The 288,358-nt window shown below is 42.6% G+C and overlaps 8 protein-coding genes across 12 annotated transcripts in view; 4 read left to right on the top strand and 4 right to left on the bottom strand.

The window, feature by feature from the left end:
- The window catches only part of PMM1 (phosphomannomutase 1), a 17,703-nt gene extending 16,909 nt beyond the window's left edge, over positions 1-794 (bottom strand). The window contains exon 1 of the mRNA XM_054989433.1: positions 669-794. Within this exon, the coding sequence (XP_054845408.1) occupies positions 669-743 (75 nt within the window). The 5' untranslated portion in view covers positions 744-794. The remainder of the gene's footprint in view (positions 1-668) is intronic.
- Positions 795-8,763: 7,969 nt separating this feature from the next.
- Positions 8,764-30,152, bottom strand: DESI1 (desumoylating isopeptidase 1). Its single transcript, XM_054988658.1, has 6 exons — positions 29,846-30,152; positions 19,381-19,402; positions 18,031-18,100; positions 17,179-17,288; positions 14,265-14,387; positions 8,764-12,054 (listed from the first exon to the last, which is right to left on the bottom strand). The coding sequence occupies exons 1-6, from the start codon at positions 29,934-29,936 to the stop codon at positions 11,961-11,963; spliced, it is 510 nt and encodes a 169-aa protein (XP_054844633.1). The 5' UTR covers positions 29,937-30,152; the 3' UTR covers positions 8,764-11,960.
- A 249-nt stretch (positions 30,153-30,401) lies between these two features.
- Positions 30,402-57,570, top strand: XRCC6 (X-ray repair cross complementing 6). Its single transcript, XM_054988247.1, has 13 exons — positions 30,402-30,609; positions 33,553-33,646; positions 35,212-35,324; positions 36,865-37,003; positions 40,352-40,606; positions 44,332-44,515; positions 44,777-44,963; positions 47,085-47,253; positions 51,581-51,742; positions 54,469-54,598; positions 55,759-55,859; positions 56,603-56,716; positions 57,174-57,570. Exons 2-13 carry the CDS (start codon positions 33,568-33,570, stop codon positions 57,371-57,373), a joined length of 1,833 nt encoding a protein of 610 aa, XP_054844222.1. The 5' UTR covers positions 30,402-30,609; positions 33,553-33,567; the 3' UTR covers positions 57,374-57,570.
- Positions 57,571-58,629: 1,059 nt separating this feature from the next.
- Positions 58,630-63,514, bottom strand: SNU13 (small nuclear ribonucleoprotein 13). Its single transcript, XM_054988248.1, has 4 exons — positions 63,496-63,514; positions 61,891-61,995; positions 60,330-60,450; positions 58,630-59,466 (listed from the first exon to the last, which is right to left on the bottom strand). The coding sequence occupies exons 2-4, from the start codon at positions 61,891-61,893 to the stop codon at positions 59,204-59,206; spliced, it is 387 nt and encodes a 128-aa protein (XP_054844223.1). The 5' UTR covers positions 61,894-61,995; positions 63,496-63,514; the 3' UTR covers positions 58,630-59,203.
- Positions 63,515-63,595: 81 nt separating this feature from the next.
- MEI1 (meiotic double-stranded break formation protein 1) lies at positions 63,596-121,123 on the top strand. The gene is made up of 29 exons (XM_054987743.1): positions 63,596-63,766; positions 65,790-65,913; positions 67,577-67,627; positions 71,929-72,002; positions 73,201-73,306; positions 78,413-78,616; positions 80,780-80,910; positions 82,734-82,848; positions 85,366-85,482; positions 86,172-86,271; positions 87,275-87,409; positions 87,943-88,057; positions 89,353-89,429; positions 90,263-90,404; positions 91,269-91,380; positions 96,797-96,857; positions 98,267-98,364; positions 98,755-98,929; positions 101,037-101,184; positions 102,905-103,189; positions 105,677-105,842; positions 106,733-106,837; positions 114,396-114,506; positions 116,225-116,406; positions 117,658-117,739; positions 117,844-118,034; positions 118,446-118,527; positions 119,872-119,978; positions 120,956-121,123. The coding sequence occupies exons 1-29, from the start codon at positions 63,596-63,598 to the stop codon at positions 121,121-121,123; spliced, it is 3,735 nt and encodes a 1,244-aa protein (XP_054843718.1).
- An 11,545-nt stretch (positions 121,124-132,668) lies between these two features.
- Positions 132,669-160,711, top strand: CCDC134 (coiled-coil domain containing 134). Of its 5 annotated transcripts, none has more exons than XM_054989394.1 (8): positions 132,669-132,794; positions 144,337-144,396; positions 146,383-146,489; positions 149,052-149,173; positions 150,065-150,149; positions 152,312-152,493; positions 153,489-153,560; positions 158,570-160,711. In XM_054989394.1, the coding sequence occupies exons 3-8, from the start codon at positions 146,393-146,395 to the stop codon at positions 158,693-158,695; spliced, it is 684 nt and encodes a 227-aa protein (XP_054845369.1). In that variant the 5' UTR covers positions 132,669-132,794; positions 144,337-144,396; positions 146,383-146,392; the 3' UTR covers positions 158,696-160,711. The 5 variants fall into 5 exon arrangements, with proteins under 5 accessions (XP_054845369.1, XP_054845368.1, XP_054845367.1 ...); XM_054989393.1 differs by having other exon boundaries at positions 144,340-144,396; XM_054989395.1 differs by lacking the exon at positions 132,669-132,794 and adding an exon at positions 138,261-138,343.
- A 7,060-nt stretch (positions 160,712-167,771) lies between these two features.
- SREBF2 (sterol regulatory element binding transcription factor 2) lies at positions 167,772-214,574 on the top strand. Its single transcript, XM_054989315.1, has 19 exons — positions 167,772-168,082; positions 185,240-185,629; positions 189,205-189,386; positions 190,367-190,507; positions 191,316-191,540; positions 191,815-191,929; positions 192,114-192,295; positions 194,726-194,918; positions 197,307-197,488; positions 197,967-198,240; positions 198,612-198,781; positions 198,989-199,157; positions 200,168-200,288; positions 200,929-201,038; positions 202,601-202,733; positions 203,593-203,761; positions 207,120-207,305; positions 209,812-209,923; positions 211,529-214,574. Exons 1-19 carry the CDS (start codon positions 167,998-168,000, stop codon positions 211,747-211,749), a joined length of 3,360 nt encoding a protein of 1,119 aa, XP_054845290.1. The 5' UTR covers positions 167,772-167,997; the 3' UTR covers positions 211,750-214,574.
- A 30,171-nt stretch (positions 214,575-244,745) lies between these two features.
- On the bottom strand, positions 244,746-275,608 carry SHISA8 (shisa family member 8). Its single transcript, XM_054989235.1, has 4 exons — positions 275,046-275,608; positions 254,965-255,092; positions 248,668-248,817; positions 244,746-246,091 (listed from the first exon to the last, which is right to left on the bottom strand). The coding sequence occupies exons 1-4, from the start codon at positions 275,606-275,608 to the stop codon at positions 245,718-245,720; spliced, it is 1,215 nt and encodes a 404-aa protein (XP_054845210.1). The 3' UTR covers positions 244,746-245,717.
- Positions 275,609-288,358: the final 12,750 nt, after the last annotated feature.

Below are 288,358 nucleotides of genomic sequence, written 5' to 3' on the forward strand. Positions count from 1 at the left end.
ACTCCCTTACTCAAGGAAACTGGCTGGCGATAGGTTCAGGACAGCTCCAAAGGAGTTCGTTCTTGCTTTGTCCGAGGAACTGCCTGCCACAAGATGTTGCAACCATGAGCAGAGCTCTCTTTTTAAAAGGATCATCCAAATATGGCTATAAGCTCTGACAGGTGGATGGAACTTCTACAGACAGAGGCAATGGCCTGACTATCAGGCGCCGGGGAGGGCGGGGGGAATGTCCCAGATTATCCCTGGCTCACCAGTTTGTCAGAAACCGGGCCGCTTCGGGGGAATGAATACTGGGCGGGACTGACCTTGGGCTGATCCGACAAGCCCCTGCCTCAGCAATGGGTGAGCAGAGACAGAGTAGCCTCCCCGGCACAATCCCCGCGCCTTCCTCGACCTCTTGCCGAACTCCAGCAGCGCCTTTCCCGCCCCAGCGCTTGCATCAGAGCCGAGGAGGGCGAAGAGGCGGCGGAAGCCGGCGCTCGTCCACCGGGCCAACTGGGCTCGGATTCTGACCCGGGCAGCCACGCTGTCCGCCGAGTTTACGAGTTCGATCCCAACCCCAGGCGAGGCGGAAGGAGAGGGGACCTTCCGAGCTCCATTCATTCCGGCAAGACGCAGGCGAAGGCGCCGGTGCGGTTGCGGCAGCCAGGCCGGGAGGAGGGCTGTACCTGGCGAGGTGGGGTGAGGGTCCCATCCACATCGAAAAGGCAGAGGATCCGCTCCCTGCTCCGGGGGATGGCCATTGCAGCAGCCCCTTCCTCGGCGGCGGCGGGAGAAGGGAAGGCGGCCGGCGGCAGAGCTTGAGGGAGGCGTCGGCCCGCAGCCGAGCCAATCGCGGCGCGAAGGCCGCCCGTGTGACTCCGGCAAGCCCGTCCGGCAACACGTACGCGACTGCTGGTGGTGGCCCTTAAGGAGCGGCGGCAAAAGCTGGCGGGCTTGCTTGGCTCTTGGGCCGAATCGCCTCCTGCGCTGCCTGGAAGAACCAACACACCTGGGCGTCACGCGTGCCCGGACCCAAGAGACCCCGCTGCTCAGGAACCTACCAAAAAAGAAAACGAAAGCCGCGTTAATAGTTTGTATCCGGATCCAATAGCTCCTTAAAGCCCTACTGGGTGCTGCTGGACCCGGATCTTGCTCTTCGACTGGAGACCAACGCGGCTGCCCACCCGAAAATAATTGTTATGAAGATTAATCAGAATGAGGCAACGCATTGTGCGGGCGGTCGAGTTCTGCAGAACTCCCCTTCGGGCTGGATGAAGTTCTGCAGAACTGGAAGCTGGCTGAGTGGGTAACCTTGGGTCCGACACAGGAATGAAGGATGGGAGAATGTTTTTGGGTCCCAGTCAGAGAGAAATGCGGGGTATAAATAGCTAAATACTAGGCTTTTGCTTCTGAGGATTTTGCTATGAATCAACACGGCGGCCTACTGGTCATCTCTCTTTAGGCAAGTGTTTTTACGCACACCTTTTAACGTCCACCCGCTGAGGAAGGGTTCTGGAGAACTCAAAAGCTCGCATAAAGTGTTGTGTACATTTGGTTGTCCCTTCTGAAACGTATAAAATGGCTTTTGTTTTTGGATTTTGCTATGGTCCAACACTGCTCTCCAACTTTGGGCAAAAACCGTTTAAGAGTGGCATCCATCTTTCACAGGAATCACTGGAGAAAACTCCCATTCATTATAATGGATTAATGATGACCTTTGTGTTATGTTTGGATGAATTATGATGTGTTTGTGTCCTGCACAACAGAAAAAGGCTAGTTAAGGGTGTTGGCAAGGAGGGAAGGCTATGGCAAGCCACCTCTGCTCATCACTTTCCATGACAAACTCTTGTAGTTACCGTAAGTCAGTTGTGACTTGTCAGCACATGCATTCATAAAGGGATGTGGACAGTTCAGTATCACCAAATAAATGCATAGCAAGCATCATTAAGGGAAACATAAGCTGAAAGGTGACAAAGTACATGATTTTAAAAAAAGCATTTTCTAATAATAACAATAATAATAACATTCAATTTATATACCGCCCTTCAGGATGACTTAACACCCACTCAGAGCAGTTTACAAAGTATGTTACTATTATCCCCACAACAAAACACCCTGTGAGGCAGGTGAGGCTGAGAGAGCTCCAGAGAACTGTGACTAGCCCATGGTCATCCAGCTGGCTTCAAGTGGAGGAATGGGGAATCAAACCTGGTTCTCCAGATTAGAGTCCCGCACACTTAACCACTACACCAAACTGGCTCCCAGCTGAAGTAATAAATACTTCAGCTTATGGATCCATGAGAAATGTATTAAATGCCTACTGGACAATTTTTGTCATAAAAATAATAATATGCATTATGTTGCAACATTGACTATGTCTCACATTTCCCCCTAAATTATAACTTTAAAACAGTGCAATGCAAACCACTAAATAGACAGCCAGTTTGGTGTAGTGGTTAAGAGCACAGGACTCCAATCTGGAGAACCGGGTTTGATTCCACACTCCTCCACTTGAAGCCAGCTTTGTGACCTTGGGTCAGTCACAGCTTCTAGCTCTCTCAGCCCCACCCACCTCACAGGGTGTTTTGTTGTGGGGATAATAATAACATACTGTATAAACCGCTCTGAGTGGGTGTTAAGTCATCCTGAAGGGCAGTATATAAATTGAATGTTGTAATTATTATTAAATAAGATTGACCAATGAAACAACAATAATAAAATGAGAAAGAAAAAACTTTACCTCCTGAGTCATAATTTACCAATTACTTAATCCAATGATCATCAAACTTTTTATGCAGAGGGAAATGGAAAGAGGTGTATCAGCCTATTAACAATATCAGAAACCTGTGGTTACTAATAGATAAGGGGAGAAACTGTGGATAGGGCATGGGAGGAAAGGGTTAGTCCTTCCTCTGGCATTGCTTCCCAGATCAGAGTAGCAGACTTATATGACTACTTTGGATTAAACAATCAAACAAACATGAGAGATTCGTATCATGGATTTTGTGCATCAGATCTAACTTGGCCTTTACTTGAATGAACGGTTGAGATTATAGTGACAAAATATAGTTTTAATTGTTCAGGTATTCTGGTCTGCAGCATCGTCTTTCTTGATAAGAAGGACTATATTGTTTGTTGCTAAGCCCCCCAACCCCAGCAGATGCATTTCAAGTAGAGTTACTTTAAGGGGCAACATGAAACTGCTGAACAACAGTAACCAGCAGTGATTTCAGAACAATACACAAAGAATTCGGGACAATAAAGGCCTGTATGCAATAACATCAATGGCTAACAGTGTGTTGTGAGTCTAACAAGGGAAAGACTTTTGTATTTCAGTGGTTCTTTGATTAAAGCACAAGGCAATAGATGCTGAAGGTTCATGGGAAGGACCTCTGGATCATGGAGCAAGACTTCCCAAATCCTGTGTTTAAATCCTATGTCTCAAATCCTATGTTAGAAAGGCTTTATAACCACAATTTTCCCCAACACAGTGCAAAATGACTCTAGAGATGGGGACAGAGTGAGTTGGTAGATATGACAGATCACTTTGTCAAGTAACGATGAGATCATCTGAACACCGCAGAACAAGATAGCATCTGTCTTTGTTTTGAATGCTGGGATAAGCCTGAAGACATTAAACACATTGAACGCAAATGTGGGAAGATTAGTCAAAGCACGTTGTGGATCAAATAGGACATTTCTCACAAGTCCCAGCTTTGTTCAGGTATTATGCAGGCAAAGTGATGTTTACCTTTCTCAGAACTGCAAAATATTGCAGTCACACTTAAGGGCTTTAGACATCAGAAGATGAGGAAAGATAAGAGGGAAGATCTTGGATTTCAGTGGAAAAGGGGGCACGGTACTGCAGAACAGGTCCCATTGAAGGGCAACTCAGTGCTCCAGGTGGTGTATTCCTCCTGCAATCTCTCTTGGATTGTATGGTTGTGTATATGCGTGTATAAGAAATGGTGGGGCAGTTGATGGACAGTGAGACCTGTGAACTGGCTGAAGATGAAGCCCTTTGGACTGCGGAGGCTCCTTTTCACTATCTGGGAATCTGAGCAAGCGACAGATTTGCTGCTCCTAAGAATGCCTGTTTGTGTCCATTATGCTCAGATATTTGTAAATAAAGATTAGAAAGGTGCTAAAAGGTTATAAGGCTCTCTTATTCTAAGGCAATGGAAATCCAGTAACAATAGAGCTTTTCTCTCTGAGGAACCACATTACATGACAGAGTTCTGTTGATTCCAGGATCTCTGATCACGTCATATAGAAAATTGCATACCCTTCTCCATAATGTTCTAATGGAAACTGAATAGCATTTTGCTTCATTGGTGTATGCAACACTGAGTGGAAATACACATTGTGAATTTCCTGGGGACGCTCAAGTGCAGGATTTTGTGTGTTGTCCTCAATTCACGCTCAGGGTGTCCTGCTCGGTGCACATGCATGCTGCTTTGATTGCATCTGCAAGTGAGTCCGGAGGCCAGAGCACCAATTCAGCTCTGTTTTTGCTGTGAGAACAAATACTATAGGCTCCTTTGACTTGCTAATTTGCATTTCGTTAAGGTGTGGGAAAGTGTCAAGATCTGCATTGCAATGAATAGATGTGGGAGGTGGGGGAAACTAGGATACTTTTAGTAGTTGAGGAAGAACTAATACCAAACACTTGAATGTACTCACACGGAACAAATTGAAGAGTGACTGTGCAAGCAAGTGCATAGGAAGTTGGAGGGGGGACACGTGAAATGAGGTTCACTTCAGCATCCCTAGGTACTTGGTAACGTGTATTTCAACTCACTGAAGTCCTTGAACTGCTTGTGCAGTTGGGTGGCTCTAGTTAGGAAGGCATCTCATTCTCTGTACAGGCCCTGTAGAGCCAGGAAGTTGCAATTTGTAAAACAATTCTATAGGGAGAGTTGCCTCAAAGAAGAGTTTATACCCAAAATACATTGAGCTGATTTCAAAAACTGTTTCTTGGTACTTGCTGGAATCCCTTTCTGCCAACCAGTTAATCCGTGGCCCAGCAAAAGAGAACACAACATTAAAGTTAGTGAATCTAGCAGGTAAGGGAGTATATAAACATTGATATAGGGAAGACAGAGATATAAGAAAATGGTGTGCAAATATATACAGGGCTTTTTTTCAGGGGTAACGTGGGGGAACGGAGTTCTGGCACCTCTTGAAAATACTCGGCAATAGTGCTTCAAAATAATATGATTTCAAAGAATCCTATGTGTTTCTTCCTCATTTCCCTCTTGAGAGTTCCACCACTTCTTTTCCCAGAAAAAAACCCCTGAATATATATATAGTATGACAAGCATTACTGAAGATTGTCTGAAGCACCCCCCCCCATTCATTCAGGAAAGGACATTAAAATTTATCTGTAGTATACCTATAGCCTGGACAAGAACCCAGGGATTCAACTGCACAGTGACCACACGAACTCCCTGACCTCACACCTTTTCTATCCATGCTGAAGAAGAAAGCTAACAAGGATATATAGCTAGGAAGCCTTAACTATTAATTTCTTGGCATAGGAAACCTCATCATGAAGAAAGTAAGAACCTGCAGTCTTGCCTGTAACCATGTTTGGCCAAGCCCCTAAAGACAACATTATGAACTCTTAACAGTGGATATCTGTCTCTACTTTTTAATGAAGCTGTATTCTGGAAGAGAACCACCAACAGTCCCTGGGGATTCTGAATGCCTCTAATAATTAACCTTTTACAGCAGCTTAAGAGAATCAGAGCCCCTTGGCTCCTCTGTAACCTAGGAACACAACAGAGGCAAACACAAGCACCATTTTTCACCTTCATGCAGAGGCCCAGACTTAACACGGAATGGATGAAAGTGTTTTATTTTCTGTTGTCATACCACAGATCACACCTATTGTTCTTGGATATGCAAGAGAAGACAGAATTTAAAAGGTAAGTTTCGTTCTAGCTATTTGATATGCAGTGCATGTTTGCCAATGACCAGAAAATAGCTAAAATTAATTGTATAGGCCAGCCTCAGGCAAGGATAAATGTCTGTGGTGCTGATGGTTTAAATGGGGTTTGAGGCTTCAGCAATAAAGCAATGTAGAGAGACTGTCTGGTCTCTCTTGCCCCATGAATAATTTGTTAGTGTTTTGTGTTGTTTAACTGGGGATCTCTGTTTGCATTAGAGAAATCAACTATAGAATCTAAATGGCTGGGTAGTTGTTATTAAGCAGCATTCCACAACATAGATCAAGATGGTTTCTTTTTTTGGATCCATGGTGGAAATCTAAACACAAAGCTAGTTTCTAAATTTCAGGTGAAAATAATTGTTTAGTTTTCTTATAACATAAAAAACATGAAGTTTCATAATACACAACAAAACCACTGCATATGGATTAACAGTATTTGCCATTCCACAACATAATGGACAGAGTTCAAGTTCCAATAATTACTTTGCTGTCATCAGATACTTCAGCAAAATGTTCCAACTTGGATAGTACTAGTGACCATATCCTCTGCAACCATTCCATTATTGTTGGCATGTTTCTCATTTTTCAGTTAGAAGCTATTTACATATTTGTCATGCTTATTATTTATTTACAGTATCTCTAACCCATTTCACCAAAATCTTGCCAAGATGTCTATCAACAAGGGTAAAACAATAAATAATAAATGTAAAAACTGTTCAGAAAGTTCCAGACAATAAATTCTTAGCAGTAAAAACAACAGTCATTACGGTCAACAGCATTTTTACAAATGGCAGGCAGGCTAGATAGTGAGATTAAAATATCAAGAGTGGAAAATCAACTAAAGTGTGGATTAAATGTTTTCACCTAGTGCCTATAAGCCAGCAAAGTAGGGGCCAGGCAAGCTTCAAGGTGGCGGATAAGCTCAAAATTCATTCTATATCTTTTTAAGGAACCATCCCCTTTAAATATTATGATGACAGTATTCTCATAGAGAATAAAGTAGCTAGCCATGCCCCCAGTTAATCTTATAATGCGCATATAAGTGCTCTTATAATCGAAAAGTTTCAGAAAATATGGATAAAGTCAACATAAGCAGCTTGGTATCACCAATAATCATGTTCAATGACATAGGGTGAGTAAAATACCCTTGGAACGGAATTTCAAGAGATTTGAATCAATCACATGACATTTTTCAATAATTTTTTCCAGATCCACTCCATTTGATCTCAGAAGTTTTAACTACATTATAACAATCCACTCTAAATTCTAATTCTCCTGTATGCTCCTGTCTTTTTAAAAAAGATTTCCCCATGAAAGTGGGAAATAGTCAGATTTTATCACATTTTTATCCCACTCTTCCTCTAAGTCCATGTTCTGTCTATACTTTAATTTTACCCTCAATGAAGGGTAGGCTGAAAGATAATGGCTGGCTCAAGGTCATCTAGAGGTGGTGGAACTCTCTGTCGGAGGACACCTGGGCCTGCCAAGATATTATATCTTTTCAGCGGGCCTGTAAGACAGCGACATTCCGCCAGGTGTATGGTTGAGGCCAGTCTTTGATTGTTTTAGGAGCCTCCCTACTGGTCTTCCACCAGGGTGGTAGCATTATCATTTGTCTCCCTATAAGCACAGTCACCAGATTATTATAAACTGTGGCCCCACCCCACCCCTTCTGTTCTGCTTTGTTTTATACCATGATTGGGGAAATTGGAGGGGGCCCACCATCTGAAGTGCTGATTTGTATGTATTTGTGGTATTTTCTAGTTTTTAAATGTATTTATATGTTTTAATGCTCATTGAGCATTTTACTGTAACCCGCCCTGGGCCCATTCGTGGGGAGGGTGGGCTAGAAAGCGAATCAATAAAATAAATAAATAGTGTAGGTAAGGGATGAGCTGAGATTTAAATCACACTGCCTTAATCTGAAGCTCTAACCAGTTGTACCGCAGTGTCTTGACATTTATATCCCCATGAGGCCAGTTAGACCCGTACATTGCATATTCTTCAAAGATATCAAAAGACTTTTTCCTATAGGTAAGGGAAAGTCATGTTTAAAAAAACAAACAAAAAACAAAGCAGTTTGAAAATGACCAATTACCTTAGACTCGAAGGAACTGTATGATGGAGTGCAATGTATCAGTGAATAAATTGTAAGCAGACAGTTTGTTTTATGAGCTGTAATCACCTTCATTGTTTGGCTACATGCAGAAATATTGTGAAATATTAGGATAAGTATGCATTTGTAACCCCACAAAAGTAAACATGGTTCAGGGTAGGAATGGGAAAATAGGCAGGTGGAGGAAAGAGTTAAGCACCGACACAGTTTATCCATTGAAAATCGTTCCAGTCCTGAACTGGTTTACCTTATTAAAAGCAGCTGTCAGATATTAGACATATAACCGTGTGTGTAACTGATGGCTAAATTCCAAGCTGCAAGGTGAATTAAGACCAACATGCTGTATTTCCACCGAGTGGTAATTCAATGTAATAAATCACTTAGAGTTCTGCCTAAATAAGTGGGACAAATCAATTGGGAGTGTTACTTCATTTATCTTTTTTGTTTGTTTCATTTTGCAGTTTTATTTATGTACTTGCACTAGGAGGTTTAGAGGTAACATAACTGACTGCTTAATTACCAGCTAGAAGAGCATCAGAGTCAAAAACTTTGGAGGTTAAGCCCCAGATATATGTAGCAAGACAACTGCAAAACATGACAACTGGTGCTTTACATTACAACATATACTATAAGCAGGTTGGGAGAAAAGTGAATCAACAGATGCAATGTGAAGAAATAAAGCTGAAATAGCTGAATACAAAAAACAGACAAGTTTCTGCCAAAAGGCTTTATTATTTTAATATAAAATGGCAAAAAGGAATCCCCAGAAATATGACAGACCCATCATTTGGGTCAAGCTTCTGCTCTCTCATGAGAGCTGCTTATGTATTCCCCCTGCCCATTGCCAGCCACTTCAAGTGGGAAGTGAGTCAATTTACATACATATACACATATTATACTTCTATATACTTATAAATACATGTGACTGAGTAGAATGCTGGGTACAATCAGCCCCTTGGATGCTGAACACCCACACTCAACTATGTTAACAAGTAGAGGGCACATACAGTTATCATCTACCCTAGAATGGAGAGCTAGTTTTCTTCTAGGACTCCCATGGTTTCAAAGGCTCAAATTGGTATTGCACACATGTTAAAACAGAGCCAACAGTTATTACACAACAGCAAAAGCCTCATCTCTTTAGCAGAAACATTAGAGAGGACAGATATTAGGTTCCATAATCTCATCCTTTTCTTCCAGTCCTACTAAAAAAAGTCTAATTCTGCAATCTTACACATTTTCTGGAGAGTTAGAATCCTTGCTTCCAAGTAGATATACAAGGATCAGGATATACAATCCTGAAGTAGAGGGAAAGAAAATACTAAGAAGGTGATCAAGTAAGTTCCAGGACATTGCATTTCTCTACCTGGCCAGATGGACTAGTCAGCTGGGGAAAGGCACACAAAAAACAGGAATGGTTGAGACATATAAAGAAAGAAAAATTTGGCATTTCTAAGCTCTAGACATAGTTACTCAATAGAATAACCCATTAACAGAGGGCCAAACTACACATCCAGGTTTTTAGAGTTGGGTCTGGTTTCCCTGCAACCACACAGCATAACTGTGGGGAATGGCTTTTAAAAAATAAAGGAGAGTCCCAAATGGGCTTGGAGTGCCAGGATGGGGGGAAGAAGGGCTCCTGCTTTCCCTCCCAAGCCTGAAACATTGCTGGGGGAGTTATTTCTCCATTTTTGCTGCCACAGATGCACAGAATACTCCTTGCAGAGCAGCAAAAACAGGCTTGTGAGGAAGACAGGAGCACTTCCTCCTCCTGCCTTGGTGTTTTGAGCCCATTTGGGGCTCTCCTTTATCTTAAAAAGCCATTCCCCACAGCTGCTGTGTGGCTGTAGGGAATCTGGATCCAACTCTTTAAAAACCTGAGTGTATTGTTTGGCACTCAGTGGAGCATTCTTGGAAGTAAATGCGTTTTGGACCAGGCTGTAAGTAAGGAAGAACTTTCTGAAGAGAGAGTTACTCTGTGCTTCAATAAACTTCAACAGGACACATTTTTAAAAGGTGCTACTTCTGCTGTTCCTCTCCTTTATCATGAAAAGAAAGCAAACAACCTATTAAGAACATTCAGGAACAAATTTCATGTTATTCATTCTTATAAAGCGACAGCTACCGAAATTGGTATAAAATGCTACCAGAGTAGAAAAGGCATTGGGTTGTCAGATTGCCACCTGGAGATCCCATCCAAGGGTCAAGGTAGCAAGAGATGATGCCACCACTATGTTAATTCCTCCATCAGTTTATTCATGATCCAGTCTCTTCATGCATCATCCTCTCTTGCTTGTTCCTGCAAACAACAGCCCACTTTTATCCCACAACAACTAGAGAAGAGGTTGCATTTTCTCCTGTCACTTTACAATCATTCAAAGAACAGATAGGATGAGGGTGATCACAGATTACAATTTGGCTACCTTGCTAAAGTTGCCTTTTATTCTCATACGTAACAGAACAATGCTGTCATGTTATGGGACATAAGTGATTATAATCTCTGAGTAGAAACAAAATGATCTTCCCATCCTGTCAGCTATGAGCAAACATAGCATTTGCTGTGCATCTTTTTGGAGCATCATCAAGGCCTAAGAATTCCAAATTAACTGAATTAATATCCAATACAATGGGGCAGGCTGCATCTGGGACAAAGTTATGATGTCTCTTCTGTGAGGATTCACAAAGGCTAATTGCCGTTGCCCCATGTTATTTCCCTGAACATGGTCATCAGGGATAAGGTAAAGCAGAGAGATAATTACAAGGAAAAGATGGCACATTATAATCATCCTTTGTTCCTAGCCCAGCATAGCTGACCCACATTTTCTGAAGGTTCTTGGAGGATGATGGAGTGCCAACACATTTCCTAAGGGAACTGTACAAAAGTAGTGTATCATTTATATAAAATGTAGAAGAAAATTTTATTCAGACACCCTATTTCCCTCAAATAGTAGATGCTAACTTTGATTTTCGGTGGTTACTTCCAGTGTGGCTACCAGCTAGCTTGAACAGCCTATGGACCACCATAAAACTTAAGACTACCTGCAGTATCTGCCTCACTTTCACATGGAAAGGATTGTGGCATCACAGAAGGCATGTGTCCAAATAACAGAATGGTAGAGTTGCCACATTTTCCTTCATCACATGGAGGAAAAACTACTTAGAGTGATAAAGATTTCAATTCTAAAGTTGTCAGATTCAAAGGTTGCTTCACATACAGCTATGGATGAATTGCAGGGACGATTCTCCCCGACACTGGAGAATTCACACATGGTTTCCAGTCCAGCTGAAGTACTGTGAGATAGGTGGCAATCAATAAAAACTGATTGCAGTCACTCATATGCCGGATTATAAAGCCATCCAATCATTTGTCATGGAGTTTGTGTCCACTTGTTAATTTAAAATACAATTCTCATAAAATTACTTCACAGTGAATATTTTAAACTTTGCTCCCTCCTGCAGGTAGCACAAAACAATATTCAAGTTTAACACTGGGCTAGCATTAACTAGAATGCTATATTGCAAGACGTATACTTACAAAGCTAACAAAGATAAGCCAGTTTGCCAAGAAATGGCTAGGGCTACTTCGTGCCCCCCATCTTACTCTAAGTGTTGTGGTGGGGCTTTTACTCTCCAATTTCTTAGCATGGAATAATTTTAAAAGCATCAGAAGTGAACCAAGGCAAAAAAAAATAACTTTAGCAAATAGATGTAATGGCATATGACTTTATAACCAGTCCCACCCGCCCACCTTGGCAGCATATCACATGCAATCCAGTAACTACTTTTGCTGGACAGTCTGGAACACCCTCTTGCTGTTAACTCTGGCATGAAATCATAAAATAGGAATCTGGTACATTTGGGTTTTAAAAGGAAAAGCCTGGTGAATGGAGGCACTTTCCACCATATCTGCTAGCTCTGTCCATTATGTCTGCAGAAAGTGTTTCCTCCAGGTGGCTGGATTTGGATGGAGTCGAGGAGAGGCCTTAAAGCTTGTCCAAAGGGTCTGAAGCAGTAAGGAAGATGAAAAAGAAAAAGATGAGTACATTTAAGTTCTCCAAACACTCTATACCCAAATAATTTCCCAACCAAAATTGAACTAAGCCTTTTCTGGACAAAAGCGAAAAACAACTAAGGATATACCTAGAGGATTAATGGAGATACAGACAGCTTTTTCACTCAATTTCACTTAATTGCCTTCTTTAATACAGCCTCTGCTCCACAGAGCTTTTGTCCATGTGGGTCCCGTGACGCCCAGCACAGCTTTTTTGGTGGGCCAAGGGAAACCCCTGCTCTCTTTCTCACCAGTGGAAATGCTGGCTGAATTCAACCTGACATGTACCATTTCAGTGCAGCCAGTCCTTGTAAGCAATATACACAGATAGCAGAACCCATGACAGCATCTCATCCATCTGCATAGCAAATAGACAGGAAGGAGGGTCAGAATGGCCCTCACTTGCCATATCAACTGAAATAGAGGGTCATGAAAGAATTCTTTCCCACATTTTGTCTACTTTTCCTGGTGACATGAGACAGATTTCTTCACAGTCAGGGATAGTACTGAATTTGTTCAAGATAATTTACCCATACCAGGCAGATACAGAACGCAATAAAGGGTGGGGGAGTGCAGAAAAATTTGCAGCGGGTGCTGTAGCATTCCTCACAGGTTGCACTGCTTCAGTGGCAGCTGCCCAGAAGCTAAAAGTTACACCCTGGTTTCCACTGAATGCTGCAAACAGTGTAGAGTTCTGTATGGACAGCTCCTGTGTTACTAATGCCCAGAGGCCCCACTCTGTGTACCTCTACCCCGACAGGTCAGCTAGGTGGCCTCTAAAAGGGGGGTGGGTCTCTATTGTGGCACCTTATAATGGAATGCCCTTCCCGTAACCTTCTGCCTAGTACCAAAACTGATGTCTTTCTGGCTCCATTTTTACTTGCTTGGATTTTCTCACATGATTAGCTTTATGCATTTTATTGTCTATTGTTTTTTGCAGCAGCCATTGCCAACTTTGTTGTTTATTTTCTTTTGTAGATGCTGGTTTTAACCATTTTGTCTGTTACTGATATTTTACATTTATTATTAAAAGTAGTGAACTCGATTTTATAAACATACTTTCCTTGGCTGTTATAAACTCTCATAGCTGAAAAAGAACTGAGTGTGAGTACATAAATTCATTAAATGAAACAAACAGGTGGTTGTATGCTTTGGCATCTTTTGACTTTGTAAGGGGCCCTGAATAGCTCTCTTCAGGCTAGATACTGCATCTTCTTCTTTCAGCTGCCATGGTGAGGCAGACATACTGAGGCAGAGGGTACCCAGAGTGTTCTGCATCTCCAGGAATGTTTTGCCAAGCATCTGCTTGGAATGTCTGAGCAGCCAGTCTAGTCTTAGCTGACAGGAATGCAGAGTGACAATATTCCTGACAGCAGGTTCAAGGAAGAACTTCTTATATGAGCTTTGCCCATGATGTAATCAAGGCTCTCTCTCAGTCACTGCAGGGTTTTCACAAAGTTCATTGATGTGGGAGAAACAGTCTAAAAATCACTCACATAAGGGTATTTTTGGGTGCCCCCTCCCTACTAGAATGCTTGCTCATGGTTTCAAAATGGAGCTCAAGACTCGAAAATGACAGCTTTTAAAAAGCATTAATGACTAAGGAAGCCAGATTGCCCCATTAAAATATCCTTTGCTTGTAGCCAGTCTCAAGGACATGTCAGTACACTAAGCTAATAAAATCAGTGCCATTACCAAATAATTCCTAAAAAGCCACACCTGCTCACATTAATATATTTACTCTGGGTATAATCATTTATGAAGCTAAGACTACACATTCTAACACTATACATTCTAAAGCAGAGGAAGGCAACCTTTTTGGCCCAAATACTCTGAAGATGTGTGGCAGCAAATAAAATGGAGATGAGACAAGAGAACAGTTATACTTGGTCAGACACACTTGGAGCAAGCCAAGCCTCAGCAAGGCTGCCAACATCTTTGGGACTCTGCTGATGGCTGTGCAGCTCTGAGAGGTAATGATGGGCATAAGCCATGCCTGCTGCTTTCTCCTGCACTGCTAGCCAAAGCAGTGCCTTGGTTGGTGGCAGAGATCACGCTGAGCAAAATGGCCTAGTGTGTTGCTGTTGACACGTGTGCAAGGGACTGCCTACTGCTGTTCTAAAGAGTGCTGCACAACACCTATCAGCAGGAGCTCTACTCACGTTGCAAGGACTTCAGATGGAAGATCAGTGATGTAGGAAGGGATCTTCCTCCCTGTCAAAAACTGTGCCACTTCATTGCTGAATGTATTGCAGTTATGGTCAAAAAGATTGTAAGATTCTCCTCTGTAGCCCCAAAGAAAAGTCCAAACACAGGAAAGAGAATGAACAAGAAAGACCACAAATCAGTAACAGAGAACAATCACCTTCCATTCAAAAAGTCTTTAAAACAGCTTGGACAGTGTTCATAAAAACCAGTAAGCCTCAAAGCACTCAAATCAGAGGGTAGTTACACATCACATGCAAGTTTGCACACTGGAACCAATATGCAATTTTTAAAATAAAAGAATACCAGCTTTAGGAGAGAACAATTTTGAGTGGAAAAGTAGATACTAGGGGCTGTTTAATCCTTTTTCTGCCTGCAGCTTTTCGGCTCTGAATCTCCCAGTCCCCTAGCATTCAAAATGCATATTTGCCAACATTTTGGGTCCTGTAGAGGCCCAAATAGCCAGCGTGGTTTAGAGGTCAGACTATTAGACTAGGATCTGGGAGACCCAAGTTCAAATCTCCACTCTGCCATGGAAACTTGCTGGGTGACCTTAGGCCAGTCCCTCTCTCTCTTAGCCTAATCTACTCAAAGGACTGTTGTTATGAGGATAACTGGATTCATGGAGAATGATATCATAAGCTGCTTTGGGTCCCAATTAAGGAGAAAAAGGGGGTTTGAGTGTCTAAAAAAACCCATCAGCTGAGACTGGCAATTTAGAGCCAAGAAGCGATTTGTAGAGAAAGTGTTAAGCATACCTCTCCCCACAACTGCTTTTCTACATGAAACCCTCCCTCCCAAAACAGCTATTAAGAAAAACGGAAGGAAAACACACAAATTCGGCATGCAGGGTTTAACATGTAGTTAACACCATACACTGGAGTGTAGAAACTGCATAAACATAGCACAGGTTAGTTCTAAACTGATTTAGCCTGCAGCTGGATCTACAGCATGTTTCCGAAAACACAAGTGCCACAGAGAGTTCCGTTTGAGTGGTTCTAGCTACAATGCTCTGAAGATGGGCAAAATGTGATCAACAACAAAAAGTGCTGGTGCAGAAATCCTAAGTTCACATACATCATAATAAAGATTGCATTGGCAGCCTGTCCTTAGGTCCTAACCTCTCCCTTTTTGTGGCCTTTGAGTATCCTAACTGTTAAAAGCAACGGCACAGTCAAGTGAGCCCACCTTGTCTGCAGGATGGCTGTTTTGCTGATTTCTTGCACAATCACACATCTCTGCAGCACATTTGAACTATTTCAGTACAGGGAGAATGCACAATTCTCCTTGATGTTGATAATTCTCTTTAAAGTAAGTTTTAAGACACTCTGCTCCTCAGCAATGAGGCAGGGAAAGAAAACCTCAAAGATTGTGCTTTGGCACAGGACAGCCCAAAGCTGTGTAAACAGAGATAGTGTTCCAAATTATATTTCAAAGAGTACCTGACCATATAGAAGACAATCAATCAGTGTTGTGCTTTGTGTTATGGTTGGCTCAGTACAACTGAGTACACACGTTGCAGTTTGTTTTGAGCTAGCTCCTCCCCTCCCACCCCAGCTCTGTGAAACAATTTGAGTATAAGACTGCATTTTGAAGTTTCAAAGAGGCTGATTGCTAGTTTTCCAGCTTTGAACAGCAACTGGACCCTTTAAGTCCTCAAGTTGGCAATTTAGCCCCATTGGGAAGTTGCCCAATAGCTCTGGTATAAGAGGACAGGTAAAGATCTTGCTCTTCTACCAGTCCTATGAAGATGCTTCCTTACAAAACAGAATTGCTCAGCCTTAGGCAAGTCGCTCTGTGTGTGTGTGTGTGTGTGTGTGTATGTGTGTGTGTGTGTTTTGAAGAGTGCAGTTGCCAACTTTATGGAGGAAAAAACGTCCTATCCCTTTAATGGAGGCTTAATGGGATGTTATTTATACCTTTGCGCCGAAAAAATTCAGCTACTTATCTCCACACATTAAGCCTTTATTAAAGGAACAGGTCAATTTTTTCCCAGGCCTGTTGACAACCCTATTGAAAATGGGAGGTGGGGAAGCACAGACCTTTTCTTTTAAATACTCCTAAAGTGGGATATACAGCCTAAGGAGATTTGACCCCATGGCACTTGGGAGAGAGATCAGGTAAGGAGCTTGCTTATAGGGTAGTTTCCTCATAGGACAGACTTCTCCGATCCTGAGCTTTGAAGGTAATGGGAAGACCTGGCCCTGGAGCTCCTTATAGAGGTTGATGATTTGGTAAGCAGATTTTTTTCTCACCTTCCTTCTCTCCCAGTGGAGTACTGGGAGCATGTCAAGTAGGGTCAAAGTCACGTTCCCAAGCCTTTCAACAAAGTCCCAAAGTCTCAGCCTTGTTAGACTATAGAAAAATCTTTCTAGGGTGTTTTTGTTAGGGATGGTAAACAACAGTCTTTTCAATTCTCCCTTTTCCCCCTAACAAGAGTGCCACAGGCTGCCTGCTTCCAAACAGCCTAAAAATCACTGGGAGGGCTGCCTATTCCTACTCCACCTCCATCCCCATTCATAAATATTAGACCCTCCAAATCTGGTATCTGAAGAAGTGAGCTGTGGCTCACGAAAGGTCATCCCCTACCACAAATTTTGTTAGTCTTATAGATGCTACTGGACTCTTGCTTTTTTTCTCCTCCTAATCTGTAGCATACAACATGAAGCAAAATAAGGAAACACAGTTTGTAGAAAATTATTTCAACATGAACTCTGAAGCACCTCCATAAAACCATATTTTAAAAAATATTTTTGTAGAACCGTATAGCTATAGGGCTCTCAAAAAAAGTGTTTTCAAAAGAAGAACATGCTTGTGAAATCTGTACCAAGAAGTCTTCCTTCTACTGAATCATTCTTAGCATTCTCTTACCTGAATATGGATTCCCCCAATGAAGCCAAGTATTCCAGGAAGAGATCTTCTGTAACTTCTGTGCATCCCAGGTCTACAATAGAATCTGGAGGTCCAAGCAATGTCCCACCCTGTGTAATTTACATCCCAGAAGATGTTAAATAAATATTTTCAGACCTGCTCAGTCAGAGTCTTATGGAAAATGTATCAAGGGAACTGATTTTCTGTGTCCCAAAGAAGTTGCTAATACTACCATATTGCCAATATAATAGTATTTTCTACTATTGGGCAAGTTCCAAAACAATCCTCACATACCCCCAACTTTGGAACTGGAATAGAAGGAAGGAAAGAGATGAACTTTTGTTTCTACTCTGATTATTTTTGTGGGCATAGGGGACTTCAGAACTCAGCTCAGTCAGCTGTTAGGATAAACTATTTAAACCTCCCTGCAACTTCAATATACACCAAAAAACAGAGGTGAAAGGAAGCCAGTATGGGCATGTACAAAATAAGAAAGTGGAAACTTCTGCTTCACCCCCACCCCAAGACATAGTACTGGAAAAAATTAAGTAAATTTTATCCTGCCAAAAACATATTGGACAACTCTTGTGAGCCAGCACTGGTTATCTAATGGGGGTATATGGTATTGTGATACAAGAAATGCAAAGTCTATTCCAAATTTAGAAAACTGCACCACACACACAAGAAGTCATTCTATCAAAGTTCTGAAGCATGGTCCACTGAATATTTATGAATTGGCAATGCTTCACTAAATATCCCATTTACTTGCCAATTTTCTGAGATACAGAAAGCAACAACCTACAAGGAGATGTAGAGTAAAACATAAATTCTAAAAATATTTTAAAAACTTACAGGCGCACAACTGGAGATCCCACCACTTCCATAGAAGAACTCATCCCTGTGGACAATTATGGAAGTGTGCCTGTGAGGAGAGAAAGGGGACCAGGGGGAAAGCAATTTGAGAACAGAGATTAAATAGGATCATGAATAAAAATCATAAAAATCTCTTACACGGGATATTACTAAACCAAATACTTTAGCAAAGTTAATGGGAAAAACCAAACACAGATTCTCACCTGATTTTGGATAGCATCTTCTGTCCACCTTTCAACAAGTACTATTGTGACTATTTGTGTCGCACATTAAACTACACAGAGGAATTATCAATTGAAAACAGGAGGGTCTGTTTCACTGTATTTTATACAGGGTCTTCACCAATTAAAGAAGTCTTAATTACTCATATGAAGTCTAGCTAATTAACTGGTTAAGTTTCATATACTTTTTAATTAAACATGAATAAGATAAGTGTGATTATGAATAAGATAATGTTTTCCCCTTATTTTATTTGTTTTTTTAATAAATAAACAAATGTCACATCAGACACCATCTCAGAGGAGGCATACACCCTCCCATTAGCGAGGAAAATTTTTCTTCTTCTAAGGTAGCAACTGATAGTTTTCTAAGTGTTTTTATTAATCATTTTAATTATTGACCAAATCAAAGAGGTTTTAAATCAGACTAAACATAGCAGTTTTAACTTTACCAAATAAATAATCTGTTCTATACTTTAATCTGCTAGTTTGGCTCAGGGATAGAGCATGCTGATGGTTCCAGTTTCAATCCATTACATCAACATATAAAATGGTCTCAGGTGGCAGGTGCTGGGAAAAACCTGAGACCATGAAGAGCTGCTGCCAGCCTCCAACCAGAGTAGGCAATACAGAGTTGCTGGCTTTGTAGAAGGCAGCTTTAGACCTTTGTATGTTCAAGGACCAAAATTAAAAATCATTATCACTGAACAAGGCTCTATGCTTTTTTTGTGGCATTCACCATATATTTTGGGTTATAATTAGAGTTGTCAACTGCCTGTAGAAAAAAAATGTCTTGTCTCTTTAATAGAGGCTTAATAGGATTTTATTTTTATTTATCACCAGGGAGTATGATTTACCTTCATACCATGAAAAGCTTCACCTGCCCATTTCTACAAATTATGCCTCCATTAAAAGGGCAGGACATTTTTCTCCAAGCCCATTGGCAGCCTTAGGTATAACACAAATAATTGCCAGAACTGAGACAGCATTTTCCAATATAGGAAAGAAACAGGTAAAATGTTTCACTTGTAGCCTATCTTAAGGTCAGTACAGTACTTTGTGAATAAGTAATATAATAATGAGCACATTTCATATAATTCTGGTTACTCACCAGATGCCATCCAGCTGCTTCCCTGTATATGTAAGACAGAAAACAGGAGCTTACTTAGTACCTTTCAACTATTAATTCAAATTGCATTACAGGCAAGCTACAGCATGAAATGAATCCATAAAAGAACAGAGAAAATTGTACATTTCCCCCCTTTAGCAAATTCAGCACTATGGATATTGAATGGGAAGTAATGAGTCCTGCTCTTATCCTTGAAGGTTATGACTAACAGGATATAAATTGTGTCAGGCTTCCTAAAGAGGAGGCACAACTTGTTTTTGATATTACTGCACTTTCCCTCTGCAAAAGAGATGCTTCAAGATGCTTACTACACTTTCCCTCCACAAAAGAGATGCTTCAAGTCCTAAAATTATCCAAAGGATAATGTTCTTAGAGCAAACTAGGAAATAGTGACTTACCTGTAGTGCTGCCAACTGCCTGGAGGAAAAAAAATGTCCTGCCCTTTAATAGAAGCTTAATGGGATGTTTTACCAGGTGATATTTACCTCCTTGCCTTGAAAAGCTTCAACTGCCCATTTCTACACATTAAACTTCATTAAATGTACAGGATGTTTTTCTCCAGACCTCTTAGCAATCCTGTGTACCTGCAGCATGTAAGTATAGTTTCCAGACAACCAGGCTAAATAATATCTGTAAGCTTCAAGAAGGTTCTTTTTTCCTTTCAGAGCAGCAGCATGCTGCCATTTAGCTGAACACATGGGAAGGCTAGTACATTTTTTGGTGAGCAAATGCAAAAAGTTGCATGATGGTGATTTGGGGGAAGTTTGGAAGACAGTTTCATAAAACAGGAGCTACTGTTGTGACAGACCAGGCAGTGGAAATTCTCATATGTATGAGCAAGGGAACAGAAGAAAAATTACTGAGGAATCGGATATTGGAGCTGCTGCACAGGAGCAGCTAGGAAAAGATGGTCCATTGGGTATGTGAGTCCCCGGTCATGAAGGCCTTTAAGAGTAAGAACCGACACCTTGAACTGAAGTCAAAGACAGAACAGAGATCAATGTAGCAGTTTCAAGAACACAGTACTATGTGCTAAGCAGTTGGTTCCAGACAGTGGCTGAGCTGCTTGCATTTTGTACCAAGAGAAATTTCTGAGTGGCCTTCAAATGGAGTACAGATGGGAAGGGAGAATGATTAACCCACACCACCCTGTTCAGAATGTGACCATCCCTTGGCTGCTTTTATATATTAATAATAATAACGTTGGCACATCCTATATCATGCCTATTTTGATCCCAAGACCAATTATCATTCTTGTCCAGAGTATAGTAACTGGTTCAGAAAATGGCTACTATTTTGCTTTTGATACATGGGACCCTTGGCTTTATTTTTTCCTCATTTTCAAGTATTTATTTAGTTGTGCTTAATAAACAGTTACAAGTCTAAAAAAGATAATTATTATACAGTGATGTCAAATAAATCTTCTATTACATATATTAAAGATGGTTTTCATATAATGAGATCAAATATGTTTTCTTACAAATGAGCGTTTCATCTTTAGATTTCAAATAAAGGTTCTTATCTATGAATTACTAAAGAGTATTTTTTCCTTGCTTTTTCTTGGATGATATCTTAAGACCTGACATTACTATTGAAAATTCTTTATATAAACATAAAATGATTGTATTTCTTTTTAGTTGATGATCAGGTTATTGATAAAGATATTATTTAAAGTTAGTTTTTTATCATTATGATTAAATGGGTATTGTTATAATGTCAAACCTTTTGTAGATCAAATTCAGATAGTAATAGAAAAAATAGTAATTTTGTAACCATTAGTAGAATCCTTATAAACCTTATAAAATAACCCCTCCTTCTCTTCCCCCCTCCCTCTCTCAACTCTATCTCCTCTTCTTCCCTTGATACTAATGTCTATGTTGATTGAATAATAGGGGTTTTAACTTAATTAATAAACTATAAACTAGATTAACTTAAATTTGCATGCAAAACAGTTCTCTGTAGCCCTAGAGTAACACCCTATAGACTATTGGTATTTCTTATACCAAACGTGGGAGGAGAACTGTTAAAAATAACTGGGGGCCCTAACTGTGAGCTCTGCTCCCCACCCCCATACCTCTATTCTTATACAAGATTTATACATTATACCATCATAACATTTTTCCAGATTATTTTGGTTTGCTCCCAATTTAGATTTTTATATCAGTTTGTTTTTTGCTTGCTAGTTGGGTCTCACTAAAGTCTTGCTTCCATTACAAGGTGATAGGAGATTAAGCAATTTTCTTTTCTGTATGGTTCTTTCGCAGATCATAGGAGTCTCAATGCCAAGGCCCTGCAAAAGTAGCCTTCCAGATTCCTGATCTATAGCTTGGTAGATGGTGTCCTGTAGTTTTACTTTAAGTTTCGTATGATTAATCCATTTGAGCTTTTCTCAATGCTTTTGCGGATCTAAGCTCTTCTTTTTAAAAAAAACTGTAGATGGCAAGTCTGTGAGTATTTGGATTTGTGATCCTTTATATGGGATTGAGCCTTTATTTCTTGCTATCTCCAGAATTTTACTCGTCTTCCAGTCTGGAATTGTAGCTAGAATATCTCTGAGTTTTTAAATTTTTGAATCTTTTTGTGCTCCCAGACGGTAAGCCTTTGTGATTAATGGGGCTGCTCCCTTTTCAAGCTGGAAATGCTGTACCAGCCATGACTCTAGAAAGGAGGGCCGATCCACATTTAAAGTTGTTTGCTCCTCAAAGTTTCTAAATTTAAGATTTGATTGTTTTGACGAGATCTCCATATGTAAAATTCTTTCTTGAAGTTGTTTGTTCTCCTGTTGCAACACAGCTAATTCAGACCCCAGCAACGTGCTTAAAACTAGCACTTGGTTAGCAATTTGTGCTGCTCTGCCTAAAGCCGTTCTCATTTCTGCTAGTTGTTCTTTAAGAGGTTGAAGTAAGATTGACATTTTATCTATTATTTTTTGTTCCATATTGGTGAATAATTTGATAAGCATTGGATCGGCTGAGATAGGTAAATTGTTCTTACTTCCGTTGTTTTCATCCACCATTTTAGTTATCTTGCTTTCCTTCTCTGCTGCTTGCTGCAAGGTTGGGAAGAAGTCCTGTAGCCTTTTAGAAATGTTTGACTTTGTTTTTTTATCTCTGTATTTTGTTTATGCATATTCTTTTCCTTTTTTTGATTTAAAGTTCTGTTATGATGATTTATAATGAGGAATTAGGGTGGGGAGGGGCAGAGCTCTCCAAGCGTCCTTCTCCCTCAGACCCTTGGCTTTATGATGCACCTATGTCATTCAGATGTCCTCCACCCATTTTTGTGTTAATCTCCATGTCAGAAAAAAAAGAATATTAGGACTGGAATGCACTGTGATTTTGTAACAGAGATAGAAAGCAATGAACCTTACAAACATTACCACCCTTGGTAATTTGGGGTTGTTGAAATGTTTCATGAGTAATCTGAAAGTACTTATTGACTAAGATTTAAGGAGTAACAGGAAGCAGCTGAAGAAATTTTTATAAATAAATTTTGCTCGAACATCAGGTTTAATTAAAGGCATACCCCAAATAATTGTGCCAATATTACTTTAAAAAACGACAACGAAAATTTTCCATATACAAACAACTAGATTTAGAGCCTGATGCAAGACAGCAAAAATACAAAAACCAATCAACTGTTCAGTCATGTGCAGCACCTGCTCTTCTAGTGTCATAACTTGTAACATAGTATTAGTGCTGCAATTAAACCTGCAAATGGTGCACCAGGAGACCAGAAATGGGTCGGGTATGGAAGAAGAGGTTGTTGGCCATAACCATTGCATAAAACTAGAAACCAAGTTTTGGGCATTTGATGTTTTACACTTACAGTTACTGATCTGAGTTTATCAGGTTCAGATTCTGACACAAGTTGCAGCTTTATTGAAAGTTTTCTACTGGAATGCTAATCCATATTTACAAAATTCTAAAATTTAACAGCAAGTTGTTGGATTGAGAAATAGTAAAAATGCACATCAGCCATATAAAAGCCACACCAGTGTGCAGACGTTTATTTTAAATGCTAGAACTTTATAATTTTAAATTCCCTCTTCTCAGATATCTATTGTTGCATATGGCTTTTGAACAGGCACGAAAAACACTGCTTCTGTTGACCAGCACTAAAGCACAGATATTAAATAAAAATTCTGGGATATATTCTATCATTGAGTGCAACTAAGGATGGTATGTTCTATTGGCACCGCATATTACACTTACACAAGAACAGTATTGACAAAGTGTGCCTTGCACCAACAGAACACATTGCCTTTAGCTGCATATGGTGTAGGATACAGCCCAATACAACTGCAAACATACTAGAAATGTACAGTATTTGCACACAACTATAATATATTGCTAGATACATAGCTGACTCATAGTTAAGCACATGGTAGCCAACTCCAGGTTGGTAAATTCTTGGGAGATCTCGGGGTGGAGCCTGCGGAGGGAGGGTCCACAGAACGGATATGATGCCATAGAGTCCACCCTCCAAACTGCTGTAATTATGGGAGCTCTCCAGGTCTCACTTGGAGGTTGGTGACCTTATTAAACAAAGAATCTTCATCTGAAATGAGTAGTTATGCCTGAGAACCAGAAGAATAGTTGCCATTTTGAATAAAAATATTCAGTTGCCTATGTTTCAAAAATGAATCTGCAAACTTTAGAGATAAAGGAAAATCAGAATGATTCTTTGTAAGAGCACAGAGCACCTTGAAAATAAGAATTATTATCAAAATACAATGGGTCAAGAAAATGCTGTATTAGTCACGAATGCTGTATAGTCTTGAAATCAGAAAAAAATGTTTCAAAATACTCTAAAATAATTTCTCTTTCATTTGCAAAGAGAATTATATATCACGTTTGGGTTTCCAAAAATTCAGGTTTTTCTTGGGATCAAGGTCCTCTCACCTACCTCTTAGACCTTTTCCCCTGTTGCACTCTCATATTTAAACTGGAAGTATGCATTGTCATTGTGACCAATGAATGTGTCACAATAGGCACTTCATACAGCAGTTACAGAATATAAGCACCTCCCACACACTGAATAAGCTTTTGCCTATGCACTGCAGATTCATGCAAGCTTATTCTTGTTTCTTGCCTTCCCCAGATATTTGTGTGTGGGTGGGGGTGGAAAGCTGCGACACCAGCATTCCTCTTTTCACTAGAAGTACCTAAAATCCAAATGGCTTAGAGTCATTATGTGGAATGGCCTTTTGGACACAATTTTGGTGGGGACATTTTTTGGGATAACAATACACTTGTTTCTTCTTCTTCTTTTGCATTCTCCAGACACCTTCCTTAAAAGTTGCAGTTTGTTACAAGTATATTGCATTTTCCCAGCACTCAAGAATTTTTTGCTATTGTGAGTTTTGCGTGGAAAGTTGGTAAATTACTATGGGCACCTTTTGTGCCCAAATTTGCTGGAGACTGTACATTCTCTGTCCTGCATCAGGTAGACATCTAGCCATTAAAAAAGCCAAAAAACAAACAGCTGCAATTAACAGAAGCATATCTCCCCTCTCTATTATATATGGACAGTATGTGATGGAACTGTCATTGAAAATGTACAAGTGGAAATTTTGCTCAAAGACTAAAATGTAGTCAAATAAAGTTTTGGATGCACACAAAAGACCTAAAAGACCGTCAGTACTGATATACCCCATCACGACTGATAAAGTTGCACAACTAGCAACATCATTATGTCAACAGTATGTTAAAGTCTTTCTATGTGATATGAGAGTACAAATTAAAGGTCACCATTGTCCCATGCCTAACAAGATTTTTTCTTTTTAAAATCTATAATCCACCCCAAATTTTGGGGATTAAATGGGATAAGACAAATGCTTCCACAAAAGGAAAGCTAGTACACGACTCTTTAATATTTGTGTAACACAAATATTTAATTAGGACTGTCCAGAAAGAAAACAGACTCCATTTATTGGATTTATACTCTACATACGCGACAGATTTGACAATATAGTAACACATAGGTTAACAAGATTCACAAGAGACCTATATCTTTAAAAAGCTATCAGGAAGACAGAGTTTGGCCATTGCAGTATTATCATCTCTGCACAGGAAGCTGAATCTACTGAAATACAACTTATTAATAGTATAGGAGCCCTATCCTCCTATGGACCAATAGAGAGGGAAAAGCAGGTCCTAAAGAACAGATAAATTTGGAAAAATGCTTTATATAACAAGAATGCTGACAAGTAGTAAGGCAACTGATTGCCACCTATGCTTACTCCACACATATGCCAAAGGGATCATAATTCTAATCTAGCAACTAGCCCATAAAATCCTGGTGCGATAACTTTAGCAAATACTTTTCTCTACAAAGACCTTGTGATCCAGAGAGAGGTAAATACAGCATCTGTATTCCTTAATGCCCTCAACTCCTGCTCTACTTTTTTGGCACATCAGTTTGTGCCTGATCAGCATGTAGCTGACAAATGGTTCCTGTTTCAGTCACTGTATTCTACTGGTTTCCATATATTTACAAGATGCTATTAGGAAACATAGTTGAAGTGATTTTTCATTCTCCTTTGTCTCTAATATCCACAGTGTCTTGCAGTTAGGATAGACACAGATTTAAAGGCAGCTTTCCTTTATCCAAAGTAACTCAGTTTTTATAATGGAACTAGCTTGATACCCGTGCTTCGTTACAGTATTTAACTACTTTAAATCCAGTTACTGCCTTTCTTCAACTGTCTGCAGTTTCCTTGATCTGATTTTTACCTCAGAACACAGAGTTCTGCAACTGACCAATCAGAGAGAGGGGAGCGCAAGCAGGCAGGAGTCTGCCAGCCACACAGGCAAGCCAAGCCCCACAGGGAGATTGGCAACCCGAGTGAACTTTTAGGAGAAGACTGGGAGGTGTATTTTACCTCAGGACACATTCAATGACTTCCAATAGCAACTGCAGACTGTTTAGAATGTTGGGGGTAAGGATCAATCAGGCCGCATACACAAATGACCTTGAAAGGCTGGCCCAATCAGGGAAAAGTGGCTGAGCTGGCAGTGGGTAGGGGTGCAAGCAGGCAGCAGCCAGCCACACAGGGAAGCTGTATCCCTTTGCGAAAACACATTTTACCCCTTTTTACCTCCTTAGGGGGTGAATTTCTTAAAATCTCATCTTAGTGGGTGTTTACATCATGAAAGGAATGTTCTCCCCAAATTTCATGTTTCTAGGTCCAGGGGTTTGGGCTGGACGTTGATGAGGCAGTCAGGATGCTTGTCTTTATATATATTTAGTTATCTTTATTAAGGTATAAAGTCAGGATAAATCTTAAACTACCACAAATACTGCACTGACCATTTTACTAAACAGGATAATATAATTGGAGGAGACTAGCAATTCAGCATTTAGGTAGTATTCCATCCCACTGATAGCCCTAACCAATGAAACTTTACTGAAAAGTAATTCTCACAGTTCAATAGGACTTACTCCCAGGTGAGAAAGCACACACAGCATCATAACCTTGAGAGACTATCCACAAAGCTGTACCTATTACATAGAAGACCCTAAATCTTATTACTTCAGTGGGACAGAAATAATCAGGCTAATATTCATTATATATACTTACACTCCCATGCAAACAAAGTGATGCTCAAAATTCTACAGCAAAGATTCTTACCATATATGGAATAGGAAATGCCAGATGTTCAAGATGAATTCAGGAAAGGAAGAGGCACTAGAGATCACATCACAAATTTACGAGGGTTAATGGAATGCACCAGGGAATTTCAGAAGAAAATCAGCATGTGTTTTATAGATTACAGCAAAGCTTTTGATAGTGTGGATCACAAAAAGCTATGGATAGTGTTAAAAGAAATGGGGGTGCCACAACATCTAATTGTTTTGATGTGCAACCTGTACTCTGGATAAGAGGCTATTGTCAGGACAGAATATGGGGAAACAGAATGGCTTCCAATTAGCAAGGGTATCAGACAAGAATGCATATTATCTGTCTACCTGTTCAACCTCTATGCAGATTATATCATAAGGAAAACTGGATTAGATCTAGAAGAAGCTGGAGTAAAAATTGGTGGAAGGAACATTAACAATTTGAGGTATGCAGATGACACCACGTTACTGGCAGAAAACAGCGAAGAATTGAAACAACTGCTGATGAACGTTAAAAGAGAAAGCGCCCAAGCAGGATTACATCTGAACATCAAGAAGACAAAAGTAATGACTACTGAGGAGTTACACAATTTTAAAGCTGACAATGAGGAAACTGAAATTGTCCAAGATTTTCTATTCCTTTGCTCAATCATCAACCAACAGGGAGTCTGCAAGGAGGAAATCAGAAGGAGACTGAGACTTGGAAGAGCAGCGGTGAGGGAGCTAGATAAGATTCTTAAAGATAAAGATGTCTCTCTGGGAACCAAGATCAAGATAATCCAAACTATGGTATTTCCCATTACTATGTAAGTTGGACAGGTGAAGAAAGCTGACAGGAAGAAAATTGATTCATTTGAAATGTGGTGCTGGAGGAGAGTTTTGTGGCTACCATGGGCGGTTAAAAAGACAAATAAGTGGGTACTAGATCAAATCAAGCCTGAATTCTCCCTAGAAGCTAAAATGACAAAACTGATTTCTTACCAAGCCCATCTAGGTACTTCTGGTGAAAATGGTCTCTCTCTGTGGAAATGATATAGCCCCTGAGAAAGCGTCTTAAGCGAAACAAAAAGACTGCTAGCGATTTGTTGGACTACTCATGAGGAGATACATCTTTGCACAAATGGGATGAGCACGAGATTTTTGGCCGTCTCCAGCCTTTTGCACTCAGCACTTTGGAATATATTTGGATTCGGACTGGGTTATTTAGCTATTGAATGGATTTTGTGATATGCTTTTGGAATGTACCGAAGACTTCTTTATGAGATGGAATTTGAGATGATTTGATTGCTGCTATTAATATTGGAACAAGATTGTAGTTTACTCATGGTTTGAATGTATATAATAGTAATGAATTGTATGAATTTAGTGTGCTATGTTTATTGACTGTACTTGAATTGTGTATTTACAACATTGCAATTATTCATAGCACTTTGCACTTTTTCATGATTGAACACTTTAGTAAATATTAACACTGAATTCTTTTGCTAGGGGAGCCTGTTGGCTTTTTGACTAACTTAATACCAGCAACATCAGTGAGGGGTATGTCTAGGAAGGCTCAATGTAGTTTTCAAGTAAAAGTGGATTGATATACTGCACAAGATTAAAAGAACAACTCTCTCTTTAAAAACAAGCTTCTTCCTGGCTCACAACACAGGCTTAAATTACTTAGCCCCAACAATCATCCCTCAGTGAAGAGGGGGTGGGTACTGACAGCATGCCAACTAGTATCTGTTAAGTCTGACATGACTAAGCAGCTAGCATTCATGGCAGACATATACAAGGGGGGGAAAAACAGTCATGATACCTTGCAGAGGAACAAAATTTTGCTGCCACTGATTAATGACAACTGTTTTAGAATTATACACAACAGAGCCAATGATTGAGATGCACAGGTGACTTTGACACTGGAATGTCAAACTTAAAACTGCTAACAGTACTATACAACACTGAAAATAGTTCCAACATCAAGACCTGCAACCTAAGATCTCATATTGTGTTATTCAAACTCAGTGCTATAAAGTAGAGATGATCTCTTATTGACCTTGCTAGCTCAGCTACTTTTCACACCACAGTGAGTCAGGACACGTTTTAACTTTGCAACAAGGAGAGGCACCTTACTTAAGGGCCTACTAATAATTCATACCGTTACTGCTTTTATGGTTTTGGGGAAATCAGTATACAATAGCAAGCTTTATCTGTGAGGATAGCTCATTTTTGCACCACATGCGCTCATTTTTGCATACACACGCAAAAGCAAGAGAAAGTGAGATTCTTCCTAGCTCATGGGCCTTGCTCATCAAGAGAGGCATAGATATGTCACTGTCACCATTACATGCAGCTTCAGGTAGGTAGCTGTGTTGGTCTGCAGAACAACAGCTGGATTTGAGTTCAGTGGCACCTTAGAGACCAACAACATTTTCAGGATACGAGTTTCAAGAGTCAGAGCTCCCTTCTTCTTGTATACGAAAAATCATGTTGGCCTCTGAGGCGCCACTGGATTCAAACCCTACTGAGCTGGTCAGGGCTGGTCAAACCTGACCTTGTCAAGCTAGCTAGAGGTGATGGTGGTGGGCCCAGCATCCTGCCTAACCGCCCCGCCCCCTTTTGAGATGGGGATGAAGAGGGGGAAAAGGAAACCAGGCTCTCTCCTCCTATCACCTTAAGGCGGAGACAGTGAAGCCCATACTTCTCCCGCCTCCCAACCTGAGGAGAGACGGAAGTACCCAGCCCACCATAGCCCAAGGGCAAAGATACCAGCGGGACATGACAAAAACTGAGGCGGTGGCGGCCTCCTCTCTTTTCCTTCCCCCCCATTCCTTACCGAGCATGATAGGACTGAGGCGCCGAGCCATGCCCTTGGACAGGTCGTAAACGTAGAGCTTCACAGGGTACAGCATCGGAGGGGAGTCCATGGCATGGAGAGTTACAGCACAACCCTGAGAGCGACGGGAAAGCTCCTGAAGGAGGAGCTCGGGACGGAAAGGACGAGCCCAGCCAAGCCGGCTCCTGCTGTCCCCGGCTCCCTGGCAATTGCTGCTGTTACAACCCAACTGACAGAAGCGGCAGAAAAGAGAGGAGGATCGAAAAAGAGAACGTCCCCCTGCGCATGCGCCCCCCCCGGCACAGACACGCTCGCCCGCCTGTGACTGAGCCTCTGTGAGAATGCGCCGCTTAAGCAGTGAGAAGGCGGAGCTACAAGTATAGGCAACTACTCCAGGGGGGCGGAGCAAGTGAGGACAATGTGAAAGGGGTTGGCCGCGGCGTATTGGTTAGAATATGGAGAATAGTGGGCGTGGTTATGTCGTCTTGGGGGCGCGGCTTGGTCGGATAACTATGCGGTAAGAGTTGTGGGAGTCCAAGTTAGGTTTCTCCACAGACTTTTCCCCGAGAGTAAGAAACCTAGCGCTGCCTACTGGTCGTTCGCCGTTGGACTATTGCCGGTTTGGGGGGTGGGGGTTGGCCGTGACTGACAGGTCTTTCCGAGGTTCCGGTGCTGGAATGTTTCGAGACGGAAAAGAAGCGGTCGAGAAACTCTGAGTGGAGGAAGGCGGTTGGGATTTTTTTCTGTTAGGGATCCAGTGAACGGTAAGGGCCGCTTTCATGTGTGGCGGTGAGGCTGCACCAACATACCTGAGGTGTCGCCCTTGTGGTAACTTTGCCAATCTCCAGATGGTGGCTGGAGATCTCTCGGAATACGACTAATCTCCAGGCCCCAGAAATCAACTCCCCTGGAGAAAGTGCCTGCTTTGGAAGGTGGACTCTGGCATTATACACTGCTGAGGTCCCTCCCCTCCTTAAAGCCCGCTGTCTCCAGGCTCAAACCCCCCCCCCCCCAAACCTCCAGGAATTACCCAAACTGGAATTGGCAATCCTACCTCATGAGCCGATATCCTTCCAGGGCAGACCAGATCCATGCTAAGGAAGTTCCTTCTCTTTACTCTCTGGCTGTAGCGACCGGGGCCCGGGCCAGATGTGCTTTCGTTTCTTCATGATTCTGCATGTTTGGTCCTGAGGTGACTGTTTCTCAAGCGCCTCCAGGCACTTGGCAGTGGCGGACTGGTGAATTGGCAGTCGGTCTCAAGATTCAAATAAGATTTGAGTTCAGTAGCACCTTAAAGACGAACAAGATATAAGCTTTTGAGAGTCAAAGCTCTTGTCCCCAGATACTTGTATCTGGCCAAGGGAACTTGACTCTCAAATGCTTATTTCCCGGAAATCTTGTTGGTCTTTAGGGTGCTACTGGACTCAAATCTTGCTCTTCTACTGCAGACCGGCATGGTTACCCACCTAAAACTATCTTAATGGAGAACTTGAATAACAGTTTGGACTGTTCTGTTAAAATAAATGGTCTCCTGCTTAACTCCTTTCCAGGAGAGCAGCTGTATTAACCAAAAACATCAGAATCTTGTGGTGCCTATTTGCTTCATTCATTCATTTACATATCTGTACCTCACTTTTCTTCCCAATAGAGGCATTTTCTTCTCCATTTTCTTCTCTCAACAATAACCCTGTGATATAGGTTATGGTACGAGTGTGCGTCCCAAGACAGAGCTTCCATGGCAGAGTGAGCATTTAAACCTGGGTCTCCTAGATCCTATTCTAGCACTCTAATCATTGTACCATACTGGCTCTGTTGGGTTGTGAACTTTCTGTACAAAAGTCTGCTTCATCAGATGTATTTCATTGTGGGTGAAGCATATAATCATATGTTACAGGGACAGTGCCCAATATGCCAGAGCAAGCACATCCACCTGTTTGCCAAACAACTGCTGAGATCAGCCAACAGGCCCTTGCCTTCTTATTATTATTTGCCAAGTTAGGATGGCAAGGGACAAAGGTGTTCTTGGTAGTGTGAGGCACTTCTTGTGAAGAATCAATCTTGTGAATAGGTAATAAATCCTATTGATCTTAGTAGGGCTTATTTTCAATTAGCAAAATTTAATTACACTATCATGATCCAAATACAAAGATATACACAATTTCATACAATGTTACAATATTACAAAGACTCATTCCATAAATACAGTCACATATTATACATTTCCAAGGTGCTGTAATAGACAGAAGCCAATTCTGTTGCACAATTAAATCCTTTCCTATGCCAATGGCTTGAAAGGAAACAAATCACTATAGTCAAAAGAGGTGTGAATTCCAAATAGCTGCAAATTTCATAGTAGAAAATCTAGATGGCAAATTCCGGAGTACACCATCCGGGTCCCTCCCCGGTTCTCCTGGTTGTTGGCAACGAGCCCGCCAGCTAAAACTGCTCGTTTCGGATTCCCTTCTTCTCAGCCTCCTTTATATACATAACGTCCGAAGTCACAGTCTCCAACTTAATGTGCTCACAGCAAGGCTTTCTCCTTCCAATCAGTGATAATACACCTGCTGCACAACACTGGGCTGCACAACTCAAATATGGGAGAATTTTCACCATGTTTGGAATAGTTGTTATATGAGTTGCTCATGAACTTACTGTTTCAGTTTTTGTTTAACTTGTGATGCAAGATCTCAGCATCCTATATTTTCTTCACAGTGATATGTATAATCTGTGATCTCACATGAAGCTCATCTCACTGTGAAGTTGTGTGGTTCCCCTATTGCTATTACTCCAAGAGTATAAAAAAGTGCACGTGCCATTGTTACATTTGAAGTAGATGAGAATATGTTCTTTAGGTGGTGTAAATCTTGCTTGGCCAAGAAGAGTTATCTGAATTATTAAGCAACTCTTCTCAATTCCAGCTCTGCAGCTACATTGTGGGGATAATAATGCTGACTTTGACCACTGCTCTGAGTGGGCACTAATCTGGCTGGAAGAGTGGTGTGCAAATGGAATTTTATTGCTGTGTTATTATTATTTATGTAGGACATTTCTGAATAAGAGAGAGCCTGATAGTGATTTTTAGTGGCAGGCAAGTGCCTTTTAGCAAGCATAAAATCACTTATTTATAGACAATGAGAAATTATGTTGATGTTGCAAAGATGGCTGCTGGTATGGGAAATTTGACACAGATATAACTTACTTATTTTATTTACTAATCTTCACACTCTTCCTCTGAGATATGACAAGTTTATAATATGTTTTTAGCTGGGTGGACAGTTTCAAAAACTTAAAGGCATTTTCATCTTCAGAAGCAGGGATAGCAGTTTCTACTGATTTTCTTCTGCTCCTTGCTAACCTCCCCTTTGTCTCCTATTCAATTCCTGAGGGTCTGCTGACTCTCTGGGAACAAGTTTTTTTAGACTGCAATGGGAAGGGGAAGCTGCAGTCTCTCCAGGTCTTCTCTGTGAGTGGACTGATACTAGACTCAAAAGAGAGTCTTGGATTTTGAAAACCAAACCCTTCCATCATGAGAGGGGATGCATGGACAATCTCCTTTTAAAATTATAAGGAACCATGAAAGCCTGCCAGTGAAGAGAAAGTCAGGAGAGGGGCTGCTTAAGTGTACATTAAAGACTATGATGATACTTTGGACTAAAGTTTCAACTAACTTGCAAAGCAATATTTGCTAACTGTTCTGTTCTTTGTAGTGAGGTGTGGAACCGATGTCAGACTGGGTATCATACTACAAACGTGAGGAAGGTGAAGAAGAAGAGGATCAAGATGAAGAAGTTGAAACTATTGGTAAGAATCAGTCTTGGGGCTTATGCTGGTACTTTATCATAGGAAAGTGCTGAGTTGAAACTGCAGCAGGCCGGCAACATCAAATTTAGAAACATCTGGCAACCAGTACAGGTAGGGATCTGCACATGAAAAAACTTGTTTGGAATTCAGTAGAATTTGACAACTGGTGTACAGTAGCAGAAATATTATTGGCTACTAACAAAAATACATAAAATATATAGGTAGTACATATTTCAGACACGCAGTTGGCATCTGGGAAAACTTTATTAGTAAAGGCTGCTGCTTCTATGCTCTTTATGTAGGATTGACCATTTGACTGGTCAAAAAAGGTGAGGTCAATTATCTTCAGATTTGGTCAGTTATTCTCAAATGTAGTTCTAGTATTTTTAAAGCATTAACTTTAGTAGAACAATAAATTATCCTTTCATCATCAACAGTTTTGATATATGTGCACATTACAAAAACAAATTAGTTAACTTTGTGAAATGATAAAATTAAAGTTTAATGGTTTATTTGTTATATAAGGTTTCTTATAAGCGCGAATGAGTCATTAAACAGTTCTTTCATTTGGCTTCTATCCTGGAACGGTAGGATCAGCCTAAAGTTGCAATATTTGTAAAAAAATGAAATTAAAACAAATAAAGCAAAGTAACAACAATTATTAAGACACAAACCCCAATTTTTAAAGGTAGTTGTGCCCAGTTAGGCAGCAGGCTAATTCTTCCTGTTTGGAGATCCCTTCAGTTATAGCAGATAACTAGTAGGAGAAGCTTAGATATGTTGATACTTCCTCACTGTTGTAGGTATAGGTGGTGAGCAGCCCTTACTTCTGCCTTTTTTAGAAAATGATGCCATAATGAAATTTAAAAAGTACACTTCAGAATGGTATTCTTGGCTTCATGGTGTATTTGACAATTTTCTAAAGAGAAATGTTTGACAATACTTGACTGCAGTCAATTAATGGATTGTCAGGCCTCTTCATGTGACTGGCAGTCATTTCCTATAATCTGTATCTTGCTGCTACCCTGTCTTTTGTGATAAGAGTTCTGAAATTCAACTCATTTCTTAGAATAAAGCATATACATGGTGTGGGCAAGAGGGTCTTGTTTCATGGGTGGAATTTCTTCTGTCTCTGGAAAACTCTCCGACTGATTCATCCATTATATATTTGATTTCTTCAGCAGTGGTTATTTCTCGTCTCTATATACTGGCATGATCTGTAGTTTAGAGCTGTGCTGTCTACAGTTCTGATATATTGACAAAAACATTTACTAGTCAGCATTAATTTTTAAAAAGTTTGTAATTTTTAGAAATGGTTTTGTAGAAATTTTGCTGGAATGCAAAGGCTCACATACTTGCTTCAACAATAGATTACTGTGCAAAAACACAATGGTGTGTCCCCTCCTTAGGCTGGAGGAATTTCTCCAACTTAAGTGGCTCTTCCATCCACACTATTAATCCTTATTGGAGTGCTGCTACTATTCACTCAGTGTAAGGAACATATTTCAGTATAAGAATTGCATAAGAGCATGATTCACTTATATATTTGGTATTGTCTTCTAAAGGTGAATATAAATATGCAGGTCGAGACACCTTGGTTTTCTTGGTGGATGCCTCGAAAGCCATGTTTGACGCCTATGATAACGATGAATTGACTCCTTTTGACATGACAATCCAGGTAAGACCACTAGTTAGAAATTAATGTTGATTACACTTCATGTAGTTTGAAAGATCCTGGAATGTCTTGTAGGTACATTAATAGAAGTTATTCACCAAAGGCTGATAGAACTGTCGGTCTGTTCTGCTTGAATTCTTCTTATCTCTGCATTATCTGTGTTCTACCTGGGATATATAAAGCATTGCAAGGAGAATAAAACTGCTTCAACTTTCTTTTTTGTGGTTGAAACATTTTGCAGTACATAGTAGAGATGCTGTATGTGATTAGAAAAGAAACAAATCTGCAGGCAGAGAAATAGAATCTGGAAATTATTCTGTCTTCATGCATAGGTGATTTTTAAATGCTTGAAAAAGTTGGAGATTGCATACTTGCTATATGATGCTACAGTAAAATATATTAAGACCTTAATGCTAGTAACTGAAATCACATTATATATTCAGAAATATATAATATAATGCTTAGATGGCATATAATGCTTAGATGGGCATTTTCTTAGGTATCATGCAGCCCAAATCCTATCCTTTTTAAAATTTGAAAATACTGTGCACGCTTACTCAGAAGTAAGGTCTACTGTGTTCAGTAGGGTTTTGTCCAGCTGTGTGGACATGATAGTTCTGGAAATATCAAAAAGATTTCTTTATAAAGGCACCACGGCAGTGGCGTAGCATGAGTTGCCAGCACGCAGGGCAACTCCTAGCAGAAGGTGGCGCCCCTGGCACCACATGTGTGTGTGCAAAGCATGCGCGTGCTCCTGGGACTGTGCAATGACATCACTTTGGGAAGTGATGTCATCATGCAGGTCGTGGCCATCCCCCAGGAGCGCTTCTGTGATTTGGGCCACTTGCCTCACCATCCCTTACCTGGCAGCCCTCTGCCACAGCAGCCTGTGCTGCTGCCGCCAGCTTAGTGAACTTCTTGGCCAGCAGCTGCTGCAGGATGGCCAGCTCGGCGTGCAGCAAGCCGGCCTCCCCGTCGGCGTGGAGGGTGGCATGGGGGGCCTCCTCTGGATGCAGCGCAGGCTCTCCCTGTGCAGCCCCCCTCCCCCTAATAATTATGTCCCACCCTCCGGGAGCGCTTCCGAAATTCAGGCCCGCTTGCCTCCTCTCCCCCTACCTGGCAGCCCTACGGCTCATCCACCCGCACCACTGCTGCCAGCTCGGTGCCCTCCTCAGCCAGCAGCTGCTGCAGGAGGGCCAGCTTGGTGCCCAGCAAGTCAGCCGCCCTGTCAGTGCGGCAGGCGGCCAGGGCGGTGCGGGTGGCCTCCTGCGAACACAGCACAGGCTCCCTTTGGCACGGGGCTCCCTAAAAATTATGCGCCCTGGGCGACTGCCCCTCTCCCCCACCCCATGCTGCGCCACTGCACCACGGTACTTTCTAATACAACCATGTAGATTCTAATATCTGTAAATGTTCTGGGAAATACAGTTCGAAACATTGTTACCCTTTAAAAATAAGAAATGCAGACAACCAAAGTTCTACTTTTTTCAGTAGCCCCTTCAATTCTTTTTTCCTGGCTAATTTGTTTTTTTTTTTTTACTAGTGTATTCAGAATGTGTACACAAACAAAATCATCAGTCACGACAGGGACCTTGTTGGTGTGGTGTTTTATGGCACTGAGCAATGCAAGAATTCAGTGGATTTTAAGCACATCTATGTCCTTCAGGATTTGGACAATCCAGGTAAAGAGAATCTATAAAGCTAATCTGTGGAGAGAGAATGTAGGGAAAATGATGTTTTGTTGACTGACGTGTTACAATTCAGACTTTTCCTCTACTATTTTCCCTCGCAACATGCAGCTTATTCTAGTGGAGCCTAGTAGACTTCTCACTATGCTGGGTATCTTTTTGCCTGGTTAGCTTTCCCTTGATTACACTTGAAACAGAACAAGACTAGATAATGCATTACACACATCATTGCTCTCAGTTTATCTTATAAAGTATTTCTGTAGCATATCGAGTCCTTATCCAAACTCACCTGATTAATTCAGCATTTTTATAATGCCAGGTGAAGAGCCCCGTGGCACAGAGTGGTAAGCTGCAGTACTGCAGCCCAAGCTCTGCTCATGACCTGAGTTCGATCCTGGTGGAAACCGGGTTCAGGTAGCCAGCTCAAGGTTGACTCAGCCTTCCATCCTTCCAAGGTCGGTAAAATGAGTACCCAGTTTCCTGGGGGTAAAGTGTAGATGACTGGGGAAGACAATGCCAAACCACCCTGTAGAAAGTCTGCCAAGAAAACGTTGTGATGCGACGTCCCCCCATGGGGCAGTAATGACTCGGTGCTTGCACAGGGGACTACCTTTACCTTTACCTTTACCTTAACCTTAACCTTTACCTTATAATGTCAAGTCTGTAGTGCTCTAAGCTTGCTTGGCAATTCCAAGATAGAACTCTCTTGTTCACCTGGGTTGATGTCAGCTTAGAGCTCCCATCACACTTTGCTCTGCTTTCTCTTCTCTGCTTTTCTCCAAATTCATGGCCTCTTTATTCATTGCTTATTGGACTCCCAAAGTTGTGGCAACCTGTGAATGGTCACTATCTAGTGCTCTGAATTTGGGTTCTAGATTAAAGCAACTTGAAAGGGCTTGAAAAGCAGTATTTTATCATCGCCATCTGAAGAGAAGCTGTATTGTATGAAGTTGTTTTAATGTTATTTGTATACTGTTTTATCTGTTTTTAACTGTATTTATGTAATTTGAAATGTTGTACTCCGTCCTGAGCCTGCCTGGCAGGGAGGGCGGACTGAAAATCTAATATAATAAATAATAATAATAAAGATATAGAACTTGTTTATTTCTTAACTTTTGCTTGGTTATTTATTTTACCCTCATCATCAATCTTATACTTGTATACTAATCCTCCCTAAATGTACATCTACCATATCTCTTTACATGATGTTAATGTGAGGACTGGGCCGAGCACTGACTATTAGTTACATAAAATATCTCATAATTAGATAAGAGTTGTACCATGGCATGATTATCTTAGTGGAATGCAGCTCACTTCATTCTTATCACAGGAATTGGCATGAGTTATTTTAATCAAAATATTCCATGTAGGACCCCCCCCTCCCCAATTAGCCATATATTATTGATCTGGAGTTTTCCTTGCTAAGCTTTGGATTGCCTTTTGTTTTATCCTTATTCCACAACTTGCCTGTCTTTCCCAAAATGCCTGACAATTCACTTAGATTGTCCAGCCTGTCTTTGTTAGCTTGAAAGCTACAAAATGTATTTTATTATGCACAAGACCTAGTATGTGGCTGAGACTTAATAAAATTTGACAGTTGCAGCCTGTGAGAAAGCAAACCTTCCCTTTGCTGTGTTTCCATATTTAGGTTTTTTAAAGATACATCTCTGGTTGTGCTTCTCATGGGGCTATCTGGGGTCACTTAGTGTGTATTGCAATTCATTCTGCGGTGAAGTAGTTGTGAACTAGCAGCTTACCATATGCTTTGTGTACCCTCTCCAACCCGTTTATGTAATTTGTATTGTGGCACATTAAACATGTGAGGACTCACATGGGGTCTGTGTCCAATTTCTGGATCAGATCAGTTTGCATTTTATTTTGCTGATAGAATCATGTGAATTGGCCCTTAAAACAAAGGTAGCATTGATGTGATGGGCCTCAGCCCTTTTATACTGGTATTTCCCACTCTGTTATTCCTCCCTGTTCTTGCATTTTTGTCACCTTCAGCCCCTTCAACAGAAGAACTTTGAACTGTTGTCTTTTAAAAGCTTATGCAGACATTGGCAGCAAGAGTACAAGAACTTCACCAGTCCATTCCAGTGAACTAATATTAAAGGTTTAAGAAACTGGTATTAGACTGAAGGTTGAGCATGGTGGAGTTAAAATAGACACTGAAGTTGTTGTACAGAATAGAAAGAGTAGAGCTTTGTGTGTGTGTGTGTGTGATAAGATAACTTATTGTGGCATGATGTTTTGTAACTAATAGCTCAGGAAAAGTTTATATCACTCAGTCTTTTATACTTTTGCCATTCTGTATTAATAAAGCCATGCAATTTGAAAATAATTACAAACTTTGCTCAGTATTTAAATACTTCCTCCTCTACAGCTACAAATGTCTCCCAAAATCAGTTGAACTTAATGATTTTATTCACCTCTAACATGCCCAAGCTATTTATTTAAACTTGTAGTTTTGAGGTTTTCAAGATTGTCCCATATTTATTTATTTACAGTATTTATATTCCATTTTCCTCACTGAGACTCAAGGCGGATTGCACAGTGTAAATCAACATACAATCAACACAATGGGACATCTAGTACATAATGCAATAGGGTTTGGATTGTAGAAATCTGAGCAGAGCTGAAACAAGGCATTAGCATTAAGTTGATGCATTAAGCAACACAAAAACTACATAGTAGGATCAGCGGCGGACAGTATGTACTCAATAGTATATAGTCCAGATTCCTGCATTACCAAAGCATCTTTCTGAATCGTTTTGTTATAGTACAACCCTTTTACCTATGTAAACCCCTCTTGAATAATTCAGTTTTGCATAGTTCAAAAAGCCAGGAGAGTGGGTGCCTTCCTGGCCTCATCATACAGGCCATTCCATAAAGTGGGGGCCACAACAGAGAATGCACACATATGTGCTGTTGTTGATTTTGCTGTTGCAGGATGTCATCTGCAAAAGGCCTTAATCATATGAGCAAAGCTGTCATGGCAGCTCATAGGGAGAAAGGCAGCCCCACAGATATGAGCCCATCATGGCTTTGTATGTGATAGCCAGTACCTTACATTGATCTCGTAACTGATAGGTTGCCAATGGAGCAAGCCAGTAAGTGTTTAAGTAGCAAGTAAGAAAAAAAATGTAGTTATTGATGGGTCCAAATCACTGATACTCCAAAAGGGAAGCTTTTAATGAGAGGACTCAAAATGGCATAAACTGCTGAACGATGTGTAAAAGTTGACTAGCATGTCTTGGTATAAAAGAGCCATCATTCTGTTTGGTTGTGATACGGGTGAACTATAATCATCCACTTTTGTTTTTTGTTGTCTACCATCAGGTGCAAAACGAGTGTTAGAACTAGGCAAATACAAAGGAGAGCAGGGAAGAGCACTCTTCCGCAAGTCGTTTGGCCATAGCTCTGACTATTCATTGGGTGAAGCACTCTGGGTTTGCTCCAATCTCTTCAGTGATGTCCGTCTCAAGATGAGCCATAAGAGGATCATGTTGTTCACTAATGATGACAATCCTCATGGTCACGACAGCATTAAAGCCAAGTTTGCTAGGACTAAAGCTGTGGATCTCCGAGAGACAGGTCAGTACTTCATATTCAAAATGATGCTTTTTTTCAACCAGTGATGCAGTATTTACTCAGTTCCTTCTTTAGAAAACTGGCTTGTGATTGATAAGAGTAATAGGACTAATCTTAGAGTTTGTCTAGATTACTCAGTTTTGGATATCAGAAATGTTCCAGTTCTTCTGTTTCATGCAGTACAGAAATATGGAATGCTTCTGATCATTATAGCCAGCAAGAACAAAAGCAGGTAGTGGAATCTGATTGGCTGACTCTTCTTAGTGAGGGTGTGATTCTCTTAGAGTCCTGGAATAATTTCTGTGCACCTCATTTTGCACTGCATTACCAAAATGAGCGTGAGCATTTGCAATCTGAACATGCTGCAGTTTCCAGCACTTATTTTCTCTCTTCCTCTGTGCTTCTTGAAATGATGCAGATGGAGGAAGGAAAGGAATTCCCTCCAGTATGCTACTTTCTTGCTTTTCTTAGCTGGGACAGAGGGAGAAAGGAATGCAGGAAGAATTCTGCTTTGTGCCTCCATTACTGTCTCTGGGTCTAAATACATGTTATACTGTTTCTGGGTTTGCTGAGGGTCCTAACTAACCAGGTGTGTTAAGAGCCCTCAGTTATTTTAAAAGCTCAATTCTCAGGCATATGGGGACCCAGTATGGAGAAGAGCCATGGTGTGTGTGAGGGTTTAAGCTTCACTTCCCCATGACATTTTCTGTACCTGAAATGTTCATGGGAAGCTAGTATTTGTCCTGTTGGGGAAACCCATGTGTGAAACATCATCCACATATAAGTTTCGCTAAGGGGGCAAACAATGGCTCCCTAGAGTTGTTTCAGGTCTGGAAAATTACATGGAGAAGAGGGCTAAAGTACGCTTTCCATGTGTACTGTGGTCCGAAAGGGGCCCCCATATGCCTGAGAATGGTTTCAGAAATTGCTGGGAGGTCTGAACATGGAACACTCAGCACACATCTGACATGACTTGGGGTGGTCTTGGAAATGGTGTAATGTGTGGCCAGGCCCTGTGTCCTGTCTTGTCCTGCCGGAAAAGAGCCAGCAGAGACAGGGCAGGTTACTGTACAATTCTGCATAATCTTATTCCATTATCTGAGAACAATAACAGTTACAGAGTGAAACCAAAACTTGCCCTGCATCTAGCCCTCAGATTGTTAATTAAGGCTTCTCAGCAATCAATCAAAGTATGTTTATTACAAATGGTCACTTTATCACTGAAGCATGTTTTAGCATTCCCTATGAAGAGGTTCTCAGTGGAGTAATCTAATTTGAACTACTGGAATCTCTTGCAAAACTTTGGTTCTAAACGTTGGTAACCAAAATTGCTTCCAATATTCTAACTGCCCAGATATTTCCCTTCTCTCTCCTGATTTGGAAATATTCCCAAGTCCTCCTAGGGCAGTGATGGCGAACCTTTTTGAGCCTGAGTGCCCAAACTGCAACACAAAACCAACTTATTTATTTCAAAGTGCCAACACTGCAATTAAACCTGAATACTGAGGTTTTAGTTAAGAAAAAACAACTCATACAGTTGTCTGAACTAATTAACATCTCTCTTTCTCTCTCTCTCACTCGCTCACGAGCCACGAATGAAAATAAAGCAAGTGAAATCAAAGCAGCTTGCCCTCCTTTACACCAGCAGCCCAGCTTGCAAGCACTCTCTCTCTCTCTCTCTCTCTCTCTCTCTCTCACTCACTCACTCACTCACTCACTCAATCAGGAGCCACGAATGAAAATAAAGCAAGTGAAATCAAAGCAGTTTGCCCTTCTTTACATCAGCAGCCCAGCTGGCTGGCTGGCTGGCTGGCTGGCTGGCTGGCAGGCAGGCAGGCAGGCAGGCAGGCAGGCAGGCACGCACTCACTCACTCACTCACTCACTCACTCACTCACTCACTCACTCACTCACTCACTCACTCAGGAGTCATGAATGAAAGTAAAGCAAGTTAAATCAAAGCAGTTTGCCCTTCTTTACATCAGCAGCCCGGCTTGCAAGCACTTACTCACTTTCTCTCTCTCTCTCTCAAGCCGGCCCGGCTCTGTCTTGTTCCAATCCACATGGGTTTGTGCAACTGTGGCTTACTCACTGTTGTATTTTAAGGGGGCATTCGATTTTGCTGTGTACTGGCTATCGTTACAACTGCTCGAGTTTACTAATTATGCTCCTTGGTAAAATACCTTTGCCTTCATTCTGTCTGGATTCTCAGTAGTTCCTTCCAGAGGTTTATGTTACTCTTAGCAGATTCTTTTTACTGTTTGTATGAGTCACTTACTTGAGTTGGGAAAACCTAAACCTATAGTTTCTCTAGCATATGAGGGAGAGGTGGTGGATGGGAGTGTGCACACACACACACCAAATTGGCTGATCCAGAGCCAGGTGTCAGGGATATGAAAAATCCCAGTTAGAGAATTCCAAATTTATCTGGCCATTATTTCCTATGGATAAAAATATCGGGGTGGGGGGCATTTTTCAAGCAAACCCCATGAAATTTGTAGAGAACCTACTCATTCTCGTCCACTAAATACCTCCCAAGTTTCAGGAAGATTGGATCCCAGAGACCAATTCTGTGGGCAGCTGAACAAGGTGCCCTCAGCCACTCTCCGTTGTTTCCTATGGAAGAAACATTTCCAAGTCTTTCCAGGCAAAGAGAAACCTTAAGCAAAGGCAACCCCCTGTCAAAAGTCAGTCGCAAATGTAAGTCCCATTCCCAATGCAAGATGAACCAAAAAAGGCCAACAGAACTGAACTATGGCAAGGGAATCTATGGCAAACCAGAGAATCTCAATATCGAATCAAAGGATCCTTCCAATCTGAAGCAAGAGGAGGGGAAGGTTTGATGCTGACCGGAGCCATGAAGTTAAAAAGGCAGCTGGTGGTAGCCTGAAGGGCTCTTTGGAGCTTGTTTGAGGGTGGAGGGGTGGGATAGGAATCCATCAATTCTGCCTACTGCCCCCTGCACTGCTCTCCTGCTGTTGTATGAAGCTTGCCTCCACTTTGCGCAGCTTCTTGCTGTCTGTCTGTCTGAATGCACCAGGCACTAGCAGCCTGCTTTTTCTCTATGAGGGCCATGCAGCCAAATCTGGCCCATCACAATTTGACTCCCCAGATCCAATCTGGGATTCACCAGTATGATCCAACATAGCTGGATTATGCTGGATTGGCATAAATCTGGCTATTTTGTTGGTTCACATGAATCCTGGATTGCATACCACTAATGGTGGAAAGAAAGTAGACACATGCTCAGGCCATTCTGGTGTATATTTGGGCTGAAAATGGGTCCCATTCACATAAATATATCTAGGATATAGGTGTCTTTTTGACCACGTACGGTAATACTGCCTTTCCTGGGGCAGGAGGCAGTCTATACAAGGATTTGCTGAGAATTAGTGAGTGACTTGGGATATCCATGTTTAAGTCATGACTAAAACTTCTCATGTCATGGAAACATCCCTCTGGTTAAGAATTACCACAGAGAAAGTGACTTCAAAGCATGTGTTCTCTCTGATTCATTGCCAAAAATAATTGGATGGGTTTTGTACAAACATTATTTTTCTTTGAAGAAGGAAAAGAACAAATATGGACTAGTTGTCTTCCATCTCCTCAGGATCTTTGTTCTTATTCTTTAACTATTTAGGATCTTCTGCACAATGAATACCTGTAAAACGTTTATCTGAATATACTTAGGAAATATGTTTACTTCCCCCCAATTCTACTTTAACTCCAGGTATTTACCTTGATTTAATGCACCTGAAGAAACCTGGGGGCTTTGATATTGCCTTGTTCTACAGAGATATCATTAATACAGCAGAAGATGAGGAGTTAGGAGTCCAGTTTGATGAATCCAGCAAGTTAGAAGACCTCATGAAGAAAGTACGAGCAAAGGAGACCAGAAAGCGAGCTTTGGCCAGGTGAGTATCAAGAGAAATCTTAACTTCTCCTGATCACCTTTTGAGGGAAAAGGGACTGGAAATCTGTAGGCAGCCTTCTCAATTGAACCGTTTATTAGTGAGTAACAGCCTGATAAATATTAAAATGGTATGTAATAATAAACTATGGACAGTTTATGCTGTTTTGAGAATTTTTTATGTGCTTCATTTTTAAAAGTGGAAATTGAAATATAACATGATTTAAAATCTATGTTTGAATAAATATTTGTTGATTCCTCACAGGATGAACTTCTACTTGGGAAAAGATATGGCTCTCACTGTTGGCATTTACAACCTAGTTCAGAAGGCTTTCAAACAGCCTCCAATAAAACTTTACAGGGAAACTAATGAGCCAGTGAAAACAAAAACCCGAACCTTTAATCGAGAGACAGGTGGTTTGCTTCTCCCTAGTGATACCAAGAGGGCTCAGGTAATGGATCTCAAGATTTTCTTTAATCGCCCCTCCTCCCCCAGCATTCCCATGTCAGAGAGCTTGCAAGGCTATCTGGGGAAGACTTTTAGGTAGAAATCATAGTGTGGGTCATGATTGACAACCTGGTTTATGTCTGTCTTAGCAACCCTTCCATTCACTATGTCCTGTGGTGTTCCTTAAGACTCATTTGAATACAACTTATAACAAAGATTATTTAGGTGGCAATTTGTCTTCTATTAACAGTGTCTGAGTTGGGTTGACTGGGATTGATACACAGATTAGAACAGGGGTTCCCAACTTTGTTGAGCCTGTGGGCACTTCTGGATTTTGCAAACAGGCAGTGGGCCCCACCACAAAATGGCCACTGTGAAATGACTGCCTTTGGGCCAGTCACAGAATGTTGGGAGGTTCCAAACTAAGCATCTACTTATGATGGAGTAGCTATTTCTAAACATAACATAAAGGTGATACCTTCTGGGATCTTCTGAAGCCCTTCCTGTTCCAGGAGTGGAATGCCAGGAGTGGCGTTTTAATTTGAGGAAGAAATGCTTTGGGGAAGAAGAAAGTAGGTATCATAGTGCCCACGGAGCTCCACCTTGGAGATCTCTGGATTAGATTAAGAATTTCAAACTAGGTCATATTGTGTTAAACATCAGAGGTTCTTTTTAAGTATAACTCTCTGTTTTGTTCAATCTAAGCTTTCTTCTGTCAGTCACAAATTGGGTTCTCTTAATACAGCCACTCTGCGTTTTTTTGTTTGTTTTAATGTGTAAGTGGCATACTAATTTATGTTTTCACCAAGAAACAAAATGTTGGATATATATTCTATATCAGATGGTAGACATTAGGTGTGTGCGCTTTGGGTTTCCAGTTCAGAAAAAAACCCGAATCGGGCCCAATTCGTAAAGCTTCGGTATTTCCGAATCAGGGCAAGTATGATGGCCTCAATTTGGAAATACCGAATCAAAACTTTCCGAAGTGATTCAGGTCACTTCGGGGCCTTTTTAAAGGGCTCCCTCTTACCACCACCCCACTTACCTGGGACATTCTGGCGGCAGCGGCATGGGCAGCACAGGTGATGGAGGTGCCTGCGGTGGCCTTCCCTGCCACCCTGCTGGCAGCAGAGGAGGCGCCGGCTGCGGCCTTCCCCACCACCCAGCTGGCTGCTGTGGCGGTGGAGGTGCCTGCTTCGGCCTTCCGCGCTGCCCTGGTGGCCGCTGTGGTGGCAGAGGCACCTGCTCTGGCCTTCCCCGCCACCCAGCTGGCCGCTGTGGAGGCGGAGGAAGCGACGCAGGTGGCAGAGGAGCTGGCTCTTGCCTTCAGGAAAGGTAAATGGGGTTCAGGTTGGGGGAAGGGGGGCTCAGGGGTGTGTGGGAGGCCTCACTTCGGTATGCTCCGAATCATTACGAAGCATACTGAAGTGATTCTTTTAACCCAAATCCAAAGTGGCTTGCCGCTTCGGGTTTGGGTTATTCCGAATCTTTTTCCCGCTTTGGGTAAACCAAATATTTCCCCGGTGCCCCCCCCCTGTAGACTTTAAAGGAAGTTTGGAAAGTGTTCAAAAATATGGATTAATTGATGTGCTTTTGCTGTGTGGCTAGTTTATTTTTATTGTGATTATAATTATTTCTATATGTGGTTGGAAACCACTTTGAGCCAGGTAGAGTAGGTGTGTGTCAAGACCAGATACCCTTGGGTCCCATCCCTAGGTGCTGATCACAGCCACTTCATGACCTCTAGAAACTTACCAGAGTTCTGTTCTCTTTTGTTGGAGGCTTTTCAGCCTCTAGGTCCATTCCCAGGGAGTGCCTATGAGCAATTCTTGACAGTGCCTATGAGCAATTCTTGATTTATCTGCCTCTTGACACAGGCAGATAAAATATAATTAGATTTATTAAGTACAAGTACAGAGAGTGTTTGCAAAGCAGGAATCACTCTTTGAATCAGGCAATAGACAAGCAGAAAACAAATAACACTTTCTGTTGTTATGTGCCAGATGATATTGCAAGCATCACTATGGTTCTACTAGCCTTCTAATTCTGAACTTGAGACTGTGGATACCATGGTTCTTTTTGCAGTTACATTTCTTCCCCCCTCCCACCCCGGCTGCCTTTTTAGACCTATGGGAACCGTCAGATAGTGTTGGAAAAAGAGGAGACAGAAGAAGCAAAAAGATTTGATTCGCCGGGCTTATTTCTGATTGGCTTCAAGCCCTTGGTAATGCTGAAACGACATCACCACATCAAGCCTGCCCAGTTCATCTATCCTGAGGAGTCCTTGATCAGTGGTAAATTTATGTAGAAAGGATTGTTTGCCTTGTTTTATAAGCATGAAATATTTTCTAGGGGCTAGAATAGGATTTCAAATATAAAAATGGGGACAATAATATTCCTGGATGAGATGGATTTTTGCTAGTCCTTCTGGATCACTTGAGATGAATATGAGATGTGGGCATTGCTTGGCAGTGGTTCTGTTTGGCATTAGAGGGTATCACTAGTGGCTGCTGCTCTGCTTTGGGACAAGATTCTCTCTTTACAGTTCTTTTAAGATTTATCAATGAGCAGTTTGATCAAATGATCAATGGTCAGTGTGCAGTACATCAACATGCTTACGACACCAAGCTCTGTTTTACCTAAATAGAGATAAAGACCTGTGTCCAACCACAAAGTTCTTCCAACAGAATAACATATCCATTTACAGCAGAGGGCAATGGTGATGGGGGGTGGATCTGGTGACCCTGGAATCAAATAGGGGGGCTTATTGGCTCCAGCAGAAGGGTGACCAGGAAAGTCCACAGATGGTCAGATACACACAAATTGCTGAATGAAGGTCAAAACTTTGAATCTTAATCCATGTGACAGTGGGATTATGCTGACCAATTTAGGGCTGAAGGATGTTACGTATCCCAGATAGGGTCACACAACTGCTCATGGACAAAGTTCATAGGCTGGGAATCTGATACTGTTGGATTCTTAGTTGGCAGCAGTGATAAGCTATATTTTCCCATCTGAGACAAGTGAATTGGCTGAGATTGTTTCTTTTTGACAAAGACTTCCTCTTAGACATTCAGATTGTTTACTGTAACATGCTGTATATGAGGCTTCCTTTGAAAATTCATTGGAAGCAACAGTTTGTGCAAAGTGCTGCTGCTTGCTCTGTCAAAATGCCAGTACTGACATATAAAGCTTTGACAGATCTGAGGCCTGTATATCAGGCATGTATCTTCTCCTTTATTACTTCCCTGCTCCTGCTATTTACAGATACGAAGAGATATGCAGCCATGTTTCTCAGTGATGGTTCCCACATTGTAGAATACCTTGCCAGCGGGAGCAGAGTTGGCCCCCATCTCTGCTGGCTTAAAATGCGACTCTTCAGGACTGGGGTTTTTTATGGCATCTAATGGTTGGCACTTTTTCTATTTTGAACTTCTGGCTGTGTTTTGGGCTGGTTGTGTCTTGTTTTGAATGATGCGGGATTTGTTGATACAAGCGTTTTAAAAAAACCCACTTGTTTTACTCTGCCATGATAATTGCAAATAATCCTGCGCATATTTTTAAATATATAAAAAGTATCTACCTTACAGGACGATTGTAAGGATTATTGAGATAATATACATAAAGCATTTTGAATACTTGAAAGCATTATATAAATGCTAACTACTGCCACTATCTAGAGTTCTAGGACCATTCTAGAGTTCTAGGACCATTATTTTCAATGGGGAATGTATACGAGGGTCTAGGGCAGCTGTTTATAATTTGCACAGAACATAGTCCTCCCTCTAATCTAAAGCCTCCCTTAAGTTTCAAGCGGACTGAACAAAGAGGGATGATTTTACTGACCCCTGAAGTAAGTCTCTGTTTGCACAGCTGCACGAAGTTCTCTCTAATTCCTAAAATGGCTGTCAAGCAGCAGCCAGCAGGAGAGCGCGAGCCAGGGATTCGTTTTCGTTTTCTCAGCCATGCCGGACGCTCCTCTCGGCTGGTCCGGGAGGAAACGACCGGGCACCCTGACCGGGCGGCTGATCCGCGAGGATTAGCCCCCAGGACTCCCAGGGAGGGAGCCAGGGTCCGGGACGCGGCGGGAAGAACTCCCCGAAATCAATGCGGGGGGGGGGAATTGCCCGTTTGTCCCTATGGAGGCCAGCAGATGTGCGCGGCGCCTCGAGTGCCGCCGGGCAACGAGAAACGGCAAGTAAAAGAAACAGGCGGAAGCCTGTAAACAAGCGAATCCCTTCTGTTTTACAAGCGTCTGTGAAGGAGAGGTTGATCTGAAGAAGACTCGCTCTTCCCCTTCGTTGAGTTCCAGAATTTTGTTGGCGCCCCCCCCCCCCCCAAAATGGCAGCAAAGAAGCAAAGTCCCGCTCTCGGTAAGTCAATCTCGGCTACTTTGAAGGGGGAGTCGCTCGAAGAGTTGGTGTGCAGGGCGGTGGTGGAAGCCATAAAACCCTTTGTTGACAAGCTGAACGAAACTGATCAAAGGGTGGGCTTAATTGAAAGCGAGGTGAAAACCATTAAGGCAGCAGCGGGGGGGGCAGAAAAGTCTGCTCTGGAAAGTGCGTCACTTGTGAAGGCTACAAAAAAGGAGCTGAAGTTGGTGGAGAACCAGCTGATCGGGCTACAGGTGGAACGAACGCAGACAATTTTGCGTCTCCAAAACGTGAAAGAGGAGGAAAATGAGGATCTGTGGGATTTGGTCTCGGAACTACTGGCGACACCCGCGAGGACGACTAAAGAAGAGGTTAAAAGCGCCATTTTGGAGGTCCGTCGGGCTTCTTCAAAATATGCAACAAAGCGACAGTTGCCTCGTGAGATCATTATTGACTTTTCATCTAAAAAGATTCGGGACACCATCCTATATAACTCATACAATGCGGATTTGGACTTTATGGGTTTGAAAGTCAAGATTTTGAAGGACGTTCCATTTCTAGTCCGGAAACGGCGTTTTAAATATAAAAAGTTTGCAGCTCTTCTGAGGGAACAGGGAATAAAGTACAAATGGTTATTCCCGGAAGGAATATGGTTCAGATATAAAGATCAGGCCTATAAGATATTATCAGAAGATCAACTAAAGGATTTTGAGAATAAAAACCCAGAACTCTGCTGCACCAAGAACGAAGAAAAGGAGGAGCCGGAGGGGGGGGGAGGAGGAGGAGAGCATCGCAACAGCAGTTGCACAGAGAGAACTACGTCCGGGACCTAGAAGGGGGAGGAAAGTTTAATCAGAATTTGAAATGTTTATTCTCTGTATGATTAACCACTCCATCATTATTCTATGGAGCTATTTTTGTATTATGACAGTATGAAGGGAAACATTGAAGTGTAGTGTTTAGTTTTTGTAGTTCATTCCCCCCCCCTTTTTCTTTTTCCACCCCCCTTTGTCCTTTCCCTCTCCCCTTTCCTTGTGATAGTCTGGTGTAGTGTTTTGTAGTTCTGAAAATAAAAAAATTTATATAAAAAAAAAAAAAAAAAGGAGAGCGCGAGCCAGTCACCAGCATTTTTTAAAAAAGCACTGTTGGCTTTCATTTCATGTTCCTACTTTCTTACAGTGACTGATAATAAATTATTTTTACCTCTCCACCTAAAACTATATTTGCCATCCTTCCTTGTAGTTTTCTTCCTGGTCAAAAGTAAGGAAGATTTTTATTGCAGACCTCCCCCCACCCATCCCGTTGGTCTGCCATTATTTCCTATGGGGGGCGGGGGCTTGAGTTACTGTTTTTCAACCAAATGTCACCAAAATTGCAGTGGTGCTCCTGCCTGCCCTTTTAGAAACCCCAAGTTCCAAGCAGATTGGACAAAGGTTTGAATTCCACGGGCACCTGAACAAGGTCCCCCTCCACTATTATTAATTGCACATCCATTGTTCTCTATGGGGACTTTATTCCAGGGGGAGGCTGGAGTAATTGTTTTTCAGCCATATGTCACCAAAATTGCAGTCCAACTTCGGCCTCTCCATGAAAGAATGTCCAATTTTCAAGCAAATTGGACAAAGGGTTTGAATGGCAGCTCTCTGCAGCTTGGAATTGGCTGGGAGCGCTCTGTGCTTCTTCCTTGCAAGGGTCTGATTGGGAGAAACTTCATTGTCCAGGAAATCAGTAGAATTAAAAAAAAATTCAAGCTGCAGGGCTGGTAAGCATCAGAACTTTGTTATTCTCAAGCATGTTGGAGTTAGATGCAGAGGAGTTAGCCGTGTTAGTCTGTGGTAGCAAAATCAAAAAGAGTCCAGTAGCACCTTTAAGGCTAACCAATTTTATTGTAGCATAAGCTTTCGAGAATCAAACATCTCCAAGAGATGTTTACATTTACTAGCAAAGGAATGTTTTGGTTGCACCCTCCCTTTCCCCCCCTAACTGCATCTTCTCTCTCCTCCTCTCCTCCCCCCTCCTCTTCTATATTTGACCAGTTTCTGTACCATGCATCTGATGAAGAGAACTTGATTCTCGAAAGCTTATGCTACAATAAAATTGGTTAGTCTTAAAGGTGCTACTGGACTCTTTTTCATGTTGGAGTTGTTACTCTTCTGGAAAAACGAAACAGCGATTTTATGTGTATAATTTCAGCTCTGGAATTCAGCTATGCACACCCCTAATAACAGGCATGGATTTTTTCTTACAGGAAGCACTACATTATTTAATGCTTTGCTAACAAAATGTCTAGAGAAAGAAGTGATGGCTGTATGCAGGTACATTCCCCGTCGCAATACTCCTCCCAGGTTTATAGCCCTGGTCCCTCAAGAAGAAGTACTGGATGAGCAGAATGTGCAGACAGCACCCCCAGGTCAGTGAAATTGTCGACTTTTCTGGTGTGCAACTGGCTTGAGGTTGCTGTATCTGTCTGATGCTTTTCTGCTAATTTAGAAGAGTGGAGGCTAATATCTTTACACAATATGGAGAAAGTGCATAGAGAGATTTTTTTCTCCCTCTTTCATCATATTACAACCATTTTTTGGTATCACATTCAATTTTCAGTGCCTAGCATAGACTAATTTCATCTGTGACTAATAAATTAAGAGCATTGTACCTTTCATATTTACATAATAATGCACAGGATTATTATTTCAAGTATCTTGGTTTAATAATGATATAGGTCTGTTTCAGCACAACTGTGTAAACAAGTCATGGACACATTAAACCCAATTTGAACAAAATTTTAAAAATGGTATACGGAGCTGGTAAGACCATGGGCATAGACACTACAGCACAGCAATGTAAGAGTTTATTAAATCCTTCACATTAGATTTTAGATTTTAAAAAAACCCTTCTAGTTTAAGAGATTTCAGATTCATAATGATACTCATGCTCCAAAAAATAGACATTAATTGTGAGGACTGCTGCCTGCTGTGCCACATGGGCCATACAAATGTTGTAAAGCCTGATGTTTTTGCTCACTTACAACTTGCATTCCATGCAGCATTGCTTTCTCAAGCTTTTTTAGCCTCATTGTGTTCACCTGCAAGCTGGAGGCACAGCACTGAACAGTGAATCAGTGCTGTTGCGGACCCAGTGTTAAAGGGTGGAGAGGTGGGACAAGACAACAGAAAACCCCAGCCACCAGGTTGGAGTTAAAGAAGGCCACAACTTTATTGGTTCACAGCTTATGGAACCTTGGCACAGCATAGGGTACAGATCCCAGCATCAATTGACCTGCCTGTCAGCTGATGATCTCCCCCTCGGGGAGCGATGACAGGCAGGTCAGTTGATACTATGTGGGCGCATACTTCTGTGTGGATCCCCTGCCACCTGGGAGTGAGGATGTCCCAACAGCCCCCAAACTAGGCATGCACCTGTCATTCCTCATTCCCAAGATATCCCTTAAGAGGATCCCCAGAATGGAGAAACTGGACACGCAGGCTGTTTTCCCCCAAAAGGATCTGTGCCCAGTGCCAAAACTGCCCTACCTCAAGTTGTGACAAGGAAAGAAATTAAGAGTCAAAACTCCATGCAATGTGCCTAAAATCCCAGCTTCAAATAAAGGGAACGCTGGGAAGCAGGCTGGCTTCTCCCTAAATCCTCTGACAGCAGACTTGAGGGAAAACACTGCCAACCACATCTGCTGCCTGACCTGTGAGTTCTGATTGGCTGACCAGGGTTCAAATTGCAGGGGGTGCATACTGCCCTCCTGAAGGACCATTGGGAGCTGCTGGGCTCTGAAAATGGCAGCTGCCATGTGTTATGCCTCCCCTCTCCCCCCCATGTTGTAAGTCAGCCTCAGTCTGTGCTCAGTGAAGATTCATCAGGTGAAGAACTGCCTGCAGTTAGCCCCCAAACTGACCCAGTTGCAGCTGTCCTTGAGTCAGATGAAGAGCAACAAGAGATTAGATTACTGGCTGATCAGAAAGCAGTACCTACAGCTGTAATAGAATCAACGTCAGGGAACTCTGAAGCAGTCAGCAAGGCTGCAGAAGCCCCTCCCAGTCCACCTGCATCTTTGACACCCTTGCAACCCTGATGCTGTCGTGTAGAGATACAAGAACATAGGAGAAGTGCATGACTCATGAGCTGTCACCAACTACTGAGATGAATGAGTAGTTTCAGGATGCCTGCCAAGTAATTAGCTGGGAGTTTGAACTCATCAGGACTCGGGAATAAAAATGCCTGGATGAAGCAGCAATTTGTGGATGAAACAAGTACACTTTACGGCTTCTCCACTGTCCTTGCTGTTACTCAATCTCTGGAACTCTAACCCTTGGGCTGACTTTTGGCTTCTCTGGAACCCTCATTTTAAGTGAGGCATTATCAGCCTTAGTTGTTACTGTAGACTTATTTGCTCTTTTTGTTTATCTTATTTATGTTATTTATAGTCCCCTTTCTCAATTAGACTCAAGGAGGATTACAGAGTGTGAGGTCAGTATAGTCAATTTCAAAGGCATTTCAATAAACCATGCAATAAGATATATAAATGCGAATTTGCAATGACATAACATCAGCAGAAATCCAATACAGAGTTGAAGAAATGCTGAAACAGAGTGTAAGCATTTCTAAGACTGACATATTAAACAACATAGAACTAGCTAGTAGGATCATACTTAAAGAAATAGATAGTACATGGTCGCACATACTTAAAGCTACAGATAGCACACAGTAGCGAAGCATTTCTTTGAGACCGCCTCCTTACAGTACAATCCCTCCTATCTGAGTAAGAAAGCCCTATTAAAGAATTCAGTTTTGCATCATTTGTGGAAAGTGGGGGCTTTCCTGACCTTTTCAAGTAGGCCGTTCTGTAAAATGGGTGCAACCACAGAGAAATCATGTACAAGCAGCTGTTGGTTTTGCTCATGAATTTTGAAGTTGTCTATCCTCTGAATAAACTGCATCTCTGAAATGCTTAATCTTATAATTATAAAACTTTCATGAATCGTCCAGTTATTTTCCTAGATCTGTTTGTCCATATTATCTTCTTGAAATGGCATTTATTATTTTGAGTACTGAGTATTTGGATCCTTTTCCATTTGTGGTTTTAAGTGTTATCTTTTGCTGTTACTAATTTTTTTCTTCCTCTCTCAGGTTTTCATCTTATTTTCCTACCTTATGCAGATGACAAACGGAAAATTGACTTTACTGAGAAAGTCTCAGCTAATCAAGAACAGGTAGACAAAATGAAGGAAATTATCCAGAAACTTCGATTCAAGTACAGGTGACTAGAGGCCACATGAATAGAGAATGAATGGCATGTACTGGGCTAACAGTTCTTAGATAGCTCTCTTGGGGTTCCAGAGACACCCACATTGAACATTTTATTAGTTACTGTATAGTACAACTGTAATATGTAGTACTTAATGCTGTTCTGAGCAACTATTCTAAGGTATAACGCTGGCTACTAAACCTAGAAATTAAGTTTAGATTGACCTTAAAAGCCTGCAGTGTCTTATGAATTTAATTTTTAATGCAGGCAAAGCATCCCTATATTCCAAATTTAAGTTCTTTTGTTCAACCGTCATTGTGATCGTGTCATAAAATTCTTTACTTACTCAGCTAGTCCTAACACCCATTACAATACAGCATCTCTTATGTCTGAAAATTAAACCAAAGTGTCTCTGTGCATAAAGAACAAATTGTATTAATAGTAAAATTAAGTATCGATGGGATGAATTATATTCTAACTCTCTATAGTGAACAGGATTGCTTTCAAATGGACAAAATTCTGGCAAAGAAAGCATACAACCTGAATAAATACATTGGGGAGTCAGAATAGTTGCAGCTTTCAAGTGTAATGGCTGCTGAGGTTTCTTTTTAAATATTACTTTATGTTTGAAGAGGCCTTCCAGGTTTTCATTAAAGAAAGAGATTCAATAAGGGACACAAATTGAATAGCGTAGCTGCCATTGCAAAGACCATCAAAATTGATGACATGCTGTTTGCCAGGACTACTAACAAGGCTAGGACTACTAACTTTTACAGAGCTATTTGCCATGCTCGCATATAGCAAACCACAGAACAGTAGTTTGGGGATTCCTGCTCTTTCTGATGCATTTAAACTACCCTTTTTCAGATTTAACTATACATAAAAAACAAACAAACCCGTGTCTGAGCAAATAGCATTCCTAGTATTTCTTCAAAGGTAAGAGCCATAATGCAAAGGAGTGGAGATTTACATATCTTGTAAATTCATATAGTTAATAGAACCAGAGCTGACATCTCAGGCAGTTTAGGATGAAGACAATCTAGTATTTTTAGTGAAATGCTGTAGATGTTTTAGAAAAGCCACTTGAGGATGTTCATGTTAGGACTGCATGGGTACCATCTCTTTTCTTTGATGTTCATGTTCTTGGTGTTTACTCCCTGGGGTGTCTATAGGAGCGACAGCTTTGAGAACCCAGTTCTCCAACAGCACTATATGAACTTGGAGGCCTTGGCCCTAGACCTGCTGGAACCTGAAAAGGCTGAGGATCTGACAGGTAAAACTAATTCAGGGTAGTAAAGATGTCTGGCATTTGCTTTTTAGTCATTAATGTTTAGAAACAGAATTATTGGCTATTAGGTTTCTTAAAATTATTAAAAATTGTCTCTTGGAAGAGGAGCAAATAAATGGTAGAGGTCAATCTGAACTTGTCACATTTGAACTGCAGATAGACCGCTCTAGAACAGTAAATAGGACTTTCACTTGCTGACCTGAAAGTTGAAATTCAGTCTAGATTAGCATTTTCTGAATGGCTAGTATTGCATTCAGATCTTATTTTAAAAAGTACCCAAATGTTTATTTTTTTAGTCCCAAAGATAGACTAGCCACCAGGACTTCCTCCCCTGAGGTTTTAGAAGCAATGGTAGCTTCTTTAGCCATGTTCCTCAAGCATTCTGGCATATAATCTGTCAACTCTGGTTGTTAGCAAAGTAGTGCTACTACTCCTACTTTCCTATACTTATATAGACAGTCATGAATTGTTAGTGGTGGCTGAGCTTCCCCCCACCTCAACCAGTTTTGCTTCTGTTGAGCAGTAATTGTAATTAAAATATGTTAATAATATAGATTTTGCAGTAGAAGCAATTTTTCTTTTGTATTCAAAACTTTGTCATGCTGTTGAACTTCTTATACGAAGTATTTTTGCATAACCTTTCCTTTATAGAACTATTGCTCCACTATATTTAAATCTAATTTAGCAAATCTCTCATCTAAGCTTTGATGTTTTTTTAAATATTCCAGTGCCTAAGACTGAGGCAATAGACTACAGGATAGGTAACCTTGTGGAGGAATTCAAGCAGCTGGTGTATCCACCTGGTTATGATCCTGAAGGGAAAGCTACAAAGCGCAAACAAGGTGAGATTGCATAGGAGCACAAAAATCTGTAGACTGGGGATGTATACTTATATATCTATTCATGTACTAAATGAGGTAATTGTTTTCTGACTTGTTAGTCTTTTGAGGAAGTTTGCTGTTAAATACCTACCTATTATTTTCTGCATTTCACTCCAAAATGTGTTTGGATTATCCTGGCTGTGGATGCCATCTGTCTTCTGAATCATAATGGATCAAAAAACCAAATGAAACCCAATGTGCTAGGCTATTCATTAGTTAGAGCCTATATATAAATAGTGCATGGACTGCAAGATATTTTTAACTTCGCTATACAGAATATATACAGGACATTGATTATATTGAGTCTCAATGAGAAAGGCAAACTATAGATAATGTAAATAAATTTTGCAAAGGAACATATTTCTGAATTGTTGGATAAATTGTTTGTTGTCTGTATTTTACAATCTTGTTCCAACAGGCGGTGGCTCAGAACAACTAGAAAAGAAAACCAAGATAGAAATCTCTGAAGAGGAGTTAAAAAATCATGTTCAAAAAGGCACTTTGGGAAAGCTCACAGTATCACTTCTGAAGGATGTCTGCAAGATTTATGGGCTGAAGGGAGGTGGGAAGAAGCAAGAACTTTTAGATGCAGTGACTGAACATTTTACTAACCACTAACAACTAAGCCCTATATTCAACGGTTTAGTTTCTTCACCCAGTCCCAAATATGATGTAGAATACCTTGAGGAGGAATACAATTGAAAGTCCAATTGTTATTTTGGGTTCATTTGGTAGAAAAATGCCAGTTATAGCTCTTGTCTTAAAATTACCATTTATATGCTTTTTGGTGTCTGAATAAATTGCTATGTTTTGAACTGCTGTCCGGTTAATTCCTGATGTTGCAATATTGTACTTCAAACAAGATAATGTATAGCGTGGATAAACCCAAATAGACTATGTATGGGAGTGGGGTATAAAACTTTTGGGTCTTTGATCTTTCATTTAAGTGTAATTGTCACTAATGTTGAATGCAAGAGACCTAAGTTGTCTGCTATTCAGACAACATGAACTCATAACAGAATAGGCAAATATACTGTTCTTGAAAGTGAGATATTTAAGTACAAACACTTTAAAAATTATATTGTATTAAAACAACTAAAGTAAGGTTCTTCCCCACTGAATTAGTAGTTTTTAGGATCACAGTGGAAGATCCCAACCTTAAAGAAGACTCTAAATTAGAGTGTTTTTCCTGCTTCCAAGTAAAGATGTGAGATATATAAACCATAGCCTTATCTTATTCACATAAGTAAGGATATGTAACGCAAACCATTTCAAGGGGCACTTCTTGCCATGTTTTTGGTTAGACTGCAGCATGCTGGCTTATTACAACTTAAAGCAGTACTGGTAGTACAGAAACTGTTTTTATAAACTGTAACCAAAATGGAGCATCATGCATGTGCCAAACAAATCAGACAATCTGAAGCAATTCTTCCTTGTAAAGTTGGGTACAGAGTTACAAAGCCCCACCTTCATGAAAGCTGGATGGGAACAGAGATCAGTCAGCTTACCAAGCTTCAGGGAGACAACAGCTCTGAATTTTGTGAGATGGCGATAAGAACTGAGACCCTCATGGGACAGTGGGGTACAGAGAAGCTCTTTTCTTCAAACATGCTGTCTCCTTGATTTAGGTCATTATAACAACACTTAAATTCTTCTCCTGAAGATATATCATCCAGTCCCATGGAAATTGGACTAGGAACATTTTTGGTGAAGTTTTACACCTTTGAGTGCATACAGCCTTTTAACAATAGCAGCTGTGAAGTCCAAAGTTTACTTAACTTGTTCTATAGGTACCCCCTCTATATGTTAGAATACTATTGGCCTACAAACATTTTAATCAGGACAGTTGCTTGTCAGGAAACACAAGGGGTACATTAAATTGTAATATTTATTTTTTTAAAAAAAGTGTTAAACCCATTGACTGGCAATACAATAATTTTTCATTTGCCTTCTATTGCTTGAGATTTCATGTGTTAAGTTTTAAACAGACTGGAATGTTGGTCCTGGCCTGAGCTATATTACAGTCTAGTTTCCATTTGAGCCCTATATAAAGGGGCTAGTGATTGGACAGCCTGATATACTTTCAGTTTTCTCATACTATACATGAGTAGTGCACAGGTCTGGTATAAGCTTTGTTTCCTAGAATAAAAATTTGCCAAAAATGCTTTCTGCAAGTCAGTCTTGTGCATTACCAAAAAGTTTAGGTTAATTAAATCCTACTTGGAGCTGGTAGTCTTACCAGAAGTTTAATCTAAAAAATGACTAAACATTCTCATGCAGAAGAGCAAACATGACTCGAGAGGCAGGCAAAATGAAGAGGCAAACTTGTAGACGACTGAAATCTAACAGATGTAAAGACTGTACAAATAAGAAAAAACCTAATACAACCTAAGGATCAATGGTCTTCCTTTGAGTACTCTTTGTTTAGTATGAGGTGGCTTGACAAATTTAGACCAATAGTCTCTCAATGGCTTGTTGGACAGATTGAATTTGAGGCTTCAGCTGTGAACCTTCTTTGATGGTAATGGAACAGGCAATTACAGGGCGAGAAACGCCGCACGCTCGTCCTAGGGCCTGCTTGGAACGCACAAATACATAGGGCACATTTTTGTCCTCACATAGCAGGGGAAGATGCAGGATGATCTCAAGGGGCTCCGCATCTGCAGCCATCACAATGAATTCAGCAATTCCTCTGTTCAAAGTTTTAGTGGCTGTGGAGAAGGAAGTCAGTATATTAACTACAGTTTCACTTCAAACCTCAAGAATACATTCACTCAAGTCAAGCTAACTGCTACATTCAACCGTATAAAGTTAGTAGATCACCTGGAAAAGGCTTCATGCTCCAACTTGGACTATTATAGTCATGTAGTTGTTTAGACCCTGACCCATATTAGGCAAGATGGAAAAGAATAATCTGTAACTACAGTATTACACATGGGGCCTGCCTAACAAAACAGCAATTGATTAATGTAGTGATAGTGGGATAGGCTACAGAAGCAAAATACTAATCTAGAGTGTTGAGTCTCCACCAAAAAGGTGAACTATAAAATAGCGTTAATAAAACAGCCACAGCCATTCTTCCAACAATAGCTTTCTGCTCTTAAACATCACTGAAGACAATTGGGGAGGATTTTACGATTTGGTAACTTGCCCAAAGCTAATCATGTTTTACAAAGTATGGCCACATACAAACAGGTACTATTGATTGCAGAATTCTCTCAAGCTAGCATGGAGACTGGGATATGGGAAGATCCCAAATTGTAACGTTCTCTTTCTATATTTTTAAAGCAACTGATTCTAATCCAAACTCCAAACATTATATATTTGGAACGCAACCTTAAAGAAATAAAATGGCAGATGAGAGATAAGATACCTCCCCTGGCCCTGTGATCAACGTACCTGGAAAAACAGCAGCAGCAACTTCTACTGCTAAGACTGAGATAACAGCCAAAAAGGCAGGGGTGTTTAAGAATACATTATATAAAGTTGTAGTAATTTTATCCCTAAGAGAATGAAAAGACACAAATATCCTACATTAACGGTAAACCGCTGCACAATTTCAAACAGCTCTCACCTTCATTGGCTCCTTTGCGTAACTGTTTGTAGTTGCAGGACTGTTGTACAAGATCCAGCAGTGTCTTAGTGAGCTGAGCATCAGCTAGTGGATAAGCTTTAGGATTTACTTCTGCCTCAGTCTATAGGAAAAAACGAGAATTAAAGCACATGAAACAAAAGATACCATTTTCAAATATTTACAATCCTTAAAACTACAGGATTCTACTAAAATCACTTAAGGGCAGAACTACACATCGCAGGCACTTTATAGCCATCAAAGCTAAAGAATGGAAGAGTAGTGGACTTCTTAACCTTTCTTTTTAATGTGAAAAATCACCCCCCAGCTGCTTTTACTGCCAATGACAGAAACATATTGGTTTTCCCATTCCATTATGCTGTCTTTTGACTTCAAATGCAGTCTAGAAGAAATAACAAAAGCATCCTTTAAAAGGACCAAGAACTACACACACGCAGCTCTGGCCTTCACACATGCAGTTATTCCTTCAACCATTTTCTAGTGACAGCCATTCCATATAATGAACAAAATATCTCCTCTATCGTGCCATTGTTAATTTACCAGTTCCACACCACAGTGGGACTACTGGAGGAATAAAAACCTAGAATAAAACTCAGAAAAGGAAGGAGGGAGGATTCCTGTTACATTTCCTCCATTCCTGGGGGGGGGGGTAGTTTTTTTCTGAGCAAGATTTAAGTCTAGCAGCACTTTTTTTCTGGCTCCCATCCCCCAAGCATTTCTACCACTAAAGACTATATCCATAGGACTAAGCATTTTCTACCATCAACGCTAGGAACCCTGATGGTAGGAGCACATGGGTTAGCACTTAAATCCACTGTGGGCCAAAAAGAAAATCGCAAAGCATGGTTAGTTTCTTCAGCCAGCATTACAGAATAAAAATCCATCATCAACAAAAACAAAACGTGGACTCTGTGGACCATGGCAATGTCCGTGCTTCATGAGAGTTGTAGCAAAGTGTTTAAGTGGTTACATTGTGAATCAGTAAAGAGTCCAGTAGCACCTTTAAGACTAATCAACTTCATTGTAGCATAAGCTTTCGAGAACCACAGTTCTCTTTGTCAGATGCATCTGACAAAGAGAACTGTGGTTCTCAAAAGCTTATGCTACAATAAAGTCGGTTAGTCTTAAAGGTGCTATTGGACTCTTTACTATGTTGTGAATCAGCACTCTGCGGTTCGTATCCTGCTACTGCCACGAGCTCAGCAGATAGCCTTAGGTAATCCACTCCCAGTTATATAGTGGGGATAACAACATTGACTTTGCTCACAAGTCTGAGTGGAGCACTAATCTGTCTAGAAGAGCGGTATATAAGCGGTTATTATTACTAAGCACCTGCCTAAGAAGGCGAGGAACCGGAGGGGCAACCCCTGCAGATTTCCTTGACTTACGATGTCCCCTCCTCCCCAAGCAGGCAAAATCCGCTCTGTATTTATCCTCATTGACACTTAAGACGCCAACCCCGATTGAAAGTTCCTCCAATGCCTCTTCACCACGTGCTCTTCAGAAACCCCATTCACAACCCCGAGAGTGAAGCGCCCCTCACCATTGCTGCAGAGCGGGACCCGCGCTCAACCACCACTGTTCTCTTCACCGTCCTCTCCTCTCGGCCCGATAACGACGGAGAAAGAGCCCTGAACCGCTAACAAACCTAAGAAAAAGAAAATGCGCTCTAGCCGGAAGTGAGATTGAACGAACCTAGGAAATGATCGCAAGGGGTCATTCAGTGTCAAGGGAGAAAGAGCAGACCCTGCCAACATCCGTTATTGCGGCCCCTGCTGGCTGCACAAGGAAAGGTATTTTAGGGACCACCAGAGGCTTTAATTGCAATCCCGAGTGCAGGGCACATTGAATAGAATGGGGCTTACTTCTAGGTCGATCTACTTAGAGTGGCTCCCTACACGGACGTAGAGAAATATCAGTGCAAAAGATGCAATGCAAAAGATCCAATCTGTGACTTTTTCATTCGCCTCTCTTCCTCCTTCGCCCAGAGATCCCTATGCCATTAACAGTAGCGAAACGGGCAGAATTGGTGTCGCTTTCCTCAGCATTACATTTGCTTCATTTGTCGCATTTCTGCTTGCTTCCCATCAGTGAAAAAACACAATCCTTTCCGAAAATGGAGTAGTATGTGCATGTAAATGTTCCCTTGAGGCTAAAAAATAAAGAAAATCCTATGGACAGTTATAACATCCTCCTATGAATATTTTACTCTTCAAAAATCCCATTGTAGTCAACGGGGATGACTTCGAAATGACACTGGAACTCTAAAAAAAAAAAAAAGCATGATCCGGGTCCAGTAGCATTTTAAAGACCCACTAGATTTCCAGGGAATGAACTTTCGAAGGTCAAACCCCTCTTCGTACAGATCAACACTGTTACCCACCAGAAAACTCTAAATAGAGTCACACACCCTTCTAAATTCACTGACTTCAATGGATTTAGAAGGGTGCAACTGTTTAAGAGGGGACCGAGCGTTCGTAGGATTTTTTTTCTTTAAAGAGCAGGTCTCACCAAACGCAACACTGCTGAATTATAGCTGCCAACTCCAGGCTGGGAAATTCATGGAGATTTTGGGGGTGGAACCTGAGGAAGGTGGGTTTGGGGAGGGGCCTAAGCCGGGTATGACGCCATAGAGTTTAACCTTCTAAACCCGCCATTTTCTCCAGGGGAGTTTGTTTATTTATGTCATTTATAGTCCGCCTTTCTCACTGAGACTCAAGGAGAATTACACAGTATGAGATTAATACAATCAGTATCAAGTATGTTTCCATACAGTATCAAGGATATTTCCATAAACAATGCCATAGAGTAAATAGATACAAGTTTGAAAAGACATAGCATTAGCAAGAATACAATACAGAGTAGAAGAAATACTGAAACAGAACATAATCAATTCTAGGACTAACATTAGACAACATAGAACACAGGTAGTACGTAGGAGTAAATATTTAAAGATTTCTGCTATCTAGAGATAATTTGTAATTCCGGGAGACCGCCAGGCCCCACCTGGAGGTTGGCAACTCTAATACTATGCTTACGACTGCTTGTCTTTTTGGAACCTATGAACAAGCCTAATCAACAGGCGCGCGCACCCACTCTCTCTCTCTCACTCACACTCACACTCACTCTCACACACACACACACACACCTCTTTTCGGAATTCCGCTCATCCATAGGCGGCTTCCAGAGCGCCTGCGCAAATTTTCCCGCCGGTTATCCTTTGTCGCCTCACTCTGGGCTGCGAATGGATGGCTAAGGAGTTGGGGGAGGGGAGCGAGTTAATGGAGGCGGCTGTGGCGGAGCTTCTGGTTTGTCCGAAGCTTCACGCTCTGCATGACTCTCGCTGGCTTCTGGAGTCCCTGCCGTCGCCGCTTTGCTTGGCTTGCGCCGCTGAGACGCTGCAAGGGGATGGCGCCTCGGTGCGTGCACCTGGCGCTCGCGTTGAGCCCATCAGAGGCATCGTGTCTGTGGCGCCCGGTCCCCGCTTGCTCTCTTCAGCTCTCTGCCTCTCCTCCTTCTCCCTAAACCAAGGTTGTAGGGACCTTAAGGACGTTTCCCTGGGAGTAAGCCCTAGTGGATAAAATGAGTTTTACTGCTGAGTAAAAGTAACTCGCAGTTAGCTGTGCGGCTGGTGGTGTTACCTCAGGGACGCGTTATCAAATTTCCTCTTATTTATTAAGTTGGGTGGTAAACCCTGGGCTGGGACTTGTTGGAGCAAAAATAGCGTTGCCAGCTCCAAGTTGGGAAATTTCTGGCGATTTGGGGGAGGGGCCTAGAGAGCTCAGCAGGTTATAATGACTTAGACTCCACCCTTCAAAGCAACCATTTTTCTCCAGGGAAACTGATCTCTCTGGCCTGGAGATTAATTGGAATTCCAGGAGACTTCCAGCCACCACCTGGAAGTTGGCAAACCCAGAATATGTTTTCAGTATGCATTATAAAGTATTCATTAAGGCTGCCCATGGCATTTACAGATAAGCATATACAGATTGTGTTTTCTTCCATGATTGACACATCTGACATGAAAGGAATTTTTTTTAAAAAAATAGTTTCAGGTAGGTAGCTATGACTTGTTAGTCTGCTGAAGGAAGCTTTGACTTTCAAAGCTCATACCCTGGAAATCTAGTTTCTTTATAAGAATCTTGAATCCCACCATTTCTCTTTAGATAAATTAAGCACTGTGCAATTCTGTTCAGACTAGGATCAGTTATTCTGTACACTAGTGAGCTCTCCAAAGAAAGGAGATAGGCTGGAAGTTGGAGGGTGTGGGCTGAAATCTCTTTCACATGCAAAACTAACCATGTTCACATGGTACAAACAATACAACCATGGAACATTTTGTAATAAGGTGTCTTATGTGGGGGAGGGGGGGAGCTTGGGGAAGGCGTCAGCACAGGTCAGCCAAAACCTAAACACAGTCTAATATGTTTAAAATTATTTAGCTATATTAAATATGACTACAATTTTAAATTGTTAAAATGTCATCATAAATGCTTAGAACTTGCTAGTTATTATAGTGCATTTTCACTATACATTGGAAGGGAGGAGCAGACTTGTTTCAGCTAGGTAAAGAATACTACCTGCATGGTTGTCTCCATAAGTTAAAGGGCTAGCTCCTTTTTGAAAAATAAACACTGAAAATTCAGGGAAAAGATCTGAAATATCCTTGAGGGTATTTCTCCCTGGTTACTGCCCTGAATATTTTATTTAAAAGTCAACATTTTTTGTTATGTATGAAAACACAACAGAAAAGAGAGACTGTCTAGATACTATGAGATCATTGTGCATGTAGTTTGAGCTGTTTTTTATAGCTGTGGTCCTCTGTATCCTATTATTTTTGGGCAGCATCTAACCTGTTGTTTTCCTTGAGTTTTGTCTACATTTGTCAGTACAACTATGTTGAATGGCAGGTAGGGATAGTTTGGTGGTAGATGCCACAATGAACGATGAATGAGTCACTGCTCATCATGGTTCTCTTTTTTACTTACATTCAGCACAAATAATAGTTCAGGATCCACCAAAATAAACACTTTGACAGTATTACAAAACACTCTATTGTTGGATTTACTTGCATTAGGGAATTAAAAATTAAGTCATTGATGGTAAAGATGGGTGTTCTCTTCCACTGGCAATACTAGAGATGAGGAAAAGCTAGCTAGAGAGAAAAATACAGAAAAAGAGAAGAAATAGCATTCTGCTTATACTGCCGTGCAGGGATTATCATCTTATGTTCATTGATGATTCAACCTGGTCTTTACTGAGTGGTCACTGCATTTTTGGGCTCTGACATTTATTTTTAAAATGTGTATATTGCAGATCTCAGAAGGAAACCAATGGTGCCTTGAAACAACTACAGATACTGGTTTGCAGTTTACAGATACTGGATTTAAGTATCACTATACTTATTTTTCAAAATAACTGATGTAATTTTTTTATTTTTAGCTAGTACGCAAAAATCATGTGCTCTCCTGCCTCCGTGATGTTCTGACTCAGCATGCAGCACTAGTCATCCCATTGCTTACTCAAGATGGAAGAGTGTGTGTCCATTTCATAGCAACTTTGTTTGGTAAGACAAACTCATATTCACTTGGCTAATATCACGGGCTCAGGACTCTATTTTTCAACTATTCATTTTTTTTATATGGAAGTTGGAATTCTACACAAATAGGTCCTTCTCCCTTTTTGATGTCTGATTTGCCTTACTTACTGTAGAGGTCCTATTCGTTTCTGAGTCTATGGGCACTTTTGGAATTTTGAGAGGGGGTGGTAAGTGCCACCCCAAATGGCCATCCCGAAGAGGTGGAGCCAGACCTAAAAGAGCCACTGTAGGAGGCAGAACCAAATGCAATACTCTCCTTCCTTGCTTTTTGCATATGAATTGCAGAAGGGGAGTAAAAAGAAATGAAAGAAAGCTTGAGAGGAAGGACGAAAGAGACTGGGGAATACAGAGAAACAAAGGAAATCTAGTGGGGGTGGAGGGAGAATAAAGAAAGAGATTGGGGAATTTTTTAAAAAAAGGAAAGCCTGAAAGAGAAATGGGAACTACACACTGACTAAGGAAAGCTTAGGTGCTTACCAGTACTGCTAATTTAGGGTAGCCAAGCCAGTGGGAGACCTGGGTTGCAGTGATATCGGGTAGCCATTGACAATGGCATGATGTCACTTCTGGGGAAAATCCTCTCTAGGGATCACTAGAAACTCTTTGATTCCTAGAGAAGTGTAATGTCATTTCCAGGTTTTTCCTGGAAATGATGGTACACCATTGGTCCTGTAACCATTTGATTTTTTTTCTCCTGTTGCTATTCCAAGTGGTAGTGGAAAATGAGAGGAAAGGGATTCCCCATCCTCACCATGTGACTGGCAGCCTCCTTCAGTGGTTGTAGTTGCTACTGCAACCATGGAAAACACTCTTATTTGAATGAGGGCAGCCAGTAACAAGCACTACCTTACAATTATTATTATTGTTATTAATTACATTTATAGTCCGCCCTCCCCATGGACAATGGCCCAGCCCAGTTTTGGAAAAGCTTGGTGGACACCAGAAGTACTGGCAGGTGCCATGGTGCCTCATGTTTTTGTGAAATAGTAGCGTAGGTCCTAAGACCATAAGCTGTTAGTCAAGAATTCGGAGTCTGATGGTGCGGCCATATGCACTCATCTGGGAGAAAGTACCATTGAATGTCGTGGGACTTCTGCATGGACATGCATAAGATTACTCTGCAAATCTCACCAGCTTTTGCATTTGTTACTCATAGGTAGCAAATCATCCACATGTCTTCCCTTGAGTATTTGCTTCTGTTGTGGGGATACTGTATTTTCTAAGTATTCCAAATATTCCGTTTTGTACCTGGTTCAATATAATGCTTCCCACAGAGACTACATATTGCATATGCTTTGTGGAGTATGGCTAAGTGCATAGTTATGACATAATGCAGGTTATATCTATACCTAATTAACCTAATGTTACAGTTTGAGCAACATTATAAAGTATTTCAGGATGCTGTATATGCTATAACTCTAGGTGAGTTGGATACAGGTGGCATTTTGCCTCCTGTAATGATTTGGCCTGCTTATCAGTAATGTAAATTCATACCACAGAAAACTGGGTTACCAAAAAAAGAAAAGAAATAAGGTGATGCTGGAAGTTCCCTAACTATTTTAAAATCTTCTAGGACTCAATATTGATTGCAGACACATGATAGTTACTTATGTGTAAGTTTGTCTTGTAGGGATCTTGAAAAGTACGGAAGACAATTGTATACTGGATTTATCTATTGAAGGTGAGAAGGAAATGTTGAGCCTGAAGGAGTTTTTGGAAAGAAAAGCAATTATTTTACTTCTAATTACTTTTGCTTTGAAGCATGTACAAAGTGTTATGTACCAAAAATATGTACAAAGCTTCCAATGTGAATTTTCCTAATTAAGAGTGACTGTTTCTAAGCTGACAACCACTTCTAAAGAAGACTTTATTCATGATCCTAATTCATGGTCTGCTGAAGTTGTGAATCTTTATTTCTGTTGTCAACTTTAGTTATCATTATTTCTAGACAAGATATTTTTTGCAGCCCCCAAATTAGGCATAATTGTATCTTTTTAAGATTGGAAAGTTTATCTCAGTGATGGACTCATTTCATGGCCTTGAGCAACTCAGTGCAATTTGATCACCCACTTAAAAACTGAAATATCAGTGTGACTTATTTTCCAGAGCTAAAGATTGATGAAGCTATAGGACATGCTACCCTCTTGCTGTTAAATAAGCCTCTCCCTGAAGGTGACGATGCAGGCTTTTTCCTTGAGGGTATGCTTTACCTTGCGGTCATGGCTTTGAGATTGAGCAGGGATTAGTTTTAAAGGCTATTTTAGCTGTTCAGGTCACTTTTTGGAACTGCACAGGTATTATTGGAAGAGTTCTGTTATAAAACCTCAGTACTGAAGGGTTGTGTAGACTTTCTGGAAAGGGTCTGTCATAAAACCACATTTTAAATTTTATTTAGTATCTCTTGACTTGGGCTGGCATTCATTGTTGATCTAGCAATGCACTCTTTCCATGTTTTGAAATATTCAAACATAACCATAGAGATAAATTCAAGTTAAAATGTGAAGATCTTCACATTCTTAAGTAAATTATGAACTGGAAAGTATGATGTTCATAATGAATGACTAATGTGATTCCCACAAAGGGACAGGCTTGTGTGGTTTCCCTGTTGGTGCTGCTGTTAGCAGTCAGACCTTTCCTGTTGAAGGGCAGTTTAATAATAATAATAACATTTGATTTATATACCACCCTTCAGGACAACTTAATGCCCACTTAGAGCAGTTTACAAAGTATGACATTATTATCCCCACAACAAAACACCCTGTGAGGTGGGTGGGGCTGAGAGAATTACAGAGAACTGTGACTAGCCCAAGGTCACCCAGTTGGCTTCAAGTGGAGGAGTGGGGAATCAAACCCAGCTCTCCAGATTAGAGTCCCGCGCTCTTAACCACTACACCAAACTGGCTCTCAGTTATGAAATCATAAACCCCCTCATATAGCATAAATGCAAGACATTGCCTGGCCTGAAATAAAACAGGCTCTTGTAAGCCAGGCAAGAGCCTGTAAAAATATTTTAGAAGGGGAGTCAGAGCAGCTGACTGACTAAAGACCCCCTCCATGCTCCGGAGAGAGGCATAACTTAGGACAACGAGGCTCCCAGGAAGCTCCTGACTAATCTCATCCATGCCTACTTCACTCACCTGTTTACCCTGATTAAGCACCACCTAATGCCATTCAGCAAACCTGGTAGCTTTTCCCATCCAGTACTCAAAGGGTAGGCAATGGCAAAGTACCTCTGTTAGACTCTTGCCATGAAAACCCCACCAGGGGTTGCCATAAGTCAGCTCTGGCTTGAGGGATCTCTCCACTCCACCCAAAGGGTCATCAAACACCATTTACACTGTTAGTCCACCTCAGGAAGACCCATTAAGCCTCTCTCACCTTATTATCCACCTCCGGAAAACCCATTATTATTTTGGGGGCGAAGACGTCAGATTGCCCCAGGGAGTTTTTTGCCCGCTATCTGAACTCCATTGAGAGTGTGTGTTTCTGGATCCTTACATACATCCCCAAATCTGTTTGGGCCTCTTCTCTGTTAAATGCTGACTGTTTTGCTGCTACCAGTTTGGTGCAGTGGTTAAGAGCAGCAGGACTCTAAGCTGGAGAACAGAGTTTGATTCCCCACTTCTCCACTTGAAGCTAGCTGGGTGACCTTGGGTCAGTCACAGCTTTATGGAGTTCTCTCAGCCCCACCCACCTCACAGGATGATTGTCATGAGGATAATAGCACACTTTGTAAACCACTCTGAGTGGGTGTTAAGTTGTCCTGAAGGGTGGTATAGAAATTGAATGTTGTTATTACCTCCATGGACCTCTGCCCTCGAGACTGATAACTGTAGCATTCCCTGAACTGCGTTTCCCTTTTTCCTTCCTGATTTCCTCTTAGCTTTGTATGCGTACTATGTGTGATTTTTGTACGTTTTCCCTTTTTAATTCTCTTTTAATAAAAACTTTTCCAGTTGAACATCTGGCTGGTTCATTTTGAGAGTCTTTTTAAGGAAATAATCTTTGTAAACATAGGCGAAGAATCCCAGTTACTCCCTCTTACTTGTCTCGTTTAAGCTAATTCACCCATCTAATTAGGAGACTGCCTATTTGGGTAACATTGCAGCTGCTGATACAGTACAGCAGTGATAGGGTTTCACATGGCAGGTTTCCATACAGTTTCCCTGTCCTGATCCCTCAACTGCTTCCATCCCTCTACCCCCTAGGCCACAGAAGCTTTTTCAGTTTTTATTTTAAAAATCAATCAAATATCTTAACAGCAACATAATGTTAGAATGATGTGTGTAGCATGTTCTCTGGAAAAAAAACATATCTAGCCCCTTTAATTGCAAGGATATACCTTAATATAGTCAATTGCTGGTTTAAAAAGAACAAAAAACAACCCCTGTAGACGGGGGAATATGGCTGCCATGAGGACAAACCAGAGAAAATGGCTGTTGGGTGGGTGGGAAATTCTGAAATTACCTACCTACACAATAGTCATCCAGGCTTTACTGTGATCTTTTCCAAGACTTTGCAGTAATGTGAGTTTGAGTAAGACTAAAGGAGATTTGGGGAAACCCCTGGATGTACACAAATGCTGTGGGGGAATCAGAAAAAAAATCCGGCTTGCCATGTGCCCTGCTGGCACTCCAGCAGCCAGTAGTGGAATTAAAAAAAATTGCTGTCAATGACGGTGTGATGTCACCTCTGAGAAAACCCAGAAGTGACATGCCTTTCTAGAAATAGCCAGAAATTCCATGGTGAGTTATTGGCAATTCCTAGAGAGGTGTGACATCACTTCTGGGTTTTTCTGGAAGTGACATCATGTCGCTGGCAGCTTATGTCTCCTCTCCACTTGGTCACACTTTTTGCCAGGCTGGGCCTGGCAACCCTAGAAAGACCCCACTTCCCACCACTATTGAGCCCAGAGCAAATAACCGATGAGGAAATGGCCTAAGATGGTATAAAATTCAGATGACATACTCTACAGTCGGTGCTCACAGAGAAAGTCAGATAGCTATAGTCTCTGTCCTGTGTGCTGAAAAGCCTGTCCACCCACTTTTTCAAATACTTCCCAATTTTTTTTAACATTAAGTGAGAACTTTGTGGACTTGCTGGGGAGGTAAGAAGGTTGAAGCACCCTGCAGGTCTTGGCTAATAGGTACTGGAAATGAGCATCAGCATTGAGATTCCTGTAATATTCTTTATGCATCCTTTCATGGAAATGGCATTGGCCATTGAAGCTGATAAATTTCCATTCAAGTGGCAAACAAAATCTTGGTGGCATCTTACCAAGAACATTATTTGTGAAATTCTCATGAGCCATCTGCACATTTCTTAACAAAGCCAAGCAGTACACAGGAAAGAACAGATGGAACAGGGTCATCATTCGTTAAGTATGAGCCAAGAATAGTCTCAGTTGGTTTTGAGGAATTGAAACAGTTATTGTAAAAACACCTGAAGAGTTAGTTTATGGTTTATGGATTATGATGTTTTATATATCTGCACGAAACCATATAGAAGAGAGCCAATAGTAGGTTATGAATCATCCGATTATATCTAGGAGAAAAGCAATTTTGTTCTGATCAAAAGGCTGAAGGGTTATTCTGTGAGAAATGTTCTGATGGTAGAATTTATTGCTGTGCATGTGTCTTAACCAACGAGAGATTTTCTTCTTCCTTGCTTGGTTTCCTTTCCTTATATGACATAAATTCAACACGTTGCTCATCGTTATAAAGCTGATTTCTTTTAAATTGTATAAAATATGTTTATTATGCAGCCTTTGAATTACAGAGGAAGAATAGGGATGCTAGAGGGTAAGGATGCCATATCTGCTCCTCGCTTCTTCTCTCTGAATAATGTGTAATTTAAGCACTATAAGGGCTACAGAGGAAGGGGGGAATTGAATGTTTTATATAATGATGTTAGTGATAGTCACGGTAACATAAAAGCATATGGGGAAAATTGTTTGGGATTAAACTTTCTTCTTGTGTTCAGTTTTAGTAATGTTTTTAGTAAAGTTGAAGTTGGAGAGGTACCTGCATTATCTATTGAAGGAATGTCAGCAAGAGGTTAGTTTAAATTATTTCTCTGCTTTTTCAAAGTATTTAAAACTGAAAAATGAGGAAACAGAGCCACAAGAAGAGATATCTGTAACTGGTCGTCTTATTAAAGCTTTGGGTACTTTTGAAATTTTGAAGATGGGGAGTGGAAGCAAGAAGCTGTTTCTGAATGGGTGCTCCCTACAGACACAAAGGTGTTGGTGTCTCCTGCGTTCTGCTGAAGCATCTCCTACTCCAATGATGCAGAAAGCTAGAAGCTGGCTCTTTTCTTTGAGGAAGAGATGCTTTGTCAACAGTTTGTATACTCTGTAATGAGCGAAGAGGCAAGTTCTGACTTTGCCCATGCAGGAGTTTTAAGGAAAAGTGTATTATGCAGTATGTGGGGCTACTCTCTGCTACTTTATATGAAATGTACAGATTGGAAAGAAAGGAGATTTGTTTTTCCACCACAGGAGAAGAATCTCTGTCTTTTAAGATTTCTCTGTATACAAAGGGCAGAAAAACTATACCATGGAAGGTCTTCGAGGACTAAGGTTCCACAAATACAAAAATGGGGAGCAATCAGTATTTGTGTATGACTGTCTAGAATGGCTGAGGGCATGGTTTGAAACCTCAGAAGTCCAAGCATGTCGCCCACCATCTGGAAGGAATGATGCACACTTTTTTGCCTTGCAAAGATCCTGCCCACAACTACACTGATTTTCCTGCCATCAGTCCTCAAAGCCCTCTGTTGGCATTAGAGTTGCCAACATCCAGGTAGGGCCTGGAGCATTCCTAGAATTTCAGTTGATTCTGGACTGTAGAGTTCAATTCCCCTGGACAAAATGGCTGATTTGGAGGCTGGACTTTATGGCATACCCTGATGAAGTCCCTCCTCTCCCCAAACCCTGTGCTAAGCTTTACCCCCAAATCTCCATGAATTTCCCAACCTGGAGTTGGCAACCATAGTTGGTGTGATAGGAAAAATGCAGGGAAATGGGGCCCACGAAGAGCTGGCAGAAGTATGCAGAAAATTGCATGTACGGCAGTCATCAATGTATGCATGCTTTTGCATTCACAGCAGCAATGAAAGTAACAGAATTCTTGCTCTGTAGAAGCAGCAAAAGAGAAAAGCCTAGTTTGATTATCTTTTCACAAGGATAGGCTGCTGAATGGTGTATGACTAATTTATTAATGGATTGTTTTTTCAATTCTCTTTCCCACATAGTTATGCAAAGTAGCCATTACAAGAGGCAGCTTACCCATTTTAATTCTTCTGGGAAAACTGGCAGATATTATTCCAATTTTTGCTGATGAGTTGTTAAATGAACACAGTAAGTATTATAAAAAACACATAACTATACAGTGAAAGTACTAAAATGTCTTTTGAAGATGAAAGGGAGTTTGTTTCTCTTGCCATCCCACAAGGTACTTGTAGTTGATTTAGGGCTAATTCACATGTTATAAAGTCCACATGTTGGACACATGTTGGACATTTGGACTGACAACAGACTTGTGTCTGGAGTTCCGTGCTGGGAATTAAATTCCGAATGTGCACAGGGGCCCTAGTTGGATCAGGAATGTGGCATATGGGGAGAGGGTACTTCAGTTCCCCCATTGTTTTCTCATCCTGAAATGGAATCACTGTCCCACTGAAAAACTTGCATGTTTGTTACCTACATAAAAGTTTCCCCAGTGGGATAAGTAGTAGCCAGGATCACTTCATTTTCGAGAAGAAGGTGGTGGTAGGGGAGGCTGAAGCCCGCTCAGACCACACACTGAGGTTCCATTCTGAATTGGCTCCCTGCATGCTTGGGAATTAAGTTCTCAGGGAGGAAGTCTGGGTACATGTCGGTTCCAAAGTCCTTGGGGCAGCTAAGCACACATCATGTGGACTTTGTAATGTGAATCAGCTTCCAGTAACCTTATTTTTCATCTCATGAATCCCAGTATCCACAAGAGGTGTGCACTGACAAAATTTCTGTTTGAGTTTGGGATCTGGGGGTTCTGAACCAACTATTTACCGTTACTTGGGTTTTTTTCTGGCTGGGGTGTTGCAGGCTCGGATCTAATCCATTTGAGTTTTTTTCATTATCATGAGTTTTGGACCCATCCTTTGCAATGAGGTCTTCCAGTCTCTTTGGGGCGGTTAAAACCATCAAAATTGCACAGAACACAGTCTTCCCTCTAAACCATTAACCCACTGAGTTTGAGCACACACAGCTTGGTGAAGGTATCAAGGCGCAAGTTGGGTGGCTGTTCACGCACACGCTGGTTTTTGGGTGGGGTTGGGGAAACAATGCTTAACCAAAAACCATATCAACCATTCGTCCCCATTCTAGTCTAAACCATTGATCCACTGTGTTTTTCCTGAAGCATAATAACACACATACACAACAACGGACCCCGTAGGAGAGTGTTGGTGGCCGCATGCTACAATGGGAAACTGATCGGCAAAAGGGCAGCAGTAGTAGAGTGGCTCCAGACAGGAGAGTACTCTAGTCAGTGCAGTGCAGCAGCATGCTTCATGTTCACTTCTTTCTTTTTCTATAGTGCCAATAAATTATTACCTTTGCATTCTACTGCTGACTGTTGCTGCTGTGTTTCCTTGCGCTTTGTTGTTTCGTTCCCATGATGAGGGGTGAATCCAAACCCTTCCTTTGATGCTCAGTGTTCTACTGCGAAATGGGGCATTCTCGCCACGCATTGTCTCCATTGCCCAACTGCAGGCAGGCAAGCGGAATGATTGTCTGAATTCCACCCTTCATCCTACCCAGACAGTCCTATGTTTTCCTCATAAGTTTTCCTTTTGCTGTGGAGGCAGGCAGGATTGTTTTTGAAAGGGCGGAGTTGCCATGCAACTCAGAAAAAGAGACCCCTGAGAAACTATGGAATCCTACATTTGTCTACTCAGATGTAAGTCCCATGTTATTCTATGGTGCTTACTCTGAGGGAAGTGTTTTTTTGCGTTGACGTCTCCCCCTTCCAAATGTTTCCAAAGCTGATATATGGGGAGGAGTCTCCCCTTGCAAGGACTTGATTGGCGGGAAGACAATGCCATTTTCCAGGTAGCGATGACAAAAAAAGATGCACATTGCGCTCATTCCCTCTTCCCACCAATAGAGTTAGTTAATAACATAAGGGCTCTCTCCCCATGGGATCCGATTGGTGAATGCTGTTCAGGAAAACAAGATGGTGCTCTGTGAGGTGAGCCCGGTGCCAGCCTACCTGTGGCTGTTGCTAGTACTGCAAGGTATGAACTGAAATGAAACACACAAACTTTTTGGTGGGGGGGACCAGTTAAAATTTAGTTTCCTGAATTTGGTTCAGTGTTCTGGAAGTTACTTTAACAAAATGAAACAGCGATTTCTGGGTGTACTTCCAGATCTCTCCCCCCCCTTTTTTGCACACCCCAAGTACCCACCACCAAGCCAACTGTCCTTTTTAAAAAATCAGTCTTGCAAATCTGAATGGAAATATGTATTTAAATTCAAATAGAAGATGCTTACAACATCATGTGGTTAACAAGCCCTTGGTGATCAGTTTAATGTATTCAGAAGATTCTTTAGATTTTGATAGGAGGGAAAAAAGTTCATGCTATAGTCAATAAGATTAACAAATATTTTGTATAGAATGTGGACATATGCAGGCTTTGTAAATCTGAATCTACGGCTGAGGGTTCAGGATCTAAACAAGTGTCCAAAATGAACAAAGAGACAGACATTGTACTGCAGACAATCAGGACCAAAGGACAACAGCCCATTGTGTGTGTGCATGTCTGTGTGACAGAACCCTGAGATTCAATATGGCTCAGGGATGCCACTTAGAGCGTCTGGGCTCAGCAAGGAAAGTCCCAGCAAGGAAAGTCACCCCCTCTCCCAAATTTCACTCTGTGTGTGTGTTGTATAAGGAGGTGAGGGGTAGCAGATGGATTTGCTGCAAACTTAGAAGGCTACTGAAGACAACTAACAAGACTTTCATAAATGTCAACTCATAGTAGGAGCTGAAAACCCTGACAAATATAACTAAGATGTGGCACAGGTAGGCAGAGGATGAAGGCATATTTTTACATTATAGTAAAACATACATTGTAATGGGAGTAAAATCTTACATTTACGTGGTAATAAAAAGTAGAAAGTCCAAAAACAAGTAAAATGGCAAAAATAATTTTTAAAAGGAACAGTGCAAGTATTTCTGTTTAATTTAGCATCACATGTGTCACCAAGCAGGGATTAAAGTTGATTTGTTCTCAGATCATGGCCTAAGCCTTACAGCTTCTTCAGCTTGGAAAACTGTTTTTAATATTTGTATTATATTTTTATAACTGCTGTACCTTGCCCTGAGCTCGCTTGTGGGAAGGGCGGGTTAGAAATGAAATAATAATAATAGAGGTTCAGCCATGTTGACTGCTTTCCTAGAGCACATGTAGCTCATTCATTCTAACAGTTCTAACATAATTCCAAGGCACCAGATTACTGTTCCTTCAGTATCACAATAGTAAAATGTATATGTTTTGGTGTATTGAAATCTTGCCCTGACCTGGATGGCCCAGGCTAGCCTGGTCTCTTCAGATATCAGGTCATCCCTGATCAGTAGTTGGAATGGAAAGCACCAAGGAAGTTCAGCATTGTTACAGAGTCAGGCAATGACAAACCACCTCTGAATGTCTACCTACAGGGTTTCCATATGTTGCCAGTGACTTGACAGCACTTTCCACCACTGAAATCTTTGGATTGGCTAATAAGAGTACCCTTTTGTAGACAATATGTAAAATAGTTAAGACAGCCCACGAGAGATAGTTAAACAACCAATCACAGTGAGGAACTCTAAACAAAACACCTAGATGTATTGTCGAAGGCTTTCACGGCCGGAGAACGATGGTTGTTGTGGGTTTTCCGGGCTGTATTGCCGTGGTCTTGGCATTGTAGTTCCTGACGTTTCACCAGCAGCTGTGGCTGGCATCTTCAGAGGTGTAGCACCAAAAGACCTAGACCTAGGCGTAGCACCAAAACACCTAGAAATGAGAGCACCATCCTGTTAATAGACCAAGATCATGGGCAATTCACACCTATCAAGGAAAGATGGACATTTAAACAATTAGCAAAACTCTTAACAAGGAAGGGTGTAAAGTTTGAAGCTGGGTGTGTTAGACCATGAAATGTGAAATAGGAAATTTTTCATCCATAAACAGAATTTTGGCAAATACAGGCTTTGGGGTCCTAGCTTCAAAGTGATGATTTGAAACAATTTTCCTACTCTTAGAATATCAATTAAATAAAACACTACAAAATAGAACAACATTTTCTATAGCTAAAGTTCCTCATTTCATACCCCATGGAACAATGGATGATTTGTTGTGCAGTCATCTCATCAGGGGATGATTTGGAAATAAAAAGAACTGGCCATCTTTTACTATTTTTGAGTGGTTGGTAGCAGGCTATAGGCTGGCAGACTAACAGATCAGCAAAGGTGCCATGTCAGTGGGAAGGAAACAAGGTACAAATACATGCATTTGGGCGCACTTGAAAAGCAAAACGAAACAAAAGGTAATTGTTCATAGCAAAATCTCAAAACAACCAACCAAAATAACACAGGACACTGTGCAAACTCTTGAGTTCTCTAGAACTGTTTATGTCTGGATATTTTATTTTAAAAGGTAGGGGATAAAAAGAGATCTTGTAGGCCATGAACATAAAGCCTCATCAATAGAATCCTGTGTATAGAATGCTTTGCTGACTGACTTTGCTGGGAACAGGATGTAGCTAGTAGCAAGTTGTACCTTTGGCATGCTGTGAACAAGAAACAAAAAAAATTGAAGCCACCTAGTTGAAAGCATAACACCAGTTGATCAAATGAGAAAGAATTTAAAAAGTAGTGTGTGCTATGTTTATTTTTTATCTGTTAATGTTTCATTACAATATATGGCCACAAAATGAAATTATGTTGCAACTTCTGTATTTCTTAATAATCACTACTCCTATTACATCTCTCAGTAGTCCTTCTTTGTTGTGACTGATTCTGGACCTGCTGATGTTAAACTTGTGGACGGTATATATTTTTATGTGATCTTGGATTTTTACCTTTGTTTTAATTGTCTGGTTTTTAAAATGCTAATGTGATTACAAACCACTGGGTGGCACTTGTGCTCAGAAGCAGGTAACAAGTTTTTAATAAATAATAAAATATGAGTGCAAAGCAGTCCTTTTTAACTATACAACTTTATTGAATAACAATAGTTATTCAATGTGTAGAATCAATAAGAGTCTAGGGATATAGATGATTCTGAGTAATACTCACACATAATCTGAACCACAAGGTAGGTGTTGGTAACTCTCCCTTTTGCTCTTTTTAAATGGTACCTCTGCAGGCTGAGCCATATTATGTTCTTAGACAGTATCAGTCTTCTATCTTTATGCTTGCCTTTTCTATTCTCCATACAGGTAACATGTTAGAACACTTGGCTACAAGTTTGATGTATCCCAATGAGAGAATAAAGGCTGCTGTATGTTACCTTTATGGCAAGCTGTACTCTGTCCCTAATGCTGCAGAGAGACTCTTTGTGCATTTCACAGAGAGGTTGTGTGGCCTTTTTCTGACTACTCTGAAGAATGCACAGACCAAGGAGCTGCAACTTAACTGCATGGGTAATATGCCCAATCAGAATAATAAAAAAGGAAGGGCTTTGAGTATTTTACAAGCACTGTTAAAGAAGTCTTGTTAACTGTGTTTTGGAATGTGCGTCTTGTGAGTTTTGTAAATGTGATATAAAAATTGAAAAAAAACCAAAAACAGTGTATATTATAAGTTGCATTCAAATATAACAATAAACCATGGTTTGATTACACTCCAGTGTGATGCGTGAATGTAGGATGCCACAAACTGGTTTGTAGATGTTTCCTAAACTGGGATTATAAATCATGGTTTATACCTGGCTTGTTAATTGTAGTTTGCTGTGATGTATGGATGCAGAGATCTCAGTTTGTATAGTAGCAGATCTTGCTACTTCAGCTGCATTCAGCTATTGGTGCTGCTTGCTAAGGATAGTCCCTCCCTGTTTCCCTTTCAGTGTTAACTTTCATGAGAGGCCTTTACAAAGACGGAAGCAGGAAGAAGTCAAGTATTCCTCTACCTCTAATGTTCTGTTGATGGTTTTAGAATAGCAGATGTTTGGATAGGGTGCAGTGCTAGCCCCCTCTTCCAAGACAAGAGTACTTAATGTCCTGAGAGCCAAATAGGGAAGACCCAGATGCTGCTCTGCCATAAATGTTGGAATACCCATAATCATACAAGTGGTGATTCACTATAACTGAATTTTTTTCATCATTTTTTAATTTTTTGATTGATGCCATGGTTTTAGCCTGTCTTACAGCCCAAACCTATAAATGTCTATTTGGAAGGAAGTCCACTAAGTTCAGTGAGTCTTACTTTCAATTAAATGTGCATATGATTTCTTAGGAATGCATCCCTAGCCTCAAAGTGTCATCTTGAAACTTAGGAAAACGCTGTAACAGTTATCTATGTGTTCCAGGTAATTTCAACAGCCCAACTGACTTTGCAGAGCCATAGAAATTTACGTTGAAGAGTTTTCATGCATTTTTTTGTTCATACTGAAAATCCAAAGCTGTCAATAGTAATAATATGAGCTACCAGCTGTGAAATATGCCCAAGAATATGCCCAAGTTGTTGAAATATGCCCAAGTTGTTGAAAATGAGAAAGTTAAGATCTTGTGGAATTTCAAAATCCAAACAGATAAGAAGTTAGAACATAATTCTCTGGATATTGTATATGTGTGTGTTATGTGCCATCCAGTCGCTTCTGAGTTATGGCAACTGTATGAATGAAAGACTGCCAAAACGTCCTATCATTAACAGAGTTGCTCAGACCTTGCAAACTGGACGACATGGCTTCCTTTATTGAGTCAAGCCATCTCATTTTGGTCCTTCTTTTCCAACTGCCTTCAACTTTTCTTAGCATTATTGTCTTTCCAGGGAGTTTTGTCTTGTGAAGTGACCAAAGAACAATACCCTCAGTTTTGTAATTTCAGCTTTTAGGGAGAATTCAGGCTTGATTTGATCTAGAATCCACTTACTTGTCTTTTTGGCCATCTATGGTATCAGCAAAACTCTCCTCCAGCATCACATTTCAAATTAATCCATTTTCTTCCTGTCAGTTTTCTTCACTGTCCAACTTTCACATCCACACACAGTAATAGAGAATACCATAGTTTGGATTATCTTGATCTTGATCCCCAGAAAGATCCTTATCCTTAAGGATCTTTTCTAGTTTCTTCATGGCTGCTCTTCCAAATCTCAGTCTTCTTCTGATTTCAGTCTTTTCCTGATTTCTTGCAGTCTCCCTTTTGGTTGATGATTGAGCTAAGGAATAGAAAATCTTTAACAGTTTCAATTTCTTCATTGTTAACCTTAAAATTGTGTAATTCCTTGGTAGCCATTATTTTTGTCTTGATGTTTAGCTGTAATCCTACTTTGGCGCTTTCTTCTCTAACCTCCTTCCGTAGTCGCTTCAAGTCTTCTCTATTTTCTGCCAGTAACGTGGTATCATCAGCAGATCTCAGATTGTTAATGTTCCATCCACCAATGTTCACACTGGTTTCTTAATCTAAGCCAGTTTTCTGGACTGTGGGGACATCACATAGAAGTAATAATAATAAATTTCCTCAAAATAATTTACCAGATTGGCAGACAATTACCAAAGAATCATACGGGCATTTTAAAACTCAAGTGATATGGAACTTAAATGTTTTATAATCTGCGCTTGTTACAATTTCTCACTTTCTCTATTGCAGGCTTGTTAAATCAGCTGTTGAAATATGACCACTTTGTGTCAGTTATTATGAGTAATTCAGGGAAAGGAGCAGATTCTACAAGTCCAGAGTTGTTTGAAGGAGAGAGTCCATTACCTTTAATTCTCAAGAAGGTAGTTATTACAATAAATTACCTGTTTTCTGTATATATGCTGGATAAAAGCTGATTGTCATGTTAGTTATCATGATGAATACTGAATTCAACTAATTCGGGTTTTTAAAAATTTGACCTATATAAAATTAATAATTACCTTGTGCACAAGGAGAAATTAAAAAGCATCTTTTAAAATTGGGGATGCTTTTATTAGCTACAGATAGGATTCAATGTAATAAAACACTGAATATGCCATATACTTTCTGTAATGGTCACTCTGATTCCTGAGTATGCAGAATGTGATTTCGTTTTTATAAGCATTTGTTCATTAGATTTCACTGTACAGTTCTGAAATAGTAAAGTTTTCTTGAGGAACTCAAATGTGAAGTTGTTGATATCCTAATAATAATATGCAGTATCTCAAAAATTGGCCTCCCTATCAAAGACTGGAAAGTAGCAAACATAATACTCCTTTAGAAAGGGGGATTTGGGAAGTTACAGAATACTTAACCTAATATCTGATACAGATAAAATGGTGGAAACTATTTTTAAGCATATTAAGCATTCAGAGGAACATGCCCAGCGGAGGGAGAATCAGCCCAGCTTCTGCAATTGGAAGTCCTGCTTCAACAGTCTTTTGCAGTTGAAGACTATTAACAAACATATGGATAAGGATGAGACATTTATTTATTTATTTATTGAAAACATTTCTATGTCACCTTTCAACCCAAATCAGGGTCCCCAAGATGGTGAACCAGTCAAACCTTAAAAACAGCATTTAATATACATATATTTAAAAGAATTATAACCCATAAAAACAAATTAGGAGGAGAGCTAATAATAAACAAAACAAAAACTTCTTCACTCACTGGCAGAAAGCAGTGATAGAGGGAAATGGACAAATCTCCCTTGGGAGGAAGTTCCAGAGTTTCAGTGCTACAACCAGTATTCTTGGACTACCAAATCAGGTAAAGATGGTGGATCCTCTCATGAATTAGTAATTGGTTGAGCGAAGTGTAGCAGAGAGTAGGATTAAATGGACACTTTTCACAGTAGAAAGTAGAAAGCATTGGGGACTTCCAAGAACCTGTATTAGGATGTTGCTATTTGATCTGGAATTGAGAGTGAGCAGTAAAGTGGCAGAGTTTGCAGGTGACACAAAGTCACGAGTTCCCCTACGAGTTCAGGGCTTTTTATTTTAGAAAAAAGGCAGCTAATGTGAAATGTGATAGATTTTTAAATAGAATGGCAAAAATTGAAAAAGAATTCTCTTTCCTCCAAAATACTAGAACTTGAGTGTACCCATAAATTTGACTTTTGAGATAGACAAAAGTTGATTTAAGATAGACAAAAGAGAATTTTTTCATACTATGTATACTTTATGAAATTTACTGCCACAAACACTAGAAGAACACTAACCTAGATAGCTTTTCATGGAGAATAGGTCCATCAGTAGCTTTTAGCCATGATGGATGAATGGGACATCACCAGCCTTTTGCAGTTCTTTGAAAATATTAACAAGCATATGGATAAGGAGGCAATATACCTCTGAATGCCAATTGGTGCAGGGCAGAAACAGGAGGTTTGGGTTCTGTACTCCTGCTGTGAGTCTTCCAGGACATCTGGTCAACCACTATGGGAAACATGATCGTGGACAGTTGGTCTGATTCCACAAGTTTCTTCTTACATTCCTAAAATGTTAGGTTAGAAGTTGTTTGACAAAGGTCTTTATTTTAAATTTTAGTTCTCTTTTGGTCAGTAAAAGCATTTTCCTAGTAAAAGAGGTCACAGTAGTTGAAAGTTATGATGATAATTTAATCCTATTTCTGATGTTCCTCACAGCTATTGTTATCAAGAGATGAACTGTTACAGGTAGCAAGTGCACAGTGTATTGCTGCTGTGCTGGTGCATTCTCCAGCAAAATATGCCTCTATCTTTATCCATGCAGATATTCCAGGTAACACAGAAATTAACCAGACTGCCTTGTTAATTGTTTGCCACTTTGAATGTCTTGGTGACATATGATTGAAAAGCCATATTTGGAATAATTGCAGCAGTTATTCTGTTGCATCAGTAGAATCAGTAATACCTTAGAAATGAGCGTTGTAGCACCTTAAAAACAAGACTTGTTAGTCTTTAAGGTGCCATAATAAATGCTGTTTATTTTTGCTGCAACTGACTAACATGACTATTTCTCTAGTATTATTTACTTAGAAATTAGGTAAATTATAAACTGTGACTATATAGAGAATTTACTGATTGGCATCCTAAGCCATGAGTCCATAATCACTTATTTCAGGATTATAACTCTCTTATTCTGTGCTGCATCCCCCTCTCCAAAGTGCTCAAAACATACTGTGTTTGCCAAAAAACCCTAGGCTGTTGTATCCTGTCTCGACCTACGTTCAGTAGCTTGGTAGCAGCACAGTAAATATGGATTGAGTTATGAGATGGGTGCATGGTGAAGCAGCTATGCTATTTCTTCACCAGATGTTCCCATCTTCATATGCCTTTTAAGTCACATTCTTAATAGGCCAATGGGGTGCATGAATTGACCTTGAGATATGGTGACAAGGACTTGTAGTGAATCTCTTCTTATTGAACCAGTGAACATTAAGAAGTTATTTCTGGTGTGCATTGTAAAGGAGAGGATTGCCCTCCAGGTTTTTGATTAGTGCTGACAATGGCCTTATGCTTTGGCTCAAATTTATCAAAGTATAAAAGAGAAGTAGGGAGAGTTGGGAATACACAGTGAAAGTTCCAAAATATCTGTTCTACTTCTGCGTTGTCTGAATGAAGGAGGGGATTCTGTTTTTTTTTATAGAGAGTCTGACTGCAGGCTGGCATGGCATAGTGGTTAGAGTATCAGACTGGGGCCTGGGATAATCTCTTGCTTAGCCATTGACTCCGCTCAGCCATTAACATCTATCAGGTGACGTTGGGCCCATCATAATCTCTCAGCCTAACCTACCCTCTCAAGACTGTTGTTGTGAGGTTTAAGTGAAGGAAGGGGGAATGATGTGAAAAGCCCTTTTGAGTCTTCAATCAGAGAGAAAAGAGGGATATAAATAAAAAATAAGCAGGCTGCCAGTCTGTAATTCTCTTAATGGTCTGCTGATGGCAGTGGAGACTAAACTCTCTTTGTGAATGGGAATGATTGAAGAGGTTGGCGGTCTAACATCTGGAGACCAAGGACAGCTGACTCACTCTCCCTCTGAGGCAGAGGACATCTTGATGGGTGATTCCCGCCATTCAGTCAGGGAAGCAGGAACAAGTTCTTTCTACTTCCTGTCTTCCTAGTGGAAGTCACTCATCCCTTTCAGTTTCTTTCCTGCTTCAACAGGGAGAGCAGCTTCGGTTGTACGCTGCCTTGCCTTTCACCTCTCTCCTCCTTCCCTTCCTTTCAATTTTATAAATCTTATTCCTTGCTGTTTTCTTTCATCTTTCCCCCTCCTTGGTTAGCCTCTTGACCTCCAGTGCTCCCTTGAAGGATTGTGGGGGAAGCCTCTTTCTGTCTTCTTTGGCCACAGCAGCCATTTTGAGGCAAACTAGGCTTGCAGGCTCACAGAATACACCATCTTGGAAGGATGGAAAGTCGTGAGGGCAGCAACAGGTCCCTCTCTGAAGGAGAGTTGCAAGCCCCCCTCACCGTTGTGCCCAGCAGTGATCCTGGAGACACTGGTGCAGATTGTGAGGAAGCCGCAGCTGCAGCTGCTCCTATCACAAGGAAACTGGAAGTTCAAAAGCACACCAAGAAAAGGCACCATCCCTCCCTGACCAAAGGAAGTGTGGCAGCCATTTTTGGCCTCGTCGACGAGAGCAGTGTTGCCAAGAAATAACCAGCATGAATGCTAAAATGGAGCAAAACTTTCAAGTGGAAGCAATGTCACTATAATTATAATGATGTCTTAAATCCTATGCAGTTATATTTGCTTTAGTGAATTGTATTGGTTGTTTAGGATATATTTTCTTAGGATTTAAATTCGTCTCTTCTGTTTACCATGCATGCTTTCAATGTTTCCCTCGTTTCTTGTAACCACATCCCTTCTACTCATACCTTGGATTTGGGAGGTAGAACTTCCATAGTGGAAGCAGGGTTGAGCCACAACTTCTTTCCCGTTTAGAAAACAACCACTGACAAGTGGTGTGCAGTATCCCACTTCCTTTTGAGTTGGCAGAGCTTTGAGAAAGGCTTATTTATTTAGATTTGTTTCCATAACTCCAGCATCAGTTTCTGGTTCTCATTTTCCCTTTTAAACCATGTATATTTTATTATGCAACAAAAGCAGAAAAAACTTTTGTTAGCATTTACAGAGCTTTTCTAGGCATTCCTCCAAAATTTGGTAGTTCCAAGGTATGTTGTAGAGTTTTAAATTGCCATTTAGCTTCTTTGTGCTTTCCCCCCTCTTCTGAGAGCCTCTGAGAGCCATTTTTTCTGCTGCAAGCATGAATTTATTGTTATGCTTGCTTACAGAGTTCCTGTTTGAGTGTCTCTTCTGTACAAGCGAAATTCTCATCTGGTCAATTTATTGCTGCTTGCTCCTCCTGACTGAAGAACATCTTTTCTTTTCCAAATGCCACACTGTCTATGGTAAAACCTCTTCCCTGTAGCCTAACAGAACTTCTGTTGTAATATCATTTGACATTCATGCCTTTGTATGCTGAAATATGGGCTCTCAAAAAGATATTATTACCTCCACATTTGCACCAAAAATTTGCATTGTGAGTCACTGGAAATGTGTACTGCAATTGTAAATCAAGCTCTCCTTTATTGCTGTCCATTGATTCAAACCCCTAATACAAGTATATTTAACACTGTGTTTCTATTTTTTACTTATGAAAACTAAGCATAGAAGAGTGGCTAAAGAGCATTTTACTGAGAGACATGAATTTGATGTAAATTTTTTTTCAATGGATAATTGGCTGTTGATTGAAGACTATGCCCTAATAACCACTTGTTTGTTAAAGTCAGCACTTCAGTGGCACTACCAACTTTTTTCTAGGTGCATTCAAAGTACTGACTGTGAGGAAAAGGCCAAACATCCCACTTTACCTCTTTGTATTTGTAGAAATAACTTTGTGAATGTTTAGTGGTGGATTTCGTCAGGGAATTATGTGATTGGCACTAGTATCACTGGCATATAGCAAATAAGTTTTTCAACTTTTCTCAGCTGTTTCCTACTAGCTATTTACCATCCATATCAACCCCCCCGCTGCCCCATCTCATTGTTACTGTCTGGATTATTCCATGTTTGAAACAATTAATAAACTGTATTCCAGGTATTGAACCTATTTTAAAGAGCCTGAGAGAAGTCTTGCATCTTAATAATGTGGAATTGCACAAACAGGGACTTTTACTTCTCACTGAAATCCTGAAACGGTAAGGGGTTTCAAACTGCCAATTATTTTCAATTCTTTAAGTTGGAACAAGTTGGAAATGGTTTACAGGTTGGGCTTGTAAACCATTTCCTTTCTGGTTGGTTTTCAACTGAAAATTGCTATCCCCAACCTGCCTGTACCTCCACTTTCTTGATTTGCGTATTTCCAATATGGAGCAGTTTCTCACGTTACGTAAGATGGAGGAATATAAAGCAGACCTGAAGATCCGAGAGTTGTATATGTCTACAGGACGTAGAAATTGTAATTATCTGTCTTTCATATTTATTACATAGCTATTAGAAAACATTCTGCGGTGAAAAGGGCAATATCTTAAAAACTGTTCTCATTGCTCTAAAATAAAAATATTTCAAGAATTTTTTAAAAAATGGGATAGGATGGACCTATTGTTTTCTTATAATTTTCCTGATTTTCTTCACATATCTCTACCACACTGCTGCACATGATGTGAAAAGCCAGAGAGATATGCCCCAAATGTTTTGTTAGGAATTTGGTTGGCGGCATCACACATTTGTACGGTGACACACTCATTTATTACCATTTATAACAGTCAAAATTTTGGCACATAGGGCTGTATGGAGCTCAAATATGGATATAAGCAATGTTTTATGGACATATTTTTGCAAATGTATGTAATATGTCTGTGGCCCTGTATCCACACAAGACATTACTTAAAGGGCTTAGAGGATATCCATAATGTTGTCCACATGTGAGATTGGCAGGCTCATATATGGGCAAATATTTTGTGGTGAAAGTCTTTTGATGTCCATACAGAACATATTTCAGTTTATTATTGATGTAACTTGAAGCTACCAGCTCAAGCTCCACTTAACAGTGCCCTGCCACTTCACAAAGTTACTGGTAAGTTTTTAATTTCTGATACTGGTATGCTAATGCTCTAACCAATTTAAAAGACTACATAAGAAAAATCTGGAAACCTTTTTATAGGAGATCATGCTGTAAGGGATTATGTTTCTTCATTTCAGGCAGCCAGTAGAAATAAAATTATTTACAAATGCAACTGTTTTTAAAGATGCTGTTAGTGTCCTTGTAGAAGCTGTAAACTGCCCTGTTTTGGAAGTAGCAAGTGAAGCGGTGAAAGCTGCCACTGTACTGCTGAGGTAAGTGGGAAAACATACAGATGCAGCCTTCTAGCTCTTTCCAGTGTGCTAGTGCCTCTCAAACACTCTTACAAGATGGACATTTTGGTGGAGTAGAATGTGGCTTTCCATAACTTGGTGATTTTTACAGCCAAATGAGATGTCTTTAATTCCATATACTGAACATGTAGGTAGGATGTAGACTAGTAGGTAGGATGTGTGTTTGACTGAATGAAAACCATTTGGAGGAAGGGATGTGTGTTTGACTGAGTGAAAACCATTTGGAGGAAGGGGCTGTGTGATGAGGCAAGGGAAAGACATGAGAAAAGGTCATCCTCCATCCATGTGCCCTTTTTTGCTATTAAAGTTTGATCCCCTCACACACTTTCCCTTGTGATTGGGGTAGTTCTCTGTTTCATCACATACAACCTTCAGGTCTTGAATGGCCTTTACATACATGACTGAGTCTTTGCTGGCATTTGCTAAGAAGTGTAATGCCAGCGACCTTTGATCCAAATTAATTTCTGGACTTATTCTTGCTCCTCTTGCTACAGAAAGGATCACGTCAGCTTTCCTCCAGTGCAATATGGAGAACTGCAAAAGCTGGTTGAAAGTGTACTGAAGCAGTGTAGTGACCTCCCACTACTCCCACCTAATAGAGGGCTCATGGTTAGTTACTCTCTTGTTTGATTGTGATTAAAAGATCGTGATGAGCCATGCATGGGTGATACATGCAAACTTCTTTTTTAATTAATGTCAGGAACTGGCAATCTGTTTGTTCCTCTTCAGTGATCCTCATTTTTGCAAACCTGTTGTTCTTCAGGCAGTTGAGATTCCCCGTCTCCCACTGCCTGGACACTGTTTGCGTTGTTCAGATATGCTTAGTAATGAATTTCTCCCAATATTTCCTTACTGGTATGACCTCATATGAATATAGTTCCTTGCAAATTCAGTTGCAAAGTACAGGAAGCTCGATGACATATCAGTGGGCAAGATTGCAACGGAAACTAGGCTGGTGTGGAGGCAAAGGAGGAGGGTGCAGAGGGAAGAGTGCAAGGTGGGCGGGCTCCTCCTCTGGGCAGCCCTTGTGGTCCTACCCACCCTCCCTTGTGTGACAGCAGTGAAGGGGTGGCTTGTCACAACTTTAGTCAGCTTTGAGGCATTGGGCTGGACCCCCTGGAGTGAGTGCTGCAGTGTGGGCAGTTCACCCCCCCCTTTTTTGGGCATCACCTTAAGGGATCAGGGGTGAAGCTGAAATGTACGTGCCTGGGTGGCCCATTGCAGGCTTTGTCCTGAGTGGCAGGGGCTGTCTGGATACACCGTGATGGCTGTACATCACTTGCCATCCTGCAGTGTCCAGAAGGCTTGCTGGGGGAAGATAGCATTGGATGGTATACCAGATGTGATGTTATTGCAGTTTTGCAAAGTGTAATTTTATGTGGATGTTGCAGTTACATTATTCTGGCATTTCAGGTGTTTGTGCTGTTCTGTCTTACTACGATTAAAGAGTTACCTCTGTACGAAAATTGTAGTTCATGATGATATTCCTACAGGATATTTGAGAGTGCTCAGCTTTGGTGTGTACTCCTGTACCTATTTTATAAAGCAGGGTAGTTATTAGTTGTGTTAGATTTACATTTAGTAAGATGTAATCCAAAGATTTGGGAGTTACTGCTACATGGATTTTTGCTGACTAGATTTTTGCTTGTGCATCCATTCTCCCTATTTCAAAACTAGAAACTGGCCATGGCAATGCTGAAGAGCAGTTACTACTGATTTACATTGCCAGTAGCAAGTAAGGAGAAGCAACAAATAAGAAGCAACATAGGCCAACCTATGTTGCTTCAGATGACTGAAAGGATTTAAAACTAATCTTTTGTGAATTGAATTATTAGGGTTAGAGTCCTGATTGCATGCAATGAGATAATGTTAACCTAGTCATTTTCTCTTTTTTCATCATCAAGGGTCATCAGAACAAAGCAGTTTCACGGCAGGGACAGTTTATGCAGAGTGCCTTAGAAAGCTTCAGAAATGCTTGTAGGTGAGGAGATCTTTCATTCAGCATTGTTGATTATTGAAAGACTGATACGATTAAGCTGAACGTAGAGCATATTCATGGCCTAAATACACAATATGTTGTTCCAAGGTCTGTGCCAGGGACTGCCCAGAAAGTGTGCGCTGGCAGGTTTCTATGTATAATTTAGGATTCCCAGGTACATGGGTGCCTGCTTCAGACACGACTGGGATGTACATTCTTTTCCTGATCCAAAATGGGGAACTTGTGTGCCTTGTTGGGGAAACTTATGAGTAATCCATTGGTCCACATGTAGACCCCTTTAGGGCTAATAGCAGCTCTCCATGGCTGTTTTAGTATGGGCCAGGCCTGGCCAATCTTATCAGATGTTGGAAGCTAAGCAGGGTTGGCACTGGTTAGTACTTGGATGGGAGACTACCAAGGAATTCCAGGGTCATTGCACAGGGACAGGCAATGGCAAACTACCTCTGTTTGTCTCTTGCCTTGAAAATCCTATGGGGGTAACTTGACAGCAGTTTACACACCTATGGCTGTTTTATGTTAGGGAAACAGAGTGGTTATGGTCATGAAAGGATGGCTGAAGCCTTTTGTTCTTGTGTGCTGCAGTCCCAAGTCGAATTGACCCATCACATGCATGGGAATCAATTTTTACCCAGGAATCCTCAGCACACATCTGTTTCATAATCCTCTGGACAGACCCAGGAACAATGTGTCTTGTGTTTTACACATTCAAACCCAACAGTCTAGCTGCAACATTAAAGGTCTGTTAGAATGAAAGGGTGCTGTAAAATATAGTGTAATCTACCTTCTGTCTGACAACCTTGATTTCCCCCTCCTAGGTTAGCTATGGAATATCAAAATGACCCTCTGGCTCAGGAGAATCCTTTCACTGCTCCTAACTCAGAGAGGAAGGATACATTAAAAAGCTTTTCTGAGTTTTTACTGAGGATGTCTGACTCAATATGCATCCCCATATTCATGGTAGGGTTACTTACTTATCTCCAACTCATAGTGTGAAGGTAGTCACGGATGCTTAAGAAAGCAAGGAAAATGAACACAATGTGGGCTTGGATTCAACTAGCTTTTCTGCTGGTGACAAAACGAAGGAGATGTTTCTGACCAGCCAAAATTGCTGTGCTGGGGAATCATGGAACCTTCATAAACAAAAACCATGTGGGACAGGGGCTGTGGTATGGAGAAGAATTGGGTGAGATTGAATGGAAAAGTTACCTGAATCCAACCATAACATGTGCATCATGGTTGTGGCAAAGTTTAATTCTTTTTGCTGTCAGTAGAGCCCTGTGGCGCAGAGTGGTAAGTGGCAGTACTGCAGCCCAAGCTCTGCTCACGACCTGAGTTTGATCCTGGCGGAAGCTGGGTTCAGGTAGCCGGCTCAAGGTTGACTCAGCCTTCCATCCTTCTGAGGTCGGTAAAATGAGTACCCAGTTTCCTGGAGGTAAAGTGTAGATGACTGGGGAAGGCAATGGCAAACCACCCCGTAAAAAGTCTGCCAAGAAAACGTTGTGATGCAACGTCCCCCCATGGGTCAGTAATGACTCTGTGCTTGCACAGGGGACTACCTTTACTTTTACCCACAAATTAGTTAGCATTTGTGGAACAATGAGGAACATCTAAATATTAAATTTAAGCCATTGTCAGACTGCATTATTAATCTGGATTTTCCCCCCTTTTGGTCAAAATGACCCTCTGCCTGGGTCATTTAAATTGCACCATTTGGCTTGGGGTTATAAGTCCATCAGACCCTTTAAAAGATTCTTCATACTTCTCCTGAGTTGTATTTTTCTTTTTGTAATAGGAAAGCCTGTCTGTTTCCTCTTCTTGCAGAACTATTCTGAAAGGGTAGTCCGTCCAGCTCTCATGGAAGTCTTCATCTCAACCCTTAACATCCTATTCAGAATTGTGCCAGACATGAGTAAAAGATTTTCTATTAAACTGGGTAAGGAAGACTGGGACTTATTTTTTGTACTTCTGTAGTAAGCAGGAGAATCTGCTGCTAGCTGGATGTTAATGACACAGGAAGCCTATTAAGATCCTAAGCAAAAGTGAGCATCTTTTAGAGCAGCTACGCTTTCAGATGTCACATCATTCTCTTACAAAACATGGGTTCATCCACGGTCTTCCTGTGTAGTCCCACATGGGACTGCGCACACGCAGGCCTGCTGACTTCAGAGAATTCCATAGCTCAAAAATGCTAGGGGGCACCCTTGCCTCTCAGTGTGCATGTGTGGCTGTCTTTCCCGCTGAAAACGGTCCCTAAGAGGCGGGGCGCCCCCGACGTTCCTCTTTCGTCGCCAACAGTAGAGGTTCCTAGCTCTTCTACTTGTTTGAAATTCCTCGATGATGTCGGAAACAGCTCTTTTCCAGCGATGCATGTCCTGTGATAGGAAAATGACCTGGTCAGACGGCCACTTGAACTGTCTGTACTGTCTGGGGGAGACCCACAATACGCAGACATGTAAGCATTGTCGCGCCTTCACCTCGAAGGCCAGGGCTGAGCGGGCAGGTAGGCTACAAGCTTCCCTATGAAAACGTGCTATGGAAGCAATGGATTTACTGGCCACGGTAAAGTCATCTGCGTCGCCCGATTCTGCTACCCGGCCTGGTCCCGGTTCATTGGGATCGAAAATGCCACACCACCTGCTCCTCTCCGACCCACTCGGAATCCAGGCCACCACCGGAGTCAACCGCCACCTCGGTCCGAAGTTCCTCAGAACCAGCACCCACTTCCTCGGATCTGGTGCCATCGGGTTCTAAGACTCCTAGGAGTTGGACACCCTTGACTTTGATTGCGGTCTCTTCATCTCCTCGGATTCGGCGGGATGCTGCTGCCGCTAAGTTTCTTGGTCCAAAGCCCCCCTGGAGCGGGACACCTTCGGCACCGACTACTTGCTTGGATCGACGTTCACTGCGCCAACAAAGTGAATCTTCTTCGGTTCCAAAGTCGTTGGATCCGACATCTGCTTCAGCGTCAACTGGGGCGAGTCTAGAAAAGAAGAAGAAGAAACTAAAGCATCATTCGTCTAAACACGAGAAAGCGATCTTGGAAAGTGTGATTTCGGCTCTGGAAAGGTCTGAGGATGCCAGTTCCGAGCCTGCCAGTAAGAGACATCAAGGCTCGGGGGATCAATTGTCATCCCGTGACACTCATTCCAAGGGAAGTCAAGAGGAAGACGTCATTCTGGTAGAGAACCCCCCCACCCTATTGGGGAGGTCTAGGTTAGCTTCTTGAGGCTCCTGGTCGTCTCGATCATCCCAGGACCAGAGGGGACATTCCAGACACAAAGGAGCCCTTAACCATTTTCTTACCACCACAGGGAAGGTTCCTATTGCTCAGACCTTCCAGGTCCCCTTCCTTGAGAGCTTACTCTTATGCAGGCTCAAGGCGAACCTCGCAGCTGCCTGAGGCAGATGTTGAAAGAAACACCAGACATCTCAGGTCCAGTGACTCACCACCATCCGACTCTCCCAAAGGAGAGATTGGCCCCGCTGAGGAAGCATCTCCAACAGATTACTTCAGAGCATACAATGAGTTACTCCAGCATATGGCTAAGGCCTTAGAGATCAACGTGACATCCACAGAACCGAAGTTTACGGATAAGATTTTACAACATATCTACTCCGGTTCTACCCCTGCGGTCACCTTTCCAGTGATTGAGGGATTTGTCAATCTGCGGAAGGTTTTGAATTTAAAGCTGGCTTCTACCCCTGCTACTAACAGGGTTAAGAACCTGTATAGAACAAAAGATGACCTCTGTTCCTTCCTCTCTCTTCACCCTCCTCCTTCGTCCCTAGTGACCAAGGAGATGCAGGCAAAGCCCAAACAGGGTTCACTTTCTGTCCCCTCTGATAAGGAAAGTAGGAGGATGGACGCGATGGGACGCAAGATTTACACTTCCATTGCATTTGGAGTGAAGATCACTAATTATGCGGTGATGATGATGCGGTTGATGATGATGCGGTTGATGATTATCAACTCCTTTGGAACAAGGTGGCCACCTTTGTACCTAAGTTGCCCAAGGACCAGAAGATCTTCTTGAGGGTCATCCAAGAGGAAGTGTTCCGCCTATCCCGCCACCAGATCAATGCCAGGAGGAATATGGCAGACACTTCTGCGAGGTCCCTGTTATTGGCCGTTGTCCTTCGACACTATGCATGGTTGAGGACTACGGCACTGCCTACAGATACCAAGAACAAGGTGGAGGATCTCCCTTTCGAGGGTCACACGTTGTTTTCAGACGGATGACTATCTCTCTAAGAAGCAAAAGGATAGACTTACAGCACGCTCTTATGGCGTCTTCTTGCTTCACCAGCCGCACTCCACTTCTAGATCTCATTATAGATCTTTCCAAAGAGGCCGGCAGCACCGTTTTCAGCCATACCAGGGATATGCTTACCAGAGCCAATGATCCTACCAGAGCTCACAATCCTTCTCCAGAAAGAGGCAGAATCAGAAAAACAAGCAGGGCGCTCATCATCAGCATACTAAAGAGCAACCCCTGTCGCACAAACAGTTCTGACAATTACAGGGCCCTGACCCACTGTTTGGGGTCAGGTTGAATGCTTATTTCTCTGAATGGTGTAACATCACCTCGAATGTTTGAGTTCAAAAAATAGTTCAAGTTGGTTATAAAGTTGAATTTTTGCAGCTACCTTATTTACTACTCCGTTTTTATTTCTGGAGTTTCACAACCGGGGATGCTGGCTGAACTCTTGGCCCTTTTGGATAAGGGAGCCATTGAGGAAATCACTGACCATTCCTCATTATTGGGTTTTTAGTCGAAGTTGTTTGTGGTAGAAAAGAAGGATGGGGGGGGGGGGGTTAGACTTATTTTAGACCTTTGTAATCTGAACAAGTTTATTAGAGTTCGTAAGTTTAAGATGGTTACCCTGCAGGCGGGGCTAACCTTATTGCCCTCCCATTCCTGGTTCGCTGTTATAGATCTTAAGGATGCCTATTTCCATATCTCGATTTTTCCAGAACATAAGAAGTTCCTCCGCTTCTCTTATGGTACCCGTGTTTTCCAGTACAGGGTTCTGCCCTTTGGGTTTTCTACTGCCCCATGGGTTTTTCACAAAGTGCATGGCTGTAGTAGTGGCCCATTTGAGAGTCCAGGGATGCTGTATTTTCCCTTACCTTGATGACCGGCTGATTGTTGGGCATTCAGCCGAGGATGTAGCGAGGCAGGTTTCTGTTATTTTCTCTACTTGCCTCCGCTTGGGTCTGTTTGTTAATCAGAAAAAATCTAAACTCACCCCTTCCAGAGTTGTTCAATTCATAGGGGCTGTTCTGGACGGCACCCAGGATGCAGGATTCTTGCCCCGGGAATGGGATATAAAGATTAAGGCTCTGATTAGAAGGCTTAAAAGGTGCCGCTTTTAGCCTGCCCGGTTCCTTCAAACCTTGTTGGGTTGCATGGTCTCCACCACTGCTGTAGTGCCTCTAGCTAGATTACACATGCACCCATTGCAACTCTGGTTTAGTTCAGTTTTCTTCCCTGAGAGAGACCCTCAACGTAGGAGATTCAACATCCCCTAGGAAGATCCTTAAATCCCTAGATTGATGGTTGGTTGATTTGAATCTTTGCAAAGGTGTCAAGTTTGGTTGTAGGCAGCCACAGGTGTCCATTACTATGGATGCTTCTAATCTAGGCTGGGGGGCTCATTGCGAAGGGTCCTACGCTCATGGTGTGTGGGACGACTCTTGAGAGTCGTGAGCATATTAATTTGCTGGAACTGAGGGCTGTGTTATATGCGTTGATCTCCTTTTCAGATACCATAAGGAACAAGACGTCCAGATACTTACGGACAATACAACTACTATGTTTTACATAAACAAGCAGAGGGGCACGACGTCGGTGAGAATCTGGACGTAGGCCACAAATCATTTGGTGTGGCTGCAGGCTGTTCATATCCCTGGTATACTATCCCATTTTCACGTATCTCAAGCCATTTCACTCCCAGTGTTTTTTCCTAATCCTTCCACACCACAAGAACACACTGTTCATACATTGGATGTGAGACGGGCCATTTTGTTTTACAAGGATAGAACACAGGCCTTCTGCAAAGACTCAGCATTTTTTGTCTGCTACGCTGGACCCAAGAAGGGGAAAGCGGCTTCATCTTAGACAATTTCTAGATGGGTGATAACGGCGATTAGGCAGTGCTATAAATTGGCCAATGTTCCATGTCCTGTTGCTCTGCGGGCTCATTCCACAAGAGCTCAGGCAGCTTCAGCAGCATTCCTTCGCGGATTCTATTGATGACATCTGTCGTGCTGCTACATGGTCATCTGAGGAGACTTTTGTGAGGCATTATGCAGTGGATGTCAACACATGCAAGGAATCAGCTGTGGGACAAGCAGTACTCCAGTCTCTTTTCTGTTAAGAGTTCATCCCACCACCGGGTGAGTAGCTTGCTATTCTCCCAATGTGGGACTGCACTGAAGACCACAGATGAAAACAGAGTTGCACTTACCTGTAACTGCTGTTCATCTAAGTCTTCGTGCAGGCACACATTTCCCCCCTCCTCCCCCGCTGTGAACTCTCTGGTGTATATACAATGAACAAATAATGATAAATTAATAGAGAAGAAAAGGGAGTTGCGGCGACACAGGAGAACTGGGTAAAGGAGGGGGCGACCTCCCCAATCACGTGGCTGGCTGGGCGGGAAAAACTGGCTCAGACCGGCTGCAGGGGAGGTCGCCCCTCTAAATAGCCTAAAAGCTAGAAAGATCCTATTCCGAGTGGCTGGCCTGCGCAAACGCAGTCCCCAATGTGTGCCTGCACGAAGACCTAGATGAACAGCAGTTACAGGTAACTGCAACTCTGTTTTCATCTAGGTCTTCCAAGCAGGCACACATACCCTCTCTCCTTCCCTGCTAACTCTCTTGATACTGACCTTGTAGTACAGCAGCAAAAGAGGACTGAGGGTACGTTGTGGTGGCCTGCCGCGTAGTGGCCGTTTGCGGCAGGAAAGATGGCCGCGCATGCGCGCTGAGAGGCGAGGGCGCTCCCTAGCGTTTTTGAGCTATGGAATTCTCCGAAGTCGGCAGGCCTCCGTGTGCACAGTCCCATGTGTGCCTGCACAGAAGACCTAGATGAACAACAGTTACAGGTAAGTGCAACACTGTTTTCCTTTACCTAGTGAAGTTTAGAAATGCTAGGAAGTGTGCGGCAGGATGTCTTGCTGATTGTTCTCTTGAACCAGGCACAAACTGTTATTTACCATAGATTTTTAACTTTGTTATTTTGGTTCTTTCTGGGAGGCTTTTCCCTACTCAGAAACCCTCAAACTGTATTATTGAACATCTTTATTAAAACATTTTGTATGAGTAGAGTTATCCTTTTGTCTAGCAACTTCCTCTTTTATCCGACTGAATCTGGAGTTGAAGGCTACATTCTGCGCTGGGCAAAGGTATTAAATGATACTTAAATTATCTCATTCTCACCCTTTTCAAATATTTCTTTTTAACTCTCAAATGCTAACCAATACTGAGATGACATGAGATGTTTACGATTTTAATAAAACAGCATTGAATATGCTGGAGAGCCAAATAAAATATGAGGTGATACAATTATTATCACCTTCAGTTTTGCAATCTCAGCTAACAGAGGCCCCTTTTGTACTTACTGTTTAAACCGCCATTTATGAGCATTTGCCCCAATCGCAATGGCTTTGGCATGGCACTCCCATGTTTCACACTGTCTGAGGCAGTTTTGATTTGGGCTCGTTTTTCATTTTAGACTGGCTTTGAAGACTTGGTACAGTTCAGGCTTTCGAGGCTTTGCAATTCATGTCACTCTTTTTTTTTTTTTAACTTTGAGCATGCATAGTAACGTTGCAGTGTTGGAGCCCATCCCCCACTTGTATTTGCTGATTGGGATGTCCCATGTCCACTGGAGATGCAATTGGTGGCAGAGTTCTGGGGGGGAAATATGTACTTTTCCTGCTTGTTCTATTCTCATTTTTTTTAAAGCCAAGCCAAGAAAGGGTTAAAATGCTGCTGGTTCATTCAGGCAACTTTCCTGCTGCTTTGCAAAGGGCTGTGCAAAAAGTTTTTTTTAAAAAAAAGCTTACCAGGAGGGAGGGAAAAGCAGCCATTTAACCTTTTCCTGGCTTTTTAAAGCCAGAAGGGAATCAGCAGCAATGTTTCTACACAGCAACAAACCATTCCTGTTTTTTTAAAAAAGAGAGTGTGTGCACATACCCTAGAGGGAGGAAGGGAAAAGCAGCATTTTAAGCTTACCAGGAGGGAGAGAAAAGCAGCATTTAACCCTTTCCTGACTTTTAAAGCCAGCAGGGAATAAGTAGCCTGGCTTTAAAAAAAAAATTGTGAGTGCATGCAAACCCAGGAGAAAGGAAGCCAACGGAGAAGCAGCCTTATGTCCTTTACCTCGCTTTACTGATAAAAATGGCAGACAAGGAGTTCAGAGAGCTGAGGAGGGTGGGAGTGGTTAATTCTGCACAGACCAATCTGCACCCAAGGAAAAGGGGGTGGGGGGACGAGAAGCAAAAAGGGGACAAAACTGTTCACACTGACATAAATCAGGCCAGCTGCGACTCAGCAGCGGCTTCAAAAATAACATTGCAGTATGACCGCAGGGAGAAAAATCAGGGATGCTGTGGACAAAGAGCGGTACTGCGTCCCATGACTCCTTTCAAGTGTGAAACCCCTCCTAACATGGGACGCAGAGCAGGTATTGAAACGCTTTAAAGTCCCAGTGTGAAAGGCACCAGAGTAATATATTACTAGGTTAAATAGGATGCCATGACCAAGATTATTCTGTCAATTTCTCATTTGTGTACATTTTTTCCCCTTCAAGTAACCCTGCCTTGAATCTAGCTTGTTCCAGCTTTCTCCATAGTTTGTGCCTCAGTCTTCACTCATCTTCTAAGAAGATGGCGAATTCAACCCAAGAGGGCAAGTTTAATAGAGTTCTATTTTGTGGGATTTCCTAGAACTTGCAATATATAGCTGTGTGTGAGAGAGTAAAAAATATGGAGGGAAGTGTGAGGAAAATGCTGTAATGGATGTGCCACCTACACTGACATTGTATTAAAATGTATTAAAATGGCTGATTTTTAAAATAGAGGCTCTTGTACCTTTCTTCTGGGAGGGCCATTGTTCAATCTTTTCTATTTATGAAGACAGCAAAACTGTGTTAGGGAAGCATGGATGGTTTTGCCAACATTTTTGGCAGGTGAGGGAGAGAATAAGCAAATCTTTAGGATTACCAGCCAGAAACATCCTTTTTTGGTGTTAGTATGCTCTTTGTCTCTTTTGCTATTTTCTCGTTGGCTTCTCTTTTAGAGCAAGAAATCTCAGGACTTCTGCAGAGGAATCTGCTCCAGTTAAACTCTGGGGTAGAGGAAAGCCTCACCCTTTTATCTGAGATCCCAGATTCTTGCTGCTTAGATGCAACTCTTCGCAGTCACCAGTATAGCCTCCTGCTTCTGTTCTACTTTGCTTTTAGTCAAGGAGATAGGTGAGTGAAGTGTTTCAAGCAAAAAAAGCATAGCACTACACCAGGGAGGGTGTAGGTGAGACTACTGGTGTAACTGTCTGCCTAGCTTGCTGATAGTAACCATGGCTGAGCTGACAGAATTGGAAGTTCGACTCAGAGGTGGTATTATAGCCCTTGAACCTTATAGTGTTGGGGGATTTTAACATCCACACTGAGTTCTCCTTGATCAGGTTGTCATGGCCACCATGACAACCACTGGACTGTTCTAAGGTGTGTTGGGCCGTAAACACTGAAAGGGTTACTTTACTGCATGTGGAAGATTTCTGGTGCTGTGGTACAGGGGTTGATGATATAACCTGTGCCGTGATCATTACTTGCCAAAGGAAGGTTGTGATGCCAACCCTTCTCTGCAAGGATGGGGGACCAATTAAGATGATCCAGACCCTATTTATTTATTTATTGCATTTTTAGACCTCCCTCCCCATCAGACGGGTTCAGGGCGGTGTAACAGCATACAATTTGTAACATGCAGTTTAAAAACAATAAAAACATTATAAATAAACATTAAAACACGATTCCATATACAATAACATTTCTCAATTGGTGGATATAAATATTAAAATACAGCATTTTAGGCACAGGGCTTGGCTCTTACATCACGCCCTGCGCCACACTTATGAGCTCCTGCATGGGTGGTGGATGGTCTTCAGTGGTATGGCCGGCGAGAGGACAGCCTAGCCCCCACCAAATGCCTGGTGGAACATCTCTGTCTCCGTCTTTTATGTCATTTATATTCTGCCTTTCTCACTGAGACTCAAGAGGGGTTACACAGTGAGTTTGTACAGTCAATATCAAGAACGTTTCCATAAACAATGCCATAGGGTAAATAGATTCAAGTTCAAAAGACACAGCATTAGCAGGAATCCAATACAACATAGTGGTGAAGTCTATGCTTCCTAACTCATTAGCAGATCATCTGAGATCCCTTCCCTACAATACAGCCCTCCTATCTTGAGTAAAAAGCCTTTTTGAATAATTACGTTTTGCATCATTTGTGGAAAGCGAGGAGAGTGGGGGCTCTCCTAACCTCCTCAGGCAGGCTGTTCCACAGAGGCCACGACAAAGAAAGCCCATGCACAGGCTGCTGTTGATTTATTTATGTTGACATAAACAAATAAATAAATAAAGGTGGAAATGCACTGCAGATAAATTGGACTCTTATGGAACCGCACCAAATACCAACTAGATGTTTCTTCCTTTCCTGTGGAAATTCTGTTTCCTGCCGACAAGTAAGAACAAAATCAACATTAAGGCCGTCCTTTTTATCTTAAACTTCATGTTACACCTTTAGTCAAGATCATCCGTAGCTTCAGAGTGGGTTTTCCCCAATATACAGATGATTCACAGCCTTACATCTTAAAATCTAAGCTTTTAGAAGTAGTTGTGAAGGAGGTTGAGCAAACTTAAGCTTAATCCAGATACAGTGGGTAGGAAAGCAGAGTTTGGTTGGCATTGATTTGCCAGCCGTAGATGGGTAAATCTTTCTTTAGCAGATCAAATTAAAATGTTTGGAGTGCTGTTGAACCTGACCTTGTAGATGGATAAACAATCTGAAGCTGAAATTGTGACAAATGTGACAACAAGACTTCTGTTTGAGGTTATCTGTTTGCAATATGTCTCTCTAGAGTTCTGTCAACTGCATGGGTTAACCGGGCCCTATTCAAAGAGCTGCGTATTACCTTTAAAGCCCTAAATGGCCTAGGGTCCCCATCAAACTGAATCTCAATATACACCCCGTGTACCAGCTGGTGCCCTCTCTCATGTTTGTTTGTCAACAGTCAGGTCACAAACTTTCTCTGTGTCAGAATCCTTACTTTGGAATGGCTTACCTGAATTGGGTACAGAGGGTGCCTTCAATGTTTGCATTCAGGAAATGGTATTATTTTAAAGTGAGTTGTGTGGAGGGTGAGTTGTTTTGAAGATCTGTCTGTGCTGGGTTTTTTTTGTGATATTTTTGTTTTGCAGATGGATTGTTTTATTGTGTGTTATGCATTTGCAACTTGTTAGCTGCCTTGGGTCTAAGGAAATATGGTGGGATATAAATAAAGTTAAAAATGCTTGTTCTTAGATTTGTTCCAGAAGCAGAACTGTTCTCAGCCATAAGAAGTTTCCTTCTGTCACTCCAGCATCAAGGAGACTGTCCACCCCCATATGTCTTTAGAGCTGCTTTGTATCTTCTGGGAATATGCCAAGACAAGACTAAAGCTTTAGACGTGGTAAACACTGTTAATCACTGCTTTCTAGAGCAGCTTTTAAAATATGATCTGTCACCTTTCTGAAAGCTTGTTATTGGTGGGCCTTTTCAGAAAATTTTTTAAAAATGTTTTTCTTCTAGTGCTAAAAGCTCAGGTCTAGTACCAGTCATATGATCTTTCATTCTTCTTTAGAAGGTAGCTTTGCTATGAGGGAATAGCCATTCTGGTGTTTGCTTTTTTGTATATGGGACTCAATGGATAGTTTAAATTCAAGTTTACACAGTAGGATAACTCCCATGTAGTGAAGATTTTTTATTTTTGAACTCTGGAACAGGGAATGGTGGTGTGGGGAGCAGTACATGGGGAACACTAGTGTTAGATGGGTACTCCAACATTGTAATAGCATACCTGGGGAATGTACTGCCACCAAAAATGATAATTTAAAAAAATTAACACTTACTTACAGTGATGTTGGGAGATAATACTTTCAACTGGTGGTGATACCCGAACAATTCTAAAAGTGCCCTTTACATTTGTGAAATTGCATAGCACTTGCAATGGAAACACTGAGAGCTAAACTTGATGTTACGGCAGCCATGGGTCCAAACAATGGCTGCTGACACCATTTTAGAGGAGAATTTAATCATTTAAAAATTGCTGCAAGGGCCCAATCCCCAGTGTAGCAGTACTAGATGATATTGTTCCCCCGTCCTTTTTAAAGTGCAGAAACAGCTGGAGGATTGGGGCCTTGCAGCAATTTTTAAATAGTTAATTTCTCCTCTAAAGTGGCATCGTTGGCCATGGATTAGACTTGTGGCTACCATAATGCCTAGTTTAGCTCTAAGTGGGAAAGAACCACATTTTCACAACACAACATTGGTATTTAAGCAATGGGAAAATGCAATGAATTTCCTTGAGAGAAGATTTGAGTCCTAGCAACAAAGAAGTAACAACTGTGTGTAACTTATCTGGAAAGACCTGTTAGTGGCTATAAGATGATAGCACTTGGGAAAGATGTGAATGCTACTTATTTAGATTTGTTTTGCGGGGGTTGGTTTAAGGGTTCTGGGTCCCCCCCCTTCAGTTTGAATGAAGCTTTGTGCATGTGGTAAAGATTTTTTAACACTTATGAGAATGCTGTTATGTAACTTACATGTACAAAGAGAAAGAGAAGAAGCATCTACAGGGGGCAGCAAGGGCTAGTCAGATAGGAACATGAGGACAGCACCTCTTTCTATTGAGTGTCATTTCCTTGTCTTGTTTCCAGATTGGTACTCTTAAGGGCAATATCCTGCTTCTTCTCTGGACCCTCTCTCTCTTGGAGTATCTTTACACAAGACATCTAAGATGTCTACATGAGACATGAGAATGCTCAAGTATAGGGAGATGCAATGTTAGCTGGGAAGCGTAGTTTGAAAAGACAGAACTGAAAGCTCTGTCAATTTCACCTCTCTACAGGAGGGTAGTTTAAAAAGACAGAGCCAGTGGAGATTGCTCCTCAGAAGATTTGTTAACTTCATCTTCGCCTCCTCTGAGGAGCGATCTCTGCCGGCTCTGTTTTTATAAACAACCCTTCTTTAGAGAGGTGAATAGAACCTTGAAATGATTACCATTATAATGATAATGAGTCTTACCAATATCATATTCTAATCCTGTTATGTTATTATCATGATATTTATAAACTTGTCCCTGATGAGGTCACTTTGACTGACTGTCTCTTCTGATTTTCCTCTAATTCCAGGCTTCTCTTTCTTGCATAAAGAGGGTCCTAGAGATTACATCTGATTTTGCCTTGGTGTATGTCCATCATCCTCAGCTTCTTAATTTTTTTTTATTCTATCCTGAACTTATGGGAAGATTTGGTCACCGTATCCTAGAGCTCTGGTTTTCCTGTGAAGACTATAACCAAACTGAATCTGAAGATGCTGTCACAAGGATCAATAATAGTGTTTCTGACTCTGCAAACTACTTTGATAGTTTGCTTTGCATGCTAAAGGAGAACCCCAGTGCTTTACTTGTCTTGCTAGTATGTCATTATTTTTAATGAATACAAAATCATACTATGTTTTTTGTTCCTTCAAACATCTATGGTCAATCCATCAAACATATATGGTCAAATGCAGTCCTGAACAAAGGTGTTTTTTTCTGGGCTGAAGTCCTAGAAGGCAGTCCTTAGTGTTTTTAGAGCTAAGGAATATTTTGTGGCCTTTAATAAAAATTAGTTAAGTAGAAATTATAAAAAAATAATTTCTACAAGGTCATCCGTAGGATAATGGCAATACTCATGGATAAGATAAAGTATATTTGGTCTGGTTTTAGATGCCAAACATATTAATTTCTGTTGAAATTGCCAGTAGTCAGACCAGATTGTTGTTCCATTACAAGATGATTTTTTTCAGTTATCAAGTGGTGAGAGTCATACGGAAATTATTCTTACTAGGCAGGTTGCATTCCTAGCTACCATATGTTTGGAATCTAATGATTTAAATATCAGATCTATGTGAGTCTGGTCTTAGTGTATGTTGAACTCCAGCTCCACATAAACCTTTCCATGCACACGCTGTTTGAATCTACTCTGAAAATGCAAAAAACAAAAGACATATGCAACTTTACTTAGGACTAGCCTTATTGGTTGGTCTTAAAAATAAGTATTTCATGACTTTTGCTTTTGTGTCAATTTTTATTCTGCATTGGACCAGCATATTTACCTTCAATTATTTCATTGTGAAAATATTTTTACTATCACATGTACTTTTAGAAAAAGAAATCCTCTCTCTCCTACAACAATATAGTTTTTCAAAATAAAAGATCTGTCTTGTAAATGACAGATCTCAATGGCAGAGAAGTGGTATAAAAATACAATTAAACAAATAAATACTAGTTACATATATTTTAGTTGTACTTGATAACAGAGAGTATGCTTCAGTAAAAGCTGTAAGAAGTTCCACAGACAATTATAGGATTGTGGAATAAATTGGCAAGGAGTCTAGAGTTGCCAGCCTTAGGTTGGCAAATTTCTAGAGATTTTTGGGGTGGTGCCTGAGGAGAGGAAGGCTTGGGAAGTGTAATATAATGCTATAGAGTCCACCCTCCAAAACATCAGTTTCTCCTGGGAAACTGATTTCTGTAGTTTGGAGATCAGTTGTAATTCCGGGGGAGGGGGGGGTGTTTTCAGGCCCCACCGGGAGGTTGGCAACTGTAAAGGCATCTTTTCCTAATCACATGAAGATCTTCATAGGCTTAAGCCGTTTAGCATGAAACTTCATATAATTTCTCTTTCTGTGTCCCTCTGTAGTTGCAAATTTAATGTATTCCATTAGGTTTATAAAAGGCTGTCTTTGGAAGTTTAAATTATAGTAATGTAGCAGTATTATCCTAAAGATATTAAGAGTTAATCCAGAGTTGGCAGGAACATAGTATGCCAGTCTTCTGTAGAAGTGTACCATCTCAGAATGCATATTAAGTGAACATGGATAGTGCTATTGTCTTTGTGGATGTCTCACTGTTTATTACATTCTGTTAAATGCCACAAAATATTTTTAAGGTTTAATATTAATACCTGAGGGCACACTGGGAAAAATTGGATGCTGCTTACTTCTCAGACGTATCAGTGACAAGTATTCTTACTTCTCAGACAAGTATCAGTGACAAGTATTCTTACTTCTCAAACAAGTATCAGTGACAGTATTACTTCGGGAGACCCATTTTGTGTGTGTGTAAGGGATAGAGAGGTTGTTTACAAAAATGAGTCCTTGCCTGGTTTGACCTAAATATTACTTTTAATAGAAACTTACCGGGCAAGTACTTTTTCTGATAATCTCAATTGCGCATATTTTAAAATAAGTGCTTGTAGTGGTATTCAAATGTGACACATCTTTGTTTGGATTGCACTATAGCAGTTGAGAGATAGAACCACCAGGTGTTATGGGGGGGTGAGGAAGTTGTGCTTAACTATATAGAGCTCTACTTTTCTGGTCTATCATAGGAAATGACAGTGTTACAGACACCAGAGCAGTATTGATTCATAGTGGAACAAAGTGTTTAGTTTAGCTGCAGTGCAGTCCTAAGCATCTGTTCAATAGGACTTTACTTCCTAGTAAACGTGTTCAGGATTATAGCTTGTCAGGGCAGAGCTATGCACTTCTAAGTCCATTGATATCTATTTAAGATTGCCCTATTCCTTAATTTTGAACAGCGCATCTTTATTATACAACTATTTGGCTTCTTATATGTCAAGAGAGGATTAAAATATTTACATTTGAACAATCTTGTATTTGTTTGGAAAACAAATGTATTTGAATACCAAAAATGTGACTTCAAGTCACAATTTTAGTATAATCTTTCTGAATTTAAGTATGTACATGATGACTCATATTTTTGTTAGTATGGTTGTAGTATCACTAAGAATCATGGAACCTGGCTTCCAGTTTGGTGCCCAGATCATTCTCTATGCTATAACAATGAACAGTGGCAACATCTGCTTAAATGGGTGCTGATCTGCTTTCCCTTTCAGGATTTAGTCTGCCAAGGAACCAAGGAAGTGGCTCACAAAGTCTTAGTGACACTAGAGACCTTTCTGAAAGCAAATGAGGATGTCTGTGTCTGCGATCTTCTTCGAAGTCAATTTCTACAGATTCTACAGAAGCTTCTGGTAGAAAACAGTAGTAGCATTTTACAAGGTGAATAAGAAACCAGCCTTTAAATGAAAGAAGTAGTTGAATAGTGGTACCCCTGAGTGGTTGGACCATGAAACATGGGGCTGTCTTTGAAATTATCTGGAACCAAAATATGGCACCCAGGATTTTGTTAGAGGTTGGGTACAGAGCTCATATTGCTCCTGTGCTGAAAGATCTGCACTGGTTACCCATTTGTTTCTCTGCAAAATTCAGAGTGCTGGTTCTTACCTTTAAGGCCTTAAACAGCTTGGGAACAGGGGACCTGAAGGTGTGTGTCCTCCTTGTATATCATCTAGCCTGCCGGTTAAGATCTGCCTCCTAATCCCTGCTCTCTGTGCCATTGCCTTCAGAGGTAAGATAGGTGGTGACAAGAGACAGGGCATTTTGTATGGTGGCACCTCGCTTTTGGAATGCCTTCCTCAAGGTTTACCTGGCTCCTCCTTTCCTTGTTTTTAGGTGCCAGGCCAAAACATATCTTTTGACCCAGGCTTTTAATTAGGGGTTTTCTCTTACCAGCTTTTTAATAGGCTGCTTCTGGATTGCTTTTGTCCTGGTTATGTCCAATTGCTTGTTTTTAATGGTTTGTTCTTAATATTGTGATGTAGTTTTAATTGTAAGCTGCATTCAGGTCGCTGAAGAGGCAGCATTAAAAAAGCCTAATAAATAAATGTTGCTCACTAGAGCTCTTGGCTCAAGTCTTCTCCTATTCTTGTGTAGATAAGCAAGATTGTGAGACTGAGGCTTATTTTTTCAAGTAGCAGTGTAAGGACTGTGTGTGCATTTAGTCAACATCCTACCTCTTTTATTGAGGACAGGATAGCATGAGAGGAAAATATTCTTAGAATTGCAGCCTAGGTCACTGAATACTAGTGAATTTTCATGTTCTGTTTAAGAAAATCAGACCCTGCCACTTTTATTGAATCTCCTGTTCCTGGTGCAGTTGAGATATGTGATGGAGAGAGAGCTGGACAGTACAGACTTCAGATTGATTCATTTGGGTGAGTTTTCCCTGTTATTGTCTGGTATGATCTTTAGTTTGGAGGTAAGAGAGCTACAGTGCCATCCTAAACAGAATAACACCTTTTTAAGTGTACTGTATATACACTTTAAAGGGTGTATTGAAGTGACTTAAAAGGGTGTATTTAAGTGTATTGAAGTTTCATGGAGTGAAAGAAGTTCCTGGTTCAGAGATCAAAGCTAAGCCTGAACTGAAAGAAGTTCTGGGGGAGACAAGGGGAAAAGCCTAGTGTACTGTAAGTTAAGCCAGTTTGTTTAATTATGTTCTGTTCTACTTTCTGTACTGGCAAGCACTGGAGTCTTTCAATTCAGATCATCAGCTCAGCTAAAAACAAAATGGACTTAGAAGGGCATAACTCTGCTGAGAGTGGTACTGCTGGTTCACTGTCCGTCTTCTGTGCAGCCCCACATGGGACTGCGCCTGCGCAGGCCTGCCGACCGGATTTTTCTTTTCTAGCTAACGTCCACTAGGGGGTGCACGTCCGATCCAATGCGCATGCGCGGCCGTTTCCCGCCCGAGCGACATTGGGTGACGTCGCCCCCTTCCCCTCAGTTTCTTCTTTGCCGCCGACCGGTAAAGATCTAGCTGTCCGCTGTGAGAGGAAACTTTTTTGTGAGAGATCGTTCTATCTTCTATACCTTCTGTCCAAGGATGTCGGAGAAGTCGTTGTTTAAGCGCTGTTCGACTTGTTTGACGAAGATGACAAGGACGGATGGTCACTCCGTTTGCCTCGAGTGCTTGGGTGAAGGACACATTGTTGAAAAATGTGAGCATTGCCATCGGTTCACCCCGAAGGCCAGAGCTGAGAGGGCAAACAGATTGAATGCCCTATTGTGGAGAAGGGCTATGCGGGCGTCGGGAGCTCCTGATACCCCGGGGGGGCCACCACCGGCTAGTGGTACGGCCGAAACCCCTTCGATGATGGGATCTGTCCGGAGCGCCACTTCCACCTCGCGTTCTCGCTCGCCAGATCGGCCCCGACAAGCCCCAACTCCGACCTCGGATCCGAAGGACGCTGCGAGCTCCACGTCGGGTCGCAAACATTTGGCCCCGAAGTCGGATCCGACTCGGAAGCGACGCCGTTCCAGGTCTCCGACGAGGTCGGAACCGCCTGCCACACCGGCGCTGAAGGTGCCGAGGACTTCGTCGGATCCGAACATTCCAGCTGGATCGGTTCCCAAGCCGTCGGATCCGATATCGGAGTCGATGTCGTCGGCCCTGAAGCTTACAGAATCGGCGCGCGCTAGCCTCGTTCCGAAGACGAGTGCCCGGTCGGAACCGAAGGCGTCGGATCCGTTGCCCACCTTGACATCCCTGGTTCCGATGGCCTGGAACCGAAGCGCCGATCAGACTTCAGCTGCCAAGGGCGAGAAGAAGGCGAAAAAGAAATCGAAGCACAGGCAGTCGGCTTCGGTCCAAACGGATGAGGTGCTCTGGGAGAAGCCCTCGACTCCATCACCACACCTGTCACCTCCGTTGTACCACTCCACTGATGATGATGGTGACCTGCCCGACACTCCACCTTGGGTGGCCCAGAAGTGGCATGCTGGTGACTATGCGGGTAGAGAGGACCTACCTTATCATGTTCCTCGGGATGGATATGATAGAGAGGGCTCTCTGTATGCAAGCTCTCCATCGTTTGGCAGAGAGTATTGGGGTGACACTCGGAGGGAGTTCTCCCACTATGGCTCTCCCAGGCATGTCTCGCCTTACCAGCAGCCCGAACTTTACCAAGGCCCGAGCCCCAGCCCTCCATCTGACCCGTTGCCTGATGACATCATCATTGGGACCGGTCGTGTATCACCATCGGAGGACTACTGGCTCTATACTGAGCAGATGGTCCGAATGGCCCGTTCTCTGGACATCGAGATCTCTGCTGTAGATCCTAAGCCAAAAGATAAGATTCTGCAGTATGTCCAGTCTGGGAATCCTCCAACCATTGCTTTCCCGTTCACCGAAGGCTTGGTGGAAATCATTAACAACATCTGTGATAAGCCGGCTTCTGTGTACCCGACATCTTGCAAGCTAGAGGCTCTGTACAAGACAAGAGATGACGTATGTACGTATCCCTTTGCGCATCCACCTCCTTCTTCCCTCATTACTGAGGAAATGCAGACCCGTCAACGCCAAGGGTCTTATGCTGTGCCCATCGATAAGGAGAGCAGAAAATTGGACTCCTTGGGCAAGAAATTATACTCTTCTGCGGCCCTGACACTGAAAATCTCCAACTACTCAGCCATCATGGGGGCCTATCAAATTTTCCTCTGGAACCGCATGGCGGCCTTCATGGAAAAACTCCTGGCAGACCAGAGAGTGTTGGCAAAGGTGGTTCTTGATGAGGCCCTGCGACTGTCTCGACAACAGATAAATGCAGGCCGCGACACTGTTGATACCTCGGCGAGAGCATTGGCATCCTCCATCGTGCTTCGCAGACACGCGTGGCTCCGCACAACGGCACTGCCTGTCGAGACACGAAACAAAGTGGAGAATCTGCCTTTCGAAGGTCCATCTCTGTTCTCATCCACGACGGATGAATATCTGTCGCAAAAACGTAAGGACCGGCTCACGGCCCGCTCCTACGGTATTCTCCCAACCAGGCCGTTCACCAAGGGTCGCTTCCAATATCGTTCTTCGCAGGGCTATCGTGGGCGACAACAGAGATACCAACCGTATCCACGTTATGGGTCCTACAGGCAATTCCAGCCACCTGCAAGTTCCTTTCAGCGCCGGAGGCCTACCTACCGCCCGCGTCGCAATCAACATGCCCACGATGCCAAAGAGTCAGCAACGCAGCCTAAGCAGTTCTGACTAGAATTCAAACAATCTGTCGTGTTTGGAAACAGATTGCTTCAGTTTGCATCAGCATGGGCAGAGATTACCTCTGATAGTTGGGTTCTTAAGATCGTTACAGTTGGCTATAAAATTCAGTTTGATGTTTACCCAGTGTTGTCTCTTCCTGACCACTCAGTACAATCCTCTTCTGATAAGTTACAGGATGAGATTGTAGCACTACTGGAGAAGGAGGCTGTACAGGAGGTACTCCCTCAGGACCCCCTCTTGGGTTTTTACTCTAGGATGTTCCTTGTAGACAAAAAGGATGGAGGTGTACGACCCATCTTAGACCTAAGGGAACTGAATAAATTCGTTCTCGTTAAGCGGTTCAGAATGCTTACCTTGAATACAGTCCTCCAGTTAATGCCCGAGGACATGTGGTTCGCCGTCCTGGATCTCAGGGACGCATATTTCCATATTGCCATCCATCCTGATCATAGGAAATACCTTAGGTTCCTTTGTAACAATAAGGCCTACCATTACCAGGTGCTTCCCTTTGGACTCTCAACAGCCCTCCGAGTTTTTTCTAAATGTATGGCTGTTGTGGTTGCATACCTGAGGGAACAAGGTTGTACCATCTATCCCTATCTTGATGATTGGCTTTTGGCAGCACCCTCTGCTGATGCACTCCTGGTCCAAATTAATAAGGTGATGCTTACCTACTCCCGACTAGGACTTTTGGTTAACCTGAAAAAGTCTAACCTTACCCCGTCCAGGATAATACTGTTTATCGGTATGGAACTGGATGGTGATGTAAACAGAGGTTTTCTGCCCAGGGAGCGTGCATTAAAGATTGACAGGATGGTGAATCTTTTTTCTAGATGTAGGTTCCAATCCGTAACGGCTATCCAGAGGCTGCTAGGCTTCATGGCCTCTTCTACAGCGGTCACCCCTGTGGCCCGGTTGCACATGCGACCTCTCCAGCTGTGGTTCCTCTCTGTTCATGATTTTGAACACGAGTCCCAGAATAAGCGGTATTCCATCCCAAGAGGGATTATCCGGGCCTTACGATGGTGGCTTGATGAGACTAACCTCCTTGGGGGTGTTGCGTTTGGGTCCATCCAAACTGAGATCACAATCTCGACTGATGCCTCCACGATAGGATGGGGAGCCCAGTGTGTTGCCCTTAGGGCACATGGGATCTGGTCAGAGCAGGAAAGGGAAGATCACATTAACCTGCTAGAATTGAGAGCGGTCCGTTATGCCCTTATCGCATTCGCAGACACGCTGCGGCAGAAGTCCGTTCAGGTGCTCACGGACAATTGCACCACGATGTTCTACCTGAACAAGCAAGGGGGCACTACCTCCAAGGCCCTCTGCGATGAGGCCGTTCGGATTTGGGAATGGGCCATGGACAGAGGCGTGTTCATTCATGCGGTCCATATTCCTGGCACCACCAATGTCATCGCAGACAAACTGAGTCGGATGCAATTCGACAGCTACGAATGGACCGTAGCAGACAACTACCTGAACGCCATCTTTTTGGACTGGGGGTTCCCAGACGTAGACCTCTTTGCGTCAGAGAACAACAAGAAAGCCCCACAATTCTGTTCCAGGGGAGGTCTAGGTCACCATTCCCTAGGGGACGCGTTCCAGATACGCTGGACAGGGCACCTGTTTTATGCCTTCCCTCCCTTCCCACTATTGTCTCGGGTCGTCAGCAAGATTCAGAGGGATGGGCCGCACTTAATTCTAGTAGCGCCCTTCTGGCCCAGACAGGTTTGGTTCCAACATGTCATGCAGCTTTCACAAGGGTCATATTATCGGTTCACTCTGAACCTGGACCGACAAAGGGGTTTGGTATCACGACCTACCCAAACTCAACCTCACTGCTTGGCACATTCAGGGGCGGAAGGGATGTCTGACAGGGTAGCTGAAATTTTGCTGAATGCACGTAGAGACACCACTCGCAGGTCATACTCAGCTAAATGGAAGCGTTTTGAGGCCTGGGCTGATGACAAAGGAGTGAATGTTTTGGACTGTCGTCTGTCGTCTGTGTTTGAGTTCCTTCTGTCTCTAAAGGACGAGGGACTCTCTAATTCCTCTATTAAAGTTTATTTGGCGGCTATTTCAGCCTTCCACCCTAAGATAGATGGGAAAACGGTTTTCTCCCACAGTCTGTCGAAATCTTTTTTAAAAGGGTTGTATAACATGTTTCCACAAGTCAAGGAAATTGTTCCCCAATGGTCACCGCAAGTAGTATTGGTGGGGCTTATGAAATCGCCATTCGAACCACTGGCTACTTGTGAATTAAAATGGTTGTTCTGTAAAGTGGCCTTCTTGGTCGCCATTACATCTGCCCGCAGGGTTAGCGAGTTGGCAGCCCTAAGGTGGGATCCTCCCTTTTTGAAGGTCCATCAAAATAAGGTGGTTCTGAGACCTGACCTTTGTTTTAGACCCAAAGTCTCCACTCAGTTTCATACCTCGCAGGACATTGTCCTGCCTATCTTTTTTCCTGACCCGATAACTCTGAAAGGGCCTTACATTCCTTGGATGTGCGAAGGGCCATTTTATTTTACCTTCAACGTACTTCACAGTTTAGGTGTGCCAAACAACTGTGTGTGTGCTATTATGGGCCCAGGAAGGGAAAAGCTGCTACAGCTCAATCAATTTCTTGCTGGGTTACTCAGACAGTTAGGGCTTGCTACTCGCATGCTAAGTTACCTTGCCCTTTGGAAGTAAAAGCTCATTCCACCAGAGCACAAGCTGCCTCTGCGGCCTTCCTTAGGGGCGTGCCCTTGCAAGACATCTGCAGGGCTGCAACGTGGTCATCTTCTGACACGTTTGCTAAACATTATGCACTAGATGTGTGGGGAAGGAAAGAGGCTGCTGTTGGTCAAGCAGTGCTTCAGTCTCTTTTTCAGTGAGAACACATGCCTGCCTCCTGGATAAGTGGCTTGTGAGTCTCCCATGTGGGGCTGCACAGAAGACGGACAGTGAAAACAGAGTTGCGCTTACCGTAACTACTGTTCATTGACGTCTTCTGTGCAGACACACAACCCTCCCTCCTACCCCGCTGTGTTCTTCCAGATAATGTGAAGGCATTCGGCGGCAAAGGAGAAACTGAGGGGAAGGGGGCGACGTCGCCCAATGTCGCTCGGACGGGAAACGGCCGCGCATGCGCATTGGATCGGACGTGCGCTCCCTAGTGGACGTTAGCTAGAAAAGAAAAATCCGGTCGGCAGGCCTGCGCAGGCGCAGTCCCATGTGTGTCTGCACAGAAGACGTCAATGAACAGTAGTTACGGTAAGCGCAACTCTGTTTTCATGAATGAACAGAACCTGATATTTACATTTATGGTTACATCTTCTGATCTCTAGAAATGAGCTGTATTTTTCACTTTTTTGTTGTTTCTGAGGATACACTGAATTGACCTTCAGCTGAAATAGTGGTGAGAGTTATGGTATATGTGTTAATTACAATGCACAGTTGTGACACCATTCATTATGAGATTAATGAGAATACTGTTCTTTTTTAAAACAGATGGTCTTTGTACAGTGTCTGTGACAGGGGCCATTTCCACACAAGTTATTTGTGGCGGTTTTGATGCTTTTGGAAAATGTTTTTTCCTCTCTGCTTCCACATAGCATTGTGCGGCCCACTCATGGTGCATTCATGCACTTCCTAGGATTTCCCTGATCTTTCCCAAGCCAGCTTTGCTGCAGGGTTTTGGGAAAGATCGCAGCAAACAGTCTTTCTATATGTTGCGAATTACCTGAGGTTGCGCAAATGCAGGATTTTATGTGTAGTCCTCAATTCATGTGCAGGCTGTTCTTGCTTGTTGCACGTGCATGCCACTTTCACAGGAGCTCCCTTGTGTGATAGCATCATCAAGTGAGTCCAGAGTGCAAAGCACCAATTCAGCTCTGTTTTTGATGTGAGAACCAGTACTGTAGGCTCCTTGCCAACTTGCATTTCTGTAAGATGTGAGAAACTGTCAAGATCTGCATTTCAATTAATGGATGTGGGAGGTGGGGGAAATTGGGATACTTTCAGCAGTTGAGGAGGAACTGATACCGAATGCATAAATGTACTCATGGGGACCAAATTGAAGTGTGACTGTGTGAGCGGGTGCATGGGAAGTTAGAGGGAGGACACATGAAATGCTATTCACTTGAGCATCCCTAGATATTTCGTAATGTGTTGAGATACTGAAAGTCACTGGCATGTGCAGGAAAGTTCAGATTTCCCAATCCTGTCCACACAATAGCCATTTCCCCCTCCCCATCACTGGCAGCATTTTTTAAAATCAATAATTGAATATTATTATATTGCTATAACATTATAAAAATATATGTAATATGTTTTCTGAATTCCCAGCTTTCGTTTTTAAAATGAAAGTCTCTAGCACCTTTCAGTATGGAGATATAGGAGGAAAAGCATATCTCTGCAACAAAAGGGGCTAGAGACTTGCTTTTAAAAAAACACAGAAAAGCCTTGAGATGTATGGAATGGTTGCTGCTCAGGGGCTGGGGCAGGAAACTATGGGGAAACCTGCCATGTGGAAAGCACCCTTGCTGCTGTACTTCTTTGCCAGCAGCATCAATACACGTGTGAATTCTTATGTGAAAAACAATGGGGCTCGATTAGTGACATGTGTTGGTTTAACTGTTGCTGTATTCATGGTTTGTATCAATGGTTCTAAGCGATTTGCCACTTTAAAATCTGAAAAGGTTAAAATTATATAAGGTATCTTTGTCATGCAGTCAGCAATTTGTCTGGAAAATGTAGCCCAACAGACCTTGAGCTTCTGCAGCCGTCCTTGAACTTCTTGTACTGGAGTCTTCAGCAAACAACGCTTTCCAGTCAGCAACAAGGTAAAAAAAAATTGGTTTTATTGTTAGCTTTGGGTGTAACTCTGACAAGAATCCACCCCCTACAACTGCAGATTTCTGCATAATTTCCTATAAATGTATTGCTAGCTTATGCAGAAGAAGTAACAATACATAATCTTACTATAGGTATCATAATCTCACTTTAAGTAAAAAGCATCTGTTTGTATGTGATGAGAATTATATAGTACAGGTGGGGGACCTACAAGGACTTGTGGAGGGCATCTCATTTTCTGCTCCTCTATGATTTCCTCTTTTCCTGCTTCCTTCTCTCCTTTCCACCCAGTATCCAAACATACTTTTATCTGACCCTCTGTAGAATCATAGAGTTGGAAGGGACTGCCAGGGTCATCTGGTCCAACTCCCTGCACAATGCAGGAAATTCACAACTACTTGTCTTCAGCTTTCCCTCCTTCCTTCCACTTGTAGCCTGTCCCCAGGAAAACAATGGCTGAGTTGCACAGTTCTGGCCTCTGGGCCTGGCCCAGCATAGTTACACAGTGGAGAATCTGCAACAACTTGCAGGGGGCACCTCACTTTCTCCTGTTATCACATTCCCCACCCTATTTCCTCTTTCCCTCTTCCTGGCAGCCTCCATATCCTCCCTGTTCTCTGCTTTCTTATCTCTTGCCCACCCCAGTACCAACGTACTTTTTATGTGCCCTTCATCTTCAGCTACATTTATTTATTTACTTCATTTATACCTTCTATAATAGAGACTCAAAGCAGTGTATATCATTGTCCTCTCCATTTGTAAATTGCCATTTGCAATGTGAAATCTGATACAGTAATAACCCATATTACACCATCTACTCCAGAACTCAGCTTATGAACAGACTGCAACCACCAAATGTGCTGATTTACTTCATTTATACTCCACCTTTCATCCCATTCAGGACCCAAAGGGGCTTATATTGTTCTCCATTTTATCCAGACAACAACCTTATGGGGTAGGCTAGGCTGAGAATGTGTAATTGGCCTGAGGTCACTCAGTGAGCGTCCACTGCAGAGCGGTGATTTGAACCTGGGTCTCCAAGATCCTAGACTGAAACTCTAACCAGTACACCATACTGAGTTTGTGGGGTGGCTGCTGTTAAACAATAGCAAGCCGCCAGTCCTGGGTGAGTTTGCAAGTTGGGTGGTAGCAAGTCACCTGTTGGTTGCTGCTGGGCCTTAGCCTGATGAGCCCACCTCCCTCAAAAGCCAGAAATAGCCTTGGAAAGGACCTTTTACTGACAGAAACTATGGCTTGAAAGTTGACAATACTATTGTGGTTGCCTAGCAACCCCTTCAACAGGTACTGAGAGGGCATTTATTTCTTAAAGCTTCAAGTGCTGCTTCTATTATTTTGGGGCAGTTAACTGCTCTTTTTTTTTTTTTAGATTTCAGATGTTTCTGCAAAATGGGCTTTTTTCAGGTTTGTAGAAAGACCTGTCTTATCTGTTCATGGTTCTGATCTCTGGATTTAAGTGTCCACAAGATTTGGCCATGTTGAAAATTAGGGTTGATAACAAATATGTCCTGTAAATGTTAAAAGATATGTTGGTTGTTCCAAGAATTTAAGGGCTGAATATTGAGGGGGCGGGGGTGCCTCCATTGATTTCCATTGTTCTTTCTTGGTGTTGCTGATAACTATGCTGACTTCCTGCTGTCCTAGCAGCACTGAGATACGGCCTATTGTTGGAACTTCTTTTCCTTTGCAGTGGTGGCTATGTTGCTTTCCAATATACCTTTGCTAGAGCTTCTTGGGAGAGTTCTTCAGCTCACTGGTATTCTACCCTCTTCCTCTGAACCAGCTTTCTCATTGTCCAGTGAAGCACTTATCTGCTCTGCTTGGCTGCTGACTGCTGCTCTTTTGACTCAGCAACATATTTACAAAACAGAGGTTTGTGTTAAAAGATTTCAGGTTTCAGAAGGGGACAAACCAAAGAGTTAGAAAGACAGAGAGGTCAGGTCATCTGTTTACTGTTTATCTTTTGATGTGTAGATTGCTATTCTCAGAACTTCCTCCTCATGACATCCTTCTTTTCCTAGCTCTGTCACAGCCACTTCACCTTCTCCCTTCTCTCTGTTTTGTAACCATGGATGCAGGACTTGTCCTGCCATCCATGTCCATCCATAGATAGATAGGTAGATAGGACTATCTCTTCTCCTTTCCTATCAGAGTATGGAGTTCCTACAATAAAGAACTCTTATTTCCTTTCTAAATATAAACAAGTATATGGTTTATTATTTTCTCTCCAACACTCACACCAGCCAGCATAACCAACTCACACCAGCTATAATCACGCTTTCACTGCAAACGATATACTCTGCTAACGGCCCAACTATGGAATCCTTTAATTAGGTTCTGGGGCTGACATGCGATTTATTCATCAGTTAGAAACACTGTCAGATTTGTACACAAGCTGTCAAGGAGGGGAGGTAACTAGTAACTTCAAAATTTCTTCTTATAGATATCTTTCATAATTTATTTTTAAGTGGGGGCAGGATCCATGCAGCAATGTTAACCTTCTACTATTGATTCCTCAAATCTGTTGTGTCTATGACTGATATATTATTCATCCAAAAGTAAAACCAGTTTTTTGTCCCTAATCATTCTATTCCATAAACTATGTGAGTAGTATATGTAAATGAGGCAAACCATATCACATGTGGCTTTGAAAACAGCTGATTCAAAATCACTGAACTGTCATCGTCATCATAATCAGTTCTTGGTGAATTTAAACTTAATTTTATCAACTGGAATAATCCCAGCTGCTCTCTCCCTGTTCTTTGATGTTTTGTCAGCATTGCCAAGCTCAGAATTGCTGGAATGGATAAATGAATGTATCTGATGTGACTGTGAGCTAATGTCATGCCATTTCCTAATCCTCTGAAGGGAAGCATCAGCTTAGAGACATAAGCTGCCCCATTCAAATACAGATGATGACTCAAAAGCATGTTGTATAGTTGGTGGTGTTTGACCTCATATAGCCTCTGTTAAAAGTGAATAATCCAGGGAATAAATTGACTGTGCTGCAGGTCTGTTGGCAGGTTTTGGAAGACGCTGGGCAGTGGCCCTTTGTCTTACAGACCTCTCTGCTTCTTTCTCTGTCCTCCACCTTCACCATTTTCTGTGATTCCTTTATGAAAGGTTCATCATGTAATCCATCTGGAGGTGGATCAAGTCTTCTCTGCTGTTGCTTTCAGGAAGAAGAAGCCCACGTTGTTCTTTGGTAGGTGACATCTTTGTCAGAAGCGTTTAATGTTGGGAGAACTCTGGAAGGGGTGCATGGGATGAGGAAATTTCGTCCATGCTAATGTATTATTTTATATTCAGTCAGCATCCTCCAGTTTCTAAGAGTCTTCCTTAGGCAGAACCTCTCTTCTTCCCTTGTGAAGTTTGTTGTACACCACACAGACCAACATGAGAGGGAGCTGCCACTGTCAAAAGAGGATGCCACTTTGTATCCATTGGCTATGCGGCATGTGCTATCCTTGGTCATCAGTCTACAGAACCTATTAGTTCAGGTAAACATTTGTCAATAACAGCAACATTGTTCTGTTTAAAATGCCAGTCAAAAGAGATCTTTCCACTTTCTTCTTCTATACATGAACTATTAAGCGCTGAGCAGTAAATATTCTGTTGTTATCAGTGCAGATTGAGTATAAGATCCAGACTGCTTATCTAAGCTGCCTTAAGTCCCCTAATAGCAATAGCTTCTATTACTACCCTAGAAATAGGCTATCAAGCAACCTTAAGGTATCTTGAGCAGCATTTTGCACTCTATTGAAAGGGGCTAAGGAGGAAAAGTGTAGCTACTTCACGGCATGGTACAGGGTAGAAGCCATATACATAATAATGACCCAGTTCTACTATGAAGCAGTCTTTAGTAGGATTTCTGTGACAATAACTGAGTCCACTCTTCTTTATATTCACAGAAGGACTTGTTGCTATCACAAACTGTTATTGGCTGTCTGGAAATCTTGTTGGAATACCTGCATGGGAAGAACCAGGTCATTGGTACGCAGCCTTTGTCACCCTTATTTATTTATTTATTGAGCTCCATAGTATCTGCATTTGGAGAGAAAGAATATGGACCAGCTAGTAAAACTCTTCCTTAAGGGCTATAGCTTCATTTTCCAGGGAATTCCATGCCTTAAATTAGAGCAGTAAGCAACTGAAGGTCTCATCTACATGACAGAAAAGGAAAAATAGAAGTCTTCATTTCTAAGAATCTTATTTTCCTATGGTTCCTGAGTTTCTGCAGTCCATTTCCAACATAGCAAACATCCTGTTTTTCATAGTAGCTGGGGCTGGATTCAGTGTGATTTTGTTTAGATGAGTGAGGAAATTTACACCAAATTCTGTGTTAAGAATATTACTCAGTGGGTGAGGGAGCTGAAAGACACAAAGGCAGAGGAGCACAAATACCTCAAAATAAAATATAATGCTGAAATGCCCTTGCTCCAGTGCAGATGTTATAGGACTAGGGATATTTTAGATATCTGGTGTGTGGCAGGGATGCACCTGAGACAGGACATGTATCAGGCAGTATTGAGAGGGTGGAGAAGAATGCTGGGGAAAAGGGATATTGTTGGAAAGTGTAAGTATAGAACTTAAAATATAATACTACAAATGAATGACCTCTAGAAGCGTATAAAATGTGTGACACATTTCCTAAAACATAGAAAACCCCAGGTGTGGGGGAAGGGCAAGAATTACGGGAAATTCCATTTGGGCTGGATTATATGACAAATAGTTTTCTGGTCATAAACTTCATTTATGCCCTTCCATTCTCTCTAGAGAATGGTTCTCCTCCATTTTACATGGTTCTCCTCCATTTTATCACAACAACCCTGTGAGGTAGGCTAAGCTGAGAATGGTCCAAGGGTCAGCCAACAAGCAAGCTTCTGTGGTAGAGTGAGAATTAGAGTCCCAGATCCTAGCCTGGCACTCTGTTATATCACACTTGCTTAACAGAGTGCCCATGACATTAAAGACCTGTATAGTGACATTAATATTGTTCAGTATAAAATATATCAAATATATTTTGCAATGAGAAAAAGCAAAATAGGCATCAATGAACAATTTTGGTTCTATATTTGTCTTTGATTCATCTTCAGAAATGACTAACATAACTCTATCTTCTCTGAATGCATGTTTTCTTTCCTCCCCTGGTATAGTTTGATTGTGACTATTAAATTAAGATGCTTAAATTCTAATGTGGCCACAGTACCTACTTTCTGATTGAGACAGACATTAAATTTTGTCTCCATAACTACTGATTCCATTTAAGTTTGTTGGAATCTCTTCAACAAGATGGTTTTAGAAAAAACTATACGTGGCTGGTTTCTCCAATTCTAGCAAGTCATATTGCTTCACAACCATGGAATAAGTTTCTGCTCATCACGCTTCTGGATGGAAGAGAGAATTCATTTCTTCACCCTGAAATTCTCAAGCTTGTTACTTTGGTGAGTACATGGGATATAAACTGTTATCTTGCAAATATACATCATACTGTTGTAGGCCCCATGAAATACTTTTTATGTGATTTATAAAAAAATGATCTGATTTCAGCCTGTTGCTGTTTTAGATATATTATATGTGTATTAATCTTTATAGAAGCACTAATAGCCCAGACTAGCCTGATGTTGTCAGATTATGGAAGCTAACGTGGGTTGGTACTTGGAAGGGAGCCCACCAAGGAAGAGTGGGGCTGCCAGGCAGAGGAAGGCCCCCTGTGCTCTTTTCTTGCCTTGAAAGCCCCATGAGGTGGAACTTCACTGGGTCACTGTTAGTCTGTTGCGACTCAATGGCCTATTTTATCTTACCTTTATTAATCTTTTAGACTTCTAATTTTAAGCCGTGTTGTGGCATGTTAATGCCTGAAGGCAGAATTCATATATTCTAAATAAAATATTTTAAACTACCTAGTGGGAGCTAATTAATGGTATATATCAGTACAAAAGAGGGTCATCAGCAAAGGGTGCCAGTATCTCCATACATGTACTTTTGTTAATGCATCTCTAAATCCAAATATTAATATTTGTTTTCAAGATTCCAGTTGTCAGAAGTGTTAATATATTCTCTTCTTCCTACCCTGTGGCTGCTAGATGTAAGAAGTGCTTCAGCTTGTGATGAAATGGTCTCCCTTTCTCACCCTGAAAAACATACTCATTATTTTGTAATGTTGGAAATTTAACTCAAACATAAGCTTTTACAGAATCATTAAACTGAAAAAAGTTTCAGTTACTCCTATATCCCTATCCCTTGCCCCAAATGCAGCAAGTATATTCAAAGCGATTACATAATTATTGCTAACATTCTTAAATATTGCTGAAGCATCTGTTGTAACAAAATTCATGGCAGCTTCTGGCTCTGGATTCTTAACAGATGAGTCTTTATGGGAATTCACATATAACTTACTAAATGTCTTTTTTTTGTTAAGTGTGTGCAGTATCAGAGCACCAGTCTTATTTCTCAAAGTGAAATTAGCCATGTACTTGAAGAAGCTGCAAATACCAAATTGCTAGAACTTCCTGATGCTACAGTCAGTGCTCTTCACTCCTTCCTTCTCCAGGTGAGCACTTTGGTGAAAATGGTTGCTGACCACTAGATCATGAGAAAGATTGTTTTTTCCTCTTCTGCCTTTTCTTACCAGTTGTCAGTACAAAAAAATGAACAAAATAGCTAAGGCTAGTGTAACCCCCCCACCCCAAGAACTAGTTGGTTTAGCTCGGTAGGGGCAGTGTATGGAGCTAGCCACAGAGGAAGAGGCTTGGTAAGGTTTTCTGGGCTGTTATCATCTTGTATAAAGGCAGTATCTTCCAAGCTGCAGATTGCAATCTGGTTACTGCATTGTCCAGTTTGTTGGAACTGAATCATTTTGCAAGAAAATTCAATGAGAAGAATCTTGTACCTTGGTGGACTTAAGAAGTGGGACTTAACTCATCACAAAGTTTTTGCAACCAAGAATCAGATGTTTAATTGAACTGTGTTGCAGTTTCTCATTCACTGTTACATTTCTGTGTTACCTACATAAATTTTGTTGCAATGTATGGTTGAAAGGTTGTTAAGGAATTTTTAAAAAAATCTATGTCTTGTAAGTTCTGTTTCTGAATTAGCCCCATAGAACCCACACAGAAAGTACTAGCACCAGGTTAAGGAAGTATAACTTTCTACTGTTCTTAATGCAGCAGAACTACACGTACATGTGGATGCTGGTCTTCTTTCAGTTTCTATTTATACAGATCCCCAGAAGGGAACTGGATTAGTATTGGCAACTGCTGTGCAGAAATTAGATAGTTTACCTTTCTAAAGTCAAAGTGGGTAAAAGAGACCTCCTTTATTGAAGGACTCTTCCCATGCATTTTCTTTGCTTTTGGTTTAATGCTACAGTGTTAAGCCAGCAACATGGAAGGCTGCCATCTGGTCATACTTTTTATAGCTGTTGGACATACCCTTTCTTGCTATTGGAGGAACAAACTTGTTAATTATTTCTGTAATACCTTTCCTTTCGATGCCAGCTTCAGAACGGGAAATGTCAGTTGGAAAAAACACAAAGAGCATCTGTCCAAATCTTGTTGGAAAGCCTTCCATCAACAAGCAGGATTCAACAGACCCAAAAAGACATGATGTATCCTTTGGCAAGAATTTATGAGTGTGAGATTCAGGAAGCCATGTGCGTGGACTGCACATATAGGCTGGGTTTTGATTTTTTATGAGGAGGAGTCTATTTTTTAGTCTTTCATTTTCTGACTTCAGTCTTTTTTACCATTTGAGGTCAGAGACAATTGGATGCAAAGAAAACATTAGATAAAAGGAATACTGTATAGTAGTCAGAAATGTATTCTTGATATGTTGTAGTACTGTGTTGTGGCTATTTGCATAGGATGGTCAAAGGCAAGTATTGATTTTCACTTCTTTCTTCCTTATTGTTTCCCTCTTTGGGTAGAGGTCATTTGCAGTAGGAGGTTGCTGCTGGAAGCACCCTTGCCAAGCTTCACTAATGATAGTTTGCTGTTCAGTCCAGCAGTAGTTTCCAAAAAATGAGGATAAGCAGCATAAAAAAGAATGTTGCAGACAGTTCTGTCATTTATAGTAATTATTTATGTACTACTGAACAGAAAATACGGAACCAACTTATATAGTGCTGTCGTTAATGTAAGAGTAGACACTATTCAGAAGACGGTAATTGAATTGTAAGGCTTTCTGTTTAGCTTCTTCACAGTGTGCTATAAATATTATTCAGTATTGGGGACAGGCAGCACTGTGCAATAAAAGCTTTAATTCAGCTAATAATTTCAGTAATAATGATTCTGTTGATTGGCAAGATTGTCTTGTAACATGGTATGGTAAATTGGAAGCTCCTTTTTTTGGCAAAAGAAGCATCATTACTAATAGGACCTATAAGGCCATGCTTAATCCGAAACCAACATCTATATGCATTTTCTGAAAAGGAATGAAATGTGGCTTAGATCAAGGGACAGATTTGCAGCCAAAGGCTTCTAAATGTGAGGGGGGAAAGTTTCTCTTCAGCTATATCTCCCCATTATTTACTCATGTAGCTGCTTAGTCCTCCATATGTTTTAGGTGAGAGTGTGAATATATTATATATATTATCTGAGCAGCACATCTTTACAGCTCTTTCTTTAGCTTTTCACTCATACCTTTGAATTCAGATGTCTTGGAGGAGTGGCAGTGTCACTCTCGCACATTAGAGAAAACAAACAATAAGGCACAGACAGAAACATAATGGATGGATAAAGCAACTTTCCTCTGCAACTTCTTTCCAGCCGGCAGACTTAAAGAAATACAATGCCAGAGATTAGAAACTGGAAATGATTTATTAAGCTGTTCAGTATACAATCCTGTAATAAAACTTTGAACAATCCTTTTTTTGTCTCTTTCTTGGAACTTAAATGCTCTTTTCATTTCGGGTTTATTTGCATCACGAATAAATTCACAAAGGATTTGACCTAAATAAAGAATCCATTTTGTTTGTTTTCTGAATCACCTCCATATTTAGATGGGAAGGATCCGTAATGGTTAATGCAAAACCATACTATGTGTGGTGTAGTATTTGGTGTAGTGGTTAAGAGTGGCAGGACTCTAATCTGGAGAACCAGGTTTGATTCCCCACTCCTCCACTTGAAGCCAGCTGGGTGACCTTGGGTCAGTCACAGCTCTTCTAGAGCTCTTTCATCCCCACCCACCTCACAGGGTGATTGTCGTGAGGATAATAATAACACACTTTATAAACCGTTTTGAATGGACGTTAAGTTGCCCTGAAATGATTATTATGCAACTAATCAGTCATGAGAGAAAGCTGTGGTGGATCAGGATATTTAATACATCTTGCCAAATGTGTGGTTAGCACTCAAGTAACTAGGCCAGTTTAGCTTTGCAGCAGTAGCAACAGTGGTGATGTTTTCATACAAGAGCTAGGCATTCTCTAAGAAGCTTCCGTCTATGGACATTACTATGCTTGGGGAAGAGAACAGCAGTCTATAGTGTACAGTTACCCTATACAACTCAACCCTAAGGATTGTCATGTGGTGTGCTGCTGATGCTAGTGTGTATATGTTACGTGCCATCAAGTTACTTCTGACTTTCGGCAGCCCTATAAATTAACAGCCTCCAAAACATTCTATCATTAACATCCTTGTTCAAAACCTGTAAACTGGAGAGTGTAGCTTCTTTTATTGAGTCATGCCATTTGGGGTCTTCCTATTTTCCTACTGTCTTCTACCTTTCCTAGAATAATTGTCTTTTCCAGTGAGTCTTGACTTCTCATGATGTGACTACAGTACAATAGTCTCAATGTTGTCATTTTAGCTTCTAGAGAGAATTCAGGCTTGCTGATGCTGGTAGGACATGTTAAATGTATTTATAGCATTTAATTTAATGAACTATACATTAATGTTCTTGCATCTTCAAATGGCACATAGGTTAATTTTTTTTTTAGGAATTCATTTGTTTATAGAGCATCTAAAGCACTAGGTGTTATACAAGAATTTAAAGTGAAACCTGCGCACAGACTTTTCAGTCTAATCAGACCAGGAATATAGCTCCAAATTGGGCATGCCACAGTTCTCGATAGAGCCTACGGTACCGCAGTGCCTTTATTTTTTCCTTGTGGTCCTGTTTTATGGGTGTGTGTGCGTGAGTGGGGGGGTGTCATAGCATGGTCATAGGTATATTTGGTTCCTTTAATGTCTGGAAAGATACAGAGGGAATCGAATTATGGACACATTTAAAAGTACGTTTAAAAAATTCAAATCAAGTTGAGACTGAAAAGGAAGCCAGAAAATTGAGCACTATAAAGCAGTGAAATTATTTGTAGGGCAAACAGAACATACAAGATGGGGCAGATTAATAATAAACTAAGAAGAAATGGAGGGGATTAAGTCTAGAAACAGGAAGACCAAGTTAAAGTCCTTACAGGAACTGTTAATAACAAGACATGGCAAGAATGGGCACATGAACAGGGAAGTGAAGAATGGGAGAATTCCAAGTTTCTAAGCCTGAGGAAAACAATATCAAAAAGAAAGTGATGTAACAGAAGCAGAGAAGGAAGAAAAACCACAAACTTTGTTTGGGCAGAGTTAAATTATAGAAAATGTTAAAGCTATCTCCCCCTACCCTAGACTTAATGGTAACATTTCATTAGAAATTTATAAATGATCTCACCCTTCTTTCAGTATCTCAAAAAGGCAAATGTATTTAAATGTAATTAATTTAATTAACCAATTAAAGCATGACTAATCAACTACATTATTTAATTGGTTGACAGCCATATAAAAAGTATCCAAGGGCAACTATTCTGGCAAGTAAATAAATTCCCAAATGCAACCTCATAGAGTAGATGCTTTGAACAAGGAACCACATCTGTTGTTTTTCTCTCTCCCTGGCACGATGGGATTCTAATTATGAGAGAGACCATGTGCCCTACAGCATTATTAATAAATTATTATCTCTAAATGGATGAAAGCCCATTTTCATTCTGATAAGGTTGAATAAAGTGCTAGTTAAGAATATTTTTGGAAGGGATTTATTTCCTTGAAACTAATGGGGTGAACGTTTCCCTGTCAATTCAGGTAAAGAGCTGAGGGTGTCTTCTGTGCAGTCCCATGTGGGAACTGCGCACGCGCAGGCCAGCTGTGGACATATCAAAGCTCCAAAAGGCACGAGACGCTCGTCTGACCTTTTCGTGCACTTTTTTAGTAGGTGCAGCTTTAAAAGGAAGGGCAAGCGGATCCCTCTCTCAGTTCTTCTTTAGCTGCCGCTGAAGAAGGACATGCTTTGAACTACTCTTCGACTCCAAGTAGAAAGAAGAAAGAAGAAGATAAGACTTCAAAGGTGCTCTTCAAGAAGTGCCTCAGATGCGGTTCCAGGATGGCCCAGTCCAATGGGCACAACAAATGCCTGGCGGGAACAGTTGTTGCATCTGAAAGTGGCTCTTTGGGAGTCAGCCCTGAAGGGTGTCTCCAGTTCTGAAATGACTAAAGCTGCTAAGCAAGGACCGTAGTGCCTAGAGCGGGCCTCCTCACTACCTCCCACTTCGGCTCCAAGTGGCGATAATACAAACCAGTTGGTGCCTCCTACTTTGGCTCCAAGAGCTGATAATACAAACCAGTTGGTTCCTCCTACTTCTCCTAGGTCATGTAGAACAACCGTTTTTCCTGCCTAAATGGTTCCATGACCAACAGAGAAGCAGCCCCCTCTCCCTCAGTTCTCTTTAAGCTGCTGCAAAGAGAAGAACTGCGCTTCTGAACTTGTTCGTTATTAGTGTTCTTGGATCGTTTTTTGGACTGACTTATTTGGAAAATCCTGACTATTGGACTGTTTTTTACTACTTCCTTGTCTCACGACTTCAACTTGGTGATTTCGGCCTTCCTACTCAAGCTGTAGCAGTCGAGTATAACCGTTGTGTGACTGACTTCCAACATGTCTCAGAAGGCACTCTTTAAGAAGTGTTCCCAGTGTGGAACAAAAATGACACTCTCTGATCAGAATGATCTGTGTCTATAGTGTTTGAGCAAGGGGCATAAAGTTGGGGCATGTTCCATCTCCCAACAGTTCCCCCCGAAGGTGAAAAATGAGAGAGCCTAAAGATTGAAGGCTGCTCTGTAGGAGAGAGTGTTTTCGGGCACCGATTCCTTGACATCAAAAAATTCTGCCTCTAAGTAGTGTCAATATCCTTCGGATCCAAAATCCGTTAAGCCCACAGCCACTCCAGACCAGAGATCAAAGGCTGGATCTGTGACATTGGTGCGGTTGGTTCCGAGATTGGATCCGATTATTGTAAAGACGCTGACTCCGAGTACTTCTTCAGAACCGAGGTCCGCCTCCGAAGAAGACCAAGACTAAGTACTCCTCCCACTCCAGCTCCAAAATTTATCAGAACCAAACCAAGCAGGATCAGCCAAAGGAGAAGATACCCTTCTCGGTTCTGAGAACTCCATCGCCACTCCTCAAGTGGTCATTCTCCAAAGGGGAACTGATTTCTGGCAGCTTGGAACTGGCAGTATGGCCAGTGGAGCATGGATTTGAATCAGCTCCTGAGAACTAATCAGCTGAAGAGTCTACGCTTCGGGTTTGGAAGCAAACCCCACGAGCCAACTCCCCAACTCTGAGTGGACATAGTGAGCACAGATCCGACTCCCAATATGTATCAGGTCCGAGGGAAATTGTCTTGCCACCAGCACCATATGGCTTGCTGTGTTCTGCCTCTGTACCCAGGGCCGGCGCGCCCATGGAGGCCAGGTAGGCGGTGGCCTCGGGCGCGCAGGCACTGGAGGGGCGCTGGAGGGGGTGTTGGGGGCAGAGGCGCGCGCAGCGAAGCTGGCATGACAGGGCCGCCTGTAGCTACTGCTGCAGCCAGCCAGCCAGCCCCTTGCTGCCGCCGCCGCCGCTGCCACACACCTCAGCCGGGCGCAGCCTCTGTGCGCTGCTCGAGCAGCGGCTCGCGGCTTCTGCGCCCAGCTGGGGCGTGCGGCGGCGGCAGCACGGAGCTGGCTGGCTGGCTGCAGCAGCAGCTGTAGCCAGCCACGCCAGCTCAGCTGCGCGCTCCTCCGCCCCAGCCGGGCGCAGAAGCCGTAGGCTGCTGCTGGGGTGGCGCACGGAGCAGCCTCCGCGCGCCGCTCCAGCAGCAGCCTGCAGCTTCTGCGCTCGGCTGGGGCATGTGGCGGCGGTGGCACGGGGCTGCCTGGTTGGCTACAGCTACTGCTGCAGCCAGCCACCTCAGCTCTGCTGCACACTCCTCCGCCCCAGCCGAGCGCAGAAGCTGTGAGCTGCTGCTGGGGCAGCGCACGGAGCAGCCTCCACGCGCTGCTCCAACAGCAGCCCGCAGCTTCTGCGCTCGGCGGTCCGCGCGCAGCCCAGCCCCCCTGTGGTGCGTGATGACGTCTGCGATGACATCATCACGCCTCCCGTGGGGCGCGTGTGCGCCCGCCGCCGCAGGCGCTAAAACCTCTGGCGCCGGCCCTGTCTGTACCACTGCTACTGGCCTGGTGCCCCCCACAGATTCGAGGCTCTGAAACCGAGACCCTCTACATCTTCCAGAAGAGTGTGGCTCCCTCCCACACTTAAAGTCTTAAAGACCTAGGAGAAGCCAGAAAAGATGCCACCAACTTCAAAAAGAGTAGAGGCAATGTACAAGTGAAGCAAAATACTTGGCCTTCGCTCTTCAAGCATCCAGTGCCACCATCTTTGGTAACAGAAGAGTTCCAGAAACAACGCTCTGGCTCACACTCCACCCCATCAGACAAAGAGGGCAGAAAACTGGATGGTTATGGGAGACGCCACTACTCTATCTTGGTGCTCAACTTAAGAATTGGCAGCCACCAAGTCATCATGGGTGGATACCCATTGTACTTACGGGAAAAGCTATGTCACTGGGCTTCCTGAAGAGAAAAAGGCAATGTTCACCCTTCTGCAGAATGAGGCCATCTGTGTAGCAAAACAACAAATGAATGCAGGTAGACATACTGTGGAGACTTCAGCGAAGAGAATGGCAAGTTCTATCCTGATAAGATACCATGCCTGGTTTCGCTCAACTGCCTTACCGCCAGAAACAAGATCCAAAGTGGAAGAAATGCCCTTTGAAGGTTCCACTTTGTTTGCTGCTGCAACAGACAACACTTTGTCTCAAAAGAGGAAGAACTGCCAGACAGCAAAATCGCTGGGCATAGTCCCTGCTAACCCGCGTTCATTCAAGCCAAGGTACTTCCCTAGACATCAGTATGGGTACCAATGCTATAAGAGGCCTTATAGGCATTATCAACAACAACAAAGGTCTTATCAGAGGTCTTACCAACCCTATCAGCCACAGCAGTCTAGGAGAAGACCCTATAAACAGGAGTCCATGCAGACTGCATCCCAACGCAAGGACAACCAAGGCCCTGCAAAGCAATTCTGACATGTTGCTGCCACACCTGACCTGAACCTGTGTTACACTGAAAGATTGTCCACCTATAACTCTCAGTGGGAGTCAACAACATCTGACTCTTGGGTCTTAGCTATTGTTCAATGTGGCTATGGGTTGGAGTTTGTGGACAAATCTGATTGCATCTTGTCCTTTTAGCTATTGTTCAATGTGGCTATGGGTTGGAGTTTGTGGCCAAACCTGATTGCATCTTGTCCTCCAATGCTACAGTGAATTTGATACCAGAACTTCAATTGGAAAGCCAATCCTTATTGAACAAAGGGGCCATTCAAGAAGTATTGAACGTTGCTGACTTTTGTGGTTTCTTTTAAAGGTTCTTCTTGGTCCCTAAGAAAGATGGGGGTTTAAGACTTATATGAGATCTTAGGGGGCTGAATTATCTCAGAACTTCTAAATTTAAGATGGTAACTCTCTCAGAGGTCATTTTCTTCCTTTCCTTTCCAAGGATGACTGGTTTGTGGTCTTAGACTTAAAAGATGCATATTTTCACATGGCCTTTAGAAGAGACCACAGGAAATATCTCTGCTTTAGATATGACAAAGTATACCAATACACAGTGTTACCATTTGGTTTGTCAGCTGCACCCAGGGTATTTACCAAATGCATGGCACCAGTGGTTGCATACCTGAGAACTCAGGCTTGTTCCATTTCCCCATATTTGAATGATTAGTTAATATCTGCTTCATCAAAGGAAAAGTTAATGGTTAATGTCTCTCTCCTAATTGATGTATGCCTGGGTTTGGCAATTAATATGGCAAAATCGGACTCCACAGTAGGCAAGGCTGGGAAGTAAAGAGGAAGTCCTTCTCCAAACTGGACTGTAAATCCTCCCTTAAAGGGTTAGCTAATGTTTATTCTCCAGTGTCCAAACCCACTCCTCAGTGGAGCCTATCTTTGGTTTTATCAACTTTTATCAATGTTTTATCAACATCTCCGCATCTGCATCAGTCACAATTTTCTGTCTGTATCACCTCATAACATATTTCTCCCTTTCTACACTTTTTGCCAGTTTTTAAAAAATACAGTAGGTATATTGCTATAAGCTCAATTTAAAAGCACTCAGGTGCCCAGGGGTGGGGAGGTATGAGGGGATGCCACAGAGAATACTGTACATCTGCATTTGCAGTGTCGGTGAGAGCAACATGGGGTGTGGAAGCAGTTTGGGTCTGCTGCAAGTCACAAGAGTAAATCACAGCTGATAACAGGGATATAATTGCCAATGGTTCTCTTACTTGCAAAGTAGACAAAAGGTATGATTTTGAGCAATCCAAGACTGTATCTGAGACAGATTTATGTACAAATTATGAACATGTTGTATAAACATTTGTTGAAATTTGAGACAGAGGAAGAACAAGTGAAAGAAGCTATGATTAAACGGTCAAAAAAATGAGTATGGCATATTGGAATAATGGGAAAACTTGTGGTCAAATGGATAAAATTTACATTCAGCTCATCTTAAAAGAGAATTTTTATAAGATAATGTATCATTGGTATATGACTCCTGAGAAACTGGCCAAAATGTACAAGGGTACTTCAAGTCTGTGCTGGAAATGTGAACAACATGAGGGAACATTTTACCATATGTGGTGGACATGTAAGAAAGCAAAAAGATTTGGGGTACAAATACAGCTATTAATCCAAAAGATTTTAAAGATGAATATACAATTGAAACCAGTCATTTCTTTAGGGATTTATGGACACTCAGCTTGAAAGAAGTCATAGAACTTAGTTTTTATATATGACAACGGCAGCGAGATTATTATATGCACAAAACTGGAAGAATCCAACATTGCCTACAATAGAGGAATGATTGGTGAATGTGTTGGAATTTGCAACAATGGCAAAATTTACTTCATTGATTAGAGAAAAGACAATATGTTTGTTTATTGTTGAATGGAAATCTCAGGCTTTTTGCATGAAATGATGATGATCTGTGGGTTTGTGAAATAAGGAATTATCAAAAAAGAGCTTTCTTTGTAACAGTAAGAGAAAATTTGATAATTCTTACAGAGAAAATTGGAAGCCTCTTTTTAGTTTATATTTTTTGTTTTGTTAAATATTTTTGATAATTGTTTTGTTAGTTTCTGCATAGTTGTCTTTTTGTTAGTTTATTTCCTTTATATAAAATTCTTAATTAAAAAAACCCAAAAAACCAAGAGTAAGTCACACTATGGTTTACCATTGTGTGCACTGTATTACATATATAGTGGATTATGTGTGTTCTCCTTCCAGTTTTTAAGTAATCCATAAAAATTAGCTAAACAGAAAGGATACTACAACTTTTGTTATGTAATGCTAAATTATATGAGATGGAAGCAAGCACATGCTTTAATCCTTGATTTGATGAAAGAACAATCAGTTGAGGATGACTATTATCGTAGTCTTTCATGCATAATTCTGGAGCTGCCTCTGTGTTTGAAGTGAATTGACCTAGATGGCAAGAGACAGTCTCAGTAGTCTAGGATCAGGGTACCTGCTGTGTTGCCTTTTCCTCTACATAAGTAATCTTCAGAGGGCTGGTCACAGCCAAGGAGAAGGCCTCTTTTGCAGTTATACTCCATTTATCAAACTACCTCTTGAGGAAGATTGGTAGACATCTTTGTTGTCTTTTAGGCACTAGGCATAAGGTTTTTGCTTGCTTGCTTTCCTTTCACCCAGTCTATCCTGTTCTTGCCTGTCCTGTGACAATTCAGCTGTTGTTCTGCTGGTGGCCAGAGTTTAAATTGCACCAGTTTGTATCATATTGGGGTTTTATTAATTTTTAAGAATTGATTTCATTGTATTGATTGGTAAGCAGTCTTAGACCCCCTCAGGCTGTCACAGAAACGTTTGGATACATTTTGCCTTCTCCCCTACCACCACTCCGTTTGCTCTAAGAAAAACAATTACCTGTCTTTTAAGAATGAATAGTTTTAGGTGGGTAGCCGGGTTGATCTGCAGTAGAACAGCAGGATTCGGATCCAGTGGCACTTCAGAGACCAACATGCAGGGCTTTTTTTCTGGGAAAAGGTGGTGGAAATCAAGACCGCACAATGACATCACTTTGGGTCAGCTGGAACAAGGGGGGAGTTTTTTAAAGTTTAAATTGCCCTCAGCGAAAATGGTCACATGGCTGGTGGCCCCACCCCCTGATCTCCAGACTGAGGGGAGTATAGATTGCGGCTCCAGCTGTCTGGAGATGGGGGGGCGGGGCAACCAGCCATGTGACCATTTTAAAGAGATGCCAGAGCTCCATTCTACTGCATTCCCACTGAAAAAAAGCCCTGCCAACAAGATATAAGAGTGAGCTTTCCAGAGCCTAAAGCTTAGGGATTATAGAGCACCTGTGCAGAATGATCTCCTGTGCATGTTCATTCAGAGATGGAGCGCCGGTGAATTTAATAAAGTAATTGCAAGCGAAAACCCAATCCCTATTCCAACGAATACGTTGTGGTAAATTATAAATCTCTTTTTATTTGTGAAATTAAAGAGAGTCCAGTAGCACCTTTAAGACTACCATATACCGTATATAGGCTTCGATGAAAGGTCTCCAAATATCTAAAAATAAATATATTTAAATTATAAGTCTCGCCGTTTCTCTCGTAGTAACCGCGCCTCGTTTACAGGTTTCCAGGATTTCCGACCTGGGGAAAAAAGTGGCTGCAAACTACAAAGCACGGGGTTCTGGGAAACCCCTAGAGGAAGTGACATGTCAGTGCAGTGCATGCCGGTTTGCTAACAGCAAGGCCAGCCAGCCGGGGAAAGCTACCGGGAAAACGAAGAGCTGCTACAGCATGACAGCCGTGCCAGAGTGAACTGCTGTGCCGGAGGCTGGAGACGCTGGATGCCTTCTCTGCAGGTGAGGCTTCTGCTTCGGCATCTGGCCAGGCTGGTGGGTTAAGGTTATGGTGCCGTTTTCTCCTTTTCTTGCAGGCATGTTGTTTCGAGAGCGCTTGAACTGCAGGGGGAAGGCTGTAAAACTGATTCGTAGTTTGCCCGGTATTGGTTGCAGGGTTAAAAAGCAGCAAATAGGAATGAATGGGAAAGGGGATCATTTAGAACCACAGCCGCTTCAACAAGGCCAGGACCGAAGGAAGCATTCGTGCTGGGAAATCTTAATTGATCTCGAGGGGACAGGCAAAGAGTCGAGTTCGCCTGCTGCTTTTACTGCTACTCAATGGGTGTTTCTCGCTGATGGCTCCGCAGCTCGTTTTGAAGGGCACGTACTAGCAGCTTATTCCTCGTTGTTCAGCTCTTTCCCCGAGAAGGACGCAAGCCTCTAGTTTTGCAAGCGTAAATAGGGATTAGGCTGGCGGCTCTGTGCATAGGGGGTTGATTATAACGCTGGAAACTAGTCTTCCAACTCGGAAGACTGTGGGAGAGGTAGACAGTAGGGCCCCTCGGTATGCTGTGGTTTGATCACTTTATGGTTTAGCCTGACAAAATGAGACCCGCCCCCCCCCCCCCCCCCGCATCTTCCTTAATAACTGAAGGCACGGGAGGAAGACAGCATTTTACCAGATTGATGACATTTCAGACAAATAGATGCAGCTACAAGCAATTGGATGCCATTAAATGTGGAGGCGTTGAGGGCATGGTTCTATTATATTAGGTCATTTGTGTTCCTTTTTAAAAACTTATCTGTTCTCCATCTCCTCCATTTTATTCTGAAACTAGGCTGTGGCTGAAAGTGACTGCCCCAAGCGCAGTCAGTGAGCTTTGTTGCTTTAGTCTGATGCTCTAACCCCCTCTCGTTCTTGTGCACCTGTTTGTTTCTTTAGAAGACCCTAAGAAGAATTGCACCCTTCTAAGCCTGTTGATTTCAGCAGGCTTGGAAGGATGTAATTCTGTTTTGGACTATGCTACCAATGCACATTTTTGCCTGGCTTTTTGTACCAGGTGCCTTTTTCTGTGATGGGCATCTACTTGTGATGCATTCATTTCCTCCAGCACTTTCCTACCTGTTCCAGGCAAGAAAAAAGTAGTGCAACTAATGCTGCTTTTGAGAGCGGCTCATTCATCTGGATGGTAAATAAGCAGGGATTGAACGCAGGTTGTCGCTCTTTATAATGCTTGAGATGCTACACTTCCCTGGGGAGAAGGTATTAAGAAATGACTTATTTTAAGACAAGTCAGCGTAGGTGCAAGTCATTACCTGTCACCACCATCTCTGCCCTGAGTATCAAGGCTCAGGAATTTTCAGTGTACAGAGAATTCTTGCATATTGTTATGATCAAGAGAAAGGTGTTCTCACAGCCACCAAGCCCTAGCAGTACCTGCTGCACTGCATTGTGCTGAGGCAGACTCTTGTTGAACTAAGTGGTTCATTAACATTTTTTCTAAAGGTGTAACAAATTTAAATAAACATAATAGTTGTGTTTTGTGTAACCTAAGAAACAACGGCCAACAGGTCTAGATTGTGATGGCAGCTAAATTTAGAGGGTTCAGAAAGAGATGTATATCCTGCTCTTGAGCATGGAGGCACATCCCAGTATGTTCAGTGGGTCTTTGTGCTGGGTAAGTATGCACAGGATTGAAACCTTTCTCTTTATCATACTTGCAAGATTGCCGAGGGAATCACTGTTCAAGGCAGTCTTATACAATACTCTATGTAGTTAACTTGGCCTATGTGCCACCAGCAGTGTTGTACACATTTCTGCCATAAGAGGCTAATGAAACACATAAGGGCAGTGGTTCCCTGATGATCTGTAAGAGAACCACCCATTGGAATCCCACCGTATGTCTCGTAATGTCCAGTATTTATATTGTTTCCCACAACTATTTCTATTTTGCTTGGTAACTCATCTCTGCACAACCAATGGGATTTGTCTGTGGCACCAAATGTCTTCATTCAGGGCTAATACGGAGATTGTGGGATCAGAATATTATAAATAAAGGTGTAATGGACAAAGAGCTTTGGTTCGATAATGATGGTTTTGTGCACTCTTAGGGGCATCCAATCTCCAGACTAGCCAAGAGTGTTGTCATTTTTAGAATATCATTGTCTGCTGGTAAACAGAGTAGGCATACTTATTGATTGCCTTATGCTGATAAAACTCCTTTTTCCTTGGAAGCTTACCATAGTACAGGATGTCTTTTGAAATATTGCAAGAACATGTTTATTTGTATTGGCTTATATTGATTTGAACTAAGGCTAAACCATTCAGGGATGTGCAGTATTTTTATCTGTCATATTCTTTATATGCCTAAAAATAATAGTTCAATTGCATCTTCAGCCTTTGGGATTATGTGCTGTACAAATACACAGTAGCCTAGCTGACACTACAGAATCCTGCTGATGAATTCTACAGAAAAGTAGAATTCATAAGCACTCTTGCAATGCCTGAATTTAATGTTTGCAAGATTACCTAGGTCTTACCTTTACAGGCACAATTCTCAGGCTGCTGAAATAAATGTTCTCAAACATCTTCACATCTTTGCTGTGTGGGAAGCAGATTGCTCTTGTGAAAGATAGTGCTGCTGTAATCAGGTATTAAATCTTTTTATACAGTTGAGGTGTCTTGCTCTTGCTCTTGCATATGTCCTCCCCGCAAATCCTGAGGCACCTGTTATCATATCTTCAGGGAGTACTCAGTGCATGTGCCCCAAAGAAACAATGTGGTGTTAATTTCTTCATTCTCTACTTTTCTTACATCCCTTGTTTTTGTGTTGAAAAACGGACTGCAAGATAAGGCCATTCAGTGGTGCTTTCTCTTATCTTCATCACCTACATTCTGACAGGTTTATGTCCTACTTATGTGGTTGCTGCTGCTTTGTAATTGATAGAACAGCAGAAGGCAGATAATAATCTGACAGCTGAGCTTTTTAGCATGCCACTTGGGTAATATCAATTAGTTGAATATTCAGTCTCTCAGCTCCAAGAGAGGGTTTCAGGATGGTTTAAATGAAAAAATTTGCTCTTTTAGCTCTAACACACACATGCACACCAGCTTTTTAATGAAACAAAAGTCCAGTGGCACCTTAAAGATTTACAAAATTTATTTCAGTATGAGCTTTTGTGAATTTGCACTCACTTCAGGCATTTGGTGAAATGTACATCCATGGGATCTTCCAAATGGATGTATACTTCACACATCTGATAAGCCTTATGAAAGTTTATGCTGAAATAAGTTTTGTTATTTTTTAAGGTGCCCCTGGATTTCTGTTTAATTTTGGTGTAACAAGCTAATACAGTTAACACTAGCTTTTAAAGCTAATGAACTCAAGTGCATGACATGCTTTGCAGTTCTCATCTTTACAACTCTTCCTGGTAAGCTAGGCTGAGGAAAGAGTGCAGTGTATCCAAAGGCCACCCAGTGACCTTCATGGCCAGCATCACTTGGTTCAAGGTAATAGCTCTGCCCTGCTGCTCCACAGGCTCCACCACCTATCTGCTGTAGCAAGCAGGTGGGAGAGTTGCATAGGTGAAGATATCAAAAGAGAGGTGAAGATACAAAGAAGCTACACTGAGTGACACTGTACTTCTGAAGAGAGCATCTCTGCTTCTGGAGTGAGATCCAGCTATGCAAATTGTCTTCGAGCACAATTAGATGAAACATAGGCACTTCATGATTTAATCTCCTGACAGCATTAATTTTATTTAACACCAGCCTTGGGTAGAGGGGATCAGGGAGGAAATGCTCAGGAGGAGGTTGTAACTGCCCCCAGTGCTGTTTTTCCAATCTAAATTCATCTCTCAAATCTTCCAAAGCTACTATTTGCCCAGCTTGGAAAAACACAGGGATTTGTAGTATTTTGATTTTGTACATTTTATCACAAGCTTGAACAAATCTCTGCACTATTTTTATATGGCATGTTGAAGATCCACTTCAATAAGTAGAATAACTTAAGTGCTTTAATGTTTAAACATATTTGTATCTTCTTTGCAAGATTTAGGTCAATGTATGACAGTGAGCAGCAATTTACTTAATTCTACATTATTATTAAATTATATTTCATCTTTGTCCTCAAAAAAGAATGTTAGGTAGTTTAAACTGCATTTGCTTTTAACTTAGAGCCAAGCCACTAGTGATGCCTGACACAGGTTGGACACTTGTTAGCTTACTTCAAGTTTTGATGGGAAATGTAGGCGTCCTGGTTTTACAGCTTGGCTCTCCATTACAGCTGCAAGACCAGGATGCCTACATTTCCCATCAAAACTTGAGGGAAGCTGACAAGTGTCCAACCTGGGTCAGGCGTCACTTGTGGCTTGGCTCTTAGCCAATTTTTAAAATCCTCTTGGAAACCATTGGTTTCCTGCCTCTGTTGTATTTGGGATTATGAGATTTGGAGGAAGCTTTATTGGAACAGGTACCATAACCGTTAGTGAAAGACTAGCGACTTTCCCCTTTATTTTGTACAGATAAATGTCAGAAATTCATTGGACAATTTGAGAACCACAAAGCAATATAGGTCTCTGACAGGCTAACCATCCAGTTGAGGGCATTAGACTGCTCTCATTTCTATTTGCTTCTCTCATAGATCTACTCTGGTGTTATACTTTCTTCTGTGTTGGTTTTTGTTTAGCTGGGACAGGCTGAACATGATTTTTCTTTGGAATCTTTACACTATTGAACAAATAGGATGATGTAGTAGTAAGTAGTACTGTAATTTCCATACCATGTTTTTGACCTCATGATATAAATCTGGGCAAATATATTTTGTGATACCTTTCCTTCTCCTTTTGGTAACTGCTAGTAGTGTGTATGTATGTCCAAGTTCTCCTTATGCATTTTCAACAGTTCCAGTTTATGGACCCCTGAAGAAAAATAGGCTTTTATTCTACCTTAGGATCCTTTTGATTGGCTGCTCTAGCGTGACAGATAATGTGACTAAAAATTCCTTATATTGAATTTGCTGTAATTTTGCTGTGAGGTAAAGTTGATTACCCTGAAAACGATCCTTAGTTTTATGATTTCTGGAAGAAAAGCACTAAATGAGATAGATAAATACAGGGAACAATTCAGGGGAAAATACCTCTCACCAACAATCCTGATTCAGGAGATGAAGGAAAAAATTAGTAACACCAGTATTATGCCAAAAGTTCCAAACTGTATTCAGTTTGTTTATGGAATTTATAATCAACTTTTCAACAAATATTGTGAAATTTGTGTAGAGGTTGTGTAGAACATTGTGTTGAAATTGTTCAAGGCATGCCTGCTTTTGCAAGCCTTTTATATAACCAGTCAGTCCAACCATTTGGGCAGTGTTCCACGCTTTGTGAATCAGTCAGTTCCTGTAGTCATCTTGTTCCTTTAGTATCATACAACTAATAGTTTGGTTATTAGGAGCCCCGTGGTGCAGAGTGGTAAGCTGCAGCCCAAGCTACTCACAACCTGAGTTTGATCCTGGAGGAAGCTGGGTTCAGGTAGCTGGCTCAAGGTTAACTCAGCCTTCCATCCTTCCGAGGTCAGTGAAATGAGTACTCAGTTTCCTGGGGATAAAGTGTAGATGACTGGGGAAGGCAATTTGCCTTTTTAAATAGTTTGACTAATTTCAATAAATGTCCTTTCTGTTTCTGTTGTTGCTTTGGATCATAATTAAAATAACCTGGCAGAATTTTGTAATAAGATTTTTGGTAAATTGATTTCCATTACCTCATTATGAAAAAATTACCTTATAAGTAGATAGCATTAAAATGGTTGAGGTGGTACCGTATCCATTCCTTGGATTTAATTTTTGTGGGGTAAGTGTAGTAAGACTTTTGGTTGCCTAGAACAAACTTTTCAAACTAAGATAAGTCTTGCTACTGCATATATGAAGTGGATGCTCTGATGATAAATAGTCATCTGTATTTGTTTGGACTTTGTCCTTGAGATCAACATAGAAACTGTTCTTGTAATGGCAACAAATAAGGTCAAACAGCATTCAGCTTTGGATTTGCATGTGTATGGTGAACATTTGGTTTACATCAACGCTTTTCTAGTTTCTATTTTTGGGAGGGGGGGGCTTTGAGTGTATCATATATGTAATACAACCAGTTACTTCAGGTTAATGATCATATAATATCTTTTAATTCTGTTTCTTACTGAAAGAAGTTAAAGTGAGAGATGAGTATGCCTTCCTTATAAAGAGAAATATATAGTGCTTTTCTTGTTTTGTTTTTAAAGTGCTGGTCCACATATATAAGTTTGCACAGATTTCCACCAATTCCTACCACAGGACTTGGGAGTGCACCCCCCTTTCCAAAGCGTGCCAGTACCCATGAGTACTGCCATTAAAAAAGCCCCAGAAACATATATGCCTGCCTATTCCTGAAAGGTTTGTATTTGAGAATTCCTGGGTCAGGATTATTTCCATCCTTTTATTGTTGTGTCTTCTGTGCAGTTCCGCATGGGAAGTGCGCATGCGCAGGCCAACCACAGAAGTTCCAAAGTTCCTAGAGGTGTGAAACGCTCGCCTAGCCTTTTCTTGCTCTTGTCCCCCGGGCATGGCTATAAAAAGCAGAACAAGCGGCTCCCTCCTTCAGCTATTCTTTTGTCACTGCTGAAGAAGGATGTGTCTTCTTTCTGCTTCTCAGTTCCAACCACTACAAATGTGAGTTCAGTCCTTTGATTCCATGGTGTTAAAGGCCCTATTCAAGAAGTGTTCTTGTTGTGGGACAAAGATGGCCCAATGAGATGGGCAAAACAAATGCTGTCTTTGCCTGGGTAGGTCCATGATACCTTGCGGTGTGTGGTCTGTTAACAGTTTACACCCAAAGCGTGCCATGAAAGGGAGGCTCTTTGGGAGGCAGCCCTGAAGGGCTCTACTGACTCCGATCTTAATGCAGCAGATAACAGACCACAGTGTCCAGGCCTTCTTGGTGCCTCTAGCATGTTCAGGGCCTAACAATGCTTAGAAGGACCAGTTGGTTCCAGCCATGCCTTTGTTGGTTCCACCTTAGTGCCAGTTAGAGCTGCCTCAAAAAAGGCTAAACTCAGGTTGAAGCATGCTGATAAAACATCAACTTCTAAGGGAGCAATCCTAAGGAAGTTTACTCAGGTCTATTCAATGAGGCTTACTCCCAGAAAAGTGTTCTTAGGAAATTTCACCATAAGTCTCAAAAGAGGAAAAAAATCTTCTTCAGCTCCGAATACTTCAGTTGCACTGAGTCCACCCAGGGTTCCGAGAACTCTGTCTCCAACCCTTAGAAGGCATTCCACTTTGGTTCCATCCCTTTCAGAGGGGAAGATGCGGAAGTCATGGAACCGTCTACAGCCATTTCCCCATTCCCGCCATCACCAATATGGCCTGGAGAAAGACAGGAGGATTCCTTGGTTCCATCTGAGAATGACAGTCGCTTAGAACTGGCTCCTCATCATAGATGCCATCGGTTCCATTATTCTACATATGGCTCCCCATACCATTACTATGCTTACAGGTTTGAAGGTTCACTGGGCATGTACCCCGCCCCTTCATTATTTCTTCTATATCAAAGACCCTTATGTTTCGGTTCACTCAGAACCAAGAGGGAAAACTAAACCTTCATCGGTTTTGTTTCCAGAAGATAACACTGTTCTGGAACCAATGTTGAACTACATTACTCAGTCTGATGATGACTCTGATGTCGGATTGGATTTTGCATCAGAACCATCTCCACTAGACTTCCTTACTGCTGTGTCCCTGAGTGAGGATCTCCATTTGTATACTGAGCAGTTAGTCTGGATGGTGAGATCTCTTGACATTTAAGTGACCTGTTCTGCTCCAACCCCTTTGGCTTTGGTCTTCAGGGTCCTACATTCAGAAGTGGCCGGACTGGTGGCATTTCCAATAATGTAAGGCAAGGGCCTCCAAAAAAACCCCACAGAGGCCCTCCAGGGCAAGGGCCTCTGAAAAAACATGGGCCATTAGGCTCTGATCGATAGAGAAGGCAGGAAACTAGACATACTGGGTAGAAAGGTTGATGCTTCTGCAGGCTTAAGCTTTAGAATTGGTTATTATGAGGCCACTATGGCCCACTACCAGCTTTTCTTATGGGAAAAGATAGGACCATATTTAAGCCTAATCTTGGATGAGAAGCAACGATTTGCAAAAATTTTGGAAGGAGAAGCTTTAAGGCTTTCCAAACAACAAATTAATACCGCCAGACATATTGGAGATTGCTCTTTGAGAGCTATGGCCTCTGCAGTTGTAATACATAGGCATGTGTGGCTCAGAACCACACTGCTAGCCCCTCACCATAGGATAAGGGTAGAAGACCTTCTGTTTGAAAGTATAGACCTTTTTTGTCCATCATACACAATAGTGGTCAAGGATAATGTTCTGGCAGATGCACTAAGTTGGTTCAAATCCCAAGACTACGAATGGTCCAGCTGCACCAACTTCCTCTTTCCCATGTTTGTAATATGGGGGTATCATACCAGAGATCTGTTTGCCACAGACCTCAACAGGAGATGTGCTCAATATTGTTCGTGGATAGGAAAGGAGCAGGCCTCTCTCGGGGACTCCTTTCAGATCCTGTGGTCGGGCACGCTCCTGTATACATTGCTCCCTTTTCCTCTTATGATGTTGACACTCAGTAAGATGATGAGGGAAGGTTCCTTAGCAATTGTAATAGTCCCTTTCTGGCTGAGGCAAGCCTGGTTTGCAACTCTATTCAAAATAGTGCAGGGCAAAATCTATAATTTTCTCCTAACACCACACCTGCTACAGGAGAACGTGGTTCTTTACCACGGCCTGGGCACTCTGAAACTGACAGCCTGGTTCATATACCACCTGGACTGATTTTCTCCTCCCCAGTCCAGAAGGTTCTGTTGGAAGCTAGGCAACCATCTACCAGGAAACCAAACTTAGCAAATGGAAAGGATTTTCTCTTTGAGCTGCAGGCAACAACTCGAACCTAGTCTTGGCCTCATTACCATCTGTTTTGCACTGTTTGGTCCAGCTTAAGGATCAAGGTTTGGCTAATTCCTCCATTAAGGTCCACCTAGTGGCCATTTCGGCCTACCATAATGATATCAATGGGAAATCTCTCTTTCCTCAGCCACAGTGCAAATCCTTCCTCAGAAGTTGAGCAAACCTATACCCCTTAGCATCTGAGCCAATTCCTCAGTGGAGTCTCTCCTTGGTTCTCACTTCACTCATGCATAAAACTTTCGAGCTCCTAGCTACCTGCTCCCTTAAGGTTCTGACAGCTAAAACAGCTTTTCTGGAGGTTATAACCTAAGCTAGGAGGGTGAGTGAATTGCAAGCCCTGAGACATGACCCTTCTTTCATTAAGATGTTAGCAGATAAGGTGGTCCTCCATTTAATCCTCTCTTTTTTGCCAAAGGCCGCCTCCACTTTTCATTTAAATCAAGACATTGTCTTACCACTAATTTTCCCTACTCCTACGACTGACACAGAGACTTTTGCACAGCCTTGATGTTAAACGAGCTTTGTGCTTCTACTTGGACAGGACAGCTCCTTTCTGAAAGGACCCAAATCACTTTGTCTCTTTTAAAGGGCCCCCAAAGGGCCTGAAGGTCACCACACAGACCATTTCAGATTGGATAGTTTGGCTCATTAAAGATTTGGGGGAAAAGTGTACAAAAGGCTAGGTGAGCATCTCACACCTCTAGGAACTTTGGAATGTCCATGGCTGGCCTGTGCATGCGCGGTTCTCATGTGTACCTGCACAGAAGACCACTCGATGAACAACAGTTTAAGGTAGGTGCAACTCTGTTTTCTCATGAAGCCACTGCTTTTCCCTAACAAGTGTAAGTACTTTCTCTTTGGCTTAATTTCAGTTTTGAATCATCTCCTTTTTGCTCTTTGGTCTGGCAAATGTATGTTAAATTTGCAGAGCAAGAACATGTAGTTTGGATCTCTTAACAGTTAAGGCACCGCTGGTCTGTATTAAGTGCTCTTGTATATATATGAAAGCTTATGCTGGAATTTTGCCAAAGGACTTCTCCTTTGTTTTGCATACACACATTTGCTTATGAAGATAAATATTTTGCAAGATTAAATCAAGATCTACCTAGTCGAGGATTCTGTCCAAGAATCCCGGTTACCAGGAGGCCTTGAATAGCAGTATTTTATCATCGCCATCTGAAGAGAAGCTGTATTGTATAAAGTTGTTTTAATGTTATTTGTATACTGTTTTATCTGTTTTTAACTGTATTTATATAATTTGAAATGATGTACTCCTCCCTGAGTCTGCCTGGCAGGGAGGGCAGACTAAAAATCTAATGTAGTAGTCATAGTAGTAGTAGTAGTAGTAGTTTATTGGAAATTGGCCACTGATCAACTTGTTGCAGTACAAATATGATCTACCAAAAGCTGTGGTCTACTTTCTGCACATACCCCCACACCAAATTAGAGGGTATAAGAGCTCTTGAACAGACTTTACTTCATCAAATATAATCCTTCCTCCTAGGTAACAACATCAAGTTTTTAGGAATTTTGGCAACTATACGTTCATGACTTCATAGTTACTTGCCTGCTTCTATATTACATACTTCACTGGCTCCCAGTAGAATTCCGGATCCAGTTCAAGGTGTTGGTTTTGACCTATAAATCCCTAAACAGACTGGGACCAGCATACCTAAGGGACCGTCTCTCCCTGTATGTGCCCCAGAAAGCACGTCGTTCAACCGGAAAACATCTACTGGTGGTCCCTGACCCTAGGGAGGCTCAGCTGGCCTCTACCAGGGCCAGGGCCTTTTCAGTCCTGGCCCCAACCTGGTGGAACTCTCTGTCTGAGGACGCTTGGGCCCACCAGGATGTTGTATTATTTAGGCGGGCCTGTAAGACAGAGATGTTCCGCCAGGCATATGGTGGAGGCTAATTTTAGCCCATCATTGCCGAGCCTTCCACCGGTCTCCCTCTACAAGGGGTATGGAGAGTCCACTCCTGCTGGTTGCTCCGAAAGGGGCACAGTATTTTATTTGTTTTATGATTGATTTTAAGTTGTATTTTAATCAATGTTGTACCTCGCCCTGAGTCCACTTGTGGGGAGGGCAGGTTAAAAATAAAATAAAATTAAAATAAATAAATAAATAAATAAATAAATGAAGAGCAAACTCCTATTATATGAATAGTGTGTAAGCTAAGCCTGTTTTCCAAATGATCCTTGCAGTCCTTAAAGCTGATTTTCTGCATTTTTATAAATGTTGTACCTGTTCTGTCATTTTCAGCTGCTGCTGCTTGCTTTGTTTCTGCTAGAAGGAAGAACTTTAGAGTACTCATTATTTCCTCATTGTAAATGTTCTTTTATACCTAGCATAATTGATGTTTAACATTCACTTCACAGTCTGCACTATAGGCTCCCAGCGGACCAACAGATCTTCTCTCACTAGCCAACTCCATCTGTTTCGCAATGTGCTTTGGTGCCTCAGCAGTTGACAGGATGTGCTCCTTGTACGGCAACATGGAAGGCTGAGTGAAACGTTTCCACTTCCTAATAACTGATATATATTTTTCTTTTTATTTTAAAGTAGAATCCCTGCATGAGGCACCGGACCATTATAGAACGGGGGGGAAATTCTAACTCCTAGGTAACAACATCAAGTTTTTAGGAATTTTGGCAACTATACATTCATGACTTCATAGTTACTTGCCTGCTTCTATATTACATGCTTGCTTGCTTAGAAAAAAAAGCAACCCCCAAATGAAGTGCATAGGGAGGGCCTGAGTTCTGGGACAATGCTCTTTGGGTAGAGATATGCCTTCATTGAAGATTGAATCATAACGTTGGAACAGGACGGAAAGACCCTTATCCACAAATAGATGCACACAAATCAGATTTTGAAATCCAAATCACAGTTTGCCATAAACAGAGTGCATACTGCAGAAAGATGAAGACCAAGCAAGATGCAGGTGGGAAGGGAATGGCAAGGTGGAGGTTTATAAAATAATGAATCGTATTGAGAGAGTGAATAGAGAGAGAATTTTCTCACCTTTTTAGAACTTGCTTTCACCCTGTGTGGAGAGCTTGGCTTATTTGAACAGATAATTGAGCTACTTAAGAATGCTGGAATTACCTTGCAGCTCAGGCCAAGGGCGACTTAGCCAGGTGCCTCTGAATGGTCATAGGCACAAAGGTTCCCATCCTCTCATATTCAGAGAGACTGTGTTTCTGAAGAGGTAAAGTCCCTTTAGTTAGTATAGGTCTCTCGCCTCTCCAGTTTCTGCCAAATCATATTCCTTCTGAAGGTTCCTCGATCTTTTAATGTCACAAAACATTAAAGGACTGACTCACAAATTCCCTCCTGGGCAGATTCCTTTCCCTCAGTGGAGACCTTGTTCTCTCACAGTTGACCATCTGAACTGTGACATAAGCGTGCTTTGTTGTGATGAACACATCTCTGAGATGCATAAGGATGGATACAAGTGTCGGAAGACCTAGTTGGGAGTTCTTACCCAAGCAGGCTCCTGCATTCCCTGTTAACAAAACATAGGCTTGGTAGCCCCTCCCCCCTCAAGATGAAAAGCAACATATATATGTATATTTATTTTCCCACTGGATAGCCACAGACCTGGTACATTTTATTTGCATTCCACTTCTTAGTTTAGAAGTCTCAGAGCTGTTTTTGTTAGATTTATAAAATGGAATTAAGAGGAACTTCTTCTCATGCTCTTGCTACCACTTGTTCTTACTACAGGAAGCTAGTTCCCTTGGGGATCCACATTCCTTTCACCAGAGCACAAGGATCTATAGTAGCTCTGCAGAGAGGTGTCTTGATGACAGATCTTTACAAGACAGCAATATGGTTGTCTCTACTGATGTTGGTGTAGAAGCATGCCATGAAGAAAGTTGGGGTGGGCGGAGCAATGTTGCAAAATGTTGTGTTGCTGCAAGTAAGCACCCTATAGTCTCCCATATGTGCCATGATGAAGAAGGTGTTGTGCTTATCTTTAATTGCTGCTGTTCTGGGTGGCTCCTTATGAGTCATACATCTCGCTTGCATTCTTAACTATAGAGAATTTAATGAGGTACAGTGTTGGAATGGAACTGAGTAAAAGAAGAGTTGACCCTGTCTGTTGGCATCTAATGCTAGATGCTTGCATCTAATGCTAGAGCATGCTCCAAGCTTTAGCATTTTTATTTTTAATTTTTTGCAGTTTGGCTTTGCACAGATCCTATATGTGGAAGCTACTAGAAGAAGAGCAGTTCCAAATAAATACAACTTTGTTTTGCTGCTGTAGGCCTCTTGTGGCCTGGATATTCTGGAAACCATTTTAATATAAGGTCCATACTGTGAGTGAGAGTCCTGTGTTCTGGATTCCTGCACCACCATTTTGATGACAATGTAGAAGTGTAGGGAATCTTCCTAGCTATCTTAAGTAGTAAACTGGCTCTGTGGTTGCTGTGCTGGGGGTAGGGCTTACGTTAGGGTTGTGTTTAATAATATAGAACTGAGTGCATGTAGAAATGGGTTTTCGGGTATGGTGTGGAGCTCAGGATACATGAGCAGGTGGTCTCCTGAATCATGAAAATGATCGGTATGTTTCTCCTCCCTGCCCTTCTTTTCTCTCTGTAGGACTTCAACAATGGATTATTTCCAAGCTTGCAGTTTTTTCTTTACACTGATACTATCTAGAAGCATCACAGCTGAGAAGCAAAACCCAGATTCAGGATTTGAAATCTGTATCCTTCTCTTGTTGTCTGAGTCTTGACTTTTGAAGATGGGCTATAAGAATGGATGAGCAAGTGTGTGTAATTAAGTAGTGTCTCTGTTTATGATCAGTGGGGGAGGAAGTGAGAAGAAACTAGGTTAGATTTGGAAAAAATACATAGATTTATATTTGTGCATACATGTATTGCCTGTGCTCACATATATTTACTGTAATGAGTGCATGAACACAATTTATAAATTATATAGGATTATAATTATTAGAAATATGGGCGTATATGCTTATAATTAGAATCCAGTTTTACTCCCTTCTGGCAAGTACTAGCCAGTTAAAACCTGAGCAGTTGGTGGAGAAAAGATGCAATCATGCAGAAATGCAACTAGTTCATTCATGTTCGAATGTTCTATGACACTTTCTGTTATCCTGTGAAAAGGGGCAAGTATGTTTTTTTTTCAGACCTCTGTGCGTCTTCCTAAATTGGAAGTTATTAAATGAAATTGACTAAATTTTAGAGTCATCAGTTGGCTCCACAAGAACTTTATGGTACCAAGTTGTACAGGCAGCTATTTAGATTCTGCTAGCAAAGCGAGACTACCTTTCCTTCTTGGTGTATGAGGGTGTTAGGATAATAGCAGATTATAAAAACTGAAGAACTGCAGTCTTCTTGTGTATAAGTTCCATATGTAAATTGTATGGGTTGTTTATTTCCATGTATTGTTAATTCACATGGATTTTTGATACAGATCTTTGAAGTCTAGAGATGAAACTCTCTCATTTTTTAAAAACCACTGCTTGTAAAATAAATCTGGTATATTATTTTTAGGATTCTTTCAAAGTCCAGATTGTATACAGCAAAAGCTTTTGGAGCTTCTCTAGCCTTGGAGATTCTTTTTTTCTCAGAACCTTTAAGAAAAAAATCTCGCAAAATCAAGAAATTAAAGACACTCTTTTTTCCTTAATCATTAAAACTGAAGCTGAAGTTGGCTTTGGTTTTACTTGTTTTACTACTTCCACTTTTCATTGAGAGTGTGAACTTTTAGCAGAGCATACCTCTGTGTTGAATTCCCATTTTGGAAGCAATGGGTCAGAGAACTTAGCAAGACACAAACTAAGTTCCCAAGCATTCTGGGGCTTAATTCAGATTGGGATTACACCACAAGGGGGAAAGGGGGCTTTAGCTCCCCCCCCCCGCACTGTTTTCCTGACCCAAAATGGTCCAGGGTGGAGATTATTTGGGAGGGTGCATGTGCAGTAATTAGTACCATAAGGTAGAAATTAAGGGGCGGGGGGGAAACCAGGGAACCTCAAACTAACTTGTGGAGAAACATCTTGTCTAGTTTGGCTCTCAGGAGGACAGCACTAGGAATAGAAACTGCACAAGGAAATAAGCTGCAGGCAGGTGACAGATTCTGAACTGCATATACCTTTTGATGTTAAAATAGAACCTCTGCTTATGCCTTGTCTTGTGTAGGTGTTGTGCCAGTAAAGATTCCTCTGTTGCAGTCTTCATTTAGATATTTCAGTTCATTCGTGCTTATAACAACAGATAATTCTTGATTCATACACTCAGTTTCCACCAAGAAGTGCACATTTTCCACTGATTCTACTAACACCCTTTGAAAAATACTGATCCTCATTCAGAAATCTTAAATAAGGCAGCATCTGTTCTTCCAGGCCTTTCCGACTAAAGTATATGCCAATGGATGAAAGTGCTTGCTGTTAAATAGATGCTGTTAAGAGCCTGTTTTCCAGAGTAGAGTACAATCCTCAAGATCTCTCTTCATGACTCCATAACGTCAAATAAGCTTCCATTGTTCTAGCTCGCTCTGCTTTCCCCTCATGCACATGTACTAAAGCTGTCCTGCATGTTACCTTCATTGTGTGGAAGAAAATGGGAAACTGTATCCATGCCACTGTTGTAAAGTGTTACTACTTGTAGCTTTTCCAACTTATCTTTAATAGTACACACAAATAAACCTACAACCAACACACAACCCAAAGAGAATCAGAAAAGGTTGAGTAAAAAATTATACACACCCAAAATCCAATCTATAGAGCAGAAGAAACCATTAGTATATGGAAAACCAAATGCATTTTGACTGCTGTCTTCGTCAGTTGTCACTTTCACAAAATTACCTAAATGCAATTATTCCTATACAAATATATATATTAAAACCATATCAGAAATACAGGTAAATTGTTGATGTTTTAGTGGACCACTTCCAGTTAGTCATCATTTCTGAAAGGATTTCTTAAAAACTTTAGTCTGAACTACTAGGTATTAGTTGGTAAAGTATCTTCAGTAAGATCTAGTTTGCAATTCCCATGTAATAGTTTATAAATTAGATTCTTGGTAAAAAGAAGCATATGAACCTCATGAGAGCTTTCTAGCCTCTAGCCATTGGTCTGTTCTTTTGAAACTTGATGCAGTGGTTAAAAGAAACCTTTGCTAAAGTCACTTTTTGAAGGCACACAGTATGAAAGTAAAACAGCGTAAGAGGACTTGTGTTGATGGGTTACAATGAGGCAGGATTTTGGGTGTTCTCCCATGTGTCTACTCTTAACCAGACTGCAGATAAGAAGCTGTTTGAAGTGAAGCGCAAAGACCAGATGAATGCACTGAAGAATCTGATTGAACTCAATGATGTCAACCAGCAATACAAGATCATAGACATTATGCTCAAGGGCCTATTCAAAGTAAGCTTTAACATAACATAACTGAGCACAGGATGTTTATTGCTCGATGTTTGCTGGGTAGCCCCAAAAATGCTGCTCTAAAATTAATAGAAAGAATCAACAGCTATATGGAGTGGAGCAGCTGATGGAACAGGGCTATTCCAAAACACATAGCTGGTAAATTTAGCACCTGATACTTTCTCCATACAGCTCTCTTGCACCTGGGTTGGTGATGGAGAAATAAGGAAATGGTACTCCTTGAGACCCTGCCAATTAGCAATTCCCTTGTCTATGTTTTTGAGGATGATGTGGGCCTTACAGTACTGTAGGGACTGTCCTTAAAACTCCCCACAACTGGCATCTTTCCAGTGCAATCTGGCCATTACGATGTATAGTAGGCCACTCACCGTGTCCATTTCATAAAGGAGAGTGGCGATCTGTGAAAGTTTGTCAGGACATGGATCTGAGTTTGCTTTCTTTTTTCTAAAGCAACATATTGGAGGGGAGGGGGCCTAGTGTTTGGTGACTGGCTTTAAGCAAGTAAAGAAGCTATTGAATTGGCATATGACAAGTAACTCAGGTTGTGAATTAAGAGCCATTCCATGCTAGGATAGCTGGACCTTTGGTTGCATTGTATTACAGTGGGTGGGCTTTGCATTGCACGAAGAAGGCAATTAAGGCTGCTTTCATTTCCCAGTCTTCTGTGGCTCTGACGAGCTTGATCAACAAGCCTAGTTTTCTGCTGTGTTATGTAACCGTGTTAATAGTTGAGTATCTACTTGCAGCAAAGCAGAAGAATAATGTTGGGGGAACTGCTGAAAAGGGGGTTTTGTGGGCATCAGAGGTGAGGGGAAGGCGTACTTTTGGCAGGAGCAGGAATCAGCTGGAATTGCTTTCTGTTGCAATGTGCAGGTACTTGAAGACTCGCGGGCAATACTTATTGCAGCAGATGTCCCACCAGATGGGCCATTCCCTCAGGATGAGAAGCTGAAGGATGGTAGTAGTTTTTTGTCTTCTAAGTCCAGTTTCCCCGTCTATTGTTCTGTACCCCTTAAGCCTACGACGTAGAGCAACCATTGCACTACAGCTCCCTTGCCTTTTTGGCTGCTTTTCCTCTGCCACCCCTGTCACTTCTGTTCTTGTGAGTCATCATTTCTGATATTTGTAAAGGTCTTGGGATGGGAACAGAGCCAAGTAAGGCTGCATGGCATATGGTACATGAAGCAGAACAGAATCTGGCTGTTCCTCCTGGGCATACAATGGAAAGTTAATGCTTTTGGACAAGACTATTATTAAATGGAGAGGATGGATGTTGCTTGAATCTGATATCCTCTTTTTTTGCCTCCCCTCCTTAATTAGGGTTGTTTTGAACCCTGATAAAAATCTCCCTAATGCATGCCACCAGAATACCAACACTTCACTCTGTGTGCATGAATTATAAGTCTCTGAGGAAAATGAGCAGATTTGTGGGCTGAAGGGCAGAAACTGAAAGGCTCTTTTAATGGTGGTACAAATAAGCAATAGTTAAAAGTCCATATTTTTTAAATAGCCACAATACTGTTGTATATAGTATCAAAGCATTTAAAAAGTGACCCATTCAGAATTCTTTAAAAAACAAACAAGCTCTCCAAATAGCGGCTCTGTAAAGTATGCCTCCCCCACCAAAAAACCCCCCTACAAAAAACCAAGAGACTTTTTAAAAAATTGCCATAGGGAAAGGAAAGTGAATTTGGGTGTCTCATGGCAGAAGGATGTGGAATTATGGAAGCATAAGAAGTGGCAATATTTGCATTTATTGTGGTAATAATATCTTTTGTTACCTCTCCCTCATTTTAAAAAAGCAAGTTTCTGACCTTATGTCTGTACCGAAACAAATATTCCACTTATCTTGTGCAGGATGTTGGTCTTCGCATTTGATATAGTGTGTTTGTGATCATACAGTTTTTTAAGAGGAACACCTCCTTTGTATGTTCATTGAAACTGTTGTTTCTAGTAACTGGATGGTGGGAAGTAGTCTCTGTGTTCTTCTCTTGCTCCCCCACCCCGTATCTCAAGTTATATTTGTCAGCCATGTCTTTGGTGAATGGGCACAGAGACCTTCAAATATCGCTTATAGGTCAGAGACAAATATTGACTGTAGCTGCCTATAGGCAATTTCTCCTATAATGCAAGAAGGCATTTTAATTTTTACAATTATCGCTATCCTTCTTTCCTTATGAACAGACGAAAGGAAAAAAAAATGTGTTTGAGTGAATAACAGTTCTCTGGCTTCCAGTCAAACTTGTAACCCATATTTTTCCTGTAATTTATAAGTCACAAGTTTGGGATGTGAACATGCGATGTGAGCATGTTCCATCAAGACTGGTTTTTTCATATGTTGTGTCCACTAGCTTGCCCTTTCTTACTTTGGATTGCTTACTTGGAGTAGTTAAAATCCACGTGCTCACAGATCTTTTCCACATGGTGACATAAGGGCTTCCAAATAGAAAGCTTCTCAACATTTCCCCTGCCTTAGTTCCCTAGCAGCACTTGCACCATGCCACCAGAGTGGCTTTTCCCGTGTTTTTTAAAAGGGCAACTTATATACTGATATAATGGTATCTCAGTATGTCAATTACTGATTTAAAAAAACTTTCAAAAAAAGCCCCCCAGTGGCATAAACAGAGGGGGAGGGGAATGGGAAGAGAAAATGGCGGCTGTGTGGGCAGGACCTGGAAAATCTGGACTTTCTTGTCTACATCATAGCAGCCAGCCTAGTTTTGCTGAGATCTTTTCCAAAACACTGCAGCCGAGCAGGCTTTGGAGAGATCGCAGATAAGACAAGGAAAACTGAAGTGCTCCATGAAAGCACCATAATGAAGTAGAGTTGTTGTGGGGAGCGGAGGAACCTGCTTTCCAATAGTATCCAAGTGAAAGAATGCATCTGTAAGCGACTACAGTTGCTGATATAGGTTAAAATACTCCCCCCACAGAAGCAAAGAATAGGAAAGCATTATTTAATTCTCAGAAGAAAAAAAGAATAATTAAAGTGTGCTAAGAGGTAATTGTTTTGCACTGTAATTTCAGTTTCCAGAAGATAAGGAATCGATCTGATATTTACCAGTGACAAAACCAGTAAGAGTTTCCCTGATTTTTTTTCATTATGACTCTTTTCTTTAGCGTACTCCCATGTGGTAGAGAACACTGCTTTTTTTGGTGATGTGGTCCTGCGGTTTCCCAAAATAGTACACCATTACTTTGACCGTAACTCCAACTGGAACAACCTGATCCGCTGGGGAATCGGCTTTTGCAACCAGACCGGTGTATTTGATCAAGGTCCCCACTCACAAGTACTAGGATTGGTAAAGTGATACGGTTGTTTGGCTTCTTTTGTCATTCCTTTCTTCCATTTGTTAGGGTGGGTTGGCAAGCAGGAGCTACAAGAAGTGAGTGGAAATCCTGGCCTGGAAAAATTGGGCAAAGGAATACATGTGGAGGAGAATAAAAAAATCAAAGGGCTACTTCAAAGATTTCCAAATTACTACATGGAAAAGATACTTTCATGTAAGAATTAAAATGAAACCTGCATATCAATAGTAACATGCAGTGTCTGCATGGATGTGCATTTCACTGCATAGGCAGTGGAATATCTGCAGGTGTGATTGTCATACATGACTTATCTAAGTATGGGTCACATGTTAATGCTTACAGGGAAAAGATTATTTTGTGGGGATTTACCGATGTATAAATTTGCCTAAATGGCTTATCTGCATATTTGTGTCTCTTGGGCTTTGACATGCTGATCATACAAATGCTTGAAGCTTGTGGGTAGCCTCTGTGAGAGCCAGTTTGTGAGAGCCGGTTTGGTGTAGTGGTTAAGAGTGCAGGACTCTAATCTGGAGAGCCGGGTTTGATTCCCCACTCCTCCGCTTGAAGCCAGCTGGGTGACCTTGGGCTAGTCATGGCTCTCTGGAGCTCTCTCAGCCCCACCCACCTCACAGGGTGTTTGTTGTGGGGATAATAATAACATACTTTGTAAACCACTCTGAGTAGGCATTAAATTGTCCTGAAGGGAGGTATATAAATCAAATGTTGTTGCTGTTGCTATCATCATCATCTGTTTATCCCTGATAATCTATTCATCTTGTGGGTAAATTACAGAGCAGTTTGAATGCAACCACCCCCACTCACATGGAGTCATACTAAAGCTTATCTTTGGAGAGAGGGAGCAGCGTTTCCCACATTTTGGTGGTTTGCACTGAAGCACCAAATCTGGAGTGCAGGAAGCTAAAAGGATTAAGGGGCTGGGAGATTACAGAGATGAGAATGAAATTGATCTTTGCTATTTCCTCTGCAGATGGCTCAGGAACTGGGAATTAGTGAGAAATCTCCAGACTACCGGAATCCCTTTAAAACTGACCATTCCGAAGTAAGACTATAAAGCTAAGAGTCTGTTATCACATTGTCCTTTTTCTGACCACCTAGTTTTGGGAAAGAAATGCTGGTTTGAGCATGCAATAGAAATAACAGCTGTGCTTGGTGACAGATATGTAGCAATGCCTGTTCAACAGACAGTAGCTTCTATTGGGTTGAATTCAGCACATCGTTTCCTCAAGTGCAAGGGCTCATCAACCTGTGAAGCGTGCCTTTCACAACTTTCTCAACTCTCCCCCTGCTGCAGCAGCATGAAATGCTCCCAAAATAATGTTGAGGGGCGGGGGGAGAGGGGACATTTCAAGTTGCTGGAGGGGAGGAGGAGAAAAATCATGCTCCACAGATAGAAGTAGCCCTGGTGTCTGTGGAAACTGTACTGGATCCAACCCAACCTACAGATTCTGTGTAAGTGCATGTTCTCCCTTCCATGTTCAGCTGGTGGGGTGAGGCTGTTGCCTCCAAAGACCTTGCAACAAGAAAGTTTAGTGACTACTATCAGTGCAAGTTTCCCATCAGACATGACAATCCATGATTGCAGCTGAATACAACTGTCTGGACGCTCAGCTTAGCTTCAAAGGCTCAACTCATTCAAAGCTGTTCTCCGTGTCCCAGTTCAATTTATCTTCTTACTGAATGGATGTTGCATCCTGTGTTTTGGCAAAGACATAGATACATATGCTACTTTCAGTCTCTGCCAGGTAGTTGCAGGAACTCAGGTTTGATAGCATTCAGCCACTTAGTATTTGTGCTGTTAGAGCACATTTGAGATAAGGGACTGTAATTTATCATCCTCTTACAGAGAAGTGACAGAGGTTTTTGGCCAAGGTTAAACAAGTGCTCTGTGACCACAGTGGATTTGATATGAATTACAATTTAAAACATGATTTAAACCAATAGTCAGTAAGACTAGATTTAAATCATGGTTTTCTAATAAAAGCTTGTTATTGCTGGTTTTTATAACCTTAATATTTGCTACCCAGATGAAGGTTTTTAGAATAATAACTTCTAAGGTTAGTTTGACCATTATATCAGAAAACTAATGATTACTTGGTTATTTACCATTTGAAACAGGTAATTATGAAATGATTGTGAGGTGTACTATCTCCAGTTTAATAGGTTAATCCTTCATATTTGGACAACTTTTCTGCTGTACGTTATTGAAAGGAGAAAAATAATATTAACAATAACTTGTAATTGTTTTAGTTAACTATAACATTATATAGCATATGTATTCTTGTATTTGCTTAAATATCCCTGTTTGTTAGCTAATATGGTTAAACATTCCCAAACTGGGTCTCTTTTATGGCCTGCTGCCATTATAGGTTTTCTCTTCAAGGGAGAGAATAATGTGCTAAATCTCAGGTTACACTCACAAAGATCTCAAGACTTCTGGAATATTCTGCTCAGAAAGTTTCAGTTTCATTTGTACTGCTTGCCCATCCCTCCTCACACTTAGCCCTGAACATATTCTCCTTATCCAGCTCAGTTTCACCCTAAATAAGCTTCTGTTCATTGAACTTCTTGACACTTAGCACTTAAGATGTATGGCATTGATTCTGTGTACATAGATTTGCAGAGGAACAATAGGATTGAGGGCTCTTTCTCAACTGTATGTTTATTTTAAAATGTTTTTGCTGTTAAGAAGAGGCATGTTATCTCTGCAGACATAAATTCACAGTTTTGAGAACTGTAAAACCAAACATCTGTGATGGTATCTTCTAGATAGAAAAATTGCCTAAAATAATCTTACAGAAACTTCTGGGAGAGCATGACATTGGTGCTCAAATGAATGAATGAATGAATGGAATTCATTTACATTTACATTTAAAATTTTTAAAACATTGCATGAATATACAGTCTCATACTACATAATTAGAAATTAATCCTTATTTCATGATGAAAAGCCTTTGGGCTGTAATGTATCTTAAATAGGAATTTATCTTTAGATAGATTTTTCCTTTAAAAGTATTTTATCAAACAGAATCCAATTTAAATTTAAATTTTTTATTTTTTTTTAATTGATTTTGTGACAATAGAAGGTTAAAGGCAGAATTCCAGGTAATAATCTATTCCACATTCTCTCTGTTGAGTGGCTGCTTTCTACATAGATGCATTTTTTCCTTGAGGTCCCTCAATATTGTTCCTAGATTGAGAATAGTAGAATGGTCACTGGGGAGAGATGAATGATCCTATTTATTCTATATTTGCCTGACTTCAAGCTCTTTTTTCCTTTGGTAACTCCTGTGTGTAAAGTGCCGTCAAGTAGCAACTGACTTACGGCAACCCCATGGAGTTTTCAAGGTAAGAGACAGACAGAAGTGATTTGCCATTGCCTGCCTCTGGACTTTCTTGGTGGTCTCCCAGTCGAGTACTAACCAGGGCTGATCCTATGTAGCTTTCAACATTGGTAACTTCTATTTAGGCAAAAAACAATACAATGTACAGGTGCAGGATAAAGGGTATCCAGATTGGCAATAATAGGTGTGAAAAGGATTTTGGGATTGCACAAGCTGAACATGAATCAGCAGTTGTGACGCAGCTGCAACAAAGGCCAATGTAGTTTTAGTATGCTTTAATAGAAGCAAAGTATCCAATCATGCAAAGTAATAGTTCCACTCTACATTGTGCTAGTCAGACCTCATCTGGACTACTGTGCCCTGTTCTGGATAGCACACCTTAAGAAAGAGGCAGACAAACTGGAATGGGTTTGGAGGAGGGGGAAAATATGATTGTGGATTGAGTAAAAAGTCTTAGGAGGAAAGTCTGAAGGAACCGGGTATGTTTAGTCTGGAGGAGACATGGTGGTGCTCTTCAAATACTGGAAATGTCATCTTGTGGAAGAGAACCAACCGGGGGGGGGGGTACTGCCTCAAAGAACCAACACAAAATTGAACAACAAAGGAAGTATGCCAGTCGTTTCAAGGGCAATTCCGTACATACTTAAACAATTGGACTTTCATCACCATATACACAATTGCAATAAATCAATAGTGGGGAACTAGCCCCTATACAATCACATGGAGAGATAAGAGTCCCAGTATATATAATTCCAAACTGCCAATGCTTCAGCTGGTAGGTGGTTGTATCTTGACCACGTCGCCGTGTAGCCGCGATGCCGAGGGGAAACAGGCAAGGCTGGCTGAAGGCACCAAAGACCAGATGGGAGGGTGGCAATGAGCTATACCGGCCCAATCTCGTTTGGCTCGTTTCAGAAAAGGATCCCATCCAAAAATTCAATTTAGGCTCTTAAGATACTTAAGGTAAGTTCCCTTCAATGAATAGATAAACCGATATGTGCCTTGTCCTGAAAATAATTAACCAAGGGGAATGAGACCTGAATATTGCACATACTGCATTTAAGAACCATTAATAAACATTATTGCACATACTCCACTTCATGACAATTAATAAATAAATATATACATCTCAGAAAAAGTTAAGATCATTTATTTATAAACAAATCACCCTAAAGTGAGGGGAGAAACCAATAGTTAAGACTATGGTAAAGATAAAATTCATATAGAAGGGACTCCTCATAATACACTTATTTCAATTACATTATATCAAAAAGGAAGGAAGGAAAATTAATTATAACTTAAGCCACAAATTGCCCTTATGGAGGAGTTAAAAAAAGGCTGAGTATTCAACATCATTATTCAAGCCGTGAGGTATCATAGTTTTGAGTCTAAAAATCCATCTAATCTCCGCTTGCAGGAGAAAGCGTTTATGATGACCAGGTTTATGTACCACCTCCAATACTGAAAACCTAAAGGTCCTGTCACTACCGTGTACACTCCAAAGATGTTGATAGAGTGGTGTTTCCTCACTGCGAGTTTTGACACAGGATACATGTTCTTGAATCCGCTGACGGACCGAATGGGTGGTACAACCAACATACAATAAAGAACAATTACATTGAAGGAGATACACTACGTTCTCGGTACTACAGGTGGAAAACTCTCTAGATATTAAATAGATATCACGGTAGTGACAGGACCTTTAGGTTTTCATGATCTTTGTGATTGTGTAGGGGCTAATTCCCCACTATTAATTTATTGCAATTGTGTATATGGTGATGAAAGTCCAATTGTTTAAGTATATACGGAATTGTCCTTGAAACGACTGGCATACTTACTTTGTTGTTCAATTTTATCTTGTGGAAGAGGACAATGACTTTGTTCTCTGATGCTCCACAGGGCAAGACTATATCTAACTAGCTTAATTTTCAGGACGGTTTTGTTTGAGCATTAGGAGAGATTTCCTAATAGTAGGAAAAGTTAGACAATGTAGCAGAGGTCTTAACAGAGGCTGGACAGCTGTTTGTTTAGGAATGCCTTGGCTTTGGACTTCCTGCATTCAGCAACGGGTTGGGTTAGAGGGCCTCTTCCAGCTCTTTGTGAATCCTCCATTATCACCCCTGTGTTGATTCTTGACCTCTTTACAGTTAGCTCTGTATCCAGGTCAATGTGATTTCCCTTGAAAGGCCACAAGCCCAGCTATGTATGTATCTCAACAGGATCATAAATAATGGAGGTAAATGCGGACCAGGATTATGTGGCATAAAGATAAATCAGGAAACTGCTATTTTTTTCCCTATCCTTGTAAAAAAAATACAACCCTTATTACTGCCCCTCCCCTTGCGGGAGGCAGCTTAACTATTTTCCCTTCTCCCAATCCATATGATGGGGATACTATACCATAACATTGGCTTTTCTGGGGCAAAGAGTATAGTATGAGGTTGTGGAGAAAAGCCTTCAGTATGGAATTTAGCAAATCTCCTGGGCTGTTGGTGAATTTCTGTTCCTATATTGAACTGAAAGAGTCCATGGGCAGAGCAAAAGGTACTTTCCTGTGCAGGTGTATTGATGGATTTGTGCCTCCTGAAGGTCACAAAGAACTATGGAGCTATAAACCAATGTAGACAGTTGGGATGACTGTAACTTTCTACAAATCTCACACTCCTCATTCATGTCTGACCTGGTTGAGTTCATTCTTTTTGTTCAGTTTTTCCCCAGTGCAGACACATTCCAAAAGGCTCTCCGGGAGGAAGAGAAGCGAAGAAAAAAAGAGGAGAAACGGAAGGAGATCCGCAAGGGACCACGTATTTCACGGTCACAGTCCGAGCTATAATGCTGCTTCCCTGCCTTTCTTGCTGTGACCTGTGCTGGCAGGAGCCAGAGCAACTGGAAAAGGAACCTCTCAGCCCCTTCGTGACCTCAGGAAAATGTCAGGAAAGTTGATAATTTTGTTTGTCAGGTTTTGGAGGTGTCTTCTTTTAACAGCTGTTTTGGCAACTACTAAATTTAGGCCCGAGACATGCCCAGATGGAGATAGTGGTCTTTTGAGCACATACATCCTTGGTGGAAAAACGTCTAGTAACTGGAATATATAGGTTTGTCAGAGACCATTTTCAGTGGCTCTGGGGTATCTTTGTTCCCTGTGGCTTTACCAGTCTGTAATGCTAAGAATGCTTTGGGGAGGGGTGTGGGGGAAAGTTTTTTTTTTAAGGTATGTGACATTTCTGCAGAATGTTGTGTATTATCAGGCAGCCAGGAGGGAAATGTGACTTGTGTAGCTACACCAGATGTTTCTCTGGATAGCAAAATTACCAGAGAGAGTTAAGAATTCTGCTAGAACGGCACATTCCTTGGAAATTCTTATTTACTAGTACTCTATTACATGCTCGTCCTTTTGAATGTAAGGAATATAACAGAAAACCATGCTGTTTCTTCAGTGTCTCACTTCAGACACTTCCAGGTTTTATGATCTTTCTCGTTAAAGCCTTTCTTGGCCAATGAGCTCTCATTTCTGCAAGACTATTATACCATAAAACTGGAAAGGAAAATGAATTAATTTATCTTGAGAAAATGGGTTTTCTGAGCTTGGTCAATGGAACAAAGCTCCGCAATTATGTGCTTTTAGCCTGTGGGTCTCTGTGAGATGGCTGTGTCGGTATTGGTCTCAACACAGCTGCTAGTAGACACAACTTTGTAATCAACAGTATTATCGCTAGTACACGATAGAAAATATTGTAAAAATTATGGAGGTGGTGATTTCCTTTTCCTTATGGCAAAGAAAAGTTCATTGTCTCTATATGAGACACAAAGGGAGTCAGAGAGCACTGGCTAGCTTAAATTACTAGGAGATTTCTTCAACTGCTGCTATTCAGTGGTAAAGAATGGGCAGTGCTCTTTTGACTGTTTGCTTGTTGCTTTCTACTAGATTCGCTTCCCTCTGTTTTAGTAGTTCTGATAAGAAGGCGTTGGCCTTTTTTTGAGATGCCTACATGAAGAAATACCAGCTTGCCAGTGTTCTAACACTAGGAAGAGCAGAGAGCCTGACTTTTGTCCTTTCTCACTTCTTGTTCTCCTCTTCCAGTAGTAAGAACCTTGCCACAATGGTATCGTTATCACATGAAGAATTGAAAGGACATCTCTTTAAGTCTACTGCCTTATTGTTCCACAGAAACAAGCTGCCTTTTTTCCTTGATCTTTTTGAGCATTCCATAGAGGCTTGTACCTAGAACTAAGACTGTTTGAGGTTGCAGTTTTACTGTTGGTTTTATAGTAGAGGTCAGTCAGCCTTGTCAGTGTTCATGGTCATTGTTCTGTTTCCAGACCAGATTTGGTCATTGGTGAATCAAATCGTGGCTTCACAGCCAGGCACACAGTGGGCATTCAGCACAGAATCACTAATGTGGTTTGGCACAAAAAGTAGCTTTTGTTCAGGACTGGGAATGATTCACACCAGCATCTCTTGCTCTCACTGTCTCTGAATACCTTGATGGGGTATTGTACTTCACTTAGCTATGATGTCCCCTTGATGTTATGAGAAGCACTGGAACTTGGCACACTAATTGTTTTGAAAAGAAGAGATTTGGGGAATTTTTTTCAACCCTTGACTAAATTGCACAGCTCTGCAGTGTAGCTTGTTATTGCCAGTGGAGGATTATTTTGTGTGAGAGAGGGGGGTTTATTTCCAAGGGATGTTGTACTTTGATTTGCTGCCTTCTGCTGTTTTATGTGCCAGAAGAGGAGAAGACCGTTATTTTCTAACCAGAGAGGCAGTTATGCTTGATTTGTTCTCAGATACGTACTTAATTTGGAATTGGACTTTGCTTTTTGAATAAAACGAAATTTGAAAGAAGCTACAGTGATTGATTTTTTCTGCATGGAGGCTTTATTCAATACTGACCCCATACTACATCGATTTCTCTCCAGAATTCTGCACTAGAGATGGGCACAAAACGGGGGAAAAAACAAACCCTGAGTTTTGTGGTTCATCACGTTCCACAAAACACGAACCATGAACTTTCACGAAATTGTCTCGTTTCATGAAACGATTCGTTAGGTTCGTGATTCATCAGATCCCGGGGCCCTACAACAGCCCCCTTCATACCCAGAGATGCCAAATTTGCAGAGAGACTTCAGCAGGCTCTCCTCCAGCCACCCTCCAAGTAGCTCTCTTCTGGCTCTCTTTGCTGACTTTTCCATCCCGTCTTCTTGGCCTCCTGCTTTCTGCTGCTGCTGGAAGAAAAGTCAAGCAGAGTGGATCTGGTTGGGTTTTCCTCTCTTCAGATACTCTTTGCTGACTTTTCTCTCCAGTCTTCCTGCTGCTCCGACATGCCCTCCCCCCCGCCTCCAAGTTCTCGAAGGAAAAGCCGAGTAGAGCAGATCCACTCAGGATCCGCTCTGGGGAGCTTGGTGGTGGGTGGTGGGTGGGAAGGCATGTCAGAGCAGCAGGAGGATGGGAGGTAGAGAGTCAGGGAAGGGTTCCTGAAGCTGGCAAGCAGCAAGCAGTGGCAGAAGGAGCTCCTGAGGCTGCCGCCACCGCTACTCCGCCATCCCGTTCTTAAAAATGGAGAAGAGAAACAGAAAGGGGAAGGAGGCTCCGACTACAGTTCCCAGGTAAACTTGTGCAGACCTGCATTGCTCAGCTCTCAGGTTGGCAGAGATGCCAATCAAGGTTACGTGGGCTAAGATTGAGGCTTCCCCAGCAACAAAAGGCCCCACGAAACAAATCGGCCTGATTCGTCATGAAATTTGATTCATGTTTTGATCCGTGCCCATGTCTATTCTGCACACACAATCAAAATTCCCCATTTCAGTCTCCAAACTGCTTCTCAAACTTTTTTGCATTCTACGTGGAGAAGGGCTGCGTCTGCCACAGAACTGAGCTTTCCTTTCCTTTTGTCCCTGTGCACATACCGTTTTTTACCCCCTAGTAAATTCAAGCCATGGCCTTTTTGAAGTGCTGAATGTTTTTTTCGGCGTAAGGCCTGGCTTTGCCTTTCCCTTTATTTCCCTGCATCATGATTGGTTGAACAGCAACCGATCCAGGGATTTCCCCCCCTGTATTTTAATTTTTTTTAAACAACAGTGTTGCAACATTGTTTTTGAAAAACAAAACACTTGCAGTTGGTGTGGGAAAAAAAGCTGCTATATGGATAACAGTAAAGCTCTGCAGTGATCCCTGACTCCCTAATATTTTAAAGTTTCCCTCCAGAACACCTCATCCAATCAACACACAGAAATGTTGTCATTGTTTGTTGTGTTGCGTGCGCACACTAACCTTGGCAGTAAGAAGTAAGTTGTCTTCTGACTAACTTCAGGTATGTAGGTTGACACTTTGTACAGGAGTCTCTGTTTCCTGTACTTTTTAATCCATTCTTTTTTGCCTCAATTTTTTTTTAAAAAGTGTGTCCTCAGCTGATGAAACTGACCTGTCCTCTTTGCCCAGAAAGCTCGCAATAGAAATGGGGCATTTTCTTAGTGCAGAAAAAAAATAGAGACCATTTCAGTTCAACTCCCTCAAGTGCGGAATTACAGAGGCCCAAAGTGGATCCGATCCTTGTGGATCAAATACCCAGAATGTGAGCAAAAGCGCAGCCATTTTTCTTGTGAGCTTGAAATGCAAAGCTGTTTAGTTGCCTGGCCTTCAGCTACGTTTGAAATAGCTGAGCCAGCAGAGAAAGAAGTAGTAAACACAAACTGGCTGGAACTAGCTAGATAAGGGTGAAGGGAAAGTTCCACTAGAGCAGAGAAGCAGGAGGAGGTGGGCTTTGCCTCAAAATAGAGGTTTTTTTCTCAGAGAGAACAAGGTATAAAAGATCCCCACCACCACCACCACCGCCTTTCTTAGATGGGCTCAGAGTGTTTTTACTTGCTCGAAACCCTATCTCTTATTTCATGGAATAAAGCTTTCCCCTCTTTTCATTATCTTCCAGATCTGGTGTAGTTATTGGGCAATGCACCAGGTTAAAATAAATTGGCATTTTTGCAACAAGAAAATCTAGTGTAAGTGTATACGAGGAAAATACCTCTTACACTTTATGAGGAGCTGTTTGGGTGCTGAACTGAGAGTGAGTCCCCACAATCAAGTCTTTGTTCTGGCAAGTAGCAGCATATGGAATTTAATGGGTGGATCTACATGGTGGTGGATATTGTGCTTTTGAAATCATTTATCTTCTTGATTTTTCCATACACAAAGGCGGTTTTATTTTGATCGTGAATCTGCTTTCCTTTTTACTAATACTGAACATAAGAAGAGCCATGCTGTATCAAACTAGTGGTCTATCTAAGCATTGAAAGAGGTATACCTCCATAATTTTTTCAGTTTGAGCCAATTATCACCTAATGGTACCAATTTCAAAAATGTAAAAATTTAATGATCACAAACAGTTTAGAAGCTGACAACTGGAACAGTGTATTCCAGCATGCACCAAAACCCAGGAGATCCTGAGAACATGGTGACATAGTAGCACAAAGGCCATCTACACACCACAGTGTCTGGGCTTCTGTTTCCCAAATTGTAGCAAATCACCCTCTAGAAAATATGCAACCATAACAAGGAAAGAGCAATGGATTGATGACATCATTATTTGGAAGCACCATTATATACAAATGGCCGCAATGGCTACATTTGATTGGTGTAGAACCACTCTGTGTCATGGGAATGTGGGAGATGTTTTTTAAATTTGCTGTTGCCTTTAGCTTTAGCAGTGGTTCTGGGGTAAGATCAGAAAGGTCTCTCTGATACTTTCTTGGTGGTAAAAAAAAAAGTTTTCCAATAACATGCAGCATCTTTGGAGAGAGGTTTTTCTAAAATTCCTTATTTTTTTGGCAACAATAGTTGGAGGTGGAAAATTTAGAACAACCTTGCTCTGAGCAAAGCGCCTGACAGTCTCCAGAAATAATTTCAGAGTACTCTAGAAATAGTGGAAGAAATAAAAAGGATCACATCTCTGTTTATACAGCACTTCTTCGTATTGCTAAATTATTTCAGAAAGGTAACCATGTTAGGCTGTTGTAGCAGAACAAAATTCAAGTCTGGTAACATCCTAAACACCAATAAAAATTTTCAGGGTATAAGCTTTTGAGAGTCAAAAGCTCATTTCGTCAGATACTTTGTGAAGTATCTGATGAGATTAGCTTTGACTTAAAAAAGCTTATATCCTGGAAAATTTTGTTGGACTTTTAAGATGCTACTTAAACTATTACTGAACTACTTGTTACAGAGCTCTGGTAAGAATGCCAGATACTGTTAAAAGTAGTGGGTGATCAATCATTCAGGGAGATAGTATTCTGTGTAGGGACTTCTGGCAGATGATTGATGATCTGATGATTTATCATCAGCAGACGAAGATTGTAGATAGCTGTATGCTCCCTAGAAAAATGTCTCAAACTAGTTGTTTTCATTTAGGTCAACCAAAATATCACAAAATAGTAAGCTTCTGAGTTCCCATAGCACTTAAGCAAGAAGGCTGTTCAGTACAAAAATGAGGTGAGGAGATACTATGGAAGATTTCTACAAGAATTTAATGCAGTCCACGTAATAGAGAAAGGGTGGCTCTAATTATGGTTGCTATTGAAACACAAATAATCGTTTAGATAAAACATTGGATCTTGATGTATAAAATTAAACTCAGGGAGTGGATATATAAGGTACTTAGTGAAACAAGAAAACTGTTATTTAGGTATATTTTATACACAAACAACATTTCCACACACACACCCTCTCTGGGTTTCTGAAACATTTTCACAGTGTCATCTAACACAACTGGCTACCACTTGGAAAGTGGTTTGAGAGTACAGGCTATAAACATTTTAATATTTTACAACCATATGAGGTGAGGAGATACAACACATTTCATGGCATGGTGGAGAAGCACTCTCATCTGCAAGTTGAAGAGTTTTAAAATGCAACAGCTCTCTTCATGCATCTGACCAAGAGAGCTGTGGTTCTCAAAAGCTTACGTCTCAATAAAGTTGGTTAGTCTTAAAGATGCTACTGGACTTTTTACTAAAATGCAATAAAGGATGTGTTGCAGTCTTAATTGGATTAGGTGGTGTTGGGTTTAAAAACATATGGGTTGCTTGGTCACAGAAGCAAAAATAGCTTTTCTCAGTATAGCAGCAACTAGTTGTTCATCAGATTCTGTCTGCAGGAAATCTAGGCTGAGCTTGTAGTTTGTCACTTTGTGGCTGGTGGTGTGTCGCAGACTGTATTTTGACAGTTACTTGTCTCAAGTTATGGAACTATTTTATGTGCATGCAAGTTAATTCACAAGATAGTTGCATAGTTCCTTACAGTGATATCTAGTTTGGTTCTATCCTGACATTTTTAAATGGAATTTTTCTTTATTTAGACTATAAACAATAACATAAAAGCTATAGACAACAGAAGATAAACACAACATTCTAAAAAGAAGACATACTAATAATGCAAAAACAAGTGAAAAAAGAAAAAAACCCTAAAATTACAGATTGAGTTCCGATTTTCTCCACCACAAATATGGATCATATTCAGTCTCACTTATTCTAAGTTAAACATAAGAGCCCTCTATTTCTATTGTTCATTATTATTGATCCATAAATCCAGATGTCATCAAGTCCTTATTATCCATTTCAGTGGCTGTATCCTGACTGATGTTGCCATCATCAGGAAATGCAAATGAACATATGAACTATACAAATGAACAAAGTTGTTACATATTGCACATCAGTTCATGTAAACATAATTTGAGACAGTGATAAAATCATTCCATTGCTCTTCAATTATTTCCCATAGTTTATATAAGTCTCTGAAAGAATCCATCTGCAATTAAATTTCTAACTACTCTTGATTCTTATGCAGGCAAATCTAAGAAGCTCATTCCAACTGAGCTAGCCTGAATGGTGCCGTTAAGTTTTGGAAATGGCACCTGAGAATTTTAGCATGCTCCAGTTATTGCTTCCAATCCCTGTTGAACATTGCAGTGCCCTCTCTGTTGAAATCTATTGGAAGTGTAATGTTGTTTACTTGGATAATTGATCCGCAAACAGTGGTGAAAGTGGACAAGAAAACCCCAAGAGATACATATCACCAGATAAAATTTCATCCTGGGACTTCCAGAAAAACAGGTAATCCTCTTTTCATCATTAATGGCAGGGTAAAAAGGTTAGGAGCTGATTTCACAGCCACACTGTTTTCCGTAACCCAGAAACAAACTTAGTCAAGGTGATGCATATCTTAAAGAGTGTTTGTATACAGGAAAACCTGTTTCTGCCTATCAGAATGACATTTTCCCCCTTCAGAGCCAGGAAGACAATGTACAAATAACGAACAAAGTGCTAGCAATAAATTTAACATGTAAGTTGCTTTTATTGAGAGAGTACAAATGAATCTCTAAAATCATGAGAAAAAACATGTTGCTTGAACAGTTCCATTTGAAGAGGCAGAAAAGTGACTCGTGAGTCAGTCAGTGGTTGTATAACAGATGTGAAGGTGGGCAGAAGATCTAAAAAGATGGGAGTCATCTAGTAGCAGAAGTTGTCTAGTAGCAAAGACTGTTTTTATGACAGAGAAGGGATTTTAGAGAGACAGCTCTGAACGCCCCCCGCCCCCATCCAGCCATATTGACATTGGGCTACATAGGGATGCACAAGCACATCTTCCCTTCCCCTAGAAGAGCCAACAAATTCAACACATAGTATTAAGATAAGCATCATGATATAGTTAAGAATATGCAGCCGGGTGCAACATAGATGAGCCACTCCTCTGTATGTCCTGAAGCTCTTTCGTGGAGGAAGTAATTGTCCTCAGAAGGCCCCTTGTTGTGTGGAATATTACATAAAATTGTTTTAGATACAGCTATCCTAGAAAGACTTGATTCTCATCTCATTCTAATGTGATTGTGTCACTAATCCCTTGTTGCTCTTTATAACTCTGGAATCATGAATTCTCTGGTTTTCACATTGCAGAATTCAATTCCTGCTTGTGCAATGTCGGCTCTGCCACTGGTGCACATTGAGAAGGGGTTTCAGATCTACCTCACTGCCCCATTTCCCAACCTGGAACGGTCTCGGGTGGGGTGGCTGAAGCCTCTTTTCCGTGCACGCTGCTACCACAACTAAATCTGCCTCCCTGTAGGAGGCAATTGAGAAAAACCTGCAACTTGCGTGTAACTGTTCAGAACACAGGGTCGCCCCCCCTGTGCCCCCTGCATCCAGCCCATATATGTCGGCCAACTGCGCGTGTGTGATTTATTTATTATTTATATTATAGTCAGCCTTTCTCCCTAAGACTCAAGGTGGATTACACAGTGGAAGTCAGCACAGTCAATTTCAAAGACGTTTCAATAAGCAATAGGGTACATAAATGCAAATTTGCATAGACTTAAAACCAGCACAAGCCCAATACAGAGGTGAAGCAATGCTGAAACAACATAAGCAATTCTAAGACTCATATGTAAAACAACACAAAAAACGATCCAGTAGGATCATACAGCAACAGAGTAAAGCTTGGAGAGCCTTGGTCATTTTACTATTGTTACTGTCGCGTATTAAATGGGAAAAGGAGGGTAATTATTTTAAAAACTGGGTGGAACACGAAGGCATATTATTTCTATAGTTTCTTTTAACATTTAATTTTTTCCTTAAAACTTTACAACGATAAGGCCGGAGGGAAACGATCGCAGCCACTCCTAACTGTCCACTTTCACTGCGGGTGGGGAGACTCTGCGCGCCAAGCCCAGTCGAGGCTGCTGAATAATTCATGCTGTCCCCGCCCGCTCTTGAATATTCAAACGCGGGACGGGAACGGACCGGGAGGGGATTGCCCGGCATGCTAATGACAGCTGCTGATCACTGACGCGCCATCACACCATGAGCCGTTTCGCACACCGATTGGCCGGCGAGGAACTGGTCTCATTGACAACAAGCCGAGGGAAGCGCGCCGCGGTGGTGTCTCTCAGGTGGGCGGGCGGGCTGAAGAAGGCGAAGGCAAGATGGCGCCGCCTGGGGCCGCGGGCGCTGGGAGCCTCGGTTGACTGGAGCTCAGGCGCCGCCGCCTGGCAGCGGAAGGGTTAACGCGCTGGGTGTCGCCGCGGCCGCTCCCTCTGACGGACGAGCTGAGTCGCTGGCTGCAGCGGAGCCGGGCGCGCCTCGCCGGCAATGGAGACCGGCGAGCTGAGCAGCATGGAGACCATGGAGACCCTGACGGAGCTGGGCGACGAGCTCACCCTGGGCGACATCGACGGTTAGTGCGTGGGGAGGGCGCTCGGCCTCCCTCGCGGGGACCGGCGACGCATACCTGGCCGGGGGCGTGTGGCGAGAAGAGGCGAAGGCGGCGCGCCTCCCTCCTCTCTTTCTGCTCCTGCGAAGGTTGGGAGAGGGAACTCCTCGCCGCCGCCGGCCTAGGCTGTGCGGTGGAGGGCCTTGGTGACGCCGGGGGTGGGATGACTTGGGCAGGTGTCTCATGATGCGAAGAGACCTCCGCTTTCCGCCCCGGATCCCTCGAGACCCAGGACGTGGGGATTGCCATTTGTCAGGGGCATATCGCGCTTCCCCTTACACAGCTGTCACATTTCAGCCAGGCTTACGTTTCCCAGTGGGCCAGATCCTGCCCCCGCCCTTGCAGGTGAAAGGAACGTGGAAGTTCGTGATGTGATCTGCTTCATTTGGTGTATTGCTTCATTTGGATTAATAATAGATGTTTTTGGCATACATGAAAATCTTCGTTGTGATGTCTTGATAACATGTGGACCACATCTGATATGTGTTGAAGTCATGTGTTTTTTGTGGATGCACAAGTGTTAGTGGGTGTCTGGAAGGGATGGCATAAAGGAGGAATGACTGGCACACTGCACAGGTTTCCCCTCCAAATGACAAACTTGCAGAAGAGGGGATAATTCAGTTTGTCATTTGTCTTAAAGTTTCGCGTTCAGAGGGCAACCTTGTGTAGTGTGTGAGACTTTCTTTTGGGTATAGTAGCCACAAAGTTGAGGCGTGGTTCAGGTATGATACATATGTAACATGAGAGCCAGGTTTTGCCTCTTGGTTTCGCCTGGGTAGAGTTGCTGGCTGTTCATAATTTTTGGATCCATGCCTCAATTTTGGGTAATGCCACCTAGCACTCTGTTCCTAAACACATTTATTTGGAAATAAGCCCAACTGAATCAAGCCTTGGTGCAGTCTTTTAAAAAACTGATTTTGACTCACAGCCCAGTTCATAACGGAACAAACTGTAAAATGTTCAATAGCTAGCTTTTGTGGTAAATTTAGTTTTTTCTAATAATGCAGTTATAGCAGATGATAAACAAATATAGTTTGTATAGAAATAATTATAATAATTAATGGCCAAAAGACAGTCTTCAGTTTTTCTGCCCTAATAAGCTTATATGACATAAATTTAGCTATTAGGGAAGTATTCCACAACTCCATCGGGCACTCTTCCATCAAAAAAGAGGGTAAACTGCAGATTTCCAAAATAAAGTTCATGCAATAAACAAAAAATGATAAAACACTTTTGTGGATTTTAAGTAGTACTCCCTGATCAATAGCATCAAAGGTTGCAGAACAGTCTGGTAGTAGTTATTCTACCTGAAGACTGGCAAGGCCAGTGCAATCCTGGCACTATATTCAGCTTGAAAATTACACTAGTTAGGAACCTTAGAAGTTGGTTTTTTACATCACTACTCTCCCCTGAAAGTGATTGGGATGATACTGGCTGGAGAATTAGCACTGATACTGTTTGTTTCTCTTCCTTTTTTGTTTTGTTTTTCAACCTGTCAGTAAGGCTGTTGCTGTTCTCAGACAAGTACTGATTCAAGTGCTTGTTCAGACCCCAGATTCTTGTTCCGTTTTGGTGCTGAAGTGCACAACTAGGAGCCTCAGGGGCCATGGCTCTGTGTAGAGCATATGCTTTGCATGGAGAAAGGCCTAGATTCAGTTCCTGGAATCTCCCAAGTAAAAGTGTCATTTTCAGCAGAGCTTGGGGGAAAGCCTTCTGCTTGGAACCTTGGAGAGAGAGGCTGGTAGATGGAGTAGATAGCACTGTGCTGTGTTATATGAACAGGCAGTATGTTTCAAGGTGGCAGCTTCATAGTTTCAAGTGTTTTGAGGAAAACTAGGTGTTATCTTTTCTCCCTAGAACTACTGTGAGATGAGCGTTCCCAGGGGTCATTTCAGAGAAAAAGAGCTGGAGGAACTCATTAGCATGGTTCATTAGCATAACTGATTTGCATATGCCACACCCCCTGACATCACCTATCCTGGCTGTTTTGAACCCAATCCTGGCCATTCAGGGCCAAAATTGGGCCCCAAATGGCAAAAAGGGGCTAAAAATGTCCAAAAAGGACCCCAAAATGGTCAGAATCAGGGCGCTGCTGAGTGGGAGAGTGATCCACCACCCATCAGAGGCCCCATCCAGGCCGTTTCAGCCCCAATCCAGGCTGAAACGAGCCCAAAATGGCTGAGAGTCAGGTGGGCCACCTGACATGTGACCTCTTTGGGGAATGCTATGTCCTTGCTAATGCTATGTCTTTAAACTTGTATATGTTTTTCTTATGGTATTGTATTGAAATATACTTACTTGATACTGATTGTATTAACCTCATACTGCATAATCTGCTTTGAGTCTCAGTGAGAAAGGCGGACTATAAATGACGTAAATAAATAAATAAAAACAGCTTGCTATGTAAAATGTGGAGCTGACTGTTCCTGTCATCTCCAGTGGCTCTCCTCAGTGTTGCTTTTTGCAGACAACTGTACAATAATTGTCACGTAGTGACTGCATATGCAAGCCTCCTTCATTCCTAATTTTATGCTCTTATCACTTTGGGATCAACCTCTGGAGTGCCAGTTGATTGTTAGAATATGATCTCAACCAATGGATTAATTTCATTTTTGGCAGTTTGATTTCAATTCAGTTTTCATTGAGTATCTTTTTCGTATATGCTGCTTGAGATGATTTTGTTCCACAACTACGTATCTTAGTTGTGTTCAGAACTGCAGGAACTCATTAGCATAACTCATTAGCATATCTCATTAGCATTTGTCACACCCTCTGACGTCACCGGAAGTGTGTCAGAAGGCAATACCCACCCCTCAGGCCCCTTTCCCCAAAAATCTCCAGGTATTTCCTGAAAATAAAGCAGAATGAACTCAAAACAGCTTACCCTCCTCTAGGGAGCCAGCCCCAGCAGCCCAGTTTGCGCTCGCTCGCTCGCTCACTCACTCACTCTCATGAGTCCCGAATGAAAATAAAGCAGCAGAATGAATTGAAGCAGCTTACCCTCCTTTGGAGATCCAAGCCCAGCAGCCCAAGCTTGCACTCACTCACTCACTCACTCACTCACTCACTCACTCACTCACTCACTCACTCACTCACTCACTCACTCACTCACTCACTCACTCACTCACTCTCACGAATGAAAATAAAGCAGAATGAATTGAAGCATCTTAGCCTCCTTTGGAGATCCCAGCCCAGCTTGCACTCACTCACTCACTCTCACTCCCATGAATGAAAATAAAGCAGCAGAATGAACTGAAGCAGTTTAGCTTCCTTTGAAAGGGAGGCAGAGGGGAGGAAAAGGAATCACGTGAACGGGGCCAAACCCCATGTTACCAGTTTTCAGGTCTACCAGAACGCCATTCTGGTGTGTTCCCCCTCCAAATGAGCCCTGGTTGTGTTCATTTACAAGGTGGAAGCCAGAAATAAATTGAGTGGTCAGGGACAGTCTGAAATGTGCTATGTAGATCTGGTCGTTTTCTTGGATAGGAGAATACTGTTAACACCATGTAAGAACAAGATGTAAATTCAATAAACAAATATTTTTTAAAAAGGAAAAAATGGGAAGCCATCAGAGAATGAATTAGTGGAAACATTGCATTTCTGGGCCTGGATAAGTCTAGCTATAATGCTGCGGCCGTTTTTTAGGCACTAGGTTTGAGAAAGACATGCATAAACTGGAGAAGATTTGGAGGAAATAAATGATTAAGATCTTGAAAAACTAATTAAAATCTGTGATAAGATATTAAATATTTAGACATTATTCCATGTTCATAGTTGAGAAAAATCTTTGAATTCCTAGGCATGCATAGATACCAGTTCTTTGTATGTTCTGCAGCCTCAGATATTTTCAGTCCCTATGTAGTCTTTGGAAAGAAGAAAGAGAGAGAGATGCTTAGTTAAAGAAGAGAGGGAAGGTACATATTTCCTAACAATTGTTATCCATAGGGAAGAGCTAGAGCAAACAAATGTTTAAACTGTAGGGGATTTTTGGATTGTTTTGAGAGATAGTTCCTTTAATCAGAGAACAGGTTGTTCAAAGAAGCTGTGAGATTTCCCCCCTCCTTTATTTGCTTGCTTACATCTCTATCCTGTTCTTTCACAGGGTATTCAGGATGGCTGGCAACTTTAAAAACCTTAAAAGAAGCAACAAAACATTTATATGAAAGCAGCAAAATAATTCAATAACCAAAGTCCAGCAGAAGACTTGAAAACATTGCACACAGAAATTCCCAGCAGCAATAAAAATAGAAGCAGTAAAAATATAGAATTAAAAGTCTGGGATGAAAACAACCTGTTGGGATTTAGCCCCCTTCAAAAACTCTTAGGATGTCTTTACTGACTTCTGGAAGGCAGATCTGTCTTTTGAGGGCTTGTGGACTCCAAAGCTGGTAGGCTGCAGCTGAAAAGGCGGTCACATACACTCACTAACCTTGTCTCATGTAAGGCCCATACACAGAGACAGACTCTAGTAGTACATGTGAAAAGGATCTAGGGGTCTTAGTAGATCATACACTAAGCATGAGTCAGCGGTGTGATGTGGTAGCAAAGAAGACACATTCGATTTTAGTCTGTATCAACAGAAGTATAGTGTCCAGTTCATGTGAAATGAAGGTATCACTTTTCTCTGGTTAGACCTCACTTGGAGCATTGTGTTTTGTTTTGGGCACCACAGTTTAATAAGGATGTTGACAAACTGGAATGTGTCCAAAGAAGGGGGAAAAAATGATGAGAAGTCTGGAGCCCCCTATGAGCAATGATTGAAATAGCTGGGTATGTTTAGCTTGTAGAATAGGTGACTGCAAGGAGATATGATAGCCCTCTTGAAGTATTTGAAGGGCTGTCACATAGAGGATGGAGTGGAGTTGTTTTTTCTTATCCCTGAGAGTTGGACCAGAAACAATGAGTTAAAATTAAGCAAAAGAGTTTTCGCCTAAATATTAGACAGAACTTCTTGACAGTGTAGTTCCTCAGAGGAACAGGGGTCTTCAGGAGTTGGTGGGCTCACCTTCTTTGGAAGTTTTAAAGAGGAGGCTAGATGGCCTGACTGCAATGATGATTCTATGACAGTATAAATGTAGGCAGATTGGGAGAGGGAGAGCATGAAGGGATGAGCCAGTGCTAGGCTCTCCTAGCTCTTACATGCTTGGGGTAAAGCTTATTGCCACTTTGGGGTCTGAAAGGAATTTTCCTCCAGGCCCAGTTGGCTGGAGATCCTGGGCATGAGAGCAGTGGTTACTGGTGAAGTGGCTGAAAATTTCCTGTGTTGTGCAGGGGGTTAAACTAGATGATCTTTGGGGACTCTTCCAGCTTTGTTTCTAAGGCAAGCATGTAGTAATTGCATCTTAATGAATATTGCCGTGGGTGGTATAGGTCCACTGAATCCTGATGTCGAATATGGCATGTCTCTTTGTGGAACACTGATGTGGCAATGGATTACAACTAGCTTCCATATAATTTTTTTTGCCCATCTATATGCTTGACTGATGGTTTATGTAACAATTTGAACACCCTGCTGGAGTATATAAAACTCTTGTGTGCTGCTCACTCAATTACTAAAGTTCATAGGTGGTAAATCTGTGTAAAGGGAGCTAATGCACTGCTTGGAGGACTAAATGGCAGAACAGCAACTGCCATGTGTCATACAAATGTTGAACAGCTCCAGATTAGATTACCTTATTTGGGTTGCCGATTTACAGAAAGGGAGGGGACAGTATGTGAACATAGCTTGTTAGGAATGGGAATATTGTGTCCAAATAGTAAATGTGTGTAATCTCTCCCATGTACTCTTTAAAAAAGTCTATTAATTGCAAAAAGTCTATAAAACTGCAAAAAGTAACATTTTGAAACTCTATCTTGGGCTGTTTCTTAGCTGTGGGTGTGTCAGAATGAGAAAGTGAGTGAGAGTGATTTCTAGGCTTTTTTACAGCCCAGGATGAGTTGATAATAGTGTTGCATAAACATTTGCAGTTTGTTTTTTACTAGTTCTCTTTGTTGGCTACGGCTATGCATATCCATTTTTTCTTAGCAGCAAAATTCAGGGATATATCAGGAAAGTTAGAGGTGTATGATTAAGTGAGATATGAGGAGCTACCTTAAACTGTCAGGACAGCGGTCCATCCTACAGCCCAGCACTGTTCACTGTGTGGTAGCTCTCCAAAATATTTTTCAGTCATTTGATGTTTTATTTAAGTATTTGTACTCTGCTCCCCCCACCAAGGGGACCCAGTGCAGCTTACCGCCCCCCCTCGAAAGACTATACACACAAACCAATAAACAGCACAACAACAGATATCTGGGGGTGGTAGGATTGCCTGCTCCAGGTTGGGAAATTCCTGGAGATTTGGGGGTGGAGCCTGGAGACGTGGGTTCTCCCTCTGAGGCGGAGGACATCTTGGGTTGTTTCCTTTTGCCCAATCAGGGAGGCAGGAAGTCAAAAAAATAGCTCTTCCTCTTCCTCTTGGAGCCTAGGAACGCCCCCTTGTTCCAGTTCTTTCCTGCCTCCAGGGAGAGCAGTTGTGGCTACAGTTTTCTCTGTCAGCCCACAGTCCTGTCTTTTTTGTCTTCTTTGTCCTAGCTCTAGTTTTTTTCCTTCCCTCTTCCTCTCTTATTCTTCTCTACTCTACCTTTCTTATCTCTATCCCTCCCCCCCCTCTTCAACTCTTTTTTTTCTCTGGGCCCAAGTCTATCAAGACGATGGAGTCCAGGGACTCCGAAGATAGCTTTATGGAGGGTGAGGAGGGAAGCTCACCAACGGCCGCATCGGCGGCAGAATCGGCTGCTGTACCCGGTACCGTCTTGCCGCCCAGGCTTGAACGGCATCCCGGCACCTTTCCGGCTGCAAAGCCGCGTACTTCTTCAAAAAAATCGCGACGCAAGCAGAAGGACTCCCAGGCATCAGGGCCAGTCGAGCAGGCCACCAGCAGCCCGTTAGATGCAGCCGCGGTTTTGGCGGGAAACCAAGATGGCGCCCGCGCCGATTCCCGCGCGGCTCCCAGTGCCGCGGTCGCCAACCTCCAGCCGGGAGAGTGCCCTGCAGGCCCTTCTACAGTGACGTGGCCTCCGCAGTCGATCGGCACCGGAGCCCATGGGACGGGTAATGTACAGGGCGACCTCGGTTCCCTCCTGAGAGGCGAGTTCATGTCCTTCCTACAGACCATGCGGGAAGAGATTTTTCATTGGTGCCAGCCCCCTCCCGAGGCAACAAGCCAGTCTTCCTCCCTGCCTCCTTCCCCCCCCAGTAAAGTGCGGCGTACATCCTGCCAGTGGCCTACCAAGGCAGCCCAAAAAGCACACCCAATCCCGGCCAGAGATGGGGATATTGTTGTAGGGGGGGGAGCCTACTCTGATAGCGAGGAGGGTGAAGAAAGGGAGTTCCTTTCAGAAGAAGAGGAGGAGGAAGAAGTCATTATGCCTGACCAGTCAAACAGGCTGTTTAAATCAGAGGACTATCCATACCTTCTGAGTAAGGCTCTGGCTGCCCTAGAGCTTCAGGAGAAACAAGGAGGGGAAGAGGCATCTAGTGGTACCAGTAGGGGTTCTTCAAGACCCAGAGGGTGTAAAGAATTTTTCCCAAGGGGTGATACCCAGGAGAAGGTCTTCCCTTTTCCGGAATATTTTGAAAGACAATTAAAAGCAGAATGGGTCTCCCCTGCCTCTAGCAAACAATGCTCAAGCGCTCTTAAAAAACTGTATGCATTACCTTCTTATGCATCTGAGCTTTTACAGGTTCCTCGAATTGATGCCCCGGTGGCGGCGCTTCAGTCACCTGGGCTGTTGTCGGAAGATGGCCAAGGCTCAGTCAGAGACAATCTGGATAGGAAGGCGGAAGCGGCACTCAAGAGAGCGCATGAAGCAGCAGCCATGGCGATTAGAGCATCTTCCACCGCGTCCATCGTGTCCCGGGCGGCGGTAGTCTGGCTGCGCAAGTTAATCCAGCTGCTACCTGAAAATCAAAAGCGTCTGTTAGAAGGGGCTAGTAGAGTCTTAAAAGCAACCACCTTCACGGCAGATGCTACTCTGGATGCTCTCACCTTCTCGTCCAGAGCCATTGCCTCTGCGGCAGTGGCTAGAAGGCTTCTCTGGTTGCGCGCATGGCCAGCTGACATCAGATCCAAATTTATCCTGATGGCGTACCCCTTCCAGGGGGATAAACTGTTTGGAGATGCCCTGGAAAAGGTTCTCATCGAGACCAAAGACAAGAAAAAAGCCTTACCCAAGTCGGTGAGACGGTATGACAAACGACCCTTCAATAACCAGTCCTTTCGTACACACCATTCCTTGGCGAGACCACGTCCAGATACCAAACGGTCCTCCTGGAGTGCCAACAAACAATCGTTCAAGAGAGCTAACTTCGGTTTCAGGTCTAACAGACAACACCAACAACGAGGGGAAAGGCAGGACTTCGACTCCAAAACTCAGAAGTCCTGACTCACGGCCGCTTCCGGTGGGGGGAAGACTACAGTTCTTTCTCCAATCCTGGGTGGACTCAAAGGCGGATGCCTGGACACTGGAAGTAATCTCAAAGGGTTACTCCATAGAGTTCAAGTCGCACCCACCGGATCGCTTTCTGTCATCCCCCCTACGCCGAAACCCTCAAAGGAGATCCATCACCTTAAACGCGGTACAACATCTCCTGAACATCCAAGCAGTCGAACCTGTACCTCGTCAAGAGCAAGGCTCCGGTGTTTACTCCCTATTCTTCACCGTGCCAAAAAGAAACGGAGACTGGAGGGCCATTTTGGACTTAAAGTTCGTAAACCGTTTCATAAAGCTGAGGCACTTTCGCATGGAGACTCTAAGATCTATCGCGGAGTCACTACGACCCAAAGAATTCCTCACCTCCATAGACCTCACAGAGGCATACTTACACATTCCGGTTCATCAGGCCCATCGCAGATTCCTGAGGTTTCATGTGAATGGTCCCCACCTTCAGTTCAAAGCCCTCCCATTCGGACTTGCCACAGCTCCCAGGTTGTTTTCCAAGATCCTGATCAACCCCATCGTTCGACTGCGGGAGAGGGGGATTCATATCCATCCCTACTTAGACGACCTGCTACTCAGAGCAAGCTCCAGGGAAAAGGTGGCGGCCGACACACAGACCACTGTTCTCTTCCTGCAAGCGCACGGTTTCTTGATCAACTTATCAAAATGTTCTCTTCAGCCTTCTCAAAGACTGCTTCATCTAGGAATGTTGGTCGACACCAGGAAGGGTCGTTTTTACCTACCACCGGAGAAGATCCAGAAAACCAAGGAGATGACCGCTCTGGTGCTGAGCCGCAGCTCCGTTTCTCTGATGTCGCTCTCCAAGCTGATGGGAACCCTCGTAGCGAACTGCGAGGCCCTGGACTGGGGCCGTCTGCACACACGGGAACTCGTGTCCTTCCTCAGACCGTTCCAATCTCTTATTGCACTTAGATGCGATCGACAACTCACAGTGCCCTTGAAGGTCAAGTCCAGCCTCAGATGGTGGACCTCAGCACCCAACCTGCGGCGGGGGAAGTCGTTCCTCAATCCTCCCAGGCTGCAACTATTCACCGATGCCAGTCTCACCGGCTGGGGGGCAGTTCTGGAAAACCGACCTGCTCAGGGTACGTGGTCTCCGGTAGAGACTGTCCTGCCAATCAATCTCCTGGAAGTCAGAGCCATTCGCCTTGCTCTCGCTTTCTTCAGCCAAGACCTCGTCGGCAAGGATGTTCTGGTACGGACCGACAACGTCTCAGCCAAGGCATATATCAACCATCAGGGGGGCACTCGGTCCCCCAAGCTGCACAGAGAGGCCATGAAGATCTTACACTGGGCGGAAGCCAATCTCCTCTCTCTGCAAGCCGAACACATCAGGGGCGTGACCAACATTCAAGCGGACTGGCTCAGCAGGCAGTCCATCCACCCAGGAGAGTGGGCACTCAAGAAGGAGGTTTTCCATATGATTGCGGAACGTTTCGGGACACCGATCATGGACCTGTTTGCCACTCCTGCGAACTGTCAAGTTCCGAGGTTTCTCTCCAGGTTCCTGTACCCCCAGGCAGAAGGGATAGACGCTCTCTCTACTCGGTGGCCCAACGGGCTACTGTACGCCTTTCCACCGATCCCGGTTCTTCCCAAACTTCTACGGCGGATAGCGGAACGTCAAGCGGAGGTAATCCTAGTGGCTCCATGGTGGCCTCGGAGACCCTGGTTCTCCACGATACAGGCACTGACGATTTCCCCTCCGATGCAGCTACCAACGATACCAGATCTTCTGCATCAGGGCCCGGTGTGGCATCCCCATCCAGAATGGATGTGTCTGACCGCGTGGAGATTGAGAGGCAGTACCTTACCAGATTGAGGTACCCTCCGCAGGTGATCCTTACCCTCCTGGCGTCTAGGAAGAAATCAACTATTAGGCTATATAACACCACCTGGAAGGCCTTCGCTCGCTGGGCTAGGAGGAAGAAGGTTAATCCTCTGCGCCCGTCCATCGTTATGATTCTGGACTTTCTCCAGCAGGGCCTGGAAGCTGGACTCAAGCCGGCCACTCTCCGCAAGCAGGTAGCGGCTCTGTCTTCGGTCTTTCCTGTCCTGGAAGGTTGTCGACTCTCCCGGCATCCTCACATCCAACGCTTCCTCAGGGGTGCGACCTTGCTAAGCCCCCCAGTTGTTCATCGTTTCCCTATTTGGAGGCTTCACGTTGTCTTATCGGCCTTAACCAGGCCCCCGTTTGAACCTCTCCATTCAATTTCCTTGAGATGGCTAACCATCAAGACTATTTTCCTGGTAGCTGTCACGTCAGCGAGGCGGATCTCGGAACTGGGGGCTCTGTCAATCAAGCCCAACCTGTGCATTTTTCACCGGGATAAAGTGGTTCTCAGGACTGACCCCACCTTTGTTCCCAAATCCTGTTCCAGATTCCATAGGGCTCAGGAGATCAATCTGCCATCCTTCTGCCCTAACCCTTCTCATCCTAAGGAAAGGGACTGGCATACCCTCGACGTTCGTAGAGTCCTCAAGTCGTACCTATCTAGGACTGAATCTATCAGGTGTTCCGACTCGCTCTTCATCAATATTTCTCCTCCCAACCAAGGGAAGAAGATGTCCTCGGCAGCCATTGGGAGGAACATTCGGTCCTGCATCATGGAAGCGTACAAGGCGTGCAACAGAGACGTGCCTCAGGGAATTACTGCTCATTCGGCGAGAAGCGCGGCAACTAACGCAGCATTCCTCAAGGACGCCTCCGTGGAAGAGGTTTGCAAGGCAGCCACCTGGTCATCAATTTCCACATTTGTCAGACACTACAAAATGAACATTTTCAATTCAGCGGACGCTGCCTTCGGAAGGAGAGTTCTCCAGCACGTGATGTTCGACGGGGAGCCTCTCCCACCCGGAGAAGACTAACTGCTTTGGGAGTACCCAAGATGTCCTCCGCCTCAGAGGGAGAACGGACCTTTGGACACTTACCGTGAAGGGTCCTTCTCCTCTGAGTGCAGGAGGACATCTTGCCCCTCCCAGGCTCCCCCGTCTCCTGTTACTCCTCTCTGATACTTCCTTATAAACAACACCTTTCCGGCTGGAATTTCCTGTCTCTCCTTCCGCTCTCAACATGCCGCAGTCGTTTTTTCTCACTGTTTTTTACTTAACATAGTTCTGCACACCGACTAAGTTTTTCCTTTTTCGGGTCGGGTGCAAGTATTTTCTTCTTGAAAGTTCTAGTATTTGATAGTTTTTTCTTCTACTGCTTTGTGGAGTCACCAGAACTGGAACAAGGGGGCGTTCCTAGGCTCCAAGAGGAAGAGGAAGAGCTATTTTTTTGACTTCCTGCCTCCCTGATTGGGCAAAAGGAAACAACCCAAGATGTCCTCCTGCACTCAGAGGAGAAGGACCCTTCACGGTAAGTGTCCAAAGGTCCGGTTTGGGGAGGGGAGGAACCTCAGCTGGGTATAATGCCATAGAGTCTATCTTCCCAGACAAGCATTTTCTCCAGGGGAACAAAGCTCTGTTTCCTGGAGATGAGTTGTAATTCCGGGATATCTCCAGCCACCACCTGGAGGCTGGCAACCCTAGGGGGTGGTCTTGCACTCATATGCTGGTTTTTCCAAAGGCCTATGCTGACAGCCATGGGCCAAGAGTCCTTTGGTTCTTACCATTCAGCTTGCACCCAAGGGCTCACGCCTCCACCCTTGCTCAAGCTTTATAGGTACCTGAACAGGAAGTGAAAACATGCTTAGCAAGATGGTGGAGTTAGTAAAAGTGTTCTGCCACTCTTTCCCTACCTGACATTCTTTAACTAAAGATATTGTTTGCACTTGGAATTTTCTGTGTGCGAAGCACATGGTCTATATCGGTGGTTGTAATTTGCTATATCGGTGGTTGTAATGATTTGCTGTTTGTTATTTTTTTAAAGCCTTTGCCTTTGGACCTTAAATTCAGCTCCTCCTTACTTTAACTTAAATGTACACCTCAGGAGGGCCCTGGTCACAACCAACATTTTTTATTTTCACTCATACAGAGCTTTAGGTGGTCTCTGCTTTACCCAAGATTTTACCTCAAGAACACCTGTTTTGTGTTTGTGTGACCTTTATTTTGCCGCCACCTTGACTCCTTCACTGCTACCAAGGCTTTTGCCTTAGAACCTCCTTAGTTTAAGTGGTAATATAGGAAGACTTGTTATGATAGTTTGACAGAATGGTCAGCACATGATAGTAGGTGTTAAGAGGAAAAAGGGATCTTTCTTGCTCAAACGAAAGTAGAATTTATTTATAAGAACAAGTGTGGTGGTTGCAGAGTTTTGATAAGTGTATTTGTTTCAGAATAATTCTTAAAGCTTGATGGTTTCAAAATAATTGTATCTTTTTAAAGGTATATTCATAGTAGACTCAGACACACAGTAATTTTCCACACAAGTCTTCACAAACAAACTCTCATCTCATCCACACAATCTCTCTCTCAGATATACACAGTCTGCCCCAGGTGCACAAACAGTTTGCCTCACTTAAGACAGAATTAGACTCTCAGGCTTCCACACAGTTTGCCTGATTTAGCCATAATTCATGCTCTGAGACACCCAAAGACTGACTTAACCAGAATTTCCTTTCTCTCAGAAACACACAGACACATACTTTCTCCTAGGCTCTACACAGTTTGTCTGACTCAACTAGAATAAACAGTTTCTCTCAGCATACTGACTAAAAACTGTAGTTCACATTGTCCACTAAGGTACAGCTACTGTCCAGTCAGACTCCGTTCACCCATCCAGCCCCTTCCTTCTTTCCTTAGAGGCCTGCATTTAAACTCATAGTAAAAAATTTAAAACCCATGTTTTAACCAGCAAAAATAAACTTCTTTAAATACAAAACATTACAATAGTCTTCAGCATTTTCAGACCTAGAAATCCACTGCACTGCAGGAACACGATAGGGAGTCAGTCATGCATTTACGGTCATGTTACAGCAAGTGAGGGAGCCAGAGTTCTTTCACCGATGTCAAGGCCAGGACCATGGCTAGTAGACCAAAAGAGCAGAGAAGCACAAGCCACAGTCAGAGAGCCATGGAGGAGTTCTCTGTCTGACAGAGAGAGCTCTGACTCTCAGAAGTTCATTGCCTGGAAATTTAGTTGGTCTTTAAGGTGCTGCTGGATCTGAATCTTGCTTTCCACCAGTATGTGACCCTACCTTGCTGCTTTGCTGCTGTTGTCAGCATGCATGGAGAGAGGCAGGATGCATGGCACCTTTGCTGTCTGTGCTGCAGATCCTCCTAGAAAGCAGCCCCCGCCCCCCAAGGCAGCTCAGTAGGTATGCTTAGGATCCTGCAGGAATGACCCAGTTGAGGGCCCCAATGTATGGACTGAAGACTCCTGCTATATATTATTGAAATATATATGGTAGTGTGATGTTGTTGTGACTATTTTAATTGTTTAGAGCTCTCAGATTACTTTATTAATGTGCTCTATTAAAAGCAAATTGATTCCCTGTTTTTTCTTTTTTTTTTACAACCTTCAGGCATTCTAAACAAAGTTGTCTAGGACACTTTGTACTAATTGTGCGTCATTCCACAGTTTCTCCCAAGGGTATGTGACATGTTTTTATCATTCAGTTGTCACCTACAGGCAGCCTTCTTTATCTCCTTATGAAACCAAGAAGACATTTTGATGTAGTTTTTCTAGGACTTAGGAAATAGGTTTTTAGGAGGGAGATGGCTCATCAGGCTTTTTGTTGTTCTTGTTTTATATGTCTGTTTTTATATTCAGTGCTCTGTTTCATTTCTGCCTATCAATTTTTGTAGTTGGTCTCACTAAGTCTTGTATCTTAGCATTAAATATTCTTTCCTGAAGTTCATAACGGCGGGGGGGGGGGGAGGACTTTAAATTTAGATACTAAAATTTTCTTGTATTTTTATTTGCTTTTTGTTTGTTTGTTTTCACTTCAAGCTGGTTTGGAATGGATGCCAATTGAGCTAGAATGTTATACACATTTTACAAAATGAGATGCCGTCAGGTTTCTTTTATATAGATATAGAAGACACTGTATCAGGGAATATGGATTTAGCGATTGATCTGCTTGCTGTTTACTGTTATAGTCAATTGGTTACCATGAAGTAAAACAATTGATAAATCCTTTCCTAAGTTTTCAGATTTTATTTTGCCTTCAATAAATGTCAATTGGAAGGTTCTCATAAGATGAAGTTTGATTATTGCAGGATAGTGTGGTCAAGTGAAAGATTCATTAGACTGGAACTGGTGAATCTCAAATGCTGTGGAGTCAATGGGAAATTGTTCAAGGGCTAGAAAGACAAAGAGTAGCTGCAATTTGTGCTAAGTTAATAGCAGTGAAACAACTGAGTGAAGTAACTAGCTCAGCTGAGAGACGTTTCAAAGAGAGTCTGGATTTCAAACCCAGATATTCCTAGCTTCACATTTCTGCATTGTATGTTCTTCAGCTACATCCTGGGACCCATATCATGAACATTTTCCTTCTTGTTTCCTGGTAAATTAGAATGCTTGGAAGAGCTTGTAGAAGCCATTGAAGAAGTGGATAATTTCCTGCCTTCCCCAGCTGCTTGTCTTGAAAATCCTGTCTGAAGGCTGGGGGACTTTTGTGAACAAAATGTGGGGTGGGGGGCTATAATGAGGAGGAGTAACTGGATGAGGTTTCTGGACTCCCCATCTTCTGGTGTAAGACAAAGAGATACCTGCTCCACTAAATCCTGCTACTGTTTTTGAAGAAGAAACCATTTGTTTGCTATTGCTATGCACAGTAAAGTGCAAGCACCGAGTCATTACTGACCCATCGGGGGACGTTGCATCACGACGTTTTCTTGGCAGACTTTTTGTTATGGGGTGGTTTGCCATTGCCTTCCCCAGGCTACGCACAGTGAATCGGTTTATTATAAGCATCTTTACTTTCCTGTAACTGTTTCTGTAACAATCTTGTGGATTTATAGTAAGAAGGGTCTTATAAAGTCTCTCTTTTGTAGTTGCAGCAAGAAAGATAAGAGCATCTGTGGCAGCTAGCAGGGAATCTGGATAGATATTTCTTTACCTTACGGTCTTAGGGTATTATTTGCAGTAGTTGTATTGATATTTTGTAGTCCTTCGAATTTTTGGAGTTGATATCAACTGTATGTTTTATTTGTTAATTGTAAACTTGCTACAGCCAACAGCTAATTGCAGTAAACTTACTACTTCACAGGTTAGGGAATTCTTGGAGAAGTCTATATTATATTCTCATAGAAGCCAGCAATACATTTGAAACATTGAAAGATTATTTTTTTAAAACCCACATATTAAATTTGTATGCCAACTTTCCTTTCAGTGTGACATTCACGGGGGACATTCATCCCCATTTAATCCCTGCAATTGTGTGAGGTGTGCTAGACTGAGAGATAACAACTGGTCAAAAGTTATATCTGAGTTTCATGACTGAGCAGGTGACTGAGCTGAGCTTTAAATCCCTATCTCCCAGATCCTAATCTGGCAGTATGATCAACAGCTGTAGGCTTCATTGTGTTTTTCAAAGCATTTTCTTGTCCTTTTCCCATCCCGGAAAAACAAAGTTGGGTTATCTGTATAATGGTAATCCTTAGCGCTTAACATCATGCATGCAGGTTGATAAATACCAAAGAAAAAGAGTTCTTGGCATCATTAGGAGAAATTTGATAGACTTGCACAGATGCAAATTGTGCAGATGAATATTAAGAAGTTTTCTCTATAGATGTAGTTTCCAGAAATATTGAAACCATGGGGAAAATGTATGTTTTTTTTCCTCTGGGGGGAGACTTTCCTATCAAACCTACATTGCAAAGTTCTGTGATAACTTAGGGCTTCTTGATAACCACATTTATCTCAAGAAATTCACAACGTATGGTATCTTGAATAGGTTTTTTCTTTGTGTGAATGCAACACCTGCTTACAAAGGCATTTTGACTGATAGAATTGGCCACAAGATAAATTTTTATCTGAAATCTGTTAGAAGGAAGCTTCAGTTAGAAAGGCAGGCAAATCATGGTTTACTTTACTTTGTGAGGAAGTGCTTGTTTGAAGCTTCCACGAATTGAACATGAACATGTCCTCCTCTTTCAAATTTTAAAGTCATATTACCAGCATATTTGCAAATTTAATACTTCTATATTTCTCACCCTCAGCACCTTTAGTTTTTCCTCAAGCTATTTTTGTGTCCTAAAATGTAAGGGGGCGATGCTAATAAGTGTTCCATAACACTTGATTGCCATATGACATCTTTCCCTAGTGGAAAGAAGAAATTTTGTTACAGCTACTGTTTTGTTTTCACATTTCAATGTCACTATGGGGCTAGGTGGGAAGGCAGGCAGCATGGTATAGCCTGATCTTGTAAGATTTCAAAAGCTAAGCAAGATCAGTACATGGATGGGAGACTACCAAGGAAGACTCTGCAGAGGAAGACAATGGCAAACCACCTCTGCTTCTCACTTGCTTTGAACACGCACAGGGCTAGGCAACACACACACACACACACACAGCTTCTGTGGGGGGAAATATTTATTTATTTATTTGTGTTCCAGATTTATTTTAGACTACATCCAGCAATCTACATGTATATCAGTTTACAGATGTGGAATATTGTCACATATAATATCATTTGATATCTGTGTTTTCTTTTTAATATGCTTTTGTAGAGATGCTGCAGTTCGTCAGCAACCAGGTTGGAGATTTTCCAGATCTGTTTTCTGAACAGTTGTGTGGCACTTTCCAGAGCAACAGTGCATGCAATGGAAGTGGAATGGCAGATCTCTCATCACAGAGGACCTTCAACCAGGGGCAGCTTCAGTCTTTCCCACCTAATTCAACTTCTCCCCAGCTTCAGGCAGTGCAAGTGAAAGTGTCCCAGTCAGCTGCTGCAACACCTGCCCCACAACGGACTGCACCTCCTCTTCAGCCTCGTCCTCAGGTTCAGCCTAGGCTCCAGCAACAGACTGTGATGATTACTCCAACTTTCAGCTCTGCTCCTCAGACACGGTTCATTCAGCAGCCTGTAATTTATCAAAATGCGGCCACAAGTTTTCAAGGTAGCTCTCAAAAGGTCCCAAATTAATGGGCTCTGTGTTGAAGCAACCTGTTGAGGATAGGGGTACACAATAGGAAGAACTAAAAACGGTTGGACAAATGTTTACAGACATTATAAGAGACATAGAAAAATAGAGCTGGAAGGTACCCCAAAGGTCATCTGGTTCAACTTCCCCTGCAGGAAATTCACAGCCGTCTCCCCCCTCACCTCTCCCAGTGGCCCCTATTGTCATGTCTTTTAGAGGCTTTTAATAAATCCTGAATGTTGGTAAATGTGACCGTATAAAGTTGGATTTGGTAGCCAGATTCAAAACTCTTAGCATTTGCAAGGGGAAGAAATGAATACTACAAGGCAAGATCAGAAAGATGAGTTTACATTGTATTTCCCTGTGAGGGGTGGGCTGTGCTAGTCTGCTGCAGGGAAAAAAAAAACGCAGTGGGTTACGGCACCTTAAAAGACCAGCAAAATTTTATTCCAATATAACTTTTGTGGAGTAGAACACACCCTCTTCAGGTGCAATATGTGGATTCTTACTAAGATGTATGTAGGAGGTATGAAAAAACTTAGGCAATGCTTTATTTTTAATTATTTATTTTTTATTAAATGTATATTCTGCTCTCCCCCCGTGGGTTCAGAGCAGATCAAAAAAAGGCAATGCATACAATAAAAGGCATGGTAGCATAAATTAAAACATCAATCAATAAAATCCATTTAAAACATTTGCACACATTTTGCACAGCATTAACGGATCCATGGGGCAGGATGGCCAGTTACCAGATGAAGACACAAGTGGAGGAGGGGGGACGGGACTACACCTCCCCTGGCAGGAGACCAGTTTGGTGTTCTGCCCACCTCAACCTCCATATAACTGGTGGAACATCTCTCTCTTGCTGGCCCAGCAGAAGGATAGCAAATCCTACTGGGCCCAAGTTTCCACAGACAGAGAGTTCCACCAGGTTGATGCCAGGGCTGAAAAAGCCCTTGCCCTGATTGAGGCAAGGCAAACCTCCCTAGGGCCAGGGACCACCAATAGATGTTTGTCTGCTGAACGGAGCAGCCTCCAGGGAACATATGGTGAGAGGCTGTTCCCAGTCCGCTAAGGGCTTTAAAAGTTAAGAGCAAAATCTTGAACCTAATCTGGAATTCCACTGGGAGCCAGTGCATCTGGCGCAAAACTGATGTTACATATGACCAGAATGGAGTCCCGATCAAAATGCACACCACTGCATTCTGGACCAGTTGTAGTTTCTGGAGTAGGCCCAAGGGCAGCCGAGCATAGAGCGAGTTGCAGTAGTCAAACCTGGAGGTGACCATTGCATGGATCACTGTGGCTAGATCCTGGGCTGAGAGGTAGGGAACAAGCTGCCTGATTTGGTGAAGATGAAAAGATGCCATGCCTAGGTCATGGCAGATCTGGCAACTGCTGTGACCTGGGCCTCCATTGACAAGGAGACATCCAGGACCATGGCCAAACTCCTCACCACTGGCACTATTTATCATTTTTCCTTGTCCATAATTACTTTGGATTTGGCAACAACCTGTTTCTGCAGCTTATTAGCAGAGCTGTTGGTGCCTGCCTGGCCCCACAGTATGCAAAAGTATTCATGGCTGAAATGCTTCCTTAGTTCCACTAATAATCCTTCTGTACTGGAAATTTATTGGTAATATTTCATCATCTTGAGCCCATCAGGAGCAGGAAACCAGCTTGTAAGGCTACTGGGACTTTGGATGACAAAGAAGTAGGATTGCTTAAGGAAGATGGGGAGATGGTGGAGAAACACAGTGAATTCTTTGAATCTGTTTTCACTGTGAAAAATGGGGAACATACCCACACTGGAGTTGCTGGTTACAGGAAGGGTATCTGAAGAACTGAGTCAAACTTAGGTGAAACAAATTAGAGTTCTAGGATACTAGGCAAACTCAAAACCAATAAGTTTGCAGCTCCAGATGGCATACACTCAAGGGTTCTTAAAAAATTCAAATATGAAATTGTTGATCTACTAACAAATATATGTAACATTGCCAATATCAGCCTCTGGAAGACTGGAAAATAGCAAATGTCACCCCAGTTTTTAAAAAAGGGTCAGAAGGGATCTAGGAAATTACAGACGACTTAGCGTAACATTTATCTGTTCCAGGTAAATTAATAGAAACTGTTATTAAAGAGAGAATTATTAAGCACATCAAGGAACAATGCCTACTGAAAGAAAATTGACATGGCTTAAAAGTCCTGCCTCACTAACCACTTGGAGTTCTTTTTTTTTAAATTAAACAAAATTTTATTAATAAAATGCATACAATAAATTACAAGATAGCGCAGATTAACCAGTAAAAATTGGTAACTAAAACAACCAATAACCAAATAACAATACTATATACAATATAAAGTAACAGTGATAAGGCTTAAATTCTAAGAACTGCATTATAGCAATTCAAAAACAGATTTGTGAAACTTTAATACAGCCCAGATATTATTGTTTTCCAAATATTCATAGAATGGAGACCATTTCTCCTGAAAATTAGTGCTTTTGGGAAAGTGCTCGGCTTGATAAATTTTGTCACTCAATTTTTCCGTAATGAAATGATCCCAGATCTTGTTATGCCAGACAGATAATGTTGGAACACTATTACTTTTCCAATAAGTTGCAATAACGCTCTTTGCAGCTGTTAGCAGGCTTGTTGGAGTTCTTTGAGCAGATTCTCTGCTGAATATATAATTATACAGTGCAGCAGTTACCTTTGTCATTTTGAGTAATTGCTATTGCTGGCTGTTCAAAATGATCATCTTACTCTAATTCTACAAAAATTTTTTTACTGGTTTCTGAGCTGTCTGCATAATTTCTACTAGGGCTGTGGCTAGAAGTTTCTTGGTGTGATTAGATTAACCTAGGTCATGAATTCTGATTTCACTCGTATCTGTTATTCTGAATTGCCCCTTTGCAGTGGGATATCCAAGTGATGATTTCTGCTGGTTTGGCCTTTCATTATATATCTGGGAGCGTGGAAAATCTTACATTTGTCCTGCCTGCATGGTTATCAGAACTGGTTACATCACACAAAATCAATAAAATAACACATCAATAAAATATTTCATGTAAAAAATCACAAATTATAGTAGCAAAAAGTGTGGAAGCAGAAATTCACAATAAAACTTAATGATGATTGGGACAAAACTACAGGACCATTTCCATATTCTCACAGAATATTCTTCACTACCTGAAGATCAACAGTGAATGAATCTGCTGGACCTGCTGGTGAAGGCAGCCCTATCAGAAAAGTCTTGCTGTTTGTGCCAGTCAGCCAGATTTCAGGCACTATCCAGCAGTAGCCTCTAAGTAGGCTCTGCTTACAGTTGGTTTGTCATTTTTCACAGATGTCTTTGCAAGGTTTAATGCCACTAAGGAGGGAGGCATATATGGGAGATTCTAATGCAGCTTATGAATGTGTCTCTAGTAGACCACTGTGAATGGATGGATGATGAGCAGTTACGCCTTACTGTGTAAATGAGGGCTAGAGCTGTTGTTCCACATGAGCCTGTGGAGGCTATTTTTCAGATTCATCTTGTTTCCTTTCTAGTACTTCAGCCTCAGGTACAGAGCCTGGTGACTTCCTCCCAAGTTCAGCCAGTCACTATCCAACAGCAGGTGCAAACTGTGCAAGCCCAGAGGGTGCTCACACAGGCTGCCAATGGAACCATTCAGACACTGACACCAGCCACAGTCCAGACAGTGGCTGCCCCTCAAGTCCAGCAGGTTCCAGTAAGTAGTTTTATGTTGTAGCACTAGCATCTGAACTTCTGAGATATGTATGTTTGCATACCCTTTGTTCCCAGCCTGGAAATAAAGTGACAACTGGAAATAGCCTGGCCTCCCATGTGTATAAAGTTGGTAATTCTTGGGCCAAGCTCTGAGATTATTCAGCTGCGGAGAAATGCACAGTATTCACTGATACCAGAAAAGGGTTAGTAGAGGAATTTGAGAAATGGCCAATCTTTTCCTAATGACTAGAATGGAAATTGTTGAGCTGTGTTAGGCTTACCATATTTGCAATGTATTTACTATCATCAGATTAGAAATGGAGGGAGAAGTATTAGAGATGAGGTCTTTTCTGAAAGCTTCTCATGTGATAACTATATCCTTTAAAATGATCTCAACCATGGGTGTGAGAACTTTCTTTTTTTAAAAAAAAATTATATATATATATATATATATATATATATATATATATATATATATATATATATATATATATATATATATATATATATATAAAAACAAATAAGGGTACTGAAAGAAAAAAGGGGATGAAATTAAAACTTTAAAGAAAAATTAAGATACACATTACAAGGACTATCAAATTGCAATAAACATACAAATTTTAAAATGCAAGTTCCAATTATATTACATATTCGTACTAAAAAAAAGGAAGCCAATTGATGTGCTGGTATATGCCATATCAGAAGCCATAGTAACAGCGCATCTGGGGCCCTGTAGTAGCCACTCTACTTAAGATCTATCTACAAAACCAAGCACAGACAAATTCATACTGGTCTTCACATGTGCAGAAAGGAGCATGGGACACAGACGCTACAGTAGTAGTTACAGGCTTTTATTGCGTAGTGGAACTCCATGCAGTCACACACACATCTCTTAGATCTTCCCACTTGCTGGAGGCAGGATGCAACATTTCTGTGCTCACTTTCTTTGCTCCACTAAACTTTTACTGTCTTTTTTGCTAGGTCCTTGTCCAGCCACAGATCATCAAAACAGACTCACTGGTTTTAACAACATTGAAAGCTGATGGCAGTCCTGTAATGGCTGCTGTTCAGAATCCAGCCCTCACAGCATTGACTACCCCGATTCAGACAACAGCCTTGCAGGTATCATAGCACTCATTACCTTCCCTAATCTCCGGATCCTTTCTCTTAACCTAGGGTTGCTTTACAGTTATTTTTATACAGCATACTTAAGGTAAATGTGAGGATTTATTTTACAAATGTATACCTTTATCTTTCTTACCCTCATAAGGGCTACCAAGAATTGCAATACATATGCTTATTCTTATATTTGTTTCCTTTTCCAGCTCTAAAAATATTTTATTTCTTGGTGAAACAGAAAGTAGGATGATTTAAATACCAGTACAAAGATTTCTTTGAGCTAGGAAGAGCCTTACTCTCTTGTTCCTTTTTAACTTGAAAAAACTAACATTACTCTTGAACATATCGTGTGCTTAATCTTGGAAGCAAATGCCCCTGTCCAGTCCTCCTTAATACCTGTTGTTCTGGGCTGGAACAATGCAAGTGACAGCTATTTTTATCTAGTGGTATTATTACTCGAGGAAAGTGTCCAGTAATGATGCGTTGTTGCTTTGGTTTGTGAAATCCTAAGGCATATGAAGTTGTCTTATAATTTATTGGAATATTGTTTTCATCTAGCTCAGCATTATCTACTCTGGTTGGTAGTGGTTCTCTAAGACAAGTATGTTGCCCAGCTTTGCAACCTGATACACTTTAACAGGAGATGCCAAGGATTATTTACATTACTAAGCATAATTATACTTTGTATAATAAATCTTTTTATTAGAGGATGTAATATATCCTTTAAATTTTTGATCTCCTTGGATTCTTTTGAGGTTACTTTGTGCTTTTAGAGATAAAATTACATCGATCATTGCTGTTACCTTTTTAGACCTTAGTTGGTAGCAATGGGACCATCTTGACCACAATGCCCATGATGATGGGAGGGCAAGACAAGATGACCCTAAAGCAGGTGCCTGGTGGTGCCAAGCAACCAGAACCTCCAAAGGAAGGAGAGAGACGAACAACCCATAATATTATTGAGAAGCGATATCGATCATCCATAAATGACAAGATTATTGAATTGAAGGATCTAGTCATGGGGACAGATGCCAAGGTAAGAATTGCCTAATGATGAAACATCAGGAAGAAAATTGTAATTCCATGCCCACTCTTTCAATTGGCAACCTCACTGGTAGGCAAAGAATTCCAGCTCCTCAGCTATTGCTAGGGAAACATAGAATTTCGGTGTCCTGCAGTGCATGCCAGACACCTTTTGAAGTAAACTTCTTGCGTTTTCCCCCCCTCATTATTTGGTGTAGCTTTACCAGTTTGTTATATTAGTGTTTGTTGGTGATGTGGTTTCTTACATGCATATAAATTCTTTGCAGATGCACAAGTCTGGAGTATTGAGAAAGGCCATTGACTATATAAAATACCTACAACAAGTCAACCACAAGCTGCGACAGGAGAACATGGTCCTGAAACTGGCTAACCAGAAAAACAGTAGGTGTTTGGAATAGGCATGGGCAAGATCGTTCATTTCATGTTTTTGGTCTCTTTCTGCTCTTTTATGTAATTTATGGCAAGTGCAGAACTAAACAGGGGAGAGCATGAAGGTGGAAAGGATGAATGGTAAACAGCACTGTGACTGCAAGTAGTTAATCTTGGCAATCTGTTGTCTTTACAGAGCTGTTGAAGGGGTTTGACCTAAGCAGTCTGGTGGACAATGATGTGGACTTGAAGATAGATGACTTCAACCAAACTGCTCTGCTCATGTCCCCGCCTGCATCCGATTCAGGGTCACAAGCAGGATTTTCTCCTTATTCAATTGATTCTGAGCCAGGAAGCCCATTGCTGGATGATGCAAAGGTAGTTAATATTCCTAAAGCATCCTGCAGTGAAAAATGGTTAGAAAGGCTGCCTGTCACTTGAGGTTAGAAGATCTAGTAGTGGAGTGAATGCTAGCTGAGATGGAACGCTGTAATGGACTGAGGTTCTAGAAAGTATAAAATAACATTCAGTTTATGTACTCCCCTTCAGGACAACTTAATGCCCACTCAGAGTGGTTTACAAAGTGTGTTATTATTATCCTCAAAACAATCACCCTATGTGATGGGTGGGGCTGAGAGAACTCCGAGAAGCTGTGAAGCCAGACCAGCTGGCTTCAAGTGGAGGAGTGGGGAATCAAACCCAGTTCTCTAGATTAGAGTCCTGCCGCTCTTAATCACTATACCAAACTGGCTATGAGAGCCAGAAAATCAGATCATGACACTGTCACAACCTCTAGGCTGAGCTCCTGGGCTAAGATCTAATTTTTAAAAAAAAACTTGAACAAGAGGACAAAGAACCGTTGTGTGTGCAATTTAGAGGCTTAATGCAGCAGTAGCAGTAGCACTGTCTCATAAATTGACTCATCATCACTCAGGAAGTTATTCATGACATCAGAGGTCAGTCTCAGGTAGGAAATGAAATGTGAGTAACACTGTTCAGTTATGACATTATAAATTCACTCATGTCATGGAATTATAACCACAGATTTCTGCTATTGGAAAATTTAACAGTGCCCTTTTGTAGTGTTACCTCTATTTTACCACTGGGATGCATTAGTACAATTGAACTAAAGAAGCACTGCAGGAATTGTTCACCTTGTTTTGAATTCAGTATTAAAGTCATTGTGGGTCTCGGAATAATTTATTTTGGCATTTTCTACCCTGCCTTTCTACTTCAGTAGTACTCAAAAGTATCTTACAGATAAACGTTTTAAAAACTAATAAAACAAACATTAAGAACTAAAATTTCACTCGACCACCAAATGTTGTTATGATGGACCCCCTTCAGTCCCCCACACTGAGACACATTTCCCCTCCAAAATCCAAGTTTGTCTGCTATGGCTGAGCAGTCCTAAGCAGCATGTCTCTGTTTAGGGTTGTAAAGTTCTTTTTGTCCCACCCTGATAAGCAGTTATATTTTTGGTTTTTTAGCCCAGCCTAGAAAATTGATAGGGGAAAAGCAAGGGCCCTCTTCTTCTTCGTATGAAATAAATAATAATAACAACAACAAAATTCAATTTATATACCACCCTTCAGGATGGCTTAATACCCACTCAGAATGGTTTACAAAGTATGTTGTTATTATCCCCACAACAAAACACCCTGTGAGGTGGGTGGGGCTGAGAGAGCTAGAAACTGTGACTGATCCAAGGTCACCCAGCTGGCTTCAAGTGGAAGAGTGAGGAATCAAACCTGGTTCTCCAGATTAGAGTCCCGCGCTCTTAACCACTACACTGAACTGACACTAGAGGCTGAATAAGTCTCAAAAGAAACAGCAACTTTGTTGAACAGGCAGGGATGGAATATGAGCAGTCAGGGGATGAGATTACTGAAGTAAAATTTGTTGGTAGAATAGGCAAAATAGTTTTCTGGCAGCTTAGTTTCAGTGTTTACAATCCTTAAGAGTTAGAGGCGTTTTGTTTAATACTTTGGTTAAAGCAACAACGTTTCTTCACAGATTTCCCTTTTCAACTCAGGTGTCCTAATATTAGTTCAACATTGTTTTCCTTTTACGACAGACTCGGGATCCTCCTTAAAGCCACACCCACTTCTGGACACTGGGCAGAAATTATTCTTCACCTAAAAAGACATAATCCTATTCATTTGGCTTGAATGGGAGTCTCCACTTACTACCCACTCATTCTGCTAAAAACACACACCCTGTTCTATCTTGGCTGTGTAAACGGATTTCAACTTGTGCTGGCTTTTATACTTGGAATCCTTAACTAAAAGTCTTCCTTAAGACAAGGTTGTTACAGTTAGGGCAAATGTTTTCCTTGCTCTCACTTTAGAGGGGAACTTGTCTGACCATCCTTGTCAGACTCTCTCACACACTCAATTGAAGTCAAAACCCATCATCCTGAGGGCTGGTTCTGACGGCTAATCAGTGAGAGGAGGTAGAAGCCTGTCAATCAAGCTCTTGTTCCAGGCAGTTGTTAACTCCTACCCTTCCATCTCTCTGAGTGCTGCACTTAGGAAACCTTCTTTAAAGTGAATTCCACCACAGTTGTCTTGAGTAAAGTAGTTTTAACAGATCTCCAAAAAAAAGTAAAGGGGCAAGACGCTTTTTCTAGGGCAGCAAATTCCACAGTCTGAGGCCTACAGATTGATCTCAGTTAATGTGGGCATGTGGAATACAGCAGTAGTGATTAAGCAGGCTTGCATTATCTTCAGTGTGTTACAGAACTTCAGAACGCTCTTCTTTTTTTCAAATTCTCCCTCCATCCCATCCCTAACTCTACTAATCTAGGTTAAAGATGAACCTGACTCTCCTCCTGTTGCTCTTGGAATGGTTGACCGCTCACGGATGCTACTTTGTGCTCTCACATTCCTCTGCCTATCCTTCAATCCTCTAACATCTCTTCTAGAAGGACAAAGGACAGCTGAATCTGAAAGCCCTGTACATCATGGTTCTGGGAGGAGCATGCTGACAATAGGTTCAGGTACTGTCAGAAGTATGTTGGTGTACTTTCTGGGATCTCCACTCATTCCAGTGTTTCTTACTTGGAGTGTTGAGTATCCTTTACGAATCAAATACAACAGTGGAAAATGAGTTATGAGTAACAATGAAAGAAACATTGGGGAGCAGGGAGAACAACACATATGTTAGTGGAATATCGAGAAGGCACTTTGTATACTGAATACTGCAGTAGTGAGCTCTTTGTCATGGTCTTCTGTTATGACTTTAACCTGTTATGAGATTTATTGGAATGTTTTTTTTTAAAAAAACCTTCCTTTTAATACTTCTGCAATTCAGAGGTGCTAAAAATGGAATTTCTACAAGAATAACTTAGCTGAGCTGTACAGTGAGATAATTTTAGTGAATCTTCAGCAAGCTGAGCAAAACATTCTTCAGCTGAGGACAGCCATCATATAGTTATATAACACATGAGCAACATCCTTATCATAATTCTCACTTAATAATATGCAAGCTTAATGTTGCCTAGCCTTGAATGTTTGCTTTCTTCTGTATGAGGATGCCTTGTATATTTTTGCCCTTCCTGAGGATGCAGGAAAAACACCCAAACTCAAAGAACACAATAATAATAATAGTAACAACAGCAGCAACAACAACTGTGCTTATATACCACTCTTCTAGATGGATTAATGCCCCACTCAGTGGTGAACAAAGTGTTATTATCCCCACAATACTGATGGAGAGCTGGGGCTGAGAGTAGTGGGATTCAAACCAGCAGAGTGCAGATTTGCAACCCAACCATTTAATGAAAAGATAAATCCATAATAATGATTCCAGGGCTTTTTTTCTGGGGAAAGAGGTGGGGGAACTCTCACCCAAGGCAACTCCTGGGAGGAGGTGGTACGCCTTTCACTATATGTGCGTGCATGCGCACTCCCAGGGCTGCACGATGACATCACTTCCAGGAAGTGACGTCATCACGCAGGCCGTGGCCACCCTGGGAGCGCTCCTGTGCTCCATGGGGGGGGGTGGCAATTTGGCCCAGATAAGGCTAAATTCAGCCTGGATTGGGCCTGGAACGGGCCGCTCTGCCACAGGGGAGCACTCCCCCGCCTGGCAGTGGCCGGATGTGGGCCATTTCAGGCCAAAATTGGGCCCAAATGGGCCCAAAATGGCCTGGAGCAGCCTGGAACAGAGTGATGCTGCGTGGGAAACTTCTCCCCCGCCTGGCAGCAGCCCGAACCTAACAGTTTAGGGACCAATCTGGGCTATTTTGGGCCCAAATCAGGCCAAAACGGGCATGAAACGGCCCAGATCGTCCTGGAACGGGCTGCTGCCACACGGGAGAGCACTCTTCGCCCAGCAGCAGCCCAATCCTGGTAGTTTTGGGCCCGATCCTGACCATTTTGGACCTGAATTGGGCCCAAAATGGCCAGGATCGGGCTGCTGCCGGGCGGGGGAGTGTTCCCCTGCCTGGCACAGGCCCAATCCCAGCCGTTTTGGTCCTGATCAGGCCATTTTGGGCCAGAATGGGGCCCAAAATGGCCAGGGTTGGACGGGTAGGGGAGTGTTCCCCCACCCGGCAGAGACTTGATCCTGGCCATTCTGGGCCTGATCCTGGCCCTCCCCCTCCCAACACTGCCCGATCCTGGCTGTTTCAGCCCCAAACTGGGCCATTTCAGATGGGCCCCAAATGGCCAAAGCGGCCTGGATCTGAGCCTAAATGCCTGGAACTGGCCGATGCCAGGCAGGGGACCCATCCACCCCCAGCGCCGGCCCGATGCTGGCCTATTTGGCTCTGATTGAGGCCAAAACGGCCCGGAACGGGCTGCTGCTGGGTGGGGGAACCCTCCCCCGCCCAACAGCGGCACCATCCAGGCTGGGTGGAGGAACCCTCCCCTGCCCAACAGTGGCACCATCCAGGCTGTTTTAGGCCCAATCTGGCCCAAGGTGGATCCCACATGGACCCAAAATGGCCCAAACAGGCCATTTTAAAATACCCACATGACATCAGTCATGTAGGTATTTTAAAGAAGTGCCAGAACGCCGTTCCGGGGTGTTCCAGCTCAAAAAAATCTGATTTTAACAATGTCCCTACTTTGCTATAGGCCTAAACTAGAAGCAATGTAAGGGGGGGGGAGTATTGCTAGAGTATTGTCACTTGTTTACTTTAAATGGGGTAATTTTGGGTCCTCTTCTCCCCCTCTCCTCCAGCTTCTTTACACAGTTGATTAATCCAAAGTAGTGGTATGTAGTTCATATTGACAGTTTGTAATCCACCTTGAGTCTCACTGAGAAAGGTGGACTATAAATAATATAAATAAATAACTATTGAGGCATGAAATGTCCTTTCACTAGTTTGTTTTCTGATTTGCACTTCTCTGGGTACCTCCACCTCTCCTCTATACATTAGGTTCTGGCGGCTGGTTTGGCTGGATGATGCCTACTCTGATTTTGTGGCTTGTGAATGGTGTTATTGTCCTAAGTGTATTCATAAAACTGCTAGTGCATGGAGAGCCAGTGACCCGGCTGCATTCCCGTTCATCTGTGACCTTTTGGAGACATCGGAAACAGGCGGACCTGGACTTGGCCAAAGTAAGGCAGTTTTTTACTTCCAAAAGCAACATCTTAATCTCTCCACAGTTAACCTTCTGGAATGGTATTGGACACAGCCAAATAAGCATGTGCTAGATAGCCAATACCCCAAAATGCTCAGTAGGCTTCTGGAGCTGCTGTGCAGTTGGACCATACCTAGTTACCCTGGTACTGGAATAATTATTTAGTTATAAACCCTGGAAATCAAGTTAGCTGCATCAGTTTATATTAAGACTAGTTCTTTAGTCACCCTCCCTCCTCTAGAAAGCCCTAGAAATCTTTTTTGAATCGATGAGTTCATATGTGCTATGAATGTTTAACATGCTCATCTTTTATGTAACACTTTTTTCTTGGATCCCCCTTTTCTTTGAGGGTCCTTTTTCTAATAAGTGTATTTACAACCTGCTTTGAACCTGCCACTTGGAACTGGCCTCTGCTCCAGATCTTTGTAACAAAATCAGTTGTATTTCCCTCCCAGGGAGACTTTGCTGCTGCCGCATCAAATTTGCAGATATGTCTGTCTGCCCTGGGCCGAGCACTGCCTGCCTCTCGTTTGGATTTGGCCTGTGGCCTGTCCTGGAATGTGATCCGCTACAGTCTCCAAAAGCTAGGATTGGTGCGATGGTTGCTGAAAAGGACATCGCGGCAGAGACGAACTACAGAGGCTCCTGTGGGTTTTGAGGATGAAGCCAAAACCAGTGCACGTGATGCAGCCCTAGCGTATCATAAGCTCCATCAACTCCATATCACAGGTGAGGGAGAGTGGTAGAAGGAGATTTGGGAAGGGGAGCTTCTTTTGTGGGCTTGCTGTTGATTGACCTCAGATGGCCTGTTTACTTTGTGTTCAGTTGAGATCTTAAAATCCTGAACCTGCTGAACCCTCTTCGGTCTAGTTTGATGATACATGTGATGAAATGGAGCTTCTGGATGAGAATGCATATGTTATAGAGGAAGCTTCTTGGCACAAGAAATTCAAAGCTGTTTTGTAGCTATAAATCCAAGTTCTGCAAGACAAGACATTGTGATGCCTTACTGTGCATGAATAGCACAGCATGAGCCTGGGCATGATGCAAATAGTAATGTAAAATACTCATTTGTTTCCTTCCTTGTTCTTCTGATACAGGTAAGCTTCCATCCAGCTCAGCCTACTCAGGATTGCACATGGCACTATGTGCTGTTAATCTGGCTGAATGTGCTGAGGAGAAGATTCCAGCAAGCACACTGGCAGAGATTCACCTGACTGCTGCAGTTGGTCTGAAGACCCGCTGCGGTGGCAAGCTGGGTTTCTTGGCGGTAAGTTAATCCCTTTGTGTATCCTAGCAGAATTGGATAGAAGAAATAATATGGTGTATTTAAACTCAGCTTTTGGTACTGCATGTGAATAGAACTGCCTCTTAGCATGATGAATATCTTTACCCAAGATAACTGTTATCTCTGAATTACATACTTACAAGTCTTTCCACTGCAATATTCTTATCATGGCCGTTGCTTTTTTCTTAGAGTTATTTCCTAAGTCAGGCTCAGAGCTTGTGTAGTTCTGAGCGCAGTGCCATTCCTGACTCCCTACGCTGGCTGTGTCACCCATTGGGACAAAAGTTTTTTGTAGAGCGGAGCTGGACAGTGAAAGCTGCTGCCAAGGAGAGCCTGTACTGTGCACAAAGGAATTCAGGTGAGAGCCATCTTCCTCGATCTTTTTAAAAGTCTTCCTCTTTAAAGATCTTTCATATTTATTATACAACCGTGCCACATGTGTGAATCTCTGTAGTCAGCTTTATGTAGGTTCTTGCTTGAAAACTGTTGAAACTAAGAACTAGTGTAATGTTGTACTAGTGCAACTTAGGATGAAAGGCCATTTGCCTTATGATTTCCATCATTCAAGTTCTCTGTTTTCTCCCTCTGAGGTGGAGGACATCTTGGGTGTTTCCCACCATCCTATTGGGGAGGCATGAAGTAGAATTTCTTCCTCTTCCTCTAGTAGGTGGGACCACCCTCTCTGTCCTCAGTTCTTTCCTGTCTCTGGGGAGAGCAGTTCTACTTTAGGCTAGCTCTGCAACCTACATTCTGTCCTTGAATTTTTTCGTCTCTCTATACTTCCTAGCTTTTGCTACAGTCTTCATTCCAGCGCTCCTTCCTTTCCTAATCCTCTATCTTTCCTACCTTTTTCTTCTTTCTTCCTCGAATTCCCTCCTTGGAGGAGAATTGAAAAGAGGACCCATGGAGTCCAGGGAGTCATCGGACTCCAAAGACAGTTTTTTGGAACCAACAGCGGGTTGTTCCCAGGGAGCCGTCCTACCGAAGGCAGGAACAAACCTGGCCGGCACCGGCATGCCTCCAAGGCATTGAAAACTGTTGAAACTAAGAACTAGTGTAATATTGTACTAGTGTAACTTAGGATGAAAGACCATTTGCCTTATGATAGCCATCAGTCAAGTTAGTTCTCTATCTTCTCTACCTCTATCTTAAAAAATATAACATGGGAAGGATCTATTTTTATTTCTGAGGGATATCATGTATTGTCAAACTTTAAGGAAGATATTTGAAACTTCCTGATGTGAGTTTCTTGAGAACTTGTCTCAGGCATGTGGTCTAGTCTTTTGGACAGCAGCCTTTTGCTATTCTCTCTACATTTTGTTGGGTTTGTTAGAGAAAGAAAAAAGTTGATTGTTCTGTCATCTGCAGCTGATCCAATTGCACAGGTGCACCAGGCATTCTGTGAGAACCTGCTGGAGAGAGCTGTTGAATCCCTCGTGAAACCTTCGGTCCCCAAAGGGGCTGCAGGCCAAGATGATGAAGAGCCCTGGTAAGCTGTTACCATATTCTATTGGCACTTTTCTCAGGAGTGAGCTGGAGATTCTGGACAATAATTTGTTTCTGCTCTGCTGGTTTCTGTAGGCCTTGCATCCAGAGAAAAGGCTGAAGCATAGGTTCTACGTATTGTTAGGAGCAGCGTGTTGTGGAACAACCCACACTTGATGCCATTAGTGGCACAGCAGAGGCACTGTGGTCATATCCAATCTACAATGCAGCTTGGATGTATGCCAGAGCAGTTTCCCCATGCAATTTATAATTGACTTGCAGATAATGTACTAGGCAGGAACATTCTGAAGTATTATGGGCTTGTATCCATTACTGGGACCTTTGCAAGCAGCAAGGTCAATTGGTTAATTATTTCTCTGTTTGGAGAGACAGGGGAATAGAGAAATATTAGCATGCGGCTGTATCAGTGATGGTTCCATGTTAAAAAACCATTCATCCACCAGAACTTGAATGTGACTACTGTGGCTGTTTTGAAAGTTCTGAAAACAAAGAGGGCTTGCTGCAAAATATTATGCCCTGACCCGTGAAATCTTTAGCTATGTTACCGTTATTAAACTGATGTACTCTAGAATATGTGGCATTGGCATAACTAGCAAATATCTGTCTTCTTCTTGTGCTTGCAGTGAATTTGCTAATGCTTTGGAATACCTGAAGTTACTTGGTTCCTTCATGGACTTTATGGGAAGTGGTAGACCCCCTTTCACAGGAAATTCTGTATTGAGGTCTGCCATGGGTAAGTGTCTTATGACATGTATCCTGAATTGGTCTTGCTCCCTTTATTTCATCCTGAAGATAAGGAAATAGTTATTACTGAGTTATAGTGTTTCTTATAATACATCTTTTTAATAATAATAATAATAACATTAATTTATATACTGCCCCTCAGAATGACTTAACACGCACTCAGAGCAGTTTACAAAATAAAATTCAATAAAACAAAATTAAACTATATCAAAACAATATAATTCAAAGCATGATCACAGTTTTATGGCATCAGTCTTATCCAAAGTTCATTTAACATACAATTTAAATGTAAAATTTCATCCTTCCAGTGCTCAGTTGTTACAAAACACAAAATTTCCCTGTGAACTTCCTTCTCAAGTTTAAAATATGGCAAGTATCAAAACTGCAGCAGAAATTTAAGGTGCAGGGAATGTGCTGTGGTGCCTGCTTTTATATTGTTGCAGTACTTGTTCAGTGCTGCTAAAATCCTAGGCACTTCTTGCCCGATAGAGCTGCCAGGTAATGTTCTGTAAGAGGAAAGGAAATGCTCTATGAAGAAAGGCTGAAGGAGCTCAGTATGTTTAGCTTGGAGAGGAGACAACTGAGAGGTGATAACCATCTTCAGGTACTTGAAGGGCTGTCATATAGAGGATGGTGCAGAGTTGTTTTCCATTGCCCCAGAAGGTTGGACCAGAACCAACAGGTTAAAATTAAATCAAAAGAGTTTTCAGTTAAACTTTAGGAAGAATTTCCTGACAGTTAGAGCAGTCCCTCAGTGGAATAGACTTCCTCAGGAGGTGGTGGGCTCTTCTTCTTTGGAGGTTTTTAAGCAGACTAGATGGCCATTTGACAGCAATGCTTATTTATGAACCTAGGCAGATCATGAAAGGGAGGGCAGGAAGGGTTACATCAGTGTTTAGTTCTCGTGACCCCTTCTTACATGCCCAGGGTAATCCAGTAGCAACCTTGGGGTCAGGTAGCAATTTTTCCCAGGCCAGTTTGGCCAGAAGATGGTGTTTTGCCATCTTCTGGACATGCAGTAAGGGCACTGTGTGTGGGGGGGAGGGGGGCGTAACTGAATTTCCTGCATAGTGCAGGGAGTTGAACTAGATGACCCTAGAGGTCCCTTCCAACCCTGATTCTATGATTCTAAGAGCTCTCATGGTAATGCAAAAATAGAAATGGAATGATCAGGACAGGTATGATAGCCTGTGACAGGCCTCTTGAGTGTACTGCAGAGGGGAGACTGTCTTTCAGGACGAAGTGCCTTGTCAAATTGCAGTGTGGGCCATGATATTAGTCCTACATCACGTAAACCTTTTCTCATTCATCATATCTAATTGCTCCTCTTTTGTGGGTATCAAATCCATGTAGAGCTTTGTGGGGTGGTAGTTGCTGAGTGAGAAAATCTAAGGTAAGAAAGAATAAATCCCTTCATTTCACCTCTACTTCAGTCTAAATTTCCTTCCCTTAAGCTGCTTTCATTTAAAATAAGTGGTATTGGTTCATAAGCTCACTTGAAACAAATAGCTGGTTCCTAAGACTGCCTTGTTTTTGTCTTTGCATTCCTAGGGCCTGATGTGGTCTGTAGGTGGTGGTCATCAGCCATCACTATGACAATCAGCTGGCTCAAGGGTGATGATGCCGCTGTGAGATCACAGTTCACCAACGTGGAGCGCATTCCTAAATGTCTGGAGATGACTGAGTATGTGAATGGCTTTTTTTAATACTTACAACTTTGCCTTGCTGGTTCTAAATTGTAAAAGACACATAAAAATAGAGTTCCTTGAGCCTGGTAAGCCTATCATTTGTTCATAACAAGTTCATAAACATTTGATGTAGCTATATTTGATGCTTCTTCCTTCTGTGACTCCAAATGCAGTTCTGTCACATGTTTGCAAACCAAGCTGGAGTTTTTCAATATGGTATAACCTTAAAGCACCTGATAATGCTCCTTGAAGATGATGGATACAGAGATCATTGTGCAAATTTAAATGCTTGTTAGTCCATGTTATGAATTCTTGAGAGATGGTTGCCCTTATCTCTGTCATTTTGCACTCAAGTACGTTGGTATTTTATGATAGTGCCAAAATAGCAGTGCCCACTCTGCTTTTTTCTGATTTCTTTTACATACTTAATAACTAAGTTACTGCAATTGGCAATATGCTCAGAACTGCCTCACATACTACATTTTTAATGTGTACACACAACCGAAACATCAACAGCATGGATTCATTGAAGTGCTCCCATTCCATTACTGCTACATCAAGTATAAGGTGATGTTGAGGCTGGCAGTTCTGGAGTTGCAGTGACCTCCTGTTTGCTCATGCAGACCCTTCTTTTTCTAGCCTTCAGGTTTAGGTGGCATTGTGGATTTGTTAATAAGGGGGCTGGAGATGAAGTCGCTGACAGTGTGATCTTTTAGGCTATTTTTAAGTCTTTGTAAATGAGAGTCCTGATATAAAAAAAAAGCTGGAGGTATTGTCTCTTTTTAAAACAATGTTGTTCACAGCCCCAGGGCAGAAAGACCTTTTCCTAGTTATACCTTCCTCCCTTCCTCCTAGGAGTGCCCTTGTGAAAGCTGTCTTCCATGTGTGCAAAGCCATGAATGCCTCCTTGTCAAGTAAGGCAGATGGGCAGCAGAGCTCCTTTGGCCACTGTGAAAGAGCCAGCACTCATCTTTGGAACAGCCTTAACATGAGCAGTGGAGTCTCAAGCACAAGTCTCAACAATGTAAGAGCCATTTATTGTCTGGCATCTGTGTAATTCTCTGTTCTAACTTTATCCAAGGCGTACATTTAGTCCTCCTGTTGAGTGGGCAAACGGCCTCTCAGGTTTTGTCTGGGAATGAAGCAGCAGCAGCAGCTATCCTTATTTTCCATATTGGCCGTTGAAGAAGTGGAAGATCTCTTGCTCCTCTTGCATGTGGCTGAAATTGCAATGTTCCCTTTCCCAAAGCAGTGCTTGAGAAGTGTACCTGTTGTGCTGGCTTTGCTCATCCTTCTTATTTTCGCTCTTCCTTTCCCTGTTCTCTTGATAATGCTTCCTGAGTGAGTCGTTCCAACAGAAGATGCTATGTATAGTTTTCTGTGGGTGAGAACAATGCTATAGCCCTGCATGTTCACCCTTCATGCTTTAGCATTGCAAAGTGATGTGAAGCTTGGCTTTCAAATTCTCTCAGTATGAAGGTCTAAATTCATTACTCTTGTTCATAATTACTGGGTGGTGGCTGTAGTGCATTGTAGTTGCATTGCATGTTTTGGTGGTACTCGTGCAATGTTTCCGCAGTGCAATACAGAGGCTTACCTCACCTCTGCATCTCAGGTGGGATTAAACAATGTAGTATGGGATTGAGCGGGTACAGTACTAAGAACTGTTAATTAAAGTTGAAATTGGAAGAAGTCAGAAGGCTATGTAGTCCAAATACCTTCCCAAAGGCAGGATTTAATCACCCAGCAGCTCCTTACAGATTTATTTGCTTAGGCCAGACAGCAGTGTGTCTCCCTCCAACATAGAACAAAGAGTTTGTAAGCAGAGAGCAAAGTTCACAGAAGTAAGGAACACCAATGTATGGTAGGGGACAAGCAAAAAAGTCTACTATAGCTTCTAGCCAGTTTGCTTATTATTTGTGGTTTGAATGAGTCAATCAAATTTCTTTCTATGGTTTGACCTAATAGTAAAGCACATACTTTTCTGCCACTAGAGGGCACATCAAGTTCAGATCTGTGATTATTGATCTCTTATGGTGCATTTTTGTTCTAAGGATGCATTCTTATGATCACAGTTCTGTATTCTCTGGGTATTCTTCTCCAGTTAATGTAGATTTAGACTCAATGTGTTTTGCTTTGCAATGCATTCTCAAAGTCACTTGAATGCTTTAAACTGCCATTGTTTTGTACTCTGTCAAGGGGGCTAAACAGTATTAAAAGCAAAGTGAAAATATATCTCCCATCTTCTATGTTTAATAGGGTTTCTTGATGTTCTCTTTAGTTCCAAATTAATATAAAGTAGTCTCGGATTTATTTCATTTGAGCGAAATGTTTATATGTTCCTAAATGATGTCTAAATTCGCACTTAAATAACCTGGTAATCATTTTTTAGTTGGAAAGTTATGCAGTATAGAATTTATTAGATAATTTCAACATATAACAGATCTTCTGGGATAAACGGGAGAAAGTCTTCAAAATTACGATCTGTGACTCAACTTGGAAGTTTATTCTTATTAAAGGAGTTACTTTGTCTCTTTGTATGAATACTAAATAAAATCCCTAAGATTTTTTGAGGAAGTCTTATGCAGTTTGATCAACTGGTTGTTGTGTATCTTCTGATTCATTAGTAGTATTGCTTGGGTATCTTAAAGAACTTGTAAATAATGATCATTATGAACTTGAGTGGAGGAGTATGCTTTAACCGCTTACTGCGGTTAAAAATTTTATAGTGACTAAATGGTGCTTTAGAAAAGAGCAAGAGTTCAGTAGCACCTACAAGACTAACAAAATTTGTGGAAGGGTATGAGCTTTTGTGAGTCACAGCTCACTTCTTCAGATATAGCTAGATCTAAGTGATGCGTATAAAAAATATAACTTAAAGTATGGCTTAAGATCTGGGATGTAGCAGAAAATGGCAAAACTGAGTACATTCTGCTAAGAAATGACAAAAAAACCCAACAGAGATGTCTTTAGTATTCTTGGAAAACTGGGGCGGGGGAGGGGGCTGTTGGCATGGTCTGGCCCAGGAGACAGATGGATCTATATGGTTTCCTGATACGTCTGTGGGTTTTCAGGTCGGCAGGGTTGGTGCTCCTATTGCAGCCCTGGCTGACTTGTGCAATGCAGCGACGACCTGATTGGTAAACATGATTGCTTTGCAGTGCAGTCTCCTCTCACATGAAGCCCAGAATGCCCTATAACTTAACTCAGGATTTGGAGACAGTAAAACAGTTTCCACCTTTTAATGGTTGAGGACTGCCATAATACTTTTTATAGCTTGTTTTAATGGCTATTTTATACTGGTGGCTTTTATGCTGTTTTTATTATTGTTGAGCCAGATGAAGCAGGACTCTGAAGAGGCAGTTTATATTTATTTTCTAAATCTATATATTATGTATTTAATATTGTTTGAGATGTTTGACTTCTCTTGTTCTTAGTAAATCTAAAAAGAAAAAGACGATTAAACTTGTGACAGATGTTGATGGATGCTTAATGTCAGTGATCTGACAATGGTGGGATCATTATGAATGCTCAGCACCAGTGCTCAGGATATTTGCATAGTCCCTCTAAGGGTCTGAATGCAATTCGGGGTTTTGATCTGTAAAGGAACACAGCATACCTGGTCCCCACCCCCGTATATTGTCACAAGGTTGTATTCAGCTAATCACATGTACTTTCATTAAAGCACCAGATTCTGACTAAATTGACAGTTTCCACTGATTTCCCTTTCCTGCTGCAGACCTCCCTCATGTCATTCCCCAGGATCATTTGTCCCACAGGAGCAGCATTTCATTGAGATCAGTGGGCTGCATTGGGAGGGGGACAGCAGGAAAGTTCCGTTCTGCCATTGAAAAATTTAATCTGGATCTAGCCTGATGCCTGGAGTTGTGGCACCAGTGTGAACAAATTACCCTGCAAGTCAGGAAACTGCAGTGAAGAGAGAAAATCAGACAAAAACATCTCTGCTTCCTTGTATGTACAAACAGAGCACTTTGAACAGAAGAGAAAGAAGGGAGATGATTTCACTCAATTTCTGCTCCTCCTCTTCTATTCTGCAGTATCCTGATCCATGCTGTCTTGGTTGTTAGAATCTATCATCTCTGCTAAGAATTCCCTCTTGATTTTGCCACCTCATTGCCATCTTTAGACAAAAATTGAAGTGTTCTATGCCTTCTGAGAGAGAAGTGATCATAAAATTGTCAGCCTGCTAATTTTCAGCAACTTGAATTCTGTTCTTAAAAGACTATAAAAAGTGACTGTGTATTTTGGCAGTTGCGATTAACTCAGAGAAGCATTAAATGACTGTATGCTGCTGTACCCTGCCATTCGTGGCAAAGGTTTATTTCAGTACTCTTGTCACTGAATGGGTTTTCTCATTGCAGATGATCCAGCTGTTAGCCTGTGACCTGCTGTTGTCTCTCCGTACCACTCTGTGGCAGAAACAAATGACCTCCAGCCAAGCTGTGGGAGAGACCTACCATGCTTCTGCTTCTGAGCTTACTGGATTCCAACGTGATCTTGGCAGCCTGAGAAAACTGGCCCATAGTTTTCGGCCTGCTTATCGAAAGGTAAGGCCCACACCTCCTGTACTAAGTGCATCTGGGAAAGGTAGTAGTGGCTGGCATTTCTGAAGGAAGTAGCAACTGCCTTTGTCCTTTGATTTCTGGCATCTCAGTTTAGGCCGAAGGAGCAAATGTCCTGTGGATTGTTTTGCATAGATATTTCAGCTATGTGTTTGCAGTAACAGTTTACTGCTTGATAAGGCCTCACTCAGAGGTTGAATAACAGCTCAGGTAGAAGGTAGGCCTTCTCAGATTATATGAGGCCATTATTATCAATTTACCATAATCCTGATTAATAAAATGTGCCACAAGTTTTTTTTTAAAAAAATACTAAAACTACATGGTTATTGATCCTGAGGAGTTAGATGTGTTAGTCTGTAGTTGCAAAAAAGTAAAAAGTCCAGTAACACCTTTAAGACTAACCAACTTTATTGAAGCATAAGCTTTCGAGAACCATAGTTCTCTTTGTAAGATGCATCTCTCATCTCAGATGCATCTCTCTGCTGATGAAGAGAGCTGTGGTTCTTGAAAGCTTATGCCTCAATAAAGTTGGTTAGTCTTAAAGGTGCTACTGGACTTTTTAAAAATACATGAAGAGCCATTAATTCTAGTCTATAGAGTATTTAATTTTGGTTTTGCATATAGTCTTTGGATTAAAATAACAAGAATTCTTAATATTTCTGTTGTTTTCAGTTTTACTTGTTTCAGTTTTATTGTTGTTTTAACACAAGTAAAAACTTAAAGGAGACTGCAAAATAATAACTAGGTAGGCTGGGCTCATTCTTTTATCATTAGCTAGGTAGATTGGGTCTGCCCTGAAGTCCTCCCCTAACAGTTACAGGCTTGCCTTTAGAACGTGTCATGGGGCTCAGTGAGGGTGAGGACTCCTCGGGAGAAGAGGAGCCTTGTGCAGCCAGCCAAGCCAGCCCTGATACAGCAGAAGCCGGCAATCAGGAGGAACAGCTGCTGGAAGACCAGAGTCCACGGCCAGCAGCTGAGCCAGCAGCCCCAACACCCTGCAGCCTCAACACCACTGGTGAAGCCCAGCCAGCAGTTACCCAAAGCCCTCAGTCAGCAGCTGAGCCAGCATCACCACTGTCCTTACACTACTGGTGAAGCACTGTCAAGGACATCCAAACCTCCAGCTTCACCCAGAGAGCGCCATAGACAAAAGCAACGAGTGGAACTGCAGGAGAGGCGGCAAAATGCACGCCTCCTGGCCAGACGTCAGTGACTTGTTGAGAGTGATGAGGAAGTAAGCATAGGATAGTTCCCAAGCAGCTGGCCACCAGCCCAGCCTATCTATAAAAGCCTGCCACAGACAGCCAAGAGGCGTGGAAGCAGCATGTCGGAATCCTGTTCCTGCTGCAACCACTCCATTGAATCTGGCCTTGCCCTTGCTGTACTATTGTGACCTTTGGGCTGTGCCTTGACTCTGCTTTTGCCTAGCCCTCGGAACTTGCTGTTAACTGATCTTTGGACTGCTGACCTTGCTATCCGGAGTCTGGAATGGACTCTGACCTCGCTACTGGACCAGCCCACAACAATAAGAAACATGAGAGGGGCCTGCTGAATGAGACTAATGATCCATCTCGTCCAGCATACTATTGCATATAGCGGCCTACCAGTCACACTGGATGGCCAGCAAAAGAGCATAGAAGTTGAGGTCCTTCCACTGATGTTGCCTCCTGGCACTGGTATTCAGAGGTTTACTGCCTCTGAATGTCGAGGTTTCCTTTAGTCCCTATGGTTAGTAGCCACTGATAGAAAACCTCTACTCCATGAACCTGTCTAATCCCCCTTTAAAACTGCCTGTGGCTGTGGCTGTCTTCACTGGCAGTGAATTCCTCAGTGTAATTACTAACTGAATAAAGAAGTATTTCCTTTTCTCTGTCCTGAACCTATTTCCCTACAACTTACTTGGGTGCTTCCAAATTCTAGTATTATGGGAGAGGGAGAAGACACTCTCACTTAACCAGCACTAATAAAGTATTGCTGTTTGCTTTGGTCTTTAAGTAGTAATAGCATTTATAGTGCTGCTTGAGTTTCAGCATGCTTTACATATATTATCTCTCAAATCTTAAAACAACCCTGTTACATATGACGTATTGTTATCCACACATTGCAGGCAGAAGGTGGGGCTGAGACAGAGAGAACAGCGACCTGCCTGATTCTACGTGGCACATTAGTTGGGGAGGGGGGATTTGAACTGGGAACTTCCTGGCCCTGATTCTTAACCATGCTACCTTAAGTTCATGAAAAAGACAGTGTAGAAGATGGTTCTGGGGTAGTGTAGCTGCTGGTCAGAAAGAGTTGTGTAGTGTGTCCTTTTTCAAGGACATATCCTCCATACTCAGCGCAAGTCAATTTGGGATTGTCAACAGGAAGAAAAAGCAGCTAAATCATGTGGAACAGCAGTAACTGCTGCAAGCTTAAGGCATGGATCCAGATCCGCAGCAGTTCAAATGTGTGTTGAAAGATGGTTGAAATGGCTTCTGCGCTTTCCTTCCAGGTGTTCCTACATGAGGCCACTGTACGCTTGATGGCAGGGGCCAGCCCCACACGCACTCATCAGTTGCTGGAGCATAGTCTCAGGCGCCGAACCCCCCAGAGCAGCAAGCAAGGTTAGTAAGCTCTTTTCCTTCTTGCTGAGCCACAGAAATGGCATTTTAAAAGCTAGGGCTGGCTATATTGCGTTGTGCATACATCTCGTGAAAAGAACTGGCCCTCTGAACTTCATGATAGGGGAAAATATGAGTTGCTGATAAGAGAGAACCACGTGTCTGAAGAGAGATGTGATCTGAAGCATGGGAGAAATGATTTTGCTGTAGAAGGGTACTTGTTAGCTTTCTCAGTTTACCTTGGCAGAGCTGCTGTGATTTTGAGAGGCTGAGAATTCCTGTTTTGCAATACAAATCTTGCTGAGTTTTTTGAACCTTGTGCTGCAACATTTAGCAATGTATTAGTCTGCAAAGTGTAGTGTATCAGATAAATGAAAAGACTAATCTCTCACAGATTGAGAATTAAAAATATGCAAATCTCCAAGTTTAACATTTATTTTGGGGGAGGAAAGGCAGGATGGTATACAGTCTGATCTTGTCAAATCTCAGAAGATAAGCAAAGTCAGTACTTGGATGGGCAACCACCAAGGAAGACTCTGCAGAGCAAGGCATTAGCAAACCACCTCTGCTTCTCACTTGCCTTGAAAGCCCCTCGCTGAGCTTGCCATAAATCGGTTACGAATTGATGTCACATACACACATTCATTTTTAAATTACCAGATTTCAAAAAGGTAAAAATACCCCCAAGTCTTTAATTCTTGGTTTTGTTTCGATGATCAAGTGACAGATCTTCTAAATGAATTGGGGAGGGGAGGAGATGAGAAAAGGCCCTTTAGATAAATGGGTGGTCAGTACCTTGGCTGGGAACTAGGTGCCCTCTCTCTGTCCCCTCACTTGCTTCAGTGTACTTGGCTGCTGACCTAACACAGACCTTTTCATTTGCTACCACTTCTATTTTGGAAATAACCTGGTGGAAGAGATGAAGGTTTCTGCACTTCTGGCATCCCGGAGAGGTTGCAAAACAGTCATATTCAAGAGGGCATTTGGATGTGGTTGAAGTTTTGGGCCAAAGACATACAGATTGATGTGCTGTATTGTGGCCAGGGGCATTGGTGTTCTGGTTCTACTTGTTTGGTTTTTCCAAGAGACTTTTAGTTGTTATATTGTTATATTGTTACTCACCTTGGGTCCCAGCTGTGTTGGGAAAAAGCTGGGCTTAAAAAAAGATTTAAAATAAATAGATGCAGTCAGGGCTGCAAAAATAAAAACTAATAAATGAAAAAAATAATGTGCTAAAGGAAGTAAGTAATCATGGTGTAAAGATACTCACTACCTGACATTTGAAGTTGCTAATTTTACAGAAAAGGAAGCTTAGAATGGAAAGGGCTGGGCTTGCCCACCTGTGGAAGTGTCATTACTATTATCGGGGCAAGGCTGCTATGTCTGGGATGCTGGCCAGGTCTCAGCATGGGGCATCCCAGCCTGTGGAATAAATTATTGCCTCAAGCTTCAGTGGGTGTTTTGGTTGTTCTTTCTGGCACACAGCTGCATTACATTGTACAGTAGTTTGCATGGTCTGCATTTCATTTAACTCCCATGGTGCATCATTTACCTGGGATCTTGTCAGTGTTGGTTCTTTATTGTAATGCCTCTTCTTTTCACACCTAGGCGAACTGGATGCTCTTCCTGGTCAGAGAGAGAGAGCAACAGCAATTCTCTTGGCCTGCCGCCACCTGCCCCTTTCCTTTCTGTCATCCCCAGGCCAGCGAGCTGTTCTGCTGGCAGAAGCAGCCCGTACTCTGGAGAAGGTTGGGGACAAGCGTTCCTGTAATGACTGTCAGCAGATGATTGTGAAACTGAGTGGGGGCACAGCCATTGCTGCCTCTTAACCCTGGGAGAAAGAGGGGGCATATCACAGCTTCCCAAAGAACTGGATTCCTGCCCCTTTATACCCCTCCTTTTTTAAACACTGTTCTAGGTTAGGACCATGGAAGTTCCATTTTGCTAGATATGGTAGGTCTTGGAGTAAACTATCTTTTGTGGCTAGTAAAGTTCTCCAAACACTATGGGATGCCTACATTGGAGAGCAGTTTTTCATTGACAAAGAGCCTACAGCACCTTAGAAAAGAGAAGTACCTCTTTCCTGTTTAAGGAAGGGCTGGGTTCAGGAAGCTTGCTTTTCTCCATTTTTACTGAACAATTTACGACCAAAACATCTTTGGAAGCATGTATTGGAGGCTGCAAAGAAGTCTCCTGAACCCTTTTGCCAGCATCTGTGGTCTCTCTATTTGTGGGTCAAGTCATATATGCTGAGGCAGGCCCAGAGAGGATCTAGGTATGGTAACTGTTTTGGTCCTCTCCAGGTTACTTTTTTAAAAAAATTAAGCCTTTATATAGATTCTGTGTTTCTTGGAGGGCTTTGGGTGGTTATACTAGCTCTCCCAGAGAAATGTATCACAGTTTTTATGCAATTTGGGGGTTTTATAGCAATGTTTTGTGGCTTTGCAAGCTGTAGGGCTAACATTTAGGGTTTTTTAATCTCTTCTATCTCCTGCCCCTCACATTGTGTATGTCTGTTTCCTATTGGTCTGCAGAGCTATCATTAGACTAGGGATTGAGCCTAATGGATACTGGAAAGGAGAGGGCAAGATAGGGCTTAGTTAAAAAAACTGGGAAACTCCTTCTTACATACTGATTTCAGCAGCATTTTCTTCCATTTTAAATGTGTTTAGGACACAATCATTAGAGACAGTTTTGGAGCATTACTAACCTAAGTGAGTATAGTTCTGTTCTCCTATTTCCCAGGATACTTTAGGGGAGCCATAAAATTAAGCAAGTTTTATATGTATCGCATGTTCTAGGAGGAAGTAAAATGGCTGTAGCTGTGCCTCTTGTTGGGAGAACAGTTTTTAAGAAAGTAGATTCTACATTGCATGGAGTCTGAGTTCCAGAAACCCCTTGTGCCTACCTCCTGGGATATACTTTCTGTATCCTTGTTATATCTCTCATTTTATCTTTCCAAATCAATAGTAATTCCTCTGTTTTTAAAAAACAAAAGCACCAGCTAAACTCTCAGTTTGGGAACACTTGTTTCTCTGGGAATGCCCATAGATGTGTATGTCACATTGAACTTGCTATTGTTCTGTTTGCTGATGCCTGCCCTTGTAAATACATCTGGACGCTGCTGTGGAAATCAGACTTACAATTAAACTCCGCCCCCCCCCAGAAGCCTCCAGCAAATAACTTTCAATTCAAATATATGTTTTGTAGCTTAGAATGCACAGAAACTCATGTGTGTGTTGGGGAGGAGGGGTATTCTTGTAGCAACAGATACAGAATTTCAGGAATGTTGTCCAAAATCACGCTAATAAGAAATGCATAGCATATGATTGCAAATTGTGAAATTCCACTCATAGAGTAAACCTGAATCTAATACTGCAATAAAACTTTCAACTTCCATATTGTGAAGGCTGCGATAAATTGCCTTTTCTCAATATTCCTGAATATTTGGGAACAAAGAAGATTATTTTCTTGAATGAAAGTACTTTTTTTACCCATATGTGTGGGTGGGATGTGTAAGCTGTTCCATTTATATCTTCTGCCATGTTCTGTCCTCAGAAGCTCACAGTGAAAGTGAACCTTCCATTGTCTAATTGGATGTTACTTTGTTAGCAAGTAACAAAGTGGGTTTGTCTCCTTAAGTTTCATTGCATTATATAGATCATCTTGGATGCTTCCTCTGTTAACTATGTCTCTGCTGTAGCAAAAGTTATGCCTTGGTACAACACATATTTGCCAGGCTGAAATTCTGTCCTCATATAGGTGATTAGAGTGTTACCTTGTTATCTAATGATGTTCCCCCATAGCAGCTTTCCCAGTAAAGGTTGCACTAAATGAGAAGGGTAACAGAAACTACCTCAATGGAAAGGTACCTGCTAGCACAGAGAGATTGGGCTGGTTCTATGCTCCAAATGCAGATCCTTCTGGTCTGTTAACAGTAGCAGCAGTCATGGATTGGCATAGAAGTTGTGTAGAGTGTGGGTGCCTGGCTCTTGAAAACTCCTCCATCGTGAAGAATTCATAGCAAACAATTAACCGTATTGCTAACTTTTAAAATATCTAGATAAGGTAATGCATCTCTGAATGCATCTCCCGTTGATCTGGTGTAACACTGTGGTCATCTCACAGCTCCACAGATTTAAAGCCAAGTGAGCCATTTATAACTGACAAGAGAAAATCCTGCAGCCAAGGTTGGACATTGCAATAAAGGGCAAAGCTAAACACCAGAAAAAAGTCTCTGAGGGCAGGATTGATCTCGTGGATTGGCACAGACTGACTTTGGGTAGATGGGATTTCCAGAGGGTAATGATGCCAGGGCAGACTTTCCTCATACTTTTGGCATTTCTCTGTCTTTTCTCCCTGCCCCTTTGCTATGTAAGTTGCATTCCTCATATGCCTTTTTATACACCTTGGGTCTGTCTCCAGCTGTATCCCTATATTGTTTTTGTGTATATAGTGTAATTTTATATACATACATATATATATATGATGTGAAAGTGTCTATTTATCCCAGTATAATTAGAAATAGGGATACTTTGCTGTAAGATGATGTAGCTGGTGATGGTGTATGTTCCAGTTGTGCGCCCTGTCCTGGGGATCATTGTGTGACTGTTATCTAATAAAGAAAAATAGTACACAAGGTCTGGTATTCTTATTAATGAAGCTTCCTTCATATTTGTGTTCGGGCTGTAGTGAGGAACATCTCAACCTTCCTCCCTATAATATGTGCCTCCCAGATGTTATGATGCTAAAGCAAAAGGTTCTATGGCATTCTAATGCAATAGGAAGCAGTTTAGATTTTGTTCTGAGATCATCATTGGTGTTTCTTTGGGCCCACACAAAATGCCTGCTGCATCAGACTAAAGGTGTAGTCCAGCATTCCTTTTGCTTTAGCTGCCACCAGATGGCTCCGGGAAGCCCACAAGCAGGGCACAGTCAACGCCTTCTCCTATTGTCCTGTGGCAACTCTTGTTCAGAGAGATGCTGCCTCTGAACATGGGTTCCATTTAGTCATCATGGCTAATAGTCACTGGTGGATCTCTATCCCTGGTTGTCTGATTCCCTTTCAAATCCACAAACCCTTCCAAGTTTGTGGCAAACATCTTATCTTGTAGTAGTGAATTCCTCAAGATAATTGTGCTATATAAAGAGCAACTTAATTTTGTTGTTCTGAATCCTTTATCATGATTCTCTCAGATGTCTGTCTTCTAAACTTAAGAAGCTCCAGTCTCTTTAGCTTTTCCAAGGGGAAGTTATTTTAAACCTTTATTTTGGTGGTCCTCTGCATCTTTTCTAGGTCTGTAATACCTCATTTGAGATGGGGTGACCAATACACCATATTCCAAAAGTGTTATTGGGTGTTATGATAGTTTTCACTAATATTAAACTTTGTTGATGCCACACTGTTGCTCACTCTCCCATTTTGCAGAGCTCCCCCTGGAATTCTTCATAATCTGTTCTGGCTTTTACTATTCTGAATACTTTGGGGGTTATCTTGGCCATTGTAAGGACCAGACCTTGTACCACCAAATACCGAATGCTAAGTTTGAAACTTTGGTTCAGGCCTCATATCCTGCAGATTTCTTACCAGGCCTGTTCATCTTCGTTCTTCTGTGCCTCCACACATGGGGACTGCGCAGGCGCAGGCCAGCCGCCGGAGAATTTTCTAGAGCTTCCATGGCTCCGAAGGGGCCGTTTGTCGCGCGCCTCAGCGACCGTTTTCCCGCCCAAACGGTCACGTGATCCTCCAGCGACCAACGGCCCCTTCCCTCAGTTCTCTTCTTGCCGCCGCTTGGAGAGAACGTGAGCTTCGTTGCTCTGTGTTTTTGTGCTTCGTGCTTTATTCTGACTGATTGCTTGGCTTTTGACTTCGGACTTCGTGACCTCGACTATTCTTCGGATCTCGTTTGGACTTTGTTGTGGACTCGGTAATTTGACTCGGACTGTTTGTTGACCTTCCTTTTGCGTGCCCCTGAAGATGGCCTCAAAGGCTCTCTTCAAGCATTGCCTCCAATGCCACACTAAGATGGCCAAGACCGATGGCCATGAACTGTGCCTGTTCTGTTTGGGGGAGACCCATAATGTAACGGCCTGTAAGATTTGCCAGGGCTTCACCAGCAAGGCCCGACAGGAGCGCAAGGCCCGTCTTAACTCCTCCCTGTGGCAGAAGGTCATGTCCGGAGGCGCCCCGTTGCCCTCCTCCAAGGCCGGCCCTAGCCCCTCTGCCGAACGGCATTCCGGAGCTGGCTCAGTGGCCTCCGCGAGGTCGGGGTCGAAACCGCGTCCCCCGAGTGCCTCGGCGTCGAGAGCGGCCTCTCCAGCGCAGGGACCGGTGCGGCCGCCCCGTAGCGCATCTTCCACCAGGTCGGATCCGAGACCGACATCGGAACCGAGGATCCGTCTACCGAGTCCCCGATCGGAACCGACGACCGGGTCGATTCCGGTAAAATCTAAGAGATCGAGGCCGAGGTCCCCTTCGAAGGCGAGGAGCGCGTCGGTTCCGAGGTCTTCTTCGGAACCGGCGAAGAAGAAGAAGAAGACCAAACATCACCGGTCGCCGCATCCCGCTCCCCAGGAAGAGGTCATCGTGCTTCCTCACACGCCTTCCCCTCATCTGGATTCCCCGGAGCCAGAGGACATCTCCGTGCCGGTGCCGGATCCGATGGCCTTCGAGACGGTGCCTGCAGAATTCTCTTCGGGACCGGAACCGAGCCCGCGCCGTCGGATCCGAACATCGCCTGCTCTTCGGTCGCCGAGGCTGGAACCGAGCCCGTCTCCTCGTCGGAGCCGTCCGTCGCCTGCCCGTCCGTCTCCACCAGCTGCCGGTCGTGAGCGACGTCGGTCTGGGGACAGTGTCCGATCGGTCCGGTCCACTGCGTCCCGACATCGACAGGCCTCCTACCTCCCCTCGCCATACCATTGCCAGTGGGAAGGGGCACCTGCAGGTTTCTCCGTGTCGGAACCGAGGCCTTCGACATCGAGGTCGGCGTGGGCTCCCCCTCCGCACCAGGTTCCGGAATCCCAGCTCGGTTCCGATGAGGAGGATGTGGAGAGCTTTGGCGGCTACCAGTCGGAGTCCTGGTCCGAACCATCGCCAGCTGAAGAGCTTGTACCATCTGCGGACTCGCCATTCGAGGACCTCCGCATCTACGCCGACCAGATGGCGAGGATGGCCAAGGCTCTCGAGATGGACATCTCCTCAGCGGTTCCCCAGACCAAGGACAAGCTCCTCAAGCGCATTTATGGAGACAACCCGGCATATGTTGGCTTCCCCATGCTCGAGGGTCTTGAGGAAATCGTGGAGAAGGTGTGGCAGGTGCCCTGCGATCAACCTCCAACATCCAAGAGGATTGAGCAGCTCTATAAGATCAAGAAGGGTACCTGGCCGGCGCTGGTGAAACACCCTCCACCTTCCTCCTTGGTCACAGAGGAGTTCAACCCCAGGCGATCGGGTCACTCCTCGGTACCTGCTGATAAGGAGGGCAAGAAACTGGATGCCATGGGCAGGCGCCAATACATTGTTTCTTCCCTAGGTCTGAGGATTGCCAACTATCAGACCATCATGGCAGGGTACCAGCTGTACCTCTGGGAGAAGTTGGCATCCTATACGCGAGACCTCCCTCCTGAGCAGAAGGCTGTGGTGTCCCTGCTGCAGACAGAGGCTGTGAGGCTGTCTAAGCAGCAGATGAACGCTGGAAGCCACGCTGCTGACACTGCTGCTAGAGGAATGGCTTCGGCGGTGGTCCTCAGGCGCCACTCCTGGTTGCGGTCTACGGCCCTGTCCCAAGAGGTGCGTTCCAGGGTGGAGAGCATGCCATTTGAGGGGGACTCGCTCTTTTCCAAAGCGACCGACGAGACCCTGAAGAAAAAGAAAGAGGACCGGCAGACGGCGCGGTCTTTGGGCCTGGCTCCAGCGGACAAGCCCTCCTCCAGGTCACGGTACGCTCCCCGATCTGGTCCTTACCATTACCAGGGCAGATACCATCAACAACGGCCGGGCTACCAGCAGTATCCTGCCTACCAACAGCGGCCTTACCCTCCCGCACAACAGCAGAGGAGGCGTCGGCCCTTCAAGCCTCGTCCGGCACAACAACCGGCCCAGCAGAAGGATCAGCAGGGCACCGGGAGGCAGTACTGACGGGTCACGCCAGCCGTATCCCCGAACTTTTCGGACAGACTTAGTCCACTCCTCTCTGAGTGGGAGTCAATAACATCTGACTCATGGGTCTTAACTATTGTTGAACTGGGATACGGGCTGGAGTTCGTTGAGCTGCCTAGATGCAGTTCACCCCTGACAGCTGTCAATAACACTATGGCCGAGCTGGATGCGGAGATCGTGTCGCTCTTGGCCAAAGGTGCTGTGGAAGAATTGTCCTATGAGGACTCTGTACAGGGATTCTTCTCTAGGTTCTTCCTGGTCCCTAAGAAGGATGGGGGCTTACGTCCCATCTTGGATCTGAGGGGCCTTAATGCCTTCCTCAAGGTGACCAAATTCAAAATGGTAACGTTGGCGGCTGTGATCGCCTTGCTGAAACAGGGGGATTGGTTTGCGGTTCTTGACTTAAAAGACGCATACTTTCACGTGGGCATACGGAAGGAGCACAGGAAGTACCTGAGCTTTGTTTACCGGCAACGGGTTTTCCGGTATAAGGTGCTCCCCTTTGGCCTGTCCACTGCCCCACGAGTGTTCACTAAATGTGTGGCCCCTGTGGTTTCCTTCCTACGGGAAGAAGGCTGTACCATCTTTCCGTACCTCGATGACTGGCTCATCGTGGCTGAATCAGAGTCTAGGCTGGTGCAGGACATTGGCTTGGTACTTAGCACTTGCCAACGCCTGGGGCTCCTGGTGAACTTGGAGAAATCCAAGCTGGTGCCCAGCTGAAAGGTGTCCTACATTGGTGCACTTTTAGACTCTGTGGAGGGTAAGGCCCTGCTCCCCTTGGTGAGGGCTCGGTCCCTAAGGGGTCTAGTGTCCATGTTTAAAAAGAACCGGTTCCAGTCTGTGCGCACTATCCAGTGCTTACTAGGGCATATGGCAGCGGCCACCTCTGTGGTGCCTTTCGCTAGGCTGCGTATGCGCCCTCTGCAGAACTGGTTTGTGCGGAGGTATGATGCTCTACTGCACCCTCCGTCCCTCAAATTCTCTATCCCGAGGGTCATCCTCTCCTCCTTGGACTGGTGGCTGTCTGACGACAACTTGTTTAGAGGGACCCCTTTCGGGTATCAACACCATGACATCACGGTTACCACTGATGCCTCTCTGTTGGGATGGGGGGCTTACTGTGGTGATGTGTCGGTGCAAGATGTCTGGTCTGACAGGGAAAAGACCCTCCATATCAATGTGCTTGAACTAAGGGCCATTCGTTTCGCACTTGTGTCTCTTACAGCACTGCTGAGAAATCGTCATGTCTTGGTGCAGACGGACAACACGACTGCCATGTACTACGTGAATCAGCAGGGGGGCACAGTGTCCATGGCCCTGTGCCGGGAAGCCACACTCACTTGGCAGTGGGCTATCAAGAACGGCGTGTCGCTCCGTGCTATACACGTGGCTGGGTCGGACAATGCCCGGGCAGATGCCCTCAGCAGGGTCCCTTTACTGGAACACGAGTGGGAACTGAACGTAGAGTGCGTTGGGCCGATCTTCCAGATGTGGGGTCATCCAGTGATAGATGTGTTCGCCACTGCGGCGACCACCAAGGCCCACACGTTCTGTTCCAGGGCAGGGAGCGACCCCCTCTCTATTGGGGATGCCTTCCAGTTTACGTGGACGCAGGGCTTGCACTACATGTTTCCTCCGTTCCCCTTGATTCCCAGGGTCCTGTGCAAGATAGAGGAGGACGGGACGGACTGCATCCTGGTGGCCCCCTTCTGGCCACGCCAGGTTTGGTTCCCGAAGCTCCTGCGAATGTCCCAACGGACATATGTGAGTCTGCCCCCTCGGCAAGACCTTCTCCTAAACGGGAGCCTAGTCCACCACGATCCCAGGAAGCTGCACCTAACGGCGTGGCGGATCATTCCTCCCCGGTAGGCTTTACTGACGAGGTGCAGAGGGTCCTCCTGAATGCTCGTCGGCCATCCACTAGGCGCGCTTATGCGGCCAAGTGGCGCAGGTTTGAGCTCTGGGCACTTGCCAGAGGGGTGGTGCCTGACAACAGTCCCTTGGGGGTTGTGTTCGAGTATTTGTGCCACTTGCGTGGCCGGGGCTTGAAGGCTTCCTCCCTCAAGGTCCACCTGGCAGCGATATCAGCTGCTCACACCCGAGTTGAGGGTGCTACGGTGTTTTCTCACCCACAATCCCGCCAGTTCCTTAAGGGCATGTACAATCTTTACCCACCTGTGTCAGCGCCAGTGCCTCAGTGGTCGCTGTCCTTGGTGCTCTCACGTCTCATGTTGCCTCCATTTGAACCGATGGCTACATGCCCCTTGGATATGCTATCCTATAAGGTAGCATTCTTGGTGGCCGTCACATCGGCCAGAAGGGTCAGTGAGCTGTCTGCACTGAGGTCTGACCCTCCCTTTCTTGTGTTTCACCCCAACAAGGTGGTCCTGCGTCCCTGCCTTGGGTTCCTGCCTAAGGTGGTGTCCGCCTTCCACCTCTCGCAGGATATCTCACTGCCTGCATTCTTTCCTCAACCCTCCTCTCAGGGGGAAAAGGCCCTCCATACCCTAGACTTGAAGAGGGCCCTAGCCTATTACCTGGATAGGACGAAGGGATTCCGCACCTGTCCTCACCTGTTTGTATGTTTTGGGGCCAAGGACAAGGGTAACAGGGCTTCCTCACAGACCCTGTCTAGGTGGATTGTGACGGCCATTAGCAAGGCCTATTCCCTGGCAGGGGTGGCTTGCCCGCTTCATGTGAGAGCCCACTCCACGCGGTCCCAAGCATCCTCTTCGGCACTCCTCAGGGGGGTGCCCCTGGTTAACATTTGTAAAGCAGCCACATGGTCCTCTGCAGACACCTTTGTCAGGCATTACGTCGTTGATGTCAATGCGGAGCAGGATGTATCTGTGGCCAAGGCTGTCTTACACTCCCTTTTTTCCTGAGGGAGTTTTGGAATGACTTTCTTGGCGTACCTGTTGGGTACCCTTGAGTGAAAGTGTGTATATATGTACCTGGGGGTGTGTATATATGTAAATATTGAATATTTATGTGTCCTTACACAGTATTTTTACATAGATGTATATATGCATATCTATTTATTGTTGATCTTGTTTGCTTAATAAAATTGTGTTGGACTTCACCCCCGCCTTCCTTATTGTGTGAAGCTTGGTACACTCCCATGTGTGGAGGCACAGAAGAACGAAGATGAAAACAGGGTTAACATACCTGTAACTTATGTTCATCGAGTTCTTCTGTGCTGACACACAACCCTCCCTCCTACCCCGCTGTGAACTCCAATGCACGGTGTTGTGATGGCTGTAACGGATATTGGTGTTTTTAAGGTGTTACGGCTGAAGTGTGTTGGTCAAGCGGCGGCAAGGGAGAACTGAGGGAAGGGGCCGTTGGTCGCTGGAGGATCACGTGACCGTTTGGGCGGGAAAACGGTCGCTGAGGCGCGCGACAAACGGCCCCTTCGGAGCCATGGAAGCTCTAGAAAATTCTCCGGCGGCTGGCCTGCGCCTGCGCAGTCCCCATGTGTGTCAGCACAGAAGAACTCGATGAACATAAGTTACAGGTATGTTAACCCTGTTTTTGCTGGAAAGTCTTTAGCTCTGTTAGTTAACTACAACAGGGCTGCTTTCTTCCTGTGAGAAAGTGACCTGGAGAAGGCTGGAGCCTCGTGCTGAGCTTAGCTCTAGCCACGCTCCCTAAACTTTCACATGCTGTAATGTCCAATTAAGTAACCGAACCCTGATTGGTTCCTGTGAGTGGGCAGATGCCCCCCTAGATTTCAAGAAGCCTCTTTGTCTCTAGGCAGTTTATCAGTTTGCCACCTTGCAGACATTGTGAACTACCTACAATGTGGGATAGAGCTCCTCAGCTCCATGCCACTTCCAGGATGTCTAGAGTAAGCTGGTATGGATGGACTTTGTGCTAAAACATGGGAAGATGGACCAACTTGGGAACCAACTCAGAGAATGTTAGTTAGCCAGCCAGTAGTGTTTTAGTTAGATCGAATATAATTAGGACAGCAAGCTTTATTTGTTTTCATGGCTTGCCTAAATGCTTTTAAGAGTGGTTTCTGCCTTGTACATGCACCTATGTTCTTTTTCTAATAAACTCCAATAATATATTTTACCAGCCTGTATCCAATGTTGCTTGCCAAGGAGGTATCACACACACAAACCCAGGAAGCTGGGGTGCTTCAAAACAAATGACCAGAGCTCTTAGAAGCTCCTAGGGGTCCTGAATGGCTCGGATAACCGTCAGGGATGGGGGATGAGAGTCTCTGGGTCGATACAGCCACTTCACTGCTCATCTCTGATTCCTGGTAATGTATGAAGAGATCCATTGGCACCTGTCCTAAAACAGATGCTTAGGGTCCCCACTCCTTACTTTCCTCCGTTAAAGAGAGCCACCCATTTTCATCCTTTGGTTGTTGCTAGTCCTGGTGAGAAGTCCCTCACCCTTCCCTATAACTTCCAAGTTTACTAAGGAGCATTTTGTGGATAGACTATGGCCATTTCCACACTACTCACCTTCAATCGGAATGCTGCAGAACATTGTGAAAAAACTGCGGAAGATAGCATTTTCTCGTGCGAGTTTTGTGCGATATCGTGCAAAATTCGTGCGAGAAAACGCTATCCTCCGGGTTTTGTTCACAGTGTTCCATGGCGTTCAAATTGAAGGTGAGTAGTGTGGAAACAGCCTATGTTAAAAACATTTTGGAAGTCTAGCTTTATAAAGTGTACTGGATCACCATCGCCACATACTACTTAATAGATTCTCAGGAACTCGTCAGTAAGATTGGACTTCCCTTTTCAGAAATCAGCACAATTCCTCAGTAAGACCTGTCCCTTTATATGGTTTTAATAGTTCTCTTTAACAATAGTTTCCATCAAATTAACTTTATTGATGCATTCTTCTCTGCCAGTGCAGAATTTTGGCAAAAGGTTGTATGTGTACTTCAATTTTATTTATTTTATTCTGACAGGAGGACTTTGCTTTTTATGTCCAGTGAAGAATGACCCCCCCCCCAAGTCACTGGAGAAAGGGTACAGAAGTTGTTGAACCTACTCTCATAGTATGGGTCACCCTAAAAGCTTCTACCTTTTTTACCAATCTCACCAGATCACCTGGAGGAGTATTGGGAGGAGGATCCAGGTTTCCATTGACTTTAAAAGCCCCAGGGGCTCCATACTTCCTACATCCTTCACTGCCTTTGTTGGTGCTTTGGGAAGTATCCAGTTTTTCCACATCGCACAGGAGTCAACCCAAACTGCTGCTTCACCACCTGCCATGAATCTCTGCCTCATGTTTAGTGTGTTGTTCCTAAAACAGAATAATGAAGTCAGAATGCCAGCAGGGGGTTGGGGGCTTTCCAGTGTATTGCACTGAGTGTCACATGTATGACTATCTGCCTTCTGGTCAGAAGTCCTGGATGTGTGCTCGCTGCAAGGAGCTCCTGGTTCTCAGGGAACGAGTACGTACCCTTGAGGCCAAGGTGGCTGACCTGGAGAAGCGGAGACAGTTAGATAGGCACGAGGACAAGATTCTCAGGGACAGGATAGATGTGTCCCACTCTAAAAATGGCAGCGTTCTTGTTGTCAAGGAGAATGAAGATCTTGTGGAATCAGGGCACCGTACTGAGGATAAGGGGAACATGCCCTCAGAAGGGACCTCTTCTTCAGTTGGTGAGCAGGTTTCCTTTCGCATCAAGGAACCATCCCTGGGTGGGGCGGGAGGGAGGCTCTTGGTAGTTGGTGATTCAATCCTTAGACAAGTAGATAGCTGGGTGGCACAACCGCGTTCTGACCGTATGGTGACTTGCCTGCCTGGTGCGAAGGTAGCGGACATTACGCGTGTTATAGATAGGCTGGTAGATAGTGCTGGGGAAGAGTCAGCGGTCGTGGTCCATGTTGGAACCAACGATGTTGGGAAATGCAGTCGTGAGGTCTTGGAACAAAAATTTAGGCTGTTAGGCAGGAGACTCAAGGCCAGGACCTCCAAGGTAGCCTTCTCAGAAGTGCTACCTGTTCCACGCGCAGGGCCAGAGAGACAAACGCAGATCAGGAGTCTCAACGCGTGGATGAGACGATGGTGTAGGGAGGAAGGGTTCAAGTTTGTTAGGCACTGGGATTCTTTTTGGGACAAGCGGGAGCTGTACAAGAGAGACGGTCTCCACTTGTCCCGAGAAGGAACCCGGCTGCTGGCACTTAAAATCAAAAAGGTGGCAGAGCAGTTTTTAAACTAAATGCTAGGGGAAAGCCAACAAGAGATAAAGTGTCTCTGGTTCAGGATGGTTCATCTCAGAGAGATGAAGGGCAAGGCATAACACTTCTACAGGGAGATAGATTAGAGTTGTCAACTGAGATGGAGACAAACAGTGCAGATGACCTAACTACGTCTCGAGGCAAAGTGTGCCGGGGAAGTTACAGGTGTTTATATACAAATGCTAGAAGTGTCCGAGGTAAAATTGGGGAGCTGGAATGTTTAGTGTTGGGCGAATCCATAGACATTGTGGGCATATCAGAAACTTGGTGGGATGAGGAAAATCAGTGGGACACGGTGATTCCTGGATATAAATTATATCGGAAGGATAGGGAGGGAAGGGTTGGTGGTGGGGTGGCTCTATATGTCAGAGAAGGTATACATTCCAGTAAGATTGAGAAGGTAACTGAATTAGATTCGCTTCTGGAAATGCTATGGGTTGAAATTACGGGCCCAAATGGAAACTTAACTGTGGGAGTTTGTTATCGCCCTCCAGATCAGAAAATAGAGGAGGATTATAAAATGATGACAGGATTAAAGATGGCTGCTAAACAAAAAAACTGTGTTGTAATGGGTGATTTTAACTACCCACACATTGACTGGGCCAATGGGTGTTCGAATCGGGGGAGAGAAAGTGAGTTTCTAGACTGTCTCAATGACTGTGCTATGGAACAGATGGTTACAGAACCTACTAGGGGAGAGGTGATCCTGGATTTGGTCCTCAGTAATGCTGAAGACCTGGTGAGAGATGTAAATGTGATTGCACCACTTGGGAACAGTGACCATAATGTTATTGAGTACAACATATGTATAAATAAGAAATTGCCAAATAAGACCAACACAGCCATGTTTAACTTCAAAAGGGGTAACTTTTCTGAGATGAGGGGGTACGTGAAGAAGAAACTGAAAGGGAAAGTAAAAAAGGTCAAAACACTTGGGGAATCTTGGAGACTATTTAAAGCTACAATCCTGAAAGCTCAAATTAAATATATACCGCTGGTTAGGAAAGGCACAAATAGGTTTAGGAAAAGGCCAGCATGGTTAACAAGCAATGTAATAGAAGCTGTAAAAGGTAAAAAGGATTCTTTTAGGCAGTGGAAAACTAGTCGGAGTGAGGTTGATAAAAAGGAGCATAAGCTGTGGCAAAAAAAGTGCAAGTCTGTGATCAGACAGGCAAAAAGGGAATATGAGGAGCATATTGCAAAGAACATAAAGAAAAACAATAAACAATTCTTTAAATATATTAGAAGTAGGAAACCAGCCAGGGAGGCAGTGGGGCCCACTGTCACACACACAGTGGCTAGAAATCCAGTGCCATCTAAAGGACTGTCAGTGAGGCCAGGACACCAGAAGCCCTCCCGCTGCCTTCCTTCCAGCACCAAGACAACAGAGCACCACCTCCCCACAAAGAGAATACCATCTATCTCCTGTGGCTAATAGCCACTGATGGACCTCTGCTCCATATATTTGTCCAGTCCCCTCTTGAAGCTGGCAATGCTTGTAGCTGCCACCACCTCCTGTGGCAACGAATTCCATGTGTTTATCACCCTTTGTGTAAAGTAGTATTTTCTTCTATCTGTTCTAACCCGACTGCTCAATAATTTCATAGAGTGCCCACGAGTTCTTGTATTGTGAGAAAGGGAGAAAAACACATCTTTCTCTACCTTCTCTAACCCGTGCATTATCTTGTAAACCTCTATCATGTCTCCCCTCAGTCGTCTTTTCTCCAGGCTAAAGAGCCCCAAGCGCCTCAATCTTTCCTCATAGGGAAAGTGTTCCAACCCTTTAATCATTTTAGTTGCCCTTCTCTGTACTTTTTCCAGTGCTATGATATCTTTTTTAAGGTGTGGCGACCAGAACTGTACACAGTACTCCAAATGAGGCCTCACCATCGATTTATACAGAGGCATTATGATACCGGCTGATTTGTTTTCAATCCCTTTCCTAATAACCCCTAGCATAGCATTAGCTTTTTTTATGGCAGTCACACACTGTGCTGACAGGCAGCAGCGTGGGCGGCCTTCCAGCCCCCCCCCGTGCTGCCTTTCGCCTGCCCTGCAAGACGGGGCGGCCACCTTGCTGCATGCCCCCTGTCCTGCGGGCAGGCAAAAGGCAGCACAGGCGGGCTGGGAGGCACGCTCCGCTCTGCGTGATGATGTCACAGAAGTGACATCATCATGCAGTGCTGGGAGCACGTGCACACACTGCGCATGCGCATGAGGGGCCAGACTTGGGTTGCCCTGGGCGCCAGCAACCCTATCTGGCCCTGCAGCTGTGAGACGTTTAGTGAGCCTTGAAGTAATATTTTGAAAATATAGACACAATTTGCTGGGCTGGGAGAATCTTGGCATTTCAGCGTTTTGCTGTATTCAGGCCAGGCGTGAGGAGTTGGCTGCTGCACGGGGACTTCCTGTTTGGGATCCATGGAGGTCTAACACAGCTCTGGGAGCAGAGCTGACCGGGCTGCCGTTTTTAGTGACCGGCGGGGGCAAACAAGCCCGCGGTCCCCTGTCCTCAGGCGGAGAACAGGCTTTGAACGCTCAAGTACCTCAGGGCGCATTGATCTCGGGCGAAGGGGGGTTCTGCGCAACGGACTCTCCCCCGTCCCTTGAGGTCCCACCCTAAGACAGGTCGGCCTATATCTCTGCGGCAGTTCTGGGGCCAGTGACGGCTGGCATAAGATCTACATGCCCAAGCATCAACAGGAGGAAAGAAGGTGAAAGAGAACCTGAGTTTGAAGCAGTGATTACAACCCAGAAAGACATTTGAAAAGGTAAAGATCACTATCTCTTGAAACGGGACGAATTACTTAAAGTAAAGAAGCATTAAAGGGGACTTTTAAACTGCAACCGTTTGATTAAAAGTAGAGGAAGACTCGGCAAGAAACAGATCAGTAAAAGGACTAAGCTAAAAGAAGTAATTAGAGAAATTGGAGGATTGTTGTTCATACCTGTGGTTGTGAGGAGATAATAGACTGTGAGAAAGCTTCTACCATCGCGAGAGCTGCTGTGAGGAGACGGGAAACAGGAAGTACGTAATTGTGATAGAGCTGCTGGAGAGAGACGGCCCTAAGGCAGACAGGAAGAGGGCAATCGCCATCTTTGAAGAGGGAAGGGCACGGGCTTCAGCAGAAGAGGAAGTATGCCATATTGGATTACAAAAAGATAGAAAAACCATAGAGAAAAGACGCCCGGTATTTTGGATTTTGTAAGTGCTTTTTTCTTTCCTTTTGAAACCGGGACATTTGAATTAAATTAAATTAAAGGGACACTTAGCCAAGCGCCACGGAGTTAAGGAAACGAGCAGACTCGTGGGAGCGAGGCAAGTCAAGCCCCACGATGTCAAAAAAAGAGTGGCAGACGGCTATGGAAAATTTAGACAAAAGATTTTCGGAAATGTTAAAGGTCCAGCAGGAGCTGGTGAAAGAGATCAAAGAAGTTAAAGAGACAGTTAAAAGTGAATTGGCAGAAATGAAAAAGGGAATGGAAGCAACACAGCAAAAAGTTAACGTGGTGGAGAAGGCGATCGAGAATCTCTCAGACACGCAACAGACAGATATGAGGACGATGAGGGGCAGAATGGCTATTGCGGAGAGCAAGTATATGGAAAAGCAGCTAAGGTTTTGCGGTTTGCCAGAGATGGAGGGAAACACAGCTCAAGAGCAAGTTGCTGAAGTGTTAGCTGGATACCTGGGGAAGGAAGAAGAAGAAATCGTGGCTATCCTAGATGTGGTGTATCGTATAAACTCAAGATTTGCGACCCAGAGGAAGTTACCAAGAGACGTGATTGTGCAATTTACAACCAGAAATATGAAAGAAATGATTGTGAGCAAGCAATTTCAAGACCCATTGGAGGTTGATGGCAAGACAGTGATTATTATGAAGGAGTTACCTAGATCGGTGTTGCTTGATCGGAAAAAATATAAAGCCTTAGTCCAAATTTTGAAGGACATGAAAATAAGGTATAGATGGGAATTACCGGAAGGACTGGCATTTGAGTTTGGAGGAGTGAAAAAGCGCATCAGATCTGAATTTGAAATGGAAAAGTTTATGAGGGACAATGAAAAGGACTTACCAGCAACAAGGCTATGAATATGGAATGTAAGGTTATATCTTGGAATGTAAATGGACTTAATTCACCCGATAAGAGAAAAAGTACTTTTCACTGGCTATTAAAACAGAAATGTGATATTGTTTGTTTACAAGAGACTCATATTAGAAAACAGGATGTAAAATATCTAAAACTGAGCAAATTGGGCACTCATTTTGCAGCGGCCACAAAAAAGAAAAAAAGGGGAGTGGTCTTGTATATTAGAGAGGAGCTGCAGCCAAAGTTAGTGTTTAAGGACCCAGAAGCCAGATTTTTAGCGGTGGAATGTACATGGAATTTAAAGAAAGTGCTGGTAATTGGAATCTATGCACCTAATGGAGCAAAAGAAAGCTTCTTTGAGGATTTGAGGAAGCAATTAGATGAACTTTCTTACGACCAGATAATTCTTGCAGGAGACTTCAATGGAGTTACAAATTTGGAGCAGGACAAGAAATCAGCAACTGCACAAAAGAAAAGAGGACTACTACCAAAAACTTTTTTTGCATTAATGCAGCAGGAAACTTTGGAAGATGTATGGAGAATACAGAATCCCAAGGGCAGACAATTCACATTTTTCTCCGCAAGACACTCTACTTTATCACGAATCGACATGATCTGGGCCTCAAAGGACTTAGTGTTATGGACTAAAGAGGTGGAAATAATGCCTATGGTAGGCTCAGATCACAATCCAATTATGTGGAAGTTTGGGAAAAGAACTAAGAGGAAAGGATGGAGAATAAATGAGGACTTGTTGCAAGAGGGAGAAAACTTGGAGATGTTGAGAAGGGAAACTAAGTTCTTCATACAATACAACATGAATCGAGAAGTACCAACCAACAAGGTATGGGATACCTATAAGGCAGTAATTAGAGGCATACTAATGGACTTAAACGGAAGAGCCAGGAAAAAACAAGAGGAGAAGAGACAGGAGATTACAGAGAAAATAAAAGCCAAAGAAATACTACTAAAGAAAAGACCAGGGAAGAAGAAAGTTTACCAAGACATTAAAATTTTACAAGAACAGTTGACAGCAATGAATAATAAAGAACTGGAATAGAATCTGAAGAGAATGAATCAAAAGTCGTTTGAAGGAGCAAATAAACCTGGGAAATATTTGGCATGGCAATTGAAGAAGAGAAAGGAGAAGAAGACAATAAATAAAATATGTGAGGATAATAAAGTATATCTGGAACAGACTGCTATTAGTAGAGCCTTCTACAAATTTTACGCTAAATTGTATAATAAAAAAGAGGTGAATAAAGATTCAATAGCGACATATCTGGGGAAAATGAGGCTCCCAGTGATCTCGGAAGATTGGAGAAATAAATTGAATAGTGAAGTGACAGAGGAAGAGATAAGGAAGGCAATACAGTCAACAAATCTGGGTAAGGCGCCAGGGCCTGATGGACTCACAGCTAAATTTTATAAGGTAATGGTCAATGAACTGGTGTCATTCCTAAAAGAAGTGATCAATGGTGTTATGAGAGACCAAAGAATTCCAGATACTTGGAGTGAAGCTAATATATCATTGATCCCTAAAGAAGGACAGGACTTGACTAACGTCAAAAATTACAGACCTATTTCCTTACTTAACAATGACTATAAGATCTTTGCGAAGATCTTAGCGGAAAGAGTAAAGGGATGGCTATCCGAAGTTATTGGGGAAGAACAAGCTGGTTTTTTACCGAATAGACAAATCAGAGACAATTTAAGGACAGTTATAAATGCTATTGAATATTATGATAGGCGTTGTGATAAGGAGGTTGGGTTCTTCTTTGTGGACTCTGAAAAAGCATTTGACAATTTGAACTGGGATTTTATGTTCGCCACTATGGAACAGCTACAGTTGGGAGAAAGATTTATCAGAGCAGTAAAAGAAATCTACAGAGACCAGAGTGCAGCAATTGTGGTGAATGACGAGGTGACTAAGAAATTAACTATAGGCAAAGGTACAAGACAAGGTTGCCCATTGTCTCCACTGTTGTTTATAATGGTTTTGGAAATTTTGATGATACAGATCCGAGAAGATAATGCAATCCGTGGAATAAAGATAAAAGATTTTTCCTATAAGGTCAGAGCATTTGCAGACGATATAATGTTAATTGTGGAAGATCCAATTGAAAACATGCCAAGGGTAATAGAAAAAATCACAGAATTTGGAGATTTGGCAGGTTTTTTTGTAAACAAAAAGAAGTCAAAGATACTGTGTAAAAATATGACTAAACAAAAACAACAGCAACTTATGGAAATAACAGACTGTGAAGTAACAAATAAGGTGAAATATTTGGGAATTGAACTGACTGCAAAGAATATAGATCTATTCAAGAACAATTATGAGAAATTGTGGACTCAAATAGAGCGAGACTTGATTAAATGGAATAGATTGAATTTGTCATGGTTGGGAAGAATTGCAGCAGTCAAGATGAATGTGCTGCCAAGAGTGATGTTTTTGTTACAGACAATACCAGTTATTCGGGATTCCAAGCAGTTTGAGAAATGGCAGAGAAAGATATCGGACTTTGTTTGGGCAGGCAAAAAGCCTCGAGTGAAAATGAAAGTGTTACAGGACGCGAAAGAGAGAGGCGGAATGCAACTGCCCAACCTAAGACTTTACTATGAGGCAATCTGCTTGGTTTGGCTGAAGGACTGGATGATGCTTAAAAATCGCAAATTGCTGGGATACAAAAAAATATCTTAGAGGGATACAAAAAAATATTTGGATGGCATGCATACTTATGGTATGATAAAGTAAAAGCGGACTCTATGTTTTTACACCATTACATTCGGAGAAGCCTCTTCACAATATGGAAAAAGTACAGAGATTACCTACAAGAAGGAATTCCCTCCTGGGTGGTTCCTTATGAAGCGATAGATCCGAGAACTGTTGATAATGAACAACAGTGTTTAACGTATAAGGAGATAACACGAATAGAATTTTCTAAATTAAGAATAAAGACGCAAGAAGAGTTGTCTCCAAATTATGACTGGTTTCAATATAGACAGCTCAGAGACCTTTATAAATCAGATTGTGCCAAGGGAGGGATAAGAATGGAGAACTCGGACTTGGAGGAAGTAATTTTACAAGAAGACAAAAAGGAAATTTCAAAGGTCTATAAAGTGTTGCTAAAATGGTATACTGAAGAAGAGGTAGTTAAGGTGCAAATGGTGAAGTGGGCTATAAATTTTAATAAAGAAATAACAATGGAGGCGTGGGAATATTTGTGGAAAAATACTTTGAAGTTTACGACATGCACTAACATTAAAGAGAATGTCTATAAAATGATCTATCGTTGGTACCTGACACCAAAGAAAATTGCGCTAGGGAATGTGAACACGTCTAATAAATGCTGGAAATGTAAAAAGCATGAAGGATCTTTGTACCATATGTGGTGGACTTGTGAGGTAGTCAGGCAGTACTGGGGGGAAATAATAAGAGTAATAAGTGAGATTTTACAGTTTCAAGTTAATAAGAACCCAGAACTCCTGCTACTGAACTTGGGAATGGAAGATATTCCAGCACAACATAGGACATTGCTTTTTTACATGACAGCAGCGGCTAGACTTTTGTATGCGCAAAAGTGGAAAGTACAAGAAGTGCCAACTATCGAGGACTGGATTCACAAATTGCTGTACATGGCGGAGATGGATAAATTGAAAAGAAAACTAAGAGACCTTGATCCAGGACAGTTTAATACAGATTGGGAGAAGCTGAAACAATATTTGGTGAAAAAATGGGAGGTGGGAGGAGAACTGTGGCAGTTTGAAAATTATTGAAGAAAAACAAAAGAAGAGAGAAGTGATTATACCGGGGGGAGGAGAGTTAAAGAAGAATTACTAAGCAATTATTCTATTTGATTATTCTATACAGTATTAAGTAATAGTTATTATGTGATATATAAGAATAGAAGTTAATTAATTAATTATGTTGCTGGCAGATAGGGGTGTAATTGAGAATTAACAGAATTAAAATTCATGAATACAAGAAGGGGGGGAATGAGAAGTAGCATATAGAATATAGGTTAAATTGATTGACTTATGCTGAAGGTATTTTTGGTTATAGCGATATTTAGAAATGTGCAGAACATGGGTCAAATTGATTGACTTATGTCGAATGTATATTGTGTTTATAGGTATATTTAGAAATGTGTAGAATACGAGTCAAATTGATTGACTTTATGTTATAAAGATAAGAGATATAAGAGGAAGTAAAGAGTAACATATAGAGTATAAGTTAAATTGGTTGACTTATAAATGTATTCATCACTTATGAGTACTCAAGTTATGTATAGGGAGGGATAAATTGTTTGTCCCATATTGATGACATTAGAATGAATAAGTTAGAGTACAGGATATTGAGAATATTACCAGTATTATTACTATTGAATAACATGCCAGGAATGTATTAGTTAGTTGATAAGTGAAGGGAAATTGACTTAGCACTGTGTTATAATAGACTAGCTTAGAAGAGTGTGAAAGTATATGTTTAATTGACAAAATAAGTTGAAATGAGTAGGGGAAGAATAGACAAAGGGTTGGAAAACTGTTGGAAGTCAACAAACGGGGGGGGAAGGGAGGGGGTTAGAACTGGAATATTAAAGTAATTTGATTGTTATAAATGACAAAATATTTCTAATTCCAATAAAAAATTTTTTTAAAAAAAGGAGTTGGCTGCTGCACGGTGAGAGTTTCCTCTTATAGTTAACTTCTTTCCTCGTGGCATGGAAAAAGCGAAGCTGTACCAGTTCTGGGTTGCTTCCCCCAACAAAACAAAGACTGATTAATTTGAATTTCTGAGGGAGGAGGTAATTTTATTTTTTAATTTATTTATGTTATTTATATTCCGCCTTTCTCACTGAGACTCAAGGCGGATTACATAGTGTGAGATTAGTACAATTAGTGGTAAGGACAAGGGCAGGCATTTCTATACAGCGTCAAGAACATTTCCATAAACAATGTCATGGGGTATAAGAATATAAGTTTACAAAGATTAGTATTAGCAAGGATCCAGTATGGGGTTGAGGAATTGCTGAAACAGAACAATCAATTCTAGGACTTGCATTGAACAAGGTAGCACTCCTCATCCACTTCGCTCATCACTGGAACACAGAGCTGACCTCGTCAGAAGTACGACAGGGTGGAGATCCTGATTCTTCAGAGAGTACAACACGAGTTCTACCTAGAAGAACTTGAGAGTGCCAAGGAGAAGTCTCCTATACCCAAGAACAGCACGCTACTCAAGTTGTACATTGAACAATGTACAGCCACTTTAAGGAATAGATATGCTGTGCTTAAAACAGAAGAATCTTTCTGGTCCTCAGATAGCCCTGTATCTAATTACATATTTTTAAAGTATGATGAATTTTTCAGGCATTCAAATAAAATCTTTAGTCAGACAATTCATCCTGTGGGGCCATATCCTTGATTGGTAAAATGCAAACACTAATGACTGAGATGCAGTAGACGGTTGTTATTTCAGAGAATACATGACACTGGGTAAGATTAAACAAAGCAGATCTCTGTTTAAAGTTCATAATGTAAGCTAAGGCAACGGAAGGGAAAAAATGAAGGAAAATGGATATGATCAAACACAAATTTACTCCAGTGATTTCATTCACGCATTGTGCCATAGGAAATGAAGAAGCGCATGATATAGATGTCAGAATAGCAGACAACTGTGTGCTGCCTGAGTTTAGTGCATGCTGGTTTCCCACAACTGTTTCTTCTTTGGGCCAACATGCCAGGTCTACTTGTTCCCTGTGCAATTACTGGCCTGTTTGGCTCTTCTCCCTCTTTCCTCCTCCTCTCCTTTCCCTCCCCTTCCCTGCCCTCTGTCTCTTTTTTCAGCTTCCAGGGATTTTTCTAAAAGCCCTGGCCCCAGAACTCACTGGTGGCTGAAGTTTGCAGGGTGCACAGGTGGGGGATATGGGCAGGGCCACTGCGATTTGCTTTCCCGCCTGATCAGCTCCTAGCAACACCCATGGCTTTTCAACAGGATTAGCACATCAAGCCCCAATCCATATGCAAAAGACCCTCCTCAGGATACAGTGAAGCCTCCCGCCATTAGCATTCCACACCCTGGGAAACTCTTACAGGATGACTCAGCTCAACCCCACCCCTCCTGAGTAGATACAAATGACCTGCCAACATCTGTTCCACACTGTGACACTGAGAGATCTCTGTCTTTTGGTGCTACACCTCTGAAGATGCCAGCCACAGCTGCTGGCGAAACGTCAGGAACTACAATGCCAAGACCACGGCAATACAGCCCGGAAAACCCACAACCATAAGATAAGTTTGTTTAGTTAAAGAAGAACTTAATTTAAAAGCTATTTATAATAAGGTAAACAACAAACTGAGAGAAACGTTCATGTCTTGTACAGGAGAGAGAGGCAGTTTCTGCAACAGACATTTTACAACTGACACAGACAGAACAGAATCTTCGCTCACAGCAGGGAGGGGCTAGTTCAGCAGCTACAGACAAACACACTTTACAAAGTATCAAGCCCTTCACTCTGCAAACACTCTGCACATTCAAATCAGGCCACAGTGTTTTATTCCTACAATATCAATTCCTTGAGTAAACTCCTTCAAATAGATCCTCAATTAGTACATCTAACTGCCATTAATTGGCTGCCAACAAAGTCAGCAGTTAAGAGGGTGCTTTTAACTTTTAAACCAGCTACTCTCCCCTTAATGTTGCTAAAAATGAAAACCTTTCTACTATCCCACCCAATTACTCCTGTTTGGGTGTTCCATGTAGGGTTGCCAGTCCCTCTTAACCTCCTGGCGGGGAACTGGCTCCTTGTACTTACGTCTTGTGGTGTGGGGTGCATGCGTGCAAAGTGTGCGCAGGTGCTCCCGCAAGTGTGATAACATCACTTCTGGGAAGTGACCCTGGGAGCGCGCCCATGCTCCACAGGGGCATGGATTGGGGCCGCTGCAGAGTGCAGGAGCACTCCCGCACTCCGCAGCAGCCCAAAGCGGGCCCATTATGGGCCTGTTTTGGCCCAGATCGGAGCTGCTGTGGAGCGTGGGAGTGCTCTTGCGCTCTGCAGCAGCCCAAAATGGACCCATTTCGGCCCAAATCAGGATCGTTTCGGGCCCATTTTGGTAAACATTTTCTACCCAGTTAACAAAATTTAGAGGCATCGGTCTTCCATTTCATTTTGTTAATATTCAAAGATAAAATAGCAGTTGGGTGTTTAGTGATCGTCAAATCAACCAACTGGCAATTATCAGAGGACTGTTATAATCTAATGATTATAACATAATAATATAATCTAATTCATCCTCAATACAATCTTTTTCAGATTTAGGGATTTCTGAAATAAGGACTTCCACCCAACAATAGGGAGTATTTTCTTTCCACAGATGCTCTGTATATACCACACAATTATGGAATTAGCAGTTCAAAAAAACCTTTATACCATTTGGCAGCAAGTCATCAAGTCCAGGTGTCTTGCCATTTCTCATATTTGTAATTGTATTGTACAGTTCCTCTATTTCTGTGGGTCTCTGAAAAATGCAAATTTGTATCTGCAATGCTTATGAAACTTGAATGTTGTTTAGAAATGTATCTATTGTTCATCGTCATTCTGCTGTGCAGCCCCACATTGGGACTGCACTTGTGCAGGCCTGCTCCGGAGAGAGGTTTCCTAGCTCTAAATCTCTGAAGGGGGTGCTCCCGGTCCCCTGCGCATGTGTCTTCCCGCCTAATTAGTGCACCGAGATGCAGAGCGCCCCCTCATCCCTCCGGTTCTCCCACTCCACCGGAGGGTCTGCCTCTCCTCACAGCGGGGTAGGAGGGAGGGAATCGGTGTCTGCACAGACAGAACTCCATGAACAATCATTACAAGCAAGTGCAACACTGGGGTTTTTGTATATATTCTTTTGCACTTCCTTTTATTCACCTACTTTTTCACCAGGGATTTGGTTTTCCCCTGTTGACCACAAGGACACCAATTTCTACAACACCGTCAGTGTTGGGCCATGGTCTCAGAATTATCACCTTTGTCTCATGCTGCTGATGAAGAAGAGGTGACAGTCAAGACTGCTCCTGCTTCAGCATTATTGAGGACAAGAATTCACAAGTCCAAATTTCATGATTTCCTTTGGTCACAAATGACCAAATATAGTCACTGTTTAATGTCTTGTGTTTCTTTTTTCCCAGAATGCTGAGACTCCAAGTAAAGTATGATGAAATCAAAGAGAGCTTTATTATGGGGAATTATTTGCATACTAAAGTATTCAGGCTAAAACTAGGTATATAACAATAGAATGTTGGTAGTATATGGCCCATGATAAGATGCAAAACGCAGGGCTATCTGAGCAGGGTTTTCTGCGGGTGTCAAGAGTTGCTCCTGCCTGGAGTTTGGCATCCACATCCCTCCCGCCCCCCCCAGTGGTGGAAGGTAGAATTTCCTCCCTGAGAATGTTTGTGTTGACTGACCTTGGAGATAGCAGTTCTCACAGATGGTCTAACCCCCCAAGGGAGGGGGCTAGTACTTCATATATTTGTGCTTGGACAAATCATGTCATTCCTAACAAAATCTTCGTTATACCATGAACTGGAATTTTACAATAAATCTCCATATAACCAACCAGTGGAGTCTTTTGTGAATTGTCTTAGCAGGGCCCTGACAGTGTCACCCTACACATGGGCAAGGTCAACCACTTCCCATACTTTTGCATTCTCAGTTGGCCTCTGCCATGTGGAATGAATGGCCTGCCTGAGGAAGGCTCACATCATGCCTTCTGTCTTTCTGTTAAGTATGTGAAGTAGAATTGCTCAGGAGTGCATAAGGCAATAATATAACAAAATGATTCTGGAAGTCATTTTCATAAAGGGAGTGAGGACTATGAACTTTGCTCCATGTATTATCTTGTTCTCATTGCTTTGTCTTTATACTTATATAATATCATTTTCTAAATTATTTAGCACATCATGTTTAATACTTTATGCCTTGTTCCTGATTGAAGTAATTTTGTATTGATTGCATCAGTTTCATTGCTTTTCATTGTGTAACCTCATTGAGTCTTGCTAAAGTGAACTATAAAGTTAATAAAAATAAATAAAAATCTACAGACTGATTGCATTTTACTTTTCTAATGGCCAGCAGAGGGCAGCGGCAGCTGAGCGAAAATAGAAACAAAAAGAACCCTTTGTCAAAACTGGAGCTCTTTGCAGAGGTTAACTTAGGTTTTCATAGCACCTGAACTAGAATCACCAATATATAGCCTAAAAGTCATCAAGTGGGACTTATAAAGGAGGTGGGAATCTAAGCATCTGTCTGACTGTGCCAATAGTCCTTGATGCCATTTTTAAATTCGTTTCTTATTATCATTCCATGTCTTGGTGTTTTGCTGCTTATCCTTTCCATACATATGCATTTCTTCTAGCTTTGTGGGCTAGTGTTCTTTGAATAGTTTAAATAATGTACACACACAGACCATGGAATATTTACTCCTAATTAGGCAAAAAAAGGGGGAGAAGAAAAGGTTTAGCTGAGAGCACATAGCATCCAAAAATGGCCAAATAAATAAAGGACTTCTGCCTGTCTTTTCTTTTTGAAGAAATTGTGTGTCTCTAGTGATTAGTGCATATATGAACATCAGGAATAACACATTTTCAAGCAGGAAGAATGGATTTGGGAGAGGTCAAAAAGAGTGACATTCTGGGCTTTATTTATTTATGCATGCATGCATGCATGCATGCTCTGGCTAATATAAAAACAGAATGGGGAGGTTTAGAGAGGAACTGTTACCTTGAAGAAATCAAAAAAGTAGAGTTTTGTTTAGTGTTAGGATGAATTTCTAGGACTGCACTAGTCTTGGTAGGTACGTTTAGGTACATACTGCAGGAAAACTGCCTGGTGCAGTCCTAGAAATTCACTGCATCTGCTTCAATAGTCACAACACAGCAGGGGTTTAGCCTATTGATTTGAACTCTGGGATAGACATGGATTGTAACTAAAGGAGGAAAAGATACTGCTACTGATTTACACAGGCTGATTAATGGAGTAATATGCAAAATATAGAACTATCCCTGCTTATATTGAGGCTGTTTATATCAGACACCCCCCCCCCCCCAGCTAAAAAATCTCAGGAGAGTTAAAACTGGCCGATTTAGGGTTGTCAGCCTCCAGTCGGTGGCTGGAGATCTCCCGGAATTACAGCTGATCTTCAGGTGACATAGATCAGTTCACCTGGAGAAAATGGCTGCTTTGGAGGGTGGACTCTATGGAATTATACCATTCTGAGGTCCCTTCCCTCCCCAACTCCCCCCTCTCCAGGCTCCACCCCCAAATCTCCAGGAATCTCCCAGCCTGGACCTGGCAACCCTAGACAGATTTACAATTTAAGTTTTGCATTACATTACTGCTCAGTGTGACTGGAATATTCCTTGCCCGAGATGGCTGCATTTCCATGGCATTTCTCTGCATTTCTGTGATTGAGAATTCTTCCAAATTGGCCTGTCACCCCACTCTTCTCCCCTCTCCTCCCACACACTTTCTTCTAGAAGCAAAATCAGGTCAACAGAGACGTTTTTGTTTTCTGGGCCTATTCTGTTCTGTTATTAAAGATTAATACTCCTGTGGGATTCGCAGCTTATGATGCTAGAACGAGGCCATCCTGCTCTGGGCATCTGCAAAGTTCTTTGTTTCTCTTCTAACAGTACCAGCATTTGTGCGAAGGCAAAACCGTTTTGCTGCTTCTCCGTTTGAGATAACTGCAAAGTTGGAAGCAATTCAGAGTGATCAAATGGAATTAGGAACTTACATTGCCTTTAAGCCAACTTTTGTTGCTGGCAGGCCAGTCGTTAGAGAATGTGGGCTGAAACTGCCAGCGAAGCCAATGGATTGGACTTATCCGGGAAGCACCTAATAATACTGCTGTAAGATGCTTGTGTGACCCTGATCCCCTGAGATAAGACATCATTGCTTGGCTGAGAGAGATTGTTTTCACCCCACCAACCCATTCCCTCCATAAACTGGGCCCAGGAAACTGTTTTCTCCCAAATTTGCTAGCGTAGAGCATTTATGCTTGTGACAGGATAGGTGCTGCAAACAAGCCTAAACTGAAACTGTATATAGGAGACCCATGATCAAGATCTACTTTTCCCCCTGAAGGCTAAAATCTGCCTTGTGGGGATGGGGGGATCAGATCAGGGTCATAATAGTGGAGGGGAGAGATTTAACCCTTTAACTGTTATCTCCTGATTTAAATTACCGCCTCCCCACAGTATTTGCCTTATGAGGGAAAGCATACAGGAACACCCACCAGGCAGGACCACATGCTTCTAGAAGCGCGTGTGCTCACCTGCTTAATATGAGTCACGTGTCTTTCCCTCTTCTACACAAATTTGATAAGAAGAGTATGAAATGCTTATGCCTTCTGCTCTTGGAAAGTACACCTTAGGAGTCCACATTAGAAATGGTTCCAGGTTTCCGGTCCCCCTAAACCATAGATGTGTGAAATAGTTCAAAGGGATCTGGCACCTGAAGTTGAAGCAGAACTCAGGTGCCTCTTGTGGGAGCCAGAGGGATGCTACTGGGAGTACAAGGGGGGCACTGCAGTCTGATATAAAGAAGGCAAGATGGTTGCCTCCACGGCCATAAGACAAGGGCCCCCTTTAAGTAAGCTATAGCGAGGCATCTGTGTGGCTCCAGCTCTTTGTTTCAAGACCATCTGATAGGCCAGATGAGCTCATGTGTTAATATTGACTTGCAGCAGCAGTTTAATTCCCATGAGTTGAAAGCTTTGAAGCTGCAGGTGACAGACTTTTTGCTCACCTCCACCCTTCCCCTGCTATTTGTCCACTGATCTGTTAAGAGGATGCTGGCAGGAGTGTTTAAAATTAATTGGGATGCCTTCTGCCTGTACGTGCTCTATTTATCACAAGCCAAAATAGACCACATCTACCTGTCAGAGAAGCTGTTTAATTTCCCAGTCTGGCAAGAAGGTGGGGACCTTTCAACTCTGAGCATGCCTAGTATCATCCAAATAATGTGACATGCCAGATGGCAAACATTATAATTTACCAGTGGCTTGCTGCTGAAGACTGGAGTGGTGTTTGAGGTGACTCCTACTTTTCAGACATTCCCTTCTCCCTTTCTGTGTCTTAAGAGTCCATTGCAGAATTGTGTGCATCATAAACACATTGCAGATAAGCAGGCAAGGCATGGAGAGGAACAGGGAGATTTAAAAATTACTTGCAGGACTCTACTTTAGGGACTGTATCTGATGTAGGAAGTATTCAAATGTGCAACTGAGCATGTAAAAGCAGGTATGCTTTCATAGTTTGGAAAATCCTGTGATTCAAAGCCATTAACTTGTTCTTGGACAAGTCATTGTTCTCTCAGTCCCTGCCATCTACAATAGGAGAATACCACATCACAGGTTGTTGTGAGGATTACTGATCATATCTGCAGGGCCGGATCTAGGGTTGCTGGCGCCTGGGGCAACCCTAGCCCGACTTCCTCGCGTGCGCAGCATGCGTGCGCTCCTGGCACTGTGTGATGACGTCATTTCGGTGACGTTATCACGCAGGTGCAGAGCAGCGGAGGCAGCATGCGGGTCTGGGAAGCTGCCCGCGCCATTCGCCTCCCCGCAGGCGAATGGCGTGAGTGGCCTCGCAGCTCCTCACGCTGCTTTTCGCCTGCCCCGCAGGACAGGGGGCATCTGGCTTGCCGTGTGCCCCCTGTCCTGCAGGGTAGGCAAAAGGCAGTACGGGGGGCTGCGGGGCTGCTTGTGCCATTCGCCTGCCCCGCAGGACGGGGCGGCCGGCTGCCCCCTGTCCTGCGGGGCAGGCGAATGGTGTGAGCGGCTGTGCTGCCTTTTGCCTGCCCTGCAGGACAGAGGGCACGCAGCAAGCTGGCTTCCCCCTGTCCTGCGGGGCAGGCGAAAGGCAGCATGGGGGCTGCAAGGTTGCCTGCACTGCCACCTGCATGCTCCGGCAGCTGGCAGCTGCTCCTGGCACCCCCTCCCTGGCGGCGCCAGGGGGAGACTACCTCCCCTGTCCCCCCCTCGATCTGGCCCTGCATATCTGTGGTGATTGCAACGTCCAGACCAAAATACAAAGAAATGCTACAAAGCATAAAATCGCTGTATATGCCGCCTTATTTGACTAAGGACAAAAATGTATAAGCAAAACTTAGTAACTAAAGTCTTAGCAAGCCTCAGTACTCAGGTTCCTTGATAAGGTGATCTCTAGGACTTTCTTCTGTCAGTTCCTTGACCTGTTCCTTCTATCCCTAATTCCTCCCTGTAGCCTTGTTCAGCCCAACCTTCTTCTTCCCTGCTCTCCAAGAAGAGGCAAGGGTCAGATCGCTCATAGGGTTATTGATAAAGGCTGCTGGGTAGCACAGAGGTTGCATGATAGCAGGGCTGTGCCTCCGCAGACATTAACCTTGCCCTGTTTTATATGTCAGAGCTTAGCCCAAGAATATGTGAACTAACCATATGAAGCAGACCACCTGGGCATACATGCAGTGTGCTTTTTTCTTTTCCCATAGAGACTATCAGCCAATATCTTGGATTAGGGTTGCTGTGGCTCAGTGGTAGAGCATCTGCCTTGCCCACAGAAGAACCCAGTTTCAACTCCTGGCATCTCCAGTTTGAAGGAGCCACTAGTAGGTGATGTGAAAGATCCTAGAGAGGCAATCCGTACTGGCAGTGCTAATCCTGATGGGGGAGGCATAAGGCAGCTTCATGTGGAGCCCAGGAAAAGTGATGACAGCCAAACTGGGTTTTCTCTGCTATCAGAGAGCATCCCCTGCAAATACTACGTCTAGGAGAGGCAGAATAAACTGCAAGCAGGAGCAAAAAACAAATTAATCAACAAAGCCTATCAGAATCAAGAAATCTACTAAGATAAGCAATTACAAATTCAATAGTAGTTAACCATACACTGCAATTATAAACATTCATTAAAGATTCACATTTACAGGCAGGCTGCTCCACAAAACTTTTTAACTTTTTCAGTCCAACAGGTGCAGTCCTCCACTGTGATGTAGGAATGTGTAGAGGTAAGTAAATCAGTCAGAGCAAACGGCACAAAATTATTATTCCTGCATTCCTTTTTTACAGGTATAGTGCCAACCTTTTCAGTCCAACAGACTGGACTGAAAAGGTTGGCACTATACCTGTAAAAAAGTTAAAGGCTTTGTTGATTAATTTTTTTTTTGCTCCTGCTTGCAGTTTATTCTGCCTCTCCTAAACTGGGTTTTCTAGCAGGGCTCTTGAGCTTTTAACAGTTGCACAGCTGGCAGAAAGTTAAACTGGTGAAGCTCTTCCTGGCACAGCATCTCCACTATGTTCTAACTGTTGAATTTCTGTCTGTCATACAGCTCCTTATAGGTACAAGAATTCTGCAAGTTAAAAAAAAATTCAAGCAGGTTTCTGCCTGGGCATTTCTTTTCTTAAAAACAAAACTGAACTACCATAAAAAAGAGCACCTGAGGAGGATATTTTGTCAAGACCCTTCTTTCCTTAAGACAAGAGCTCTCAGACATCACCCTATGGGGCAAAACTCCAGAGCAATACTGTTTGGGTCTCCTTTACATGTAGCAAGGACAGGTGTTTTTGCTGGCAGAAGAAAGGGGCAGAAAACAGGGCAAGTGGCCTGTGGTGTGTTTTACAGTCTTTGAAGAGGTAAAGTGTTGATGTTCGACTGCACAAAGGTGGTGAATCTTATAACCCTACTTTTTTGTTTCCAGTGCTCTTGTTCAGTCACTGAAAACAAAAAAGATCTTGATCGATCCTGACAGACTTTTTGCTTAATCAGTGAAAAATATTCCTGTGGCTTTTCATCTTATACAAGACCTTATTTTAATTTTAAAATATCAGATCCTGGATGGAACAATGCCATGTGTATAGCTGCTCTCTCACATAACGCATTACCTTCCATGAATTTCTGCTGAGAGTCATTTATCGCACAATCCAAATGTGTGTGTGTGCTGTGTCGCAACCTCTAATCCGCCCTGAGCCTGCTTGCGGGGAGGGCGGAATATAAATATGATAAAATAATAAAATAAAATAAATAATATTTGTGCAGAATTAAATATGCTGTAAACACTCACTCTTTTTACCTCAGGTTGGCAAAAAGGGCTACTGATCCTAGGTTCAAATCTAAACAAGCATTTGATGAGGATTTTGGTACTTCTTCTCCATCATGTTCACATGGCTTAGGATCATCATCGTCCAATAGTTTGTTTGTGTGTGTTCCCAATTAGCATGTATGTCTATAAATATATGCACACGGGTAATACACAGAACCCAGACAGACAGACATAACTTTACAGGACTGGATAGCTGTCTGTTACACCAGAGGTCAGCAGTGCACAACTGTGGTATAAAGCAAGCCCCTGTGAAAAGGAATGGGAAAATGGCAGGAAAGGAGGAGTAGAAAGAATGCCTTCAATCTTCAGTTTTAAAAAAAGCCAACACATTTGAAACAGAGAGGGAAGAAGAAGGAATTCTCATGCAGTAATATACACATTTCACTTCTAAAAACGGCTGGCTGAAAATAGTTGGATCCTATTCTCTCACTTTTTGGAGCTAGAAGCTAATCCCACCTCCTCTCTAGCTTGGTGGTCTATATTTTCCTGTCCCAGCCCACTGTAATCTTCATCAGATACAGTCTCTATCCTGAGCCTCTGGGATCAGCACCCCCAGATCACAATATTTGGCACAGGTGCCCCCCCCCACACACACAAGACCTGTTGCAACATACTCGAAGAGAAATTTGCTGTGTGAATTGTTTCTCCCTCAACCAACAAAAGCCGCCTGGCCTCTGTGAAATAGATTCTTAATTCCTCTGCAAGGTTGGGTTTTGCTTGGAGTCTGTGTTAATGGTTTTCTTACCTGACACTAAAAAGCCTGCCAAGGCAGAGGCTGTTTGCAGTGAGAATATGGCACAGCACCGGAGTATGCAGAACAGAAAACCATGCCGTGGCTCTGCTCAACAGAAGGTGATGTTGCTTTAGACAACTAGCATCTGAAATGGACACCCCTCTGGTTGGAGAGTTCCACTGGTTCCAGGCTGCATCACATGATAAGTCAACACATTTATGTGCTACAGCTACATTTTTTGAAAAAGGGGATTCCTCTCCATAGTGTATGGTAATGCATAAGAGCATAGCTACCATGCCTAGTTCCTTTTGGACAAAGCATCAACAAAGGAAACTCTGTGACAGATAGGCAGTGAGCTTCCTTCCCATGAAGAGGCTGTGTGCCTATTTCCCTAAGCAGTGATCTTTTGCCGACTTGCCTTGCTACACATAAACGCACACATGCATGCACATGAGTTTGGGTCTTTGATATTAGACCAATTTCTTAATATAGAAGTTAACTTTTCAACTTCTGGCCGATGTTTTCACAGGAAGGCTCCATTGAGTAGGTAACAAATGATATGCACAAATCCGACCTATATTCTCCCCCATCAGCCGTTAAAGGTGCTTTCATGCCAGGCATTCAGCACAAGCCTTCTCACACTTGGGGGAAGTATCCCTGCAGAACATTTTCTCAATGCTCAGTGAACAATGGAAGAGAACATGCCAGTGGCACAGATTTATATGCAAGAAGAGACAATAACAAATGGGCCTTAAACCAGAAAGTCTGCAGGAATAGGACAAGAATCAAGGGAAGAATGAAGGAAACTCTGTAAAAGTTTTCTTCCAGCCCTTGACAACTCCCTGTGGTACACTTTGACTCTACTGTCAGTTTTATGTCCCCCCCCCGCTTGTTTTTTTGCATTTGCTTAAGCACAGTAAAAAAGGAATGTAATACTGGGCATAATGTGCAAACACGATGTACTAGATGGTTAATTATTGCAAGAGTTTGTCTTGTGATGTGTCTGAACACTGATGGCTTTCCTTCTTGGGATGGCAGGACAGGGCAGAAACATATTTATTTCCCCTTTACCCAAACAGTGGTGGGGGAGGGTTCCCTCAGGTTTCTGTTGACATTAACCATTTTGGTGTGTATATGTGATGTAACAAAGAGACGGAAGAGAAACAACGGCCGTGCATCAAATCACAGAGCAACATGCATGCCGGTTTCACCATGCATGCTGACCAAGTTCTGTCAGGACACAGAAAACAGAGGGCCACACCAAATGGAGAAGTTCTGGTAGGAGCCATGGGTGGCTCAGTAATACTACCAGCCACTCTTCTTTCTTTACACTTCTCTCATAGAAACTAGCAGTGCCAGTGGAGAATTATTCTGATATGTCAACATCAAGTGTTCTACTTTGGCAAGAACACCCCCACCTCCCAGGCTGCCGGAACATTTCAAAGTAATGAGGAGAATACAAGAACAAAAAGCAGCTCTGTTCTAGACAGTGACCTCTGTCTTGCTGTTGGTGGGGAAGGACCGTTGTTGCTGGCTGTAGTGAGTTGGTGTCTGGCTGAATGCTTCTGGCAACTTCTCAACACTGAACTGACGCTTGGTGGTGTAGGCCTGTCGCCGAAGGTCAGAGTGGCTGTGCTCCCAGCCCCCTTTGAAGGCAGGGCTGCTTGCTAGAGTGTGGGCATTGGTTTTCATCACTTTGGCCTTTTGCCCAGGTGTCGCCAAGCCAATCATTGCACAGCCGTCTTGGAGAGGCGAGATATCTTTCTGATGTAGCGCCAAGGGAGGGAAGGACAGGGTGCCTGCTGGCGGCATATCCACCATGGGGAAATGCTTGTAGAATTCTTCAGGAGCACTTTCTGGAAGGGAATACATGATAGAAAAATCAGGTCACAGTAGGCTTTTCTTCTTCCGTAACCTGCTAGAAGCAGAATTGTAACTGTGGTTTGACACCAGCCAAAGTATATCATATTCCCATAATAATCCTGCCATGACTGTCCCTATAGCAAAAGCTAGAACTGTGCCATTTGTCAGTAATTCCATTCTTAACTCCATCCTTAGAAAGTGAGGTTAGGCTACAATTCTGTGCTAGTGTCTTTTATACTCTTAATTTTGCTGTTGTGCACTGACAGGCGTGATTAAAAGAATGACTGCCAACATTTTGCTAAATTCTTGTCACTTAATAGTAAATAGGGGAAGGATGTGCCCAGATGATTCAGCCATGCAGCTCCTCCCCATGTGAGAGCCAAGCTACAAGTGACGCCTGACACGGGTTGGACACTTGTCAGCTTCCCTCAAGTTTTGATGGGAAATGTAGGCATCCTGGTCTTGCAGCTATAATGGAGAGCCAAGCTGTAAAACCAGGACGCCTACATTTCCCATCAAAACTTGAGGGAAGCTAACAAGTGTCCAACGTGTGTCAGGCATCACTTGTAGCTTGGCTCTGAGTCCAGTGGCTGGCTGGCAGCTGCAGGGGGCAAGAGAGGTAAATGGTGAGTTGCAGAGACCACAGGCTGGTTTGCACACACTCAGATCCTGCAAGGGCGCATATGCATGTGTCAGAATGGGCCGCTGGTGACCCCATGCTCCCACTCGGCTTTCCCCTTTTTAGAAAAAGCTGTGGTTGGCAAGTGTGTTAGAAGGACGCTCTCTTTGCCAATACTCTAGGTGGGGTTGTTCAGAATTGTCAAAGAGTTGGGTCAGGGATCTGAGGGAGGGGAGAGTCCTGCAGCACCTACATGAGGAGTAGCTTTGGCTCTTCATAGAACTCCATGAACTGGAGATCCAGTCCTGTGCAACAAGAGGAATTTCTGCTTCCCCCCATTTGATCGCAGCAACTGATAGTAGCACGAGGAGGAGTGTGCATTTTAAAGTTATAGGGGAGGGCATCCCCTGACAGTGCAATCAGGCGCCACAAGCCATATCGACTACCTCTCGAAGCACTCCTCAAGCCTTAGTGGCACTTTGCAAAGTGGATGCTACAATTAGATTAGAAGACAGAAAAATGGCCATAAGCCAGTTATTTTAAAAAAACAAAACAAAACAGGAGGACAACAAGGAAAACTGGGTTGCTGCGGTTTGGTAATGACGTTGCCTAGTTTTCTTGTAATAACTAAAAAATGAATGATAATTCCAGACAAGGGCCTAATGTAGATGAAACAATTTAACCACTCTTCTTGTGAGTACAAGAGGATTAAAGGCTGTTAATGGGTTGTTGCACATAAGAAGCAGAAGGCCAATATGATCAGATGAGGCCACCATACCATTTAAATGCAAAAATACATAAAGACAGTAAAAATAAAATAGGCTGGTTGCTCACACCAGAAAAAAATTGCAGAACTAGCAACTACTGCTTTGAGCAATTTTCACTCTCATTTTAGCTGCTGCTGCTACATATAATGAAACTCCAGCAGTAATTCTCTCCATCCTACCTGCTAACAGGGCACTTAATTTCCTCAATTATATCAAATATGCCCAATAAAGGATGATTTCTATATATAATGGAGAACAGAGAAAAGGATACAAAAGGTCTTCTGTTCTGCCCTGCTTCATTTTTCCAGGGCACAACTTGGGTGTTTCAAGCCTATGCACGTGGAGCTGTACCTTAGTATGGGTGAGACATTGTACGCTCAGGTACGCTGCACCTGCTCAGCTCAGGGGCAGTGAACAGGGCAGGGCCAGCAGCAGTGGCCCCACTGGCTCGCCCCTGTGTATGCAATCACACATGCTTTGCTGGTCTGCACTCGGCTGTGGGCATAACAGTAATGACAATATTGCCCTGTGATTAATGAAAAGCCTTCAGAGGTAGTAAAGAAATAAAAATAGATTTTCGGGTTGTTTCAGGTTTGTTACCCCATGGACTTAAGCCACATAGGTGGGCCTCCTTCTTTCAACCAATGCTACGGCCTGCTACTGCTGTGTCACATCTCAGCAACCCATGATTTAATTCTTTAAAATTCAAAATTTAATTCTCTTTGAAACAGTGTGGGAAAAACCCACTCCAATAATATATACAAGGGTGATTAATGTGTGTTAAAGGGCAACTTATCCATGCCAAAGTGGTGGTTTTTTTAGTGTACAGTTCTGAATTCAACACCCACGTGGGAAGAGGTGAACTACAACGCCCCCGTTTGTGCCTCATTCCTTCTCAAACGGCTCCATTTTTAGCACTTCTGTTTCTGTTCCCCTCGCCCCTTTCCCTATAATCAGCGCTCTCCTATTTCCTTCCCACCTCATCCCTACTCCTGTGGGATTAGTGAAATCATAATACAGAGTGGGATGACAACAACAATGGGATGACGTCACCCAGTTTGCTGGAATGGGGGTGTGTGGGGGTGTGCAGGAGGGGAGCAGAGAATCTCAAGGCAAGCAACCCTTTGGAACAATCCAGCAGCACACCCCACTCACTACAGATGTGCAGTCCAGTGGCACCTACCTACAGCCTTCAGAGTCGCATATTTGGCATAGTCAGGCGCCTTGTGCGGCATAGTGCTCGCCATTTGCAACCAGTTGTTGTGTGAATGCGGCAGTCCAAGCTGTGGGGCAGTGGCAGGGTTAACCACAGCATTGTTCAGATGATTCTTGTCTGAAAATATAAAGAGATGGCAGGAGAGGACTTAATAAAGCAAAGGAAAAAAGGGGGGATTTTATACCAGCAACCAACCCAAAAAGGGAGGAGGGAAGGCTGAGGAAACAAAATATATGCACAAGAAAAACAAACTTGCTATTTAGAAACCAATAAGGTCCAATCCAAAGAAAATATTTTTAATTTTTATTTATTGTCTTTTTAGCCCATTCTCCCAGAAAGCGGGCTCAGAGTGGGCAGCAACTGTCGGGACTGCAGCAAGTGTCTCCGTTTCAGTCACAAAAGAGTTAAACTGTTTGTGTTACTTAATTAGTAAACTTACTTTGCATGTAACCATTAGGGCTTCGAGTAAAGATTCCCACCATAAAAAGGGGAGTCTCTATGAATAATGAAGTAGAATTAGTATTTCCTATTGGGTAACTTGTAAATTGGGGGGGGGGGCAATTAAGTGAAGCTATGTACTGAAGTTTTATTGCTCTTTGTTCACTCTTTCACTGTCTTGTGTACCATGTCTATCTAGTCTTATCTAGCAAGATGTAGTCTATTAGCAATTTATTATTTTCTTCCAAAGTAACCATAATTTTTATCCTCTCAGTAAAGTATTTTTACAGAGCTACACTGGAGTCTGTGTCAACTCTTATTACTTCCAATGCACAATTCTGCATAATCTCTGCTAATTTTCCTACAACAACAAATAGTAAAAGCCACATTAAAAACATAAGATTCAGCACAAGAAAGCAGCAATTCTACATGGTGGCCCATATGCCAAACCCAATCCAATACATTCTATGGAATGGGAGATGGTATACATTTAGTGAGTTGGCAGATAACCAGGGGGGAAGGAGTTAATTCCCCCCCCCTCAGCAGGAGACTGGCAAAGGAGCTCGCCCACGCCCCAACCTCAGCCATATGCCTGGTGGAACATCTCTGTCTTACAGGCTTGGCGGAAGGATAATAAATCCTCCGGGCCCTGGTTTCTGCAGGGAGTTCCACCCAAATAATAATATCCCCAAATAATCATAATGTCTGGAACACTCCTGTAGTCAGCCATGGGACAAGAGACCAAATGTTTTAATATCACTGTCTAAACAATATTCAAGATACAATTTTCACCATAAGACAGGGGTGGGCAATTGTTTTGGCTCGGGGGCCACTTTGTGGGAGCGGAGGTTAGCGGAGGGCCGCACCTTTTAAAATGATTGCATTCATTAGTTAACTTTGCATTTCAGAAAAGGTATAAATTGTATCATAAAAATCAATAAATATAAATTAAATAAAATAGTGGTTTCACTAAAGTTGGAAATTTATAGATTTAGTGTTGCAAAGACAAAATTGAAATTAACCAGATCAACCGGAAAAGCGCGTATCTACACTGCGCATGCGTATTGACGTAGCCGTCCTAGTGGAAAATATGAGACGAATCTTCGGTCGCGCACGGGAAGGAAATCTCGGTTCAAGGTGGATTTTTCTGACTGTCTTGGCGGGCCACAAAAACCTCTGCAGCGGGCCGCATGTGGCCCGCGGGCCGCAATTTGCCCACCCCTGCCATAAGAGATCACTGATGAAGACAGTGATATTGAAACACTTATGACTGACAACAGGAGCATTTCATCTCTTATGTTTATTTGGGTGTGTTTATTAAAAGATATTCATTTGATTTGGATTTTACTGGTTTCAAAATAGCAGGAATGTTTTTCTTCTAGAAGACTCAGATGCCATCAGCCACAATTTTTAGTCTCTGTACTGGTTACGCCATCTTTGAGGCATCTGTGCAGTCCACTGTGGTCCTACACAGAAGACTCTCAATGAACACCAATCACAGGTAAATGCAACCCTGGTTTGGGGCTAAAACCCTGGGGCCATTAAAATAGGTGTCCCTCGCCTTGACAAAACTACAGTTCCAAGAAGTAGAAAAGTGGCTCTCAGCTGTTCATATCTTACATCCCACCAATCACTCTGTGTAAGAACCTGGGTCCCACCATGACAGAAAGGTCATCTGTGAAAGCCATAGTGATAAAATTTACTCCATGCAATTTTAATATCTGTAGAACTTGCCATAAACGATAATGAGAACATCTGTAAACATATACATGTCCTTCTTGGAAAAAGTGGCTTATTGGTTTCTGTCACGGTGCAGGTGGACCATGTATCTTTGAGATGCTGCCTCCTGCTGACTCTACCACAGATAGTGTCGACAGGAAGCAGCATCTCAAAGATACTTACTGGTGAGGAGGGTGAATGGAGGATTAGGAGAAACCCCAACTGTCCAGGATTACTACTAGCATGCCCAAAGTCACAGATGGATAATCCGTGGCAGGTAGGGTGAGCTGAAGATGCCACATCACAGGAGAAAAAATTCTTCATCATCATTATGAAAACCCTGCATCCCAGCTAGACATCTGGGTCCTACTTGGGTTAGAGAATACATGATGGTTGAAAACAATTTAACTTAGTAGTGAAAGCATGCCTTTAGAGCCGCTTCCTGAAACTGACTTTCTACCTGCCCTCAGTGTGTGTGTTGTGGGGGGTGGGGGGCTACTGAGCACAATTGCCGCTCAGTTTGAATCAATTGATGATTCTATGATTCTGTGTGGGAGCTTTCTGCACACTTGCATTTTTTTCTGACTTCCCTTCACATCTGTTCCACACCTATTCTGGAAGAGTGGTTGTCATGGCCACTGTGGCAGCATCCCACACCTTTTTCATTCTTCAAGTATGCAGCATAGTGCTATAACAGTTATATTAAGATTCAAAATAGATAAGCTGCAATAGACAGTTATAGCGCTATAGCAATTACAGATTTTTTAAAAAGTCCTAAAAATGCCCTTCAATGGTGTGGTGGTAGGGGGAAAAAAGGCAGGAAAAATGGCAGTTCTCAAGAGCCGATGGCAGGAAACTGGCACTGATGTGGGCAGGATTTTTGCAGGGCAAAAAGATGATACCATTCTTCCCATTGTCGTGAAAATGCACTTTGATTATATTTCTTTCCCCAAAGATCAGAGCAGAGCAAGTTTGGGAGACAGTGCATTGAGGATGGAGAACACCTGGAAACAGGATATGCTTACAGCATGATGTAGGGGAAGCTTTAAGGAAAAAAAGGTACCCTAGTTTGGAAGTCGTGGAGAAAAACTACTATTTGGAAGCATGCTTAGCCTTTCCATATGCTGGTTTCACAAGAACCAGCTGAGGTATTACAAATCTTAAGTTGATATCTGAGGGCACTGATGGACAGACAGTTGAACAAACTAAAGCCCAAGCTAGACAAGACTCTGGGTGGGTGACTCTGGCTTTTTGGAAGCTACTATATATGTTTCTGGGATTTTTTGGAAACTGAGGCCAATTGCTGGTTTTTGAGGATCTTTTTATGTGTTGCCATTTGTCAAATACTTTATCTAGTCTGTCTGTAATTGTAACAGTGTGTTTTACATTTATTGCTGTTCTGTTTATTTTTGCTGTAAGCTGTCCTGAATATTTGTGTGACCACATTGTGGGATGGGCAGACAGACAAAATAGATGTCAGCAGCCTGTCCACATAGATACTTGGCACTGCAGCTATAAAACAGGAGGAGAATATGCCTAAGAAGGCATGCTGTTGCAAAAGTTATGAATCTCTGTTTTGGAAAGTTCTCTGAACCTGATGTGGGGTTGTTGAATAGAATGCACCAGTATTCTGGGCTTTAAAAAGGTATGTGCACCCAGGTACGCAGAAAGACAGCCTGAACCATGCAACTTTGCTTGCTTGTTTAGCTCTGCCCTGCCCCCTCCTGTCTGTCTTTTGTCTCTGTGGACAGCAAATGCTGTATAGCTCTTGCAAAGCACGCGGGATAAGATCTCCCAGCCCCAATTAGGGGTGTAGGGCACCATTGTGTTAGAACTAAATAATAATAATAATAATGGCACAAGCTGCCCATATGCTTACAGCTCAGATTTCATTCTGCAGGGCCTTCAGCAAGTGACACTCATCAGCTCTTGCTTCAGCTAAACAATGTTTAAAGGTGATGGGGGAGAGGGAGAGAGGAGAGGGAATCTGCATTTAAATTGGGACAAGTGTCATCATGAGCAAACGAGAGAGGAGGAGACAGCGCAGTCTCTCTCTCTGCCCTAGGCAGAACTGAGTCACAGCACAAGGGAAACAGGAGAAGCAGTCACAGATCTCTCTCCTCCCCACTCCCCCATCCTGCATAAGATAAACAGAGCAGAGATGGCCCCTTGTCCACCCCCTGCTGACTGGCAAGGTGGAAGTTTGGGACATAAAGGGGCTGGAGTCAGATTGTGTGTATGCATGGGTAATAATCAGTCCTTCCCACTGCTACACTGATATTACTGTCACTGTGGGACTGACCTTGCCTGAGGTCATAACTGGCTGTATCTCTGCAGGGAAATCCCAGAACCACCAGCTCAAGAGAAATGGAAAAGATACCAGTTGTTCTCCATACAAAGCAATTAATGACAAAACTGGCATATGAGAGGGGAAAGTTGCTTGCTTGCTTAATTAGACCCCCCCCCAAACTGGATGTTTTATTAGATCAAAGATCATTTAGACAAATGGTTTCCTTTATGACAATTTGGCGAAATAATGGCTGATGAAGATGGAGTGCAATTTACCTAACTTCTTCTGTGACCTACTTAGAGGGAACATGCATGGAGTATCTCCACATGCCCCCATGAGAAAGGCTCAAGTGCCATTTGAGAATAATACTCCTGTGAAAAGGAACACACGGTTTACATGGAGAAATCCCCAGGATCAATTTTTGGTATTGCTAGGTAAAAGATCTCAGGTGCCTGGAAAGATCTGTGGCCCAGGGATCTCTGCCTCTGAAGAACTGCTGCCAGTAAGCACAGGCAATATTGAGTGAGAGACGCTGATGGCTTAACAGTATAACCAGGGGGCAATTGGCCATTATGGATACCAGGATGCCTCCTGATGGGCCGATGGCCAACCCCCCACCACCTGGGCAGGGACAGCCCTGTGGTACAAAGGCTGCACCCAATCTGCTCGAACTTTGCATAGTGTGGAGAAGTGATACCCAACCTGCATGGAGCAAAGGAGGCAGAGCATGGCAAGTTTCCCCCCTCCCCCCTCCCCACCAGCCAGGTAAGCAGTGGCAGGGGTGGGGTGAAATGTGGGAGTGGGGGATCCCCTGCTCCCACTGGGGGAATAGGATCCCTACTGGTGGGTGGAAAGGTGGGGAGACAAGCCTCCAGGATGCTCTCCCAGGGCATCGTGATGATGTCACTCCTGGGAATGACATCATTGGGCTGCATTGAGAGCGCTCCTGCACTTCGCAGGGGGTTGATTTGGGCTGCAAATGCATCGAATCGGGCCCGTTTGGGGCCCAAATAGGCCTGGTACAAAGCACATGCTCTCCTGGGCCTGTGCAATGACATCACTTCCCAGAAGTGATATCATCATGCCACCTTGAGAGTGTACATGCGCACAGTACATACGCCAAGAAGAAAAAGAAGATGAGTGCCTGGACTGCCTCCTCCCACCAGGAGGGTAAGGGGACCTGGCAATCCTATTCCAAAGGGACGCCTGGCTGAGGCTTTGTGTGCTGCCATTCCAGTAAAGCAGAATTATATCCTTGACCTTCTGGTATTGACTCCAAACCTTACAGAGGCCTTTACCAGGGCCACTTTTCACTCTCAGTCTGCTCCTGAGTGCAAGGCAGATTCCTGCAATCACAGACAGAGCAAGGGAGCCTCCGCCTACTTCACACAGACCATTTGTAACCAGATTTAGCTATAAGCAGAACAGCTTACTGTATTCCCCCAAAATCTGAAATGGCATTCCTTCAAGTTTCTAATGTTCAAGGGTGTACCTTCATCTTTAACAAGCAGACAGCAGAGAAATGTTCACCAAGTGCAGCATTTTTTCATCCCTGCCTTTGCTGCCAAACCTTTGCCCAGCACAGGACAATTAAAGGTGCAGGTGCCTTCTGTGGGCTGGGAGCTGGCACCACTGCAACTGGCATCCCTCTGAAATATCAGTCTGTCTCCAGTGGCTTTTTCAGATGCTATCAATTACTTTGGGTGGGCAGGCAGCCACTAAGGAAGTAGCCAGATAATGTTGCTCCAGCAAGTGAGTGGTGAGTTGTCTCTGGGGCACCCTCTATGGTCTGCAGCAAAGAGGAAAGTGGGACCCACCTTTGCTATTCCTGGGAGATCCTCTAGAAAGCCCATCGCTGATCTGGACCTGCACACTGCCAACGTGGCCATCAGGCAAGAGGTCAGACGTGCCGTGACCTGGCTGCTTCAGCAGATCGGTGAGTGTTCTAGAAAAAGTATGGAGGACAATTAAACAACTCATTGGCAAACGACGATAGTTCTGTATTACTGTGGCCACTTTGTTTACCTTACCTTTCCAGACATTCAGTTTAAAACATAATATCTGTGCAGTTGCTGCTCATTTGTTGCATGGGCTCATGGAATCATTTTTCTCAGCACTCAGATGACAATGTTTTGCTGGTAAGATAATGGAGTTCTGCTTATGGAATCACTGGAATGGGACAGCACATTTTCAGGGGAGCTTACTGCAAGATGCCTGAGATATCACAGAAGGTTCATGCAATGACCTCTCGCAACATAGCTTGTGCTGCTGTGCCACTCACACAAAAGTTTGGCATGCAAAGAAAGGACAAGCATCAGATTTTGCTTTGGATTGGACTTGCTACTTGGGTGAAACTGGCAAGGACCTTTTCCCTATGGCTAACAGAATTTCATGTGAAGATTTATTAGGTTCCTAGAGGAGAGAAAAAAAATGGTCCCCATCTATAATGTGCATATCATGTCACTGCTTATGAATTTAGGACTTTTAGGACTGCCCCACAAAATGTAACATAATAATGGAATGCATTGATTGGATACAGTCTCTCATCTGTTCCTACCAGTAGAATATGATAATCACAGTCAGTTCTCACATGTGTCTTGTTGGCCAAAACTGATTTGTGGCCATGATGTAGTTTTCATCTTCCTCCAAGATTATTACCCTGGGCTGCATATGGGACTGCTTTTGACAATACAAGCAATTCATTTGCTCAGGAGGCCTCAAGGACTTTTGAACATTAAGTTCTTTGAACTGATCACAGCTTAAGTGGCTGCTGTCCCCTTTGTGGCACATCTGCAGGGTGAATGTAACAAAAGGATAAGTTGTTCTGAGCCAGTCTATCGTGAATTTTGTGACCTGCAGAAGTGTGCAAAGCTTTCAGGTAAAGGGCTTCCCTAGCCTGCTGCTTTAACTAGAGATGTCAAGGGCTGGCTCTGGAACCCAAAACATAAGTGAGTCATTTTCCTTTCCTGTAATCATTTCTTTAAAATTAAGGGGAGGTGACTGCAGAGTAGCCTCTTTGTCACAGCCCAGGCCACCCGACCCCTATGGGAGAGGGGATGTAGCAGGGACACGGCCCTAAGGAGGGCATCTGCCCAGTGGCAGAAAGAAAGGGACCGCACCTCTTGAAGCTTCAGGTGGGCCTGGCCCAAACAGAGGAACTTTCTGCATCCGATCCAGGCGGAGAGTCTACCCTCTGGCTTAATCCTGCAGGAAAGGTGCAGTGGCCAGGGCTAGAGGCTCAGGGACCTGGGAGAAAGACCCTGCCAGAGCAAGCAGCCCTAGCAGTGAGATGGAAACAGGCGGCAGTGAGAGACATGAGCTGGCTGGTTAGCCTCTGGAATTAGCTATGTAACAGGACCAACTCATTAAAGTGTAAGCTATGCAGTTCTGGTGTGTTGCTTTATCCTTGATAATGTGGAGAAAAGATTCCTCCTCCCCACAGGGACGTGGCCTTGGTCCTGTGGGCTGCACACTCTTGCATGGCCAAGTGATAAAATGAGACTGCTCTGTGACTTCACTAAGCCTAATTTCTATATGTGTGTTGATGGATTCAAGAGGTGGAATATCAATTTGCCATCTCTCAATACTTGTAAAAGTTGACTGGGATAAGCAGTAGAATCAACTGAGATTCTGATCATCATTGTTTATGTCTTGCCTGCAGATTTGCAGTCTAGTAAAAGGACATATACAAAAAGGAAGATTCTACATTCAGTTCCCAATTCAGTGCTTAGGTGGAATAAGAAAAATAAACACAATCATTATAACAACAACAACAATGCAACAGTAGTCCCCATTGACATCAGGGCACTGGGAACTATTTTGAAAAATTTTGGAACTTATATGGAAAAACTGCAGCTTTCTGATATAACACCTACAGAACTGCAAAAGATGGCATTACTTGGAACAGCGTACATATTGCACCGATACCTGGCTGATACTTAGGTTTAGGGTTACCATCCTCCAGGTAGTGGCTGGAGATCTCCCGGAATTACAACTGGTCTCCAGGCCACAGAGATCAGTTCACCTGGAGAAAATGGCTACTTCTGCGGTGGACTCTATGGAATTATGCCATGCCAAGGTCCTTTCCCTCCCCAAACCCCACTTTCTCCAGGTTTATCCAGGTTTCACGCCCCAGATCTCCAGGAATTTCCCAATTTGAAGCTGGCAACCCTACTTAGGTCTCTGGTGGAAACTTGTATTAGCTCAGCAAGGTCAGTCAATGATAACATGTGGTCTTTATTTATTATTGATTGTGTTGTGTGTAATTTTACTACGGTCACTACTACTACTACTACTAATAATAATAATAGCAGCTTCTGGCACTATCCACCAACAATTGAGCAGGCATGTAATAATGTGTGTTACACCAACTGGTATAAATCTACTGCGTGTGTGGAATTACAACTGCATGTGTGGAATTACAACTGATCTTCAGATGACATAAATCAGTCCCTCTGGAGAAAATGGCAGCTTTCAAGACATTATACCTCACTGAGGTCCCTCCCCAAAGCCTTCTCTCCCCAAGCATCACCCCTAAATCTCCAGGAATTTCCCAAGTGAGAGTTGGCAACTGTACTTCATATGTACTTGTTTCTCTTCAAAACTGCCAATAAGAAACTCCACAGATGTGCATGCTTCAGCATCAGCAAAGATTCTTGCTTTAAGGAGCCAGTGTACACCGACTCAGCTTCTTGTTATGAGCCCTAGACAAACAAGCCAGTGAGCACAGGCAAAAGGCCAAACATTCATCAACTTCCCTCCAAGAGGAAACTGGTGTGAGCATCTTATGGTTATCAAGCATGTGAAAGCAAGCCTGTACATGCATGGCTCAGTGCTCACACAGGGCCCTGCGGTAAAAAAGCAGCGCTGACAGAGTGTCGCAGCCCTGTATCCCCCTCCCTCTGACAAGGAATAGGCAAACAAAGGGATCTCTGATGAAGAGCCAAACTGAACCCTGCTCCAAAAGCCTGGAATCCTGCTATGTCAGGGGAAGCTGTTTTTTTCTACATCTATATTGCATCAGAGTTGATTTTTAAATTCAGGCAGAAATATATCTTCTAAGTGTATGTGTATGTGTGTGTACATGTGTGTATGTGTGTACATGCTTTCCAAATGTACATAAGGGCCACCCCAAATAAAGCCTTTTTATCTCAGAGACTTATTCCATCACCCAAGCTGTTGGGGCACGGTTGTTGCTTCCCCTCCTTTTTTTTTTTTTACTAGCCAGGAATAGAGAGAGAAGGGAGAAATGGAGACGTTCAAGAAGCTTTGCTGACTGTAGGGAGGGTATCCGCGATTTTAACAAGAATGCACTCCAGCATCAATAAGTTCTACTCATTTAATGAATATCAGCTGAGAGCTGATTTCTATAACATATAGAACAGGGGACCCCAATCTTGTTGAACCAGGGGCATTTCTGGAGTTTTGAGAAAACATAACAACAATAACAGTGCTTATATACTGCTGTTCTAGACAGATTAGTGCCTCACCCAGAGCAGTTAACAAGTTAGTGTTATTATTATTCCCACAATGCAGCTGGGGAGCTGGGTCTGAAAGGAGTGTGCTTCATAGTGGTCATTCATTACCACAAAATGTCTACCATGGGGGGAGGGGAAGAGTGTCAGTCACAAAGTGTCAGCTGTTGGGATCACAAACAGCTCTTTGATTTGCTTCAGTTTCCAAAGAAAGGGGATAATTTGCTCCATACACGGCTACAAAGAGAGATTGCCAACCCGAAGGACGTAAGGGTCTCTGTGTCTACGACTGAGGCGAGCACACATGGATGGCTGTGATGCAGTTACAGGCAATGAGTTCAGCACTCTGCTCTAGTCAAGCCCACTGAGCTTCATGGGTAAGCAGGGCCTGGAAGCCATATCTCCCAGCCCAAGCCCCATCCTACTGCCCGCTGCATCTGCTCTCATTGTAATCTATGTAATAAAATCCCATTTGAGTAATAATTTAGTTGGCAAAGAATATGGAGTGAAATGCTCATCTGGCCAAAATACTAGAGTAGCGAAAATGGCAGATTTTGACCACAGACAGCCAATTTCAAATCCCCACTCAGCCTTAAAACTCCTTGTGGCTGCATTGTGATATCATAACAAACCACAGATAGCACAGCACATGGTTGGAACAAAACGGAGTCTGTTATAAATTTGAGATTGTCTCTGATGCCCATCTCCTTTCCCACTGTCTAGTGGAATCTCCACAGGTTATCCCAACTGCTCTTGCATTGCTCTTCCGGCAAAACACCTCTACATCAGCAGCCCTCCCTGTACCATTTACTGGTCACAATCTATGGGTGGAAAAGGAGCAGTGAAACATAGAGTAAGCCAAGCTGTGAGAGGTTTCCGGGCAAGTCTATCATTAGCACCCCACCCTCAGTCCCATTAAAATCCATGGAAAGACTGGGCTCATATGTTGTTTTTTCAAAGCATTTATTATATTTGTGGCGTGAGCAGGTTGATAAAGATTGCTTTTGTCTGAACTTTACTTGGAAAGAGATACCTGCAAGACTCTCCTGATAATGGTGTGGGTGTGGTTTGGAGAAAGGAGGGAGAGTGACTGGGGGCGGTGTTTCAAGTTTTTATGTGGGGCTGTGCCTGCCAGACCAAAAAATGAAGACGATCCTGCATCACTTCTTTATTCCTGCTCAGGTGCATGTTCTCCCTTCAACGCCTGCCCCATTAGTTTACCTTGTGGGTACTTAGCCATTCCTCCAGTAATTAAGTCCAGTGCTGGCACCTAGAGTGGCGGGGGATTCTGGCCCTGTGATGGAACTTGATTCATGTACTGATTTCAAAAGGTGACCAATGAACTCAATGGCTGTATGCAGTTGCCCTCAACAATCACTCTGAGGCGAGGAGAAGATATTAGGTTTGATACAGATTGATCTTTCTGCCTATGGAGTGTGATTTTCCTTTTCTCCCTGCTCCCACAGCAGCCTGAAATGCTCTCTGAAATCCAGTTCCTGGGGGTCCCCTCTCCCCCAAGAATGAGATTTCAGGGGGCATTTCAAGCTACCATGGCGGGGTGTGTGCGTGTGCAAGAAAACTGTATTCTGTGGGCAGAAGAAATGTCGAGTCTGGATCCAAGTCACTACGTAGTCCCTTCACCCTGAGCCCAATGATGATGAAATAATTCATCCCAGATGCATGATTACTTGTTTGTCTCCTCGAGCAAGTTACCTGGAGAAGTAACTACTACATTCCTAATTGGCTCACTGAATTGGCCTTCATTCCTTTGTCTTTGCCTGTTTGCATCATTTGCATGTGTGTGTCTTATTTATTGTACAGTACTTAGTACTGTCCCCTCTCCAATGCAGGTTCTGGGAGATTCTAAATATGCAATGGTATTAATTCCCTAGACACTGCCTCTCCCACATGCTGTGAAGTACTTAGACTAGCTGGAGCTTCTCTAGTAGACGCCACTCAACTGGCCAGTCAGGCCCAATCCTTGAGGCAAGTGTTCTGCTGACTTACACACAACCTGTAATATTAGCACAGATTCAAAGAGACAAGAAAAAAAATTAACTTTCATTAATGTGACAGAAGAAGGGCACCCCCTAGTTCTCCCTTGGTGATAGCAGGTTCTTTCCTCAGATGGAGAGCTAATGTCTTTATTCACATGTATATTTCTTAAGATGGCGATTCTAACCTTATGCAAAATCAAGTTCTAATGGATATTATTACTTTTTTATCACTCTTCTCATATGGATGTCTGACTGTGTTCCTTGGTATGATTTTGAACCAAGCTACAAGAAACGAATTACATGAAGAGGAGCATGTGAAGGGAGTCGCAATGTTAGCCAGGAAGCTGAATTTTAAACAAGATCAGAAGGCTTTGTCAATTTCCCCTCTCTACAGAGCCAGGGAGATCTCTATTCAGAGTTTGTTAATTTCCTCTAAGCCTCTTAGAAGGGGAGGTGAAATTGACAGAGCCTTTAGGGAGGCAAAGAGGAAATTCACAAACTCCCTGAGCAGAGATCTCCCTGGCTCTGTAAATAGGAGAAATTGACAAAGCCTTCGATCTCTTTTAAAACTCAATTTTCTGGCTAACATTGCAACTCCCTTCATGTGCTCCTCCTCGTGTAATTTGTCTCTTGTAGCTTGGCCCTTTGTTTTCAGAGGTGTCAATTATGATGCCAGCCTTAGCCATGACTGGAAATAACTTCATATGTTGGTTGTATTTTTCTGCCACGGCTATGTATTATTTGGCACTCTTCTTGTATTGTAATTCATACAGAGTGAAGGACTCCCCTGCATGTCAGTCCCTTTGGCTGCCCACCACAGGGCTGCAAGCCTGATGCCATTCTGAAGAGCAAAGACAGCAATTCCTCGCGCAGCCAGTCCACAATGTGCTGCTGCCCACTGAACAGATAGACCCCAATCCACCTGAAAGCCCAAGCCATATGTTCAGGGACTGGTTACCATCCCTTTCACCTTTTGCTGCTGGGCTTCTTGGCATTGCATTAGGATGCCATCTGGTGTGATCACAGCTGCATCACAGCTCCTTTGGCCTTATGAAGATGTTGCTGCTAGCCCCCCCACCTTCTGCCTCTGAACACAAGACTCTAGCGCATTGTAAAGCAGGGGTGCAACAGCTGCTCTCTGACAACAACATATTGAAAAGCTGCTTTCCTCCTTCACTTCTGAACAAGGAAATGCAAGGCAGCAATCCATTGCCTAGCATTGACAGGTTAATTTCCAAAACGAACAGTGCCTTAAACAAAGCCTTTTGGGAAGTTCTGGTTTTAAATCTGGAAAAGATTTTTTAATTTTTCATTGCTGAGGACAATGCAGTTCCACATGTGTTTAGGGGCCTCCATTTTGAATGTTTGGTCTGAGCATTGCAAGCTGGTTCTGGGACTGAGCCCTGAGGCTGACATGTGTGATGTTCTTTTGATGTGTATAATGGAGGGACACAGAGCACCTTACTGTGTCATATCTAGAGTCCCTTATTTTAATTAGTTTTTATTTCACAACATGGTAGCTTCATAGAAAATTTCTGAATATTCTTTCTCTATAACATTCTGCAAGTCAGATATCATTTTCATTTTTAAATGAGGGTAAAATACAGTCCTAAACTGGCCTTTATAACTGCATCAGTTTTACAGTGCTATAAGGATCTCCAGATAAATGCAGATCCCCAGGACTGTACAGTAAAGCATTATGTTAGGAATCATAAAAAAATACTGAGAAGGGCTGCAAAGATAAAGAAACAACTTTCATAGTTGTTTCTTCGCACTCAAAGGAGACAAGGCATTAGTCTATATTTCATCTTTCCTGGCCCCTGCAGAAACAAGTGCCAAGATCAAGCTAGGCTTCACACTTGAAGCATAGAGTAGTATCCTGAATGTGTCTACCAACTTCCATTCTGAAAGCTTTAAAATAGTTCTCATTACATCCCCCCTTTTTGAAAATTAGAGTAGAAGCTGAGCTTGTGGCTATAATTGAACCTGAAATGTACAACTGTCTCATGAACAGGCATATCATTTCATTTTTGACCTCTCAGGGAGGAGTTGTATTCCAGATACATATTGCAATTCAACCCAAAGCCTCCCCTTGTTGGCCAACAAGGACTTCACACTGAATTTAGAAACGATGAAATCTGAAAACACAACCAATGTCTTGATCTGCAAGCTAGGCTAATGATTTTAAATATTTGAAGAACCCTAGGTTGACTGGAACTTCTCACAATAATTCAGAATAGCAGACATCTTGGGCAGGATATATATATTTTGTGAGCCAAGACTTTCTTTGCTGAGTTTAAATTATAAAGGGAGATTTCACGTAATTGACGATCCTCCTAATTAACTGCTACTTCAAGTCTCCCTCCAGAAATTTCATGAATAGTATCAAATAAAAAATGTTACACATCCATTGGGGCTGATTTGCATAATTAGTTTCTGCAACATGCAGCCCTTTTTTGCCAATCATTGCAACAAAACATGATATTTGAAATATTTTCTTAGCCTACCTCTTTTATTGCAGAACCCCCTTGCTCACACTCCTCCCTCTCAACTCTTGTGTCCCTCTTTGATCCCACTTTTTTAACTGCGGCTCTGGTAAGGCATCAGGCTTTGTAAAACAAACTGAACAGGAGCCAACATAATAGCATAGTAATAGCATTTCCTTAAGAGTAAACTCTTCCTCCTGTCTCAGCACAGATAAGAACCTACGTGCTTCCATCCTTTGTTCTGCTACCTACCAAACTCACAAGCAATACATGTTCAAAAAGGAAAGATCTTCCAAGAAGAATCATTAGAAGAAGAGGATTAATAGAAATGGAATCTGAGAACAGGAGGAACCCACCTGAGAACAAGGGGGTTTAGTTCTAGCCATAGATACCCATGAAAAGAAGATTGTGAAGGTGAAATGTGGAGGGAGGAGACAAGGACATTAATGAAAGGATGCTTTAATCCAGTGGGGATGGCCATACAAGGCAAAGATGTCGGGTAGCTGGGGAAGAGGGATAATACTGTTGGTCTTTCATACGATGTGTATAATTTCTGCACAGGAGCTTATATGAGTTCACCCCAAGATATATAGTCTCTGGATATATGAACTGTACCCTGCAGAGCATGAGTTTATAGCCTACATTCATTGGTGTATATGTCCCTGTCAAAAAACTGTAGTAAAAAAGCTATGGAGTATAATCAGCGTGTGTGATTGTTATCTGACCTCTCTAGATATACATTTTTATCTGGCTTCATCATCTGTACAAATTCCTTTTCAAGGACAGATTAAGAATAAATGGAGCTGAATATACAAAAGTTATCAGGTAGCCCATGTATACATAAAAGATCACATGGTTTCAGTTCAGATTGCTTGAAACTCAAGGTAACAATCAGCTTCCTAATTTTGCTTTGATAATGTGTGGATTCTTATCAGCATTCCCCAGGAACTAAAAGCGTTATTTCCATCTAATAATAATTAGATTTGGGAGGGGGAGATTCTAGTATGAAATATACTATCTTTCAATAACACACATATTTATATATAAATAAAATAAATTATAATGCCAGGAAGTAGCAAGTTTCTGAGCAGCACAGGACTCTTTGGCAAGTTGTCCACATCTTCTGCTGTATCAGCCCTAGAAAAGGGTATGTGGATCTGAAGTCCTTTTTTGCATTTCCAAACAAACAAACAAAAAAGGTCTTTATCAAAGTGTCACATGCATCCCTCCCACATCTATATAAGTACACTACTCACTAACCTGGTAAAAACATCCACGAATGTTTTTTGTATAGCATGACAGAAATTCTATGGATGCCGTTCCAGTGCTGAAATGGTCATGTGGTATACCAAGAGTAGGGATTCACAAAAGTATAAACCACCCATAAAGATCTGTAGGCATACTATTAAATGTTGAAGTTACACAAGAATGCACCAATCTGTCAGAACACAAACAAGTGCAGGAATCTTTTGTTGATGATCCACAGTACTTACACATCTCTAGATCACTAACATATTCCAGTTAACCACCAAGAGGATTTCCTGCCTTAATATTCAGGATATATTCTTCGTACTCTGTAGGATTTGATTTGTGACTCTGTTTTTAACAAACCCAATTATTTTTGTATAACCTTCACTCAAACAATAAATGTTTGAGTATTTTTGGAGAGAGATGTGATGTGGGAAGTGGATGCCCTTGACTAGTGGAATGGGGCAAGGCAAAGTAGACAATCCTTGCCCTCTGAAAGGCTGGTGATTTAACCGGCAACCTCATGCATGTTTAAAGGCATCTGGTGGAAGCACAAGCACAGGCATGTGGGGAAGAGTAGGATCGTATTTCTGTATTTAGTATACTTCGCCTTAGTTTGTTGTTCATATTCTCCAATTCTGTAACCTTAGTCTTAGTCCACTGGTTGTTTTATGCCGCATGACTGCACTGTTTTGCATCCTATCATCCACCTTGAGTCTCAGCGAGAAAGATAGACTATAAATAAAGTAAATGAAATGAAAAAGAAAGCACATGTACCCTTGTTTAACTGGTATTTTAGCTTACTGCGAAAGCAAGAAAATGATAGTGACATATTAGATGACGCCATATGTGTAACAGGTGCTCTGGCCAGCGTTCATGAACTCACTTATCCTAGGGATATCCTGCCTATTTTTTATTTTACACTATAAGAAAATGTGTAGTGTAATTTACCAGCAAGCTATGGTCAGTAGCGCAAGTGGACAGGTACAGAGTGCCGACAAAAACATATGGAGGCTTGAGGAAACATGGCATGCATTCATCACAGAGCACGATAACAAACCACGTGCATTTGTGTAAGAGACAAGCCCAAAACATACTTTCAAGGCAGAGTTGTTCAAGATGTAATCAAAGCTACTCCCCAAACATTCTCTCTGCTCTGGGAAATCATTTGTTGAGGCTTTATCATTCAGTTCAATCCATTAACAATAATTCCCTCTCACGATAAAGCACATTCATGACCAAATTAGGTCTCTCAGTCAGTGTAAATTGTTCTGTGCTCCATCATTTTATCCCTCCAACAACCCTGAGAAATAAATGAGGCTATGGGGAATGACTGGCCCAGCGTCACTCAGCAAGCTTTGTGACAGAGGAAGGATCTGGACCCCGTGTATGAGAAGCTTGCATTGTGCCTGCTTCCACATTATCTGGCTCGGAAGGATTCATGAACTTCTTTCTCTTTATTCCATATCCTTTTATTACAGCAGGAAGAGTGTTAATTTGAGCAAGATAATCTGTACAACCAATGATGTGTGAATTGTGAGGTTGCTATTATATTCTTCTCTTGAGTTCTCTCCTGCTCTGCCACCACAACTGGCTTCCAGGCAGGCTTGGTCTAGAGCAGCAAGTAAATCCTGGTTCTCCTTCTTCCACTTTTGGCTTCTTCCTGGCAATCCACAGCTCAACCAATGTGCATTCCAAGAATCAGCTGGCCGTGTCCAAGTTTTCCTCCAAGACTGAGAGGCATGCATTTAACCCATTTTCTCTGACACCAGGAGGGGATTGCAAGATCACCACCCTCAGTGGTAATTCACCACTTATCTAAGGAGCGGTCTAATATGGAGCTGCAGTAGACTGTGGGGTAAAGAAAGTCCCTGGGAAGAGTGTGATTATTCATTCTGGAAACTGGAGGTGTACTGTCGCTTGGAAGTGTGAATCTGACCAACAAGAATGAATTTTAACATTCTTGTGTTTGCTTGCATTAAAAAAGTGTAATAAACTGTGATTCTCACATCAAGCATTTCAGGATAATTCCTTAGCTAACAAGATTACTCCAAAGTGAATTGTTTCTGGAATGCAATGTCACTTTTGTAAAGACTAAGTTTTTGATAAATGGAGCTTTGGTAGATGAAGGTTTAAATTGGGCTTACCCTCATTTTTACTAGGAAAAGTAATAATTAGTAAGTATATGCAAGGGGCCTGCAAAGAATTGTGCGTGTGTCAGCAGGGATGGGGTGGGGATGGAAAATTTGATTCTATCTCTCACAATTTTCTTCTCCAGCGCAAGGAGAAAGGAACATGCTCCTTTCTCCTCATTTTTTTGTCCAAGAGACACTCAGCTAACCTCAATATTCCATCCCTTCTAGAGCATATTTTGTCCTCATGAGTATGTTTTCAAGTGTTTGTTTCTTTTTCTTTTAACTAATTTACAGGGGCTTATTTTTCTGTGTACCTGTGAAGCCCCCCACCTTATTTGTGGGTGGCCTGACTCTGCTGCTTTTGTAATCTACTCAGGGCCCTGCCAATTTACTGTTTGATACAGGGATGAATAAGTTAACTACCTCATACAGGGAGCTAGATGCAAGGAAGGTCACAGCATGTATACATTTAAGAATTGTGAGTTGAGGAAGTTTGAGCAGGTGTAACTTGTCCTACCTCTGCTTGACAAGCCATATCTACAAAACGCCCTCTCCTCCCCAACTGTTAAAGATTCGGGAGATCTGTCCTCCCTTGCACCTGGCTAACTTACACATACATAGAAACCATGCAAAAGAAATGTAAGCAGAACACTCGATCCAGCATGCAGGCTGCTTCATCTAAATTATGCTGTGAAGAAACCATCCGCTGAAGAAGCAGAAATTATGTGGCAGTGGCAGCTCGGCAAAGATCCCAATTTTCAACCACATTTATTTTCATTTAGAGCACAGAAACTAAATTCAAAATCAATGCTTTTTATTTGAGATCAAGGGCACAGAGGAGCAATTACACCAATATGCAATAACTCTGCCATACAGAGGGAGAAGACAGATAGATAAATAGATAGCTATAGTGTTCGTTCACATCAACATTTATAGTCTTAGGCCACGATGCAACATAAATTACAGCCACAGAAACTGAGGCTTATTTGCAAATTGGTCATCCATTGCACAATTCTGTGTGGCCAGATGTAGCTGGACTGGTCATAGGGCATTCAATCTGTGTGCTTTTACATACAAAAATACCAAATACACCTGGAATCTTTTGGTGGTGTGTAGTATAATGCTATAGCCATGACCTGGATTGCCCAGGTGAGTCTGATCTCATCAGATCTCAGAAGCTAAGCAGGGTCAGCCATGATTAGTAATTGGATGGGAGGCCTTCAGTGAAGACCAGGGTTGCAGAGGCAGGCAATGGCAAACCACCTTTGTTAGACTCTTGCCATGAAAATTCCACCAGGGGTTGCCATAAGTCAGCTGTGACTTGATGGTACTTTCCATCACAATATAATGCTATATTATGACATCTACATCTTAACTGCATGGATTCATTCTGCCCCTGCTCTACACCCCTTATCATTGGTCTGGTACATTTCGTAACTGCAGGTTTCAATATGCCTTTTGTGACTCACTCCTGTAAGATTCTATGCTGTCAAGCAACCGTGTGGGAGTGGTTGAAAGGGCTGCCATACAAGCCTGACATCACAATTTGTGGCATTGCACTATAGTGGCAAGTTGCTTCCAGACATTCCACTTATACAACAGGTGATTTCATGATATTGTGGCCAGGAATGTCCAACATTCCCAGGTGTGGCATATCGATAATTTTCAAAGCTGTCATATAACATAAAAATAGGAGCCAGATATGTCTGTAGTGGGATGGATGAGGACTCGGGAGACAATGCACCTGTCATCGAGAAGGCACATTGGCCAACATGAAACGGGCAAAACATTGAATATCAATTGAAATGAGACATGGGGGTATATCAGTTGATAACTACAACAACAATATGCTTATATACTGCTTTTCTGGACTGATTAGCACCCGCTCAAAGCAGTGTTATTATTATCCCCACAATACAGGTGGAGCTGAGAGGACTGGCTTACCCACATGGGGAGCTCATGGCCACATGGCGAGCTCATGGTAATAGTAGGAATTGAAGCAGCAGAGTGCTGATTTGGAGCCCACCCACTTAACCACTGTGCTACGGCAGCTCTCTAATACCTGTGCTTATATACCGCTCTTCTAGACAGATTAGTGCCCAATCAGAGTATTGAACAAAGTCAGTGTAATTATTATTCTCACAATAGAGCTGGGGAGCAAGGGCTGAGAGGAGCAGCTTACCCACGGTCACCTTCTGAGCTTATGGCAGTAGTGGGATTCAAACCAGCAGGGTGCTGGTTCTCTGCCCAACCACATATCCTGACCATGCCCTATTGCAGCTCTGTCACTCCACTGTTAGGGACAGGGGCATTAACAGAGTGCTTTGAAGTGTGCATGCACTGTATGCATGCACGCACATGCACATGAAAACAGACTTAGCTACAATTTTAACATGTTGGGATCAAGTGGAATTTATAAAACAATTTTATCCTTATTTTTAGAATTCCAAAATTCATCGCAAGATTTACAATTCTTTTAATACTGAAACAGCTTCACATAAAGGTAGTTTTAGGCAGGTAGCTATGTTGGTTTGCAGTAGAACAGCAGGGTTTGAGTCTGGTGGCACCTTAGAGCCCAACAAGATTTTCAGGGGAACAGTTTCAGAAGAGAGCTCAGACTCTTGAAAGCTTACACCCTGAAAATCTTGCTGGTCTCTAAGGTGCCACTGGACTCAAACCCAGCTTCACATAAATTCAGTCTTGTTTTGCACTTCAGACATCTGCATATTCAAAGATGATATGTGGCAGAAAAGGTCTTTTTGGATCCATTTTTGATATGTCAGGTTATTTATAGTTGGAAGCTGCATCTCTAACAGCAAGAGCCTAAAACCTGCTCCCCTCCCCCAGGTTCCTCTTGAAATGAAAGGTATGCCTATGGAAATATGTCAGGGGAATTGCTGTCTATCAAGCTACCAATGGAGATGTAAGTAATTGTATCCCAACATAGTAACTCTTGTGCTGTAGAACTAGCTCAGCACAGTTACACCAATGCATTTCTGGCAAAAAAAAAAAATCAGAGTTTTCCCCAGACTTTTTTTTCATCATGAGCTCATTGTTCTCTTTGCTACCTAATGTGTGTAAGCAATAAAAACACCATTCTTTATTTAAATGCCCTAGATGGGTATGATGGTGCAACTTTTACTCACATGTCTAACCACTCTGAAACTGTACTGACTTTAAGAAGGACACTGCAGGGAACGCTGGAAGGACCCAACGCCCAGTGAGAGACGGGTTCCAAGGCTCTAGACCCTCAGAATGTGGAATCCTCAAACACCTTTGCAAGGGCATCTCCTCCTTTTGGAAGGGATTAGTACCTGGTTGTATAAGGTTGGTATCATTTTAAGAAATCCTGACACAGTCCAGAGAAGAAAGTTGGAATGGGCAAGACCCTGTCTAAAAGGGTTGGGTAAATCTCCTCAGGCAAGTGGTTCTGTGACTTTATGGGGATTGTTGGTGGAAAGGAGTAATTATGTATATATGTTCATCATGCCCTGGATGGCCCAGGTTAGCCCAATCATCTCAGAAGCTAAGCAGGGTTATCCCTGCTTAGTACTCAGATGGGAGGCTAACAAGAAGTCTAGGATTGCTACACAGAAGCAGGCAACGGCATGCCACCCCTGTTTGTCTCTTGGCTTGAACACCCCGTGGGGTCACCATAAATCAGGTATGACTTGACAATGCTTTACACACACATATGTTCATCATAGTCTGAACCCATTGGGATTAGCTTGACTGAAACATCCAACCCATTAAACAACAATATATTATTTCACTATTTCCCCCCTAAAGAAACCACTAATTTACCTAGTGATACACAACCCCGGTAAATAGAAAGCTAACTGAAGTAATGCATGTAGCATTAGCACTGATAGTTTGGTGTGTATGTTTGGGTGTGTAGTAGAGAAATGGCTGACATTTCTGAACTTACAAACAATGCACTGAAATCTTCACATGGCCAAAATTAACAAGAACGAGAACGAGAAGACATAAATCTCCCATAGATACCATTCCTCCATCCCAGCTCCTCCATTCTCCAAAATAATACCTCATAGCAGAAGAGGTCTCATGATGATCCCTTCACTGACATCTCATAGAATCCTTTGCTGTAATTGTCTCTTGCTTCTTACCCATATCTATCCCTCTTCCTCCTCCTCCTCCTCCCAAGGTGCTTCAGGCATAATATGGGACTAGAAGAAGTGAGGAAAGACTACACCAGCTTTCCAGTGCATATACATGTTTTGTTTTGTTTTAAATGCTAGTTCTATTATTAAATCCTGTCTCAGAGAGATTATAATAGTTGAGGCAAAACTGAGGCATGCTGTGGCTTGATCATATTGCTGGCCTGAAGTTTAAGGAGACAGATTGTTCTGGATGGAGTCACAAGCAGGTTTGTAGCTTCAGGGTGATGTTAGATTGATGCCTCCCAGACAGAGGCAAAGGTCTCTTCTGGGGTATATGGTACTTTTGCCCAGCTTCAGCTGGTGTGTTGACTGCAACCATTTTTGATCAGCAGGACCTGTTTATACCTCCCCAGGTCCTGGTTCCATCTAGCCAGGCCTACATGGGGCTGACTTTGAAGACTAATTGGAAGCTTCAATTCTTTTAGAATGCTGCAGCTTTGCAGCTGGTAAGGGGCACCAACTATCAGCAAAAATTATTGGGAGGGCATGTTGGGCGTAGTTCAAGGTGCCGATTATTACCTTTCATATAACATAAATGGTCTGGGACCAGGGCACCTCATCTCTTATGTGCCTGCCCAACAATTTAAGTGTATGTCAATACCCTTCTCTGAGGGCCTCCACCTTTGCAAGTGAAGTGGTTGACTAGAAAAAGTGGGTCTTTTCTTCAAAGGCTCCTTGTTTTCAGAACATCCTTCCCACGGATGATACCAGGTGCTAGGTTTTTGACTTTGGCTATTGGACAATTGTGTTGGCTTATTTTATCTCTCTCCTTCTCTTACCCCTTTACATCATAGATATATAGATTTTAGCTTTGTTTGCCACTCCATTATGTTGTCATGAATTGAAATTGTTTTAACTGACCCTATTGATGAAAATGCTTTTATATTGTTGATTGCTGTGGGAAGCTTGACAGGTGGCATATATACCCCTAAAATAAATAATAATTTTAAAATCCTATCTTGAGGAGTTAGCCGTGTTAGTCTGTAGTAGCAAAATCAAAAAGAGTCCAGTAGCACCTTTAAGACTAACCAATTTTATTGTAGCATAAGCTTTCGAGAATCAAGTTCTCTTCATCATGCATCTGATGAAGAGAACTTGATTCTCGAAAGCTTATGCTACAATAAAATTGGTTAGTCTTAAAGGTGCTACTGGACTCTTTTTGAAAATCCTATCCTGATACTGTTATCAGCTTTCTTGACCTTCAAGAAGATCTGCTCATGTCTCACCAGCCACGATTTAAGAATCTCTGACCTAAAGTGGATCCTTCCTCAAATCTGAATTTACCACTCAGTAATTCTCAGGTGGGTCCGTTCTGTCTCCCAGCTTAACCAGAGTTTTTTTTGGGGGGGAGGCATCTTCAGGCAATTTGTGATAATGAAAAGTTTTCCTGCAGCACTTAGAACGCATTGCTTCTTAATCAATATGGGGTGAGTCAATTCATTTGAGCTGTCAGACACAAGTTTGCTAGTGAAATCAAAATAAAAAATCAGTAACAGAATAGAAATATTGTGCCATGGTAAATGTACATTTATGGAATTCACTACCACTAGACGTGGTGACAGCTGTTAGCTTAAATGGCTTTAAACAATTAGACAAATACATGGAGGATATGCCTATGAATGCAAAGCGAGTTGCAGATTTTGGAACCCCCTCCCCCCCACCATGCCCAGCACCAAACCCCTTCTTGCCCCCTACTGCATTCCCTACCTGCCTGTGCATACTTCTCCACTTCCTCCACTGTCTCCCACCTCCTGCAGTCACAGCCACCCATACAACCTGTACACCCCTTTCCCAAACATGATGTAGGGTGGTTCATGCAGCTTGGAGTGCCACTGCTGTGGCCACCAGGAACCCCATATACAGGGCACAGCTGGGCAGTATATGTAGCCAGGAGCATTTGTAAGAGTGCAAGGAAATGGCATTGTGTGAAGGCATCGGGGAGATGTATGGTTGTGGAGTTGGCAGCAATGGGCCCTGCCAGACGCCCTGGGCCCTGGCAGCTGCTACACCTCAGGCTATGCTAATGTTATCCCTTTGTGAATGGCTGCTAGACATGTTAGCTATTTATGAGCCCTGTGTTCAGAGGCACACCTGAGTATCAGGTGCTTGGTACAGAGTGAACGCTTTTACCAACTGGCTGGCAGGATGTACAATGCTAAACTGCTGGATCCAACAGGTTTACATTCTTATACTAATGGTGTAATTAAAAACACTCCACTATTATGCACTGCCAGCATTACCAGGAAAAGCAAAAACCTTCTTGGAGTCTTAGCCAACTAGAACTGGGGGCAGGAGAGGCTGTCATCTAATTTCAAACCCACATCTCAGTTTCACAACACCCTAGATTCTGTTGTTCTAGAGTTTGACCTTTTGACCAACTATAGTAATGATGTTACATCCAAAGGCATACATGCCATTATCTCGGCTACAAAATAGTTTACAGCACAAGCTATTGGCTGAATATGCAGAATGGCCCATTAAATGAATTTTTTCATTGTGTCTCAAGTGGGCAGTTTGGTGCCCTTGGAGGAGACCTTTTCTATGGACACTATGCTGAATAGCCCATTCACACTACAATTTCTGAGACACATAGGTTGAGACCTACATCTCAGCCTTTGGTCTGGTGTTATAACCTAGCTGGAGCTCTTCAGCTGCTTGCTGCTTGCTTGCTTGCTGCTTTGTAGGAGTCGGTGGAGCAGCTGGTCAGAGGATTCAGGCTGAGTGAGATGTCCCAGGGCCATCTGCACTGGATGCCTTGGCAGTCTTCTTCAGCCCATCAGAGAGTGACGCACTGTCACCTCGACACCTTCCTAGATGCCAAAGCGCTAGCAGAGTATCTTTGACTTGGCACACAACCCTGTAGGCTGTGCCACATTTTCTTCTCTATGTTTGCCACAGAACAGCAGGTGAATCTGCTGTGTCCTAAACCTGGCACAGAACCAGATAAAGCATGAGAGTTCCAAAGAGCTGGCAAACAGAGTGGCATACCTCCCTCCCACCTTCCTCCAGCTTTCCCTCCCAACTCTTCCATACTCCATTTAATCATGCCTGAGCCCCCACATTCGCTTCCCACAACAACTGATGAAACTATTGAGCACGTTGCTAAGCATGTTGTGGGAGCCACTGATCGTGACCTATGAGCACTACATAGCCTTGAGAACACAACTTTGCCTTTGATGGAGAGTCTTAATTCTTCTCTTATTGCTATGGGAGATGTAGCCCCATGGCAGAAAGAGCTCAAGGGAGGGTCAGAGCAAAGCCACAGGATGTGGTGGTAGGGAAGACTACTGTGCTTGTAATTGCTTTGAAAAGAGTGCAAAGAATGGCACAAGAAAACTCAAAAGGAAAGGAGGATGGCAATATAACGGAAAATGTAGAATGCAGGTGCGTGGATAAGATACACAGATGGGAACCGTCAGCTGGCAAGCTGACTCGACAGAGTTTGTTGTGCTTCGGAGACAGCAGCTGCAAAGCCAGAGAAGGCATTGTTTCAACGGCAGTTCTTGCTTCAGGCCTCACTCACTCCTCCATCCATACCTTGATAACGGCCTTCATCATCCATGACTGCCATTCCTCAAGTATGGCAAAGCCGGGGAGGAGAGGCACCCTTTCTGATTTTACAGTGTTTGCAACCAGCCTTGTAATTCTTCTGCAACCTGCTGGCTGGCCAAAGGGTGTGATGGCACCTGTGACACATGAAGATGCTTGATCTGCTGATGGAGTTCAAAAACACTAGTCCTTATGCATGCATGCACCCAACCTCTCACCAAGACATATCTCCAGGTGAAAACTTCCATGAAGTTTCTTAAGCTTGCTTGGAAAAACAAGGCACTTGGAGAAAGAAAATAAAAATACCATCTCACCCCTAACATCTATCCATCGCACATATCTTATCTATGAACATCTAGTTAAATTGCCAACTTTAGTTTCAAGAGCAGTATGTACCTGATGTAGCTGCATCTCATCACCCCCCAAAATGTATCGATTCTTTTCTCCACTGTATCTGCATTTTGTAAAAAATGGAGCATTCCAAAGATTGAAGTCTAATAATCCTCACTATCAAGGAGAATCTACTGTTAAGCTTCACCTCTTTTAAGTCTTATTGCCATCCACTCACCTAATTCTTTTAGTCCCCACTTAATCATCCCCTCTCCTTTGCTTTGTCTTCTGACTGTTTAGATCAGCAGACAAACCAATTGCTGGAGTTATTGAGTGGGGAGAGAGATGCAGGCTTACTTTATAGACTTTGATCTGGAAGGAAAACTGGAGCAATGGGAGGCAATTAAGACAAATCAATTATCCATTGCAAAAAAAAAAGGAGAGTTGGGGAGACAGAAGGAATAAAGAAGAGATGGAGATAATTTTTTGGTCTTTTACCTGGATATGGTCATCTCTGCCTGAGGGCTCTGTGATTTCTCCAGCCCCAACCTGGTGAAGATGCCCACCAGTACCATGACTGCCACCACACCACATATAATGTAAACAATCATATTGGTCTTGTCCCTGGTTGGATTCTCAGGGGTCTCATCCACTCGATGTGGTGGTTGGTCTATGCTAATCCATTGTGGTGTGCCATAATTGGAACAGCCACTTTGGTCCAGTCGCCCAGTTGTGAACTGGCAGCAGAAGCGGTATCCACAGGTCCCACAGCAGAACTTGTAGATCCCTGAATTGCAATTAAACGGAGGATCCCATTGACCCATAACATCATAGTAACCACGGCACTGATCGCCCCCAGGAATGGCCTCAGTGGGGTTCATAGCAGTGTCCTCCGAGGAAGGAACTGAGCTGGTATTAATGTTCATCTGCATCTGCATTTCCAACCCAGTTTTCTGGGTCTTGGGAGCTCCAGTCCAAACCTGTCCTGGATCCAACAGAACCAGGCAACAGAATCCAAAAATATAACCCCGTTCCATCCGTATTCCACCCTGGCTCACCATTGAAACTGCCTTCGCTTTCAGAGATCAGCTTCCACAATGGAGAATAATCTTGTTTTGTCCAGTGATGCAATAAAAGAGGGATCCAAAAATTCTCAATTAAAAACTAGGACTTGCAATGGATCTCCATCTGCCACTTCCAGTGGAGAAGAGAGAGTTCAGCCTCTCCACACTAAACTGTTTTCTCCGGAGCAAATTTCACAATTAAAGCAAGCCGTCTAGCTAGGGAAAGGATGTGGGATGGGGGGTGGTGAAGGTTGGAGTTATAAGTAAAAAAGAAAAAAGGGGGGGAATGAAGCTAATAAAAAAAGACAATCCAAAAAATGTTCAGGACTAAGTCAAAAGATCGTCTCTGAATTTCCTGTGTGATTCCAGGAGGTGGAAGACATACGATCCTATTTCTCTCTCTTTTAAAAGAAGTAATTCTAATTTCATTTGAAAAGCTGAGCTGAAAATACCATGGACTACATTTCCATCTTGGCTCAAAAAGAATCCTGGAGGCAGCCAGTCTCTTTTTCTCTCTTTCTCTCCCCCTTCCTCAGAGACACTGTGCTTTCTGGAAAAAAAATCCTTTGCACCAGTGAGAAAGGGAGGGATCATCAAGAGGGAAAGAAAGAAAAAGGGAGGGGAGGGAGAAAGAGAATAGGAGGAGTGAATCAGTCCTTACTCCTCCTGAAAGCCAGCCCCACAATTGCCTGACAGTTCCCAAAGCAGACTGGAATGGAACCTCTGCCAACTCCTCTAGTACACTCCGTGTCCTCTGTGCAGAGTTCTGGCTAACAGCCAAGGTTGTTTTCAGGCCAGAGTAGATGCAAGGGGACACCAGTGGCTCCTTAGCGACTGCTCCCACAGGCACAAGTCGCCTATGTGAGGCCATAAACACAGGTGGTGCACTCTGTGGGACGGGGAGGAATAGGCTGACAAGATACTGGACATCCCAAGGATCCCTTCTTCTATTTCACAAGCATGCAGTCCTCTTTTCTGAAAGGAAACAGTTGCTTTTCAGTAAAATAACACACAACAACAATAACCTTAGCCTGGCAGTATCAGTACTGCAGTGCTGTATTTAAGAACATAATAGAATAACCTTGGCATCTGGACCCCCCTCCTTTCTTTTGCAAAACCTTTTTGTCATTGATGTGTGTGTGTGTTTTAAAGTTAAAGCCATCTTTATATTATCCTTTTTATGGTTCAAAAGAGACCGCTGAAATATCAAGGTAAACCAGAGGATATATACATTTGCAAGAAAAAATAGTGACTTTACTAACTTATCACTCTGATCAGACCTATTTGACAAAAGTAAAGCACCAGTCTCTGAAATCTGCATAACAATTGGCATTTCAGTTATCAAAAAACAGCACCCTCCCTCAACCATTAGCCCAGCTGCCAAGGAATTGTTGAACAGTTATGAACATTACAGTTGCTCTTGTTTAAAAAACTATCCCCACATAAGGCCTAGGGACAGATGGAGTTGCATGCTGCCTGTGGGAAGGGGTTTACTAGAGATAGGAGTAGGCAACATTATCAATGTGTTAGTCAAATGTTAGACTGTATGTGGATGGTGCTTGTTTATGAGAGTTATGTTGAACGCTATCGGGAGACTGTGTGTCAAAGTGTGTGTTGATGTCTCTAGGAAAGTATGTGAGACAGCAAAATGGGAATGGGGGGATTTCATACAACTCTGCCCTCCCATTTGTGAATTTACATCTCTTCTCCACAACTTGTAAAGAGAGGCAAGAGGTATCCTTCTTGTATCATAATTCTATAATGACGTAAGAGATTATTTGATTATTTATTTATCTATCTATCGGGTGGCACTCGGGAAACAGATATCCACTCACCATTCTTTGGTATGCGGCGTCCCTTGGGGGGCGATTCTTTCCCTGATGTTCTTTAACATCTATATGCGCCCCCTCACCCAGTTAGCTCACCGCTTTTTGCTGGGTTGTCACCAGTATGCGGATGACACCCAGCTCTATCTGCTGATGAACAGCCAGTCTGATCTCGCTCCGGATTCCTTGGCCAAGGGTCTTGAGGCTGTGACGGTATGGTTACATCAGAGTCGCCTGAAATTGAATCCCCTGAAGACGGAGGTTTTGTGTCTGGGTCGTGGGGTGATCGAGCTGGGGATCCAGCTCCCAATCCTCAACATGGTACAATTGAAACCTTCACCCACAGTGAGGAGCCTGGGTGTGACCTTGGATGCCACACTTTCAATGGAGGCCCAGGTCGCGACCGTTGCCAGGTCTGCCTTTTTTCATCTTTGACAGGCCAGGCAACTGGCGCCCTATCTTTCACCCTGGGACCTGGCCACAGTAATCCATGCAACAGTCACCTCCAGGTTAGACTACTGCAACTCACTCTACGCTGGGCTGCCCTTGGGCCTGATCTGGAAATTACAGCTGGCCCAGAATGCAGCAGCACGCATCCTTTCTGGAACACCAATCCGAGCGCACATTCATCCTGTGCTGTGCCAGCTGCACTGGCTCCCAGTGGAGTTCTGGATCTGGTTCAAGGTGTTAACCTTGGTGTTTAAAGCCCTTCATGGACTGGGACCTGCATACCTGTGGGACTGCCTCTCCATTACGTCCCCTGCAGGGCATTGCACTCTGCAGACAAGCAACTCCTGGTGGTCCCCGGCCCAAAGGACATCCGTCTGGCCTCAACCAGGGCTAGGGCTATTTCTGCCCAGGCCCCAGCTTGGTGGAATGCTCTCCCGCTGGAGATCCGGGCCCTGCAGGACCTGTTACAGTTCCACAGGGCCTGTAAAATGGAGATGTTCTTCTGGGTCTTTGGCTGAGTGCCAGCGGGTGTCCCCATTCTTCCATCTAAGACGACCACTTTTTCTGGGGCTGCCCTCGGCCATCTACTATGCCCATATACAGACTCACAAATATTTATTTAAATAGTCTGAGCCTGGACTATTTTAATGACTTTTTAAAGATTATTAATTTTATGGTTTTGTGATTAATTCACTGTGTTTTATTAATGTTGTTAGCCACCCTGAGCCCATTTGTGGGGAGGGTGGGGTATAAATCAAGTAAATAAATAAATATTTTAAAAAAGGTATATTCCCCCTTTCCATGTCTACTAAATATTTCCCCGCATTTGTATATTTAAAATATTTTCAGGCCACTTCCCTAACGTTCAAAGTGGCGTACAAGCCCCTAATAAAGCTACAGAAGATACCTTCAGGCTAGGAAATAATACCAACATTCTTCGTTTATTGGGAAAGTCACAGTGGCTACAAAACAAAAGATTTCATTATATTTCGGGAAGAAGGAAAGCAGGGTGAATTGGTACTCAGTCTGCCTGTATCTAACACACTTTGTACCCTACTGCCCACCCAAGGATTTCAGGGCAGCACACCTGACACTCTCCTCCACCGTTTTATTCTCACCCTGATGATAAGGTAGGCAGGTGGAGAGAGACTGACTCGCCCAGGCTCACCCAAAGAACTTCAAAGCTACACAAAGGCTTGAACTAAAGTCTTTCCAATCTTACAGTGCAATCCTAAAGAGAGTTACTCCAGTCTAAGCCCATTGAAATCAATACACTTAGACTAGAGTAACTCTCCTTAGGACTGTACTGTTAGGCTGACATTATAGCCAATATGTCTCTCTTGCTCTTGAGAAGTTTGATCAGAATACCTGAGAAAACCAGAATGAGCAAAGTCTGAGGAGAAATATCCTTTGTATAGTCATACTAATTCTGACAAGAGTACCTATTAATGTTGGGAAACTTGACCTTGATATAAATTGAAGGACAAATTATATTCAGGAGCAAAGGCTCAGAGCAAACAGGAAGAAAGTACTTAATCCACACAACAAATAATTAAGTTACAAAATTAATTGCAACAAGATGTGATGGCTTTAGGAAAGGAGTGCTGGACCAGCAAGAGGAAGGTTCAATTACACTCCTGGCCTGTCATGCTGACAAGCCCTTAGCTTGTTTTAAAATATGCTGCTAAAAATAACCCCACATGTTCTTGTTCAGTAAGAAACTTAACTGTGAAAATGGCCCCTAAACAATCAATTTCTCAGGGAAGAGAAAAACAAGCGATTGCTTATAAAAGACCCAGTGAGGTGATAATATCACATGTGGAGCTTGAAAGGATTTGACCAAGACACCACCACTTACTGAGAGCAACAGACTTGTTCCCCAGTGAATAATGGAAACCAGTGGCTGTTAGCAAACATGAGCCTGAACTGAAGTGACAGGGTGAGCAAATTTCTACGCCTGGAGATCACATCTGGCAGGGACATTTCCGGAAGTGGCTCTCAGGTGGCCTATGGCAGGGTACAGGAGGATCCATCAATTATATGTGTTCTGACAGCTTATTGCATACAATCGGCTTACAAACTGTAATTCACCCTGTGGCCATGAACAGCAACGCAATAGAGGTTGTGTAACAGTCCCCAAAATCTAAGACACTGACCATTTATCCAGGCAAGGGAGCTGTCCAGCTTGAAGCTGTCCATCACTTACATTTTACACCCAGAGCTCTAAAGAATCTGTTGCCTGCAAATCACATCCTTCCTGGTCCCTTGGACACCACAGCTTATTTTCTGTTGGAGGGAGCCTTATTATATATAAGGCTTCCTGGTTGGATGGCTGAATTACCAACAGGCTTCCTGGGGAGGGCTGGTATGAATTTCCCCCATGTTTCTGATTTGCAGCCGCAAGGTAAGTGTGCAGAGACTCTAAATTATCGCTCCAAGGGAGGTGTGCAAGAAAACAGAAAATGAGGTTCAGTCAATGTAAAGCAATGTACACTGAGGTGAAAAAAAATCTTTCTTTACATTGATACGGATGGCCTCCAAACTGGCCCTGACTGACCGGAAATGACATCTTGGAGTCATGATGTTCAGTGAAAACATTGACTTAGGGCCACTACGTGATTGAGTGGAGGGTAAGTGGAGGGCAAGTGAACAGGGAGGAATACATGTGAGTCTGCTCACTTGCCATTCAAGCATCATTCGTCACTTGTAGCTTGGCCATAGTGTGAAGCAGCAGTAACAATAACCTATTCTAGTGGTTATTAGAAAGGGATTTGAAATATAATCACAAGAATTGTAATGATTTGTATAAATCTGTGGGGCAAACATATTTGGAGTACTGTGTACAGTTTTGGTTGCATCATCTCTCAAAAGATATTTTTGTTTGATTAGTAAAAATTGGCTTGGCTTAGAGGAAAAGGAAGGTCAGCATTCCCCTGTGGGCACTAGCTCTGTCAAGTATCCTTCAGAACTTGGAGGAGGTGCCCCCTCTCAGCTAAGGGAAGTGGGGCAGGTGTGTGTGGGACCAGCAAGTTTGAGCTTGGGATAGATAGTGATGCAGACCAAGTGAGCTGTCAGCTGACTGAAGGGCCTTAGGGTGCAGGATCTCTCTTTCCGGTGACTGGACGTGAGGTTGCAGATCTGCTGCTTTGTAGGATTGCCCCTTTGATGCCACCTGGGCCCCACCTATCCCTTTGCAAATAAAGCAAATGTTACAAAAACACCACATGTCTCTGGTGCACTTTCCTCTCAAGTGGAATGAGCCCAAGAAGTGCTGTCCCTGGAACTTTTCGATACTTGGAGAAACAGAAAGTGTCTGATATTGGCACAGAAATAGAAAAGGTGCAGAAAATGAGAGCTAAAATGATTACAAGATCTGGGTAGTTTTCTCACAAAGAAAAGCTACACTGTTTAGTGCTTTGTAGTTTAGAGAGGGAGAGATGAGTGAAGAGGGACAAAGTAGAGGTGTATAAAATTATGAGTTGCAGGAAGGATGTGTACAATGAAGACAGAACTTTTTTCTCCTTCTTGCTCCCATAATGATCGAACTTGGGATCATCCAGCGGAATTGATGAGCAGGACAAAGGAAAAACCTTCACAAAATGTATACTGTACTGAATTCATGGCTACAAGACATGGCTTAGTAGAGATTTGTCAAATTCACCGAGAATAGGTATATGAACAGCTGTAAATTGTGATGACTAAACAGAACCTCCATGTTCAGAGGCAGTGTACCACTGGATATCAGGTGCTGAAACAATGGCGAGCTATTGCCTGCATACTACTTACGGGCTTCAAGGAAGCATCTGGTCAGGGACTCTGTGAAACAATGCTTGACTTGATAGAACTTCAACAAGAACAAGAACAAGAACAACAACAACAACAACACTGTTCTTTTAATATGTTCCCACAACACTAGCAAAAATTTTAGGAGTCCAGTAGCACCTTTAAGACTAACCAACTTTACTGTAGCATACGCTTTCGAGAACCACAGTTCTCTTCATCAGATGCATGATGAAAAATTTTAGATTTTTAGATTTAGATTTTTTAAAAAAATTTAAAAGATTTTTCAGATTTTCGATTTAGAGTCAGGGTTCCCAGTTCTGGAGTAAAAATCTCTTTAGCATGCTCCAACACGTCCTCCAATGAATATGACTTAAGCAAAAAATATTCTACCAATCGAGTTTCAGTTCCCAAAGCCAATTCCGTCCCATCAAAGTTGGGCCTCTACCTTGCACTACCCACAAAAACAAATTCTTATGCTGCCCCTTATAGGTCACTGGCAGAAGCACCTTGTCAGCTAGTGGAATAGCCTCTCTTGTATATGTTTGAAGCCTCACCCTGGCTGGCTGTAAAGGTGGTGGGGTGGATGGCATCCGTAAGCTAGCAAAGGCATCCTGCCCGATTATGGAGAATGCTGCCCCAGTCCCTACTTCCATGTCCAGAGTACGACCTGCAATGGTTATTTGGACCCGTATTTGTGGTGAGCGACCAGCCCCCAAAGTATACACAGTATAAATTCCATCGTTGTCTTCCTCACCTTTCTCCTGGAGTAGCTCCACAAGGTTGGCAGTCCTCTGTTGAAACTTCTGCCACCCTAGTAGGTTATGGGGCCACAGCTGAGTGGTGCAGCAACGTGCTAAATGCCCTCTGCAATGGCAGTGCCAGCAAATTGTGTCCTGAAACTGACAATAGTCAGGGTTATGTAGGGCACCACAGTGGAAACAGCGCTCTGTAGTGTTTGGAGTAGAGACTTCCTGTTGCCGGCCCCTGGCTATTTGGAAAAATCCTGGAGCCACATGCAGCCACTCGATGCAGGCTGGCTGTATTGTCTTTCCCATTCTTCTGTAACTCCTGGGCTCGGTGGGCTGCCATTTCCATAGCCAAAGCAAAGTCCACTGCTGCCTTAAAATCAAGGTCCTTTTTCTCTAAGAGGCATAGCTGTATTGCCTGATCACGTACTCCTGCCACAAGACGATCACGTAGCATTGGATCAAGGGCATCTCCAAATTCACAGAATTCTGCCAGAAGACGCAGTTCTGCCACAAAGTCAGCAATTGTTTCTCCAGGGTTCTGTTGGTGACTATGGAACCTAAGGGACTGTACCACTGGTGTAGGCTGTGGGCTTACATGCTGCTGTACCAAACTGCACAATTCTTTTAAAGTTTTCTCACCTGGCTTTTGTGGTGCCAGCAACTTCCTCAGCAGGGAAAAGGTCTTGTGCCCACAAGCAGTCAAAGAGATAGATTGCTGCTGGACTCATTTTCAGTCTTATTTGCTAGAAAATAGTGTCCCAGCCTCTCCACATGCTCAGACCAGTCACTGACTCCATCAAACTCCGGCACCACACCATACATTGCCATGGTCACTGTAGCTTTATCCTCGTTGCCAGTGTGATAATTCCGTTAGCATGCCATGTTTAAAGGTTTGAAAATTTTATTTGAACAAAAGCAGGGCCTTCCCTGGGCTCTGCTTAGTAGAGAACAAACAGCCCACAACATGAAGGGAAAATGAAGCCAAACAACTACTAATCAGGCTTTTCGACCTTAAGGGATCAGGGGAAAATGCTAAACAGTTCAATAAGGGAACATCACCAAATTCACAACTTGCTATGATATAACAAGAGTCATAACTTTTCAGGAGTGTCTGAAATATGTTTTTTCCTGGTGAGTTCTGAATTTTTTTAAAACCACACTTTTATTATTTGAGATGAAGAAAGGGAGAGAGAAAGCAGGAGAGATACATGCTCCCTGTCTCCTCAGCAGTGAAATGTTCCAGGAGCAGTATTGCTAGGTTTCACTTCCTTTTAATGACAGAACACTGGAGTCTTATGGCATCTTTGTACTTGCAGAATGTAAGAAGAGACAAACAGCCACTCCTGTAGCAGAAGATCCCCAGAGAGTAATTGGGGCAGCCCCTCAATGCCGCACCTCCCAGTTTCAGGTAACTCCTGCTAGAAGCTCTCTTTCTCTGCCCATTTCAACCACAAACAGCTGTTTCTCACACACAACTTGGCCATGACTTAGCATGCCATCTTTGATTTGAATACTTCTGACCTGGCTAAAGGAGATCTATGGCCAAAGAGATAAACTTTCATCTTGATGAATTGCCTATACTGCACTTTAAGCTTTTTCATGAGAAGATTTAAGTGCATTTAGTCCACAATTGTTTTATACAACATCTTTGTGTCCATTCTGTACAGGGTCAGGTATTTTGGATTTAGTAGATACATTGATGGAGTGCTTGGTATGAATATATATCACTGAGGAAGGCCCGTGAGATGAAACACATCTGGTTCTGGTTCTATGCACGAAATGTACTAACATACCTGTATAAGCTATCTATGTATATGTACACAAGGGTATGGTACTTATATGTAAAACCACACTGACTGTTTTTAATCATACGTCTGCATTTTAAGTTGTTCGATTAAATTATGTACTAGTCTTTTATTCATTTGTATTGCATTGTAGTTACATTTAAGTCACTTTTTGTGTCCCACCTCTTTGGATACCCCTCCTCTAGCCACTTACCATCCTGGAGCTGCACAGTCGGTCAGGTTCTTTTTTTCATTTTGTAACCTTCAAGTCATTGCATCCGGTGACCAAAGCCAATGTCCATAAAAAGACAATCTCTGTCCCAGCCCATGGATCTCCTGCCACGTCCTGGTACTTGTGTCTTTACAGAGCAGGCAACCAGTGCTAAGAAGGAGCAAATCCCCATCACTGCTTGTTTCCCCATAGCAGTGAGTGGAAAACCCTCTTGCCCCACAGTGCAGGGCTCCCACATTACATTATTTCTTGTTTTGATCATAAGTTTCCTTTCTGCCTGATGCCACCTGAGATGACTTTAAAAATCAACAATGCAAATTTGTTAAAGAAGAAAAACATTAAAATCCCACCTTCTTACAATGGAAACACATATCACAGAGGGATGATCCAGAGGAGAGTGGTCCTCACTGTTCATTCTAATAAGGAAGAAAACGTCTGACTGTCAATCTAAGCAGATCCTGCTCCTCTATCCGTCACAATGCTCTGTTACTTCCAGGGTGGCTGAATATGCAGGGTGGGGGGGGGAATTGAGAGGTTTTGTCAATTGACTTCTGAAAACAATGGAGGAGAACGGGCCTCTAACACTCCAATTCATCTCTTAATATGTTCAAAATTTCAAACCAAAGCCGTTTAGGAAACATTAAATGTTCAGGAATCAGCCTGGCACCATGAGCCAGTGTGGTGTCATAAAGTGTCAGACTGGGATCTGGGAGACCCAGGTTTGAAGCCCTGTTCTGTCATGGAAGCTTGCTGGGTGACCTTGGGTCAGTCATACTCTCTCAGCCTAACCTAACCTCACAGGGTTGTTGTGAGGATAAAATGGAGGAGTGATTGATGTAAGCTGCTTTGGATCCCCATTGGGGGAAAATGGCGGGATATAAAAATAAATCAATGTGCCATTTAATTTTAATGACAAGGATGAGGTTCACTTAGGTATGCTTGTTCCATTTGATTGCAAAGGGCCTAGCTATGTGAATTATAAATCTCAAGATTTGATTTTACACTCAGTTCTTCTCATACTGTGTGCTTTTGTGTGCGTGTCTTGTACAGGGGGGATTGGATGAAATATGGCAGCCACAGTGATGACTTTCCAGGCCAAATGCTTAGTTACCAGGCTAGGTATAGTTTAAAATAGCCAACTGCGTGTATGGTATAAATGGGGTGCACTTTGTTAAACAGAGAATCCCATTTTCATGTATTGCAAAGGTTATGATTTTAAAGATTTACGAGTCAGGAAGTACAAATTATGTTCTTTTGGGGAATTATTAAGATCTGAATTACTTTTGCACAGTATGAGAGCAACTCCAATGTAATCCTGAAATTTACTCTGGATTTACAATACATACCAGATCAGAATCCTGCATCAGCAGCTACCGAAACTAATGCTGGAAATGTAAGACCACCTCTAGCCTGCAGTTATGTCTCTGCAGCTCCACAGCTGGAATTTATTCTGCTGATTGCAGGTGGAAGAATGTGACTTGCTGCACACTGACTTAATGTTTACTGGTGCAATCTGGAATCTGGAATATTCCAAAGGTGCCACATGCATGACAAGAGAGGACCGGGGCTACTCCAGAATTAAACAGAAAGCTCCCGGGGGAGGGAAGCCTCTGGAAGGCACATTTACAATTCAGTGACCAACCAAGTGTCACATAAACCCCTTCCAGTCACTTGAGGTAAATCAAAATCGGCACAGTCTGAAAAGAGAGTGAGAGGAATGCAAATGGGTTCATAAGTTTGAGCATTGACCTTTATGCTTATGCTGCAGAAGCACACCGTCACCGAAGGCTGGATTGCAGCAATGTATCCCCATCTCCCCCGGAAGAATATCTTAGTGCTCTAAAGCAAACAAAATAAATGTACCCAGTCCCCTCAATACTGTTATGGGTTCTATCTATTCCAGTGAGTGTGTTAAAATAAGAGCATCATCAGCATTTTCTTATTGCATTCACAACCATCATGCTCCATCAAATAGAGATCGACATCATTAGGTGTCCTGGTGAAAAGAAACCCCTGTGGCCCCCGTTCCTGCCCAAGAAAGCAATTGGTTCATTGTTACTCTGTTCATCCTTCTTGCCTTCTATGTACACACAGCTCATTTTAGGTGGAGGGAACCAGTACTTTCAATTAAATAACAAAGAGAAATATCGGGCAAAGTCTCTTTGCATTCTGCTTATCCGAGCACAGCAGGGATGGGCACAAAGAAATATCCTACATTGGATTAAATAGCTGTACTTGAAACAGGAGCAGGTTAGCCTAATTCCTCAAAGATTTCTACTGCCCGACAAGCAAGAAAATGTTTGGCTGAACCAGGATTTGAGATAGACAATAAAAATCAAGAGCTAACTTTTTTTCAAATCAGTAGAGTCATTTCATATTTGTATCAGTAGGGAAGAAGCCCCTCGTCTGTCTTTATGTTGCTCTCCCTGGATCAGTAAAAAGATATCGAAATCCCAGATGGACTAGATCTTACTTATTGTACTGTACAGGGGGCAGGGGGCATTTCCTGTCACATCTAGTTGAACGGGTGAATGGATTTTGCTCAGACTTTCTAGAAAAATAAATCATTTTGGGAATATATGGAGAAGCCATTGGAAAAGATTGTTCAGTGGATTTGAAAATGGAGTGTGTTTGGGGGTGAGAGAGAGACATGGGTTGAGATGGAAAGAGTGAACTGAAACTACACCTAGTTAACGGAACCCATTTCTATTCAAAGAAGTGAGAATAGTGCATACTCGCTAGCTCATGTGAATGAAAGACTGACATTTCCAGGGACTGTTATGGATATTTAAAATGAGTGTTTTATACCGCATTGCTTACATTCACAACTTTTATGTTTAAGGGCTGGGAAAGTGTCTTCTTTAAGGGACATAAGAACTAAGGGTGATGGGGGTAGTGAGAAGATTCCCTTGTTCAGATGTTGAGGCAGAGTGGCAACAAGTTTTCAATAAGGAACACGTTCCATTGATGAGCACACTCTCAGCAAAACTAGGAAAGGCCTCACGGTCCCATGACAAAAGGTTGATTCCAAAAGCAGATGTTTCAGTCTCTTGTCCTGAGGATGCTGACAGTAACAAACTCCATTTATGTGTAAAATGAGAACAGGGATTTTGGAAGGGTAAAGACTATCACTGTATAAATGGTACTGCCAAGCTAATGTCTTTGGGTTTTGTTCTCAGTAGCTCCAATCAGTTACCATTTCCTTGGAATGGAATGAGCAAGGATCAGGATCTGACTGTACTGTTTTCTTTTGGTGCTGGCTTCAGGATTTTGGACAAAGCACTTGTGGTGCAAACAAGGGCACAAACAGAATTCTATCACGGCTTCAGCCCTCAGGTAAAATGTGACGAGCCAGCCAGTCAATGGTGATTCTTTGCCAGTTTTTGGTTCCCATCAAATGTCAGTTTCATTGCCGTTGGGAGTTGGCTGTCAGGCCGAGAACCAGTAGGGGAGGCAGGAGGGCAGGAGAATCAATTGATTTATTGTCTGCAAGACAGACAGAAGTGACAAATCTCAAGCAGGTTCAGGCAGCACAGGGTTCCTTTCCAGCATCTAGCCATGTGATCTGCATTTCTTTTGCTAAAGGCTCTCCATCTGGGAGCTGGCCTTCAAGCGATAGTGCCAACCCACCACACTTACTGCTTTGTCTTGAACAGTCAATCTTCATTTGGCTCTAGGTGGACTCCAAATGACTTTATTACCACGTGGTGGCCGATAGCAGCTCGCTTCAGGACTTGCAACCACATGAGGAGCCAGATGGCCATCGGGAGCTCTCTGCTGTGTTTGAAGGCAAACTGTCTTCATGTGAGCAAGCTTCCTAGTTGCAAGAGAAGAGGAGGGAGGAAGAACTCCCCTTCTGTGTGAGTACAGCACACCCCGCCTATTGCTACAGAACGTGCTAAAACACTGCTGTGAATTTCTGC

This window comes from Eublepharis macularius, chromosome 9 (assembly GCF_028583425.1).
Source record: "Eublepharis macularius isolate TG4126 chromosome 9, MPM_Emac_v1.0, whole genome shotgun sequence".
Classification (NCBI taxonomy): domain Eukaryota; kingdom Metazoa; phylum Chordata; class Lepidosauria; order Squamata; family Eublepharidae; genus Eublepharis; species Eublepharis macularius.

What these genes read in the sequence shown, in the direction of transcription:
- DESI1 (XM_054988658.1), bottom strand. Translation starts at nt 29,936, where the DNA reads ATGGACTCCCCTCCGATGCTGTACCCTGTGAAGCTCTACGTTTACGAC. An exon ending in AAGCAGCTGGATGGCATCTG is followed by an intron (nt 18,101 to 19,380) that starts GTGAGTAACCAG and finishes CTCTCCTCACAG; the next exon opens with GCACACTTCCATAATTGTCC. An exon ending in CCATCTGAAGTCCTTGCAAC is followed by an intron (nt 12,055 to 14,264) that starts GTGAGTAGAGCT and finishes TTACTGCTTCAG; the next exon opens with ACCCTTTGGACAAGCTTTAA.
- XRCC6 (XM_054988247.1), top strand. Translation starts at nt 33,568, where the DNA reads ATGTCAGACTGGGTATCATACTACAAACGTGAGGAAGGTGAAGAAGAA. An exon ending in TGAAGAAGTTGAAACTATTG is followed by an intron (nt 33,647 to 35,211) that starts GTAAGAATCAGT and finishes TGTCTTCTAAAG; the next exon opens with GTGAATATAAATATGCAGGT. An exon ending in GTGATACCAAGAGGGCTCAG is followed by an intron (nt 44,964 to 47,084) that starts GTAATGGATCTC and finishes CTGCCTTTTTAG; the next exon opens with ACCTATGGGAACCGTCAGAT.
- SNU13 (XM_054988248.1), bottom strand. An exon ending in ACGCAAAGGAGCCAATGAAG is followed by an intron (nt 59,467 to 60,329) that starts GTGAGAGCTGTT and finishes CCTTCTCCACAG; the next exon opens with CCACTAAAACTTTGAACAGA.
- SHISA8 (XM_054989235.1), bottom strand. Translation starts at nt 275,608, where the DNA reads ATGGTGAGCCAGGGTGGAATACGGATGGAACGGGGTTATATTTTTGGA. An exon ending in GCAGAGATGACCATATCCAG is followed by an intron (nt 255,093 to 275,045) that starts GTAAAAGACCAA and finishes TACTTTTTCTAG; the next exon opens with AACACTCACCGATCTGCTGA. An exon ending in ATCTCCCAGGAATAGCAAAG is followed by an intron (nt 248,818 to 254,964) that starts GTGGGTCCCACT and finishes TTATATTTTCAG; the next exon opens with ACAAGAATCATCTGAACAAT.
- MEI1 (XM_054987743.1), top strand. Translation starts at nt 63,596, where the DNA reads ATGGCTAAGGAGTTGGGGGAGGGGAGCGAGTTAATGGAGGCGGCTGTG. An exon ending in GCTGCAACTTAACTGCATGG is followed by an intron (nt 78,617 to 80,779) that starts GTAATATGCCCA and finishes TCTCTATTGCAG; the next exon opens with GCTTGTTAAATCAGCTGTTG. An exon ending in CACCTAATAGAGGGCTCATG is followed by an intron (nt 88,058 to 89,352) that starts GTTAGTTACTCT and finishes TTCATCATCAAG; the next exon opens with GGTCATCAGAACAAAGCAGT.
- SREBF2 (XM_054989315.1), top strand. Translation starts at nt 167,998, where the DNA reads ATGGAGACCGGCGAGCTGAGCAGCATGGAGACCATGGAGACCCTGACG. An exon ending in TTCAGACAACAGCCTTGCAG is followed by an intron (nt 190,508 to 191,315) that starts GTATCATAGCAC and finishes TTACCTTTTTAG; the next exon opens with ACCTTAGTTGGTAGCAATGG. An exon ending in CTGTGCACAAAGGAATTCAG is followed by an intron (nt 199,158 to 200,167) that starts GTGAGAGCCATC and finishes TGTCATCTGCAG; the next exon opens with CTGATCCAATTGCACAGGTG.
- CCDC134 (XM_054989394.1), top strand. Translation starts at nt 146,393, where the DNA reads ATGGATTATTTCCAAGCTTGCAGTTTTTTCTTTACACTGATACTATCT. An exon ending in AGATTCAGGATTTGAAATCT is followed by an intron (nt 146,490 to 149,051) that starts GTATCCTTCTCT and finishes ACCAGACTGCAG; the next exon opens with ATAAGAAGCTGTTTGAAGTG. An exon ending in GGATGAGAAGCTGAAGGATG is followed by an intron (nt 150,150 to 152,311) that starts GTAGTAGTTTTT and finishes TCTTTTCTTTAG; the next exon opens with CGTACTCCCATGTGGTAGAG.